Below are 288,358 nucleotides of genomic sequence, written 5' to 3' on the forward strand. Positions count from 1 at the left end.
ATTGTATCTAACTCTTATGACAGTGAAGTGATTATGAGAGGAATAGATATTACTTTCAAAATCATATGTTTTTGCTCAAAGAGCAAATATTCATTTGACAAATAGGTTTACTTTTAGCTGAATGTAAAATTTATATGTGTTCATTGCAGAAAATTAGAATACATAGAAAAGTAGAAAAAAAGGGAAAAAATCCTCCACATCCCCCCAAAAACCACCGTGATCTTAAGGGTTTTGTTTTGGGTTTTTTTTAAGATAGATTTATTTATTTATTTATTTATTTGAGAGGGAGTAAGAATGAGAGAGATCACACAGGGAGAAGGGAAAAGCAGACTCACCGCTGAGCCGGAACCTAAAGTGGGGCTCGATCCCAGGACTCTGAGATCATGACCTGAGCCAAAGGCAGATGTTTAACCAATTGAGCCACTCAGGTGCCCCTGAATTTAAGTTTTTTAAATAATTTTTTAATTGAAACATAGTTGACATATAACATTATATTAGTTTCCAGTGTACAACATGATTTGATATTTGTACATATTGCGAAACGCTCACCATAGTAAGTCTAGTTAACACCTGTCTCCACACAGTTACACATTTTTTTTTCTTGTGATGAACACTTTTAAGGTCTATTCTCAGCAACTTCCAAATATGCACTACAGTATTATTAACTACAGTCACCATGCTATGCATTATGTCCCCATAAGGTTTTCTTTTTCCTTTTTGTCTTTAAAGATTTTTATTTATTTGTCAGAGAGAGAGAGAGAGCACAAGCAGGGGGACCAGCAGGCAGAGGGAGAGGGAGAAGCAGACTCCCCGCCGAGCAGGGAGCCCGATGCGGGGCTCAATCCCAGGACCCTGGGATCATGAACTAATCCGAAGGCAGATGCTTAACAGACTGAGCCACCCAGGCGTCCCATCCCGTAAGGTTTTCTTTTAGTCTTTGTATTGCGCAGGTTATTTTTAGTCAGGCATTCTACTGGTTAAACAATTTATTTTCTGCCTTTTTTTTTTTTTTACCTAACATTATAACATGCATATTTTCTCAGGATATTATTACTCTGTCACTTTTTTATAGCTGCACACTGTAGTTGACTTAATTATTACTGATAATGAAATATTTTGCCCATTTTGTTTTGGATTACCTTGTTGGGTCATTCAAGCAAAAATCTAAAAGAATTTTGCCATTATAAAATCTACCAGGCTAATCACTCTTCCTACCATTGAGGTTTTCCTCATATCATTCATTGTCTCATGAACACCCTTACGTATACATCTTTTTCTCCATCTATGGTGGACTTTTTCAGCCTAAATTATCAGAGGTGGAACTGCTGCTCTCAAAGAAATAAATGTTTGAGGTGCTTGACTGCAAAACTGCCTCCCAAAGCATGGTCCCATTCTACACTCCCAAAGTGCCTGTGTAATCACACCCTCACAGCAATGAGTGGGTGTTTTAAAAAACTATTTACTGGGAGACACCTGGGAGGCTCAGTCGGTTAAGCGTCTGCCTGTGGCTCAGGTCATGATCTGGGGGTCCTGGGATCGAGCCCCACATCAGGCTCCCTGCTTGGCGGGGAGCCTGCTTCTCCCTCGGTCTGCCACTCCCTCTGCTTGTGCTCTCTCTCTCTCTCCCTCTGAAAAATAAATGAATAAAATCTTTAAAAAATATATTTATTGGTAAAAAATCCTGTCTCCTTATTAGATTAATTTACATATCTTTGATGACCACTGAAGTTGGCACATCTTTCCAGCAATTTATTGACCAGCTACATTTCATCTTTTATGAAGGATTTTGTCCTACGTCAGAAGCAAACCTCATTTCACTGCTAAGGGGACAAAAAATCTGGCAGAAGTGAAATTATTTCCCCACGAGTACATGATTATTAAAATGGCTAAACTGAGGAACCCAGCTCGGGGCTTCTGAGGCCTACGTAAGCAATTTCCCACCTCCCCACTCCCTTTTGTTTTTAATTCCTCAATCCTACCTGCAATACCTAACAAAACCAGGATTTTTTAAAGGACACACTGCAAGCTCATCACTTCTCTGCCAGTTTACAGATGAGTAAACTGAGGCCCACAGACTCACATGGGTATCTGTTACAGACTTAGAATCAGTTGTCCAACTACAGATGACCCTTTTCTAATTGTGTGCTCTCTGACTTTTCTTCGGCTTAAGGCTTTTGAGGCTCACATCACAGAGATAGTTTGCATTGAAACTTCCTGGGCAACCCAGGAGCTAAACCAAGAAGACTCATGTCCAAACAGAGCTGTTGGGAGTTAAGGGTTTCAAAGTCAGGAGGGGTTGTGGTTTATGATCGGTGAAAATAGATAAATCCTACTTTCAGGCGAGACAGATTGACAAGGGGAAACTCAAACATCAGTGAATTATCTGTGAGAGCAAACCCATTTTTAAAAGACCTAGACAGGGCGCCTAGGTGGCTCAGTCATTGGGCATCTGCCTTCGGCTCAGGTCATGATCCCAGGGTCCTGGGATCGAGCCCCACTTCGGGCTCCCTGCTCAGCGGGAGGCCTGCTTCTCCCTCTCCCACTCCCCCTGCTTGTGTTCCCTCTCTTGTTGTCTCTCTCTCTGTCAAATAAATAAATAAAATCTTAAAAAAAAAAAGACCTAGACAGAGAATTAACACAACCTCTGCTTTTAATTCTTAAAAGATGGATTATTTTACAATGGAATATTGAATACAAGGTACTGATACAAGCCGTCAACCTTTTGGCAAAAACTAAATTAGGTCCCTGGCTTCACGCAATAGACCAAAATCAGTTCTGGTTAGATTGGCGTTCAATCTAAAAATGAAAGCACTGGGGACACCTGCGTGGCTCAGTCATTAAGCGTCTGCCTTCGGCTCAGGTCATGATCCCAGGGTCCTGGGATCGAGCCCCACATCGGGCTCCCTGCTCCGCGGGAAGCCTGCTTCTCCCTCTCCCACTCCCCCTGCTTGTGTTCCCTCTCTCGCTATGTCTCTCTGTCAAATAAATAAAATCTTTAAAATAAATAAATAAATAAATAATAAATAAATAAAAATGAAACCACTAAAGAACTAGAAAACCACCAATTTAAGAAAAGCCTACATCTAGAATCTGATTTCAAGCTGGCAAAACTTAAGAGCCCAAAAAGGGAGATTCCACAAAGGAAAAGATGGAGAGAAAAGAAGGTTAAAGCATCTAAACAAGAGAGGAGCAAGGGAAGAGAACGTGGCCAAACAAATAAAATTCTCCAGCTCATCATCCACATTAAAAAGCAAGTATCAAACCAGGAAAACACTGGCAACTCAAAGAGCAGGCAGAGATGGTCACGGTCACTGGGGAACCGTTACTAATGGGAGGACGCAGCGTGCAAACCGGCCGCTCATGTCCCACAGTGGGCAGGTGCAGCAGACATCACCGCGTCCTTTCTGCAGAACACTTGGAACAGCACGTATTAAAATACGTTATTAAAATACAGTCTTAAAAAGCTCATATGCTTTGCTCTAGTAATTCTACCTCCAGGAAAGAATCAGAGATCTGTAAAAAGATTTTTGCATCAAGGTGTTTATCATCGATTATTTATGGAAGTGAAAATTTCTGAAAAATGTAAATGTCCCCAAATGAACTAGTTCAATAAAAATGGCCTATCCATCAAGACTCATATTTTAAAGGCATATTGAATAAAAAAGGAAAATGTTCGTGGTGTCTGAAGTGAAAAAACACTACAGAGAACATGATTATAATTTTATAAAGTACATATATGAACAGTGGTAATCACTGCATAGAGTTACAGAGAGTTTTTTGGGTTTTCTTCTTTACTTTTCTGTGCTTTCCAGACTTTCTAAAATAAATAAATAATGTGTGTTTGGTGGTGTGGTGTTCGTTTGGGGAGATTTGTGGAATAGTAGCCCAGGGGAGAGTGTTCTAGATAGCTCCATGCCCCTCCCCCTCACACACATATGTTTAAAACATCTTGTTGGAACCCCACAAAGGACTATAAAATCGAGACTACACAGGTGGGTTACCAGCTAAGCTCTCTTAATGAGAAATTGGGAAGAGTGAATAGCAAGTTTGATGAAATCATTTCTTCATAAAGCTGTAAATATTACAGAAGACACATAAGAACATAAACGACTGCAAGATCAAAGACTCTGTGGAACGAATCCACTAGGAGTGAAGGAAAATTTATAGGCCAAATTCTTTTTCTTAAGCCATTTCCCTGTGAGTGTCCAGTTTAATGACTGCTTAAATTATATCTGCAATTTTCTGAGCCGTTCACTTAACTTTTCAAGTTTGTAAACCAACTAAATCAACAATTTCCAATCAATGGGATAGCATTTCTCCGGGGAGCTATGAAAATATACCTTGCATTTTAAATGTAATAAAAAGCATGACTAAATATGCCTCTGTTCTTCATAACATAGAAGTACAACATCTGGTCATAAAAAAAATGCATTATACAGAGTTGTAAGGATGCCAGATACTTATTACAGAGACCTGTTTTATCCATTTAGCTCAATCTTCCAGATGTTTTATTACTTGGAGACAGGAGAATTGTTGAAACTAGTGATTGAAGCCCATTTACTTCAGGGGGCTCGTCTGCAAGCCATAGGAAGCATTTCAGGGACAAGTAATTTATGACAGGCCACAAGGCAATGCTTGAGGAGGACTGTCATCTCATCCGGTCACAAGTAATCCCAACAAAGGGCAAAATACCCTATTTTAGAAACACCCAGCTTCATTTGCAAAAATTGCCTCTTAGGCAAGCACTTAGTTGTCATTTCACATGCAAATGTTATGCACACGCACCAGTAATTGGAACAATTTCCATAATAGTAGGTCAAATTGGCAGTGACAATGAAAATGGCCCAGGTTGGCTGTGATCGGAGGCCTGGTTCTCATGGTCTACATGCAGCAAAATTCTCACTTGGACCAGTTGGAAGTCTTGTCCTCATAAAGACAATGGGATCAGGCTCAACAGGGGCAGGTGTCACTTCCCCCATCTTTTCACCAACAAGACTCCATCCCCCTACACACACACACACACACACACAGACACACACACACACACTTAAAGCTTGCAGAGCACTAGCCTTGGGGCATTAGTGGAACTGGCCTGGGTGGCCATAGTCATTGCAGCTAATTAGAAGGTACCAAACTGGTCCATCCTCTCTACCTGTCAATCAAAGTAGGGATTTGAGAGGGAGTGGAATCTTTTTTAGCTTCACATCTCTGAACTTTGCATCCCTGCCTTTGCTTCACGCTCAGAGGTAGGAAAAAGCTCTCAGGGCATCTTGGAGATGTATTCTCAGGCTAAAAGGGCCACAGTTGCAAACTGATCCAAGTCACGCGTCTACAAGCAAGTGTCAGGTAATCTATTTGTTGTTGCTTTTGTTACTCTCCTAAATGCTGGGAACCTCTGGTATTAGATACAGTGGGGCATATCCTCTCCCTGACAACTTTGCTACCATGTGTTTTATTACAGTGAAAGGAAGTCTGAGACCACATTCGGCCACATGTGCCAGTGTTGACTAGCATGCAGGTATAAAAATGATCAGACAGTCCATTCTGGTGAGTTGGGGAAAGATCCCATCTCCCTCCAGGCATTCTAACAAGCTCTTTGCTTGAGAGTTCACTCCAAGAAGGAACAAGATTTTTACAACAGGATTAGCCAAATTTCTAGTTGGGCCAGGAAACTGAGGCCATGGCAACCTGGTAGAACACAGGGTCATGGGAGCATCTGAGAGTCACGTGCTGCTGCAGAGGTTTGGGGCTGGGCTTGCTGGAGTCTCAGGCTTGCCGGGTGAGGGCAACAGAGCAGGTACAGGCTTTCTAGTCAGCCACAGATTTCAATTCTGTATTTCACCAACGGGAAGTCATTCCAGTCATTCCTGATGCTCGTCAACCGAACTTGTGTTGTTAAATTTCAAAAACAATAATCTGATCTGTAGTCCTGGGGTGTATCTTCTTGATTGGGGTCCTTCAGGGGCTTGCTTATCATCCCTAAAGTGTGGATTTCTGATTAGGGGTCCTCAAATGCTGTTTCCACAGACATCATACTGTTTGTACTGGGTAATATTAAACTTAAATCATCCCATTATATGACATCCACTCTCCACAAAGGGCGGATTGGTAAGGGACAAAGGTTCTCAGAGGACAGACACTCCTGTTCTGTTGTTCCACAAAGGGGTGGAGCCTGGCCCTTTGATATCCAGCCATAAAATAGCCTGCTTGGAGGCCGGACCCAGCAAAGTCCGTGTTACCTAATAGAGACAAGGATCAGTTGTTGGGGGATGGAGGGGGCAAGTGGTCTCAACCGTGGCAACCTTGTGTCTCTTCTTTTGGTTTTGTTTTGTTTTCTCTGCACACTTCTGCACACTTTGTTCTTTGATTTCGAATTTGGCTTCTCACTTCTCAGTCCTCATTCCTTTTCCTTCATCCCTTCTTGTTCATCTTTCTTCTCAGCTGGGGGTTACAGAGGGAGGGAGGAAGCAGTTCTTCCAGATCCAGGCTTCAACAGCAGAGGTTGCCGCCTTCTTTACCAGCTAAGAGCATCTTTTTTTAAAGTTTACTTATTTGTTTAAGTAATCTCTAAACCCAATGTGGGGCTCGAACTCATGACCCGGAGATCAGGAGTCACATGCTGTACTGACTGAGCCAGCCAGGCGTCCCTACCAGCTAAGGAGTGTTTCAGAGAGGCAGCCTACCCTAGCGGGAAGAATGTGTGGTTAGGCCAGGTGGGGTTCAAATCCTGGCCCTCAGACCTCCTAGCAGTGCCTCTCTGAGCCTTACTTTCCTGATCTGTAAAATGAGCCTAACCCTCCATACCTTGAAAGGTTGTCATAAGGGTTCGAGAGACTGTGAAAATGGGCTTTTAAAACGATGGCTTCTTAGCCCTCAGGAGCCTCTAGCTGTGAGCACACAGATAGAGACAGAAATACACAAGAGACACAAATATACAAGTCATGATCAGGCAGAGGTAACTGAAGTGTAATTCATTCGGTATTCTAATTATCTTTGATCTTGAGTAATTTAATCTATAAAGGCTGTACCTCCTCTCATTCTGTTTTTAATTGTACACATAGTTGAGCACAGCAAATAAGGTCAAACATTTGTCCATATGTTCATTAACCAACCGCATTTCCTTATTTGGACATATGGTCTCTGGCAATTTTCCTATAGAATATGCATTGCTATGGTGATTAACATAACATAATAATAAAAAAAATCCAAAAAAAAAAGAAGGTGTATTGCTCTGCATTGTGCCATTAGTAGCTACATTTGCCACAATATCTTTTAAAGTTCAAAGAGTACATTTTCTTTTGGATTACTTTTTTGACACGCAAAAGTTTAATAGATTTTTTTTAAACTACTGATTTTTTTTCCTTCATGAGCATCACCCAAATCTAAGCTAAGAGGGAGATAGTCCTCCCTCTCCAAAGATATAATAAATATTCACCTTCAATTTCTTCTAGGTTTTTAAAGACTTACTTCATCAATACATCTGGAATTAATTTGGGGAAGGCTGAAATAATTACCTAAATTGATTTTTCCCCCAAGAAGCTCATCAATTGTTCCTATGCCATTTATTGACAATCCTTTTTTGCCCTAATCTGTGATGCCTTCTCCAGCATATATTAAATTCTTATATCTCATATAGCAGGGCCATCAATTCTGTGTTATCGACCTGTTTGCCTCTGCCTAGAGCAGCACCACATTCCACTTAGTGGAATGTTGATAAGGGGAGCTGGGGGATAGAGGGTACCAAGTCGGCTGGCAGAGAAGAGAGGGAAGGATTTCCAGGGCAGAGGGTGCCATCTGGGCATAAATAGGGCAAAGGTGAAGGTCGAGGCCTCATAAAAGGAGAAAAAGTAGATATCTGAGTTTGGCTGGGGATGAGGGATATAAGGGACTAGGGAGAAGAATGGGAAAGTGGCAGAGGATGCAAAGTGTGAGGTCAACAATAAACTACCCTGTGCAGTGCTATAGGGATGTGTAATCATGGAAGACATCTAATTGCTGTCCTTAAGGGCTAAGGCAGTACACAGCAACACTGATGATAAAATGCCAACTGTAAGAAGGGTCCACAGCGCCCCAAGAGCATCCCCAACAAAGTGCTCCAGGGCCAGTAGAAATGTCTCCTCAGTCATCCTACCCAGATGGGACCTCACCTCTGTGACACCTCTGGAGGACTAGAAACCACCAAAATGTCGATCACTGGGTAAAGGGAAAAACCAGTGGTGGTATATCCATACAATGGAGTATGACTCAGCAATGCATGCAAATAAACATGGATACATGCTATATGAATCTCAAAATAATTATGCTGAGTAAAAAAACAAGATCGGGGCGCCTGGGTGGCTCAGATGGTTAAGCGTCTACCTTCAGCTCAGGTCATGATCTCAGGGTCCTAGGATCGAGCCCCACATTGGGCTCCCTGCTCAGCGGGGAGCCTGTTTCTCCCTTTCCCTCTGCTGCTCCCCCTGCTTGTGCTCTCCCTCTCTCTGTCAAATAAATAAATAAAATCTTTAAAAAACAACAACAACATCAAAGACGAGAACATACTGTATGATTTTATTTCTATAAAATTCTAGACAATTCAAAGTAATCTATGGTATGATAGAAAGCTGATCAGCAGTCGTCTGGATGGGAGAGGAGGTGGGGGGTGCAGAGTGGAGAGGGCAGGGTAGGAGGAAGGGATTGCAAAAGGGCCAGAGGAAACATTTGGGGTGATAGATAAATCCATTATCTTGATTGTGGTGATGGGTCCACTGTTACATACATAAAACCTACCAAACTGTACACTTTAAATATACATATGCAGTTTATTATATGGCAGTTATACTCAATAAAGTCGTAAAGAAAAATCACTTGCCTTACACATGCTAATTCTCATTTAAGAGATCTGGGCTGAAGCTCAACCACTGATGTTTTTTCTAAACTCCAAAGGTGCTCCTGATGCACAACGAGGTTGTGAACCCCTGTATATCTGAGCTGCTTCCTGGTTCTCAGACTCTGTCTCTTCATAACTGGTGGGCGGGGGGGGGGTTCCTTGGTGGATACTAGGCAAGTATTTTCTTGCTCAGGTGGAGTACCGCACCTTGGAAAGTCCAGAGAGTGGCCACTCCTTTACTGCTGGTTATCTCTGCCTCTCTTCTTACCCTGGCATTCAGGGCTGATGAGGTCTGTGTGGTGTGCTCTTGGGGAGGTTCCTATCTGATCTGTTTCTGCTGTCCGGGTGGATGTGATGCTTGCTCTCAGGCCATTTCCCCACCCTAACCCCCTCTGGCCTCATGATGTGGTAAACTGTCAGAGGGGGTGGTCACATCTTCCTTATCTCCCTGCCTGAGGTGTACCTGCGGGCCATTTAGGCTACATGCCTCCTCGTTCAGTGGGGCAGCTCTCCAGGGCAGCCCACGGCTCCCTCCTCTAACCAGCACATCTTCAACAGAAGGAAACACTTACTGTTCAGTGTTCCTTCTGGAGGCTTCTGACTGAGCTTTCTGGTCCTCCACACACCGCACCACACTGTGCTTCATGCCAACACTGCCCAGAACACTCCTGCGTGTCCCAGTGAGAGGTGAACCCTCATTCCAGGCCCCTGGGTCAGCCTCACATGTTCTAGATGATTCTTTTGGGGCCTCCCAGCCTCTGAAGCAATGGACCAGACTGAATGCCGATCCCGAACCCCCAAGAACTTGGCTCTCGCCCAGAGGAAAACTCTCCCCCCTCTCTCCAGACCTCTCCACGTGGGAGGGCAGGGCGGGTGGATGTGCAGGCCCGGCAGCAATGGCCTCTCCCAGGACAGCCTCACCTGCTTAGCTACCGCCCTGTCTTCCAACCGAAGCCGCCCGGCTCATCAGCTCATGGACATGCAGCAAATTAGGTCCTTTAGCCATGACATTTCCTGGTCCCACCCAGTTCCGACTGCTCCACCATGACATCTCACATTCCATGACCAATTGTGGAGGCTGGGAGGAGGGCAAAGCAGAGATGTTTTCAGAAAGACTAGGAGACCCGCTGCCAACCTGACCCTTGCCCTCAATCTGGAGCCTGGTTTTAGAAGTCTTATGTTAGCTTCTTGCCGATCTTTGTATTTTGTGGCATCACACCAGCCTTTGGTCACCACGTGTTTCCAGATGAATTTGGGATTTTGTCTGTTTGTTTAGCAGCTTGGCAGTTGGTCTGCATCAACAGATTAAACGAATAGCCAAATTATATAAATATTGCTCATTAACAGAGGAAGGTGGAGTGCCGGAGGAGAGAGCGAGCATGGCTTCCCACCAGGGGGCACTGTATAACAGATAAGAGCGAGAGCGTGGTTTCTACAGCTCATCTCAGCCCAACAGGGAGAGAAATGCTTGCCAGTTGCCAGAGCAGATTGAACTCAAACCCTCCTGCCCTTCTGGGAGAGCCCAGTTTAGCACTCGTAGGCTAAATGGAGCTCAGTCTCAGTTTTCATGATTGCAGTGACAGAATCCCCACATATCTCAGGATTGTTTAAGGATGTGCCTTGAGAGCAGAGAAATGTAGTCAGAGGGAAGATCCACGTCCAAAGTCAGGAGCTTCCTCCCTGCCACAGGCTAGTCACACTTCCTCACGAGTTAGGCTGCTTTGCCCACCTGTATGCCCACGTTCTGGGCTGTCTGTCCTTCTCAATTAATTGTCTCACCTTCTATGAGGGCGCTTAATTTTCTCACTCAGCATCCATCCATGTCAACCTCCTTCTAGTATGTCACCCTGTACAGGTTTTTCCTGCTCTCCCAAAGTTGAGCATTCCTATGAAACTTTCATAAGCCAATATGGCATAAAGGGAAGAAGCAATTACCATTAACTTACATGAAGAAAATTCTGAGCTTTCCCAAACCGAAAAAACAACCTCTTTTGGCTTTTCGGATACCATAGGACACACTTTGCTAGTGATGCACAAAATAAACCAAGAGAAAGCACAGGTGCTCACAGACACTGGTCAAAGCCATGGCGGCCTGATGCTCAGGTTCTGAGTGCAGTTCCCGGGGAAGGAGCTCGGGGGCGCCACTCTTGCTGCTAGGGGTGCACACTGCTTCTATAACGCCGGCTGCTCAACAACCGCTGAGTGCTAGTTTGCTTTTCGCCTTTTTTTCATAAAAGTGAAAATCCTCTTTGAATTTCTTTCAGTTAGTAAAAACAGGTCCTAATGTAGGTCTTTCATAACTGCGAGGTTTCCTAATGTGAACTTTCAAACAGTGGGGACGCCTGTATTATGGAAGCTGGAAACGATCTGTGCTCGGGGATTCCATGTTCTTTAGGTTCTGCCCATTCGCTGTGGTTCCTTGAGAGCTGAACTCAGAAGTGAGTTAAGTGGAGACAGAGACAGTGCATGAGGTATCCCTTTTACTGGTACAGACTGGAGCTGAACTGGTGTGATTCTAGAATTACAGCTGTAGAAAAGGCTTCTCCATCTGGCGTTTGGCTTTCTAGTCACAAAGGAGCAGTTGCTCAAGGAATTTCAGCCAAGAGTCAAGTTATTCAGCTCTCACAAGATTCTATGAGCCACTGTACCTGCAGTTAATATCCTGTACTCTGATACCCTATAGTTAATTAATTTCTGCTTAAACTAGCTGGAGTGGATTCTATTCCCACAAACCAACCATTGAATGACTAATAGTCTGCCCACAAGCCTGATCTAGAAATAGAAATTTCCTGAATGTCTCGTTTCCCTTCATTCCCCATGGCTAATTGATCCACAAATACTATCTAAATAAGTTTGTTTTAAAGAAAGAATTATTCTGGCACTTACTAAAACGGTGAGGAAGACTTTATTCAAGACTATTGTGATAGGTGTCAAGACTACCAAGAGAGGGGACCTGGCTGGTTCAGTCAGTAGAGCAAGCAACTCTTGATCTCATGGTTGTTGAGTTCAAGCCCCATACTGGGCATGGAGTCTACTTAGAAATTATTTAAAAAAGAAAAAAGAAAAAAAAAAGACTACCAAGAGAGATTGGGATCAACTCTGAATACAACAAAAACAGCTAGGGATTTATAGCCAATGAGCAGAGTTGGGGAGGGGGATGTCAGTGGATGGAAAATTACTAAAAGGAAACATCAGCAGTGGGGCAGATTCTTGCTAAACTGATCTAAGAGGGTGGTTAAAGGAGGCCAGGGTAATAGGAGAACAAGGCTGGGGGAGATTCTTGATGAACAGACTTTTCAATGGCTCTGCTAGTCAAGAGGAGGGCTCAAAAGTCCTGACCAAAGTTGAGTCAAAGAGAATCTCTGTCAGGCGATAGAGAAAACAAGCTCAGCACAGGACACAGGAGGCCGTGCCCCTTCTGGTTCTTTTTCCCGTTTTGCTAACGTCTGAGGTCAGGCTGGGAGGGAGGTGAAAGCTCAGGGATTGGAAGTACCCAAAGGTCAGAGCAAGGTCATCAAAGGAGGAAGTGCTGTGATCAGAGAGCTGGGCAGACAAATCTGTGCCACTGTGTGATTCACGGGAAGGAACTTGTATTTTATTCTACGGACAGTGGGAAACAAGCCATTGAAATGTTTTGAGTAAGGAAGTGACATGACCTAGTTTACATTTTACAAAAAAAGATTTTGGCTACTATTTTTACTTTGGTTGAGGTAGGAATGAGGCTGGTGGAAAGATCTTTCCAGGCAATGACTAAAGCTCTACTTCATTCTTTTGTCATTTCTGGTGTGGAGGAGGGGAGGAATTCTACTATCATAAGCAACAAAAGAATGAAAGACCCAGGAGCATGGCTAAGAAATAAGAAAGTCCATGTAAAGTCGGCTATGAGACTTTAGTGACAAGCATAAAACAACTTTAGAAATTAAGATAAATTATTTCTAAGTGGTCAGACTCAGTGATGTGGGTTCTCTTACAACTCATCTACAAAATCAATGCCATTCCAATAATTTTCGACTTTTCTGAACCAAGTCTTTAAGTTTATGTGGAAGGAAATGTGATTAAAAATGCCCCGAAATTTGGGTGCCTGGGTGGCTCGGTCAGTTAGGTGTCTGCCTTTGGCTCAGGTCATGGCCCCAGGGTCCTGGGATCGAGTCCCGCATTGGGCTCCTTGCTCAATGGGGAGCCTACTTCTCCCTCTCCCTCTGCTGCTCCCCTGCTTGTGGTCTTTCTGTCAAATAAATAAATAAAATCTTTAAAAAAATGCCCAGAAATTTTAGAAATAAGAACAATGTATGTGTATGTCCTCCAGGATATCAAAGCATAAATCAAAATTACAGTGATTTTAAATAGTATAACATTGAATAGCATAGCAATTGGCCCAGGAAAAGATATATAGACCAACAGAACAGAGATCCCCAAACAGAATTACACGGCTTTATGAAAATTTAGAACAAAGTATAGGAAGTGTTTTAAATCAGTGAAGAAAGCATGGCCTATTCAATAAATGGCATTATGACAACTGGCTATCCATGTGGGTGGAAGAAAAGTTAGAGCCTTACCTCAACTACGCACAAAAGTGAACATCAGCTGGAGCGAAGTATCTACTTCAAAAAGAAAACTATAAAAGCATTAGAAGAAAATAGGAGAATTTTTATCATCTTTGAATTCTAATCAAGACAAGTCCTGAAGCCATAAAAGGAAAATTGACAAATGAGAGCTCAAAAAAAGTTAAACCGCTTTAAGACAAAAATACCACAGAAAGATAAAAGAAAATGGAGGGACTGGGAGAAAATACTTGCAATATACAGTAGAGATTATTATCCATAATTTAAAAAACATTCATACAAATCGGGCACCTGGGTGGCTCAGCTGGTTAAGCAACCGCCTTTGGTTCAGGTCATGATCCTGGAGTCCTGGGATCGAGTCCCATATCGGGCTCCCAGCTCAGCGGGGAGCCTGCTTCTCCCTCTCCGGCTCCCCCTGCTTGTGCGCACGCTCTCTCTCTCATTCTCTCTCTCAAATAAAATCTTTAAAAACAAAAACAAAAACAAACATTCATACAAATCATTAAAGAAAGAAAACAACCCAAAGAATATGAAAAAGCTCTTACCAGAAGAATGTATAAAATGGTCATTTTACTCAACCTCACAAGTAATCAAGGAAGCACAAATTAAAACAGGTTTTAATACTGAAAAAGTTTTATAATATTGTGATATGAGGTTGTGGGGAAATGGATACTCTCCTACACTGTTACCTATTTTGGAGAGAAATTTTGGCACCATCTATCAAAATTGTATTTGTACCCTTTTTAAAAAATTTTTTTATTGTTATGTTAATCACCATACATTACATCATTAGTTTTTGATGTAGTGTTCCATGATTCTTTGTTTGTGCATAACACCCAGTGCTCCATGCAGAACGTGCCCTCTTTAATACCCATCACCAGGCTAACCCATCCCCCCACCCCCCTCCCCGCTAGAACCCTCAGTTTGTTTTACAGAGTCCATTATCTCTCATGGTTCCTCTGCCCCTCCGATTTACTCCCCTTCATTCTTCCCCTCCTGCTATCTTCTTCTTTTTTTTTTTCATAACATATATTGCATTACTTGTTTCAGAGGTACTGATCTGTGATTCAACAGTCTTGCACAATTCACAGTGCTCACCATAGCACATACCCTCCCCACTGTCTATCACCCAGCCACCCCATCCCTCCCACCCCCGACCACTCCAGCAACCCTCAGTTTGTTTCCTGAGATTAAGAGTTCCTCATATCACTGAGGTCATATGATACATGTCTTTCTCTGATTGACTTATTTCACTCAGCATAACACCCTCCAGTTCCATCCATGTCATAGCAAATGGCAAGATCTCATTCCTTTTGATGGCTGAATAATATTCCATTGTGTGTATATACCACATCTTCTTTATCCATTCATCTGTCGATGGACATCTTGGCTCTTTCCACGGTTTGGCTATTGTGGACATTGCTGCTATAAACATTGGGGTGCACGTACCCCTTCGGGTCCCTACATTTGTATCTTTGTGGTAAATACCCAGTAGTGCAATTGCTGGATTGTATGGTAGCTCTATTTTCAACTGTTTGAGGAACCTCCATACTGTTTTCCAGAGCGGCTGCACCAGCTTGCATTCCCACCAACAGTGTAGGAGGGTTCCCCTTTCTCCACATCCCCGCCAACATCTGTCTTTTCCTGACTTGTTAATTTTAGCCATTCTGAAGGGTGTGAGGTGGTATCTCATGGAGGTTTTGATTTGGATTTCCCTGACGCCGAGTGATGTTGAGCACTTTTTCATGTGTCTGTTGGCCATTTGGATGTCTTCTTTGGAAAAATGTCTGTTCATGTCTTCTGCCCATTTCTTGATTGGATTATTTGTTCTTTGGGTGTTGAGTTTGATAAGTTCGTTATAGATTTTGGATACTAGCCCTTTACCTAATATATCACTCGCAAATATTTTCTCCCATTCTGTCAGTTGTCTTTTGGTTTTGTGGACTGTTTCTTTTGCTGTGCAAAAGCTTTTTATCTTGATGAAATCCCAATAGTTCATTTTTGCCCTTGCTTCCATTGCCTTTGGCGATGTTTCTAGGAAGAATTTGCTGCGGCTGAGGTCGAAGAGGTTGCTGCCTGTGTTCTCCTTTAGGATTCTGATGGACTCCTGTCTCACATTTAGGTCTTTCAACCATTTGGAGTCTATTTTTGTATGTGGTTTAAGGAAATGGTCCAGTTTCATTCTTCTGCATGTGGCTGTCCAATTTTCCCAATACCATTTCTTGAAGAGACTGTCTTTTTTCCATTGGACATTCTTTCCTGCTTTGTCAAAGATTAGTTGACCATAGAGTTGAGGGTCCATTTCTGGGCTCTCTATTCTGTTCTGTTGATCTATGTGTGTGTTTTTGTGCCAGTACCATACTGTCTTGATGATGACAGCTTTGTAATAGAGCTTGAAGTCCGGAATTGTGATGCTGCCAACTCTGCTTTTCTTTTTCAACATTCCTCTGGCTATTCGAGGTCTCTTCTGGTTCCATACAAATTTTAGGATTCTTTGTTCCATTTCTTTGAAAAAAATGGATGGTATTTTGAAGGGGAATGCATTGAATGTGTAGATTGCTCTAGGTAGCATTGACATCTTCACAATGTTGGTTCTTCCAATCCATGAGCATGGAATGTTTTTCCATTTCTCTGTGTCTTCCTCAATTTCTTTCATGAGTATTTTATAGTTTTCTGAGTACAGATCCTTTGCCTCTTTAGTTAGATTTATTCCTAGGTATCTTATGGTTTTGGGTGCAATAGTAAATGGGATCGACTCCTTAATTTGTCTCTCTTCTGTCTTGTTGTTGGTGTATAGGAATGCCACTGATTTCTGTGCATTGATTTTATATCCTGCCACTTTACTGAATTCCTGTATGAGTTCTAGCAGTTTTGGGGTTGGAGTCTTTTCGGTTTTCCACATAAAGTATCATATCATCTGCAAAGAGTGAGAGTTTGACTTCCTCTTTGCCAATTTGGATGCCTTTGACTTCTTTTTGTTGTCTGATTGCTGTGGCTAGAACTGCTAATACTATGTTGAATAGCAGTGGTGATAGTGAACATCCCTGCCGCGTTCCTGACCTTAGGGGGAAAGCTCTCAGCTTTTCCCCACTGAGAATGATATTCACTGTAGGTTTTTCATACATGGCTTTTATGATATTGAGGTATGTACCCTCTATCCCTATGCTCTGAAGAGTTTTGATCAAGAAAGGATGCTGTGCTTTGTCAAATGCTTTTTCTGCATCTATTGAGAGGATCATATGATTCTTGTTCTTTCGTTTGTTAATGTATTATATCACGTTGATTGATTTGCGGATGTTGAACCAACATTACAGCCCAGGGATAAATCCCACTTCGTTGTGGTGAATAATCCTTTTAATGTACTGTTGGATCCTATTGGCTAGTATTTTGGTGAGAATTTTTGCATCCATGTTCATCAAGGATATTGGTGTGTAATTCTCCTTTTTGATGGGGTCTCTGTCTGGTTTTGGGATCAAGGTAATGGTGGCCTCATAAAATGAGTTTGGAAGTTTTCCTTCCATTTCTATTTTTTGGAACAGTTTCAGGAGAATAGGTATTAATTCTTCTTTAAATGTTTGGTAGAATTCCCCTGGGAAGCCATCTGGTCCTGGGCTTTTGTTTGTTGGGAGATTTTTGATGACTGCTTCAATTTCCTTAGTGGTTATAGGTCTGTTCAGGTTTTCTTTTTTTTCCTGGTTCAATTTTGGTAGTTGATACATCTCTAGGAATGCATCCATTTCTTCCAGGTTACCTAATTTGCTGGCATAGAGTTGCTCATAATATGTTCTTATAATTGTTTGTATTTCTTTGGTGTTGATTGTGGTCTCTCCTCTTTCATTCATGATTTTGTTGATTTCGGTCATTTCTCTTTTCTTTTGGATAAGTCTGGCCAGGGGTTTATCAATCTTGTTAATTCTTTCAAAGAAGCGGCTCCTAGTTTCGTTGATCTGTTCTACTGTTCTTTTAGTTTCTATCTCATTGATTTCTGCTCTGATCTTTATTATTTCTCTTCCCCTGCTGGGTTTAGGCTTTATTTGCTGTTCTTTTCTCCAGCTCCTTTAGGTGTAGGGTTAGGTTGTGTATTTGAGATCTTTCTTGTTTCTTGAGAAAGGCTTGTATTGCTATATACTTTCCTCTCAGGACGGCCTTTGCTGTATCCCAAAGATTTTTGAACAGTTGTATTTTCATTTTCATTTGTTTCCATGAATTTTTTTAATTCTTGTTTAATTTCCTGGTTGACCCATTCATTCTTTAGTAGGATGCTCTTTAGCCTCCATGTATTTGAGTTCTTTCCAACTTTCCTCTTGTGATTGAGTTCTAGTTTCAAAGCATTGTGGTCTGAAAATATGCAGGGAATAATCCCAATCTTTTGGTAGCAGTTGAGGCCTGATTTGTGACCTAGGATGTGATCTATTCTGGAGAATGTTCCGTGGGCACTAGAGAAGAATGTGTATTCTGTTGCTTTGGGATGGAATGTTCTGAATATGTCTGTGAAGTCCATTTGGTCCAGTGTGTCATTTAAAGTCTTTATTTCCTTGTTGACCTTTTGCTTAGATGATCTGTCCATTTCAGTCAGGGGGGTGTTAAAGTCCCCCACTATTGTTGTATTGTTGTCAGTATGTTTCTTTGCTTTTGTTATTAATTGCCTTATATAATTGGCTGCTCCCATGTTAGGGGCATAGATATTTACAATTGTTAGATCTTCTTGGTGGATAGACCCTTTAAGTAGGATATAGTGTCCTTCCTCATCTCTTATTACAGTCTTTGGTTTAAAATCTAATTTGTCTGACATAAGGATTGCCACCCCAGCTTTCTTTTGGTGTCCATTAGCATGGTAAATGGTTTTCCACCCCCTCACTTTCAATCTGGGGGTGTCTTTGCGTCTAAAATGAGTCTCTTGCAGACAGCATATCGATGGGTCTTGTTTTTTAATTCAATCTGATAGCCTGTGTCCTTTGATTGGGGCATTTAGCCCATTTACATTCAGGGTAACTATTGAAAGATATGAATTTAGTGCCATTGTATTGCCTGCAAGGTGACTGTTACTGTATATTGTCTGTGTTCCTTTCTGGTCCATGCTGCTTTTAGGCTCTCTCTTTGCTTAGAGGACCCCTTTCAATATTTCTTGGAGGGCTGGTTTCGTGTTTGCAAATTCCTTTAGTTTTTGTTTGTCCTGGAAGCTTTTTATCTCTCCTTCTATTTTCAATGACAGCCTAGCTGGATATAGTATTCTTGGCTGCATATTTTTCTCGTTTAGTGCTCTGAAGATATCATGCCAGTCCTTTCTGGCCTGCCAGGTCTCTGTGGATAGGTCTGTTGCCAATCTAATGTTTCTACCATTATAGGTTACATATCTCTTCTCCCGTGCTGCTTTCAGGATTTTCTCTTTGTCTCTGAGACTCGTAAGTTTTACTATTAGATATCGGGGTGTCGACCTATCTTTATTGATTTTGAGAGGGGTTCTCTGTGCCTCCTGGATTTTGATGCCTGTTTCCTTCCCCACATTAGGGAAGTTCTCTGCTATAATTTGCTCCAATATACCTTCTGCCCTCCTCTCTCTTTCCTCTTCTTCTGGGATCCCAATTATTCTAATGTTGTTTCATCTTATCGTATCGCCTATCTCTCTAATCCTGCCCTCGTGATCCAGTAGTTGTTTCTCTCTCTTTTTCTCAGCCTCTTTATTTTCTATCATTTGGTCTTCTATATCGCTGATTCTCTCTTCTGCCTCATTTATCCTAGCAGTTAGTGCCCCCATTTTTGATTGCACCTCATTAATAGCCTTTTTGATTTTGACTTCGTTAGATTTTAGTTCTTTTATTTCTCCAGGAAGGGTTTCTCTAATAACCTCCATGCTTTTTTTAAGCCCAGCTAGTATCTTTAAAGTCATGATTCTGAACTCTATGTCCGACATCGTACTAATGTCCGTATTGAGTAGGTCCCTGGCAGACAGTACAACCTCTTGTTCTTTTTGCTGAGGTGATTTTTTTCATCTTGTCATTTTGTCCAGAGAATAGATGAATGAGAGAACAAAATGCTAACAGGTTAACCACGTCCCCAGCAAATATACGCTATACAAATCAGAAAAGACCTGAAACCAGGGGAAAAGAAAGGGAAAGAAAGAAAAAAGAAAGAGGGAAAAAAAAGAAAAAGTAAAAGATAAAAACAAACAAAAACAGAACAAAACATAAAAAAAAAGAATATGATCAAATATGATCAGGCTAGTGCATAGCTCAGTGCCAGACACTAGATTTTGGGTGTGTTTTGGTCTGTTAGAAGAAAGTGCCTCCTAAAATTGTAAAGAAAGAAAGACTTATATATGTACAAAATAAGGGTTGATACAATGAAGGGATGAAAGATGACTGTAAAGGTGAAAATTATAAAAGATTTTATAAAAGGAATTGATAAGATAAGAAGTTGTTTGAAAAAAGAAAAGATTTTAAAAAAAAAGAAAAGAAAAGGGAGAGAATTTGATCAGGCAGGAGACTAGAACAAAGCCATATACTAATGATTTAGGGTATAATTTGATCTGTTATAAGAAACTGTATCTCAAAATTTTAAAGAGAGAACAACTTATATATATATGCCAAAAATAAGGGTAACTACTATGAAGGGATAGAGTATGACTCTAAAAATGAAAAATAAAAAAAAATTTTTTTTAAAAAGGGATTGATAAGATGTTGGCTGAAAAGGGGAAAAAGAAAAATTAAAAAAAAAAAAACAGTTAAAAAAATTACCTTTGAAAGACTAATGAATCATGGTAAAAAAAAGCCATGAATTCTATGTGCAGTATTCCCCCAGCGCTGGAATTCTCCCGTTCTCCTTGATCGGTAAACTTGGTCTTGGCTGGCTCTTTGTTTTGATCTTCTGGGGGAGGGGCCTGATGCCGTCGTTCCCAAATGTCTTTGCCGGAGGCGGAATTGCCCGCCCTTGTGAGTCCGGGCTAAGGAAGCTGCTCCGGTTTGCTCTCAGGAGCTTTTGTTCCCTGCAAGCTCTCGGTACAGCTTTGGAGGACCAGAGTGAAAATGGTGGCCTCCCAATCTCCGCCCCAGAGGAGCCGAGAACTCGGGGCTCCGCTCCTCAGTGCGCCCGCAGAGAAAAGCAGTCACTCCCGTGTTCCCGGTCTCTGGCCGCACTCCGTGCTCACCCGGCCTGTGACCGAGCGTTTCTATCTCTGGCACCCGACCCCGTGTGGAGTCTCCAAACCCAGCAGATCCCCGCGGTGCGCTCCCGCGCCGCTCCTCCCTGGGGAGGAAGGGGAGTCTCCCCGGCTCTGCCGCTTGTTGGGTCCCTGCTGGAGGAGCAGTGGCCCGACTGGGCCGCGGATCACAGTTTATGGCAACCCCGAGCTGAGAGCCCGCGCCTCGGCTCCGTCTCTGCAGCCGGCTTCCCTGCTCCAATACCTGGGAGCTCTGCCGCACTCAGGCACCCCCGGTCTTTCTGTGACCCCAAGGGTCCTGAGACCACACTGTCCCGCAAGGGTTCCACCCCCCACTTAGCCACTGGAGCGAAGTCCCTCAGCGGAGCCGACTTGTAAAAGTTCCGATTTTGTGCTCCGCGGCTCTATCACTTGCCAGAAGCGGCCGACGGAGGCCCCCTCCCCCGCCGTCTATCCTCCCGAATATCGCCTCGGATTCACTTCTCTGCACGTCCTACCTTCCAGAAAGTGGTCGCTTTTCTGTTCAGAGTGTTGTTACTCTTCTTATCTTCGCTCTCCTGTTGAGTTTGTAGGTGTTCAGAATGGTTTGATCCCTATTCAGCTGAATTCCTGAGACCAGACGAAATCCAGGTCTCCTACTCCTCCGCCATCTTGCTCCGCCGTATTTGTACCCATTTTTAAGTGTTGTTAATTTGTCACACAGAAATGCTGCCAGTGTGAACTGAGCAACAGTGACAGCCAGTCTTTGGACCCCCGAAGTTCTACAAGTAGAGAAATCTACTCAGCTGCAAATGCATACTACTTTCCGTGAACAAGGAAACATGACTCAGAAGGCAAAACCCAAAGCCAGAGTTGGAGTCAAGAGTCATAGAGAATTATTTCCAGGCTTCGAATCCTAATCAAGGACTTCCAAAAATTGCTTGGCTGGATTTGGGAATTGCTATAGACCCCTTGGTGCTTCTTATTTCTCCTTTTTTGAACAGAACTGTCTATACTGGTTATCTCACCATTGTATTTTCTAAGTATAGGGTGCAGATAACTTGTCTCTAGTTCACAGGTGTGTAGATTAAGAGAAACTGTACTTAAGGATTTCAAGGATACATTTAGGAGCTTCATCCACACTTAGAACTAATTTAGATGCCAACATTCTGGATTTCAAGCTAATGTTCTAAAAGGGTGAGACTTTGGGGGTTCTTGGGAGGAAGGAAATACATTTTATATATGGGAGGAATATAAATAATTTGTGGTCAGAGAGTAGAGTCTTCCCTTTAAAGGGTGTAGCCTAATTTCTCTCCCCATGGATGTGACTGTAGTTAGTAAGTCACTTCCAAGGGATTGAATGTGATGGAAGTGTCAGTTACAAGATGAAGCCATGGGAAGTTGTCATAGCTTCCTCTTTGCATTGCTGTCTCTTGGATCACTTGGTCTGGGGGAAGCCAGCAGCTGTGTTGTGAATATGCACAATAAACCCTACGGAGACATTCATGTGGCAAGTAACTGAGGCCCTCAGGCAACAGCCGGCAAGGAACTCAGGTCTCTTGCCAGTACCATGTCAGCTAGCTTAGAATCAATTCCTCCAGCATTAGCCAAGCCTTTAGAAAAATGTCTTCAGATGACTGCAGCCTCATGAGAGACTCTGAGCCAGGGTCACCCAGCCAAGACTCCCGAATTCCTGATCTACAGAAGCCATGAGATATTTATTATCTTAATTTATTATTTGTTGTTGTTTTAAGCTCCTATGTTCTGCAGTACTTTGGTACACATCAATAGATAACTAATGCACAAAGTGAAGTTGTCATTGAAGGTATGGCAGTTGCAACAATATGAACTGAAGATTGAATCTTGGCTAAATTATGCTGTTAGCCTTCAATTAACAGTAAAAAGTGGCAGGGAAGGTGGACACTGCAAATTAAATTTATATTAATTCTAAAAAGAGGGAAGAATAGTGTGTGGCACTGATGCTTGCTTTTATGGAAGAACTGTATTTTAAGCATGCCACATAAAGTTTCTTTGAAGTCTTTTCTTACAGTTTTTCGCCAAAATTTTCAGAATCCATACTGTAGTAGATAGGAGATTTGGCTTGCCGAGTATCCCTTTCTCCTTCTTCTGGTAAGAGAACACCTTGTTAAAAAGCAAAATTCAACTGAATCAATTTTAAGATCTAACTGCCTTTATTAAGTGATTCATGAATTGGGCAGCATCCCCATCCAACAAGTAGAACTCTGCTGAGCTAAATAAGAGAAACTTTTTTAAAATCAAGAGAGGGCATTAAACAAAAATGAAGAAAAGAATGTATTAGCAAGGAATACATTGTTTAGGCAAGGCTGCCCTCCTGAGGAGAGTGTGTGTGGTCTATCAGTAAATTTCCTAGTATAGACCAGGAAATTCCATAATGACTGGTTAAAGGTTACATTCTCTGGGGGGTTGAATTTATGTTAGGTATTAAGGTTTATTTTACTGATGCCATTTGGGGACTGTAGTTTTCTCTCTGATAACCTCTTCCCCTTTGGGGAACTTCAGCATCCTCCAGTCCATGTCGGTCATGTGACTTAACTCGCTCTGCCTTAGGGGTGGATGTGACATCAAACTTCTCAATTGGGATCCTTTATCAGGACTGATAGGGATGAGTGGGGGACCTAAGCTTCCTTGAGGCGTTGTTCTTGCTACCCAAGAAGAGAGCCATCATGAAGAGCCTGTCTGAGAATGAAGCCAAAGTGGAGAAAAACTGAGTTGAAAAATAGACGTATACATGGAGAGGAAAGAGGCAAGGGAAGGGGGAAGGGGGAGAGAGGACATTTGAATTCCTGCCACAGAGGATCTAATGACACTGTTTCTGCTTGCTTCTAGATCTGCTATTAATCTCCAAATATATAGAGAGGACTGCCACAATAAATATTTAAGTTGCTCTTAGGAATTCATTATAAATGGAACTTCTTTCTTTCCTTTTTTTTTTTTTTGAGGATGGGCATTTCCTGGTTCAGTCAGATCCTTAGGGCTGAGTCATTGTAGCACATTTACCAATTTTAAAACTATTTAGCAATGTTATCCTAACATTGCTTTATGAAATTGTCTTTGAGCCAGACTTATTTAATAATTGTCTAATGAGGTGAATAAAATATTTGATACATTTTTGTTCTATTTGGTAATTGTCATGTTTTTAGTTTTTTCTAAAATTATAGTCTGGCAATATTAATCCCTCGTTAAAACGTATTGCCTCCTTGTATCCTCTGCCTAATTAACTGGGTCCATGGTGTCCTTCCGAAGTGTCCAGAAGTCCTGCGCCAAGACAGTCTCTCACGGAAAATCTGCAGAATCTTTATCCATCCACCTGTTCAAAACTCTGCCCGGGGGAGCTCGGACAGAAAGCTTCAGTTCAAGCTGAGCTACCGTCAGAGGACAGTCTGGGCTTAGGAGCAAGCCAGCTAAACCCCCGCGTCAGGAGCCGAGGCCGGCGGCACCCCGAGCCGCGTTTCCAACGTCACCGGGGACCTCCCCTCAGGTCGCGGCGGGCCAGCGGCCAGCACCGCTCTCCGCGGAGGGTCCGGAGCGGCCGGCACGGGGCGGGGCGGCGGCGGCGGGGGCGGGGCGGCGGGGGCGGGGCGGTGGGGGCGGGGGCGGTCCCACCGGCCCCGAGGCCGGCTCCGGCTGGGCGCGCTGTCAGCTGACTTCCCCACCCACGCGCTCGGCGCTTCCTCATCGCAGTCGGCCGGGAGGTCAGGTGTCGAGGCTGCGGCTGGGGCAGACCTGGGCCGACCGAACAGCCAGGCGGCCATGGAGCACCGCGGGTTGGGGCTGCCGGCGCTGCTGATGTTGCTGGCGGCGCTGGCCCCGCGCTCCTTCGCCGCGCCGGGCCCGACCCTGTGGCCTATGCCGCTCTCGGTGAAGACGTCTCCGCGCCTGCTGAGCCTCTCCCGCGAGAACTTCTCCATCTACTACGACCCCTCGTCCACCGCCGGCCCCTCCTGCTCCCTCCTGCAAGAAGCGTTCCGGCGGTGAGAGCTCCCCGCGCGCGGCCGGGCGGAGGCGGGGCGGACCCCCGGGGTGCTGTGCGGGCGCGCTCTTATCCCCATGGCTCAGACGAGGAAACAGCCCCGACCCGGCCAGTGACCTGACCAAAGTGACAGGTCTAGAAGATGGGAGAGCCGGCTCGGACAAACACGAACTGACACCCAAGCTCTTCCCTTCCCCCTTCTCCCTCCTAAGGGACAGTGTGGGCGCTCGAGAACCCTGGTTTGCGTGCAGGATACTGAGGGCAGGGGGTAGGTTGTTCGGAATCCGTGGCCCTGTTCGCCTTGGAGGGGAGAGTAGGGCGGATGGAGGGGGTGGGGAGTGGCAGCTTCTTTTTTGAAGGGAATTCTAGGAAAAAGATGAGTGCTTAAAGCTTGAGACCAGGATTCCCAGGGTGGGTTGCCGTTTGTAGGCCACCTCCCCACCGCACTGGCCAAATCTGGTAACAGGTCAGAAAGCAGAAGGTCCTCAGGTTGGAGCATTGCCCAAAACTCCCAAAACTCCCAAAATCTGTTTCATACGAAAGGTTGGATGTTTTCATCTAATTACTTAGATGTGATCCGTGCACCGCAGTATCTGCTTTGCATTTCCCGGCAGGCTGGTCATGTGCTTGCTCTGGCAGCTTCCTGTTTAGTTCTGGAGCACCCCACATTTCCATGTCTGGAACCCCTTTGGCCACCGACAGGGTGAATTGTGTAATGAGGCAGCCCACAGCCTGGCTTTGCTGACCACACCAAATACAAGACAGATTGCTCTTGGGAAGGTGTTCCGGCGTGCCTGTGGTGTCGCCTCACTGGGAGAGCCGTGGAGGCCGGACTCTCCTGAAGGCTTAGTTACTGCAGGAGAGGGGTGTCATTTGGTGGTAGCTGTACTACCACTTTATTCCCCCGGATGTTTGTTTCCAGTGGGCATCATAGCTTAATTTTGCCGGCGGGTCAGCGTACACCTGGTGGGGAAAGAAATGCAAAACTAGCTTAACACCTGCTGGCCCCAGATAGGCCTGGAGCATAAGCTCAGACTAAAGAGGCCCTGGATGGCTTCTTTTTCTTCAGTCTTCTACAGCTGAGTGGATATTGTTACCCTCACTTTAGACGCATACTCTAATGAGCCTTTGGTACTGAATCTGCTAAACGGGTCAGAATGGCTAGAGTCAGTGTGAAGGAGTAAAGCCAAGGTGGTTGTTGTTTGCCTTGGGATATTGGGGAGGAAGAAGTACAGGAAGGTCATCTTAAAGGAAGATCATGGCTAGGAAATCTTTTAAGACTCAGTTTGTAAAACCGTATTTTCCTTCTGTGCCATACTATTAGTAGAAAAGGACTTGGTAATATGCTTGAAATGACTAGTAGGAGTATGGCAAGAAAGTGTGGAAGACCCGTTGACGGTGGTTGGATAACCAGGACTTGAGTCAGCTTTGAGATGGTTTAAAAACAAGGCTAGGCATTTCGAGGCAGTGCAGGTGATTATCTGGAGTTGGCCTAACTAATTCTTGCCGGTGTGTGAGGCAGCTGTTGCTAATTACACCCTACATTGTCAGGAAGCAGGTTATAAAACATTAGCCCTTATGGCTAAGACTTGAAGGCATTCAGGTGAGCGTTCTAGGAACTCAGGAGGGGCAGTATCTATTTCAGAGTAAAAGTGCAATGTGGTTGGCAGAATGTAGAGATGATGGGGATGTTCCAAAGAGCCTAGGTAGTTGGGAGCACACACAGTGTAGGCCCTAGATCGTTCGGAACCAGAGGCTCCTGTCTTTGCAGTGCCCAGCTTATGTCGCAAACCGTGCGTTGAAATAGTATGCATTTTGGAAGCAGAGAGTTCAGTCCTCCTCAACTTGTAGAATGAGGTCCATCGCATGCTAGTCACTCGTTTGTTTTCGATGGACAAATAGCTGCACTCCCTCAGTTCCTGAAAAGCAAAATTAACCCTTGGACAGCACTGCTTTAGAACCCTTCGAGTTTTCTGTTAGAGTTTTAATATCCAGGACCAAGGTTCTCCGTATTTGGGACAAGCCAGCGCCTAACTCCGATCTCAGAGCGGCTGGCAACTTTAATTTCCTTTATTAAAAAATTTATTTAAGTGTGGTAAAATACACAGCAGATAAAATGGACCATCTTGACCATTTCTAAGTTTACAGTTCAGTGATCTTAATTTGCTTCTGAATCTGCCGAGGTTTTCCCATGGAGAGGGCTCTCCGCACCTTCATCCATTCCACTCTCTCACTGGTTAACTTGCACATGCTTCCAAACTCATTGGAACTTAACCTCTCTCTCCTTTTCTGGAAACACACCAGATGTTCTTACACATAAGTAGCACATACAACCTCTGGCTTACCAAATCTACAAAATGTTAACTGCTTTGAAGCTTATCTGGTCTTTGAGTACTTTTAAATGCTGTTTTAATATCCCCTTTCTCTGGTATTTGGGTATCAGCAGAAGGTAAATTTTCAAGACCCTGTCGAGAATTCCATGGCCTTTCTTGGGGGTGGGGTGGGGTGCCTTAGCTCAGATACTTTTGTTGGAAGATGAGAGGAACTCTGACTCGATTATGCTTAAGCAATAAGAACACCTATTATCTCACACTTGAGGAAGTTCAAAATCAGGATTCTAGTTGACTGAGGGGCTCAACAGTATCATTAGGAAATCCATATTCTTTTTATCTCTGCCACCTTTAGTATGGCTGCAACTGGTCCAGGCATCACATACTGAGAAAAGGGACTCTTGGTGCTCACTTAGTGTAGGAAACTTTCTGCCACCACCACCCCTGATGCCCCACCTCCGTCGCTAGTTATAATTGGCTTGCATACCTGAAGCGTGATGGGATTACCATGACTGGTTTGATTACTGGTTCTAAACAGCAGCTTCATATGAGGCACTTGGAAGCGTGGGGGTAACTTCTAAAGTTCCCATGTCCGTATCCCACTTTCAGAGATTCTAATTCTGATGGTCTGGACATCAGTATTTTCAGAAAGCTCCCCCCAGAAATTGTAATGTGCAACTTGGGGTGAGAGCCTCTAATTGGACCAATACCGGGTAGCATGGGTGGGAGGGGTCAGCTGCAATGTCCACTGCCACGTATGTATCTAAAATTTGGCTACAGTGCTTTAAAAATTTGTTTGCATTTATTTCTCACACAGATACCATGAGTATATTTTTGATTTCAGCAAGTCAGAGCTCGGCCCTGCTAGACGTAATAATGCAGTAGAGCTAAAGCAACTTCTCGTCTCAGTTGGCCTTGAATCGGAGTGTGATCTTTACCCCAGTATCACTTCAGATGAGTCCTGTGAGTACCTGTGCAATGGGAGTGTATCGTGTTCTAAGCTGCTCATTAGGGATTTACGTGCCACAAAAGGTTCCGTGCCATGAACTATTCTGAGTTCTTGGTCAGTGAGTTATTAAGTGTTATTTGTAAAATTATCATTAAAGTCTGATGATAAAAGTAACACATAGTCATTGCAGACAGTCTTTACAGTAAGTGGAGGAAAGAAATCATTCCTAACTGCAGAGCTCAGATACTATTATTTCGGATGTGTTGTTTTTATAGAGTAATATGTTTAAATATTATACATAGATATAAGTATAACCATATAAAAATGACATGAAAATGGGGTAATTCTGTCCATGTGGCTTTTGTATTCTGCTTTTTGGCCTAACATTATAAACATGTATTAAATATTTTTCTGTGACATCATTTTTAGTGCAGTAACTTAACTTGACTAATCCCTTATTTTTGGACATCTAGGTAATTTCTTTTGAAGATAAATCTGATAAATCAAGATAATTTGACACAAAGATAATGCAGAACGGGGGGAGTGGGGTGGAGCGATCATTTTACAATACAATCACCATTTAGCTATATATTTTTGTTGCCTAAAATGTTTGGGCTTTTCCCAAGTTGTTTTGGAAGGAAACAATTGTGCAGGCTGTTTTTGTAGGGCCTACTGACTGGGAAGAATGTGGAATTACAGCAAGGAACCAAGGGGAGCAATGTGAGGACGTAGGTGCTGGATAAGTGCAGACAGAGCAGATGGGTGAGTGGGGTGTAAGGATAGAGGGGAGTGGCTCCTGTGTTCTCAGACTGCTTTACACACAGTTAGGTTCACCTCTTCATCCTCCTGAGTGTAGATCAGATTTCTTAATCATACATCTCTGAAAAGTAAGTTCATTTCTCTTCAAATCTCTGGCTGTTCTTAGAAGAGAAACAGGATTATCTGCCACCATCAGAAATGTGATTTCAGTCGACAGCACTCAGACACTTCATGAATTCGGTTTTGCAGTCTGAATTGAGATGGAAGTGGTCGTTAACTGGCCAAGGAATCTTTGCCGTCTGTTAGCAACACTGATGACACAGCGTAAAGTCCAGAAAATGGCTGTGTTTTGAGAGTGGAGAGGTATATAGCTTGTCATCCGTTCGGCTTGGCAAACCTTCTTGGTTCTGAAAAGGAGGCTTCTTAGGACAAGGTGATAGTGAAATTTTTTGGTTGAAGGACAAACTAGTCTTAAGTTTTGAACTAGTTGATGATGATGATTAGAAAACGAACGCAGATGGAAATGATATCAGCTGTTCTAGAGTGAGAAACTGTTGGAGGAAGTGACAAGTGCTACGTCATTATGTATTAAAAGGGAACATATGCCCTGTGGACCAGAAATGAACTAGTTTCTACTGTAGAGAATTAATTACATATAACAAGGATGTTCAGTGCAACTTGCCTGTAATAGTGAAGAGTTACAAACAAAACCACATGCTCATCAGTACAAGAATGACTGCATATGTCTTGTCAGTCTGCACTGAAGAATACGACACAACAGCGAAGAATAAAGAGGCAGAGTGAATGAACAGCCTGGAGATCTTGCAGAGATAAACTGCTGAGGCGGACACAGGAACGCCGTGTAAGAAGTAGGGTACCATTTGTATATCAGTACACACACATGGACACACACATACAGCAGGACTACATTCGTTACAGTACGTGTATGTAAATGCCCAGGGGAGGGTCTGGTAACTGTTTTTTTCTGACCAAAATAGAGGGAATTGAGTGGGCATCTCAGAGGCAATGTTAACCTTACCAATTTTATTTTTATTTATTTTTAAAGATTTTATTCATAAGAGACAAGCAGAGGGAGAAGCAGGCTCCCCGAGGTGGAGGGAGCCCGATGCGGGACTCAATCCCAGGACCCCGGGATCATGACCTGAGCCAAAGGCAGACGCTTAACTGACTGAGCCACCCAGGCACCCCATCTATTTTATTTTTAAAGTATCATACATTGATGTCATTTGTATGTACACTCTTGAAGACAAAGTAGTTACAGTGCAGAAAGGGATAACTGAAAAGTCCAAGATGCCACTCCCATCCCACATCGGGGAGGGTAATCATTGTTAACGCCAATAATTTGTTTTTGAAATAAAAATTGAAATTCTACAGCTTAGATGTCCATATGTTTAGAAAACAAAACCTCCTTTTAACTGTTCTTTGTGGGTTTTGCATTGAGTTGAATCAGAACTCTTGTTAAGATCATCAGCTCCTGGGGCGCCTGGGTGGCTCAGTTGTTAAGCGTCTGCCTTTGGCTCAGGTCATGATCCCGGGGTCCTGGGATCGAGCCCCGCATCGGGCTCCCTGCTCAGTGGGGAGCCTGCTTCTCCCTCTCCCGCTCCCCCTGCTTGTGTTCCCTCTCACGCTCTCTCTCTCTCTGCCAATTAAATAAATAAATAAAATCTTTAAAAAAAAATCATCAGCTCCTGGAAGATAATGAGCATTGAGTCCATGCAACATGTTAATGTGTTTAGGTGATTCTTTGTGTTACAACTGTTTCTGGGAGATCTTAAAACTATGATGCATTTAAAAATGTTTTTAGGGCGCCTCTGCCTGCAGCTCCCCCTGCTTGTGCGCTCGCTCGCTCGGTCAAATAGGTGAATAAAGTCTTTAAAAACAAAATGTTTTTTAAGAGTAACCAGTGAGTCTAGTGGCTAAGAACTTGATAGAGATGGAGAGGAAACATGATTAGAGTGTACTCAAAACAGCAATCCCTGGCTTAGCCTGGCCTTTCGCTAACTCAGCATTGTGGTCTTCTCATGGAAAGGGCTGCCTCATCAGAAGACTGTCACCTGAGAGGGTCACATGAAATTGGCTGTTGATAGAGCTCCTTTCCCTCCCTGCAGCCTGCGATTGGGAGCCAGTGTGGGCAACGGTGGTGGCGGGGCGGTGGTGTGGTTCAGATAGGATATGAGTCATTAACCTGCAGCCCTCGAATGTCTTTGCTGCAGCAGAGCCCGCGTCTGTCACACCCGCTAGCTTCCGATCTCCCTGTTCTGTCTGGTGCTTTACTTTGTGGCTGTCTCCACTCTAAACCTCTGCAAAAGTCTAAAATGACTATTGGTGCAGCCTTAGGCAGAGTGTGATTTAAAAGATCGAAAGATCAGCGTCCCCCCTTTGCCCAGAAGCAGCCACCTGGAGCCCCCGTTATAGATGGGTGTGAACTTTTTATTGAGTGGAACAAAGCTCAGTTTAGCTAAAGTGAGTTAGGAGGTGAATCTTAAGGCAGATTTAGGATGATAGTCGGGGAAGGTGGGTGCAAGGCAAGTAGAGGAGCACAGAAGTAGAAGAGAAAGAGTGGAGAGAACACTCTGGCCTTAGGGGGAGTGGAAGATTTGAATGCTGCTTGAGGCTTCACAAGGAATTACGGAACTGAGGAATGTTTGCCCTTTGGATTTAAAATCCTAGCTGAAACAGGAGCCTACTCTCTTGAGGGGCAGTGGAGAGAATAACGCACCTGAAGGGGAAAATGAGGAATTGTGGAGAGGACACCGAGATTCCCGACTTGAGCAGCTCTCCTGGTTGGACGAAACTACTGTGCCCTGCAGAGATGAGGCACACGGGGGACAGGCAGGGAGGGTGTGGAGCAGGAAAGTGGGAGGAGCTCAGCTTTGGGCATGTGGGGTTACAGGAAGCCACAGGTTATCTCTGTGGAGATGTACAGGAGGAGTTGGAGAAGTAAGCCTGGAGCTCAGAAGAAAGGAATGGTCTGGAAATATCAATTATATGTTTAAGAAATACGTTGTGTGTCATTGAGGGCTTGATGAACTTTTTTCCCCCCAAATGCAGATACTTTAGCTGTGGAAGGACCAGTGGCTTTTCTTAAGGCCAACAGAGTTTGGGGAGTATTACGAGGTAAGTTATATGTAGTTGGATTGTTATTTTCTAGTAAAGAAATATTTCCATTTGGTGCTTTGGGAAATCAGCAAAAGTTTGCTTCCTTAAAGCCTTTACAGATGGTTTGTCAGGTATTTCTAAAATTATTTCCATCATACACATATGCTTAGAGCATGGGAGAAAGATCGCTTGACTTTTTGAAAAATGCTTGAGCGTTACCATATTTATATATGAATGTAATTCGTTCATGCTCTTGGGACTGTAATGTTGACAGAGCTATAAATGGCTCAGCCTGCTCTGAGTGGGGCATTTCGTTCCAGATTGTTTCACTATCATTTCTTGTCACCTTCAATAGCAAGTATCTCTCCCCCTCCATTTAAAAAATTTGTTTACTTACAAACAGAATGTCTCCGATCTGTTACTGAACCTACTAATGCAGAAGCATAGAAACAAAGAGAAAATTTTCCCAATAAAACATATCCTTCAAATAGTGGTGAAGTTTTCAGCTTGATAGGGTGAGACGCTAGTGACCTCACTACAGTGTAAATAACTGTGTGCCATCTCAGATGTGACTCCTTACACAGTTGTCTTCGTTCTTCTCCAGTGTCTCCTCTTGGGGTTGTTTCTGATTTTATTACCAGTTTTCATCTGAACGCTTTGGGGAATGGGTTGATTCTGCTTTTGTTTCTTGGCCAGGGATCACTTGATCCTGAAAGTCTTGTGAGAAGACATGCTGAGGTGCGGTCAACTACATTGCACCACGATGGTGGGAAAAGGGAGAGTGCCCTTCCACCATTTTAAATTCCTGTGGATTCACAAACATAACCACGTTTACAGAAAGTGTTAACGGTATACCTACCTCAAGGGGTTGGAGGCAATAGGCAGAGAGAAACCATAAAAGCTTTTTCTGAATTTCAGAGTTGGATCAGAGTTTGGGTATTGGGACATTTATTTTTCCTGTTCAAAAGCTTCTTTTACTTCCTCTAATTTGATGAGATATTGTTGTACTGACTTCCAAATAGTATGGTTTTAAAAAAGAATATTTTTTTTTAATGTGAGCTAACTAAAGTTACAGTAATTAAAAATAAAGGTGGCCTTGGATTTGATTCAGGTTGAGTGTTAACCCAGGCCCCCCCCCCCCCCCGCCTTTGTTGAGGATTTTTGTATTTATGTTCTTCAGGGATATTGGCTAATAATTTTCTTTTTTCTTTTCTTACCTGTTTTTGGTATTGGGGTAATGCTGGCCTTGTAAAATGAGTTTGAAAGTATTGCCTCCTCCTGTTTTTTTTGGAAAAGTTTGAGAAGAATTGGTGTTAATTCTTCTTTGAATGTTTGGTAGAATTCACCTCTGAAGCCTGGTCCTGGGCTTTTGTCTGTCAAGAGGTTTTGGATTAATGATTCAGTCTCCTTATTAGTAAGCAGTCTTTTCAGTTTTTTTTTTCTTCATGATTCAGTTTTAGTAGGGTGTATGTTTCTTGGATTTTATCCATTTCTTCTAGGTTGTCAAATCTGTTGGCTTATAATTGTACATAGTTGTTTCTGATGATCCTTTTTATTTCTGTGGTATTAGTTATGTGTCCTCTTTCCTTTCTGACTTTGAACTATTAGGTTAAAATTTTCCCCGTCAGCCAGAATGATGAATTAGGGTAAAGTTGGGGCGCCTGGCTGGCTCAGTCGGTAGAGCACGTGACTCCTGATTTTGGGGTTGTGGGTTCAAGCCCCATGTTGGATATAGAGATCCATTAAAAATAAAAATCTTTTAAGAAAAAAATTATGGTGGGGCGCCTGGGTGGCTCAGTTGGTTAAGCTACTGCCTTCGGCTCAGGTCATGATCCTGGAGTCCCGGGATCGAGTCCCACATTGGGCTCCCTGCTCAGCGGGGAGTCTGCTTCTCTCTCGGACCCTCTTCCCTCTCGTGCTCTCTATCTCTCATTCTCTCTCTCTCAAATAAATAAATAAAATCTTTAAAAAAATTCTGGTAAAGTAAGGGGCAGTTAGAGGAATTGGCCTGTAATATAGTATATTAAGGAAACAATCCACTTGAGTGAAAAATGTTCAGGAGATAGTCTTTGCAGCTATGACTAAAATATTTTCAGTTTTAACTCGGGCTCTTATTTATAGCTTCATGGTGGTTTTGAACCTTTTCCCCCTCTGTTAACTTTATGTACCTTCTGAAATTACTATATTTTATCATAAAAATTCTTCTTTATAACGCTATAAGTTTATTAAGTAACTAGTATTTTGTTGTGTTAAATCACTATTCATTTTTGTGTTATCGTTCAAACAAAACTCAGTGTGTGGGTACAGTGAAGTAAAGCATTTTGATGAGATGGCAACAGGAATTTTTTTAAAAACCGAGCTTTGACTTTAGAAAATACATTAGAGGGTATAGGTATAACATTATATTTAGTTTTATTTGCCTTTTCTGGTTATGGGTGTATGTTTGCATAATACTTTTATTGACTCATATAAATTCATGCAATAAATTACAAATTTTATTCTTCCTAGGTTTAGAGACCTTTAGCCAATTAATTTATCAAGATTCTTATGGGACTGTAAGTATGGTTATTATGTTACTAAAAATTGTTGAATTGCTACAAGAAAAATGTAAAGTTTTTAGGTGTTTATTGTTTCTTGATTTGTTCTTTTACAGTGTTTTGTTCTTTTACAATTTGTTCTTTACAAATGTTTCGCTTCTCTGGTAAATGTAAATTTCACACTTTCTTGTTCTAAATCTTTTATGCAGTACTTGCAAAGATACAAGTCTTCACTGAGCTCAAGTCAAGAGAAAATTCGAAAAATCACTTTTACTTTGTTTTCTAGTTCACCGTCAATGAGTCCAACATTATTGATTCTCCAAGGTTTCCACACAGAGGAATTTTAATTGATACAGCTAGACATTTCCTGCCCATTAAGAGTATTCTTAAAACTCTGGTAGGTGATTATTTTATTTTCCCCATTTTCTGTGCTGAAGCTTTGTCCTTTTATGGTGTTACTTTACATGGGTTCGTGACACAGTTTTGTAAGTTGGATCATGGGGGGTTGTCTGTCACGTAGTAAAGCACTGAGCTTTCTTTCCTCCCTCCCTTAGAAAGTCTGTTTCCTCAACTGAGAAAGTTAGTGCCCTTGAATGTTGTGACCTCCATTTAATTTATGTAAAGTGGCATAGAAAGGAGGCTGGAAGCTGCTTTATCCCTAGGGAAATGTTCCAAAGGAATATGGACTTCAGATGGTGGGAGCTGGGGCTGAGGTTGACAGGAACTGTTTTTTCCTGTCCACTTTTTATTGGTTCATTCCCACTATCACTACCAATTTGTAGGAGTATGGAGGTTTTCCTCTTATGTTTTTCTGCACCTGCACTTGATCTCTTAACACAGCATCTTACTAAAAAGTGCTTTTTGCATTTGCATTAATGCCCTGAATTTTTTTCTCCAAAAGACCTTATCATCACTTTTACAAAAGAAATAAATGCTTAGTGTAAAAAGTTGGAACGTAGATGTAGATGTGCATACGTAGTAATCCCATTAATTGCATTTACCAAAGGTTGATAGAAATTTCTATGTCCCATTTATCTCATCTTACACTTAAAAATGAATGTATTAACACATATGACATGACTCTTTTAAAAAGTTAAAACTTAAATGGAATTGCACTTTTGCTACCTCAGAAAAACTTGTTATGGACATCTTTTTATGAGAGCATTATAAGGTCTGTACCATCTTTTTTAAAGAGTTGAATATCACATATTATATACCATGTGAATTTAACCATTCTCGTGCTGATGGACGTCCAGGTTAATTTATCACAGACAGTACTGCAGAGTACATATTCTTATATTTGCACACTTGTCAGGATTATTTCCTGAGTATAAATTCTTGCAAGTCAATTTCTGGGCTTAAGGATACATTTTATCTTGGGGGACATCTTAAATTGCTATGTACTGTCAGATTGCCTTTTAGAGGGGTCATACGAGTGGATGCTTGGCCAACAGGGGGCACACTTTTGCCATATTGTTTGCTAATCTGGTTGTAAAGTATATCTCCGTGTTTTAATTTGCACTTATGTGATTTTTTAGTGAATACAAGGCTTTTTTACTTATTGGCTGTTTGTATTTTTTTATATTGTAAGCTACAAATTTATTTTCAGTGTCCATTTTTTCTTTTGGAATGATTCCTTGTTGACTTAAGAGCTCTTACATTTGTTTATATGTGTGTCAGTGGTACTTTGGTATTTGCTTTTTATATACTTATCCATTGTATATTGTGAAGTTTTCTAGATGTGTTTTTTTAAACTATAGTCTTTTTTTGTAGAAGTATAAATCATTTTATATGTAGCGTAAGATCTTTCAATCTAATCCTTTATTAGTTTTGGCCTTAGGAAGTGAGCTAAGAAAGGAGTCCCGAACAGGGATATAAATATAAAAATGACCTCTCAAATTTTCTCTTAATATACTTTTTCAGGGCATGTGGCTGGCTCAGTTGGTAGAGCATGTGACTCTTGATCTCAGGGTTGTGCGTTCAAGCCCCAACATTGGGTGTAGAGATTACTTTAAAAAATAAAATGTTAGGGACGCCTGGGTGGCTCAGTCGTTAAGCGTCTGCCTTCAGCTCAGGTCATGATCCCAGGGTCCTGGGATCGAGCCCCGCGTCGGGCTCCCTGCTCCGCGGGAAGCCTGCTTCTCCCTCTCCCATTCCCCCTGCTTGTGTTCCCTCTCTCGCTGTCTCTCTCTCTCTGTCAAATAAAATCTTAGGGGAAAAAAAAAAAGATGGGTGAAGTGTTAGGTGTCCAGCTATCTAGGCTGGGGGAGAAGAGCGATACATGGTGCCTGCCAGCACTTTGAGTCTTAGGCAAGCCTCCTAAAGATCCCTGCCCTTCCATTGCATCGAGATCAGTAAATAAACCTCTTTAGTGGGCGCCTGGGTGGCTCAGATGGTTAAGCATCTGCCTTCCGCTCAGGTCATGATCCCAGGGTCCTGGGATCGAGCCCCGCATCGGGCTCCCTGCTCCACGGGAGCCTGCTTCTCTCTCTCTCTCTCTCTCTCTCTCTCTCTCTCTCTCTCTCTCTCTCTCTCATGAATAAATAAATTAAAAAATCTTAAAAAGAATAAATAAATAAATCTCTTTAGTATACCCCAGGCTTTTTTCAAGCTGCTACTTTGTTGCTGTGTCTAGTGGTTATTTTATTTAAAAAAAAAAAAAAGATTTTATTTGACAGCGAGAGAGCACAAGCAGGGGTAGCAGCAGACAGAGGGAGAGGGGGAAGGAGGGAGCCTGATGTGGCGCTCGATCCCAGGACCCTGGGATCATGACCTGAGCCCGAAGGCAGACGCGTAACTGACTGAGCCACCCGGGTGCCCTTGGTGGTTATTCATTATGCTTGCTTTTTAAGGGCAGAGACTTAGTTTCCTGTTGCCCTCTGGCTCTTGGAGTTAAGCCCAATGATTTTTTAAAAAGTCGCACTGGTTTTCAAAGCCAGATGTTAATAGAGACTCATCCTCCCAGTGCAGGTCCCCAGTATCTGGGGTGCCTGGTGTGGGGTCTACTTCTCTGTGCATCTGAGTGCCCCCTGCTTGTGGTTAGGTCTTGCCAGGGCTTTAGTTCCTAAACGAATCTCCACTGCTCTGTTTCATGTGGCCTTCTCTCTGTGATTGACCGTGGAAGGTCTGTTCTGCCAGCCTTAAGTGTTGTCCACATGTAACTTATCTTGGTGTGTCAGTGGGACCAGGTAAACTTGGGATCTTCCTACCCTATCTTCTACCTGACCCCCACATCTTTATCTTATTCTATATCTTATCAATATCAGGGGTTGGCAAACTAGAGCCCAAGGGCCAAATCCAGTTTGTCACCCGTCTTTGCTAATGAAGTTGTCCTGGAATACAGCCACGTGCATTTGTTTACACTTCGTGTGACTCTACATCAGCAGGATCCATGGTGATGGAAACCGTGTAACTCACAAAACCAAAATATTTATTTCTGGGCCCTTTATGAAACAAGTTTGCAAGCCCCTGGTCTTTACTGAGGAACTCCCTCCTCTGATGGTAAAAATCTTGCCATTATCCACAAAAAAACTTCTTTGCATAATTCCCTTAAATGAATCAGGAAATCCTTTCAGTCCTGGTGGAGGAGGGCGGCTTCTTTAAGTTTGAATTCTCTGGTAGGGCAAACCAATCTCCGCCTCTGTTTTTTTTATCTTTTTCAAATAATCTGCTTGTATTTCATATAGGTATTGTTTATTCCTCCAGAATATACATAAAATTGATAGATTTCCCTGAGAATTTCTGAGAATACTGCATTTTTACCAGGTTTCTTTCATTTCTCAAGGAAGGGATGGCACTCAAATCTCAAAATTGTGTTGAATTCTGTAAATGACTTTTTCTGGGGGATTATAAGTCCTGGTACTTATATACCCCTATTCCCAAACATGATAGCAGCTAAGAACTATTTTCCATTCTTGGCCAACTCCTAAATACTTGGAATTTAGAAGATTGCTACCTTCTCGTAGAACAAAGTTCTAGCTCCTTGTTTAGAATAAATACAAATGCTGAATAGGCTTTTTTAAAAGGGACATGTCACATGAAGTATATAAGATAAATAATTTATACTTCTTTCGCATTCTTGCTTTGCTGAAAAAGAAATTTAAAAGGAAGTAGACATGTTGGAAACGATCCTAAATATAGATAAATTGGATTGTGTATGTCTTGTATCTGTGTATATCTGTGTTATTATATATAATTTTTTTAACATGTTTGCTTGCAGGATGCCATGGCTTTTAATAAGTTTAATGTTCTCCACTGGCACATAGTTGATGACCAGTCTTTCCCTTACCAGAGCGTTGCTTTTCCCGAGTTAAGCAACAAAGTGAGTAAATGATGTTACTGTGGTCGGTCTTCAGAAATGTTGGTATGGTTTCATCAGAAGTTTTTAGCTTAAATGTTTCTTATGGATAGAATTAAAGTGTAGAAGTTATGTTTGTGGTTTAAAAACATAATGAGCTGTGGCTTAGCAATTTAGATCCATAAAAACTGTTTTTATAATTAAGTTATTGTAAATAAAAATCTAGTAGTTACACAAATAAAATTTTAAAACCTTAACGAACATAAGAGACCTGAAGCACTCATAACTACTAAAAGGTTGAGTATTTTTATCATGTAGCCTAGAATTGTACTGGATTCTATAAATGACTTTTTCTCTCTGAAAAACTACATAGAGAATTTGAGAGATGAGAGCTCCTTAAAAAATAAAAGGCTGTCTCAGAAGTGTTCAGATTAACTGTATTATGGAACAGCGGAGGTGGGAGCAATCCTCATGTCCTCTCGTCCCATCTCCCTGTAAATACAGAGAGTGTTAACTGACCTCCTCATCCAAAGTTGTAGTTAGGAAGGGACAAAACCAGCACTCTCAATTTAGTCCTCTGTCCACAATCTCAAGCTTTTTCCAGTGTTATCACGTAGTACAGGTGGAAATGGTGGTGACACTCCTCTGTTTTTGTTTGCTTTTGCTTTCTTATTACACAAAATCTCAAACATATGCACAAGTAGAATAATGACTCCCCTGTCCTCGCCACCCAGCCTCAGTAATCAGTACGTGGCCAGTCTTGTACCACCTGTGCTCACCGTCCCTTGCCACCATTATTTTTCACGCAAATCCTAGACAGCATATCTCATCTGTAGAAACATCTGTTTTTGTTAAAAACAAAGAAACTCCATAATACGTTATTGCAGCTGAAGAATTAACAATCCAGCTAGCCAGTCATTACTTAAATTTCCCCAAGCGCCTTTACCTTTTCTCAATGAAAAAATTCTTACCTGCAATGGGATACAAATGAATTCCATACATAGTGGTCAGTTAGTATATCCATTGTCTTTTGATATATAGGTGACCATCCCTGCCCATTTACCTTTTTTTTTTTTTTTTTGGTAATTTGTTATTTTTGTTAAAACTAAATCATTTTTCTAGTTCCCAAAGTCTGGGTTTTGCTGTTTGTCAATTAATATGTTTTTTTGTCTCCTATATTTATTGTAATTGAGTAGTTAGATCTGATCTTGCTTAGATATACATTTGATGGGGGTCACGGGACCAAACTTTTTAGGAATTGAGCATTTATATATAAATTTAGATATAGCTTATATGTACTATTTATTCATACCTTGAGAAATATGCTACAGTAACACCTTTAATTGACCTTTATCTTTAGTTATAACCCATACTATTTTTTCAAGTGACGTATAAAGGGATTGAGAGTAATCTTAAAAAACAACAACAACAACAACAAAAACCCAGAAAACAAATCACTTATCACAGCATGTCTGGGGATATTTTTAATGCTGATAGTGATTAAAATGACTTTGAAAGGCGACAGCTCAGTTTTGTAATAGTGTGTGAATTTTTATTCTAAAACTGACAAGAACAATGTACTCAAGAGTTTTCACAGGCTTGACTTTGGAGTCATTTTGTTTCTATTTTGTTGTATGGTTACGTAATGGTAGATGTTCCTGAAACAAGAGGAGCTAGTTGAGATACATCTATTCGTAAATCAGGAATTAACCCACAGTGTGCTGAGAGCTTACTAATAAGATATGGTAAACAAATAATTTTAAGTGAGTCCTCCAGGGACATTGGGCTGGCTCAGTGAGTAGAGCATGCAACTTACGATCCTGGGGTTGTGAGTTCGAGCCCCACATAGGGTGCAGGGCTTACTAAGGAATGAATGAATAAATGAAAATGTGGGGATTAAGAAAAATTTAAAAAGTCCTCCAACATCACATAAGACTATTTAATACATTGTGATACTAGAAAAATCACCTGTCCATTACCAGTGTACAAACAGAACTGTTAACAGTATCCTAGACAAATACATGCCAAACTTTTTAATAAATATGGCTTTTACAGGGAAGCTATTCTTTGTCTCATGTGTATACACCAAATGATGTCCGTACGGTGATAGAATATGCCCGATTACGAGGGATTCGAGTCATACCAGAATTTGATAGTCCTGGACATACACAGTCTTGGGGAAAAGGTAAGGAGTGTCTTTTTTAAGTTGCAAAGAGTGAGTACCTGAGTTCCTCCATCTCTTGTGACCAGGTGTTTATTCATTTTGTTCTTAATCGTGGTTTGCACCGAGGCAGCACTATTGACAGGTAGAACTGAGTAATTATTGTGAGCAAGTTACTATGCTAGGCACTGCCCAAAGTATAAAAACAAGGGCTAAAGGAAAAATTGCAAGTAGAGCATGTTAAGTCAGTTTAAGAAATGGTTTCATGGACAAGAACACTTAAAAGGCTTTTGAGAGATGAAACAGTACATTCATGTTTCTGGTCAAGGGAGTACAAGCACGGCATCGGTTGGGAGTGGAGAGCAGCAAAGGGCAGGAAGCACTATCGGCCGGCTAAGAACTGGCCGTGGAGCCACACTACCTGGGTTTGAAGCTTGTTTCTGCCTTTTATAAACTGAGCGGCCTTGAACAAGTTACAGAATGTCTCATCTCAGTTTCCCCATCTCTAAAATGTAGCAACTATCATGTAATTTTCTTGAAGGTTAAGTAATGAATGTAAAGCATATAGCACAGCAGCTGGCATTTATAATTGTCCAGTATTACCAGGGTGGACTTGGAGAATGTTGGGGAATGTGGTGAAATACAACGTAAAGGGCCTTGGGTGAGAGATGTGGGCTCCATCAGGACACATGGAAACCACTGAAAGTTATAGGGAAGAAGCATCACATGATGGGGACCATGCTTCAGGAAAACCTGTGTGAGGAAGTGACAGATTGGAAGGGGAAAGAAACTGAAGTCCTAGACCACAATGGTGATAATGGGAATGGAAAATAATGTACGGAACTGAGAGACATTCTGGATATAGGATCCAGAGAACCTGGCAACTGATCAACTGTGGAAGAAGGAAAAGTTACAGAGGAGAATAGTAGCGCCCTTACCAGAAAACAGTAATCAGGAGGTGCTGCTGAAGGAACTTACTGAACAGAGAATTTGGTTTTTGTTAGATGGTATTTGAAGTGCAGCTGGGATATCTAATTGTGTTGAACAGGGAATTTGGAACATGGATTGAAGATCGAGAAAAATGGTCTGGGTGCCTCACTGATATGAGGAATTCTTAATCTCAGGAAACAAACTGAGGGTTGCTGGAGTGGTGGGGGGGTGGGAGGGATGGGGTGGCTGGGTGATGGACATTGGGGAGGGTATGTGCTATGGTGAGCGCTGTGAATTGTGCAAGACTGTTGAATCACAGATCTGTACTTCTGAAACAAATAACGCAACATATTTTAAGAAAAAAGAAAAGATAGCAGGAAGGGAAGAATGAAGGGGAGTAAGTCAGAGGGGGAGACGAACCATGAGAGACGATGGACTCTGAAAAACAAACTGAGGGTTCTAGAGGGGAGGGGGTGGGGGGATGGGTTAGTCTGGTGGTGGGTATTAAGGAGGGCACATTCTGCGTGGAGCACTGGGTGTTATGCACAAACAAAGAATCATGGAACACTACATCAAAAACTAATGATGTAATGTATGGTGATTAACATAACAAAATAAAAAGGGTCTGGGTGAGCTGAAGATTTGGGAGGTACTAATATTTGAGATATCTGAAGTAGATAAAACAGAGTAAAGGAAAGAGAAAAAAGGTATAGGGGATAGGATTCAAGAAACAATTCCTTACCTTATTTGGAAGAAGTTACCATAGTAACTCTTAGTAAATGTGCTTACTTTTTTCTATATAAATTATCTTACAGCTTCAACAAAACAAAGTAGTATAATCACATGCAAACCCATGTCTGTCTTTGTGATTAAAATATTTCTTCCAGGTCAGAAAAACCTCCTGACTCCATGTTATGATGGACCTAAGCAGTCTGGGACCTTTGGACCTATAAACCCTATTCTGAATTCAACTTACTGCTTCCTGTCTCAGTTTTTCAAAGAAGTTAGTACGGTGTTTCCAGATCACTTCATTCACTTGGGAGGAGATGAAGTGGAATTTACATGTTGGTATGACAGTTCTTTAAAATCCTTGTTTTTTAACCACTGCATTTGAAGGAGGTATTAGAGGTCTCCACGTGAAAAGGGGAGACTGGGGGAAAGATGTCTGCTTGCAAGGTTTTAAGTTAGCAACAGAACTCGAGAGTACAAGCTTTTAGGAAGGAGAATCAAGATGTGGAAGATAGTGAAGACTGAAAAAAGACTACAGTGAACAAGAGCAGCTTTAGGGAAAGGGCAGTGATTAAGTGGGGGAGATGTTTTCAAATAAAAATCCTCTTTGCCAGTAGCCCTAGAGGAGAGAAGCATGAGAGAGGGAAAGCCATTGTCAGAAGAAACCAGCTTCTGGAAAAAATTACTTGCAGTGGAAAACTAGAACTCATAATAGTTTTTTAGGCTCATTTTCTCCCTACAAACTTTAATAGTTTTAAATCCGCACAAATGAAGTTAGGGATATATGCTGCTTTAAAGACAATGAGTTTATCAAACTTCTAATCACTGTTTTTGTTGAAGGGAGTCCAACCCAGAAGTCACAGATTTCATGAAGCGGAAAGGCTTTGGCAAAGATTTTAAAAGACTAGAATCTTTGTATATTCAAAAGTAAGTTACCTGTAAGCCTACTTTTATTTTTATTTCATCTGTGCCTTTTCTAAAAGGTTTAGCTATTTAGTACTGTTTTTTCATTTTCTCTCCACCCCTTGTCAAAGTGTAGATATTACATACTTTGTTGTACAAAGTGTCAGTGAAAAAAATCATCAAAAGGAAGCAATATCCACTTTTTTTAAAGCAATGAAATGATGACTAAGACTTGCAGTAAGTGTTGAAGGGTAGCACTCCCTGCTCAAAGGATTCAGTTCAAAGCCCTGGTTTTTCTGTGAAGTTTTTATCACTGTCCAGCTTGTGAAAGTCATTCCCTTTGGTCAACTCCAGGACATTTCTTTCACTTGATATCTGTGACGTCTAGTATGATAGCCACAGCTGCATGTGGCTGTATTTAAATTAAAAGGAAGAAAACTGTCAATTCAGTTTGTCACATCAGCCACATTCAAGTGTTCAATAGCTGGATGAGGCTAGTGGCTGCCACTGGAAAGCACACAGAGAGAATGTTTCCATCATTGCAGACTTGGACTGAATGGCACTGTACTATACTAGTGATAAGTAAACGTTTTCTTTAAAGGGCCAGAGTAAATATTTTAGGCTTCATGGGCCCATGGTTGCATAGTATTCTTGTTTTTTTAAATAATAATTACAAGTGTGAAAACCATTTTTAGCTAATGAGCCATATAAAAACAGGCTGTAGGCTATGGTTTACCAAATCTTGAATTAAGGAAGGTCAGATTCTTGTTTTGCTTTTTGTGTGGTACAGTCTAATTTTCTAATCCTGTAGAATACCTGGCATTGTCTAAATACCAGGAAATATTTGTGGACTGATTGTCAGCAGCTGTTGAATGCTGGGTAATTGACACCACAGGCTAAATTACAGTTTATTCTAAGATACCCATGCAATTACCAGAGATTGTGGTTTGTGTACTACTGTGTGAGTTGCCATGTCTTCCCCACTTTGGGACATGCCTAGCATGTTCATTCTGCAAATAACTTTTTTTTTTTTTTTTATCTGCAAATAACTTCTAAACCCCTCTGCTGTGTGACATTCTGAGCCATGTGCTGGAAAGAAGGAACCACACTGGGTCATGACCCAGCCGTCGCAGGTTCTGCTATAAAGCTGTGCTGTAGTGAAAGGCAGCTCCCAACCCGCAATCCTTCATAGAAAAGGTTCATGCGTTAAACACATTGTGAAGCTTGTGCTCTGAAATAAACTTTTTTTCCCCCAACGATAGGCTTTTGGGTATTGTTTCAACTATCAACAAGGGAGCCATAGTCTGGCAAGAGGTTTTTGATGATCACGTGAAGGTAAGAAGTATGAAGACTGCATTTGATTCTGATATGAGAGACTTACCCTTTTAACATCTTGGAAGGAAGGAACCCTAATAAAGTTGTTGCTAATGCAATGGGGAATTAGCTTACCTTTGAATTTAAACTTTGATTAGGCAGTAGCTGTAGACGGAGACTAGTACCACCTCTCCATCTCTCCCTTCCACCTTCCTCCCACCACCATTTGTCACGTATTTGAGTACTTTGAGGTTCTTTTTTCGTAAGGGTAGAACAAACAAGAATGAGTCTTTATTGCTACAAAGGTAGTCTGTCAATGTATATGCTTTTTATTTTCCCTCAGGTAACTGACAATTTCAAATCCAGCTACTAGTAGTATCTTTCCAGAAGGGTTAGTGACATCCTCAAAGTTCCAAAGCAAGAACAACAGTAGTGTGGTACAAATGGGAATAAAGCCTTAGTTCATTATACCAGTATGGTGTTGTATATAGGCAGAAGTTAAATATCCAACCTTAAGGTTGATGAAACTTCTAATTTTAAGGCCCTACAACCAGTAACATTTAGTACTAACTCTGAAGGGGAAAATGTATGTTTTTTCAAGAATCGTAAGCAGTCATGTCCCTAGCTACAATGACTTTAACTTTTAATTTCATTTTTAATTGTTGGACCTCATCATACATAGCTTCAGCCAGGCACAGTTGTTCAAGTTTGGAAAAATGAAAAGTATGGTGAAGAACAAACTCAAGTCACAGCAGCGGGCTTCCCTGTGATCCTTTCTGCTCCTTGGTACTTAGATTGGATTAGTTATGGACAAGACTGGAGAAAGTACTATACAGTGGACCCTCTTGATTTTGATGGTAAGTGAAGCACCCATCATTACCTTGATTTGTTAGCATATAGTCAGTAATATCCCGGTGGGAGATAGGGAACAAAACTATTTGTTTACTTATAAAACAAAAAAAGGCCCCAGTACGTTTTAAACTTCGTGAAAGAAACCAGAACTTCCAAAGTGGATTTCAAGTTTGGTTTTATCTGTTTCCATTGATGAGCACTGGTATACACCCTACATTCTAAAGCCCCTTGACTGCATTAACCTTGTATCATATTTTCTTTTGATGGGCCTTTCCATTGTACGATACAAGGAAGCCTCTAGTCAGTTGCATGGATTTCAGGCTGTTGGGGGAGAATGGTGGAGCTTTAGGCTCAGACCCTCTTCCTTAAGAACAGTTCTACTTTATCCAACTTTATACACCAGATTTCACAAAATTTCCTTCAAGAAAATTTCAAAACCGTAGGCCTATTAGGAATTGACATAACTTTCTCGACAAATTATTTTCTGAGATTCAGAAAGTCCTAATTACTGTTAAAGTGACAGTCACTAGGGAAAAATGGTTCTGGAACCCAAATAAAAGTCAAAATATGCTAACAAGCACCATGGGAATAAAGTTTGCTACCCTTTTTTGGTGCCCAGTTTCTGCTGACTACACAACAGAAATGTTGCCCTACAATAACTGCCTTTGTGTAAAAGCTTTGAGCAACTACTTGATTTACATCAATTCAATGATTTTAATGTAGGTTCTCAAGAACAGAAAAAACTTGTTATTGGTGGAGAAGCATGTCTATGGGGAGAATATGTGGATGCAACCAACCTCACTCCAAGATTATGGTATGGAATTTAAGTAGTAACATTTGAATTAAAAATTAAAAGTCCCTTATTTTTCCTTCTCCACGTAGGGAAACACTAGAAATTTTCCCAAGCATAGATATTTAAGTAAACGTGAATTTAAATTGCATTGGTGAACATGTGGTTTAACTTTTAGGCCTCGGGCAAGTGCCATTGGTGAGAGACTCTGGAGTCACAAGGGCATCAGAGATATAGAGGATGCCTACAACAGACTAACAGTTCACCGCTGCAGAATGGTCAGGTAAGACATTTTTAAAGCTAGGACACAAAGGCAGGGGTGATTGATTTTTTTCTATAAATAGAAATGTATAGCCCCTAATTTTTGTAAGGTAATTATACCTTTATGGAGAAGAGATACTTGAACTTTTAAATCCATCTTGAACCACTGTAACAAGTCTTTTTTTCATTAATTAATGCTCTGGTTGGTGATTGACTTTATCTGTTCTATAGACGGGGAATAGCTGCAGAACCTCTCTTTACTGGATATTGTTACTACTGAGTACAAAACCAAAAAATGAGCCTAAACAAAGAAGAAAATAGAAGGGGACAAAGCCCACAGCAATCTGTATACAATCAAGTTGATCTTGAAATCATGGACAGTAAGATTTCATATCCTGTTTTTAAATAAAATACATCTTTTTAAAGATTGAACCTTTATACATGCATCTTGCTTGTGAAAGCAGCTCAAAAAAACCCCTTGTGATAACACTGACTATATTCCATAGTAATAACTTTCTCATTATCCAGAACAGAATGGGCAGTGCCACTGTCAGTTTATCGAGTGTTCTTACTGAAAATGCATTCGGGAGGTGCTTGTGCAGTTGTCTCCAAAGACCTAAAGCACCTGGGTCAAGCCACTTCGCCGGCTGAGCAGTGTAGTCTGGTCTTGAGGATTCATGGCTTGATAATTTGAGAGTTCTAAGGCAAACGTAGCTGAGCCAGAGGTAAGCGTTCGAAGCACAGTTGAATAACCCTAATCAAAATAATGTACATTAGTTACCAAATTTAAGCCTCACATATCTCTTCCTGCTGCTCTTTTCACCATTTTCAGGCAAGGGGATGATGTGACTTATGTAACCATTTTGTCAGGAACTATGTGATACCAAGATACTGTGGAGGGCAGGTAACTAAATAGTGTGGGTATGCTTCAGATGTACTCCCTGGACTCAGCATTTCAGAAAGTGCTTGGAAGGGGAAAAAATGGCCACTGAGGCTGGTGCCAGTTTGGTACAGCACACCTCAACCTTTGTGGAGAATGGAAATGATCCGACGACCTGAGTTCAAACTTATCAGGCATCCTCTTAATGAAAGCCCTGATTGTCTACTTTTTTCAGCATCAATACCCCAGTATTAAAAAATAGGTACTTTTCAGTTAATTACCTACCATAATCTCTGCTAAGGGAACAAATCCAATAACGATTTTGTTTTCCTGACGAGTCTGGATTTCCTGAATGGTTCCTCTTCTTTGTGCCAGATCTGCCAGGACAGGGCTGAGGTAATCTCTCATCATGGTCACCTCGAGATTCATCAGGGGCTCTAAAACTTGCTTATCAGCTTTCTTCAGAGCCTAGAGAAGTTAAAGAGTGTTAACCCCCCTTCCTTAAATTGGAAGTCAAATTTCCATTAAAGATTCATAAAAACTTAAATTTCTCCTGTCCTTGTAAGCCTGGAGCTCTAGCAAAAAGACCTACAAGCCTGCTTTAACTGTCTATAAAGATATATAATACAAGAAATCAGGTACGTGGCAAGTGGGAGCTTAGTACAGCTTAGGTTATACAGAGCGCTTAGAACACGGGGCCAGAGCTACAAATAGATAAAATGGTTTTCCCCCCTCCAACCACAGAATGGTTCTTGATGAAACCACGTGTTTTTTCCTGATGCCTAGTATAGATACAGTTTGTGTCAGAGCAAATCAAGAAATGTACTACAATAAGGTAACAGAAACACATTCTCAACAAAAGGCTCTTGCCTTTTGTGAAACATAAATAGCAGGCAAACTGAAAAAAGCCAGTGTGGCACATAGGGCAAGTTGAGTACCAGACGGAACAAACGAATTAGAGTCCCCATCAGACAGTCTTTCAGACTATCACTACATCAGACAAATTGGTTAATGGGTTTTGGAGGGCATATGCAAGCACTCTAAGTACCAGTGGGTTTGATTTTAAAAGCTGTCCTACTGTTGGAGCCTGCCAGAGTTCAAAACTGAGGTTGCACTTAATAAACAGAGACCTAGCAATGGAAACTACCTAAGGAAGAGAGCCAGGGCTCTGGAATGGGCCCTCACCTTTACTGTTAACCGTTCATTATTCTGTTCCCACTCCAGCACCACTCACTTCTCATTTTTACTAAGGCCTTACAGGGCGCATTTTCACCATCTGTATTAACTAAAGGTTCTGGGCCTTAAATCCTATTGTCCCTGATCAGTCACCATCTCCCCCACCTCTTCTCCTGCCCCTCACCTGCACAATCATGAAAAATGGCCACATTACTAAAACCAGGAGTATATTCTCATTATTATCGAAATTTCAAATTTACATACACAGTAAAACAATCAGTTCTTCATAGCTTTAAAATCTAAACAACTGTGGGGCGCCTGGGTGGCTCAATCGGTTAAGTGTCTGCCTTCAGCTCAGGTCATGATCCCAGGGTCCTGGGACTGGGCCCAGCATCGGGCTCCTTGCTCGGCGGGGAGTCTGCTTCTCCCCCTGCTTGTGCTCGCTCGCTCTCAAATAAATAAAGCTTAAAAAAAAAAAAATCTAACCAACTGAAATGACTCACCTAGAGAAAATGTATCTTAACAGTCCTTCTTGAATGAAAATATTACTAAAAAATAATGACCGCCAACAGCAAACAACTATATATCTTCTCTTTTTGCAATTCCTACCCAGAGCTTCACATAATGTCTGTTGGGACAAAATAATGGAATGGGAAATGGTGAAAAGGAAAAATGCTATAACCAAGGAAAGGATCGAATGCTACATATGTAACTAAGATACACAGCCTCTGTCCTCAGTCCTCTTTTCACATTCTCTCTCTTGGATGCTTCAAAAACATCAATGTAGATTCCTCAAAACCTTCATACTTCACACAGACTCCAGTCTTGAGTGCTCGAGCCCTGTACCCTACTGGCCTGCTTTAGGACAGTGTCCAAATACCCCACAGCAACAGATGACCTCATCATTTCCTTTTGTAAACATTCTTCTGTGCTCTTTCCTATTTGTTGATGGCTTCATAATCTTCAATTCACGTGGTCATGCATCTTTGACTTTCTTTTCCCGAAGTAGCTATAAGATTTCCATTCTTATTGCCAATATCCTAGTTCAGACCCAGTCCATTCTCTGTCTGAGACTATCTCCTCCCTATCTCTAGTTCCTCCTGTATTCAATTATACTGCCCGCTTCAAAAACCTGAAAATTTTCACCACTGTTCTCAAACCTCAAACTCCTCAGTGTAGTTTTGAAAGGTTTCTCTATGGTCTGACTCCATTCTACTTTTCCAACAATTTTTCCCTACTACTCTGCCTTCATCTGATACTACAGCTGAAGGGACTCTTCAATCTCTCCCTTTCTGGAATGCCCCCAAAATTCACAGCTCAGATATTCCTTCCAGGAATCCTAATTTCCCATCTGCAACGATGTGGATGAAACTAGAGGGTATTATGCTAAGCAAAATAAGTCAGAGAAGGTCAAATACCATATGATGTCACTCATATGTGGAATTTAAGAAATAAAACAGATGAACATAGGGGAAGGGAAGGAAAAATAAGAGAGAGGGAGACAAACCATAAGAGACTCTTAACTGTAGGAAACAAAGTAAGGGTTGCTGGAGGGGAGGTGGGTGAGGGGATGGGGTTACTGGGTAATGGGCATGAAGGAAGGCACATGATGTAATGAACACTGGGTGTTATAAGCAACTGATGAATCACCCAATTCAACCCCTGAAACTAATAATACACTATATGTTAACTAAATTGAATTTAAATAAATTTTTTTAAAATTCTAATTCCTCACTTCATTTTTATGACTCGCAGTCTGCTCTAATATTTTGGCTATTTGGATATAAAATTAATCATCTTATAAATTTTTTTTTTAGATTTTACTTTTTTGACAGAGAGCGAGAGAACACAAGCAGGGGGAGTGGAAGGCAGAGGGAGAGGGAGAAGCAGGCTCTCCGCTGAGCAGGGAGCCCGATGCGGGGCTCGATCCCAGGACCCTGGGATCATGACCTGAGCCAAAGGCAGACGCTTCAACTGACTGAGCCACCCAGGCGCCCCTCATCTTACAAACCTTAAGGTCCTTTGGGTCAAGACAAACATACATATCCCATCTGTGTCCATCTTAGTGCACAGTGTGCTGTAAGCTCAACAAAGATGGCTCAATAAATACAGGAAGCATCATTAACTGCTAATAAGCAGAAGCTTCCCTACTAGATGAAGCTTAACAAGGCCTGCAGTACTTCTATTAGGAGTACTTCATGTATAAAAACTAAAGATTAAATTAAGCCCCCATGAAGTTAATTAATGAACTTAATAAAAAGACTATCCAATTCAGAAACACAGATTTTTAGAAGGCATATTAAAATTTTGAAGGACTGACCAATATAATGGGGCTTGGGGTTAATTTAGAAACATGACATCTTTCAGGTTACTGTTAACTAAAACCAATTTTTAAAAATTATTGGAAATATTCTCAACATTTTAATCATGACTGATTTACAGGTAATATTTCTAACTATGTGCTTAAGCAAACAATATTTAAATAATGCTTTTTGGATGTACAGTTTTTTTTTTTTAATAAAAAAATTTTAAGTAGCATGAACTTGAGGGGTGCCTGGGTGGCTCAGCTGAACAAGTGTCAGACTCTGGATCTCAGCTCAGATCTGGATCTCAGGGTCATGAGTTCAAGTCCCGCAGGGCGCTCCACACTGGGCGTAGAGCCTACTTAAAAAAAAAAGTACAAACTTCAACTGACATAAATGAGACATTACGTTCTACCTTCATAAGTCAGGGACTTAGGGTATTTACATTAGCTTCATAATTTTGGATTCAAATGAGCTATAGAAAATCAAGTCTCAAACACAATCAAAACTTTTAGAAAATTGTTTTAAAAAGCAAGTGTTTTGGGCGCCTGGGTGGTTCAGTCGGTTAAGCCACTGCCTTCGGCTCAGGTCATGATCCCGGGGTCCTGGGATCGAGGCCCACATCGGTCTCCCCCTGCTCTGCGGGGAGCCTGCTTCTCCCTCTGCCTCTGTCTGCCATTCCCCCTGCTTGCGCTCTCTGTCAAATAAATAAAATCTTTAAAAAAAAAAAAAAAGCAAGTGTTTTAATGCAAATCAGTCACCTACAAAACTATAGTATTCCCACACTGAGAGGAATGCAGAGTCAGCATTTAGCACTAAGATCCCGTGAGTTATTTCAGCTCTCGTAGCTTACTGAGGCAAGACAGTCAAGGACATACAGGGAGGTAACCATGCCAAGAAGAGTAGATTGCTTGATACTTCTGTAAGGTTAGGTGCTTATCCTGAACCTTTTCTTCAGTGACACTTGTCTGATTTCAGTGATCTCTGATTAAGGTAATCTTATTGAGATAAACAGGAACTCCAAAATTGGAACTAATACTGCATCTTCAATGTTCTTTAAATTATAGTCCATCTTGGGCCCGGCCGACCCCCAAAATGTCCCCTACTCAAACCACCAAGCTTACCTCTAACAGGTATGTGTCTGGGAGGGAGAAACCAGAAACGCCAGGGAAGGAAATCTACCTCTTTGCCAAAACCAGAGACTATTTCCTGGCCATTGTGCTAAACAGTAATTTTCTAGGTCCTCTTTCAAATATAACCGTGGTGATTAAGAAGTCAAAGATTCCCCGAGGTAAAAACCCTTACTGATTCTAAGGCCGAGAAGGCGACAGTACAAGTGTGAGGCTCTGCCAAGCACAGCTGCCTGAGTAGCAACAGTGCACTACTGTCAGCACAGTCACCTTAAAGCAAGAAGGATTGCAGGATAGTTCTATACCTTTTGTACGCATCTCGAGACACAGGCGGAAATCATTGTTGTGGAGGTACCAGGATGAATGATCAGTGAATGTAAAGTAATGGCCACGTCTTGAACTGGGGATCCGAGCAATGGTCCTAGGCAAGGGGAAAAAACGACTGTGTTAGCACGCATATGCAATAAGGAGTGAAGACAGGGAGGGGACTTCTGGTTTCTAGTTCATGTAAGGAGCTTAGAAGTTGTCACTCTGACCCAGCAAGTAAGAAGCGAAACAGACTGAAAAATCAGCAACTCCTCTCGGATCCATAAGAGAGTAGAAGACAAAGGACAAACTCACTGCCCTAAACACTCGAGAGACAGGTGAACACCAGAAGTCACAGCTTCCTGGAACAGAGGCTCACTTGCCCAGGGACCACTGCCAGGGTGGGAAAACCTCAACTATAACTGATGAACTGCTGGAGGTTCAAGGTGGACAAGTCTGGGAGGTAAGAACTCCAAGGGGACCCAGTCATACATAACTCGTAAGGGGGACCACCCCACAAATTTTTTGAGATTTACCTCCAGGGGCTCAAGCAGGTTCTTACCATAAGTACCAGAGAAAAATCTCCTTATGCTTCTGACAGAAGGGTAAAGAAACCATTCTGAAATACTCCAGAGCACACTGTTCTTAAAGATCTGCTGTCGGGGGAAACTAGTTAACTAGAGCCTAACCAGCAGGTCCAGCATTAGCAGGACCGAACCAACTTGACTGAAGTAACCAAACGCCAGGCCACCCTAGCCATCCTGTCCAACCTGAGGCCAGCAGAAAAAAAGAAAAAAGAAATGTGAGCAGTTCCTAGTCTAGAGGCATGGACTCACTATAAAACTGAGTCTTAATCCTAGGATTAGAGAATGCTTCCCTTCCCCCACACCTGACCTCCACATTACTAAAGGCACGTTTACACCCATTCCTTTTACCCAGTACATCGTGTCTGGCCCTCAGGAAAAGATTACAAGGTATGTTAAAAAGCAAAAGCACAATATGAATACAGAACAAGCATCAGAACCAGACATAGTAAGGATGTTGTAATGATCCTATCACATGACTGATATGCTAAGGACTCTGATAGAGTAGACCACATGCAAGAACAGACAGATGGACAATTAAAGCAGAGAGAGGGGGGCGCCTGGGTGGCTCAGTTGTTAAGCGTCTGCCTGCGGCTCAGGTCATGGTCCCAGGGTCCTGGGATTGAGCCCAACGTCGGGCTCCCTGCTCGGCAGGAAGCCTGCTTCTCCCTCTCCCACTCCCCATGCTTGTGTTCCCTCTCTCGCTGTGTCTCTCTTGGTCCAATAAATAAATAAAATTAAAAAAATAATAATAAAAATTAAAAAATCTGAGAGAGACGGAAGTCCCAAAAAAGAAGCAAAAACAAATGCTTGAAATCAAAAACAGTAAAATAAATGAAGAACGTCTTTGATGGGCTCATAAGTAGACTGGACACAGCTGTAGAAAGTACTGAGTTAGAAATTGTGTCCATTGCCCCACAGGGCTCCTTGCTCAGAGGGGAGTCTGCTCTGCCTGCCGCTCTCCCTGCTTATGAGCTCTCTCTCTGACAAATAAATAAAATCTTTAAAAAAAAAAAAAAGGAAAAGAAATTGTATCCATAGAGACCTCTAAAACTGGGAAAAGCAAACTGAAAACTGGGGAAAAAAAAAAAAAAACCCCCACCCAGAACAGAATATCCAAGGGCTGTGGGACATGGGAAAAGGTAACATACACATAATCGGAAGAGACACTAAGAAAACACTACTGAAGCTGGAATGAAGGACGTAAATAATCTATATTAGGAGCGACTTCAGTGGTTGACTTGTGATACTAAAGCTTACTCTTATTTCAGTACCTTACCTTGCAGGCATGCACTGTGAATTCCATTTTCAATGGCCTCTTGGGAGACCTTCGGAAGGTCTTCACCAACACCTGCAGCATACTTGATAACTGGCGTAACAGAGGATGCTTCAATTGGTTTTACTTCCAGTTCTACAGTCACAAGATGCCGTTTGTCTCCTAAAGTTCTATCTAAGGTATCTATAAACAAATTGATTATAGTACTTCAGAGATTTGTTCCAGAAAGATACCAAGATGCCGCAACTTGCAAAATTACAGTCAACGAGTTCAAAGTCTCATAGAAGATAAAGTGGGAGAAAATATTACAATGGCACTAAATACAATATAAACACAACAGAGTAAAAAGTTCTACCAAGGAAGCATTTGCTTCCGTGTTTACCAATGTTAGAAACCAGGTGTGAATCACTGATTAATATTGCTTTAGTGCTGAGATGTGTTGAGGCAGATGATCCCACAAGTTCTGATATGCAGATGACACATTTAAACTTTTTGAAATATCTTACGTGAAATTCTTTTAATTGCACAACTTTTAACTGTAAAACATTTAGAGTACAAAAGGTAATCTAATGAAAATTAAGACTCTTTTAATTCTGTCAACCCACAAACTGCTAAATTCCATATTCTACCAGGAATGTTTTATGCATTTATGATTTTTCTCAAACTAGGGACTTTTTTTAAAGATTGAAAACAGTATCTCTCGGGGTGCCTGGGTGGCTCAGTCAATAAGTGTCTGCCATGGGCTCAGGTCATGATCCCAGGGTCCTGGAATCGAGTCCTGCGATCGGGCTCCCTGCTCAGCGGGAAGTCTGCTTCTCCCTCTCCCACTCCCCCTGCTTGTGTTCCCTCTCTCGCTGTGTTATCAAATAAATAAAATACTAAAAAAAAAAAAAAAAAAAGGAAACTGTATCTCTCATTTGCTAACCTCCATTTGTCACCAATCTCCAATATTTTACTAAAACAAAACTGTATTTACGCGAGGGACCATGTAACAGTAACATACAGCACAAATTAAAACTAAGAATTACAGCCTACAGTTCTTCTTTATGATCCCCTTTTAAGCTAATTTTTATATTATGAAATATTTTTTATTTAAGGGAGCATTTATGAAACCTAAAACTACTCAGAAATAGACCAGGGGCGCCTGGGTGGCTCAGTCATTACGCATCTGCCATCGGCTCAGGTCATGATCCCAGGGTCCTGGTATCGAGCCCCGCATAGGGCTCCCTGCTCAGCGGGAAGTCTGCTTCTCCCTCTCCCACTCCCACTGCTTGTGTTCCCTCTCTCGCTGTGTTACTTACTGTCAAATAAATAAAATCTTAAAAAAAAAAGAAAGAAATAGACCATTACCAGTAACCTACAAGTCTTCCGAAGCAACCCCATCATGATATATTTAATCATTCCTATGATTTTCCTTAGTCATATTACATATGCATGTATCCCTACACAATACAGTTCACTCTGCTGTGTTTTGAATTTGTTACTCTACTATGTACCTTGCAACTTGCTTCTTTTGCTTCACATTTTTTCTAAGATTTTATTTATTTCTTTGAGAGAGAGAGAGAGAGAATGAGAGGGTGGGAAGGGCCGAGGGAGGAGGAGAAGCAATGTGGGGCTTGATCCCAGGACCCTGGCATCACGACCTTAGCCAAAGGCAGATGCTCAACTGACTGAGCCACCCAGGTGCCCCCTGCTTCACATTTGTGGGTCCTCTGGGGTGATGCATATCGATGTAGCTCAGTCTTTTTCATAGCTGTATAATATTCTATGGTATGAATACAACTTATACTTCTACTGTCCATAAATATTTGGCCTGTTTTTTTCTACTTACAGGTTTTTTATTACAGTGCTATTATGAAAATTCTTTTATCTGTCTCTCAGTGCACATGTAAGAGTTTCCCTAGGGTATATACCCAGGAGAAGAACAGCTAAGTAATAAAGTCTACACACAGTCAATTTCGCAAGGAAGTTACCAAATTGTTTTCATAGTGGTTATATAACTTACACTCCCACCAGAAGTTTTTAGGAGTTTCCATTGCTCAACATCTCACCAACACTTGGCACGTCTGATTTAATTCCTGCCAATTCTATTGGTATAAAATAGTATCTCATACTTTTAACTTGCATCATTCTAATCATTATTGATATTAGAAATCTCCTTATATGTTTGTCTGTTTCTAGCTTAATTAGTATCATAACCACTTTATGGCTTTATAATATGTATTCATGTCTGATACACTTCTTTGGGTTAACGTGGTAGCTTCACAATATTTAGTCTCCTTATCTATGAATACTATGGTTGTCCATTTAACTTGGTCTTTTTAATGTCTGTAACTTTTTAAAATTTTTTGGATGTACACAGTGTCAACCTGCCCCTCAGTAGTGATGCATCATCATATTGCTACAGCGTCTACTTACTAGTTTTTACCTTGAAACTAATAAGCAATCTGTGCGGAGACCCTTTAAAGACTATGCAAATATGCTGCTCCTCAAGATACCCAATATTTAACAATCACAATAGTTGCAAAATGACTATTTTTCTACTCCAACCCTCCTCCTCAGCATCTAACAGTCAGCAGTTGGCATTCAACTCTAAGGAAGAACCCCCTCTTCTTCCTCATCTGTTTATCTATTATCAGTAGGGCCTCATGAATCCCTACTTTGTCTCAATGGCCTATAATTACTAGACTTAAATGCTATTCTAATTCATTCAGATATGGCCAGTAGAGCCTCTTCAAGTTGGTTCCTGTGGCCTTATGACATTCCCCCATCAATATTGAGCATTTCTTTTCTTTTTAACTAAAATACCATAATGTTCTATTGCCTGCTTATTCTTGATGGTCTCTTGTTCCTTACTAAGACTTTCTATCTCCTTTTATTTCTTCAAAAATAAATATACTTCTTTTATATCCTGCATCCAATAATTCCAATATCAGAAGCCTTTGCTATTCTGACTGATGCTGTTTCTACTACCTTTTTGCTCATTGTGCCTTTTCTCATGCTTTTGTAAAGTATTTTTTGAATTGTGATTTAATTCTCCTTTATCTATGGGATTTTTCTTTGAGAAATGGATTAAAGATACATTTATCTAGAGGTCCCATGTTTGCTTTTTCCAGAATCCTTGGCTGCTCAGCGGGAAGCCTGCTTCTCCCTCTCCCACTCCCCCTGCTTGTGTAAATAAATAAATAAAATCTTAAAAAAAGAAAAAAGAAAAATAAATCTTCACATCACTTGCTCCTACATTCTGCTTGTTTAATTTTTCAAGTTTTACTGAAAAGTAACCACCTGGCCTTTTTTATAAATCACTGATTACGTCTAGTTATCCTTAACATCTTTTCTCTATTATTTTTTCAAAAAATCTCTCCATGTTTACTCCTTGGAGAAAAGCAGTGATTGTCATGTTCCTGTGCTTAAGAAAACCAAACTGAAACTATCATATATAGAAAAAACGAATTCTTAAATTTTGGGACAGAAATATAAAAACTGTACTTTCTCAAGATCATTAGCATAACATTACCATATTTATTAAATAGATGAAATTATTTTCCACTCACTTTGTAAAAATAATACATGAACTTCAAATTCTTATACTCATTCTGGTAGTGAGTATTAGTATGAGCCACCTACACCAAGGGCTTATTCTACCCCATGACCACCACTGAAAAGCATTGTTTGTTTGGTAAGGGCTCATCGTTTGATTGATGTAATGAATGGTAAAGGAAGACAGCTGGGTTAAAACAAAACAGAACAAAATCCTAAAAAAAATAAGAACATACACGCATAAAACCTATGCCCAGGGCGCCTCGGTGGCTCAGTCAGTTAAGCGTCTGCCTTTGGCTCAGGTCACGATCCCAGAGTCCTGGGATCAAGCCCGAGGTTTGCCCATTTCCCCCTAGTTGGGCTCCCTGCTCAGAGGGGAGCCTGCCTCTCTCTCTCTGCCGCTTCTTCCCTGCTTGTGCTTGCCCTCCCTCTCTGTCAAATAAATAAATGAAATCTTAAAAACAAAAAACAAAAAACCCTATGCCCACTGATGGAAGATACTAGTGACTGTGAACCCTGCTTTCAGAAAACAGGTCCTGGAGAGAAACAAAAATAGCAAATTCTAAATGTTATTTTTTACCTGTGGCATGAACTGCATTTAGGATGGTCTCTCGGTATGCCACCTGGAGAGGTCCTAGATAGGTTTCCAGTCCATATTCCCTCTTGATTCGGTCATGAATAATCTCGATATGTAGCTCCCCCATACCACAGAGGACAGTCTGGTTAAAAGAGGAAGAAAAAAAAACCAACATCAAAGAAAAATTATGTTTATCACAAAATACTATATAAAGGTATGATATCAATGTTATTTTTCATTACAAACTGAGTTTCTTTGCAATTTTTTTTGGCACCTCTTCAAAACAGTTTTTAACTTTTCTGAGTGGGTAAGTCAATGAAAAGTGAATTGCTGGGGCACCCGGGTGGCTTAGATGGTTAAGCGTCTGCCTTCGGCTCAGGTCATGATCTCAGGGTCCTGAGATTGAGCCCCACATCAGGCTTCCAGCTCAGCAGGGTGGCTGCTTCTCCCTCTCCCTCTGCCTCTCCCCCTACTTGTGTGCTGTTTCTCTCTCTAATGAATAAAAAATCTTAAAAAAAAAATAAAATAAAAAATAACAGTGACTTGCTGGGACGCCTGGCTGGCTTAGTAGAGCATGTAACTCTTGATCTCAGGGTTGTGAGTTCAAGCCCTATGTAGGGCATAAAGCTCAGTTTAAAAAAAAAAAATTTTTTTTTTTAATTTAAAAAGTGAATTTCTAGGCTATTCTGTCCTTATTACAAGATAGTTTAAAACAGGCAGGTAGCACCTAGCTACAACTGCTGTACTTTAAAGTTAAAGAAGCAGATTGCTTGGGAAAAACAAGTTGTAGAACACTACGAATTGAATGACTTGTTATAATCTCTATCTATATATATCTATATATGGAAAAATATACTGTGCTTTATTTATAACATAGCACAGCAGAAGAGGTTTGGTAGTGTGAAATGTTATTCACATTTTCAGTGGTTACCTGTGTAAAATAGAACGGAGAAAAAGGGAAACTTTAATTTTGTACTTTGTGGGGCGCCTGGGTGGCTCAGTTGGTTGAGCGTCTGCCTTCAGCTCAGGTCATGATCCCGGAGTCCAGGGTTTGAGCCCCACATCAGGCTCCCTGCTCAGCAGGGAGTCCACTTCTCCCTCTCCCCACCCCTGCTCATGCTCTTTCGCTCTCTCTCAGATAAAGAAATAAAAATTTTTTTAAAGATTTTGTTTATTTATTTGACACAGAGACACAGCGAGAGAGGGAACACAAGCAGGGGGAGTGGGAGAGGGAGAAGCAGGCTTCCCGCCGAGCAGGGAGCCCGATGCGGGGCTCGATCCCAGGACCCTGGGACCATGACCTGAGCCAAAGGCAGACGCTTAACCAACTGAGCCACCCAGGCACCCCTAAAGAAATAAAATCTAAAAAAAAAAAAAAATTTGTACTTTGTACTCTTGTGTATTATTTATTTAAAAAAACATGTATTGGCATTTTTTAAATGAAGTTTTTAAAATAAAAAGTTTAACTGCTTGTTGTATCCTTCAGCATTAATTAAATTACCATCCTCATTTAGCTGGCATTTGGGAAATAAAATACTCCCTGTTTTAAAGATTAACTAAATCAGTTTATCCTTAAAGGCTATTTATAATCTTTTAAAAGAACTTTTTCTAAAATCTTAAACTTTACCTGCCTTCCTAAAAAGACGCAAAATGGAACATGTGTTCTTCTACTGTAATGTAATATATACAAACTTCTTACCACCTATTTTAACTCTACTTCCTCCCACTGTGTTAGGATGTAAGCAGTCACTTCTCCCCAACCCTAGGTGAGTTAGTGACATTAAGAGCACCTTTGCATCCTCCCTTTAGTATGCTGAATCTATAAACCTTAGCATTAAAGGGTCAAGACTTTGTCTTAGGGTTAAACCTTATTTCAAAATTTCACTAAGGCTGTCTTCTGGAAAGCTTAAATGATAAAGAATGGTTTAGGTAACTGAGATATAATTAATTATATTAAGAAACTAATAGCTTGACAGTCAACGATAATCAGAAATTTCTACTATGAGAGAACCAAAAGAGAAAGTTTTTTCTTTCAGGGGCATGAACCAATCATGTTTTAGATATATGCATTTACACACACACACACACACACACACACACACACACACACACACACACACACAGGGGCATGAACCAATCATGTTTTAGATATATGCATTTACACACACACACACACACACACACACACACACACACACTGGGGCATGAACCAATCATGTTTTAGATATATGCATTTACACACACACACACACACACACACACACACACACACACACACACACTATTATTGAAAGATTTCTGGGGTTAAGTAATAAAATGCGTACCTGTCCAGAATCAGGATCCAGCTTCACTTTCAAACTGGGATCTTCACGCTGAAGGCATTTCAGTGCATAATCCAAATCTAAGGGATAAACAGTAACTGCTAACCTTCACATTTCATTTTTTAGATAATGTAACATGTGTTCAAGTGGGGGAAAAAATGAACAAGCAAACAAATTTTGAAAAAGAACATTTCAAATGGCTATAAATGCTTTTTAGAGAATAAAAGAAGATGGTTACAATAGTAATAGGAGGTTATCTGAGACTGAATGATCTGGGAAGGCCTCTCCAAGATAATTTAGATGAAGACACAGAAAAGAATGGCCATGTATGCAAAATCCTGAAGAAAAGAATACCAGACACAGGATATGGCTGTGCAAGGAATGGTTTTGCTAGTGGAAAAATAACAAGATGGCCAGGGTAGCTGGATATTAGTGGGTAAAAAGAGTAGCATCAGATGAGGAAGGGAAGGTGTGGCAGGAGTCACATCATGTACGGTTTTGTAAGCCAGGGTGAAGAGTTTGAATCTCCAATGGGAAGCCACTGAAGGGTGTTCAGAGGGACAGTAACCATCTGATTATGTTTCACAAAGATCAATCTAGGAGCTGACAAAAAAGCAAAATGCCTTCAGAAACAGAAGCAATAATGAGAAACTGGCAAAAGGAAACTAAATTACATCATGAATAAAGAGATGCTAATATGATCACTCTATGATGAATTACCACACCCAAAGAGGAAGAATATGTTATTTATGTCAAATATGGCATCTTAAGTGATACTTTAATATAATCAATTAACTCTTAAGTGTATTCTCCCTCTCTACAAAAGACGTTAGAAGTTTCACAAAGTGTGGCTCAAGAAAAGAGCTGAGCAATGGATTAATGAGTCAACCTTATCAGCCACACATTTAAGGTGGTCTTAGGGATATAAACTTCTAGACATGCACTGTACAAGTAGCAGTCACTAGCCATCTCATTAGGATATTACTAGTCTAAACTGACATGTGCTCTAAGTATAAAATACATACTAGGTTTTTTTTTTTTTTTTAAAGATTTCATTTATTTATTTGACAGAGAGAGAGGGAACACAAGCAGGGGGAGTGGGAGAGGGAGAAGCAGGCTTCCCATACTAGGTTTCAAAGACTTAATATGAAAAAAAGAAAGTAAAATGCCTCATTAATTTTTATACTGATTATATGTTGAAATGGTACTATTTTTGATACACTGGGTTAAGTAAAATGTATCATCAAAATTAATATTGCCAGTTTACTTTTTCTTAATGTGGCTCTAATTTTAAAGTGGATGTTGTATTTCTATTGCACAGTGCTCTTCTAGAATCCTGACATCCCAAAGTCGGGTTCAAGGACCAGCAACACTGGCAACGCCTGGGGCCTATTAGAAATACAAAATCTCACGTTCCAGACTGAATCAGAGTCTGCACTTAACAAGAATTCCAAGAGATGTATTATACACATTGAGGTGAAGGGGCATTATTTTAGATAATATCTTATTTTCAGATTTTCAAAGAAAGAAAGAATGCTTATGACACTGGGGCTTTTGGAATGAAAACATAGTAACTTTACTGTAAATAAATTCATTCAAAGTATTTATAAAGAATATGTATAAATCTATTCTTCAGGAGTTTATTGGGATTAAAACGGTGTCAAGTGCTAAAAAAGGACTATGGGGTAAACACAATGGAGGACCAGAAAAAAGAATATGTAGATCTACGTGAAAGAAGTCCAAGAGAGACTCTAGGAAGTCCCCTCCCCTGTGGGGCTTAGGACCTCAAAGCTAATGCCCATTAATTAGACTTACTTTAGACACCCAACTTTTTTCCTCAAGCAGTTAAAAGCGGAGGCATTAGATTTAAAATTGGTTAGTGCTACTTAGCTGCAGGCCCACAATTTGAATTCATGTAATCACACTATGTTTGAAATGACTTTCAAATATATTTTTAAAAACTCAAGATTATTTTGTTTGGGCAGCCCCTGATCTAAAGTGCCTGACTACACCTGATACAACTAGCATGGGTCAACTGTGATGTAACTGGTCAGCCGGATCCTCCTCCTCTGGAGTTAAGACTACACTTAGTTGGCCTCAGGGCATTTTAAGGTGACAAGAAAACTGCTGCAGCACTCGTTTTAACTTAATTGCTATTCCTTTACCAACTGGACAAGCACAGACCTAGTTTCCTTCAGTATTTGGGGGCTATCTTAGACCAGTACTCAGACCTTTCTTTTGTGTGAACTCCAGCTAGACTGGTGCGGAACTGGAACCCCTAACTTGGCTAGGGATCTTCTTCTTTCTTTCCCCCTTGGTCCTGGAGACGACATGGGGAGGAGGTAAATGGTTGCTTTCATTTTTCAATCATCTGTCCAGCTTGTTTTCAAGGGGAAAAAAATGGCTTCTAATGCCACCTGGAGAACTAGGTTTGTCCTTCAACAATTTAATATAGGAATTCAGTGAGAGCCTCAAAAAGAAATGATGCTTCAGATGAGATTTTTCTAAAGAAAGAGTAAACATTTTCCAGGTGGACACAGTCAGGGCATGCCATCATTAACACAAGACAGACCAAATCAAAAGAAACAGCAATGCAAAAAGAGCATGGTATCTTCAGGAAACTGGAAGTAAGTATAAGGTGTGAGTATCCTGTTTTGTTTTTGTTTGGTGAAAGAAGAGGGTTCAGAATGAAGGAGGAAGTTTCAAGAAATGAGACCAGGCAAGAACTCTGGTATCAGAGACTGCTAATGGTCTTCCACTCTATTCTGCTGCTGTCTAGCTAAAAGACTGCATTTATCAGACTCCCTTGCACCTGAGTGGCCATATGTCTAAGTGATAGCCAATGACACAGAAGAAATCTTAAAAGGGAAAGGAACACATCTTCCTCCTCCTTACTCCATTCCTCTTTCAGGAACTCTACTGTGATGCCAAAGGCCCTAGCAGCCATCATGCAATAACTAAGGATAGGAGCTATGCACTCAGAGAGTCAGGGCAGAAAAATTGGAGGCTGGGTGCCTGATGACATTGTAAACCCACCCTCTATCCCCTGGGCTACCAACTACAAGGGAGCGAAATACACTTTTTGTCATTAAAGCAACTGTTATTTCAGGGGGTTTCTGTAATATATAGCAAAAACTAACTGGAAATAATACAGCTGAAATCATGATATTTATATAGCATATTAAGGAATTTGGATTTGTGTAGTAACGAGAAGCCACTGAAGATTTGAGTAAACAGGCTAAAGAACGAAGTACACAACACAAAAAGGTCAAACAACCTTAACTATAGTATATAAATATCTTCACTGAGTTCTAAAGGTTGAGCAAGAAAACAAGGAAAAGGAGCATTTTATAAATGGTGATGACAAGATGATCAGTTATGAATCACTATCTAATCTATTACTGTAACTGGAAGGGCAGTCCTGATGCCAGTTACTTAAACTGCCACAGACAGCACCACAAGAACAGGAGTAAGGAAGAATATGATATGCAAAAAATGGCCAAGATCTAAGAAAAGAATAAATAAAAGGAGTTCGTAAAAATCAAAACATCTTAAAAAAAGAGACAATCACAAGTAATACTTATCCACAAATTCTGATAAAATTGAACTCACATCATGAAAAAATCTTTTGAGAGTGTAACATAACTATTTCTATCTAAATTACCAGAGCACTAATTACTTAATACACTAGAACTATTTGTACCTGGCTGCCTAGCCACTGAAGGGGGCTCTATGGTACAGAAGAAAACAGGTTCTGGAATCTCCACCCCAGCCAACAAAAGTCTCTCTGCTTCATTGTTTTGTCTAGGCTTCTTTTCTCCTTCCCTTTCGGCTCGACGAGCTGCAGCTAATGCACTGGACTTGGATGACACAATGGTGTCTCCAGTGGCAGTCTGTAAGCAAACAAGATGCTTTAGAAAACAGGCTCTTGGCGGGCACTCAGCTCACCAACAAGATTCACCAAACAGGAAAAATTTTCATGTGACACTTCCAACAGAACTTAAAACAGAGACAAATTCATAAAGCTCATTATAACTTTGCAGAGGTAAAGCCAATTTAACTTCTGTAACAATTCTATCCAAAACACTGCTATAAAATCCTAACAATAAAACACACACACACACTACACATCCAAAATTCATCTGGTGAAACATACATTCCTAAATTTTCAATCATGTCAAAATAGGTTAGTTCTACTAGAAGTCCATTATAGTTTTACCACCAGTAAAAATTATTACTGTTATACAAAAAAATCCTCTATTAACTAAAATAAGCAATTAACCAGAATTCTCTAGACCATGCAAAATTGATAGGTTCCTCATAGACTTGTTATTTTTAAAACTATAATTTCACTTTTAAAGTTTAATATTACAAAGTTCTGTACCAGCTTCCTTCTCTGTAAAGGTATTCCTACTGAAGCAATATTTCAAATGTATTTGTGTAACTCCTTCAAATATGTACATGGAGCTCCTGCCTTTGGGTGGACAGAAGACATTTTCAATGCTAGAATCCAATATTTGGACTGTGGAAATTTTATTATTATTTAAAAATATTTCTTTGAGAGCGAGAGAGAGCATGAGCAGGGGGCAGGGGCAGAAGGAGAAGCAGACTCCACGCTGAGTAGGGAGCCCGATGTGGGGCTCAATCCTAGGATGAGGGATGTGCCAAAGGCAGACGCTTAACGACTGAGCCACCCAGATGCCCTGAACTGTGGAAATTTTACACTAAAGGGATCCTAAATCCTGCAATTAACCATAAAGAAGTTAAAAAATGTTCAAAGTAACAGTGGTTATCCTAAATGCCAAATATACCAAAGTTTAATGAGAAAATGTATTCAATTTAATCCATATATAAATGAAATGTCCTTATAGTTTTAACCTAGCAAAAACACATACAGCATCAACTATTTTCATCCATTCAACTGACAAAAGTTATGTGTGATGCACTGATCTAGGGACTAAAGAGACAGAACAAAAGAAACTAAAATCTTTGCCCTCATGGAGCCTTCACTGGCAAAATATCTTCAGTTACTATCTGGATTGGTTATAAGGTTAAACTGTCAGCAGTGATCAAGACAAGAAAAAACCTCAATAACAAAATATTAAACTTAAAACACAGGTATGTAACCATGAATAGTATTCTTTTACTTGAATTTGAACTTTACACAAATATAATCCATACTGTTGACAGTCTTCTGTAATTTTCTTTCTTTCTACTATGAGATTCAACCATGTTGATGAATACGCTACAATATTCATTACCCCACTACTGATGGCTATTTGGATTGTTTGTGGATTTTTGCTACCGCAAAATAACTGCTTTTAATTAAATATTTAAGCTATTATTTCCTAGAGAAACCATCTGGTCACTTACATGTTTAAGGCCAACAGTCAAAGCAATGTTACCAGCAGTCAGTGAAGGGATTTCTATATGTTGGTCAGCAAATGGCAAAAGAAGACGACTTATTCTCTCCCTGTAAAAACCATGATTCATATTAGTAAAAGAATTTTTAAAGAAATGAGTGCAGTTTTAGAAAATAACCTAAACTTCTACTTACGTGCAGTTTCCATTAAAATTATAGATGGCTGACTGGGGTTTTATCATGCCTGAGTAAATGCGCATAAACACCAGTGGTCCCCGCTGCTTGTCATGAAGAACTTTAAATGCCAGGGCACATAAGTCACCCTTATACCACTGCCTACAAATTGAGACATTCCAGAAAAACCTTTAAAGTACACTTCCCATGTATCTATGCAGATCAGATCAGAATCACTGTACAAACTTAACCTTAATGTCCTCCCTCATATCTTCTAGTTTAGCTACTCAAGACTGATTAAATAATGTCAGTACTAATTACCTCCCTTCCTCCACCTGACTGAATTATTTAATGGAGATCTCATCAATTCCTCAAAACTAAAAATAATAGATTCTCTCCCAAATATTACTTCTATTTGCAAGTAATTCCACTGCATAGAGTTCATTCCTCAGAAAATATACCTAGGGACATCATACTACTTCTCACAAAAGCCTGTACAGGGTATATATATATATATATATAGGTAGATGCTTTCCAATCACTACTTTCACTCCCACTTTCTTTCCAGTTGCATAACCATAGATATCTACACTATAAAGTTGAATTTGTTTACACAGCCAACATTCTTACAGACTGATGTCCTTAAATTATTTTTAATTTTATTTATTTATTTGACAGAGAGAGAGACACAGCGAGAGAGGGAACACAAGCAGGGGGAGTGGGAGAGGGAGAAGCAGGCTTCCCGCCGAGCAGGGAGCCCAATGCAGGGCTCAATCCCAGGACCCTGGGACCATGACCCGAGCCGAAGGCAGATGCCCAACGACAGAGCCACCCAGGCGCCCCCCTTTTCTAACTTTTAATTTTAGGGAACACTTACAGAAAGTCTACCACACACTAGGCATTGTTCCATATGCTTTATCAATATTAACTCATTTGATTCTTTTAACAATCCAGTGAGATAGGTCCTATTCTCTGCATTTTACAGGTGAGAGGTTAAATAACTTGGAAGAGCTGGGATTTAAATCCAGGCAGTACACAGTCCATGCTCATAATTACTTCAGCATTAATGCAGCTCCAATTGAGAGATGTGAAGTGATTAATACCCTACTTAAAGGATTAAAGTCCACTCCTGCCTGCCATTTTGTACAACACTCACTCAGATTTTAGAGGGTTTTTTACTAAGTACAAAGCTGTTAGTGACAAGAGAACTAAATCAATGACCTTTCTTTACAGCCACAAAGTATTTTGAGCTTATTAAAAATCTTGAGGGGCGCACGGATGGCTCAGTCGTTAAGCTGAGGTGCCTTCAGCTCAGGTCATGGTCCCGGGGTCCTGGGATCGAGCCCCGCATCGGGCTCCCTGCTCAGCAGGAAGCCTGCTTCTCCCTCTCCCACTCCCCCTGCTTGTGTTCCCTCTCTCGCTGTGTCTCTCTCTGTCAAATAAATAAATAAAATCTTAAAAAAAAAAAAACCTTGGGGCACCTGGGTGGCTCAGTCATTAAGTGTCTGCCTTCGGCTCAGGTCCTGATCCTGGGATCGAGCCCCGTATCAGGCTCCCTGCTTGGCGGGAAGCCTGCTTCTCCCTCTTCCACTCCCCCTGCTTGTGTTCCCTCTTTTGCTGTGTCTGTCAAATAAATAAAATCTTAAAAAAAAAATAAAAAATAAAAAAATCTTGAAATCTAGTATAAACATATTTACAGAAGATTTATCAAACATCCCCACTATACTGCTTTTTTTTTAAACTAAGACAACATGGTAAACACTTGTACTTTTACACAGCAAAAAAGCCACACGTTTTACCTCCATCTGTAAACATAGCAGGTTACAAAAGATAATGACAAATGTTCCTTTCAAATAAAATTTCATATAGCTCTGTATTATTTACAATTATATCCTTCACCAATGTTCTTCAAAAAATGGTGATTCAACTACTCTTTGGAAACAAGACCTATCTGCCTGTTTTTTCAAGGCTATAAAATTTTAATCTATTACTTGCATACTCACAGAAATTCATAGTTGCGCTCTTCGGGTGAAGGCAAGTACATGGTAATAGCATCTAACAAGGGCTGGACCCCTTTGTTTTTCAGGGCACTTCCACAAAGCACAGGCACTGCTGTCTGAGCCAGTGTTACTCTGTGTATTGCAGTCTGTAGCTATAAAGCAGAGATGTAAGTATTCCGTGTGCAATATACTGGCCTCGAACAAAGTATCTCAGAATTAGATGCCCTCGCCAACCAATCATGTAAAACAGAACTACTAAGCACACTGCCATCATTTTTTAAGGCCTTATTATTCTTTTTTTTAAATAACATTAATCACTACTTGATATCTTGGATATACATTTAACAGTTTACTGTCTGTCTCCCCACCCACTAGAATATAAATCTGTATGAGCATTATAACAAGTCCCATAAAAATGCTGAATCCCCAGAAACTAGAAAAGTTCTTAAAATAAGGTGTTTAAAAATATTTCTTGAATAAATGAATTTACTTCTGATTTAACCTTAACAATCTAATAGAGGAACTGACCAGATATTAAAAACATAAATATGAATTACAATTTTTTCAAAAGAATTAGACCCACATCAAATCAAATCCAAAGAAAAATGAGAAATCAAAGCAGAAATCAAATTTCAAAGACTTCAAAAGCTAAGAAAAGGTTGGGTGTGCTTGTAAGCTACTGTATCAGAGACATGGTGGGTCAATTTGAACTCAGATTATAAGCTCTTTGAAAATAGAAATCATGTGACTTTAGGGCACATTAAACATCACATCTAACATTCAAACAGTAAATAAAAAATTTCAATAATTAGGGCATTTCATTCAAAAGAAAAATATTTCCATTTCTAATCCCAAAGGTCTTAAAAATTAAACCAGAGACTCATGTTTTTCCTTAATTCTTTCATGAAAAATAACTAAGTAAACTTGCTGGGCTCCTTCTGGACCCCATTATACATATTCCTACCTAAAAACACTTTACACTTCACTTGGCGGGGCGGGGCGCCTGGCTGGCTCAGTTGTTGGAGCATTCAACTCCTGACCTCAGGCTCCTAAATCCAAGCCCTACATTGGGCATAGAGCTTACTTAAAAACAAATAAACAAAACAACAACTTTACTTGGTAACTCTTGTTTCATAAAGAAAACTAGTTTGCCAAATTCATGGGGGAAGGTCTCCGGTAGAAAATAACAGAAATGCTTTGAAGAAATGTGTCTAATTCAATTACTATCACTATTTAAAACATGTCTATTCTCTGGTTTAATATATTTGAAAACAAAAAAGTTTCCAAGAAAAATTAAATCATATTTAGAAAAAATGATGAGAAAAATAATCATTGCAGCAGTCTACAAAACCAATAAATTTTCAATATAAAATTTCTATCCATAATTTCCCTAAAGTACTTAGAAAAATGATCACAATGAAAATGCTGCAAAGAAATGACTTACGCTGACTCAAGAGCAGTAAAAGACATTCAATTTCTGATTTATAAAGCACATATGACAATAGTAAATCACTACCATTATTTAAGTACTTGTACTAATAGTGACTTTACCTTACTATTCTCCTAATTAAGTCAGCCTTTTCTAAATGCTATGCAAAGTCGAAAAAAACAAAACACCTGAGACAGAGAAATCAAACCACAGCCAATGAATAAAATGTCATCAGAGTAAATAATAAAATTTACCTTTTCAGCTGGTAGCAAATCAAAATTTTCACTAAATTCTCCTAAAACCAAGTCAGCAAATTCATCATCCAAATCTGCAACCTATAAAGAAAGGTTTTAGTTCTGTAACTTGTTTTTATTGTCACAACTGTTAAGTCCAAATACCATAAATGTACATTATCCAAATATTTCAAGACAGCTACATGATCTGTCTTATCTGGGGCAAGGAACTCTCTACATCTTCTTAAGAGATAGTGTTTCTTTCAAAGGAAAGGAGAGGGGATTGAAAACTGAAGATAGAGGGCGCCTGGGTGGCTCAGTCTGTTAAGCGTCTGCCTTAGGCTCAGGTCGTGATGGCAGGGTCCTGGGATCGAACCTCGTCGGGCTCCCTGCTCCGCGGGAGGCCTGCTTCTCCCTCTCCCACTCCCCCTGCTCGTGTTCCCTCTTTCACTGTGTGTCTCTCTCTCTCTCTGTCAAATAAATAAATAAATAAAATATTGAAAAAAAAAAAACAAACTGAAGATAGGACATAATGAGTTCCCTAGATTCATGGGAAGCAATAGTCAGGTAAAGTATCTCAATAAAGTGCTACCTACTCAGAGTGCTCAAAAGAAATAAGATACACAATTTAGAGCCAGTGATAATATATATAAGGAATTGCTATTTTTATGTAAATATGTAAGTTTTAGTTCATAAAAATTTCACTTGGTATTCCTTTAACATTATGAATGTTCACCAAATCTCCTAAGACACTCCAACTAAAGTAACTCATCTTACTGTAATCCTCCACTGAGGGAAGAGATTTAAGTTGGGGGTCAAGGGCATCACTTCAGCAATAAAAATGCAATTATCTAATTCATGTTTTTTTTTTTTTTAAAGATTTTATTTATTTGAGAGAGAGAGAGAGCACATGAGAGGGGGGAGGGTTAGAGGGAGAAGCAGACTCCCCGCTGAGCAGGAAGCCCGATGCAGGACTCCATCCAGGGACTCCAGGATCATGACCTGAGCCGAAGGCAGTCGCTTAACCAACTGAGCCACCCAGGTGCCCTCATGTTCTTTTCTTAATCATCTGCCAGTATGAAACAGAATTCAGCTGACAATAAGTTTAATAAAAGTTTCAAAAGTGGGCACGCCCAGGTGGCTCAGTCAGTTAAGCACCTCCTTCAGCTCAGGTCATGATCCCAGGGTCCTGGGATCAAGTTCTGAGTCGGGCTCCCTGCTCAGCAGGGAGTCTGCTTCTCCCTCTGCCCCCCACCCCAAGTCATGATCGCTCTCTCCCTCAAATAAATAAATAAATATTAAAAAAAAAGTTTCAGAAGTTTATGATAGTACAAGGAAGCAAAACATTCCAACTTGGGGAGAAAAAACACACTCCTAACCACTAACTATTATAGAAACCTACCTAACCATTCTCCTGAAAAGAAGTATATATGATGGTTAAACACAACTTCTGAAGTCAAACTGCCTGGAAATAGCTCCACTACTAACTTGTTCAAAAACTTAGGTCAAGTTACATCACCTCTTTTTACCTTGGTTACTCATGGAGATAATACTAGTACCTACCTCACAGCGGAAGGATTAAATAACCAATTCAAATCATGCTTCTAGGATATACATTAAGTATACAGTAAGTGTAATTATCACTATTCATCTTCAGAACACCGGAAGTTGATTCTAGTCCACACTAATCTTATTCTCTAAAAAAATTTAATTCTGGTAAAATATAACATAAACATAAAATTTACCATCTTAACCATTTCTAACTAAATAGCTGGGTAGTGTTAAGTATACTGACAGTGTAAAACTAATCTCTGGAACTTTCTCAGTCTCACAAAACCAAAAATCCTTACCATGCAACAAACTCTTCCTCACTCTCCACTCTTCTAGCCCTTGGCAACTATGATTTTACTTTCTGTCTCTACAAATGTGACTACTCTAAATACCTCATATAAGTGGAATCAGTACAGTATTTGTTCTTGTGCTTGGCTTATTTCAATTAGCATAAGGTCCTCGAGGTTCATCCACACTGTAGCATGTGTCAGAACCGTCCTTCCTTTTTAAGGCTGAATAATATTCCATTATATGTATATGCCATATTTTATCTACTCATCTTGTAGATGAACACTTGGGTTGCTCCCACCTTTGGCCATTATGAATAATGTTGCTATGAACAAGGACATGCAATTATCTCTTCAAGACCCTGCTTTCAGTTCTTTTGGACATACACCCAGAAGCAGAACTGCTAGATAATATGGTAATTCTATTTTCAGTTTTCTGAGGAACCACCACACTGTTGCCCATAGTGGATCATTTTCATTCCTACCAATAGTACACAAAGGTTAGAGTTTCTCCACATCTTTGCCAACACTTGTTTTCTGGTTTGGGGGGGATGGTTTGTGGGATTTTTTTGATAGCTTTCCTAATGGGTGTGATGTGGTCTTACTCTCTAACGAAAATAAAGAAAATTTGAGACTGATCTGTACAAAAATAAAGTGCTAATTATAAGGAATATATATTCCTTGGGGGATATTCCTTGTAATTAGCACTTTATTATTTTGCACAGTCTCAAATTTTTTCATTATATACCATCATGTCCTAAGACACACATAAGACAACAAAAAAACCTCAAAGGGGAACCAATCATGTACCCAATTATTAATGTCAATTCCACTTTTATTTTGTTTATGGCCTCCCAAATTAGAGAAGTGGTATAGCAAAGTGGGTGAGAGCTCTACCTCCAAATGAAGACAGACCTGGGTTCAGATTCCAGCTCTGCTACTTATTAGCTATATAACAACTTACTTAAGGATTCTAAGCTTCTGTTGCCCCACCAGTAAAACAAGGATAATCTAAGTCACTGTGAGGATTAAATAATATATAAAAAGCACTTAAACTAGATCATCGTAGGTCCTCAGTAACTGTTACCCAATAATAAAAATAACAATCAACATTCTGTTAATGATAAAGATGATGATTACTATGTACTATAATGGAAAATAATTACTTTAAAAACAAATTTATACAAAAGATGAATGAAAAAAATTGATGAGAGGATCTATTTTTAACAGTTTAATTTAGAAGTAAAAAAGTCAAATGGTTCGGACTCAAATCTCAAATGTTTTTCTCTAACATAAGATTCAGAGAGTTTATTTAAGGCATTTTTTACTTACTAGTCTATATACGAACAGTACAATATAAATATTGTAAATATTAACAATCTTACTATTTTCCATTAAAACTTTGAGGGTGGGGCACCTGTGTGGTTCAGTCGGTTAAGCATCTGCCTTTGGCTCAGGTCATGATCTCAGGGTCCTGGGATCGAGCCCCCGCATTGGGCTCCCTGCTCAGCGGGGAGTCTGCTTCTCTCTCTCCCCTCTGACCCTCCCCCCACTCAGGCTCTGTCTCAATCTTTCTCAAATAAATAAATAAAAGCTTAAAAAAAAAACAAAACACCCAACTTTGAGGTTGGAAGAGGACCAGAGTTCTCTACTATAAAATTAATGGTTTTAAAATTTTCTAAGTTAATGTGACATCTGATAAAGTAAAAGATGGACATACCCTTTGACCCAGCAATTCCATTCCCAGGTGTAACCCTAAACAAATTCTTACACATACACACAAGGAGATACATACAAAGATGTTCACACCAACACTGTTTCCAATAGCAAAAAAGAAGACATAACCTCAAAGTGCATCCACAGAAGAACAGACAATAAATTGTGGTATAATAATACTGGCACATTATACAAGATTGAAAATGAAGCAAACCACACATAACAACAGAAGTGAATCTGCAAAAAATGTTATAAAATAAAAACAATTATCATTCCATTTATGTAAAGTTCAAAAACCCGGAAAACTAAGTCCTTCATGAATCCATACATTTGTAGTGAACTATAAAGCAAAGCAAATGAAAGAAAAACACTAAAGTCAGGATAGCGGTGGTGGGAGGTGTAAATGATTAGTGGAAAAGAGAGATATAAACAGTAAATGGCACACAGAGATGGATGAGATTTGCTAATACTCTGTTTCTTAACCTGGGTGGTACAAACATTGGGGTGCATTCTATTATTCATTACAATTTCCATATGCAATTTTATAAAAATTTCGTAATATATATTTTAAAGTTTCTAAATATTTACACAAATGTAAACTCCAAGTATTTATTTTACCTGTTCAATTAAGGCATTCCTTGCTTCAGTTGTCTCCTTCAGCAATTCAGCATCACTCATTTCCAAGAGGGGTTTCCTCTCAAAGTCTTTTCCATCTTCTGATTTACGATTCCAAACAAGTTTTTCTTTACTTACAACATCCACAACTCCTTTGAAAGCTTTGCCTTCACCAAGTGGTAACTCCAAGTCAGAGTGAGATTATTAACTTTGTTAAATGACCAATTACAATTGAATCAGTAATAAAGCTTATCTTTCCCTACTTTCCCCCAATTGTCTATTATCATTATTACCATAGTCTATATCCATTTTTATTTATATGCCAACTTCCTTCAAAAAAGATTTGAGGGGCGCGTGGATGGCTCAGTCGTTAAGCGTCTGCCTTCGGCTCAGGTCATGATCCCAGGGTCCTGGGATTGAGCCCCAAATCGGGCTCCCTGCTCGGCGGGAGGCCTGCTTCTCCCTCTCCCACTCCCCCTGCTTGCATTCCCTCTCTCATTGTCTCTCTGTCAAATAAATAAAATTAAAAAAAAAAAAAAAGATTTGAGATAGTTTTAAAAATATATAAGTCACAATAAAATAAACTGATTAGGGAGCGCCTCGGTGGCTCAGTCGTTAAGCGTCTGCCTTCGGCTCAGGTCATGATCCCAGGGTCCTGGGATCGAACCCCGCATCGGGCTCCCTGCTTGACGGGAAGCCTGCTTCTCCCTCTCCCACTCCCCCGCTTGTGTTCCTGCTCTCGCTAACTCTGTCAAATAAATAAATAAAATCTTAAAAAAAAATAAAAATAAAATAAACTGATGAGGAAACTGGGAGTTTTTTGTTTTTTTTTTTTTTTAAATGAGAGAGCAAGCGAGCAAGTGAACACAGGCATGTGCCAGCACAGAGGAAGGGGGAGAGGGAGAGGATCTCACGCAGGCTCCCCCACAATCCCACGACCCTGGGATCATAACCTGACTGGAAATCGTGAGTCAGACATCTGACAGCCACCCAGGTTCCCCTGGAGTTGTTGCTATTAATCAACCAAATTATCAACCAACCTGTAAAAGCAAAGGCTTTGCCTTCAACTTCTCTCTGATGCTTTCAACTGCATACTTAAAACTGCAGAAAGAAAGAGTTAAAAATGTTAAGATTCTTAAAACAGGTTTAAGAATGTTCCCTAAAATTACAACCCTTTTTACTGTCTCTAATGTTCACCATTTAACAGTTTTCCATAGGACAATATGTTGAATAAACTTTCAACATCAATTTCAGATAACAGTGCTTGAGTATCTACCATAATCCTGCCACACAGGTATCTAGGGTATTATTATTGTTAATTTCACTTATCTATAGTTTGAAATTAAGATTAAATCAACTGATCACGATCACTGATAATAAATTGCAGTTATGAGGGGCGCCTGGGTGGCTTAGTTGGTTAAGCGACTGCCTTCGGCTCAGGTCATGATCCTGGAGTCCCGGGATCGAGTCCCACATCAGGCTCCCTGCTCAGCAGGGAGTCTGCTTCTCCCTCTGACCCTCTCCACTCTCATGCTCTCTCTCTTAAATAAATAAATAAAATCTTTAAAAAATGAATAAATAAATTGCAGTTATGAGATTCAAATGCATGATTTGTGATAATGAGTCAAGGATTCTTTCTTTTAACAACGACATTTGCTATCACAACTCCCACCTTTTTCCAAAAGGCAGCCTAATTTTTCTATACCTTTATCTTAGGCATTCTTAGTATCATGTTATCAGCTTTAGAATTACTGTAGAAAATAACATAAACAGAAAGCATACTGTGTGGTTTTAGGAAAGGGATAGTTGACGTTTTGTTTTTGCCACTCTCACACCACAGACCAGGATCTCTCTCTCCTTATCACATTACCCCAAAATCCTTTATATTCTTGATTCTCTGAATTCTGAATTATGTTCTCAGAACTATGTATCCATTTTGGATTACCATTCTGTGAGTCTTTGAGCCTTACCATCACATCTTAGTATTAACTTTCTTGCCCTCTATACAGGTCTTAAAACATTTACATTCTCTCCCAGTTCCCTTTTAGTGAGACCATGTTAGCCAGTAGCTAAAGATAATTGGGGGACAGGAAATCTTCATCTACCCTCTACCTTTAAGCAATGATGGGGATGACCATAGCCTTCAGCAATACAGGGATTATTTCATCCTGCTCTAGAACCAGTGGAATCAGCAAGACATCACTCTGTCAGGTTTCTAGAAAACAGGATACAGCCTCTCTGCATTAGAATCTGATGATTCATCACCTCTCTATTCATCAGCTCTCTATTAATCCCACACTGTTATTCAACCTATGAATTACCTGCTTTGAAACTTTTTAATGGGAATGAATTGAGATTCCATGGAATATTTATACTCTACAGAGAATAGCTGCTTGTAAATTTAAGCTATAGTCCATTCAAACCTCAAATTTTATTTCTACTTTAATATGTGGGGGAAAAAAACACCTAAAATACCTTGCTCCAGTTTTGTCCATTTTGTTTAAAAAACAGATTCGAGGTATCTTGTGTTTATCAGCTTGCCTCCATACTGTGAGAGTTTGTGCCTAAGGCAAAGAAAAAGGAAAAAAAAAAAACTCGTATTAGACAACAACTATGTCATTATGTAAAGAACAAACAGATCTAAGAAGCTAGTATAACATGGAATTGGGCCCTGTTCTAGCACAGAATTAGTGCTGCTGCATTTACACTTCCAGAGTCACTCTTCTGCTAGTAGGTTAACAGAGCTAAAAATGTAATGAAGGGTGATAAAAAGTGTGCTTCAAACTGAGAATACTACTTTGGGTGATTTAGGTTGCTACACAAAGAGAACAAACACCTGGAAAGTACTGAGAATCACGGAAAGAGGACTTAATCAAGATTAGAAGACATAATTTTTGTCCAGCTTCACCTTACCTAATACAGGTCACAAAATACTGAACTTGTAAGTTTGCTGACCTGTGAAATGTGGACTTTTGCCTTAATTCATATAGTTGTTGTGATGTTAAAAGAACAAAAAGGGGGGGTGCCTGGGTGGCTCAGATGGTTAAGCGTCTGCCTTCGGCTCAGGTCATGATCCCAGGGTCTTGGGATCGAGCCCCACATGGGGCTCCCTGCTGAGCAGGGAGCCTGCTTCTCCCTCTGCCTGCCTTTCCCCCTGCTTGTGCTCTCTGTCAAATAAATAAATAAAATCTTTAAAAAAAAAAAACATAAAGGAGTGTACTATAAAAATGCTATTGTGATAAAAATTTTTATTATGACTGTTGAATGTTGATGTAAACTAAAGAGGGAAAAAAAGCCAGTAACTGTATTTCTAAGTAACAATTCTCATATGCTTTTCTATTTGACTTCTTTTAATTCTACTTTTTATAAATATTTCAAAAGTTCCAGTCTGTTATAGTATCTGTACCTAGTGGAGTCCCAAAGCCCTGAAGCAGAGCATAAAAAGTTTAATGTAATGACATTATCTAAAATAGAAACCACTTTATTATTGAGTAAAATTTACATAGAATAAAAAACACTCATCTTAACTGTACAGTGAGTTCTGATAAGTACACTTGCATATATTCCCCATCCCTCATAAACAACCTGTTCTCATATTTGTCACCACAGATTCATTCTGCCTATTTCTGAATCTCATATAAATAGCATGGCTTCTTTCACTCAATATTAAGTCTCTGACATTCATTCATGTTGTTGGGTATACTGGTTTGTTCATTTTTTCTTTCTTTCTTTCCTTTTTTTTTTTCTGGCTAAACTCCTTTGTATAAATGTGCCAGCTGGTTTTTCTATCCACCTGTGGATGAGCACTTACGTTATTTCTAGTTTAGGGCTATTATGAATTTAGCTGCTATAAACATTTTGAATAAGTCTTTAGGGGACAAATGTTCTCATTCCATTGGATAAAGAGTTCCAGTTGTTCCACATCCTCAAACAATATTTGCCATCATTCTTAATTTAAGCCATTTTTGTGGGTATGAAATAGTCTCTCTTTGTAATTTTAATTTCCCTGATAACCAAGGAGACTGATCATCTTTTCATGTGCTCACTGGGCCATTCATACATCTTTCTTGGTGAAGTATCCACTCAAATCCTTTGTCTATTTTTTTATTGGGTTGTTAGTTTTTATCACTGATTTGTAGTTCTTTAGATATTCTGGATACAATTCTTTGATCATACACATGTACTGTGAAAATTTCAGTACATATTTCCTAAAACAATTGATATTTTCCTACATAATCAATAGTGTTAATGCTCTCTGGAAACAACATTCATACAATATTTAATCTAACATGACAAAATATATGTATATATAACAACTTCTCATTCAGAAAAATCTCAAATCTATAAAAAAGGTGAAAGAATAGTACAATAAATATATATGTACCCTTCACCTAGATTCGCCAAATATGAACACTTTGCCACACTTGCCTTTTTTTCTTCAAACATGCGCATATGCACACACATTATATGTGTGGCTATAGGAACGTGCCACTGGGATCTACTACAAAGAACTTAATTAACTCATAGCCCCAACTGCTGCTCATCTTGTCTACCACCATGGTCTCTCAAGGCCCAGCTAATAGCTGAGTACGGCAGAAATACTAACGTAGCTTATTCCTCTAAGACCTGTGGGACTTCTTCAACAGGTGACTTTGGCTTGAGGACTCCCCATCAGCTTCGCCACAGCCCTTTTGGAACTATGCTGTAGTCTGAGACCCTTCCTACCCAATCCTCTTTCTTTTACCCTCTCCTTTATAGACAGACCTCAGACCTGCTTTGCGGTCTGACTGTTCTCTCCCACTACTCGCTCTTCTTTATTCTTCACAGGCATTTCTCCCAGTAAATCTCCTATACATCTACCCCATCTTGGCATCTACTGGTCAAAGTACTCAAACTAACAACGTATGTGTACATGTGGGTGGGAAGTGAAGCACTAGAGTAAGATGCACATATCATGACACTTCAATCCTAAATACTTCAGCCTGTATTTCCTAAATATAAGAACATTCTCCTACATAATCATTTTCAATGATCACACTCAAAAAAATTTAAGCTGACACATACTTTTTTCCAATAACATATAGTGTTCCTAATGATATAACTATAACATATAGTCTGGTTTTCCTAACGATGTCCTTTTTAACTTTTTGTTTTTAGATCCAGAATCCTGCCAAAGATCATATTACATTTAATTTTCTTGTATCTTCAGAATCGTTTAAACTTAAACAGTACCTCAACTTTTTACTTGACATCACTCATTTTCCTTACATTTACATTTTTTTCAATTTCTGAAAAGCCTCAGCCAGTTGTTTTGCAGAATGTCTTTCAATTTACTTTCATCTGGCTGTCTTCTCATGATCAGACTGGGGCCAAACATTCTGCCAGGAATAAAACATTGGTAATGTTGTGTCCTTCTTAGTGCATCAGATCAGGAAGCCCATATTGTCAATTTGTACCATTTGGAGTATGTTAATTTTGATCACTTTAGGCATCACTTTTAGTAAAATTTTAAGATTAGAAGAACTGAAGATAATTATTCAACACTGAGCCAGTCTTGATATTATAAGACAAACCGGAATACCAGCTAAAGAGTGCATAACTGACCCCAGTGTAAATTATTATAAACCTGTTTTTAAGATTTATTCAAGAATTTAATATATATTAACTCTTGGGAGATAATTCTTCATGGGTCTTTCAGCTCTCTACGTTTTTTAGGAGAGGCAGTGACTGCCTTTGTTCTGGACTATGTTTTCAAAGGTGTTGATATAGGGCACCTGGGTGGCTCAGTCGTTAAGTGTCTGCCTTCGGCTCAGGTCATGATCCCAGAGTCCTGGGATCAAGTCTCACATCGGGGTCCCTGCTCAGCGGGGAGTCTGCTGCTCCCTCTGCCTTCACCCTGCTCGTGCTCTCTCTCTGTCAAATAAATAAATAAAATCTTAAAAAAAAAAGATGTTGATATAAACAGCTTAGAAAGATAAAGACAGTGTCTCCCTCTGGATCAAAAGGTAGGTTTGCTTATAACCCTGGAAGATAATGTCTCTCTCCAGAGCAACCAGCAGGCATGCTTACTGACCATTATAAAATATATGTGTTTTCTAAGCACAGGGTTCCCCTGCATGTGCAGCTGTCACATGCCTCCCTTTAGATCATCCTGTGGGAATTGGGTCTTGAGGAAATAACACAAGATAATACTAAAACTCTAGCTATTGTTATTTTTGTGACTAATAAAGTTCTTTGTCTATGACTCAAGAGTCTTGTGTCTTCTGCCAGCATGCCATAAAACTGTGGCATACTAACTAGTTAGCTTGAAAGTAAAGTAGAAGAATCTCAAGCCCTTCATAGTTCTCAACACCAACTTTCATATTTCCTACAGAAATGCAAACTACTTTCCTTTTACTATGAAATACCTGATATCACATAAAGGTCACACTGCAATAGTAAATTCCAATTTCCTTTCACCGTAATTTGAATTATATGAACTTATATAGGGTTACAGTTAACTAAATCTGATACATTCTACTTTAAAAAAATCATGCTGTTGTAGCTTGTTTACTTTGGCAGTATTTTTACCTCTACACCAGCAGAGGCATCAAACACAGCTACTGCACCATCCAACACTCTAAGGCAGCGCTCAACCTCCAAGGTAAAGTCCACATGACCTAAGAAAAAGATGAGAAACATAACACTTAATCTTTAAAAAAACAAAACAAAACAGGATCCAGCATATACCTACTTTTGGGTATATATTCAAAAGAACTGAAAGAAGAGTCAAAAAGACCTATTTGCAGACCATGTACATAGCAATACTCTTCACAATAGCCATGAGGTGGAAACAACCCAAATGGCCATCAATGGATGAATGGTATGTACATAAATTTTTGCATATATACAAAACATGTTATATATGTACAATGGAATATTACCCAGCCTTAAAAATGAAGGAAATCTTGCCACATATTACAACACAGATGCAGCCTGAAGGACTTTATGCTAAGCAAAATAAGCCAGTCACAAAAGGACAAATACTGTAGGATTCTACTTATATGAAGTATCTAAGGTAGTTAAAAAAGGTAAAAAACAGTAGTTACCAGGGGTAGGAGGAAGGGACAAAGACGAGTAGTTGTATAATAAATACACAGTTTCAGCTCTGAAAGATGAAGTACTTCTGGAGAATTTCACAACAACGTAAATATACTTAACTACTGACTGTACACTTAAAAATGGTTAGGATGATAAATTTTATGATGTATATATACATTTTTCTTACCCCAATTTGAAAGAAAACACGTCCACAAACAAAAAAAACCCTCCAATGATGCATCTCTGCATTGCTAGAACAGCACTATACCTGGTGTATCAATTAGATTGACTCTATACCCCTTCCAGTCAAAGGTTACAGCAGCAGACTGAATAGTAATGCCTCTTTCTCGCTCTTGAGCCATGAAATCTGTCACCGTGTCTCCATCATCAACATCTAACAAAGAAAAAGATGACACAGTTAGGCTTGATACCAAGGACATTTCATTGCGATATAATATCTACTTGACAGTTTATTTTTTGAGAGAGAGAGAGTGTGTGTGCACGTGCACACGAGTGGGGTGGGGGAAAAGGCAGAGGGAGAGAGAGAATCCCAAGCAGGCTCCACATTGAGCGGAGCTTGATCCCAGGACCCTAAGATCATGACCTGAGCAGAAATCAAGAGTGGGATGCTTAACCAACTGAGCCACCCAGGTGAACCCCCACTTGACAGTTTAATTTGCTTTAACACTGTAAAATATCTTGTTTAATATTTAGAGCCCTTAATCTTTCTCTAAATAAGCCCTTGTTCTAGAAAACCCTTTTCCAGCAAAATTAGTAATTTTTCCATAAAAATAATTTTTCTGTAACTAAGCTAAAAATCTGTTTAAATATTTTAATATTTAAATATTTAATTTTATTGAACTCGATATTCCTTTCATGTTTTCCCTAGTTTAACTTTCATTATCCCTTCTGTAACATATCCTTTCTGTAACTAAGCTAAAAATCTGTTTAAATATTTTAATATTTAAATATTTAATTTTATTGAACTCGATATTCCTTTCATGTTTTCCCTAGTTTAACTTTCATTATCCCTTCTTTAACTTATGTTCCTCATGCCTGATCCCTGGACAGGAGGCAGGGCACTGCAGTGAAAGAGCCCAGACAGACCTAGATTTAAATCCCACCTTTACCATTACTACTCTATTACCTTAAGCAAGTTACTTAACCTAGTTTGTAAGATAAGATTAATAAATGCAAACTTGTGGGGTTGTTATAAGAATGAAATAAGACTATATAAAGTACCTAGCTCAGTAAATAGTAAGTAAATGGTAGCTACATGGAACAAAGTAGAGAAAAAAATTCCTCCAAAGTTAAATTCTCCTTTTCAAACCCTTTTCATTATTAAATTTTCCCCAAAAAAGACATTTATTTGTACAAATGAAAATAAAATCTTGGTAGAATTTCTACAATACAAAGTCATGGATAAAGTTCATCTTGACTATCAAAAAGGTCACTCAAATTATTCTGCATTAAAATTCTTGATTTATGCATTGTATTCTGATTAAATTTATATAGAAGTAATGAAAATGAGCTGATCTTTACCATTCAAAATTCAAAACCACAAGTTATCATGGCCTTATACTACCACTACTTATGTCAGCATTAAACCTCTGAAATGCTAGCCAGGTTCCCCACTGTTTGTGTATGTATATGTGTATATAAAAGTATACATACATATGTACCAATAGACGGAGAAATAGCAAGAAAAATGTATTTGTCAGGAACTCCAAATATCTGTGTTAAAGAATTAGTGTTGTTATTCACAACATAACCAAGCAAACAAACACCATTAATGAGATAATAACCAAATACCTAACCAAAAGTTCCAAATGAAGCCATTTTTAAAACATTTGTTGGGGGGTACAAGATAACAGAGTAGGAAGACCCTAAACTCACTCTGTCCCACATTTACAACTAGATATCACTCACATCCAAGTCAATAAACTGGAGAGCGAACTGAAGACTTGCAGAACAAAATCCACAACTAAATGCAGAGAAACTGCCGGCACTGGAGAAGTTAGGAAAGGCAGAAAGGTGGTGGCGATTTGCCAGAGGAGGGAAGGAGCTACGGCCGCAGAGAAGGGAAAGCACCAGGGCGTCCACACAGGTAAAAAAAAAAAAAAAAAAATCCCTATAACATCTGGCCTTGAAACCCAGAAGGGCTAAATTCTGTGAGTTTGTATAACCGCAGACCTGGGAGTCTGGAGCTTTGAATATCAGCTGACTCAGCAGCAGGGGAGCCAGGAAGGTGTGTGATAGCCAGGTCCCCACCCTTAAAGAGGTAACAGCCTGAGCAAGAGGCAACAGGGGAAGGGGATCTGTTTGTATGGATTTCAGGGCACACTGGGGAACTTCTCTGGAAACAGAGGAGCTGGCAGGGGCCATTTTCCTCCGCTATGCCTCAGTATAAATAGTGAGCCACCTGCTGGAGGCAGTGCTGCACAGAAACTTGCTACTAACCCGCTAGCAGTGCGCCAGGCCCATGAGCTCTCCTGAGGACTCGCCCACTCCAAGTCCGCTGGCCCTGGGCTCAGGGCAGATTTTGTTAACGCTGCCCATGCTCCACCCAGTCAATGCTTCTGCATGCTGTGCCACTGTGGCCACCGCACTCTGGGGCCTGTGGCCAGGTCTAGCAGCTCAGTGCAGATTTTGCTGATGTCACGTGTGTGCCCTGCCCAGCCGGCCACAGGCCCCCAGCCCGCATGCGCACAGACGCATGCACCGCTTGTTGCTACCTCAGACATGTGCCTTGTGCCAGGCTGCTAACACATGCTGCGTGACCGGCCACCACCGCAATTTAGGGGATCTGGCCTACTCCTAGCGACCCTGCAAATTTTGCAAACACTGCTGCACCACCCCTGAGCCTTCCTATAGTCATGCCCCCTCAGGACCAGGCTGCCTGGGTCTCACTAATACCACAGAGAGCAAGCACAGCTCACCACAGGCAGAGTCTGTGCAGGGGTCTGGACTGATAGGGAAAGCGTAATAGTAGGATGCAAGAAACACACATAGGAGGCTCCGCCGAAGTGTCACGTTCTGGTGAACAGGAGACACTGCACTGCAGGGCACCAAAGAACCTCTTCTTCATAAGGCAACTACTTTCCAGAGCAGGAGGCATAGCTGACTTTCCTAAGACACAGAAACAGACAGAGAGGTAGACAAAAAAAAAAAAAAAGAGAGAGAAGACAAAGGAATTTGTCCCAAATGAAAATCTTGACAAAAATCACAACTGGAGATCTATGTGAAACAGAAATTAGTATACCTGACAGAGAATTTAAAGTAATGATTAATAAATAAAGTAATGATCATAAAGATATTCACTAAGCTTGAGAAAAGAGTGGACATTATCAGTGTGACCCTTGGCAAAGAGAGAAAAAAACAACATTATCAGACATGAAGAACTCAATACATAAAATTAAAAATACAATAGATGGAATTTAAACAGTAGGCTACAAGAAGCAGAGGAATGTACCAGTGACCTGGAGGATAGAGTAATGGAAAGCAAACAAGCTGAAGAGATCAAAGACAAATACTCCATAATAGGAATAGACGTAGAGATCTCAGCGACTCAATTAAGTATAATAACATTTGCATTATAGTGATCCAAGAAGAGAGAGAAAGGAGGGCAGAAAATGTATCTGAAGGAAAAACAGCTGAAAACATCCCAAATGCATGGAGGGAAACAGAGACCCAGATTCAGGAGGCACAGCGATCCCCAACAAATTCAACCCAAGGAGGTTCACACCAAGATACAGAATTAGAATGGAAAAACCAGTGATAATTTCAAAGGTTGCAAGAGAAAAGAAGACCGTTACATACAAAGAAAACCCCAGGGGCTTTTTGCAGCAGAAACTTTGCAGGCCAGCAAGAAGTGGCATGTTAGGGGCGCCTGGGTGGCTCAGTCATTAAGCGACTGCCTTCCGCTCAGGTTATGGTCCCAGGGTCCTGGGATCGAGCCCCGCATCGGGCTCCCTGGTCAGTGGGAAGCCTCCTTCTCCTTCTCCCACTCCTGCTGTCTCCCTCTGTCAAATAAATAAATAAAATCTTAAAAAAAAAAAAAAAGTTTAAACAAAAAAAAAGAATACTCTATCCAGCAAGGCTATCATTTGGAAGAAGGAGAGATAAAGAGTTTCTCAGCCTAACAAAAACTAAGGGAGTTCAAGACCACTAAACCAGCCCTCCAAGAAATAAAAAGGGGACTCACTGAGTGAAAAGCAAAGACATAAGTAAAAGTATAAAAGGTAAAAAATACAAAATCATTAAAAATAAGTATTTCCGTAAAAATCAGTCAAAAGATTCATAAAATAAAATGATGTAAAGTATGACACCTTATACCAAAGACGTGGCAGGGAAGAGGGGAGAGGAGTAAAGAATGGGCTTAAACTTAAGCAATCATCAACTTAATATAGACTACTATACGCAGAAGATGTTATATACAAACCTAATGGTAACCAAAATTAAAAACCAGTATTAGATATGCAAAGAATAAAGAGGAAGGAACCCAAGTGTATCACTAAAGAAAGCCAACAAACCATGAAAGAAGGATCGGAAAAAAGCTACAAAAACAACCACAAAACAAGTAACAAAATGGCAATAAACACTTATCTATCAATAATTACTTTGAATGTAAATGGACTAAGCACTCCAATAAAAAAAACCGGGTGACAGTGAATAAAAAACAAGACCCATCTATATGCTGCCTACAAGAGACTCATTTCAGACCAAGAGACACCTGCAGATTGAAAGTGACGGGACAGAGAAACATTTATCATGCAAATGGATGTCAAAAGATAGCTGGAGTAGCAATACTTGTATCAGACAAAACAGACTTTAAAATAAAGTCTATAACAAAAAATAAAGAATAGTATATAATAATAAAAAGTACACTCTACCAAGAGAATATAACAACTGTAAATATTTATGCACCCAACATGGGAGCACCCAAATACATAAAACACCTAATAACAAAATTAAAGGAATTAATTTGATAATAATACAGTAATAATAGGGGATTTTAACACCTCACTTGCATCAGTAGACAGTAGACAGATCATCTAAACAGAAAATAAACAAGGAAACAACGGCTTTGCATGACACAGTGGACCAGATGGATTTAACAGATACATTCAGAAACATTCCATCCTAAAATAGCAGAATCCACATTCTCTTCAAGTGCACACAGAACATTGTCCAGAGAAGGCCACAAAACAAGTCTCAACAAATTATAAAAATCAAAGTCATACCATGAATCTTTCCTGACCACACTATGAACTAGAAATCAACTACAAGAAAAAATCTGAAAAGACCACAGATACATGAAGGATAAATAACATGCTACTAAACAATGAATGGGTCAACCAAGAAATCAAAGAAATCAAAAATTACATGGAAACATATGAACATGAAAACACAACAACCCAAAAACTTTGGGATGCATCAAAAGTGGTTCTAAGCGGAAAGTTTTAGCAATACAGGCCTACCTTAAGAAGAAAAATCTCAAATAAACAACCTAACCTGACATCTAAAAGAGCTAGAAAAAGAAGAACAAATAAACCCCAAACCCAGCAAAAGGAAGGAAATAATACAGATTAGAGCAAAAATAAATGATACGTAAACTAAAAAAGCAATAGGACAGGGCAATGAAACCAGGAGCTGGTTCCCTGAAAAGTTCAACAAAATTGATAAACCTCTAGCAAGACTCATAAAAAAGAGGACCCAAGTAAAATCACTAATGAAAGAGGAGAAATAACCAATACTACAAAAATATAATTATTACAGAATATTAATGAAAACCTATATGCCAACAAATTGGACAACTTAGAAGAAATGGATGGATTCCTAGAAACATACAACCTCCCAAAACTAAAGCAGGAAGGAATAGAAAATTTGAACGGACCAATTACCCACAATGACATTGAATCAATCATCAAAAAACTCTCAAAAAACAAAAAAGTCTAGGACTAGACAGCTTCACAGGTAAACTCCACCAAACATTGAAAAAGTTAATACTTATTCTTCTCAAACTGTTCCAAAAAATACAAGAGGAAGAAAAACTTCCAATTTATTCTATGAAGCCAGTACCAACCTGATACCAAAACCAGTAAAGTCACTACCAAAAAAGAGAACTACAGGCCAAGATCTCTCATGAATATAGATGCAAAATCCTCAACAAAATACCAGCAAACAGAATCCAACAATATATTTAAAAAAAATCATACACCATGATCAAGTTGGATTTATTCCTGGGATGCAAGGATGATTCAATGGCCACAAAACAATCAAAATGATACATCACATCAATAAGATAAATGACAAAAACTGTATGATCATTTCAACAGATGCAGAAAAAGCATCTGACAAAGTACAACATCCATTCATGATAAAAACCCTCAACAAAGTAGGTCTAGAGGGAACATACCTCACATAATAAAGGCCTTATATGAAAAACCCACAGCCACCATCTTGGGGGAAAAACTGAGGGCTTTTCCCCTAAGGTCAGGAACGAGACAAGGGTGCTTACTATCACCCCTTTTATTCAATGTAGTACTAGAAGTCCTAGCCACAGCAATCAGACAACATAAAGAAACAAAAGGCATCCAAATTGGTAAGGAAGAAGCAAAACTTTATTTGCGGATGAGACGATAGTATATATAGAAAACCCTAAAGACTCCACCACAAAACTACTAAACTGATAAATGAATTGAGTAAAGTCGTAGGATACAAAATCAGTGTTCAGAAATCTATTGCATTCCTATACGCTAATAGTAAAGCAACAGAAATTAAGAAAACAATCCCATTTACAACTGCACCAAAATCGGGCGCCTGGGTGGCTCAGTCGTTAAGCGTCTGCCTTCAGCTCAGGTCATGATCCCAGAGTCCTGGGATCGAGCCCCGCATCGGGCTCCCTGCTTCTCGGGAAGCCTGCTTCTCACTCTCCCACTCCCCCTGCTTGTGTTCCCTCTCTTGCTGTGTCTCTCTCTCTCTCTCTCGGATAAATAAGTAAAATCTTAAAAAAAAAAAAAAAAAAAACTGCACCAAAACCAATAAAATACCTTGGAATAAACCTAACCAAAGACGTGAAAGACCTGTACTCTAAAAACAATAAAACACTGATGAAATTCAAGACGACACAAAGAAATGGAAAGACATTCCATGCTTCAGAACAAATATTGTTAAAATGTCCAAACTGCCTAAAGCAATTTATATATTTAATGCAATTCCTATCAAAACATCAACAGTATTTTTCACAGAACTAGAACAAATAATCCTAAAATTTGTACAGAACCACAAAGACCCTAAATAGCCAAAGCAATCTTGAAAAAGAAAAACAAAACTGAAGGTATCACACAATTACAGATTTTTTTCTTTTTTAATGATTTTATTTATTTGACAGAAAGAGTGAGAGAGAGAGAACGAGCGCAGAAGCAGGGGGAGGGGCAGTGAAGGGGGAGAGGGAGAAGCAGACTTCCCATTGAGCAGGGAGTCTGCTGCCGGGCTTGATTCCGGGCTTGATTCCAGGACTCCAGGATCGACTTGAGCCAAAGGAAGATGCTTAACTGACTGAGCCACCCAGGCACCCCCAGATTTTAAATTATATTACAAAGCTGCAGTAAAAAAAAAGAAAGAAAGTATGGTACTTGGCATAAAAATAGACACACAGATCAATGGAATAGAACACAAAACCCAGAAATAAACCCACAATATATGGTCAATTAGTATTCGACAAAGGAGAAATGAATACCCAACGGGAAAAAGTCTCTTCTATGAATGGTGTTGGGAAAACTGGACAACCACATGCAAAGAAGGAAACTGAACCACTTTCTATCACCATACACAAAAATAATCTCAAACAGAATAAAGACCTACATGTGAGACTTGGAAACCATAAAAATCCTAGAAGAGAATACAGGAGGTAATTTCTCTAACACCAGTTTTAGCAATATCCTTCCAGATATGTCTCCTGAGGAAAGGGAAATACAAGCAATAATAAACTATTGGGACTACATTGAAATAAAAAGTTTCTGTACAGCAATGGAAACAAAACTAAAAGACAACCTACTGAATGGGAGAAGATATTTGCAAATGATATATCCAATAAAGGGTTGGTATCCAAAATATATATAAGAACTGATACAACACCCAAAAAACAAATAATCCAATTAAAAGATGCGCAGAAGTGAACAGACATTTCTCCAAAGACGACATACAGATGACCAACAGACACATAAAAAGATGCTCAAAATCACTCTTCATCAGGGAAATGCAAATCCCAACCACAATGAGCTATCGCCTCACATCTGTCAGAATGGCTGAACTCACAAACGTAAGAAACAAGTGTTGGCAAAGATGTGGAAAAAAAGGAACACTCTTACAATGTTGGTGGAAATGCAAACTGGTGCAGCCACTATGGAAAACAGGAGGGAGGTTCCTTAAAAAGTTAAAAACAGAACTAACAACCCAGTAATCACACTGCTGGGTATTTACCCCCAAAATACAAAAACACTAACTGAAAGGGATACATGCACCCCTATGTTTATTGCAGTGTTATTTACAACAGCCAAGATATGGAAGCAGCCCAAGTGTCCATGATAGATGAATGGATAAAGATGTGGTGTACACAAACACTGGAATATTATTTAGCCATAAAACAATAATCTTGACATTTGCAACAACATAGATAAAGCTCAAGTGCAGGGGACCTGGGTGGCTCAGTCAGTTAAGCATCTGACTCTTGATCTAAGCTTAGGTCTTGATCTCAGGGTCATGAGTTCAAGCCCCACATCAGGCTCCGTGCTGGGCATGGAGTCTACTTAAAACGGGGGGGGGGGGGGGGGGGCATAAAAAACCGGACTCTTAAGTATAAAGTATATAACTGATGGTTAAGAGAGGGGAGGTGGGTGGAGGGTTGGGGAAATAGGGGATTAGTATACAGAGTACACTTACCATGATGAAAAAACTAAAGAAAAGAAAAACAAAAAGATACCTGCACCCACAAATTCACTGTAGCATTAACAATAGCCAAGATATGGAAGCAATCTAAGAGTCCATCTATAAATGAATGGATAAAGAAGATGCAATACATATACACATACACACATATGAATACTACTCAGCCACAAAGATAATGAGATCTTGCCACCTGAACAACACAGATGGAAGTAGAGGGTAGCAAGCTAAGTGAAATATAAAACAAAAAGCAGAAGCAAACCCATAAATACAATAAGAACTGATGGTTGCCAGAGGACAGGAAGATGGGGGGATGGGCATGAGTAAAGGGGAGAGGGCGACTTCTAGTTATGGAATGAATAAGTGACAGTGATAAAAGGTACAGCATACAGAATACAATTGATGGCATTGTAATAGCGTATGATGTCAAGTGGTGAGCACAGTATAATGCATAGAGTTGTCATAGAGACAGAGTTGTTATAGAGACAAACCTTGAGGGCAGAGGGAAATAATGTGGAGTTATTATTAATGGGTTTAGTTTGGGTTAAGCAGTATAAAAAAGTTTTAAAGATTGGTTGCCAACAGCATAAGTATACATAACACTACTTAAACGTGCACTTAGAAATGGTTAATATGGTAAATGTTATGCGTTTTTTAGCACAATTAAAAAAGGTAACTTGAACGTTGCTTGTGCCACCTCATCTGGACCCTTGCTTCAGGGATACAAACTAGGGATGTGAGGGAAGAATTAAGATCATATTTGTGTCACAAAAGAGGAAGCATAATAATGTTCCATGTTTTGCTGTTACAGCCCTATTTACATAGCAGTAATTCTATGAGAAACGTGTTCATCCATTTTGGAAACTATTGTCATGAATATTCTAATCCTGGGTGTTCTTTTCCTCTGATAAATACTGTTAAGTCTCAAACAATTTCAAGGGTCTAGAGAAATGGTTGTCAATATAATGCATTTCAAAATTTCTGTGGAACTTTTGAAAAGATACTCATTTCCACTTCTGGTAATAGGAACCTCATGACCTTGAAATCTCAAATTTCAAAACAAACTATTTTACCAGAGATAAAGGCACTTCATAATGATAAAAAAAAAAAGTGGATTCATCAGAGAAACATTAACAATCATAAATGTGTATGAGATAAATACAGACTCTCAAAATACATGATACAAAAATACACACCCAGGCCACACCACATGCTTGCTGAATCTTAATTTCCAGAGTAGTGCTAGGGCACTGTCATTTAAAAACCAAATAATACAAACAAAAAAACTACATGGGGATTCAAATGTGCACAACTGGTCAAAAACCAGTTTTTGACATATTATAATTAAAAAATCAATACTTAGGTAAATACTACTACTACTGTGGGTTGGATTAACAAAATCCTTTCTTCTGCATGAGAATCTGACCTTTGGTTAACTTTCTGGTTCTTTTCTTCTAGAACCCAGAGAACACAGTATGTCAACTATGTTGCTGGGCAACATATTATATAGAAAAAATAATTTGTGATTGGTAAGCTACATCTGAACTGGGAAGAGCTTTATGTGAACCGTAAATACCTGATGGAGATACACAGTTTTAGGCTTCCCTGAGTGGGGTATGGCATATCCTTTATGGTAAACCAGGAAGATAGCCCATGGAGTTATAACAAGAGGTAGGTATTCATTCCTAAGGGACATGAGGATTGTAAGCCAGAGTGGCTCCTGTGAATCTTGTTAAACTATCACTTTTGGGTAGCCAAAGAAGATAGCTCCCAGAAGCTATGCGGACTGTTTTAAGAAGTGCAGAAACAAACACCTATTACTGGTGTGCTGGGAAGCAATGGTTCCTGTCCTAATTACCTTCTGAGTAGACCAGGGTGAACTGTGGCCCAAATCAGTCCTGTGATCTGAATGTTTAGTTGAACCTAAGAAGACTCTTTAGTGGGTATTGCAACTACCTTATCTTTGTGTTGTGGTTTAGACATCAGTGCTTCCGTGCCATACTCAAGATCTCTAGGTCGACTTTTTTTTTTTTTTAAGATTTTATTTATTTATTTGAGAGAGAGAATGAGAGACAGAGAGCACGAGAGGGAAGAGGGTCAGAGGGAGAAGCAGACTCCCTGCCGAGCAGAGAGCCCGATGTGGGACTCGATCCCGGGACTCCAGGATCTTGACCTGAGCCGAAGGCAGTCGCTTAACCAACTGAGCCACCCAGGCGCCCCTCTAGGTTGACTTCTTAATCAAAATATTTTCCAATGATGCTTTTTGCTAATGGGGGTTGGGGAGAGGAGGAATCCATTCTAACCTCCTAGTGATCTTGTGTATCCAGAATAGTACAATATTCTTTCTGTGGTGGTAGTTTTGCCTGCATCAATATGAGCCATAATTCCAATATTACGGATTCTGTTTAAAAGGTAGGAAAAAAAAAGCACGTATTACAAGATGGACATTAATAAAAATGTAAAACCAAAATATGTACACTTTGCAAATTTCAAATCTGGTTAGTATTTCAATAATTTTTATGTTATAAAAACTAGAAAAACAGAAAACATTTCTTTACCACATTATTCTGACAAAATAGCTAACAAAAGGGTGAACTACAATCTTAGGAATCTTTTACTTATTTCTATATACTGTTGCTACATTAAAAACATTTAGTACTGAATTCAGGAAAAAAATAGCTTTTAAAATACATACCAACATCTATTTAAAATTAGCTAGGGCAGAAAGCTAAATTAACAATGCTAAATTAAGTCCATGACAGAAACTCTTAACTTTTTATAGCAGCATATGGAAAAGAGTACATCAGCGATAGTACTTACTTAGCTATGGGAGGACTGATGATGGAATGAAGGGATTTGATATCATTTCCAACTAAACCTAATGGAAAGAGGGTTACAATTTAAAAGTTTAAGAAATTTTCCTTTAATTTGCAAATCAAAAAGTTAAAGTAATTTTAAGCAAATACCACAATTCCAATTAAAGTAAAAATCCAAGCTAAATATAAACTCATTTACCTAAAAATCATTTTCCTGCAATCGTAAAGAAAAGGCAATAGATAATGTAAGATCAAGTTTTCCGTTTTGGTTTTTTTCTTCCTGGTTTTTTGGGGTTTTTTTTAAAGATTTTATTTATTTGACAGAAAGAGACACAGCGAGAGAGGGAATACAAGCAGGGGGAGTGGGAGAGGGAGAAGCAGGCTTCCCGCTGAGCAGGGAGCCCGATGCGGGGCTCGATCTCATGACCTGAGCCAAAGGCAGACACTTAATGACTGAGCCACCCAGGCGCCCCTCTGTTTTTGTTTTTTAAAGATTTTATTTATCTTTTTGACAGAGAGCACAAGCAGGCACAGACAGAGGGAGAGGCAGGCTCCCCACTGAGCAGAGAGCCCGATGCAGGACTCGATCTCAGGACCCCAGGATCGTGACCTGAAGGTAGATGCTCAAGCAACTGAGCCACCCAGGCACCCCTAAGATAAAGTTCTGAAACATCAATTTCTAGATCATATCCTTAGAAAAATATAAATTTACCCCCGTCTTTGCCACTTTCTGTAATTTTGTAATAGACATAATAGAATTGTAGAATTAGAATGTTCATAACAATAATCTTACGGCCACAGCATTTAAATCAAAGAAAAATAAAATGCACAGTCCTGTAAACCTGCATTGTCAAGGCTTTAGGAGTGAAGAGTGATCCTCATACCAGAAAATAACGAATTTTCGTACAATTTGAAATCTATCTTCCCTCAGTAATCCCAAGCACAAAGTACCTTTAAAGATGGCCTAGGAGGTATCACTGAACAGGAGCTATAATAATCTAATAACTTCTAAAAGGCCAAGTAGTATTTCTGGAATACAAAAAGCCCATAATATTTTACTCTGTGCTTATAATGTATTTTATTAATAATATTAAAGCAAAAATGCAGTTACATTTATAATTTTAATCTATACCTTCCTACTATTTAAATCAGTTTTACAAAATTTCTCTAATAAATTAAGAACAGTTCTACTGTATTTTGAAAACCTGATGGCAGTTTTAAGACTTACAGATGATCTATATGGCTACAGATAAATTTGCATGACAAAATATAGAAATATAGATATAAATCAATAATGCAGGGTATTAAATTCACATGCCATTACAAGTCACACAGCCTATCAGTATTTTTACTCCATGATTCTCACATGACGAAGATGGTAGTGAGAACAGCCACATAATGAAACCAGTTTCAAAGAGTCTCCCCTATGCTTGCTTACTTCAAACAAAGGAAGAACGTTCAGAATGCGTCGGTTCTTCAAGCACCAAGGTTTTTTTAAGATTTTATTTATTTGACAGAGAGAGAGAGCACAAGCAGGGGGAGCAGCGGGCAGAGCGAGAGGGAGAAGTAGACTCCCCACTGAGCAGGGAGCCCGATGTGGGGCTCGATCCCAGGACCCCAGGATCATGACCTGAGCCAAAGGCAGATGCTTAATGACTGAGCCACCCAAGTGCCCTAAGCATCAAGGTGTTTTTTTTAGCATCAAGCTTTTAATAGCCATTTTACCTAATGCAAACTATCCCAGATAAATATTTAACCAACTACTCTTAAGAACCTTCAAAATGAATTATTTGGCAAACCTCTACTGACAGGAAATACTTTTGTATAAAAACCAGAAACAGACTAGAAAAAACAGTATTTTACAGCAAGAGCAACTCTACAAGTAGACAACCATCTGAACTTCTGAGCCAGCTACTAAAGCCAGCAACTGTTCTCTTTGTTTAGCTCATTTTGCAGGTTAGGAATATAGGCCTACTAGTACTGCCTCCTGGCATCTATCAGAATACTTCCAACTCCTAATCATCTCAAGGAAAGAGTCAAAATGGAGACCCTTAATAAGGAATGTTTGCCAGTGAGAGAAAGCAAACAAGCAGTTTAAGTACAATGAGAAGAATCAAAATTTACCTGGTAGAGAACTGTAGTTTCTTCCAAGAGGCACATATAGCTTTAATCTTTTTAAACTTGCTTTTATTTTAGAGCAACACATATTCTAGTGAGGAGAAAAAGAAACACGATATTAATTTTATTTTAGCATGACTTATTTGAATACTTTTAACCTAACTATGCTTTGTCAGAGAAAATACTTTTAATCTCCTTAAAATAGTTCCCATTTATTAACTCCCGTTCCTTTAAAAAGTGACAACCCAAAATCATACTATAGGAAAAAACAAAAATAGAACTAATACTGACATGCTATTCTGAGCTGTTCTTAGAAGATGGTTCTCTAAGATCTGCAGCATTGCCAACAGAGGGAACACAAATTCTCTGGACCTACTTGAGACAAGAGAATCAGAAACTCTGGGGAGAGGCAGACAATCTGTGGGGTTTTTTTTAAACTGAAGTGTAATTAACATAGTGTTACATTAGTTTCAAGTACTGAACAAGCTGTGGTTCAACAAGCCCTCCAAGTGATTTTTTTTATTTGAGAGAGAGAGAGAGCTGCGTGGAGGGGGAGAGAGTCCTAAGCAGACTGCACTGAGTGCGGAGCCTAATGTAGGGCTCGATCTCACAACTCTGAGATCAGGACCTGAGCAGAAACCAAGAGACCGATGCTCCACAAACTATGCCACCCAGGTGCCCCAAGCTCCAGGTGATTCTGATAGCTATAGTTTGAAAATCAGGACCTGACGTTTCCAGAGAGCCTTAAAGGTTAAAGGAGGTCTCCTACCCTGGCTACTCCTGGATTCTCCTCTACAGGTGCTAAGAGCTGGTAGGGGTCATGGAACTCAGAATTTATAAAAGTGGCTGCGCTGGCTACGCATTAGAATCACCTGAAAAACTTTAAAACCACCTGAGGGGGGAAGGTCGGAGAAGTAGGACTGGCGTTCTTCACGACCCCTGAGGTACCTTCCCCCGGTGTTCCCACACAGAGGCTGGGCATTCCCCATCCCCGTCTATCCCCAGACCACCGGGTCCACAGTTAATGACTGCCGACACATTTAGCATCGTTACACTGGGGCTATGTAATAAGTCTGGGCTGCCACAATCTGCCTTTGATGATATCTTGGGATGCATGCCTGTGTCTTCTATATTCCCTGTGCATTAGTTACCAAGTTTTTGGCAATAAAACACTATTATCCTAAGAAAATACTTCAAGAGTAGAAACCCAAAACTATTTAAACTTCCAATGCATAATGACCAGGGCAAGACAGTAGCGACCTGTCACAGGTGTGCAGTCTAAAAGCATCAGCAATGAAAACACTAAAGAAAACCTGTGTAACTCCTTGGGGTGCTAACGACCTCAAAATGGAATATACAAATGGACAGTCTTTAAAACACTGCACAGGGAATTTTAAAGTAGCAAAATGAATTTCAGACTAGTGATAAGGCCTGCTGCTTCTTAATTACAGTTTCTCCCACACTCCCTATTAAGAAAAACTGATGAAGATAAAGATATACTAGTTTATGAGTATACTAGGCCTTTCGGGAAGTAAAGTAACTGAAGTTGCTGAAGTACATTTAATTTTACAAGAAAAGCTTACATTAATGTGCAGGATGGGTGTTTTCTTATGATTTACTCCAAACTTCCCCAAGTGGGAAAACATGTTGACCCTCTAAACTGTTATTCTCTGAAAAAGAAATATACAAAATTTTAAAACTAAGTTTATGTAGTATATATCAGTAAGACATGTAAAATAAGGCATATGTAATATGTATGGTAAAAATGTATTACATTTTAAAAAGTAGGCACAGTATTTTTAGGTATCAAAAACTCAATGCATCATTCAGAAAATGAAAATTCTGACAAAATATAAGAAATATGGTTCTTAAAGCTAAAATGTTCTTTATTTTTTCAACACGCTTTAATTCAAGATATGAACATACTGTGGAAAAAGATTACAAAAATATATCGCAGCAATTACAATGTATTTATGTAACTATACAGAATTTAGTATAGAAAGGTAAGCATCTACATGTTAACTTGGTAATTTTTCATCAGTAGTGTAACTTATTGGTTTATCTGTATATTCTGATTTTTCTACCATAAATAGGTAGAAAAATACACAAAAGGAGGTCCTCTTCTGTGATTATAAAAACTAAGTATCTCTGGTTTAAAACATTTACTGAATATGAACTATGTTGCAGGTACACTATCAAAGCTATGAGACATTCACGGAAGCATCTGAGACTGGGTAGGGAGCAGAGAGCAGGGAGACCTTGTGTGCCTTGTTATATAAGAAGTCATGTCAAAACTCATTACTTTGGGGCACCTGGCTGGCTCAGTAGACGGAGTGTGCAACTCTTGATTCAGGGTTGTGAGTCTGAGCTCCACACTGGGTGTGGAGATTGCTTAAAAAAATAAATAAAATAATAATAAATAAATAAAATGGGATCATAACCCAAGTCAAAGGCAGCCGCTCAACCGACTGAGCCACCCAGGCACCCAGTCATCCACAATTTTCTGTAAAGACTATTAAAATACTCAATACCTTTCCCAACCACCTATATGACCTATGTGTATGAGAATGGATTTTCTTCAGATGGTTCAACCAAAAATAAAAATCCTACATACACAGTAACAAATACAGAAAGTGATAGGAGATGCCAGTGTTTTTGCTTATGCCCAGCATTAGATACTTGCAAAACTGTAAGGCAAGGTAGAATATTCCTCAAACTAAATTATTTTTGTTTTGTAAAATAAAAGGCATTTCTCATAAAACTCTATTACTTACATTAAGATTTACTGGATTTAAGTTTAAGTGAATTACTAAAATATTTTAATTTCTAATAGCTGAATATGAATTGTAACCTACATAAACAAAACTCTTTGGAGTTCTAAATCATTTTTAAGAGTGTGAACGGTTACTGTAGACTAAATTTTGAAAACTTATTCCAACACCCTATTTCCCCAAGTGAATGCTCATGATTATTTTAGGTTACAGAAAGAAAAAAAATGGTTTACTACATAAATATCAGAAAAATTAGCCAACAGAATCCATCTTGTATATACTAATGCTTAAGAAGTTAAACTTTTTTACTTAAAATGTGAATTTGAGGAAAATTAAGTAAATAATAACACAGGTGACATTCAGATATGACCAGTCTTAAAAAGTAGTACTCAAATCACTCAAGTGAGAGATATTGCTTTAATCCATTATTTACACATATCCTTGAAACAAAGAACTTCCTCTCATCACTTACCTACTCAAAACATTTAAAGGTTCTTAATACAACAAAATCTGTCCCCAACTACCTTCACGGCCTTGTAGTCTCCTATTCCCTACTCTATACCAGGGAGCTCTAGCCAAAATTCCCCAGAAACATCATACTCTGGCACCTTCACACTTTTGTGTGTAATGTTGCCACTGCCTGAAAGCAATCCTAGAATCCTCAAGACTCCATTCTTGGTCAATTTCCATCCAATCTTCATGCCCCAACTTGAAAGCTTTTCCTAATTTCCTAGAAAATTTTAATACTGTCTTCCCTATGTTTCCATAACACTTGGAACTTGTATTTACTCATGACAAATACGGTATTTACAAGCTCTCTCCATTACTGTGAGCTCTCCAAAAGGAGGGATCTTCTACCAGCGCTGCCCAGCACAATGCTTCATTTTTTTTACCTATTAAGTCAATTAGGATCCTCCAGTGATGAAGGATTTTCTTCTTTCCCATGGGTCAATGATTTTCTTTCTTAATTTATTTATTTATTTGACAGAGAGAGACACAGCGAGAGAGGGGAACACAAGCAGGGGAAGTGGGAGAGGGAGAAGCAGGCTTCCCGCTGAGCAGGGAGCCCGATGCAGGGCTCGATCCCAGGACCCTGGGATCATGACCTGAGCCGAAGGCAGACGCTTAATAACTGAGCCACCCAGGCGCCCCTGATCAAGGATTTTCAACAAAAATGGTTGCCTACTACAGGTGCTATCAAGTGAGTTATTCTCTAAGGCCCAAACCTACTTAAGACCTTGGAGAATAAAGTGTTCACTAAATGTTGTAATACCTAACGGTATAAGAGCAATAATGAGGAAGAAAAATGGGTAAATACCCATTCTACGTTATTGGCAACAAGTTACACTACCAATAAACAAAAAGAATCCATGGATTGTTTTTTTTTTAATCAGTAGAGTATCATGCCTGTAAGTCCTAATATACAAAAAGAGAAATCATGGGGCCACCTGGGTGGCTCAGTCGGTTAAGCATCTGCCTTTGGCTCAGGTCATGATCTCAGGGGTCCTGGGATTAAGCCCTTCATTGGGCTCCCTGCTCAGCGGAGAGTCTGCTTCTCCCTCTTCCTCTGCCCCTCCTCCTGCTCGTGCTCTTGCTCACTCTCTCTCTCTCAAATAAAGAAAATCTTAAAAAAAAGAGAGAGAGAGAGAAATCATGGACCACTAAAGAACAATCACAGGGCACCTGGGTGGCTCAGTTGGCTAGGTGTCTGCCTTCACGATCCCAGGGTCCTAGGATCAACCCCCGACGTTGGGCTCTCTGCTCAGCCTGCCACTCCCCGACTGTACTCCCATTCTGTCAAATAAATAAAATCTTAAAAAAAAAAAACAATCATAAAATACACCACTATGCAAGCAAAACTGAAGGTGATGTTGCTGAGAATCAAGTAATATACGAAAGGAAATCCTAAAGCATCAAGTTGTTCTGTTTGCAGACTGTATTTGTTACTGTACTTAGTAATTTCTCCCAAATTAGAAACTTCATTTCACATTTGTGTCATAGCCAGTGCTTTTTAGAAAAATATCACATATGAATTAGGCCAATAAGTTTATTATTAATGTCAATCCCTAAAATAATCTTTGATTTTTTTCTATGTTCAACAGATCATCTCATGCTATCAATCTAAACACTTGTTTTTCCTACAAAATTTATTTCTAGAACAAGTTCTAAAACCATCTGAAGTTATGTACATTTTATCTAAATTTAAAAAATCAGTTCTAGCCTTTAGCTTCATTCAAGAAAAAAGTTTACCAAATTAACTTTTACTTGCTAAAAAACAGCCTAAATAAAGATACTTTTACATTTAGGTCAACTATACTGATAAAGCACTTTCCAATTCCCTTGTTCATTTAACATTTATTGGAGCAACACAAGAAGTTAGTTATTAGAAATATAAAAGTGAATAGCACATGATCCCCAACCTCAAGAAAAATGTTAGCTTTAAAAATTCTAGCCTGTCTCCTGCATATTACTCTAGCAAACATTTCAATCATACTTTGTTTTACAAAGCTCTTACTACACTTGTTCCTCTTCTTTAACGTAAATAAGCTTGACTTTTTAACCATACACAATTTATAAAGCAGCTCTCACATCCTCCTGACTTCACTTATAATCTCACCTATAGCAATAAATACTATCTAAAGTTTAATCCAATCAGAGAAATGCATTTTCATGCTTCTCACTGCCAAAATGCAAAAAGTGGGTATCCACTATATCCTTTTGGTAGATAAATAACAAAGAAGTGATGATATCCAAATTGGCTACTGCGAGGTATATAGGAAGTAAATTTTTCTAAGAAAGTTTTGCTGACATTGAACTGCTTAGGCCATTTTTAGCCTGCAATCACAGCTGAAAGTAAGAACAAATGATAAACAACATAGCCAACCACTTTGCCTCCTCTATTTTACACAAATCAAAATGTGACCACTACTTAACCTTTAAGAACTTACTTTTTTTTCTATTCCTGGTTCAGAAGGCAAAAAGGGTATGAGTGGCTTTGAGAATCATAAATGAAAAAACATATTGATGAGTTCACAACTTAAACCTACTAAAAATTTCCATAAGCTGAAAGAACTACAACAGGAAGCAATAAGGATAAATCTCACAATGTTATGCAAAAGAAACCAACACAAAAGAGTTCATACTGTATGATTCCAATAATATAAAGTATAAAATGGGCAAAACTAATGCATCCTGTTACAAGTCAGAATAGTATTTACACTTGAGAGTTGCAGTGCCTGGAAAGAGGCCTAGGGAAGCCTTCTGGGGTGCAGGTTAATGTAATTTCCTGATTCAGGCGCTGCTTACTGGGTGTGGTCAGAGTTTGATAAACCCCCTGAAGCATCTATCCACAATACGCATTGTTTGCGTGTATCTTACACTTCAATAAAAAGTGTTTTTAAATCTTTCCACAAACTTCTTATTGTAACAGAAATGTCAAGTGGGCAAAGACCTGAACAGTTTCCAGAAGACTTGCTAGAGTCCCAAGTCTTCTGTGATCTTGGATAAATCACTTAAAATCTCTGAACCTTTCTTTCCATCTATCACATTACCGGATCAGTATGAGAATTAAGTTCATATACTCCACAAGAATTTATTGTTATTGTGTCTACCTCTGCCTCCTGGTAAACGGGTTAAAAGTAGTGAACAAAAGACATCCTTGCACTCATACCGTCTCTATCCTGGTCACTAGATAATAAACAAAAGGAATAAATAAAATACTTAGCATCTCCTACGGTGACACGTGCTGTAGAGAAGAATTACGCAGGAAAGGGAACTGGGCAGTAACTGTAAGCAAAGTCCTTTAGGCAAGTGACATTTAAATGACAGTTAAAGACGTCAAGTAGGTGTAGGAAGCAAAACCTGGGGGAAGCGTACCCTAGGAAGAGCGATTACGTAATTTATTACACCTGAAAATGCCGGGGGAGCATTAGGGTTTTTAATCACATTAGAAAATGGAGCCTTGAAAAACCTCAAACCCCAAACCCACCTTAGTGCCTCAACTCCACGAACTAAGACTTAGGAAGATGATTAAGGCCTTCGGGAGGCCCTTTCGTCCTCCTCTGTGGCTGGCTGTTGCCTCCCTAAAGGGGGCACGGTGCTCGGCGCGCCGCAGGGTCATAGGCACTAGGCAGTGGCACCGCGCGGTCCGGTACCCACCTGGCACTAGGTCGCATACTGGAGGCCGGCTTTTTCCTGCCGGGTGTTGAGAGCCGCGAGTGCAGGCTGCGCCAAAGTCCGCAAGTCCCCCCGTCCCTACACACTACCTCGGCGAACGCCCTGGTAACTCCGGGAAGGAACTTAGACCCTTCGCACCCACCTCCTCCCGCCGCCGTACTTCGCCACTTCCGGCGGTGCAACACTCAAATGCCGCCCGCCAGCAATTTCCGCCCCTCCAGCTAAACGTGAAGAACAGAGGTTCGGAACCGATGTGTCGCGCTTTCTCCAGAGTCGGTCGTTTTAAGACTCTCTTTCCCGTCGCGGCTTGCGTGGAGTCAGTTCGCGGGTCTGGAAGACCCGAAAATTGAGAGCTTCTACGCTCCCCGGCAGCTGCACCCGACGGCTCTGCGGCCGTCATCATGGTGAGGAGGTAGTTTGGGGGCACTCTCATCGTAGGGCTTCAGAGTTGGTGGGGCCTGGGGGCCCTGGGGCTGGAGGCGAGGGGTGGTAGGCGGAAGGGAGGTACTGCTGAAGGGAATGAGGGTCGGCTCGGTTGAGAGAAAAAAAAATGCATTTGGTGGACACAGATTGGGGTATTTGCCAGAGTACAAGCTTTAGAGCGAGATAGGGTTTACTCTGTTAAATTCCTGGCTTAGCCACGTGTTGTGTATTGTCAGTGCCAGAGCCTAGCAATAACCCTATACTGTAGGCATTATTTCCGCTGCCACTTCGTTTTATTGCTGAGGAAACTCAAGGCAGGCCCGGCCACGGGACAAGCAGCTAATGAATTGCGGAGACAGGCTTAAAGCACAGATCTGACTGCCACATCCTTTCTCTTTCTACTATGTCTCATTTTTTCTCTGCGAAATGGCATTCCACATGCCTTCCTCCTGGTTTCTGCAAAGTTTATTGTACTAGCAGTTGAAAACACACCTGATACATAGTAGCTGGTTGATTGTTACTTGGCATTATTCTCTGTGCTGGAGTTGACTTTGTATCATTATTTTATTTTTGCAGTCTTAAAATACAAACGGACTGTGGCCACGTGTTTAAAATAAAACAAAAGTGGCCTGTAAAATAAAAAACAGGACCGAAAAAGCAAAAAGGGATCCCATACATTGTTGGTAAAATGCAAAATAGTACAGCCACTTGTGAAAACAGTTTGGCATGTGGCCACACAGAAGAATTCTGTGCCAGTGTTTATTTGCTAAAAATGGGAAACAACCCAAATATCCATGAACCAGTCAAAGGATGAATGGTGGTATATTTATACATGGAATACTACTTGGCAATAACAAGGATTGAAGTACTGACATGTGACAACGTGGGGGAATCTCAAAAGCGTTAAGTGAAAGAAGCTAGACACAAAAGGCTATATACTGTAGATACTATCAGCTTCACAATGAAAAAGGGAAAACGAGTGATAGATAACAGATTGGAGGTGGAAAAAAGGACTGTCTTCAAAGCAATACAAGGTTATTTTCTGAGGTGATGGAAGTATTCTCTATCTTAATTGCGGTGGTTACAAAACTGTGTAGTTTGTCAGAACATAAAACTACACCCATACCTAAAAAGGGCACATTTCATATGTAAATTGTACTTCAATAAAACTTACAGATTAATAAAAATATGAATGATGATGATGTTGAAAAACCAGATTACTGATGTTCAGGAAAAAAGAGAGATCCTGGAATGAGGTCATCCTTTTTGTGGTCCAGTGGATTTGGGGGCAGTTCGCTTCAATAAACAGTAACTTTCACTGAGATTATTACAGATGTAAATCCTGATGCCTCATACCATTCAGGATCAAAATGTATTTAACTCATATCATGCAAATAGGCTTAAGAGCGCAAGAGTTATTTAAGCAAGTAAACATTTGGATGACATAAGGTCTTCTGTACTTTGTATAGTACTCAAAGTTTTTTAGCATAATTCTGTTAATTTTTAAAATTAATGATTCTTGCATTATAGCCACAAAATGAATATATTGAGTTACACCGGAAGCGATATGGCTATCGTTTGGATTACCATGAGAAAAAAAGAAAGAAAGAAGGTCGAGAGGCTCATGAACGTTCAAAGAAGGCAAAAAAGATGATTGGTCTGAAAGCTAAGCTCTACCATAAACAGCGCCATGCTGAGAAAATACAAATGAAAAAGACGTAAGTGATGATGTCTTCATTGTAACAAGTTAACATCTTTTGAGTGATAATTTTTAAAGCTGATAATCTTGAATCTTCCTTCTTGGTAGTATCAAGATGCATGAAAAGAGAAACACCAAACAAAAGAATGATGAAAAGACTCCACAAGGAGCAGTACCTGCATATCTACTGGACAGAGAGGGACAGTCCCGAGCTAAAGTACTTTCCAATATGATTAAACAAAAACGAAAAGAGAAAGCGGTAAGAAATAAAAATTGAAGTGTTTATTTCTTTTTTGTTCAGAAGAATTACTTAATATTAGCCTTTTTCTCAGTTTAATTGGAAACATGAAGTCCAGCTACTATTCCCATTATTTAGATATCAAAGTCTTTGTAAAGTTCATTTTGTATTAAATGTTTAAGTAATAAAACATTTACTTTCTTATCATAAGAACATGTTAGCATTTAACAGGTTTTTAAAAAGTTATTAGAATACCACACATCTTTAGTGTAAAAAAAGTACTTAAAAAATTAGTAAGGCATGAATCTCAAATTCAGTATTTTAACAGCTTCCTATACTTGACACTTCCTAATGCTCTGCTCTTGTGGAGAAAGATAAAACTGCTTGTTTTTGCTGCCCTGTATTGCTAAAATTGCTAAAAAGTAGAATAGTGGAAAACTCTCTAACTGATCTGACTTAAATAAAAACTCAACTTTTTTTTTTAATACTACTGGAGTATGCTTGGTGTCAAATTAGGTTAAAGCCTGCTAAAAACAGAAAAAGACATAGATACTATTTTTAAACATCTATGGATAAATTGACGGAAATCCAGATAGCAACAGAAGTGTTCAGTCTCCAAATTTGATTTTAAAAAACACACTGCTGGGGCGCCTGGGTGGCTCAGTCGTTAAGCTGCTGCCTTCGGCTCAGGTCATAATCCCAGGGTCCTGGGATTGAGCCCCGCATCGGGCTCCCTGCTTTTCGGGGAGCCTGCTCTCCCTCTCCCACTCCCCCTGCTTGTGTTCCCTCTCTCGCTGTGTCTCTGTCAAAAAATAAAAAATCTTTAATAAGAAAAAACACACTGCTTGGGGCGCCTGGGTGGCTCAGTTGGTTAAACATCTCCCTTCGGCTCAGTCATGATCCCAGGGTCCTGGGATCGAGCCCCACAGGGGGCTCCCTGCTCAGTGGGGAGTCTGCTTCTCCCTCTCCTCCCCACTCACTTTCTCTGTCTCTCTCTCAAATAAATAAAATCTTTAAAAAACACAACAAAACAAACCACACTGCTTATATTTTGGTGTGTACTGTTTAAAATTAGAATGGTATAACTTGAGCACCCAAAGAAATTTTAGAGATTATCTACTTAACCCATCCTCATTTTGCAGATAAAACGACTGAAGTTCAGGAGGTTGTAAATCACTCTTCATTGTCATTATCTATTGAGTGGTAGAATTGCTTCTAGAATCTGTCTTAATCACATACTTTCTACTACCTTGTATTCCTTCAATTTTTCATAGAATTTTCATTCTGCAGAGGTTCAAAATATGTGACGATGATTTTGTCCTACTAGTAATGTAGTCTAAAAGTCCACTCGACGTAGATAGAGATAAATTAAGAGGTGGAGACAGTCTTCCCGTTTTACACTATTCACTATTTAGTAGTAAGACACACTGTTTCAAGAAATCACTGCCTTATTACAGGTGGGACATTTTTCATCCATAACAAGGCATTGAGGTTTTTAGCTTATGCAAACCATTTTACTTATTTATTTAAGATTTTACTTAATTGACAGCACAAGCAAGGGGAGGGGCAGACGGAGAGGGAGAAGCAGACTCCCCGCTGAGTAGGGAGCCTGATGTGGGGCTCGATCCCAGGATCCCGGGATCATGACCTGAGCCACCCAGGTGCCCCACAAACCATTTTATTTAATGTATCCATGATAAGAAACTTAATTCCAATTAATTTGGAGCTTTTGAGGAGACAGTGCAGACTTCTGGAAAACATGGGAGCCAAAATCTTGTTGGTTTAGGAAAAAGGTGAATCCACTACTTTGTACAACTAAAACATACTTAATTTTTATCCTCATTGCCTTTTACTAACATTATAAATTTTAACTATGGTCTATTTTTAGGGAAAATGGGAAGTTCCTTTACCCAAAGTCCGTGCCCAGGGAGAAACAGAGGTATTAAAAGTGATTCGAACAGGAAAGAGAAAGAAGAAAGCATGGAAGAGGATGGTCACTAAAGTCTGCTTTGTTGGGGACGGCTTTACTCGAAAACCACCTAAATATGAAAGATTCATTAGACCAATGGTAAGTCCTTGCAAGAGTGGGATGGATTAAATGTTAGTTGCTACGTTAGATTGGATAGAGTATAGTTTCCTGAAATTCCTAAAATTGGTATGAAAAGAGATTAAAGGACATTTTTAGGCTTTTTTAAGTTATTGATAGAGATGGCTTAGCAGGTTTTCACTACTGTCAAGAATCTTGCTTTGGCCTCATAAGAGACAGGAGATGAAAATAATTCTTACTACAGACAGTGTCTGTGAATCCTGATTTTTAAATATATGTCGTATTAGAATCTGTTTCCCACGTGAAGTTCTCTTACTCATTCAACAAGTAACCTATGTGCCTGACACTTGTTCTCTTTGAGAACAGTTAGAAAACTTGAGTAGGACTGTTTTTTCAAGAAGCAATTCCCATTTAGTAAGAAAATTATCTTACGGGCGCCTGGGTGGCTCAGTTGGTTAAGCAACTGCCTTCGGCTCAGGTCATGATCCTGGAGTCCCGGGATCGAGTCCCGCATCGGGCTCCCTGCTCAGCAGGGAGTCTGCTTCTCCCTCTGACCCTCTTCCCTCTCGTACTCTCTCTCTCTCATTCTCTCTCTCTCTCAAATAAATAAATAAAATCTTTAAAAAAAAAAAAAAGAAAATTATCTTACTGCTTTTGAAAACATTATGTACTCACTGAAAAAAGAATTTATTATAAAAGTAGAACTTTAATTTCTGTAGACAACTGGGATGGTTAAAACCATTCTCCTCCCCTTTCCCAAATGTAACTGAACATTTGGTTGACCCTTCAGCAGCTCGGGTTGGGCAGTGCCCACTTCTCCACAGCCCCAAAATCCACATTGAACTTTTGACTCCCCAAAAACTAAACTCATAGCCTACTGTTGCCTGGAAGCCTTACTGATAACATAAAGAGTCAATTAATACATATTTTGTATGTTATGTGTATTATATATTGTATTCTTAAAGTGAGAAAAAAGGTTAAGGAAATCCTAAAAAAATAAATTTATACTACTGTACTATATTGAAAAAATCTGCATGTAAGTGGACCTGTGCAGTTCAAACCTGTGTTCCAGGGTCAGCTACGTATTTTTTTGCAGAATCCCTTTAAACAGACTGAATTGCTCTCCTCACTGGAAATCCAGCCTGCTTGGAAAAGCAATCAGAGGAGAGTTGGCAGTGTTACCCTAGCACTCAACCTGAATAACTTCTAATGGATTAAAATGTTGTCAAGCAGCCTTTTCTGTAAGTGAAGTTGGAACACAGCCATGCCCTTTCATTTACATGTTGTCTGTGGCTGGTTTTTTCTGCAGACTTTGAGTAGTTGTAGGAGAGACAATATGGCCTGCAAAACCTAAAGCGTTCACTGTCCATTTACAGAACCTTCACCCATCTCTGGATTGTATCATGGACTCCCTTGTTTTGATTTCATATTCATAATCTTCTAAATACAGTTTGGTAACAGTTCTATAGGGAGAGAATATACTAATGTTGTTCTAGGCTTTCGTAGCTTGGCAGGTAAATCTCATTGTGCATTAGTCAGATGGCATCCCCAGCTGTGTAAGTTTATTACAAAATTCATTAATGAGTCCATTACTAAGAACTCTAGGATCACTACCGTCTAACCCCATACAGGCAAAAACCAAATTTAAGAGACTGTATAGTGTTGTGGCTTCTGAAGTGCTACACCCCAAAAGGCCGTATCTAGGTGATGAGATGACTCCAGTCTAACAGAGAAAGCCCTTCTTTGGGCTTTTTCCAGTCTTTGACCAGTATTATCATCAATGAAAAGCTGACAGTCCACCCTCCTTTTTCATCATGTAAAACAGCTGAGGTCTATAGAGACTTGGAATCAGGTTAAGCTTAATTCCATCCACACACCATTCAACCTGGGAAGTCATTTCACCTGCCAATCTTTTATAAAAAAATGGGGGAGGAGTTGTAAAGTTATCATGCTTAAGTAAGCTATTTGTATGCTCTGTCATAGTGCCTGGCATGCAGCCAGTCCTCAGAAAATGTAGGTAACAGGAAAATCTGAGTATGAGGCTAGGTTAACACTCCATGCTGAAAATATCAGGAGTATGTGTTTGGGGTATTTCCCCCACGCATTTATCAGGTTTTTACTCTGTAGAATTAGAAGTATTTGATGACTTAAGATTTGACATTGTTCATCCATGGGTTGATTTGGAAGACAATTGGAAAAGCAAAAAGGATCATTGCTCATCGTTGTTAACATTTTAGACTCAACATTTTTGTGTTTGACTTACTAGGGCTTACGTTTCAAAAAGGCCCATGTAACACATCCTGAATTGAAAGCCACCTTTTGCCTGCCAATACTTGGTGTAAAAAAGAATCCTTCATCCCCACTATATACAACTTTGGGTGTTATTACCAAAGGCACTGTAATTGAGGTGAACGTGAGTGAGTTGGGCCTTGTGACACAAGGAGGCAAAGTTATTTGGGGTAAGTAAATTTTTGAATATGGGGCTACTGCTGTTACACAATCCTAAAATTGAAGTTTGCAAGTTGATAGTACACAGCAAATTTTAATGCAGAAGAGCTAGATTAAGTTAAAATGGTGTAAATCAGATTTAAATCTTTGCAAAGTAGTTGTGAATGTGATTCTTTTTAACTTAGATTACTGGTTTCAGTTATACAAAGCATACTGTATTAGAATTTAGGACTGCTTTAAAAGGCATTAATTAGGGGGCACCTTGGTGGCTCAGTTGGTTAAGTGTCTGCCTTCGGCTCAGGTCATGATCCCGGAGTCCTGGGTTGGAGCCCCACATCCAGCTCCCGGCTCAGTGGGGAGCCTACTTCTCCCTACCCCACTCCCCTGCTTGTGCTCGCGCCCGCTCTCCGTCAAATAAATAAAAAACCTAAAAAATGGGCGCCTGAGTGGCTCAGTCGTTAAGTGTCTGCCTTCGGCTCAGGTCATGATCCCAGGGTCCTGGGATCGAGTCCCACATCGGGCTCCCCTCAGCGGGAGGCCTGCTCTCCCTCTCCCACGCCCGCTGCTTGTGTTCCTCCTCTCACTTTCTCTCTGTCAAATAAATTAATTAAAATCCTTAAAAAAAAATAAAATAAAAGGCACTAATTAGGAGGGAAGCAGATGGAAAGTGAGTTATAATCAAAATATACTGAAAGAAAATACAATAAATTAACCATGAGCAGAGGAAGGGAGACATATCAAACAACAGCCACACTGTTTCAGTAGTAATTAAAAATAAAAGGTGTCATGCAGCAATTTTAATTCTTCGTTTTCTTAGTTTTCTGCTTTTAGTGTCCAGGGATTTCTAAACTTTAATGTTCTCTGAAATTGAAGAATACACTCTAACTTCTTGAGGGAGCCTTCATATGAGTCATTAACTCATACTTCATATTGGCTGAACTCAATTTTAAAATAGGTTAAATTAATTTGAAAATTAAAAGTTGTTGCATTTTCTAGTTAAGTATGTGGACAAGCAACAATGCTCAGGTCAATCCACAAAGGCTTGTTAATACAACCTACTAACAGTGGAGCTGACCACCATTTGTAAAAAGTATAAAAACAGTACATAAAAATTGTTTCCAGAACTTGTTTGATTTTGAGTGATTTCTAAAATCTCATTGATCCTACTATCATTTTTTTTTTCTTTCTTAAAAGTGATTAGAAATATTTTGGGCAAAGTTAATTTTTATCAGCATTAACTTCCCTCCTTTTCCCATTTTGTTTTCCTCAGGCAAATATGCCCAGGTTACCAACAACCCTGAAAATGATGGATGCATAAATGCAGTCCTGCTGGTTTGACAGCAGTTTCAGAGAAGTAATTCCTTATAATTAAGATTACATACCGATCAGGAAGACCACCATTACTGTGGTGGTTCTGAATACTACCAAACAGCCTTACGTGTCTACAGTCATCAAGAGAAGTATTTATTCTATTGTGAAAAACATTAAAATAGACATTTATTAAAATAAATGGTCTTTATTTTTGAGTCTTTTTAGCATTTGGATGTTCATAAGTTTGAATAATTTTAAAAAGCATTTATAGAAATATCTTGGTCCATATCTGCATTAAGTAGTGGATACTCAGCAATGCAGACCTATTGTTACTGGAAAAACCAGTGTAGTTGAAAACACCTTTTATCATAAAGGTCTGTGCACACTTAAATATGGAGCCTAAACTACGAAATGAGACCTTACTTCAAGTTTCTTCCACCTCATTTTCATTAATCCTAAGAAATGTTGCATTAACACATCGTAGCATTTGTTTATTAAGTATTTACACTCTACTAGAAGTACAGAAGAGAGAAGGCACACTACACTAGAGTTCAGAAGGATTTAGATAAATCTTTTCACCTTTATGTCTTCACATACAGAAAGTTGGTGAATTCATACTTTAAACATTTTTTTCCTCTCAATCATGTATAATAATACTTGGAACTGTATTTTTACTCCAAACATATATAGAAAAAAATACACCAAAATGTTTATGCTTTCATATTTTTAGAATGGTTACAAATTTAATTCCAGGTAAAATTGTTTTATTAAAAAGAAAAAGAATGCACTGATGCCCTTAAATTTGTTTGCAGTTACTTGGATAATATAAAAAAGGTCATGTTTTAGGCTTTTAACTTGGTCAAAGCACTTTTGTGATCTGAATTGTTTGTAACTTTGAGCTTTAAGGCGTCCATAATATTACATTAATCTATAATCACATTAATGGTTTTAAATTCTGTTTATTTTTAAAGTCTGTCTTGAAAGTACAACCAGTGTGATTAATTGTGCCTTTAACAAAATCATTTAATGTCTAAACAAATTCAATATCTAAACACATCTTCATCAATTAAAGTAGGGAAAAGGGAAAGAATATCAAAACACAGGCCAAGAAACAATCACAAAACATACTACTTTTAAACTTAAAAAAAAGGAAAAAAACCTACCAAGAAAACTTGAGTACCTCAGTAAGACTTTATTCTGAATAACGTAACATCTTTTCTAAGTTCTATAAACCTAGAAGTTTTAGAACACACACACACGTAGTAAAGAAAGGCTAGTTTCTTTGAAATGACTATCCAGTATGATACAATTACTTCAGGATGACAGAAGCTGAACCTTTCTTACAATTATATTTTAACAACTGATTTTGCCACTAATAGAAACAGGGAATGTGTGAATGACTTTAAGATTTGGAAGGTGAAAAAAATAGACTAGAGGTAAGCATAACCCCACAGAACTCAGTCTGCTTATTTTTTAGAACCCAAAATAAGCAAATTATCTTCTACAAAGAAAGGTTTATATTAAGTATGCCAACAGAAGCATAACATTTGTAACTAATCACATCCATGGAAGACTGGACTTTAAACACCAGATTAGCTACTAGTGGACATACAAAGCAGAAATTTCTAAAATGCTGTTACACAGATGAGTAATGTTAGTATAAATTCTGTATTTACATCAAGATCTGTATCAGTTTGCTGGTGTGACCAAACCTTAGAAGGTAATCCCTAAGGGTAAAGCAGTACATAAGAGCAGATACTTAGATACTAGGTAAAGACTCAATTTGATGTAATCACAAACCTTCAAGATACTTTCTAAAGTCACTGAAACAATTTTAGGTAGTGTTCTGGTCAGCTAAAAGTGAACCGTTAATCACTAGTAGTGTTATCCTTGCCATATTTATTCTCTGCAGTGAATGGAAACACCGTGAATATAGACATTTTAAGTAGAAGACTGACATTCTGTCATGCTATTTGATTTTATAAAAAATCATAATAGATCCTCTCACCTTTAAAAAGTTTAGAGGAGCTTTATAATAAATTGTTAAATATATTTCTGTGATGTCTAGCAACTGGATAATTTAAACTTGAAAGTAGAACTAAAATTTTGTTAATATCTATGTTTTATATTACACAAGGAAATATACACATATTTACACAAACTGAAGTAAAATCCTTTTCCAGAAATAAAACTTCTCAACAGAAAAAAGCAGTTCACAAAGGACTATAGAATGTGATTAGACACTCAATAACTAGACTGGCTGGCTGAAATCCGATTTCAGTCCTCTATAATTTTCAAGTTTTTCTAATGCCTTGCAAAAAACTAAGTATCTGATTAGTTTTATTTAGATTCCTTATTGAGGGTAAGTTCTGTTATAAATTCTATACTCATTGAGTACAGAACTCATTACTGAACATGAACGTGTTACCGAACATGAAAGTAAGGTTTTTCTATGTTACCTAGCTTTCTCTACCATCTACAAACCCCCCAAAATAACATTTTCGGTCAGAGATAATACGTAATAAAAGTTTTCTTGTATGCTAAGCATAAAGTTCTGAAACTGCTTAAAATGCCTTGCTGTTTAAGAATAAACCAAACAAGTTTAACAAGTACGAGTTTATACTGTTAGTCCTATTATATATGAATAACTAAACATGTTTTGTGAACTCAGCAACTATATTCACATATCAAGAGTTGTCAGTGACCTCAGTCTTAAACCACACCCTTCTAAAGAAAGTATTCTCAAGAGAACAATGAACAATCCAAGTAAAAAAGTAAAATATCTAAGTATTAGGTTTTGAAATCTATTTTAAGAAATTAAAAATGGAACGGTTAAGAATTTACTAAATCCTCATATCTTTATTTCCCTAATTGCAGTAGTAAAGTTTCTCACAAAATCTATAAAACAGCATAAACGTGATAGATGTACCAGTCATATTTATTTTTTCAATTAATCAGCATTTGTTGATAAAACAAATGGCCAAAGTGCTTTAATTTTCATTTGAAGTGAAATCATCTGGCTTGCCTCTGACCAATAATTAAGGAAAATGTAGGGGATACAAGTATTCAAAATTTTACATGAATAGGAGGGTCTGCTGTTTTGCCTGCTTAAACATTTTAACTTAGCTTATTAGACCTAAAATATCAACATTCCAAAATAAAATTTAATGACATCACCTGACTGTAGACTGGATAAACCTTTGACATCAATCCTTAGCACCTCAAATAATGACACAAAGTCATAACGTGATTCTTTCATTATAAGGACCAAGCTGTTTTAAAAACAATCTTAATGGTCTCAAAGCATTCTCCAAATTAACTGCAAATCTGAGTACACACAATACTTCCAAAGAGTAGGACTGTTTTAAGATTCTCTTTGGATTCTAAGAATAACCATTCTGTTCATTTTAAAATAAATTATTATATAAAAATTAAGAGAATTTAAGTTTTCCTAGGCAAAGGCCTAGTACCACAATGTATACACATAGGCTAGCTTGTAACCTGTCCTCACAGAACAAATTAAGAGTGAGCAAGACCAGAGCAACAACCAAAGCCTCCAATTTGAGCCAAGCTCTTTGAACTACAGCTCCTTGAGCAGATTTATTCCTGCTGTCTAGATCTAAGACTGTGGGGCACAGTCCCAACCTACCCAGATACAGATGCCAAGGGCATAAGCTGGCAGACAGGCAGCAGATCTTTTGGCAGGAATCACTCTGAGTTAGGGAAGTGGATGAAAGCTGAGGAGAATATATGATTTCTAGAGTAAAGGCAGTGGCAGGATTGAGAAGCCTTAGGAAGGGCTCTCACACTTCTTAAGTATACATGTTAATTGGATGAGGACAAAAGGTAATAGTCCCCAGCTTCAAATGATATTTTATAATTAGTGCCTACTTGCCAGAGTTAAATCCCTAGCAGTACTGTAAATATTAGATGTTATAGAGACTGAGGTGGAAACAGATTTTACACCTTTCCTCAGACACCGAAGTCAGAGGAAGAAACTGCATCTACACAACTAAGAATTCAGAGGCCAAAATACTACCTTCATAAACCTTTCACCATAAATTTCTATTTGTGCTCTCATTTAGTTGAAGTATATTTTCATTTACTGACATTTTTGTTTAGACATGCCTACATTTTAAAAAGTGATTAGTTTTGATTTTTAAGATAAAACTTCTAGAACCCTCACCAAGTTTACTATTAAAATCCATAGTATAAAAGATTTCTGTGATCCTTAACAAGTAATGTAAAGCCTACTACTTTCAGTTTAATTTATATTTTCTCAAATTTTAATGGCCAGATGTCCCCAATTGCTAAAGAAAATATAGTATGATCTGGTTTCCCAAAGTCGAAACATGGTTAATAAAAATAAAAAAAAAAATTGTATTTACACAAAATAGCCCGAAAAATTAAAAAGAATGGTGAATCCTAGGTCCTAAGGGGGACGGAAAACCGGCATCATAAATAAGTTCAAAGTGAAGTTTTGGAATTTTTGCCCTGTGCCCCATGCCATTTATTAATCACCATATTTTAAAAACAACAATAATGTTACAAAGAGGAGGGTTTATCATCTGCATATCTTCTTCATTCATGTCAGCTTGGCTTTCTTCTTAGCAGGTCCTTTATGCCCTTTGGCCTTTCTTCTTAAATTCCGCCTGTCTACCACAGGCACTTCCACTTCTATTTCCTCTGAGCTGCTATCCACAGTTTTTTCTGTTGACTGTGTAAACTGATCCAGTTGCTCAGAAGATGCTTCAGACTGCTCCTCTGACTGGTTCTTCTGTCCCGCGTTCTGTGAAAATGGCACATCTTCAAGTTCAACTTCTATCAAAGAGCTCTGAGAAAGAGCTGTAGATGTTTCCTGGGGCTCAGGTACCCCCTCATCACCCTGGTCTTCCAATGAAGAAGTAGTGTTGGGTGATAAATTTTCAGAGATTGATTCCTCAGAAAATTCAGCTATCACAGAGTTTGGAAAACCACTGTCAGATCGTTCTTCATTTGGGATAGTAGCAACATTGTCTGAACTCCCAAAATGTGCTTTCTTTCTTGAAACTAGCGGCAGTTTCTCTTCAGTGTGCCCCTTTTCATCAGATGGGCCTTCATCCAGCAACATTTCTGAGTCAGTTATATGTGAGGTCTAAAAATAAAAAACCTGGTGAACAAACTTTCGCAGTATAATTCTTATATAAATTACACACTAATATGCAATGACAATGAACTGCATTTTCAAGAATTCGGTACTCATTACTTTTGTTAATCAGCTGTACATATTCTGAATGTTCTGAATACAAGTCAATTATTTCAAAACTGTCTTACGTGATAACCTGGTTCTTGCTTTAAAGATATAATAAAAGTAATTATTTTACCTCAAAAAGTACTTAGAACATTCTAAACTTCTTTATCAAGGTTCTTTAAAACCAGGAATCAACTAAACGTTTTTAGTTTCTTGGTATTACTGGAGCCAGAACCAAGAGTCCTTTGGGGCTTGACATTGTGCCACCCCACTAAGTTTGACTACAATTTCATTAGATGATAGTTAAGGGCAATGCAGATTTTATTCATTATTTGAGACACTAATAAAATAATGCTATACAATGTTTTTCAGCCTTAAATTGGAGTATTTGAAAGTAAAAATGAAATTTCTTTTAAAAATATCAGGTTTTTCCCATTAATCTAATCTGTCTCTGTAATTAAAATAACTGTACTCATCATAGACTACATAAGCAATAGGTATTCAAGTATCTGGTAAATAATGCTTTATCTATTTGTCTAAGCATTTCTCTAAATCTACAAAATAAAACTCATTTTGTTACCAGAAACCGGGTATGTATTATAAGGTTACAAAGATGTGAATTTATGGAATATTGCTGATTACATTTTCTTAGAATACCTAATCTAGCATAGCAATGAATGTAGAATTAATTTTCCTGAAAAACCATATATATATATATATATATATTAAGGGGGAGGAAAATATATATACTATGATGCCCCTTCCGTGTCACCAACACTGGAACAGTTTGACTGCAAAAAATTAAGTTATTTCCCTCTTACCTTATCCTGTGCAACAGTGTCAGGGGGTTTTGAAGATTCTACCACCAGTGGAACAAGAGTAGTAGAGTCTTCGCTGGAATTGAGAGACTGCAATTTTATTTCTTCATCTAAAACTTCACTGGTGGAGTCCTCCTCCTCAGTTATAAGTGAGGTTTTAAGAGTATCATCCATTATCTCACCATTCATAGGCTCTAATTCAGATTCCTACATCATTGGGGGAAAAAAATAACACAATTATAAGCTAATTTATTTGTCATGCAAGGTGGGTCCATTCTCAGTCTCCACCTTTCATACACCAGGACTCAAGATAAAGTCTACCACATTGCAGGGCATGAGTTAAGGAGTAGTAGTCTTATTGAGAAAAGAGGAAATTTTTCAGGCAGGGTCAGTAAAAGAAAAGAACGCACAAGTAACCCAAACTCCCTCTGTTCTCGTGGAGACAGCAGAAAGACCACGATGCTCTGTAGACGCAGTAGAGGTCTGAGAGGCAGTGAAGACACCCTGTCCCCTTCTTGTTCTTCCTTATGGGGCCATCAGGAGTGCAAGCTTTTCAGTAAAAAGGCACCAAAGACTCTAGATTTGAAACCAGCTCTTTCCAGAACACCAGCTGATCAGCACTTGGAATCCTTGGGGCCTGTGGGAAGTTACGGGTTACCCTGCCAGGGGGAGGAAGCACTACCTGTCTTGTGGGAAGCTGAGTTTGGATACAACTTCCTGCTGGAAGAAGAAAGCCCTCAGTCTCAGCTCACTGTCCAGTAAACTTTGGGTCATTTTTTTGAACAATTCTACTCCTTCTATCACATTAAATACGGAAGTATCAGTTAGCTGATAACACAAACTTCCAATTCTGAAACTCTTCTGCCAATGTTTATCAATGTAAAATACTTCTATTTAATGTTTAATAGTTCTAATGAATCTTATTGACATTCTAATAGAGGGCATTTTATTACCATTATAAAAATTAGAAAATGATGCACTCAAGGGCTCAGAAATAGGTTGGTATGGATTATGTAGGATCCCTAAAGTCACAGGGATACGGAAATCAGGGACTTAGAAAAATTTATCTGGCCAAAGAGTATACAGAAAGTAGACTGCATACAGAAGGTAATTATGATAAAGCTCATAAAAGGATCAACTAGGGTAGGAAAAAATGCTGAAAAGAAGTGAGAAAAACATAGCAAAAGCTTAAAAAAAAACCAGAATGTTAGTAATTAACTAAAAGTCAGAAGCAACAGATGAGAAAAACCTGTCCTTCAAATTTTACGTTTGGGAATAGAAGGAAAGATAAAAAAAAAAAAGAAAAAAAAAACCAACAGGAAAAAAGGCTCAATACAGAAGTGGTAAGAAAGAATAGAGATTATGTTGAATTTAAGATGATAAAATACGTCGTCTACATAGAACATTCAGACGACAAGTAATACTGTGGCATTACAGTCTCAAACAATATTCACAGTCTAGAGTTACTGGTCATACCCACAGACATGAGAGTTCAACCATTAGATTGGTACATTTTCATAGAAAGAACATGAACCAAGAGCAGAAAGTCAAGAACTGAGTCTTCTAGAATGTCCACAAATAAAGGGGAAAAAGGAGGAAGCACAGTAGTCAAATAATAAATAAAACAAAAACAAAACTTTTCAAAGGAAAACCAAGAAACCAAAATACAGTGGTGTTATAAAGCTTACGTTATAAGGGCCTAGAGAATATTAAGGAAGACACAGTTGTCAATCTAGGTGATGAAAACCACTGAAGTGAATTCAAGTGTCACTGGTACCCTACAAGAGTATGTGCCCAATGTATTGCTGAACAAATGAAACCCATTACCTTAAGTACATACAGCATAGTCAAGTTTTCAAAAGAAAAATAACAAATATATATCCCCATAAATGTCTGGAGGCACATTTTTAAACATGTGCTTTGCTGTCCAAATTTTTTACCAAAAAAAAAAAAAAATGCCACTTAAAAATACAGTTTCGGGGCACCTGGGTGGCTCAGTCCTTGAGCGTCTGCCTTCGGCTCAGGTCACGATCCCAGGGTCCTGGGATCGAGTCCCGTATCAGGCTCTCTGCTCAGTAGGAAGCCTGCTTTTCCCTCTCCCACTCCCTGCTTGTGTTCCCTCTCTCTCTGTGTCTCTATAAAAAAAAATACAGTTTCATGAAATAGAGAAAGCAGGAGCTAAACTGGAATAAGTTAAGAAAGTAAAATTGATAATGTAGTTTCACTTGTTTGGATGCTGGCTGGACTTGGCAAACATGTAAAAGACTTTTAAAGAATCTTAAGCACCTAGGACAGAAGAAATAAGGACTCTCTGAGAGCCAAAGATGGAAGACACTAAAGAAAAAGAAGAAGGAAAAAAAAAGGTAAGGACAAATACTGGAAGAGCTGCAGAAATCAGGCCAAATAAAGAATTTACTTGGTCACGAAGGATTTTCCCATTTGTTTTCTATTTAAAAAAAAAAATTGAATTTGGGGCACCTGGGTGGCTCAGTCGGTTAAGCGGCTGCCTTCGGCTCAGGTCATGATCCCAGGGTCCTAGGATCGAGCCCCGCATCAGGCTCCCTGCTCGGCGGGAAGCCTGCTTCTCCCTCTCCCTCTGCCTGCCTCTCTGCCTACTTGTTCTCTCTCTGTATCTCTCTGCCAAATAAATAAAATCTTTAAAAAATTTTAAAAATTAAAAAAATGAATTTAGTTATTTTTCCAGGAATATATAATCAATTGTAATCAAATATATATTTTGAATGATGAGTTGTATCCTTCTAACCAAGATACAGGTGCAAACGAGGCTTTATTGACCTTATGGCATTCTAACTGGTTCTATAAGGTACACCTCATACTCATATAATTTGTCACTTAAGTATGTTTACTCTCTCAAATTAATTTATACTTTAATATACAGAGGGATCTTACTACCTAAACATCCTCAATTTTACCTGTGCTGTAAGTCAAACTTTTAAAAATTCAGTTTGAAACATGAAACGATACTTGTAACTTTATCCTCTCCCCAACTCCAGGACCTGACCTTGCTAGTACAGAGATATGCTTTTTAGCATTAAACACAATTTCTACTATGACTCTAAAATAGTGAACAGATTTTTCTAACAATTTATGATTAAGAAAGTTAAAATTCAGTTTACTTTCAATTACTTTATTTAATAATAAAGTGGGATCTCATATACCTTTTCGCCATCTTGCTTTTCCACACGTGGTTGGGTTTCTGGTGCAGGCCGAGCATCCTTATCACTACTTTCATCCTCAAATTCAATCACACTTTGTTCAGGTTCTTCTTCCAGGAATTCTTCTGAGCTCTCTGATGTGCGTGCAGTAGATTCCAATCTAGGAAAGAAAACCACTCTTACTTGTTTTATTAAGGATGAATATAAAACTTTAGGATTGTGTTAATAAGGTAACACTTTAGAGAATCCACCAAGTGTTGTTCAGTCAACAAGTTCCAATCTTACAGGTCCAAAACCAATCTCCTCTTCTTACAAACTTGCCCTCTTTCCTACCTTATTCTCTAGTTTGAGTAGTAACACACATCTCCTCAAACATGTAAGCTAGATTCTTCTTTTACTCTAACCGTATCTCATTGGCTCTCATTCTATTAGAATGAATACACATCCCAAGTTACCTGAGACAGTCCAGTTCATAGCTTTTGTCCCAGCGTTGCCATAATCACTAATAATGCCCCTTTCATTCTCAAAGATACCAGTTTGGACAATAAATGATACAGTTTTGTTTTACCTCCAAAATGCCTTTCAAACATATCCCTAATTTTCTGTTCCCATTTTCATGGCGCTCCTTCAGGCCCCAACTCTCTCTGGACCACTGTAACTTTGTCCCAACTCATCTTTGAACTTGCAGTACATCATTCTTTAGTAAAGCTGTGAGAGCTCTGTTTATAATATACCCATCTGTACCTGTGACAGTCCAGCTCAGCAAATTCTGATGGTTCTCTACAACTTAGAGAATAAAGTGTATCTCCTTACAAAGCCTAACATGACCAGACCCTCATATATATCTATATCTGTATTTTTTAACACCTGAAATCATCGAACATTTATTATCTTGTTTCTGTGGGTTAGGAATCGAGGTGTTGCTTACCTAGGGATCTCTGGCTCAAGGTCTCATGGAGTTGCAATCAACCCAGCTACTGGGGATGCAGTCTCGTCTGAAGGTCCAATTGGCAGTGCTCCCTGCAACCATCCCAAGCTCTCACTCATGTGGTTGCTGGCAGCATTCAGCTCTTCATGCAGGCTAATAGACTGAGGGCCCAATTCCTTGGGGACTGTTGTCACATGGTACCTCCTCATGGGGCTGCTCACAGTATGGCTACTTGCTCCCCCCGCATGAGTTATCTTGCTGGGCCTCATCCACCAGGCAATGGAGGTCGTCTTGCTCATCATATTGCCAAATACTTCAATGAGTCGCTCATGCTGCTACAATGCCTGTGGCCTGGGACCTAGACTCTCATATTTTTATTTCCTGCTAGATGGTAACATTTACATTACACATCAGTTATCCTTATTAATATTCCTCTTTGCTTTTTGCCTTTGCTCATGCTATATCTGCACGGTGTAATACAGTAGCCATAACACGTGTCATGATTTACATTAATTAAAATTAAATGAAATTAAAAAGTCAGTTCCTAAGCTGCACTGGCCATACTTGAAGTGTTCAATGAGCATACTAAGTAGGGCTGCCGTTTTAGGCAGGGCACATAAAGTACATTTTCATCATCACAGTAAGTTCTCTGGACAACCCTCGTATACATCAGGGGTCAACAAACTATTCCTTTAGGTTTTATGGGCCATATGGTCTCTGAACAACTACTCAACTCTGCCATTGTAATGCAAAAGCAACCATACAAACATCTAAGATATGGAAGTGTTACAATAAAGTTTTATTTACAATAGGTAGTGGGTCAGATTTGATCTACAGACCATAGTTTGTGGACTCCCCCGACTAGAACATCTTCTCTCTCGACTCTGCTTGTTGAGTTTCATCTTCTCTTTCAAGCCCTGGCCCAAATGCTTAATCTCTCTATCCCCTCAATTAGATTCAATCAAATCTCTACTCTGCATCTACACCACTTTGCACTTCTATTATTGTACCATCACCAATCTACCTTGCAGTGTTCTTAACCTGTGTCACAGGTATAGCTAGCGAATTAGAAACCACCAGGCAGTCAATTCTTCAAGGGCAAAGATGAAATTTTGTTCTTCATAATAGCTGAGTAAGCATTCAAGCATGTAGTCTTACTGTTACCGTTCTATTTATGAAAAACAGGGGGGCGCCTGGGTGGCTCAGTTGGTTGAGTGACTGCATTCAGCTCAGGTCATGATCCTGGAGTCCCGGGATCGAGTCCCGCATCGGGCTCCCTGCTCAGCAGGGAGTCTGCTTCTCCCTCTGACCCGCCCCCCTCTCATGTGCTCTCTCTCTCTCTCTCTCATTCTCTCTTTCTCAAATAAATAAATAAAATCTTTAAAAAAAAAAAAAAAAGAAAAAAAAGAAAAAGAAAAACAGGGGGCGCCTGGGTGGCTCAGTCGTTAAGCGTCTGCCTTCAGCTCAGGTCATGATCCCAGGGTCCTGGGATCGAGCCCCGCATCGGGCTCCCTGCTCGGCGGGAAGTCTGCTTCTCCCTCTCCCACTCCCCCTGCTTGTGTTCCCTCTCTCGCTATGTCTCTCTCTGTCAAATAAATAAATAAAATCTTTAAAAAAAGAAAAACAGAAAAACAAAATCCTACAATAATTCTGGGATGTTCAATATAAATGCACTGTTATATTCCCTTCTAAAAAGGGTATTACATCAAAATGTTTCACAGGAGGAAAGCTAATTATCCAACCTCTTATCTTTCACATTACTAGATTTAAATATTTAAATAGTTATATTTGCCTTTAACATGAATTTTTCACTAAAATAGAACATTTACATAACTACACAATTATCCAAATTTAAAATTATTTACATAATTACATTAGCATAGCTACAAAATTTTCTACTTGAGTAAAATAATTTCACAGATAAAACAGCAAACCAATGAATGGTTAACTCAGGAACAACTGATAGGACTATTATGACAAAAAAGTCTAGTTTTACTATAAAATTTGAAATCTTGCTTTCTTTAAGGTTCCCAGGAAGATAGAGGATAAGGATTTGACCCCAGTGTTCTACTGATTCAGCTGGCTATTAAGTTCCTAGAGGATGGGACTGAACCACTTATGGTTATTGCTAATTTGTGTTATATCCAGTAACCCAGTAAAATGAATCCATTATACAATAAAACTTAGGGTTTTTAAAAAATTGACTAAACCTCAGCATTACTAAAAATTATAGCTACTGTCAAAGTTGGGATAATATAATCACTAGAATATTCTCTTGGATTTTCAAACATGAGAGATTAAATTGTGGATTTATTTTACTCTCTTACTAGCAACTTCTCCCTGTAATATGTCAAAGTGAGTACAATCAGTAATCCTGTAGAAGAATTCAAATACAAACTCTTACACCAAGGTTATGTGCTACACAAACAATATATAATAACAACTTCCATCTTAAATACTAAATACTAGTAACATGAAAATAAGAAGGGGCACCTGGGTGGCTCAGTTGGTTAAGTCTAACTTCGGCTCAGATCATGATCCCAGAATCATGGGATCAGGCTCCCTACTTAGCGGGGAGTCTGCTTCTCCCTCTCTCTCTGCCCCTCCCCGCTTGTGCTCTCTCTCTCAATTAAATAAAACCTTTACAAAAATATGGAAGTAAGAATAACAAAATAATGAGAGTAAAATAACCAATACTTTACTTGTTTATTGAAGCTGTAGGTGAAGTCTGGGACGTTTTTTCATCTTCTCCTTGAGAACTACTAAATTCAGAATCCTGAAACCGCTTCCCAATCTTTGGCCGCTTCAGATGACTACTTCGAGTACGAGTGGAAACTGGTGTTTTATCATGACCTGAGAAAAAACAGCAGAACTACAATTAATTCAGTATGATCCTGAAAGGATTATCTGTTACAATACACAGAAATCTAAGAACTATGCTAGCTTACATATATTCCCACAATTACACATTTCTTTCTATCAGGCCAAAAAACAATGTCAGTCTTTTTTTCTAAATTATGGAATAACTTCACATTATTCATCCCTCCCATTTTCATATTGCCCTGAGCTCTGCAATGTATTTTTGCATTTTCACTTATATTTTCTCCCAATACTCTCGGGACATAAACAAGGCAGACATCACTCTCCCTATTTTACAGGTTAAGGAAATGAGGAAAAAAGAGGTGTGATAGCTTACTCTGTTCACACAGCAAGACCAGTGGTAGTGGTGGCGTTGTAACTCAGCTCTAGATCTTAGAGTGGGATGAGTGTTCACTTACTCTAAGAGACATCTCCCACCCCTAAATTCTAAGCATCTCACGTACTGGTAGATTAGCTCAATTTCTTACCTTCAGAAGTACTTGCAAAGGCATCTTTTAGAGAGTCAATCTAAAATAGAAATACAGATTAAAACCAAAAGTTTTAGATCGTTTTTTCTCCCTATGAATCTACTTTAGTCAGTGTCAAAGAAAATCTTGTGAAACATTTTTCAAATAGTACTTTTGGTATTCACTAGTCACCATTCAAGGAAATTTACTGAAGAAATTAAAAGGTGCTGTTACAGCCTCAGTTCATCCTGAGGCTGAGCCCTTACCAATCCATCTCATATGTTACAGGCAACTCACTGGAGGTTCCTAGTGTCCTGTCCTGGGCAAGCCCCTCTTCTCTGTCCGTACCCTCTCCCTGTGTAATTTTATCTACTACCTTTACTTCAACATCTATTTGCTGATGAATCCAGATAGACAATTTAATCTCCCCAACTTCTTTCCTGATTTCCAAAGCTCTTTTTTAAAGGAAATATGGACTCCATCTAATTTCACAACCAACCTGTTCCAAACTGAACTTGTATTATTCTCTGTCTTGGTTAATGGCAATAACAGTTCAGTCAGCCATTCTGGCCAAAAACCTGTAAGTCAGTAATGATTTCTTCTTAACCTTCATTCAGTGAACTGGAAAGCCTGTCAATTCTGACTGAAGAATCTCCCAAAACTGCCCCCTCCTTCGTATTACCGATGCTTTCGTTTAGGCCTTTTTCATCTTTAATGTGAATTACTCCGAGAGCCTCATCCCTGGTACCCCTTGCTCTAATCACATGCTCTATAATCCCCTCCAATCTGATGACAGAGATGCTTCCAAATCACAAATGGTGCTACTCTTTTGCTTTAAAAAAAGCCAGAAACAAAACCTTTAATGGTTTATCACTGCCTAGAATATAAATTCTCAACCTCCCCAAAACCAAATGCCTCTTACATATCAAACATGCCATTTTCTTTCACACCTGTTTGGTTTTGGTTTTGTTTTTTTTTTTCCACAGGCTAGCATTTGGAATGCCCTAACCCTTGTCACAAAACTCACACCTGCCCTTTGCAAGTCAGCTTGGTTGCTACCTCACCTATTCCACTCCTGGGGTAGAGTTACTCATACTCTGCTACGTACCTTCAAACACTTGCTATTTGCTCTATTAAGGGAATTATAATACTGTAGTTTATTTTATGTTTCCAATAATGGACCATCTACTTCTCCCATGCTTGTAAGAACCATATCTTTGTACATCCAGTGCTTGCCACAGTATCTATTACATAAACTACTATTCATTCATTCATCACACACTTAATGAAACCCTACAACACAACAGGCACAGAGACTTTAAGAAGGTCTGAGAGGACACAAACAAGGATAAACTGTGACAGATAAGATAAAAATCCTGTCTTCAAGAAGCCTGTAGTTGAACTAGACAAGGTAACACACAAAAGAAATCAATTAAAAAAGGTTCAAAGAGTGTAAGAGAAGTACATGTAATGTTTTATGTCACAAAACAGGAAAAAGCAAGTAGAAATACCATCATCACCTAGAATAAATCATATAGTGATTGTTTCAGTTTATCTCAAAACATGAAGTTGTACAATTTTTGTCAATTATACCGCAGTAAAGCTAAAAACAATGTGGTTAAAATACACAAACAAAACCATTTTCCCATTTGGTTAGCAATAAAAAGATAAAATAGTTTAATGTGAGAAATATTTTCCTTGAACTAATTAAAATCTTAAAGTAATTTGAAGAACATGAATTTCTATAATGAAAGAAAACTGAATTTATGCTGCCAATCTTATGACATGGTTTAATATATATTCTCATTTACACAGCTCATTTAAAATTATTTGGCTTATCATTAAGGTAAATCATTGCTCTCACCACATTTTGGGAAAAGATTTTTTTCTACATTCCCCGATTTTATGATGTAGGACCAATACTAAATAAATTTAAGTATATCTGAGGAATTTGGATCACAATATAATCAAACCCAGGCTTACCATTTAGTTTGGTTCCAAATGTAGAAAAAAATAAAAACAAAAAAATCTAACTCCTTAAAAGTAATTATATGATTTATATTATCCTTAAAAAGGTTTCCAAAAAGTTCAGTCAACATTCACGCTAATTAAGTCAGGAATAAGAGGCACAAGTAATTCCCCAAAGCACTTGTCCCTGAAAGGTTTACCTAGTACTTTAAAAGTGCATTACATTCTACAAAGACCTAGCATAGATAGACTCAAACTTTCCACAATAACTTCATAACCTTTGACCTATTCCTAATTTCACCTCTAGAAATTTATCAGTGCAATGAAAGAATTACATAGGCAAAAAGATGCATGTATAAATGTGTTCACTGCTGGGTCACTTATGCAAAAAACTTAAGTATAGTATGTTAAAGAAATAAACAATGGTATTTACATAGAATAGTACACTGCTATTTAACAATGTTTTAAAACAATAATGCCATGGAAAATGCTTATAATATTATGTTAATGGAGGAAAAACAGAAGCAGCACAACAGAAAACAAAAATGTATACAGATACATGTTTTATAATATATATAAAATACAAATACAAAAATGTTAACAGTTGCTATATCTGGGGTAGTGGGATTACAGATTTTTATTTTCTTCTATATTATTTTGTGTGATTCCAAATTATTTTTCAAAGAAAATTAAGTCCTTAGTAAGCCATTAACAGGAGATACCAAGAAAACTAACACAGTAAAAATTTTAAAATTATGTAAAACTTGATGAATAAACTTTAACATTTACAAAATTAAATATTAGCTGAATCTAGTTTAAAGAACAGAAAAATTATTTCCTACAATAAACATACAGTGTACCTACAGTTAGCTGCATCTCACTAGACTGATTGTCTTCAGTTTCTGCTTCATATTCTGGAACAGATGAAAGACCATACTCTCCACACATAGGTCTTTTAGCTTCATTTTGAGAAACTGCTGTGTACAGAAGAATTTTAAAAATTGTAACCCAATCAGTATTTGGTTTTAATTGTAACATGGTTTGTCCTGATTTGCCCAAAAGTCCTGAATAGCATCCTGAACAGAAGGGTGTGGAAAATCTAGGTGTGGAATATCTCCTTAACCAATATGTTATAATGAAACGTTGCAATTATAAAGTATTAGTTATCTGTATTTAGTGACTTTGAGGAAAGATGCATGAAACCAGGGACTACTCTTTAATTCCTTGATGCCTAGTCTATGCTGACTAGGTATCTGTGTTTCCTTCTTACCCACCAATTCCTAGAATGTTAGATTCTGCTGGGCTATTATAATTCTAGGTCCTCTTATTCTTAGTGACTCAAATGTTAATACATAACAAAAATTCAAACTTTAGAAAAGAGGATCTGTTACTAGAGAGGTCACATTACAATATACTATAACTCTGGACTAAGAGACACAAACATTAAAAGGCTCTGCTCTTTAAGCTTGACATGTGTTCCAACTTGAAACCTATAATTCTTACCTGAAATTTTAAGTGTTTCTCTCTGTAATGCTCTGGTGACTGGTATTCGCTGGTACCAGTGTCCAACACCTTCAACCTCCCAAAGGAGTTCATGGTCTCCCGGATACTTTTCAAAGTACTGCTTGCAAGCTGAAAAATACATTCAGAATTTTCTAGAAATCCCAAATATCAACTGTTTTAGAAAACAGAAAAGAAGATAGACAGTAAGCTGCCCAAATCACTTAACGGGGCTAGGATAACACCAATGCAACTCAACTACACATCAGTCTCATTAATGAAAATTTTAACCTGAACAAACAAAAAAAAATCCTATTAAAAGATGTGCTTCACCTTTAAGAAAAAAATTACTAATTATTACCAAGGGGCATAAAATTAGAATAAAATGATTATTAGACTCAATAGTATAAAACCACCAATTCTCACCAATTATTTGGTAAATTCCATGCAATTCTAAACAAATACCCAACAAGTTTATTTTTTAGGGGAATTTGTCAAAACTTGACCCCAACTTCAAAATAGAGAAAAAAGGGTTAAGAAAGGATATGGAAAGAAGAAAAGGAAAAAGAAAAGTTAAAATACCAGGGGAAAAAAGCCCACCAGAAAAGAAGCACACATACACTAAAAACCTGGCAAATGACAGAGGAGGCATTACATCTCAGTGTAGAGTAGATCCACTATCAAAATAATAATGCTAGAACAAAAATCCATATAGAAGAAAATAAAGTCAGATCCTGACCTCACATCAACACCATTCACAAAATTAAATTCCAGATGGATTCTAAGACCTACTAAGAAAAGCAAACTGTTTAAAAGAAAACATAAGAGAATACCTCCCGGACATAACGGTGCTAAAAGATTTCTCATGAAAGACACAAAATCACAATCCATAATGAAATATTATGATAAACTTGTTAAAGTTTAAAATTTCTATCAGGGGGCGCCTGGGTGGCTCAGTCGTTAAGCGTCTGCCTTCGGCTCAGGTCATGATCTCAGGGTCCTGGGATCGAGCCCCGCATGTGGCTCTCTGCTCGGCAGGGAGCCTGCTTCTCCCTCTCCCACTCCCCCTGCTTTTGTGTTCCCTCCCCCACTGTGTCTCTCTCTGTCAAAGAAATAAAATCTTTAAAAAAATAAAAATAAAAAAAAAGTAAAACTTTCTATCAGGAACTGTGCAACAGAACTTTCTACAATGATGGAAATGTCCTGTATCAGCAGTGTCCAATACAGTAGCCACTAGCCACATGTGGCTACTGAAGAAATGAATGTATAATTTTAATTAAATTGAAATTAAATCTGGGCTGCATAGTTTTATACTAAAAAGATACCATAAAGGCAGAGATTAGGAGATTTTCAGAATAAAACAAAAAAAAATTAGTATTCTCAGCATATTAAAAAATCCTAAAATTGCAAGATAAAATGATCCCAAAAAGAAACTGGCAGATGCTATGAAAAGGAAATGTACATATAATGAAACTTGGAAGGTCACTTAACAAAGGTAAAGACAGCAAACCTCACTAGCTGCCAGGGAAATGCAAGATGAAACAACTAGATACCATTTTCACACCCATCTGATAACCCAAGCATCCAAAGAATAAGGAAAATGGAAACTCCCACTTTCTCGTGTGAGAATAATTTTGCAATAGTTAGTAAAGCTGAAAAGACATATTGTATGCTCCAATTCTACTACCGGGTATATACCCTAATGACGTACACATATGCACAAGAAGACTTCTATAATATTCATTACAGGGCTGTTTTTAAACAGGGGTGGGGAGTTCAACCTAAGAGCCCATCATTAACGGATACATGAATAAATTATAAAATGTATACAATAAAATACTACGCAGAAGCTACAACAAATTACAGCTATATACTAACAATGATAAATCTATTAAAAAGATCAGTAAAAAAACAAGTTAGTATATGTACAAATGATGTCATTTATATAAAGTTTAAAAACACATTAAACAAAATGATGCAGCCTCTGTGGAAAACAGTTTGGCAATTCCTCAAGAAGTTCAACACAGAATTACCATATAACTCAGCAATTCCACTCTCAGCTATAGAGCCAAAAGAACAGAAAGCAGGGACTCGAACAGTTATCTGTACACCAGTGCCCATGGCAGCATTGTTCACAATAGCCAAAAGGTAGAAAGAACCCAACTGTCCATCCATCAGAAGATGAATGGATGAATGAATGAAATGTAACATGTACACACAATAAAAATACACACCATAAAAAGGAAAGGATTTTTTTGAAGATATGAGAGAGAGAACGTGCATGGACGAGTAGGGGGAGGGGCAGAGGGAGTGAGAGAATTTTCAAGCAGACTCCCCACTGAGCAAGGATCCAGACACAGGGCTTGATCCCACAACCCCGAGACTGTGACAGGAGCCAAAATCAAGAGTCAGCTGTGGGGTGCCTGGGTGGCTCAGTCAGTTGAGTGTCCGACTCTTGGTTCTGGCTCAGGTTGTGTGACATCAAGCTGCATATAGGGCTCCACGCTCAGGGTAGAATCTGCTTGGGTTTCTCTCTCCCTCTCCCTCTGCTCCTCCCTGCTCTCTATGTGTGCACACACTCTCTTTCTCAAATAAATAAATCTTCAAAAAAAAAAAAAGTCAGCCACTTAACCAACTGAGCCACCCACGCACCCCAGGAAAGAAATTTTTATATATGCTACAACATGGATGATTCTTAAATACCATGCTAAGTGAAATAAGACACACATAGAACAAATATTGTATGATTCCACTTCTATAAGGTACCTAGAATAGGCAAATTCATAACAACAGAGAATGAATGTGACTAATGCCACTGAATTGCACATCTACAAATAGTTCAAATGATAAGTAATATGTTATATGTATTATAGCACCCAAAAAACTTGAAAAATTCTAAAATAAAAAAGCAAACTAGGGGCACCTGGCTGGCTTAGTCAGTAGAGCATGCAACTCTTGATCTTGGGGTTGTGTGTTTGAGCCCTACATTGGTTGTGGAGATTACTTAAAAATAAAATCTTTAAAAATTGGGACACCTGGGTGGCTCAGTCAGCTAAGTGTCTGCCTTCGGCTCAGGTCATGATCCCAGGGTCCTGGGATCGAGCCCCACACTGGGATCCCTGCTCAGTGGGGAGCCTGCTTCTCCTTCTCCCTCTGCCTGCCGCTCCCCCTGCTTGTGTGCACTCTCTGACAAATAAGTAAAATCTTTATAAAAATAAAATAAAATAAAAATAGAACAACCTTATGATCTAGTAACTGCACTACTGGGTATTTACCCAAAGAATATGAAAACACTAATTTAAAAGGATATATGCATGCCCATGTTTACTGCAGCATTATTTACAATTAGCCAAGATATGGAAGCAGCCCAAGTATCCAATGACAGATGAATGGATAAAGATGTGGCATGTATATACCATGTCATATTACTTATCCATCAAAAAGAATGAAACCTTGCCATTTGCAACAACATGGATGGATCTAGAGGGTAGAATGCTAAGCAAAGTCAGTCAGTCAGAGAGAGAAATACCATATGATTTCACTCATATATGGAATTTAAGGAAACAAAGGAGAAAAAATAGACAAACTGAAAAATAGACTCTTAAGTATAGAGATCAGATGGTTACCAGAGGGGAGGTGGACAGGGGGATGGGTGAAACAGGTGGGGATTAAGAGTACACTTATCTTGGGGCACCTGGCTAGCTCAGTCAGTAGAGCATGTGACTCTTCATCTCAGGGTTTAAGTGCAAGCCCCACATTGGGCGTATAGAGATCACTTAAAAATAAAATCTTTAAAAATAAAAATAATTAAAAGAGTACACTTATGCTGATGAGCACTGGAATTAAAACTTTTAAAAATGTAAAAAAAAAACCCTCACATATTAGCTTCTAGAGAATTGACACCATTATCTTATTTTCTGTCCAACAATATAATTGTATAATAATTGTATGATTTTGTTCAAACCAGTTAGCATTTACATATTCTCCACAGAGTTCTTAGAATTAACATAGGAAAAAATGTATACATTCAGGAATTTTATCTCTTTTGTTGCCATTATAAATATTGTGTTCCCTTACTTTATTTCTTCTAACTAGTGGTTATATACATGAAACATACTGACTTACTTATGTATTAATTTTGTACCTAGCCACAACACTAAATTTCTAGTAACTCCAGAGTTCATTTTCTTGAGTTTTAGAGAATCTGCTTCTTTGTTAGGGCCCAGACTGGAAGCCTTGCGTGATCTCTACCAACAAAAGTACATCTTTCCTCCTCTAAATCTTATGGTGCTTTCCCTATAGTGCTCTTAAGCTCCTTAAAGTGTGTTCTACTTTATAATCTATCTCTTTTAGGTTTTCATTTTAACACCAGCTTAGACTCTTGAGTTCCTTGTGCACAAATTCCATGACTATTTCTTCTATAACAGCACTCTGTCTAGTTCTTTGCACAGAATGAATGTGCTAAATAAATGGCTGTGAAAAGGTTCTATGAGGCAGAGAATGTTAAAATAGTTTGGAGACATTTAGCATTAGGGAATATCTGTAGAAAAGTGTAGGGTCCATATTGTAAAGCTTAGGCTTTAAAAGAATTTTACTGCAAGGGTAAATGTCTTAGTGCTGCATGTACAATGTTAGTAAGTAGAAGGCTATTCCTTAACCAGTTCCACAACTTGTTAAGGAATAGCCAGTGCTGCTTAGCTGGTAGATGTTCTTTCTTGTGGAACAGACAAATCTGAATTGGAAGCTTCAACTCTAGTCACCTTTCCTAAAGTGCTCCTTTTGGACCTCATACTGACTACGTAAGGCATTCCCCACTGTTTTAGTCATTAAATTCAGACAAACAACTCAATGTGCCTATTGTGCTTGTTTTCTCCAGCTTCTCCCTTTTTAACAGGTATGGAAACTAAAACCAAAAAACGTGAGACATGTTTTATATGCTTATACATACAGGAAAAAAAAAAGAATAGTATCCTAGTGTCAATGTATTCATTATCCAGATTAACAATTATTAAAGTTTTGCCATACTGTTTTAATTTAGTTCTAGGGAGAACTAAATAAAACCTTGTAGATACAGTCGATGTTCTCTTCGGACCCCTCCCTGATCCCATTGCCCTTTCTCCTTTTCTCCCCAGAGACAACGGTGTTCCTGAAGTTGTTGCATATCCTTCCTGTCCACGGTTTCATACTTAGATCTATGTCCATAAACACTATAAAGCATTATTTAGTTTGCCTCTTTGCTTTCAGCAATATGCCCCGGATAGTTCTATTTTAATTTTTTGAGGAACCTCCAGTTTTCCACAGTGTCTGCGCTAGTTTGCATTCCCACCAACAGTGCAAGCAGGTTACTTTTTCTCCACATCTTCGCCAACCCTTGAGTTTTTTATTTTAGCCATTCTGACAAGTGATATCTCATTGTAGTTTTGATTTGCATTTCCCTGATGATGAGCGATATTCAGCATCTTTTCATGTGTCTGTTGGCCATCTGCATGTCTTCTTTGGAGAAATGTCTGTTCATGTCCTCTGCCCATTTTTAACTGGATTGTGTTTTTTTGTGTTAAGTTGTATAAGAGATGTCATTTGCAAATATCTTCTCCCATTCTGTAGGTTTTCTTTTCGTTTTGTTGGTTGTTTCCTATGCTGTGCAAAAGCTTTTTATTTTGATGCAGTCCCAATAATTTATTTTTGCTTTTGTTTCCACTGCTTCACGAGACAGATCTAGAAGGATGTTGCTAAATCCAACATCAGAGAAATTACCTCCTGTGTTCTCTTCTAGGATTTCTATGGTTTCAGGTCTCACATTTAGGTCCTTGGTCCACTTTGAGTGTACAATGTACAAAAGTGGTACAGTTTCATTCCTTTGCATGTTGATGTCCAATTTTTCCAATACTATCTGTTGAAGAGACTGTTTCTCTCCCATTGCATGTTCTTGCCTCCTTTGTCAAAGATTAACTGACCATAAGTTGTGGGTTTATTTCCAGGCTTTATATTCTGTTTCACTGATCTATGTGTCTATTTTGGTGCCAGTACCATACTGTTTGGATTACTACAGCTTTGTAATGTAACTTGAAGTCTGGAATTGTGATACCTCCAGTTTTGTTTTTCTTTTCCAAGATTGCTTTGGCCATTCGAGGTCTTTTGTGGTTCCATACAACCTTTCAGATTGTTTTCCTGTGAAAAATGCTGTCGGTATTTTGATGGGAATTGCATTTAAATCTGTAGATTGCTTTAGATAGTATGGACATTTTAACATATTTTTCTTCCAATCCATGAGCATCGAATGTCTTTACATTTCTTTGTGCCATCTTCAATTTCTTTCATCAGTGTTTGTAAGTTTTCAGAGTACAGGTCTTTTTCACCTCTTTGGTCAGATTTATTCCTAGATATTTTATTATTTGTGGTGCAATTGTAAATGGGATTGTTTTATTTGCTCTTTCTGCTGCTTCATTATTAGTGTATAGAAATACAATAGATACCTGCACATTGATTTTGCATCCTGCAACTTCACTGAATGCATTTATCAGTTCCAAGAGATTTCTTTTTTAAGATTTTATTTTTAAATTGTCTCTAGACCCAACATGGGGCCCAAACTTTCAACCCCAGTATCAAGAGTCACATACTCCACTGACTGAAGCACTCCTATTGGTTCTAATAGTTTTTTGGTGGATCTTATATTAGGGGCTAATATATAAGTTTAAAAGTAATTCCAATAAAATCACAACAAAACTTTTTTTTAATCTAGTAAGTGGATTCTGAAGTCTATACAGGAAAACAAGCAAGGTCAGAAATATGAAATGGGGGAGAAGACTAGTCCTTTTAGATAACCAAAAGCTAAAATAAATATAAGAGTGAGGTACTGGAACTTAAAAGATTAATAAAAATAAATTGGCAAATAAGAAATATACATAAACAGGGCGCCCGGGTGGCTCAGTTGGTTAAGCGTCTGCCTTCAGCTCAGGTCATGATCCCGGATTCCTGGGATGAGCCCCGTGTCGGCTCAGTGTAGTCTGCTTCTCCCTCCCCATGCCCCCCTCCCCACTGCTCCTGAGCTTGCATGCTCTCTCTCTCCCTCCCTCTCAAATGAATAAAATCTTGAGAAAAAAAAGGAATACACACATATACATATACAAATTTAATGTATGATCTAGATTAAGAATTTGGAAACTTTTTCAAAAACTAATGATGTAATGTATGGTGATTAACATAACAATAAAAATTTTTGAAAAAAAAGAATTTGGGAACTTTTTCTTAAAGGGGCAGACAGTAAGGATTTTAGGCTTACAGACTATATGGGTACTGTCATAACTAACCAACTCTGACATTTTAGTGCAAAAGAAGCCACAGGCAATATATAAGTGGATGAACACAGGTGTGTTTCAATATCTTTGTTTACAAAAAGAGCAGATCAGTGGACCACTGTTTGCTGACCTGATATAGATATAAATGCAAATCAGTGCAGAAGATAAATTATTCAACAAATAATATAAACCATATACCTGTCAGGTAAAATAAAGTCGGACCTGTACCTCATATGGTACATCAGGATAAATTCCAAATGGGTAAGATTCATGAGACCTTATTCATTCCACGTCTTTAGGTATCGGTACATGATAGTACTCTGTAAATCAACTTCTTACAGTTAGCTAATCATCTACTCAAACCTGAGGCCAAGCCATCCATACATGGCACTCGTTACCTATTTGGGGAATGAATAAATTATCTTTTTAAAGCTTACAATGTACAACACCATAATCTTTCCTAAATCATTAAAAATATTCATGGAAACAAGTAAAGGTCATCAAAGAATACTGGATATCTAGCAGCCTCAAGAACTACTAATTAGGGGCGCCTGGGTGGTTCAGATGGTTGGGCGTCTGCCTTTGGCTCGGGTCATGATTCCCGGGTCCTGGGATCGAGTCCCACATCGGGCTCCCTGCCCCTTGGGGAGCCTGCTTCTCCCTCTGCCTCTCTCTCTCTGTCTCTCATGAATAAATAAAATCTTTAAAAAAAACTACTAATTAAGTTGTAAGAGAAAATCAAATGGAAATCCAAGTTCTTCAAGTATAATAAACATTGTACAAGACAGAAAGCAAGAAATAGAAAATGGAGATGCCACATAAGTCTAAAATTTTCTATTTTTTTCTTTTTTTTTAAGATTTTATTTATTAATTTGAGAGAGAGCGCGCGCACATGAGAGGGGGGAGAGTCAGAGGGAGAAGCAGACTCACTGCTGAGCAGGGAGCCCGATGTGGGACTCGATCCAGGGACTCCAGGATCATGACCTGAGCTGAAGGCAGTCGCTTAACCAACTGAGCCACCCAGGCATCCCTATAATTTTCTATTTTCAATAAATTCCTTTATTTTCACACTTCAAAGAGTCTTATTCACAAAATAATACAAATGAGACCAATAAAACATTATCGGGCAATCTCCTGCCTAACCTGAAGGATCAGTGGAGCTAAAACCCACACAGACTATGCAAAAATAGTAATTCATTTGGCATTCAATTTATCATTAGAATTAGAAAAGAGTATTTTTTTTAAAAGATTTTTTTATTTATTTGAGAGAGCGGGCGCATGTGCACACAAGCAGGGGGGAGGGGTAGAGGGAGGAACAGGCTCCCCACGGGGTAAAAAGCCTGACACAAGGCTCAATCCCAGGACCCTGAGATCATGAGCCGAGCCAAAGGCAGCTGCCCAACTGACTAAGCCACCTGGGCACCCTAGAAAAGAGTAAGTATTAAGAGATTCTACCTACAGTGGGTATGTTTACATTCCTTCCCAAATTCAGTAAAGCTATAATTAGATTTTAAGGGGAAAGCCATTTTCAGATTATCCAGTTGTATACAGGGTTCATTCCATTCTCATGTATGTATGTACACAGAAACTATGATTCAAGATGGGCACGCAACACTTGGTTCTTGCTTTCTGGATTTCTGACATTAAAAAAGGGGAGCAAACTTAGAACAAAAATATATTTTCAGTGGAAATAAACACTTCCAGTTAGACTAAAATCAATGGTAAATTCTATTTTAATAAAGTTTTCAAGTAAATTACCTTCCAGGATTAAATCTTCCTTCACTAAGAGAAAACCAGTAGTTTGGGATTTACATTTATAAATGCAAATATTTATATTTTTATAAATAATAAAGTTTTTAAATATCACAAGGTATATTCATACAATGGAATACTAAACAGCACTGAAAACGAACAGAGCTATGTGAATCCACACGATTCTCATAAACATAAATATACAAATCAAACTGCAGAATTCACACAGTATATATCATTTAAATATAATTCTTTTAAAGATTTTATCTATATATTTGCGAGAGAGCACACAAGTGGGGAGGGGTTGCATAAGGTGAGGGAGAAGCAGGATCCCCACGGAGCAGGAAGGCTGACACGGGGGCTCAATCCCAAGACCCCGGGATATAACCTGAGCCAAAGGCAGACACTTAACTGAGCCACCCAGTGCCCCAGTTTTTAAATATGTTAAACAATATGACATATTGTTGGAGGATATATAAATATGCTTTATAAGTCTAAGAGGGATGCCTGGGTGGCTCAGTTGGTTAAGCACTCAACTCTTGATTTTGGCTCAGGTCATGACCTCAGGGTCTTGAGATCGAGCCCCGCGTCAGGCTCTGGGCTGGGCATGGAGCCTGCTTAAGGTTCCCTCTCTCCCTCAGCCTCAGCCCCGCCCCCGCCCCTTGTACACGTGTATGCATGCACACTTTCTCTCTCTCCCTCGCTCTCTCTCAGAAACGAAAAGTCTAAAAAATATATGGGGAGGGGAACCTGGGTGGCTCAGTGGGTTAAGTGTCTGCCTTCAGCTCAGAACATGATCCCAGGGTCCTGGGATTGAGCCTTGCGTCAGGTTCCCTGCTCAGGGGGGAACCTGCTTCTCCTTTTCCCTCTGCCATCCCCCCCATTTGTGCTCTCTGTCAAATAAATAAATAAAATCCTTAAAAAAAGAAAGAAAAATATATGGGGAAAATAAATGCCAAACTGAGGTAATACTTATTTCAGGGAAGGGAGTGAGCTAATTGGGTGGGTGTACAACTGTACTGACAATGATCCACTTCTCATGGATGCTACATGCTGGATGGTTCTTGAGTATTTGTTGTCTTATTCTTTACATCTTTTTGTATGTCTGAAATTACTTTCTTTTTTAACTTTAAAAGCTACCACAGAGAACCCAAAGAAGAAATGGTCAAAAGATCTAAATATACATTTCCCCAAAGAAGATACAGAAATGGCCAATTAGCATATGAAAAGATGCTCAACATGAAATGCAAACCAAAACTATTATAAGATGCCACTTTACACCCACAAGAATGGCTATAATCAAAAAGATAGTAACAAGTGTTGGTGAGGATATAAAGAAATTGTAACTCTCAAACACTATTCATGGGAATGTAAAATGGTACAATTGCTTTGGAAAACAGTTTGGCGCTTCCTCAGAATGTTAAATATAGAGTCACCATATGACCCAACAATTCCATCCACACCTAGGTGCAGAGAAATGTCCACACAAAAACTATACAAACGTTCACAGCAGCATTATTCATAACAGCAAAAAGTGGAAACAACCCAAAAGTCCATCAACTGATGATAAACAAAATGTGGCATATCCATAAAACAGATTATTCATCCATAAAAAGGAATGAATACTGCTTCATTCTACAACATGGATGAACTTTAACAAAATTTATACAAAACAAAAGAAGCTAGACACAAAGGGCTTATAATATAATCATATCACATGATTACATTTCTATGAAATGTTGAGAACAGGTAAATCCATACAGAAGAAAACAGATCAGTGATTGCTAGGGGATGAAAGAGTAGGGGAATGAAGAGTGACTACTAACTGGAGCAGGGTTTCTTTTGGGGTAATGAGCATGTTCTGGAATTAGATACTGGTTATGGTACAGCTACAAAGGTAATAGAAACCACTGAATTGTACACTTTGAGAGGGTGAATTTTATGGTATATGAATTATATTTCAACTTTTTTAAAAAGCCACCACACCTCCAAAAAGCCATACTCGTGAGATAAGGACACATTTGCAAAATGAAGCCCTTAGGGACCCAAAGAATCCAAATTTAGTTAATAATGCTATATTTATATGAATTTACACATTTACAATATTCTGCAGAAACAACTCCGAAGTGACCCTGAGAATAGTTTAACCTTTTTTAACTTAATTTACCTGTGTACATGAGAGAGGAGAGTGGATACCGCAAGCCAAGAGCATCTTCCGTAAAGGAATCAACAAAGTCCTCCAGCATATGAAGCCCAAAATCTTTGCCTCGGTATTTCTTTCTTACAAACATTGTATCAAGAACTGGCAGTTGGTAGCTTTGGGTAAGAAATGAGGCACATATGCTTCCTGCAGTCATAAAAGAAACCCAACAATTTTTCACATTAAAAGGCCATATATGTGTATATGTTGTTTAAAGAACATGAGTTAACAGTCTTTCTAAAAACGGTTAGTTTTCCTACATCAAGAGTGTTAAAGAAATTTGTCAATTTCATAATATAAGATGCTTCCCAGCTGCTATTACACATCACAATGTATACATGTGATAATGAGAAGAGCTATGTATTTTGTCAGCAGTATCATCTAATACAAGTCACTATTACCATTTTTTGAAGTATATACTAGAATATGCATTGCTGTCTACAGACTTGCACAACTTTAAAACTCATCAACTATTACATTTTAAAACTGAAAGAGTATGTGATGACTGTACACAGTATACAATGCATGAAGTACCTCACTACAACTTGAGTACCTGAACATCCATCTATCCCTTTTTCTCTAGTGAGTACAGTCTACTGTTTTTATCTACTCCATCCATGATGGCAAAGAAATCAGTTTTCCAGATTTTTAAGGACTATGGATTAGGACTAAATGGAAACATTTGTCTTAGAAATGGCTAAGTCAGCAATCTTTTTGCTGTAAATGTGTTTTTTTAAATATCCTGTATGCTTACGGTTAAACAGGAGAAATAACTGATAGTAACTAAATATGCCTCTTCTATTAAACAGCTAGGGTGATCTGTCTTTTTAAGAGCCCTGATTTGTGTTCTGACCCTCCAATTAGATATGTTTGCTCCTTTAACACATTTTAAGACAATATATAAGTTGTGGGCATCACGGTGGGGCATCCAACTGTCACAACATTAATTTTAGAAATAGTTCACAGTTATCAGTCAATATTCTACTCGTTTTGTGCCTCAAATAAAAAAATCTATTGTCTCAGTCAGATTATTCATATGATTTCAGATAATTCCAGTAATGCAGTTCAAGGAAGACATAAAATTTCAGGTAACAAACATCTCACAAACTGACTTGTACCAATCATATTATTTGATGAATTGGTCAATGTAACAAGATCTTTTTTAGTTCAATGAAATAATTTGAATTATTTATGACAAAATTGGAGAATTTCAGTAACTTTCTGTAACAGTTTCTAAGACTATCAACTAATTTAAGCTTAGAATAAGTAATTCTCATTACTTAAATCTTAACTGCTGACATTCAGCTAGGGTACTTCTATGGGTTAAAAGGTCTTTTAGAATGGCTATAGTTAAAAATGCTGTATACTTGAAATTTACTAAGAAAGTACATATTCAGTGTTATCACTACAAAAAAAATGGTAACTATGTACAGCAGTATCTTTTTTTTAAAGATTTTATTTATTTATTTGACAGAGAGAAACACAGCGAAAGAGGGATCACAAGCAGAGGGAGTGGGAGAGGGAGAAGCAGGCTTCCTGCCGAGCAGGGAGCCCGATGCAGGGCTCGATCCCAGGGCCCTGAGATCATGACCTGAGCCGAAGGCAGATGCTTAACAACTGAGCCACCCAGGCGCCCCTGCAGCGGTATCTTTTAATTAGCTTGATTTTGGTGAGTATTTCACAATGTATACATGTATCAAATTATCAAGTTGTACATCTTAAATATGTATTACTTTTAATTGTCAATTTTACTCAATAAAGCTGAAATATATAAACAAGTAACTCGTAAGAGTCTAACAGGTAGTCTCACCAACAAGCTATGACCATAATTAATTTTTAATGTCTTGAAATCAGAGTTTTTCATAACTGCTGGTAGTGATTACAAAATCACAAGGGACATTATAAGCACTAGTAGTTCAAAGGAGAAAGCAAAAAGTGAAAAGTGAAAGCACTATCTAGTTCTAATTCTCAATACAGAGTCTGAGGATTTATGGCTGTTTACTATTATACACACTTAAGGTTCCTTACAAAAGTATAGTAATTATATGAAGGAAATTATCCACAATTTGATTTTTTTCACAGCAACATTTCTTCTACTAGAGAGGAGGTAAATTAAAGCATCTTATATTGTTGAAATGGTAAACTTATGGAACTAGTAGTAATCACAAAGTTTAAAGTTCTATTCTTTATTTGCCGTGTACATATTCATTGCAAAAAATGATGGCGATTCTCTCTCTTTACTTAAAAACTTACACAGTTGACCCGTGAACAACTTGGGAGTTAGGGGCGCTGACCCCCTGAGCAGCTGAAAATCCACATATAACTTTTGACTCCCCTAAACTTAACTACTAATAGTTTACTGTTTACTGAAAGCCTTACTGATAACAGTCAATTAACACATATTTTGTAAGTTATATGTATCATATACTGTGTTCTCCCAATACAGCAGGCTAGAGAAAATAAAATGTTATTAAGGAAGTCATGGGGCGCCTGGGTGACTCAGTCAGTTAAGCTGCTGCCTTCGGCTCGGGTCATGATCCCAGGGTCCTGGGATCGAGTCCCACATCGGGCTCCCTGCTCAGCGGGGAGCCTGCTTCTCCTTCTCCCTTTACCTGCCGCTCTGCCAACTTGTACTCTCTTTCTGTCAAATAAATAAATAAAATCTTAAAAAAAAAAAAAAAGGTCATAAGAGGGGGACCTGGGTAGCTCAGTTGGTTAAGCATATGACTCTAGGTTTTGGCTCAGGCCATAATCTCAAGATCCTGGGATCGAGCCCTGTGTCAGCCTCCACAGTCAGTGCAGAGTCTGCTTGTCCCTCTTCCTCCTCTTCTGCTCCTCCACCTGCTCGTACTCTCAAATAAATAAATAAAATCTTTAAAAAAAGTCGTAAGAGAAAATACATTTACAGTACTGTACTGTACTTATTGAAAAATACCTACATATAGTAGACCCATGAAGTTCAAACCTATGTTGTTCAAAGGGCAACCATACTTTGTGTAAGTGTTCTATCAGTATACAAAGATATCAAATAAAGAGCAGAAAATCTTCCCATGTTACCAGAGATTCTTCAGACCCATCAACAGCTGTAGACAACAGCACAATTATCTAGTAAAGCAAAACCACAACCTAACTTAGATGAAGTTTTCGTTAAATTTACTAAATGTAATTAAATTAAATTTAGCATTGCACACGGTAGATTGAATACTTATAATCCTCAAAATTCCATCTCTGACCACCTTCTTCTTCTATATATTCTCTCTGGGAAATCTCACCTACTCCGAAGGCTTCTACCATTTATCCAAATATTGATAATCGCAAATCTTTAATTTACATAATGCATGAGACTTTTCCAAGATCAAGAATGGAAGAGCCCACATAAATTTAAATGTAACAAAAATCACACAATTGGGGCGCCTGGGTGGCTCAGTTGGTTAAGCGACTGCCTTCGCTCAGGTCGTGACCCTGGAGTCCTGGGATCGAGTCCCACATTGAGCTTCCTGCTCAGCAGGGAGTCTGCTTCTCCCTCTGACCCTCTTCCCTCTCATGCTCTCTATCTCTCATTCTCTCTCTCTCAAATAAAGAAATAAAATCTTAAAAAAAAAAATCACACGATTAGTTCAATAAATACAGAAAAAACATTTGACAACATCCAACACCTTTCATGATAAAAATACTCAATGTCCTAACATGATAAAGGGACTTATGGAAAATCCACAGCTAACATCACACTTAATGGTGAAAGACTGGATGGGGTTCCTCCTAAGATCAGGAACAAAACATAACTGCTCACTCTTACTGCTTCCATTCAACACTGTACTAGAGATTCTAATTAGGCAAGAAAAAGAAATAAAAGGCAGCCAGACCAAAAAGAAAAAAATAAAACTACATTTATAGATAACATAATTTGGGATATATAAAATCTTAAGGAACCCACTAAAAAATTATTAAAACTGCTAAAAGGCAATTCAGCAAGATTGCAAGATGCAAGATCAATATACAAAACTCAATCATATTTCTATACACCAGCAATGAACAATAAAATGAAATTAAAGAAAACCATTCCAGGGGCACCTGGGTGGCTCAGTTAGTTGGGCATCTAACTCTTGATTTTGGCTCAAGTCATGGTCTTGGGGTCATGAGATCAAGCCCTGCATCAGGTTCCACAGTCAGCACAGAGTCTGCTTAAGATTCTCTCTTTCCCCCTGCCCCTTCCCCCATTCACATGCTCTCTCTCTCCCTGAAATAAAACCTTAAAAAAAACACAATTCCATTTATCACAGCATTAACAAATAATAAAATTCTTACAATTAAACAAAATAGTGCAAAACTTGTATCCACACTAAAAACTACACAGTTAGAAGAAAGAACAACATCTAAATAAATGGAAGGACATCCACATTCATGGATCAGAAGACTTAACGCTGTTAGATGTCAATATATTCCCCAAATCAGGGGCACGTGGGTGTCTCAGTCATTAAGCATCTACCTTCGGCTCAGGTCATGATCCCAGAGTCCTGGGATCGAGCCCTGCATCGGGCTCCCTGCTCCGCGGGAAGCCTGCATCTCCCTCTCCCACTCCCCCTGCTTGTGTTCCCTCTCTTGCTCTCTCTTTCAAATAAATAAAATCTTTAAAAATATATATATATTATATATTATATGTATATATTATATATTATATATATATATATATATATATATATTCCCCAAATTGAGCTAAAGATTCAAAATTCTCACCTAAGGGACTCCTGGGTGGCTCAGTCAGTTAAGCATCTGCCTTCAGCTCAGGTCATGATCCCAGGGTCCTGGGATCTAGTCCTGCATCGGGCTCCCTGCTAAGCAGGGAGCCCGCTTCTCCCCCTGCCTCTCCTCCGTTCATGCTCACACTCTCTCTCTCTGACAAATAAAATCTTTAAAAACAAAAACAAAAAACCCACAAAATTCTCAACTAAATCTTTTTGTGGAAATTGACAAGGTGATCCTAAAATTCATACAGAAATGCAAACAACCGCAAAAAAGCCAAAACAATCATTATAAAAAAAAAAAAGTTGAAGGACTCGCATTTGTCATTTTAAAACTTACAAAGCTGCAGTAATCAAAACAGTATGGTACCCAAGAACAGTTACAAAGATCAATGGAATAGAACTGAGGGTCCAAAAACAAAACCTCTTATTTATGATCAACTGATTTTTGACAGGGTTTCCAAGGCAATTTTAGGGAAAAAGAATAGTCTTTTCATTGAATAGTTCTGAGACAACAAGATATTAACCTAGGCCAAAAAAAAAAAATATGTTGGACTCCCTTCCTCACACCATATACACAGATTAATTGCAAGTGGATCATCAACCTGAATATAAGATCGCTATAAAACTAACACTATAAAACCCTTGGTAGAAAACATAGCAGTAGGGTGCCTGGGTGGCTCAGTTGGTTAAGCTACTGCCTTCGGCTCAAGTCATGATCCTGGAGTCCCGGGATCGAGTCCCACATCGGGCTCCCTGCTCAACAGGGAGTCTGCTTCTCCCTCTGACCCTCTTCCCTCTCATGCTATCTCTCATTCTCTCTCTCTCAAATAAAATCTTTAAAAAAAAAAAAAGAAAACATAGCAGTAAATCTTTATCACCTTGGATTAGACCAAGCTTTCTTAAATACCAAAAGTGACAAAGAAAATAAATTGGATTTCATCAAAATTTAAAAATGCTGTGCTTCAAAGGACACCATCAAGACAGTGAAAAGACAACCTTTAAAATAGGAGAAAATATTTCCGAATTATACATCCACGAGACTTGTACCTAAAATATATAAAGAATGCTTATAACTCCATAATAAAAAGACAAATAAGACCCAATTTTAAAATGGGCTAAGAATTTAAATACATATTTCTCCAAAGAAGACATACAAATGGCTGACAGGTATATGAAAAATGTTCAATGTCACCAATCAACAGGGATATGCAAATCAAAACAACAAAGTATCACTTCATACCTATCAAGATGACTATTACCAAAACAAAACAAACAAAAAAAAACAAAGATAACAAGCATTGGTGAGAATATGGAAAACTGGAAAATGGGAATATGGAAAATATGGAAAAAAAGCCTTGCACACTATTGATGGGAATACAAAATGGTATAGCCACTAAAGAAAACAGTATGGAAGTCCCTCAAAAATATCAAAAATAGAACTACCGTATCAGTCTACAGCCATACCACCCTGAACGCGCCTGATCTCATCTGATCTCAGAACTACCATATCATCCAGCAATCCCACCTCTGGGTATTTATTCAAGAATTGAAATCAGGATCTCAAAGAGATTTCAGCAGTCCCATGTTCACTGCAGCGCTATTCACAATAGCCAAGATGTTATGACAACCTAAATATCCACTGATGGATGAATAAAGAAAACGTGGTATACACATACAATGGAATAAAACTCAAGTCATTTAAAAAATAAATTTTGCGATACATGACAACTTGGATGAACCCTGAGGACATTATGCTAAGTAAAATAAGCCAGCCACAAAAGTACAAATACTGTACGACTTCAACTATGTAAGGTATCTAAAATAGTCAAACTCAAAGAAGCAGAAAACACAACTGTGTTCACCAAGGGCAGGGGAGATGGAAATCAGAAGTTGCCAATCAATGGGTTTAAAGCTTCATTAATGCAAGATTAGTAAATTCTATGGATCTGCTGTATAACATCATTACTATAGTTGACAATATTGTATTCTACACTTAAAAATCTGTTAGAGTAGATCTTTTAAGTGTCCTTGGTCGCCTGGGTGGCTCAGTTGGTTAAGCGACTGCCTTCGGCTCAGGTCATGATCCTGGAGTCCCAGGATCGAGTCCTGCATCGAGCTCCCTGCTCAGCAGGGAGTCTGCTTCTCCCTCTGACGCTCCCCCCTCTCATGCTCTCTCTCTCTCAATCTCTCTCTCAAATTAACAAAATCCTTAAAAAAAAAAAAGTGTTCTTAAACCAAAAGTAAAGATTAATCACTTTATAATAGTGAATTTTATGATATATGACTCTTGAAATAACTATGGTGAGTGAAAGAACGCAGGCTAAAACAAACAAAAATGTATATACTGTGATGATCACAGCTTATAAAATTCCAGAAAAGCAAGCTAATCTATAGTAATAGACTGCAGATAAGTGTTTGCTTGGGGATTCATAATGGGAGGAGGGATGGTTACAAATGAGCAAGAGAAACCTTTAGGGATAATGGATATGTTTATCATCTTGATTGTGGTAATAGTTTCACAGCTGTAAACCTGTATCAAAACAAACAAATTACAAATTTTAAATACGGGCAAATTTTTTTATGTCAGTTATACCACAATAAAGCTGGGGGGAGAAAAGTGGAAAAAAAAAACAATTTAAAAATGGGCAAAGGATATAAACAGACATTTTCCCAACAAAGACAAACAAATGGCCAAATCGCACATGAAAAGATGCTTGACATCCTTAGCCATTAAGGAAATGCAACTGAAAATGACAATGCCATGACACTTCATACCTACTACACTGCCTAAAATCAAAAAGATAAATAAAAACAAGTTGGTGAGAATGTGGAGAAAATGCAATCCTGGTACATTGCTGACAGTAATGTAAAATGGTGCACTTTGGAAAACCATTTGGCAGCTCCTCAAAAGGCTAAACTTAGAGTTACCATAAAACCCTGCAATTCCACTCTTAGGTATATTCCCAAGAAAAATAAAAACACACCCACACAAAAACCTGTACACAAACGATCACAGCAATATTATTTATAACAGCCAGAAAGTAGAAACAATTCAAAGTCCAACAAATGATGAAAGACAATACTGGTACATCCACACAACAGGGCATATTATTTGGCCATAAAAAGGAACGAAGTGGTGATAACATGCTGTAATATGGATAAATTTGAAAATAGTACTCCAAGCCAAAGAAGCCAGACACAAAAAACTACTGTATCTGATTGTATTACTGTATAACTCCATTTATATGTCCAGAATAGACAAATCTACAGAGACAGAAATCTAGAGAGACAAGCTACTGGTTGCCTAAGACTGGTGCCGAGGGAGTTGAAAAGTGACTGCCAGTGAGTACAGGGTTTCCTTTTGGGGATGATCAAAGGGATCTAAAATTGATTATGATGACAGTTGTACAGTTTGGTGAATCTACTAAAAAAATTGAATTGTATAATTTACATGGGTGAATTGTATGAAATGTGAATACTACCTCAATAAAGCTATTAAAAATGTAAAAAGAAGACAGGCACCTGGGTGGCTCAGTCAGTTAAGCAGCCAACTCTTGGTTTCAGCTCAGGTCATGATCTCAAGGTAGTGAGACCGAGCCCTGCATGGGGCTCCGTGCTAAAAGGGGAGTCTGCTTGAGATTCTCTCTCTCTCTCTTTGCCCCTCCCCACACACATGCACTTGCTCTCTCAAAATGTTCCCTCTAAATCTTCAAAATATTTTTAAAAATTTTAAAAACAAAAAAGTAATTTATACATGTGATTCCAATAAACCATTTATAATCAGATTTTTCATAGATACTCCCCAAACCTGATCTTCTCTTAGTTGACCAATTTTTCAGTAAATCTCATCACCCCCACCCAGCTGCCTACAGCAAAAAGTTATCCTTGACTCATTTCCTTCATAGCCGATGTACGATCCATCAGATATCCTGCATCAGTAACTTTAAAAATATTTATCTCAAATATGGTGATTCTACCCCTCTCTCGCTTGTCCAAGCCACCATCGCCTCTTACCAGGGCCTCTCTGCAACAGCCTCTTAACTAAGTAAACTCAATTCCAGTATCCCCTTCTCCCGGTTTTTCACACCACAGTTACCTGTTTCAAAGGCAAATCAAGAGTGTGTTACATCCATGTTCAAAACCCTTCAATGGATTCTCATTACCCACAGAATAAATTTAAACTCTTTCCTTGGCCTATAAGACCATTCAGGATATGGCCCTGACTCTTCCCATCCCCGTATCACACACTCCCTCTCCTTTAGCCACTGGCCCTCTTACTATTTCTCAAACACCCTGAACCTGCTTCTGCCTCAGGGCTTCTGCATTTCAGTTCTTTGCCTCAAAACCTCTTCTCCTGAAACTTCACATATCCCATCATCCCCTTAATTCCTTCAGAGATGCTTACCCTGACCTATTTAAAACACACACTCTCTCGGGCGCCTGGGTGGCTCAGTTGGTTAAGTGACTGCCTTCGGCTCAGGTCATGATCCCAGAGTCCCGGGATCGAGTCCCACATGGGGCTCCCTGCTCGGTGGGGAATCTGCTTCTCCCTCTGACCCTACCCCTCTTGTGCTCTCACTCACTCTCTCTCTTCTTTCTCTCTCAAATAAATAAAATCTTAAAAAAAAAAATTAAGGGGCGCCTGGATGGCTCAACTGAAGGCATCTGCCTCCAGCTCAGGTCATGATGCCGGGGCCCTGGGATCGAACCCCACGTTGGGCTCTCTGCTCTGCGGGGAGCCTGCTTTTCCCTCTCCCTCGGCCTGCCACTCTGCCTACTTGTGATCTCTCTATCAAATAAATAAATGAAATCTTTTAAAAAAATAAATAAAGGGGCGCCTAGGTGGCTCAGTCGTTAAACGTCTGCCTTCGGCTCAGGTTATGATCCCAGGGTCCTGGGATAGAGCCCCGCATCAGGCTCCCTGCTCCGCGGAAAGCCTGCTTCTCCCTCTCCCTCTCCCCCCGCTTGTGTTCCTTCTCTCACTGTGTCTCTCTCTGTCAAATAAATAAAATCTTTAAAAATAAATAAATAAATAAATATAAAACACACACTCTCTCTTCTTTTATCTACTTTCATTTTCTTCACAGCATTGTCTACTTGTCTATTCACTGCCAACTCCTCTAAAATCTAAGCTCCATGAGGGAAGTCTACACAATTTTTATTACTAACTCTCAATTTCTCCCTCTTGCTCTTTCTCCTACTCACCTTCTTCCCCTTTTCTTTCCTTCCCTCTCTATATATAGTATCTTTCAAAATAACTTGAAAGATGAATAAATTTTCACAAAACCATTCAGGATCTATTCAAATTCAAAAACAGATATTCTACCACACTTGAATAACTTTCTCCCCTCGTGAAAATCACCATTTCTTCTTTGTCCACCAGAAATAAGTCTTCCCTCACCTTCATAAATACTGGTTTAATGCCTCACAAAGGCATCAGTGGGTTACTGTCTCCACAGAACACATGTATACTGTGAATCCTAAACAAATAATGTGATATCTACATGAGAGACCTTGTCATATACCACTACACAAGTATTCTCATCACAGTCCTGATGCTTTATAAATCAGTTACAGCAATGTTAGCTGTTGTAACAAACCAATATGGAAAGCTTAACGTAAGACTCATTTTTACTTAAGTAACAGTCCCACATAGGTGCTACTGCAGAGTGGATGGCTTTCTGATGCACGATCATCCACGAACTGTTTCGGTTACCTACTGCGGCCCAACAAACCAACCCAAAATGTACCGGCTGAAAACAAAAATTTTCATTATTTATCACATTTTATATGGTATCATATGGGGAACTGAAACAGCTAAAGGCCAAATGGCTTCACTCCCACAAAACACAGTTTGTATCGGCTGTTGACTGAAAGTGCAGCTGGGCTTGCCACCTGGGAGCCTCAGTTCTCTTTAACGCAGCTGTTTGGGCTTCCTCACCACATGGCAGTCTTGAAGAAGTCCTATTTCTTACATGGTGACTTAGCTTTTAACAGTATCAAAATGCAAACTTCCAGGCCTTCTTAAGGTTTAGCACAGTGACCCTTGTGCTGCATTCTACTGGTAAACCATGTCACAGGGCCACCCAGATTCAAGTAGACTACACAAGCACATACATACTGGAATCATGATTCACTGAGGCCCACCAAAATAACAGGAACTCAAGTTCCTTCTGTCTTGTGGCTTCTCCATCCACTAGGTCTTCAAAATCCACTGCATTCAGCAGACAGATGGAGAAAAAGAATGCATCTTAACCACTTTGATCCAACATCATATCATTTTTCATTACTTTGGAAAGAACTAGTCACATAGTCCCAAGCTGTGAAAGTGAGTGGAAAATATAATCCCTGACTGGGCAGCTATTGGCCAATGACTAGAATATAGGAGATAAAGCACAAATATTTGGTGAACAGTTGGCAGCCTCACTAACTTTCCCCTTTCTCTTATCTCCCAGTAGATTAACATTTCCTTTTTAACTGTCAGGAAATCAATGAGCACATCAAAGCAGATAGTACCTTTTGCTGACAGACTCCCTCCACAGTTTTGTTTGGTTATCTCAAGCTGTTTCCAGTAACTTATATCCTCACACCAATATTCATGAACACACACTCACTTTATATGAGTTTTGACTGATCTCATATACATTTCAAAATTACACTGACTTCTGAGGCACCTGGCTGGCTCAACTGGTACCAGCATGTAACTCCTGATCTTGGGGTTGTGAGTTCGAGCCCTATGTTGGGTGTAGAGACTATTTAAAAATAAAATAATAAAATCATAAATAAATAAAATTACACCGACTTTTGTCAAAATCCACGCCTCCCCCATGTGATCGAACTTACATTTCTAACTATGTATCTCTACTCACTGTCTCATAGGCTCATTGAACTTTACATGTCAAAATTGAACTCAAGTATTACCAAATCCACTCCTCCTTCTGTATTCCCAATCTTAAAACCTTCCCACCGAGGCACCCAAGCCAAGAAAACCCCCAAGAGTCACCACTGGTTCCTCTCCTTCCCTTTGGACATATAGACATTAGAGTCAGGACACGCTGTCCACCCAAAAATCTCCCTCAAATCTGTTTCCTTCTCTATCCCTATTGCCACATTCCTAGTGCTGGTCCTTCTTTCACCTGGACTACTAAAATAGCTACCACCTAACTGACTTCCTTGATTTCAGAATGCAATTTCCCTACCCAATCACCAAGTCCTAAAAAATTCTCTCATCAGGGTTCCTGGGTGGCTCAGTAGGTTAAGCATCTGGCTTCGGCTCAGGTCATGATCCCAGGGTCCTGGGACTGACCCCTGTGGTGGGCTCCCTGCTCAGTGGGGAGCCTGCTTGTCCCTCTCCCTCTGCCACTCCCCCTGCTCGTGCTCTCTAATAAATAAATAAATAAATAAAAATTATCTCACTAAAATACTTAATCATGTTACTGCTACGTAAAATTCACTGATAGCTTCTTTGCTGGTAAAATTTCAAGCTTCTTTATGGCATTTAAGACCCTTCACAAGGGGACCCTCCATCTTCACCTCTCCCCACTCTACTCTCCCTACCCATTAGTCCCACCAGCTTACCCAGGGTGGCATCCCAAATACCCCTTGAACTTTCACCTCTGCCTTCTTTCATATATTTATAGTCCATTTATATGTTTACTCTAAGATTGTTCTTTCCCTTCCCCCCCTTCTCTGCCTACTGACATTCTCCTTACCCTTCAAAGCCATTTTATTTATTTATTTTTTAAAGATTTTATTTATTTATCAGAGAGAGACAGCAAGCACAAGCAGGGGGAGCAGCAGGCAGAGGCAGAGGGAGAAGCAGACTCCCCACTAGGCAAGGAGCCCGATGTGGAACTCGATCCCAGGACCCTGGGATCATGACTGGAGCCAAAGGCAGATGCTTAGCCAACTGAGCCACTCAGGTGTCCCTCGAAGCCACTTTTAAATAGCACTTTCTCAGGGCGCCTGGGTGGCTCAGTTGGTTAAGCGACTGCCTTCGGCTCAGGTCATGATCCTGGAGTCCCAAGATAGAGTCCCGCATCTCCCTCTGACCCTCTCCCCTCTCATGCTCTCAAATAAATAAAATCTTTTAAATAAATAAATAAACAAATAGCACTTCCTCAGTGACACCTTCCTCTAGGCAGAACTTACTGCTCCAGCAATGTCCACAATAGCCAAACTACGGAAAGAGCCCAGATGTCCATCAACAGATGAATGAATAAAGAAGATGTGGTATATACACACAATGGAATATTATGCAGCCATCAAAAATGAAATCTTGCTGTTTGCAACGATGCGGATGGAACTAGAGGGTATTAGGCTAAGCGAAATAAGTCAATTAGAGAAAGACAATTATCATATGATCTCACTGATATGAGGAATTTGAGAAGCAAGGCAGAGGATCATAGGGGGAGAGAGGGAAAAATGAAACAAGATGAAACCAGAGAGGGAGACAAACCATACGAGACCCTTAATCTCAGGAAACAAACTGAGGGTTGCTGGAGTGGTGGGGGGTGGGAGGGATGGGGTGGCTGGGTGATGCACACTGAGGGGGGGTATGTGTTATGGTGAGCACTGTGAATTGTGTAAGACTGATGAATCACAGACCTGTACCCCTGAAACAAACAATACATTATGTTAATAATAAAAAAAATTTCCCTTTAACCTAAAAAAAAAAAAAAACTTCCATTTTTCAATGACTACTATTGTTGATACCTCAAATACAGTTCTTATCAAACTGAATTATGAGTGGTTATTTAATGACCAAAGTTTTCTGTTTCATCCACTAAATTTTTGGTGTTTAAAGGCACAGGAACCCAGGACCAGCTATCTTTGTGTCTACACTGACAATGCAATCAGCCCTACCTCCCCAGTAAAGAGAATGCTTACTGGAAAGCACATGGCCCTTTAAGTGGCTAGAAATTCACCTGAAAACAAAGTAGCCACTTCATTTCCCAATGACACATTTCAGGTAGCCACACAGTGGTTGGGACTTCCCCATGTCTTTGCTCATTTCCTTTAAAAAAGGATTATACCTAAACAGGCTCAAGGCCCTACAATATAACCTCACTCTTCCAACACAAACTTCTCCTATGTTTTGCCTTTAGCTATAGCGTTTTGATATTCCTTTAAAAAAAAATCTTAAAACAGAAGGGCTAATCAAAAAAAAATGAAATCTTGCCATTTGCAACAACGTGGATGGAACTAGAGGGTATTATGCTAAGCGAAATAAGTCAATCAGAGAAAGACAAGTATCATATGATCTCACTGATATGAGGAATTTAAGAAACAAGACAGAAATCATAGGGGAAGGGAGGGAAAAATGAAACAAGACAAACCAGAGAGGGAGACAAACCATAAGAGACTCTTAATCTCAGGAAACAAACAGGGTTGCTGGAGTGGTGGGGGGTGGGAGGGATGGGGTGGCTGGGTGATGGACACTGGGGAGGGTATGTGCTGTGGTGAGCGCTGTGAATTTTAAGACTGATGAATCACAGACCTGTACCCCTGAAACAAATAGTACATTATATGTTAATAAAAAACAAACAAAAAAACCAGAATGGCTAGAGAACTGAATTTTAGTGAACAGGAGGTGAGTGATTTGCCCAAAAAAAGGAGGGAAGACCATAGATATATAGATATAGCTCTCAGTTAAAAGGTCTAAAAATCATAAGGAAAGCTGACTAGCAAATGATGAGAAGGAAAAACACTTCCATTATGAATTACTTCAAAAGAGGATTACAAAAATCAAAAATATGTCCCTTAGAAGTGATCGTAAATCCCTTTGGTAGTGACTCAACAAAATGATTTACAGTACTTGTTGATTAGATTGTGCTTGCTTCATATGGTTCTTTGTGCTTTCCCAAAATATGGGTCTTCAAATGGGATCAAGGTGGTTCATAGTTAAAGCCAAATAATACTGGGTATTTCCAAAACAGCAGCTAATGACAGTGTCCTCAATTTTTTTTCTCAGCTCATCTACATTAAATGTGATACCTGATTTACACAAATTTCCATCTTATTTCTTGACATAAGGCAAAGAGTTACAAAATTTCCACTGAATTAACAAAGGGGTTTCTTGCTTTTCACAGCTACATTAGGTATTTCTCATTAGCAGTTCTGTAGTTAGCACAGCCCTTTTACCATTACAGATCCTGTGAAGACTTAAAAAGTTCAGCTAGTTTCATGGTACACACTGATAAGATTCTGGATATAGTTCCATTTTTTAAAATTTTTCACTTTTTGGTTTTAATCAGTTTTATGTGTACATTACTTAGAGCACAACAGTCCTACTGGACTGAAAAGAAAAAAAGCAGTCCTGTGACTGCCTCCATGATCCACACAGAAACACTTTCTGCTCCCCAGAAACCACTACTTTGAAATTATTTAGCTTATCTTTCTGGTATTTATTCCACATCTCTAAGTAACTTACTACTTTTCTTGATTCTTTTCCATTTTAGGCATCAGCAACTGCCTTTCCAGGATGGAAGATGAGAATTTAGCTCTTACATACATTTATCCACCCCACTCCCAATTCCACAGAACCACACTTCCTCAGTGTTTTTTTTTTTTTTTTTTTTTTTTTTTTTTTTTTTTTTTTAAGATTTTATTTATTTATTTGAGAGAGAATGAGATAGAGCATGAGAGGGGAGAGGGCCAGAGGGAGAAGCAGACTCCCCGCCGAGCGGGGAGCCCGATGCGGGACTCGATCCCGGGACTCCAGGATCATGACCCGAGCCGAAGGCAGTCGCCCAACCAACTGAGCCACCCAGGCGCCCTTCCTCAGTGTCTTAAGGGCATTGTTTCACTTCTAGTATGCAGTTTGGATGTGGAGGGATCTAATCATTCTGATTCTTTCTTTTTTTAAAAAAGATTTTATTTATTTATTCGACAGAGACAGCGAGAGAGGGAACACAAGCAGGGGGAGTGAGAGAGGGAGAAGCAGGCTTCCCGCGGAGCAGCGAGCCCGATGTGGGACTCACTGGGATCATGACCGGAGCCGAAGGCAGATGCTTAACGACTGAGCCACGCAGCGCCCCTAATCATTCTGATTCTTGATCCCTTGTATAAATGCTTCTCTCATTCTCCGGAGTCTTAGAAAATCTTTTCTCTATCCCAGATTTTTTTTTTTAAGATTTTATTTATTTATTTGACAGAGAGAGACACAGCAAGAAAGGGAACACAAGCAGGGGGAGTGGGAGAGGAAGAAGCAGGCCTCCCACGGAGGAGCAGGGAGCCTGATGAGGGGCTCAATCCCAGGACCCTGGGATCATGACCTGAACCAAAGGCAGATAGATGCTTAACCACCAAGCCGCCCAGGCGCCCCATCCCAGATTTCTGAAATTTCCTAATAATCTATCTCAGTATGAGTCTATTTTAATTCATTGTGATGGATGCTCAATGGGTCCTTTTAATGTGGAAATGAATGTTCTGTAATTCTGAGAAATTTTCTTGAATTATTTCATTGGAAACTTCTTCCCCTCTGGTTTCTGTTCTCTCCTGAAACACCTATTACTCAGACCATTCCTGTAATTTTCTTACCTATTTTCCATCATTTAGGGTTTGTTTTTTCTTGTTGTTGCTCTCCTTTCTGATCCACTTCCTCAACTTTATCTTCCATACATTGAATTTTGAATTTCCAAGAGCTCTACAGACATTCTTTTAATATATACTGCCCTCATTCCATCAGTGTAAGGACTACTCTTACCTTCCAAATATATCAATAGTTGTTTTGTTTTCATTGACTCTTCCAAATTGTTCTGATCTCCATATTTCATATCAGTGGCTTCCCTTAACTAAGCTATTTGTTCAAAGTTACGAATGAGGCATTAAAAAGCTGATTAGAGGGCGCCTGGGTGGCTCAGTTGGTTAAGCGACAGCCTTCGGCTCAGGTCATGATCCTGGAGTCCCAGGATTGAGTCCCACATCGGGCTCCCTGCTCAGCAGGGAGTCGGCTTCTCCCTCTGACCCTCTTCCCTCTCCTGCTCTCTATCTCTCATTCTCTCTCTCTCAAATAAATAAATAAAATCTTAAAAAAAAAGCTGATTAGATGTTCTGTGTGCATGGTGGTGATTGCTGACAATGAACTTCACAGAAGGATGATCTGACTGTGACATTTCCTAGGCAAACCACTTATATTGGTATTTATGGAATTTTTTTCTCTTGGCCAATTCAAATTCCTCAAAGGAAACATTTTTGCTCATGTTGTAACCTTTATATAAATTTTGAAATACCATGTATTCACACATCTTTGGTAACATCTAAAATTTTCATCTTAAGTTTCAATAATTGCAAGCATGGAATTTCTAGCACATTATCAATATTAACTTTTGAGAAACTATTACACAAACTTTAGACTCATAGAAAAGTTGCAAAAATATACAGAGTTCCATATACCCTTCATCCAGCTTCCCTAATGTTAACATCTTACACAACCAAAGTACTATTATCAAAACCAGGAAATGAATATTGACAAAATACTGTTGGTTAGAGACCTTATTCAAAATTCACCAGTTTTGCCAATAACACCTTTTTTCTGTTTCAGAATCCAATCCAGGACTCCATACTCAATTTAGTTTAGTATCTCTTTAGTTCTGGTCTTTGATAATTACTCCACCTTTGTCTTTCATGATTTTAACACTTTTAGAGATTACTGATCAGTTATTTTATAGATAACCTTAAGTTTGGCTTTGTCTAAAGTCCTCTCATTATAAAATGAAGGTTATGGGTTTGGGGCAAAAATACCAGAAATGATGTTTATGCCCTTCTCAGTACATCATAGATCAGGAGTCCATGATACTGATGGGTCTTATTCCTGGTGATATTAACCATGATCTACTAGTTAACATGGTATTTGCCATGATACTCTATGTAAATTTACTTTTTCCCCTTTTCAATTAACAATATTAAAGATAAAAATTATTTTATCACTCTTCTAAATGTATCAAATGGACCCTAAAAACTATTAATCTGATAACCCTCATCATCTACTGAACTATTCCTTTACTATTGAACTAACTTATCCTTAACACTCAAAAATTTTTATAATGTTCCTTTTTTTTAAGATTTTATTTATTTATTTGTTAGAGAGAGAGACAGAGCACAAGCAGGAGAGCGACAGGCAGAGGGAGAAGCAGGCTCCCCGCCAAGCAGGAAGCCCGATGTGGGACTCAATCCCAGGACCCTGGGATCATGACCTGAGCCAAAGGCAGCCGCTTAACCGACTGAGTCACCCAGGCAACCCGATATAATTTTCCTTTTTCTTGAACTTCTATTTCTTTTTTTTTTAAGATTTTATTTATTTATTTATTTGACAGACCGGGGGGAGAGAAAGAGAGAGAGAGACAGTGAGAGAAGGAACACAAGCATGGGGAGTGGGAGAAGGAGAAGCAGTCTTCCCACCGAGCAGGGAGCTCGATGCAGGGCTCAATCCCAGGACCCTGGGATCATGACCTGACCCGAAGACAGACACTTAACGACTGAGCCACCCAGGTGCCCCTTGAACTTCTATTTCTATTGTATTTATTCTACAGAATGTTATCCTGATGTCACGTATTTTTATACTTGGATTACATATTTATTATCCAACTGTTCTTCACTGCAAAAACATACCTGTACATAAATATAAATTTTTCAAATTTCTTGTGACTGTGAAGTTCTAATTATCAAAAGAAATTTTGAGTTATCATTATCATTAATATTAGTACATGATAGATCAAAACACAAGTGTATTATGCATTTGGAAAACTAATTATTAGGCAAAAAATAAAATTTTACTGAAAATACATCTCCTATGAAATAAATGGAGCTCACTTTTTTTTTGGTTTATGAATCCATGAATGAATACTGCTTAATACCAGAAGGAGACAAGGCTCAGCATTAATTTTATTCCTATTTTTTTATAGATAAAAGTACTTAATAACCATAGAAGGGAGCAGAAAACCTTTTGTTATAATGACATTATTCAATTCTGTGAGCTCCCTTAGAGTTATGTGCCAGATTTCACACAATCTACTGTAAAGAACTATTTTTAATAATCTGACATCAACCTAACCCAAAAAACATACAAACTCTATGTCCCCCACAGTGATCTCTTTATTTCAGGCTAAAAAAGAATTTATGTAGTTTCTTAAATTTCATTGTAGTGTAATAGGATTTGACTTCATAAACAGTCTCCTTTTATATATCAAAACTATTTTTACATCCCAATAAACATCCCAATATAATGATTTGCTATTTAATTTAAAAATCATAAATAGTTAAGTGACACCATAAGGCTCTCATTCAACTACAAATTTGTTTAATAAAGATTTAATCTGTGCTATTAGTACAGTTTTTTTTCCCTGATAACATACATTAGGAACACTTCTATTACAAAATGTTTTAGTATTTGTTTTGGATGGTTTTTTCAAAATATTGTACATTTGGGTTTCCTTTAAAAAAATGCTTCCAGACTGAATTAAATGGTTATTAAGTCAAAGGCTTATATAAGGACACCTAATTCTACTGTTATCTGGTAGATGACAGCCAGAGCTTAAAGTGGAAAACAACTAAAATAGGGCGCCTGGGTGGCTCAGTTGGTTAAGCGACTGCCTTTGGCTCAGGTCATGATCCTGGAGTCCCAGGATTGAGTCCCACATCAGGCTCCCTGCTCAGCAGGGAGTCTGCTTCTCCCTCTGACCCTCCCCCCTCTCATGCTATCTCATTCTCTCTCTCTCAAATTAATAAATAAAATCTTTAAAAAAAAAGAACTAAAATAAACAGTAAGGAGGTAATGCAATTAGTAGAGAAGTATGGAAGGTGTTAAAGTGGTAGACAAGTAGAACTTGAAAGCTCAAGGATATAAAATTTAGTAACTACCACAACAAGCAAAAATCGAGGCCAGGTCATAGAGGAGAGAAGGAGCCCCAAAAGCACATGAAAGAAAGAGAAGCACACTCTTGGAATCAAGTAATGATCAGAAATACTGAAAGAAATGTTACGCCCTTTAACTGTGTGCCTTCAAGCCTTCAAGCTCTAAATAAGTATAGACTAATACATGCTCCACCTGTCTATTAGCTAGTTTCAGGTAAGAACTCCCCTGGAGCCAATATGAGAAGCCAAAAAAAAAAAAAAATTCCTCCAATTGCCATAGGAATTACCTTGTATAAAATAAAGCATAAAGCAATTAAAACATACCTCAACCTCAAAGCTTTTAAACATTAAAAAAACCTGATGCCTTTTATGCAATGCTTCCATTTAACCAACATTATTATTCTGCCCCTGGATAATGATATCTTTCTGAATTTATACAAGAATAAAATAGCATATTAGAACCCAAGTATTTATTAAAACAGCAAATCAGCTGGGGCACCTGGGTGGCTCAGTTGGTTGAGCATCCGGCTCTTGATTTCAGCAGAGGTCATGATCTCAGGATAGTGAGATAGAGCCCCAAGTCAGGCTCTGTACTCATCGGGCAGTCTGCTTGAGATTCTTTCTCCCTCTTCCTCTACCCCTACCCCCGCCACATGCACTCTCTCTCCCTCTACACTAAATAAACAAATCTTTATATTTTTTTAAGTTTATTTATTTATTTATTTGACAGAGAGACAGAGAGAGACAGCAAGAGAGGGAACACAAGCAAGGGGAGTGGGAGAGGGAGAAGCAGGCTTCCCACTGAGCAGGGAGCCCGACGCAGGACTCGATCCCAGGACCCTGGGATCATGACCTGAGCCGAAGGTAGCAGCTTAACCACTGAGCCATCCAGGCGCCCCAATAAATAAATCTTTAAAAAAAAATAAAACAGCAAACCAGTTTAAACTATATAGATTGCAGTTTTTTATTCTTGAGAAAAAGTGACCTTCTCACTGACTACATGCACTAATTCTTAAGTGTGTACTAACTATGTGATTAAGGTATCAGTCACAACTGTTCTGCAAACCAACAGTGAATTTGGTATGATCTTTAGACTTGACCTGACCAAAAGGGCTAAATTTGGAAGGTGTAAAATGTGAGAAAGGCTGAAAATAATGTGAGTGTTCTCTATGAAAGGTCTTTTGGTCAAGGTACAGAAAAAGCCAACTTGTTATGTGGTGGTTATAAGGTGAGGGTGTATGTGTGTACATGGATCAAGCAGGTTAGATCTTTCTAGCTCCAGGTACCTCTAGGGAGCAGAAATGGCAGGAAAATAGGTAAAGCAGGATGAGGTAAAGCTCCACCCATCTTTTAGGAACAGGGTATAGGTGGATCTTAGGATCAAAAATCCAAACTTAAGAAGATTAACAATTTCAAAGCTATTTGAATTCTCTAAATATATTATTTTGTTTTTCATGCTAATGAGCAAAGCTGCCTTTAACAAATCAGGTTGAACCAGCTGTGTGAGGCAGACAAAGGCTATGCATTTGGTCCATAGGTAGACAGCAGTTTTAAAAGGAGCCCATACTAGTGATAGTAGCAGGAATCAAACAACCACTTTAAATAAAGGGAAGGACGTGGTAGGAAGTCAAGACAGCCAAATATGAGGCTCAACACACAACTCTCTTTGCACATACATGGAGAAATCTTACCCTCTGTCAAACGTTTATTTTTGTTTTGTTCTTCAAGACTTTCCTAACAGGGGCGCCTGAGTGGCTCAGTGGTTAAGAGTCTGCCTTTGGCTCAGCTCATGATCCCAGGGTCCCGGGATCGAGCCCCACATCAGGCTCCCTGCTCCGCGGGAAGCCTGCTTCTCCCTCTCCCACTCCCCCCGCTTATGTTCCTTCTCTTGCTGTGTCTCTCTCTGTCAAATAAATAAATAAAACCTTAAAAAAAAAAAAAAGACTTTCCTAACAATCCTCATTTACATAGAAAGGTAGAATCAAAGTACTCCCAAGAAATACTAAGTAAAATAACCTCAATTTAAACTCTATAAAGAGTCATTTAAAAGGATATTGCTATAGTTGGGGTCTAAAAAGGTTTCCATAATATATAGTTTAAATAACTTTTAAAGACTCACCTGTAGGCTTAACTGAATAAAACCCAATGGCTTCTCCTTTCTTCCACAGAATCTTAGCGTAATCAGTACTGCTATGACACAGAAATGGTATCTCATTTCTCTCCATTTCCTGTTTTCTATAAATAATCCGATTCAGAACATACAGAACCACTCTCTCCCCAAGAGTTCTCACCTGGAAAGAGAGTCAGACACCAGGCACAACAGTTATGATATGCATCCATTCAGAGATGCTATCTACCTTGCTCCCTGCTTCCACACCTCATACTAGCATTCAAAGCACTTTGAATACACTCAAAATGATTTCTTAAACCTTTCATCACACAGATGAGACCCATCATTTGTACCAATAACAATCCATTTCTACAAACACATATTATGCATGGAATACTGCCTCTCAGCAAATTCTAAAACACGTAAAACGAGTTTCTAATGTACCAAACCCCAGCATCTCTTCCTTAGTGTTCAAGTGTTTTCTTTTTCCTTCCAGCCACCCAGATCCAGGGTCTCCCCCACCCTAATTGCTGCCCCACCACCTCTACTGCTTCTTCTTCACCCCATTTTAGCTTAAATAGTAAATAAGAAAGGGGAAAAAAAGCCTCATGTTATCCTCTAAGACTTTAAGAACAACTACCTTATTTAATAAGCAAGGCCATAATTATGCTCTTGGGAAAGGAATCTGTCTCATCTTTCCAGGTAAAATGTTCATTTAACAGTCATGTCTTGGTTGTCTAACTGTAAGGAATAGCCAGCTTGCCCCACACACATACCCTTCTGCCAGATCAGATGAGTGATGACAGTGGCACAGGCAAATCCGATAAAAACAAACTTGGGGCAATCACAGAATGGAAGCAGAGCCTCACTTCCTAGATGCAAGGCCACATGGTCACCAGAACCCCCTCACCAACTTTCTGACATCAAATGATGGGGTTTTTTCCCCAGAGACATTTTTCACCACTAAAAACAAGAGTTCCATCCATAAAGTCTATTTCCCCTCAAGTCTCCTTAAAGAAGCACAAGAGTGCCCTCTAATTAGGTGAGTGAAGAAAGAAAAGCATTAACTATACACACACTACTCTCAAAAAAAAAAAAAGAAAGAAAGAAAGAAAGAAAGCAAGCAAGCAAGAAAGCAAGAAAGCAAGCAAGCAAGCAAGCCTTAACCATACTACACACTAGGGGATGTCAGATACCAAACAACAAAGGAAATGACAAAGCTCACTAGCTTTCAGGGCAACCCATTCCTTCCCTGAACAGCTCCAACCAGTATAAAATTCTTCTTCATACTGAGCTGACCATAGCCAGACTAGACTTTGATACCCTGGAGCCACACAGCCTAAAAATGTTTGAAGGAAGCCATGACATTCCCCTAAATTTCACACCATAGGAACAAAGGAACAACTGAAGGAAAAGACTGATCTAATGCAATTTTGGGTACTCTGTCCATTCCAGTCTTCTCCCTTGAAACAGCTCCAGATCCTTCTAACATCTCTCCATTGGGACTTGCAGATATTACAAAACTAAACCTTGAAGATGTTGCTAAGACAGTGGGGCTTTGCTATATAAGCTCAAGTTTTTTTATTAGCTTTTTTGCTTACCTTGGTTTTACTTCTAATTAACTAAAGCCCACTCATGTTTGTATGTGCTGTTTTAGCTTGTTCTTCATGGTGTACATGTGCAGTTAATTTTTTGAATCCATGGGTACTACCTTTCATCATGTTAGACCCTGCTCTTTGTTTCTTAATTCTGCCTTTCACAGACTTGTTCTCCCATTCAGCACTGTGGCAGGCAAAATTGATCAGCATACCAACTGTGTCTTGATGACCAGGACAGAAAAAAGGACAAAGTGTGGCAGTATGCTACTGAGGATCTCCCTTCTAGTCCACTGATTAGAACACCTGAAAACAGACCACCTGAAATAGCCCTACCAATAGGCAAGTTTCCTGGTCAGTCTCTCTTAGAGACAGACAACCTAGGCAAACACGCAGACAGAACTAGCTTTCTCTCTACCCTGTAAGAAAATCAAAAGCTGACGTCGATACAGGTCACTACAGTTCAAGTAACCCATAGGTATTCACTCTTCCTCACCAATTCTCAGATACTTTCAGAACCACATAAAATTTAGGAAGCGCAATCAGACTACCAGTTTCATCATAACAATGAAACTCTTAAGGGTTTAATACAACCTAGTTATACTAAAATAGAGAAGTGCTCAATAATTTCAACAATTATCAATGTTTATGGGGAACATACTGTGGTATGACCTCAGAAGAAACACTTTTAAATTATAGGATCTTGTTACCTGCTTAAGCCCTTCTCTAGAAGGGACAGATGTTTTCACAATATCATCAATAGCCCACCATTGATCAGCAAGGTAAAGTGCCACAGCTAAAACAGAATAAATGATTATTAACATTTAAGACTTAACAGTATACAATATTACTATGTGAAGAAGTTTATACAGGTAACCTTAAATATACCCACATTTCATAATACAATGTGGCCCCATTTATACTTTTTATTTTATTTCACTCATTAAACATTTAATTACAAGTGAAAATTTTATTTTCCCGAAATTTAGTTTGAAATAATTTTTTAAAATTCCTTCACACAGCTACTTTTTAATAAATATCTAATTGTTTGGAGAAAAATTCCTCAAGTTATAAAGATTAAGCAGAAAAGAAACCTGTGAGTGAGTCCTCAGGTGCAAAAAGGGCAAGAATTTTCTCGGTCTGATCTCCACCATAAAGAGGTACAAAGCCTACATTTGACAGGCTAATAGGAATCTGAAATGACATTGATTAAAGATCAGTGAAATCCATTAAGAAAATATAGAGCAAAAACACCATGCTTCTACAAAAATATTAAACTTTCTCTACATTAATGCTAATTATAGAACTTAATTTCATAGAAGATATTTCTAGGCTCAAAAAAAAGTAAATCAGACTTCCCTTTTGCAGGAATTTTACTATCTTGGGGAAAAAAATCAAAGTTTATTTCAATAAGTATTACTACTGTGCTTTGGCCACACAACTGAATAAAAAGAAAGGCATGATATGGTACATAAACCCATTAAAAAACAACTATAGTTTATCTGTTATTTAGACAACTTCAGGGGGAAAATTCCATTTTATAGTAAAAGACATGAGAGGTACATTTGTTTTTCCACTGAGATACATATGATACTTTAAGATTTTTCTACCTCCATTAATCTGACCATAATTCCCATTGATATCACAATTCAGATAATTATAAAATACTGGTGCTTTAGAAGAACAGACTTTAAAGAAGCCTTTAAACATCATTCTCTAAAAGAAAACTCTGAGGCCTAGAGAGGCCTGAGAACCATGTAGTTCACAGTAGAATGCTAACGATCTTTCCATCACAATATATCACACTTACTAATTAGGAAGTTTGATAGAAAAAGGAAGATTTGTGACACAAAAATGTATAATTCATGTTTTGCTGATTTTTTATTAAAAAATTTCTAAAATCACAAATTCCAAATCCAAAGTAAATTTAATTTAGTTAGCTCAAATACAATAACCCATCTTAGCAAAACAACTTTTATGTAATTTTAAAGGCAAAATATAGGGGCGCCTGGGTGGCTCAGTTGAGCGTCTGCCTTTGGCTCAGGTCATGGTCCTGGGGTCCTGGGATGGGCCCCACGTCGCGTGGGCTCCCTGCTCCACGGGGGCCTGCTTCTCCCTCTCCCACTCCCCCGCCCCTGCTTGTGTTCCCTCTCTCGATGTGTCTCTCTCTGTCAAATAAATGAATAAAATCTTTAAAAAAAAATAAAGGCAAAATATAAATATTCAGCAATAACCTATAGAGTGTCTTTTTAAAACTTGATCATGCTGTTGTACTAACCAATCAATATTTTACCATTTTACTTAAGATTCTTCTGATGCAAATTTTAAAAGTAATTAGTTAACATTTTTAAATGATAAAAAATAAGATACTGATTTCACGTGTAAACTCAACTGAAAAGGTTGAGAAAAATCACCTTTGCACACCTTACCGTAATATTGAGAAGAGAAAAACATTCAGGGTTTTCAGGGTCCCCACACCTTAGATCTGACATATAATCTTCAGCAGAATTTTCCAATTCCTCATGACTGCAATTATCCAGCATATCCACAGGGAATGCCATCCTCTACAACAAACAATACCGGACAAATGTTTCAGCATATGAAATGTTATCTTCCTTTACTCATAGAAAAAACTAACACCAGGGCGCCTGGGTGGCTCAGTCTTTAAAGCGTCTGCCTTCATCTCAGGTCATGATCCCAGGGTCCTGGGATCAAGTCCCACATTGGGCTCCCTGCTCAGCAGGAAGCCTGTTTCTCCCTCCCCCACTCCCCGTTTGTGTTCCCTTTCTCGCTGTGTCTCTCTCTGTCAAATAAATAAAATCTTTAAAAAAAAAAAAAAACACACTTTAAGGAAACTTCACTTTCACTGTGTGGAGACAGACAACAATTTGAGCCTGCTGACTGAAAATGTACGTCAAAAAGAAAACTTCGTGGGGCGCCTGGGTGGCTCAGTTGGTTGAGCGTCTGCCTTCTTTCGCGTAGTAATCTCAGGGTCCTCGGATCGAGCCCCACGCTGGGCTCCCTGCTCAGCTGAGAGTCTGCTTCTCCCTCTCCATCTGCCTCTCCCCTTGCTCATGCTCTCTCTCACTCTCATTGTTTCTCAAATAAATAAATAAAATCTTTAAAAATAAGAAAACTTTGAAACATTCATTTGCATTAAAAACAAGCAATGAAATAGAAAATGGATAATTCCTTAAACGATAAAAATATGGAGGCATAGGATATACATATTTGCATATAAATGTACATGCATATCAATATATCCTCCTATACCTGTCAACGTATAAGCTACTGTAAAAGGACAGACACATGGGAACTTCTGGGAATAACAAAAATGTTCTACAACCCTATAAATTTACTTTAAAAATCACTGAATTGTACAGTTACAGTAAGTAAATATTAATGGCATGTAAATTACATCTCATATACATGTGTACGTACATATACATACATACATATATATATTTTTAAGCCAGCATCTTAGTGGGGACACACTAAAGACTTTCCCACTACAGCCAAGAAAATAAGGATTCTACCACTATATAAAATCATATAGGTATTTGTCAATGCAATTAGACAAAAGAAAGCAATTAGAGGCGTAACAACTTGGGATGGGTGTAAGGGTTACAGGGAGACACTATCTCTGCTTCAATTTGCAAATAATATATTTAAGCGAAAAATCCCAAAGAATCAATGGAAAAATTATGCCAAACAGTAAGAAACTGTAGTTGAATGGCAGGATATAAAACTAAACACATACATCAAACCCTCATATATACAATAACCACCAGTAAAAAGAAATAACGAATGGAAAAAATGAGTAAAAACGGAAAATAAGATCCCACTTACAACAGCAAAAATTAAAATAGGCTTAAATTTAATAACAATAAACAACAGGAAACCTATATAAGTCTAAAACATTACTGAAAGAAGCAAAGTGAACAAACAGGAAAGACAAACCATATTCTTGGAAAAAAATTAAAACAAAAACCAAAAAACCATGTTCTTGGAAAGGACACTTCAACATCAAAAAGATACCAGTTCTCCCTAAAATAACCTATTAATTTAATGCAATCCTAATGAAATATCTTAAGGGTTTTATATTCTTCCTGAAGCAAAACAAGTTAATTATAAAGTTAATTTCAAAGAACAAATAAGCAAGTATAGCTAGAAAAATCCTCAAAAGGCAGAGCAATGACTGGAGACAAGTATGAGCCCTGTCAGATATTAAAACATATTCTAAAACTTCTAGGGACTCATGGCTGGCTCAGTCAGTAGAGCATGTAACCCTTGACCTTGAGGTTGCGAGTTCAAGCCCCACGTTGGCCATAGAGCCTACTTAAAAATAAATAAATAAAATAAATAATTAACAAATAATTTTTAAAAGGGGAGGGCGTGCCTGGCTGGCTTACTCAGCAGAGCATGCAACTCTTGATATCAGGGTTGCAAGTTTGAGCCCCATCTTGGGTGTAGAGATTACTTAAAATCTAAAAAAAACAAAAACAAAAAATATATTATAAATTTCTATAATTAAAATAACGTGGGCGCCTGGGTGACTCAGTTGGTTAAGCGACTGCCTTTGGCTCAGGTCATGATCCTGGAGTCCCGGGATCGAGTCCCACATCGGGCTCCCTGCTCAGCAGGGAGTCTGCTTCTCCCTCTGACCCTTTTCCCTCTCGTGCTGTCTCTCATTCTCTCTCTCAAATAAATAAAATCTTTAAAAAAAATAAAAATAAAAAATAAATAAAATAAAATAATGTGATAACAGGGGCGCCTGGGTGGCTCAGTTGGTTAAGCGACTACCTTCAGCTCAGATCATGATCCTAGAGTCCCTGGATCGAGTCCCGCATCAGGCTCCCTGCTCGGCAGGGAGTCTGCTTCTCCCTCTGACCCTATCCCCTCTCATGTGCTTTCGTTCTCATTCTCTCTCTAATAAATAAATAAAATCTTTTAAAAAAATAATGTGATAACAGGCATATGAACAGATAAACCAATGTAATAAGATATGGAAATATACCTAATACCTATGGAAACAGTATAGGATTAAGGAGAGCTATCTCATTCAGAGGGGGGGAAAAAGAACTTTTTAATAAGGTGGTACTGTTTCATTGGTCTTACGATATGTTTAAATCAGACAATTTTGCCCATCTTTGAACTTCTTGTATCTGAAATTGTATCTGAAATCATACAGCAGGCTCTCTATTGTGTCAACTATTTTCACTCAACATTATTTCTGTGACAAACATCAGCAATGTTGGTTGTATCAGTTAAGTTAATTTGTCCCTTTTTATTGCTATGGAGTATTCCATCATAACCAAATAGTTTATTTACCCATTCTACTACTGATGGGTAGGTGGGCTGCTACGAGTATTTTGGTAGATACACATGGACTCATTTGTGTTAGGTATGTATACCCACACTAACCAATCTTACTAAAAAGGAGGATGAGAAGACATATGCCTCCTCATGTGGTATGTCAAGAAAACTGGACCCAAATCTAACCAAACCATTAGACAAATGTGAAATGAAGCCTTAAGTATGTGGCCAGCCAAATTTAGAACTCAGTTTCTACTATAAATACACAGCATGGATGGGTATTAAAGAGGGCAACTATTGAATGGAGCACTGGGTTGTACGCAAACAATGGATCATGGAACACTACATCAAAAACTAATGATGTAATGTATGGTGATTAACATAACATAATAAAATTCAATTAAAAAAATATATATACTGGGGCGCCTGGGTGGCTCAGTCATTAGGCGTCTGCCTTCGGCTCAGGTCATGATCCCAGGCTCCTGGGATTGAGCCCCGCATCGGGCTCCCTGCTCAGCCGGGAGCCTGCTTCTCCCTCTCCCACTCCCCCTGCTTATGTTCCCTCTCTCGCTGTGTCTCTCTCTGTCAAATAAATAAATAAAATCTTTAAAAAAAAATAAAAAGAAAAAGATATATACATACAGCATAGAGTTTTAAAAAAAAAAGAGTGGACACTAACGTAAATTAAAAGAAACTTAAGAGACATATCAGATGCACTGTGGAGAGGTTCCTGATTTGTGTACTCTTCAAAATGTCCACGATAAAAAGTTAAATAAAAACTTACAATCTACATCAAATACTGAGTTACTAGTTCTTAAAGAAGCATACATAAAGCAATATAGATTATTTTGTTTTAAAAGTTCCCTATTTTGGGGATGCCTAGGTGGCTCAGTCAGTTAAGTGTCCAACTCAATTTCAGGTCAGGCCTTGATCTCAGGGTCATGAGTTCAAGACCCACACTGGGCTTCCCCCTGGGCTTGGAGACTACTTAAAAATAAATAAATAAAATAAAAGTTCCCTATTTAGTATTTACCCAAAATAAAAACTGCAGAGCCCAACTGCTATATTTGTCAATAACCTTTTCAGTTTGATAAAGGAAAATTTAAAAAGGGAAAGAAAGGCAGAAGAAAATCAACTGAGAAAAGTTACTTTTCTCTGAAGTGATCTTCAAATCCATTTTATCACAACAAAAGTATTAGTAGACAAGGAATTGAGTATCTAATGGAAATATGACATAAACACATAAAAGACAGGACATATACAGTAACAGTTATTTACAGTTAAATATATATTTCTGATTTTTGAAGATATGATGATAATGAGAAGAACTTTTTTTTTTTAACCATAATCTGAAATCTTGGTCTTAAGGACTTTAAAACTTGGTGTACATATGATTGGGAACCTAATTTTATTCAAATAATGCTGTATATACATTTTTTTAATCGAACTGATTTTTAATTTTTAAAATCAAACCTAGAGGGACCCCTGGGTTGCTCAGTCAGTTGGATATCTGACTTCAGCTCAGGTCATGATCTCGGGGTCCTGGGATCAGGTCCCGCATTGGGCTCTGCATTCAGTAGAGGAATCCGCTTCTCTCTCTCCCTTTGCCCCTTCCCCCACTTGTACACGCTTTTTCTCAAAAAAAAAATAAAAACTAAAATTAAACCTAGAAATAGAACAAATTCAGCCCATCTGTTAGTAAATGTAAATGTCTAAATAAAAACAAAATGGAAGAAAAATTTGTGAAACTTCTGATGAAAGCAATACAAGATTTCTAGCCAACTTATAAAGAGGAAAAAAAAAACTAAGTTTCAAGAGAGATCAACCAAGAGCTTATGTAATTAAGATGTTAGAGTAAGAAAAGGCTCAATAAATTATAGTAGCTCCACTGTGAAAGAAGCTTATTTGTTAGTTTGGGCAAATCTTTTTATCTCTATCAAAGTCAGTATATAAGAGCAAACTAAGGAAATACAACATTACATTCTATAGTCTTATCTAACTATTCTAATGAAGATTAAAATTTTGGGTAAAACTAGGGGCACCTGGATGGCTCAGTTGGTTGAGTGTCCAAATCTTGATTTCAGCTCAGGTCATGATCTCTGGGTCCTGGGATCAAGCCCTGCATGGAGCTCTGCGCTCAGTGGGGAGTCTGCTTTAGGATTCTCTCTCTCCCTCTGCCCCTAGCCCCTGCTCTCTCATTCTAAAATAAATATATCTTTTAAAAAAAAATTTAGGTGAAACTAAAAACACGAAACAGTAGTGGATGAAAGAAGCATAATTAGGACACTAATTAAGAGAATGTATTAATTGTTTTTACTCTCTTATAACAAGATCCCAGCTTTATATCCAAGTTAAACACTAAGACATTTAACATACCATACCACTGACTAGATGAAGCTCAAGTAAGATTACCATTACACCATTTCCCTTAAACCAACTCAAAAGACTCTTGAAAATTAGCTACCAGAACAAGCAATGAATGAAATATATTTAAAAATTTCATTTGCTGGGGGTGCTGGGTAGCTCAGTCAGTTAAGCATCCAACTCTTGATCTCAGCTCGTCTTGATCTCAGGTTTGTGAGTTCAAGGTCCACGCCGGACTCCACACTGGACTCCACACTGGGCCTGGCGCCTACTTAAAAAAAAAAATTTTTTTTTCATTTGCTGGGGCACCTGGTTGGCTCAGTAGGTGGAGCATGTGACTCTTGATCTTGGAGTTGTGAGTTTGAGCCCCACCTTGGGTAAAGAGAGTACTTAAAAATTTTATTTTTTTTTAAGATTTTATTTATCCATTTGAGAGAGAGTGAGTGATCAGGGGAGGAGTAGAGGGAGAGGGACAAGCAGACTCAGAGCCCGATGCCCGCCCGACCCCACTACCCTGAGATTGTGAGCTGAGCCAAAATCAAGAGTTGGACGCCCAACCGAGCTACCCAGTGTCCCTAAAAATCAAATTCTTTTAAATAATAAAAATAAAAATTTCATTTGCTAACAGTAATCATAATCTAAAGGATGAAACGTAGGTTAATGTTTGAAGCCTGCTGTCAAAAACTTGGCCTACGAAAGCACAGTTGATTATAATCATACAAATATAATACGGCATTCTAGATAAAGAATACAAAATGGACGTAGAAGGAAAAATAGTCTTGACCAAACAGCAAGTTTTTCATGACTTTCTTTCTTCTTCATCTACTGTTGCTATGATAATTACGGATCTTAAAAGATTTTAATTGCTAACGTCACGTTTTAAGTGCATTTTTTTGGTTTCATTATTGGAAGACAATTCTAATAAATAGGCAAAGTAGGTGATCTGAATAAAGAACCCAATGGCATAGCCCAGAATAAGACATTTTAAGGCAGTAAACAGTCTTAGAGGTCTTGGTTTCTTATCTAATACACTTCAGAGAAGAGTCATGTGTGGACCCACCCACTAGTCCACAGCAGAATGAGCCAGAAACACGAGCTGGTCTCCCTAAGCCACTGATCTGTCCTCTATCCTAGTGTTGCCCAACCTTCAGTAATTTGCATACCACTGTGAACATTTTTCCTAGGGTGTTAAATGTCTATATCACTATTTAACTAATGTATTTCTCAAGTCACTTCTTTTTTTATTAAGTAAGCTCTACAACCAATGTGGGGCTTGAACTCACAACTCCAAGATCAAGAGTCAAATGCTCTACCAACTGAACCGGTCAAGTGCCCCTCAATTCACTTCTTTAAAAATACACACACACCTCTCTCCATCTTTCCTCCCCTCCTCTTTTTTAATGTGGTAAAACATGCACATAACACCATTTTAACTATTTCCAGATTTATAATTCTGTGACAGTAAGGACATCTCAAATACTGTACAATCATCACCACTCTCTGGCCTCCAGAACTTTTTCACCATCCCAAATAGAAACTCTATTCCACTAAACAATCACTTTCCATTCCCTCTCCGCTCATCCCCTGCTAACCACGATTCTATTCTGTATCTCTATGAATTTGCCTAGTCTAGGAACTTCTTAAGTGGAATCACACAATAATTGTCCCTTTGTGCCTGGCTTGTTTCACTTAGCATAGTGGTTTTAAGGTTTATCCGTGTTGTAGCATGTATCGGAACCTTAGTTCACTTTTTTAGAAACATTTTATTTACCCTTAACTCTAAAACCACCAATGTGATATATAAGATTACACATTTTCCTAATCAGCATTAAAATTTCTAACTACCATCATTTAAATGGTCACTTGAATACCACTTAAAAACACCTCCTAAATCACCAGTATTATGTCAGCACATTTTAGAAAACGTTTCACTATAGGTATAGGAGTGCTTACCATAAGAAAATACTATTACAAATCAAAGGCAAGTACAACATGACTAAATGAATTAAAGTGTAAAAACAAATGCATTATCTTTCATTCTTAAGCCTTTTTAGATGGCCTTTTATTTTTTTTTTAAGATTTTTATTTATTTATTTATTTATTTGACAGAGAGAGACACAGCGAGAGAGTGAACACAAGCAGGGGGAGTGGGAGAGGGAGAAGCAGGCTCCCCACCAAGCAGGGAGCCCGATGCGGGGCTTGATCCCAGGACTCCGGGATCAGGACCTGAGCCGAAGGCAGACATCTAACGACTGAACCACCCAGGCACCCTACATGGCCATTTTTAAATAGAAAAATAATTGCTTCTGGGCTTATTATTAAAGAATATTCACATACTTACACAAAATGAAACAATTATTTTCCTGCAGTCCAACCATTTAAGAACTCTGAAATTTGCATAAAAAGCATTTCTGGGGAGAGAGCCCCTAACACACACCCCTTCTAAAATATTTTTGGGTTGCAAATTTGTCGTTAAATCCATTACTTTTATTACTAGTTGCTCTCGGTGCTCAGTTTTATTGGCTAAATAATCACCTAAAAGTAATTAAATGAAGGTGAAAGAACTAGAAATTATTATAAATCAGTTAACAACAGCAGGTAACATTTACTGAGAACTGACCATATACCAGACTTTAAAGAGACAGCCATATTGAAAATATAGTGAGATATTTCTATTAGCCCCAATCTGTAGATGAAGAAACAGAATGTCATACCACTAGGAGGGCTAAAAGAACAGGAATCCAGACAATTAAATATACCTTCCAATATTATTATTTTTACTCAATATGCAAAATCTTATTTGTCATGGTTATATGAAATCTCCTTTTATAAAATAATAATTCCTTTGTTATTAAGTATTCTATTCATATGTTACACAAGAAAAGAGCAACTGGAATTGGAATTCTATGTATGACCCTGGTTCCTGGGTCAGCTCTGCCACTAGCTAAATCAGTGACCCTGGGCAAGTTACTCACCCTCTTTAAGCTTCTGTATTCTCATTGGTAATGTGATGCAACTGGACAGGATAATCCTAAGGACCTTTTTACCTCTAAATGTTTATAAGTGTTTTATAAAAAAAAAAATATATTGGTTAACTTATGACTGTAAATTACTAGCCTTATGGTGGGTCTCCTACAATTTAGAGGCAAGAGAAAAATGGTAAGGCTCTAAAGAGAAATATAGGTTGCTATGATAAATCACTCACTTCTCCCTCTTTTTTGTTGTTTTTAAGCTTCTGTTCTGTGTTACATAACTGTAAAGCTGTCAGATCGAATTTTGTCAAGTACTTTATGCTCTACCCATGAGATAAACCAAAAGGGCTAACTAGATTCTACATGAATGAGAAAGCTTAGTGTTGCCTTAAGCAAACTAAGTCATCAAAAAATTTACACAGAATGGATAATGAAGTGTAAAAAGTGTCCAAATTAATTTATAAATTATGTAAATGTTATGCTCATTAATCCTGGCTAACGTGTATAAAAACACAATACTAATACCTCTTATGTAAGAATTTTAAGATGCCCATCAGCTATTTTACATCTACCTTTTAATAATTCCACCCCTCTTCCCCAAAAAATTATATTAACTATTTGAAAGAATAAATGCTTTACATAATAAAAAAAAAAGAATAAATGCTTTTAGGAAGATAATATGAAAAAGAGAAAACAGTTTTATTCCTACTACTGTGATATTTTTTTTTCCCTTTTTAAGGTTAATTATTAGATGTCAACTATACTCTTAAAAAGGAGGAATGTATTTTACAAATTCGGTTCCTAAATTTTCAAGATTCTTATAGATTATTACTATCATTTGGAGGCTTTAGGGGGAGAGGAATATAAATAAAAATACAGACATTTTAGAGCTGAAAGAGTTCTTAGAAAAAAAATAATTATCTCAACCAATGCAAGTCATGACCCTATTTCTCCTGATTGTTTCCCCAACATGAAAATAGGTTAGGTATCGAGGCAACATAATCAGTAATGCTCTCAACCTTTTCACAAAAAGCCTGTTTCTGAACCTTCTTTTGATTCTTCTCCAAATTCTTCCCTTTTCACTTTTCTCCCTAACATCGTTTTTTCCCTAACTAACCTAGCCCCTGTACATTAGCTCAACAATCTCTTTATCTTATTTACCCTTTATTCTTCTATCCCTCCTGCCCGACCCAAGGCCCTAATCCCTACATTAATCCTTCTCCAGTGTTAGAGCTGAGATTCTGAATATGACAAAATGGAACTAGTGAATAAACCGCTCCAACTATCAAATCTCACGCGGGCTCAATGCTGCTCACAAATCCTGTCTTCTGAGAAAGGAAAAAGATCTGACTACCTGTGGGTGGTGAGGACTGCCTGTAAGTTTATGGCTAATGGTGCAGGAAGTTGGAAAGATTTCATACTTGTTGCTTCTTTTTGTTTTACGTAGGAAGCAAAATCATCTTTTTAAGTAATAATCACTGAGCCACATGAGATTTGATAGTTGGGCCTGGTTCTATTAAAAACAGTTCATGTGTATTCCCAGATATAGTTTTTATCACTAACACACCAATGAGGAATTTAATGATCTTCACTTGCCAGCTGAGGAAACTAAGACACACAAAGCAGTTGAGTAACTTGTTCAAAGACACACACTAGTAAAGTGGCAGAACTAGCATTTGAACCCAAGCAGTCTGGCTTTGATGCCTATTTTTATCACATCTCTAAGTCTAAAAGTAGAGCATTTTAAGAGTCCCAAGATGGTTAAAGATTGCTTACATCTATCAGAAGTCCTACAAATTGTCTTTCTAGGAATTTAACTCTCTCTTCATATTCAGGAAGATGGTCTTAGATGTAAGAAATCTTTTAAACATGAATGTGCAATCTCTTTGGGATGCATCTGACTGACAAAATTGAGTTTACGTGCCTGCATCCAAACTGCAAGGGAGAGAGAGAATGTGACTTGGGGGGTGTGGGGCTCTACCTTGGAGAAGCGAAACAGGGCTCATATGGCTGAAATACAACTCATAAGCAAAAATGAGTCACAATACAAAATACTAAATTTTACCAGAGCCAAGAATGGATGCTAAATCCTTACCTTACTATCCACACACTTGGACAAGATCTAGAAAGAGCTACTTAAACTACTCAGATACATATGCAAAGGAATAGAAATGTGCTTATAACGGAAGCTTCCACTTGACTGACTACACATTGTACTGCAAAAAAGAATACATTTTCCTCTAGAACATGCCACCTACTCTAGTACTTCATGACCTGGATTACTGAACAGTGTTTATAATCTCACAGAAGTTTTCAAACTCAGGAAAAAAAAACCAAAATAAACAAAAACTAAACTATTTAAATGAATACACCATAAAATTTTGTCTTTCGTTTCAACATCAGACCAACTAAAATCCTTTTACCTGGCTCCTTTACCCAACAGATCTAATTTTATAGTGTTTCATTAAAGCTAACAGGAGTTTGGCACAGTAAAACTCAAGGACACAGGCAATTGTTAAAAACAGGAGTCTCAACAATTTGTACAATGTTGTAGGTTTTTTCAAAATAAAGTATCAGAGGTGCTGGTCTCATTTCGAACCATGAAGAAGACTGATGCTTTCACTTTAAAGGAAATACATCTAGCCCAAGACAAAAGCAAAAACAAAACCAAACCTGGTGCTTAATTTTGGCATACGATTTATGAACTATCCTGCTGAGTCACAATCACCACGACCACCACCCCACCGCCTAATATTTTCACTACACAACTAAGAAATGTAACCAAGAGTTGCCACTGTGGGCAGAGTATAATACCAACTTGGAAAAAGCAGATTCAGAACCAGGCTCCCCACACCTCTTTCCCTTTCAGGCTTCTCCAACTCTGCACTTCCATCCATGGCCCCACACACCTGTACCTGCAAACCTCTTGCAACCTCAGATGGGTTTGCTCGCCCAGATTAAGAAAACGTGTTTTCTTACCTCTCACTGGCAGTAAGCCTAGGAGAAAAAGAGGTAAGTGATGGTAGGAGCCTTCCTACCTGACTTCAATACATATTTAATGAATAAATGAGTTAATGAACAAGTTTGTATAAACAAATCACATAGTGGTGCTAGGAAGAAGAACAGCCACAGATGAGAGGTGTAAAGTTCTCCTGCTAGATGAAAAGCAATATATGCAGCTTCAACAGGCAGAGAGAGAGAGGGGGGGGACAACCCTCTGAAAAGATGGAGCACACTAAATGGAAGCCAGGAAGCATGCCGAAAATGGCAAGCAGTTGGATTTACCAGAAGATTTAAGGTATATTAGAAGTAGTGGAAGAAACGCAAGGAAAATCAACAGAGGACAGAATACAAAAGGCCAAGAACATCAGACTAAAGAGGACTTTATTTGGGATACAGCAGACAATTTAAGGATCTTGAGCAGGAAAGAGACATTCGCATTCGAATCTATGCTTTCAGACAAACTGTCCCACAGCTGTACACAGGACGGATTAATAGGTAGAACTGAAGGGAGACAAGCTGAGAAACTCTGGTAAGTACCTTGTGCATACTTCTTTTAATATACTTATCACATGTTAATGTGATTTCTTTTTCTTCATCTGTCTATACTACCAGGCTCAGAACTCCAGGGAAGCATAATCCATCTGGGTCAAATTATTTGATGTGCCTTCTAACTAATAGCTTATGTGTCTATACTTGATTACTTGAAGAAAAAAAGATACGAAAAAAGGTCTTAATTTACAAAGGGGTAGTATCATCAAAAATTCATTTATAATTATTTTTTAAAACTCAAACATGTTTTCCAATGATGAGAACTACCATTTCCAGCTTGTCGCCTTGCACCAGGCACGATGCTCTACACGTTATCTCATTGATGACTCCAAATGACTCTCTATGAGCAGGTATTCTTAACAGTCTCCCAATGAGGAGCCTCAGGTGTGGGAAGGTTGAGTCAGTTGCCCCAAATCACATTGCTAGTAAGTGGCAATCATGCTGTAAACTTAGGCAATCTGTCTCCAAGGGATTTAACCTGGTGCCCAAGTTCCAAGGTCAAGACAAAAGGATGTATCTGATAACACAAGTATCACAGAATATATCAAACATACTGTTTAGTCACTCCTCAGGAGTCGGGATTTTTTAAATCTTGCAATATCCTGTCTTCAAACTTTAATGCCTGTTCTAATAACTATGATTCACTGTCTTCAGAATTTTTAAATAGTTACTACACAATACAAAGCCAACTTTTTTTAAATTAAGAGATTCTCTGCTTTATTCATAATCAGGAAAATGCAAATTCGGACCACAATTAAATACCACTTTGTACCCACTAGATGAGCAAAAATTAAGAAATCTATCAAGTGTTGGAGAGGTAGTGAACCAATAGGACCACTGAGACACCCTGGTAAGAATGTAAATGGGTTCAAGTACTTGAGAAATAATAATAGTGTCATGTATTATGCTGCTCGTGTACACAACTAGAGATATTCTAGGAAGCATGCATGAAAATATTCTGAGCAACACTCTTTGCAATACCAAAAACTTGAGAATAACATGATAGGATAGTGGGTAAGTCATGCACTCAGTGCACCACATCTCACAATGGGCACATGGAAGTAATGAGTAAAAAATTCAGGCTTCACAATATAAATGCTATGAAATATCTTCTAAAAATTCAAAAAAAAGAAACAAAGCCAACAGTTTTTTTTTTTTAAGATTTTATTTATTTGACACAGAGAGACACAGCGAGAGAGGGAACACAAGCAGGGGGAGTGGGAGAGGGAGAAGCAGGCTTCCTGCCAAGCAGGGAGCCCGATGCAGGGCTCGATCCCAGGACCCTGGGATCATGACCTGAGCTGAAGGCAGACGCTTAACAACTGAGCCACCCAGGCGCCCCAAAAGCCAACTGTTTTAAAATTAAAAAAATAAAAGGGAAACATAAAAACTGACAAGGTAAAATGCCTACCAAGTGTTTAATTACGGGGCGCCTGGGTGGCTCAGTCATTAAGCGTCTGCATTCGGGTCCTGGGATCCAGCCCCACATCGGGCTCCCTGCTCAGCAGGAAGCCTGCTTCTCCCTCTCCCACCCCTCCCCTGCTTGTGTTCCCTCTCTCGCTGTGTCTGTCAAATAGATAAATAAAATCTTAAAAAATAAATAAAATAAAAAATATTTCTTTAATTACAACAAAACAGCTGAATAAAAAATGATTTTCACTAAGTTACATTATAGTTTTTAAAGTATTCATTGCTGAAGGACAGAGACAAATAGACCTTGAGTTTTAGATGATAGTAGACTCAACATGAACGAAACGCAAGCTTTTTTTTTAAAGATTGATTTATGTGTGTGTTTTTTTAAAGAGTCTTTATTCATTTATTTATTTGAGAGCGAGTATGTGTGAGAGTGAGAGAAAGAGAGAAGCCGGGGGAGAGGGAAAGGGAGAAGCAGACTCCCCGCTGAGCAAACAGCCCAATGTGGGACTCGATCCCAGAACCCCGGGATCACGACCTGAGCCAAAGGCAGACACTTAAGTGACTGAGCCACCCAGGCGTCCCAAGAGCAAGTTTTTCTTAAGTTAAAGCAAAATAATCCTAGAATAGCTTCTTTATTAAGGTTGTGACTGTCCAGATCCAGAGATGGAAAAGTATCCCTGTACTCCTCATAGTTTTTGATTCCACTTGGATGATCACATTTTAAGAAAAATCACACTGAAAAACTGGAATGCCTCCAATGGAAAACAGCCAGGATGGCAAAGGATCTAGATAGCATGGTACAATACATGAGGAACAGGAATTGGGAGAAATTAGTGAAGGAAAGTCTTGAGGAAGAGAGGCAAGAAAGTTGCCCTTCAAATATGTGAAGAGTCAATATGCAGATGAAAACTTAAGAGTTATTCTACATGTATCTCAAGGGTAAAAAGAATGAGCCATTCCAAAATAAATGCTACCCACAAATGAATTACACCCACATGAAAGCACAGCCAACTAGCTAATCAAAGACTAGGGACAGCTGGTATATTCAAACTCAGGATAGGAGAAACTTCTCTCCGCCCCTCTGTAAGTACATGCACAAGAATGTCCCTTGTCTCCTTCCAAGCCAGTGTCAGAGTTCTGCAAAGGAGGACCAAGAGAGCACAGACGTTAGCTGAGTGGTCCTTTGTACATCGAACTGTAAAACCATATGAATCATTTTATAAAACTATGCCCTTGTTTTGGCCCTTCTGAGAAGCTGCTCAGATACAAAAAGTTAGTATTCTCCAAAGTTTATTCAGAATTAGTTCAATTTCTTTTTTATAGTTTAAAAAATATTATCAATAAATCTCCCCAGGCTTAAAATTAATTTCAAGTACTTAGACATACATTATATTCCAAAGCCAAATATCAAGACTTCAAACATGCTTGCTTTTTGCTAAATTTAGCTATAGTTTCCATCTTGAGCATAAATAATAGAAAACAGGACGAGATTTTAAAATTAGAAGATAGGTTCTGGGGCACCTGGTTGGCTCAGTAAGAAGAGTGGGAAATTCTTGATCTTGGGATCATGAGTTCAAGCCCAACTTGGGTGTAGTGATTACTAAAAAAATAAATACTTAAAAAAACAAGATAGGGGGCACCTGGGTGGCTCAGTCATTGGGCATCTCCCTTCAGCTCAGGTCATAATCCCAGAGTCCTGGGATCAAGCCCTCCATCGGGCTCCCTGCTCGGCGGGAAGCCTGCTTCTCCCTCTCCCACTCCCTCTGCTTGTGTTCCCTCTCTTGCTATGTCTCTCTCTGTCAAATAAATATCTTTAAAAAATAATAAAAAAATAAAAAAACAAAATAGGTTTAGTCTGGAATCCACAAAAGCTACAAAGGGTTTAAAGGGTTGTACTTTACGCAGCGCAAAAGCTCTGACAAGCAGATCACAATTTTAAAAGTGAAAAAGTAAATTGTTGCTTTGAAATATACCTCAACAAAGTATTATGTTGTACACAGGGTGGGTAGGAGAAGATAATAAAAGAGACATGATCACGCTTATTTCTGCCAACATTTTTAGAGGCTCTGTTATAACTACTCTTTTACAAATGAGGAAACTGAGGCCCAAAGAGATTACGTATCTTAAAAGGCAGTTAGAGGGCACCTGGGTGGCTCAGTTGGTTAAGCGACTGCCTTCGGCTCAGGTCATGATCCTGGAGTCCCTGGATGGAGTCCCACATTGGGCTCCCTGCTCGGTGGGGAGCCTGCTTCTCCCTCTGACCCTTCCCCCTCTCATGTGCTTTCTCTCTCTCATTCTCTCTCTCTCTCAAATAAATAAAATCTTTAAAAAAAAAAAAGGCAGCCAGAAACACCAAAGCCAGGTTTCAAACCCATGTCTATTTGCCTTGAATTTCATATTATTCTACTGCCTCTGAATAACAACTACTGTTAAGTGAAGAATCAGAGTACTCTAAGTTCATCAGGTATTAATCGGGACTGACCCAAACTTGAAAGCATTGGTATTTATGTGTAAAAGATTTTAGACTATAAAATCACTTAATAATACAGTCTATTTCTTTATCAATCATTGTATAACAAAAAGTCAAGCTCTTTGACATTTTCAACACTCCTATTCATTCTTCAATTGGCTTCTCCCCTCATCATTACACTGATAGTACTTTTTTTTTTTTGGAAGATTTTATTTATTTATTTGACAGAGACAGTGTGAGAGGGAACACAAGCAGAGGGAGAATCAGGCTTCCCGCTGAGCAGGGAGCCCGAGGCAGGACTCCATCCCAGGACCCTGGGATCACGACCTGAGCCGAAGGCAGACGCTCAATGACCGAGCCACCCCAGGCGCTCCTGATAGTACTATTCTTAAGGCCTCCAGTAACCCTCAACTCCCAAATTCAGTGGATTTTCACCCGCCAACCCCCTCCTGACCTTATCACAGACCAAACCCAACCAACAATCTGCCACTTCAATGTTCCTCTCCTTCCCTGGGCACACTCTCAATTCTACTTCTTAATTTCCTTCCCTCTTCAGTTTCTTTCAGCAACCGAACCTTCTCCACTGCACAACCCATAGTGGCGAAAATCTGTGTGCACTTAAGATTTTAAGGAATCTTTGGCATTTTAATCCACAATACTTAACTATAAACTCCATGAAAGTGAGGTCTATTTGTTTTTGTGTTCCTTTAAGCATAAAATAAGACAGTTGGTGATTGTTGAACAAAATGAAAGCTACCTTTGCTGTAGCCTAAAACTAACATCTCACTGGAGCAGGTAGTACCAAAAAATGATACACATCTTTTTAAAAAAGTGGTACCTCGGGCGCCTGGGTGGCTCAGTCGGTTAAGCGACTGCCTTCGGCTCAGGTCATGATCCTGGAGTCCCGGGATCGAGTCCCGCATCGGGCTTCCTGCTCAGCAGGGAGTCTGCTTCTCCCTCTGACCCTCTTCCCTCTCGTGCTTTCTATCTCTCATTCTCTCTCTCTCTCTCAAATAAATAAATAAAATCTTTAAAAAATAAATAAATAAATAAACTATAAAAAAAAAAAAAAAGTGGTACCTCACAAACTTTCTAAACAAAGAATAGGTGGGGCTAAATGAGTAGTTCCCCCCCTACAGAGCAGATAAATCTTAAGGTCTCACATACCAGCCCTGAAACTGAATGAGTCTAATTATTTTAGGATGTCTTTAGTAAATTATCAGCTTTTCCCTGATTATTTTTAAACCATGACATCTTTTTCTTAATAAATTCAACTTTGAGTAATTTTGTTGTTGTTGCTGGAAAGAATTGTGAAATATCCTACTACCCATGAAGCATACCAAATTTAGAACTTTAATTTCAGCGTTAAATATACAACGAATCAAAAGCCTCATGATGTGTGAAGAGAAAATCATCTTAAACACAGTAATCACGCAATTCCTTTTTCATTTTAGAATCACAAAATCTTAGAAATGGGAAGAAACATGAAGGTTTTGTTTCAATTCCTGTTCAACCAATAATCCTTTCTACAGAATCCTTCATAAATATTTTTGGAATCTCTGCCTGAATACTCAATCCTCTTATATTCTAATTACCTTTAAACAGTAAATCTCTTTGCATTTTTAGGCACATAACACACGTAAGGTTTTATTTATTTTTTCAAAAAATTTATTTGACAGAGACACAGAGAGAGAGGGAACACAAACAGGGAGAGTGGGAGAGGGAGAAGCGGGCTTCCCACGAAGCGGGGCGCCCGATGCGGGGCTCGATCCCAGGACCCCGGGACCACGACCTGAGGGGAAGGCAAACGCCCAACGACTGAGCCACCCAGGTGCCCCAACACATAAGGTTTTAAAAAGGTTAGACCTAGGTGGCTCAGTCGGTTAAGCATCTGCCTTCGGCTCAGGTCATGATCCCAGGGTCCTCGGATGGAGCCCCCCATCAGGCTCCCTGCTCAGCGGGGAGTCTGCTTCTCCCTCTCCCTCTGCTGCCCCCCCCCTTGCTTGTGCTCGCTCTCTCTCTCAAACAAAATCTTTTTTAGTAAATAAAGGGCTAGACCGAGTGCCAGTAGGTTAAGTGGCAGACTTTTTTTTTTTTAAGATTTTATTTATTTGACAGAGAGGCAGCGAGAGAGGGAACACAAGCAGGGGGGGTGGAAGAGGGAGATGCAGGCTTCCTGAAGCAGGGAGCCCGATGCAGGGCTCGATCCCAGGACTCTGGGATCATGACCCGAGCTTAAGGCAGACGCTTAACGACTGAGCCACCCAGGAGCCCCGAGTGGCAGACTTCATTTTGGCACAGGTCATGATCTCAGGGTGGTGAGATGAGCTCCGGCTCCGGCACCGGCTCCGGCACCTGCACCGGCACCGGCTCCGCCTCCAGCTCCGCACTCAGCAAGGGAGTCAGCTTGAGACCGTCTCCCCTCTCCCTCTGCCCCTCCCCCCGCAAGTAAAAGTTCCCTAAAACAAGATTCATCTCTCCACGTCCAAGGTCCCTTTTACCTCCATAATTCTTCTCCTAGGGGAGCCAGCGCCTGGGTGGCTCAGTCGGTTAAGCGTCTGCCTTCCTCTGCCTTCGCATCAAGTCATGATCTCAGGGTCCTGGGATGAAGCCCCGCTGTGGGCTCCCCGCTCAGCAGGGAGTCGGCTTCTCCCTCTGCCCCTCCCCATGCTCATGCTTGCTTTCTTGCTCTCTCCCCCCCCACACACAATAAATCTTTTTTAAAAAAAAGGGGGGGGTGGGAGCTAATGGAGAAAAACATTAGTGTTTTTTTTTTCTTTTCATTTTCTCACACAGGTAACAACATGGATGCTCAAAATCTCCAACCACATTAATCCAAGCTGGAGTTAATAAAATACAATAGTATCAATTAAGGGAACCTCTGTAACCCGTGTATTAACAGAATCAATGTAAAGGTGTGGGAATTTTATCTGGCTCAAAGATGAACTTGCTGGGAGGATCAATCTTGTTCCCGGTGAACCTAAGACAGATCCAATCACCCTAGCAGACAATCTGTGCCTGTTCAAGTTCCCTAAAAGAAGATTCATCTCTCTATGTCCAAGGTCCCTTTCACCTCCATAATTCTCCTCCTGGAACATGTCATTAATGAGAGGCATGACATTTCTGCTAGAAATGGTACATGATAAGAAATTACTTATCGAAAGAATTAATGGAAGAGTCTTCAACTATTCAAATGAAAGTAATTTCATAAGAAAGATGACAATGGAATTGTACTCTCAAAAGCATCTTATTATAAAATACTTTGTTTTATCCAAATCAGAGTTAAGCCCTTTGTTTGGCATATACTGTACCTTTATTAGAAAATGATACCACTTGTAATGATTCTAATACTATTTTGGACTAATTTCAGGTCAAACTAATTTGAAACTTTTTACAACTCTTAAATCCACAGGTAAAGCATCTTAGGTTATTATACTCACTCATGCAGCAGGCTAATATTGCTACTCGTAATCTATTTCTAAGTTCCCTAAACCTATCCTCCTCATAAATTCTAAGAGAGAAGGCTACTATGACACCTACAAGCTTTCCTTGAAGACTGATGTTTTATCTTTGTTTCTACTAGAAGCCTTATCACAAATGGTCATTTCCCAGGTTGCTCTCACTATTTCATTCCCTGTCCTCCACCTCCCCTCAACCCGAAAACTTAGCCTGGTCCATACTAGGCACTAAAAATCTTTCCTCCGGTAAGAGAAAAACAAGCTATAGTCTGCAAACATAACCGGTACATAACCGGTACAATCAATCCATCAATGTAAACAGATGATACATGGTACATCAAACCCAGGTCCATTTTGGTAAATTCCCTCCAAGGCCCAAACGTGTGTATTATGCAACAGCCACCATGCCAGATTCTAATCCCTGTGATGCAGTGATAAAACACAAATGTGGCACAAGTATAATCCACTAGGTACTTAGGTAGGTTTGCGATAAGATAAATCAAAACAAGAATTACCAAATTCTCAGGAACCCTGAAAATGACAAACTGTGACAGTTCTGAATCACAATTACAACTTTTCCTTCCGATAGTCTTCGAGAAACCTGTTCCGCCAGCCCCAACCCCCTCAAAAATCCTCACAAGGGAGTATTTTAATTGATGTTTCGAAAGGTCTCTCAAAGGGGGAAGGGGGCCTGCATCAGGTAGTTATCGTAGAATCTAGTAATCTAAAATAATTTAAGCTACCCACACCGATTTCCAGGAGCTGAAAATGGAGTAAGATGTTTCATCATTTCTCCCAAAGGACAATAATGGGAGTAAATGTAAGCCAGGTCCCTGAAGCATAAACAACCCAGGGCAATGCTTCACCCATCGATCTCCTAGGGCACAGGCCTCGAAAAACTGCACAATGGGCAGCTAAGAATTAGAACAAAATTGCAATGACCTGCATTCTAGAAGAGAACCTATACGGTATCTAATCCAAAAGAAGTTGAAGGTAAGGGAGGTGGTCAGAGCATCTCCGGAGGCCACCTGCGTGGCTGAACCCGAGCCTAAACGCCTCAGCGCGCCGCCTCACCAGGTCCGCTCTTCGCCCCGCCGGGGCCACTGGCGAGCGCGGACAGGCTCCAGGTGGGGCGCAGTGGGAGGGGAGGGGGCTCGGCACGCAGCAGCTGGGGAGCCGAACGCGATCCGAGGACAGCCAAGAAGAAGGCGGCATTCCCTCACACAAAATGGTGGCGCTGACGAGGAGGCCGGCGCACCTGGGGGCGCGCCACACGCCCCTCGGGGGACCCGGCCGGCCGCCTGCAGCTGGACGCGCGCCCGGGGCCCGGGAGGCCGGCGTGGGCCTGCGCCGCGGCCGAGTCCTCAGGGCGGCCCGCAGTCCGCGGGTCCGAAGCCGGCGGGGCGCGGGGTCGGGCGCGGCGGCCTCGGCCTCAGGCCGGGGCCCCCGCCCCGGACGGGCTGCGCACTCACCTCGGACGCGCCTCCGGAGCCACCGGAGCCCGGGAAAGGAGGCGGAGCCGCGGGAATGAATGGAGCCGGCGGCTGCTCGCTGGCGACCCCCGGCCGGTCCCGGGCCGCGCCGCTCGCGGCTGCCAGGGCGGGTGCGGCCGCCCTCCCCTCGCCCGGGACGCCTGGCTCCTCGTCTGCGGGTCGGCCGCAGCCCACCGTGCCCTCCGCCGGCGTGACGCACTCGCGCCGCAGCGCCTCCAGCCTTTGCAGCCGCGCTGCGCCCGCGCCCACCGCGAATCCCCCCGCCCGCGCCGCGCGGCCCCTCCTCGGCGCCGGGGACGCCGCCCTGCCTCCCTCCGGGCCCGGCCTTCAGGCGACCGCCGGGCAGGTGCGGGCTCGGACAGCCGGGCGGGGGGGGGGGGGGGGCGCCGGGCTGCCCCCGCCTCGCCCCCGGAGCCCGCTCTCCGCCCGGGCCGCCGTCACAAGGCAGAGTGCGATGCCCCAGCTCAGGGCTATGGCCCCGTATTAAAGAGTGACCTTGGCTTAGATATAAAAATAGGTGCGGGTAAGCTGCGGGGACTACGACGCTGAATTTGCGCATTCCTTTAATGTCAACATTCACAGAATCCCGTTTGCACACTCCGGCGGAGCTCTCCTCCAGCGGGCCCTCCCAGAATTTACACTGACTGGGTGAGCTGAACCGTCCCGGCCTCGCCACTCGGATGCGGAGGGCGCGGGCGAGGACTGTGGGCCTGCGCCCCGCCACTTCCTTCCTAAACCCACTCCCACCGAGGAGGACGCAAGGGAAAAGGAAGTCGAGCTCTCCATTCATAACCTGGACAAGCCCGAGAGCCCCGACTTCCATCTTGAGATAATAAGGAATCACTAAATTCCCGCACTGACCTTTTCTCTTTCAGAATCTAGCACACGCAAACTAACCCTGACCCAAAAGGAAGGCGGCCCCATCCTCCTTTCCTCCCCTTGCCCTCCCAACTAACTTAAGGGCCCTTTTGTTAATTACACTCCCACGGAAGAAAGACACATCTCAAGCTTTTAAAGCATGGTAGATTTCTTAAAAGTAATGCATGCCATGGTTTAAGTATGTTTAAGAAATGTACTGAGGAACAGCATTGTATGTAAGTAATTTTAAGACTTCCTTTTATACATAAACTCTAGAAAATAAACTAATCCTCCAAGAGCCGTAGCGTTGTTTTCAGCTCATCCAGTAAATATGAAATTATTTCTTTCACTTGGAAATATTTAGCAATCACAATACCAGTCTTCAACAAATTTAATAGTGATCATCAACAAGATCAATAAATACTTCAGAGAATACTTGATAGTAACATATTGGACTCAGATTTTTTTAATCAAATAGGCTTCTCTGCCTCGAGCTTCTCTTAAGAAACAACCTCACATTTATTATGTTTAATAATATTTAGCAGAAATCTTAAATGTTACACATCAAACATTTGCCATTTATAGTGGACCTTAATAAACTAGACCTAATTGAGCAGGAATTTTGAATAGTTGGGGTTTTTGGGGGGTTGTTTTTGTTTTTGATAGACAGCGAGAGAGGGAACACAAGCAGGGGGAGTGGGAGAGGGAGACGCAGGCTTCCCGCTGAGCAGGGAGCCCAATGTGGGGCTCGATCCCAGAACCCTGGGATCATGACCTGAGTTGAAGGCAGACACTTAATGACAGCCATCCAGGCGCCCCTGAATAGTTGGGTTTTATGCACAGCAAATGTTGAATGAATGAACTCCAAAAACTTTTGAATGTATATTTCTAAAGCTGTATATAAGTAGGAGTCCCTGTGATAATCTCAAACAAATGCCACCTTGGGAAGACATTCCTTTTTTTTTGCTACCAGAGGCTACAGTTGTTGAAGCCTTAGGCCTCAGTGCAAAGCTAGCCAGAGCAACCTGTTCATAATGTTTGAAATGCATGACTTTTAGCTCTAATTTCTACAGGTGGGTACTTGCGCCTGGAAGGCCTGTTTTCCAAACGTCTGGCCACTCTGGTGGGAATCAGAACTACATACTCACCCAGCCCATCCAGGCAGCTAAACCAGCTCTCTTCCTGTGGCAAGGATCCTACCTTCTGAGACCCACTGAAGAAGTGCTGTCTCTTACTTATGTGAGGAGTGTCTGATGAGGACTGGCTTCTCTTTTCTCTACTGCAACATTATGTGGCCTTGAGTGTTTAAGAAAAAAAAATCACCATTTACTTACCTCTTCGTCAGAGATTCATTAAATCTTGGTTGTCTGTTTACCCATACTCTTGAGGATCCATGAGACCTTAGTGGGCAGAGACATAAAAAAGTGAGTCTTTATCAGATTAATATATGCTGTAAACCATTACCAAAACATTTTGAAATATGTTTGAGGCTTTTGTCTAAAAAGTTTTGTAGAGTGTAAAAGGATTGTTTTGTTTTGTTGTTGTATATGCTTGCTTTAATTATTTTGTTATAAGCAAAAAGAAACACAGTAAGAGTTTCCATTTCATTTTTAGTATATGTTAAAAGGGGAGTGGAACCATGTTTAGAGAAGCTTGCCACAACTGGATTTAGGAGGTTGCTGACACAAATGACCCGGCAAAGAGTCCTTAAATTTCCCTGGGAAAGAGGAATCTCTAATGGCTAAAATAATGGCTAATGTTTTTGACTGCTAACAAATGGCCGGGCACTCTACTAACTTCTTTGTGGAAATAAACTCATAATCATCCTTCCAAGTACATACTACTGTTATCCCCATTTAACCTGCGAGAGATTGAGGCACACGGAGAAGCTAAGTAACTAGCCCATGATCACACAGCTAATAATCCTGGCAGTTTGGCTCAAGGCATATTCCCTTAACCAGGATCCTATACCACCTTTCAGGTGCACAAAATCCTATGCCATATGGCCATATGATTGGATTTTGCTTCTGAATCCCTAAAACATACCAAATACTCAGTGCCTTCATGATTAAGTTATTTCTTAGATCTACTAGTATATTCCTGGACATGAAGAGAGAAGTTAAACCCTTAGAAAACTTGTAAGACTTCCTCATATATGTTAAGCAAAATCGTATAATCTGTTGGTTTTGAAAGGGAAAAAAAGCTTTTCACATTTTTTAAGATTTTATTTATTTAAGAGAGTGAACAAGATAGAGAGCACGCGCGGGGGAAAGGGCAGAGGGCGAGGGAGAAGCAGACTCTCCTGCTGAGCAGGAAGCCCCATGCAGGGCTCTATCTGAGGACCCTGGGATCATGACATGAGCCAAAGGCAGACGGCTTAACGGACTGAGCCACCCAGGCGCCCCACTTTTCACATCTTTTAAGGGTAATTGCTCTCCGTTGCTCTCCAAGTTTTTTTCAGGTTCCAGAGCACAATTATAAGTTTAATTTAAATTTATTTAGTGTATGGACAAAACACAATTCCCCAGAAGAGATCTGTTACCATCTTTGACCCTCTATTAGATTTACACGGGTAGAATTAGGATCTAATATATGGAATACATGTGTTTTAAATTCATAAAAATCACAGTGAGAAGTTTTTTGTTTTGTTTTTTATTTTATTTATTTATTTGACAGAGACACAGTGAGAGAGGGAACACAAGCAGGGGGAGTGGGAGAGGGAGAAGCAGGCTTCCCGCGGAGCAGGGAGCCCGATGCAGGGCTCGATCCCAGGACCCTGGGATCAGGACCTTTGCCAAAGGCAGACACTTAACGACTGAGCCACCCAGGTGCCCCTCACAATGAGAAGTTTTTAATGACTGAGGCAGCCCAGGGACTTCCAGATCCAAAATATTAGCCAATTAGTTAACCAATAATGTCAGACATGGCAAAGGAGCAATGAGAAAGCAATCTTTCCTCCTTGCACTAGAAGAAATGCGACTCCACATCCTAGAATACTTTGTTTATATCTCTGGTATATAAAATATGTCCCAGGAATGCTTTCAGGATTAAATGCAGCAGTTTGATGAGTTTTCTTTGTCAGGCACTACAACTATCTGCAGATTTCAAATTCCTGAGGGATACTCTGCACCACAGGTTGGGGGAAGGTAGAAAGAACCTGAAGAACAAGAGAAATAACAGGTTTGAGAAGCCCGGTTACACTTGTTTCTTCTGTTGGTTTGGTCTAATATGAAATAGAAGTTTAATCACAGAGTATTTGGTAAGTTCAGTTTGGGTTTAGAGAAATAACATGGTATTTTTCATATTACTAATGAAAAACTACACACATATTTACATCTGTGGCAGATACTACCAAGTTGCCTAGTCAATATTTGTCCCCCCTTTTCTCTGACAGACCCAATTTTGTTCAGGGTGGCAATGTACCCAACTAAAACTATTTTCCTCTTCAGACTCCTTTTGCACCTGGGATAGCTATATGATCATTTTTGGCCAATGGAATGTAAGCAAAAGATCATTAGGTAAAGCTTCCAAGAAAGCTTTGTTTTTCTTTTTTTTTTTTAAGATTTTATTTATTTGACAGAGTAGAAAGAGAGCACAAGTAGGCAGAGCAGCAGGTAGAGGGAGAGGGAGAAGCAGGCTCCCCGCCGAGCAGACAGCCCGATGTGAGACTCAATCCCAGAACCCTGGGATCATGACCCGAGCCGAAGGCGAATGCTTAACTGGGCCACCTAGGTGCCCCAAAGCTTTGTATTTCTGATAAAAAAAAAAAAAAAAAAGACAGATTCAGATATCCCTTTGCCTCTTGCCATTTGACCATGGGAATGAAATCCATGTAAATGAAATCCATACCAGAGCCAAGGGATAGGAACCCGGGAAATGATGACATTATGGAGCTGTCACACCAATCACACACTGCCTACCTCCAAGTCTTCTGTGTTACTTCCCAACAAATGCAGTCCTAACTAAAAGTCAAAGTTAAACGCTATCTCCTTGATATCTAAAAATACAATAAATAAAAATAAACATTCTTCTATAGCATATATATTTTACCATATAGATACTATTCTTTGATTTTTGCTCCTGTATTAAGTAACTGCATTTTGCAGAAATCAGTGCTCTCTGTGACTTACCTAATAGTTAGTGGAAAAGAACACGAATTTTTGACTATTAAAGAGTATCTGATTTTTTAATTATTTCTTTTAGAGATGGGGGGAGGGGAAGAGAGAATCTGAAGCAGACTGCATGGAGCCTGATGCAGGGCTCCATCTCATGACCCCAATATCATGACTTGAGCTGAAATCAAGAGGCCAACACTCAAACGGACTGAGCCACCCAAGTGGCCCAAGAGTATCCTACATTTAATCATATATAGTGCATTTGATTTTAACACAATTCACACATGACCATAGTAAGTCTCTAATATCACTGTGAGAAAGGATAACAAGGGGCTGTAGTCATCTAGAAACAAGTTACTGGCTAAAGTGCTCACCACACCATATACATAAAGAATACACATGAAAGGGGCCCCTGGGTGGCTCAGTCGGTTAAGCATCCGCCTTTGTCTCAGGTCATAATAACAGGGTCCTAGGATCGAGCCCCGTGCCGTGTTGGGCTCCCTGCTCAGTGGGGAGTCTGCTTCTCCCACGCCCTCTGCCACTCCCCCTCGCACACGCTCTCTCTCTCTGACAAATAAGTAAATAAAATCTTAAAAAAAAAAGAATACAAAGGAAAGTAAAATTATGTTTTTCATTTTTAATTAAAAACAAGTAGAAAAAAATAAACAAGTAGAAAAATCAGGATTTAGAGAAGGCTCCTAAAATTAGAATAAGGAGTCTGTACTTTACAGAAAGCAACCTGGCAATGCATATCAAAAGTTCTGAAAATGTGAATATGTTACCATAATACTACTGGAAATCTATCTGAAGGAATCTTTTAGGAAGAAGAAAAAAGTTATGCTCATGAAGACATCACTGAAGCACTCTTTTAAACTTTTTTTTTTTTAAAGTTTATTTCTTTTTGTAATTTCTGCATCCAACGTGGGGCTCAAACTCATGACACCGAGATCAAGAGTCACATGCTCCTCCAACTGAGCCAGGCAGGTGTCCCTGAAGCATTTTTTTTTAAGAAAGCCAAAATGTATAAATGTATAAATACTGAAGGTCTAATAATAGGTATTAATTTAAGAAATGTGAAATGTTTGCCTGTCTTATTGCAGGCAATAAGAGAAATTATTTTTAATTGCTAGTAGCAACTGGAAGGCTTATTGAAACAGCTAAACAGTATAATAGGTTGGCATTCAAAATGGAACACCCATCTGGAGGCAATGTATCATAATCTCCATTGTCACTATTACTAGATTACATTTATTAAACACTTCTATGCCAGATACTGTACTGATGCGGTTCAGAGCAGGCCACCCCAGAATGTGCCACTTTAGCAGGCAGATTATTTGGAGCTAAAGACAATCAAGGCCCAACAGATTCAAAAAGAGCTTTTTACCACCCCTTTAACTGCCCTAAAGAAATTGAGCTAGAGAGCCTGTATCAGGAAGAGAGCTATTACCAAAGATAATATTTTTTAGCGTAAGAAAGACTTCTCTTCATAGCATGGCAAGCGTTTGTTTAACCATATATTGGCTCTTCCCATCTTCCTATGAACTATCTCTCTCCCCTATGAAATCCCAGATCCTTACCCTCTTTTCTTTAGCTCAGGATGGCATATGAACCTCAATTGCCTGACTAGTGGAGAGCCTCTCAGGTCTTGGTGGGGCTCCTAGAAGCCTGTAATTAAGTTTTTCTCTTGTTAATCTGTCTTATGTCTATTTTTTTTAATTTTTTTTTTTTTAGTAATCTCTACCCCCAATGTAGAACTCATGACCCCAAGGTCAATAGCCTTATGCTCTAATGATTGAGCCAGCCAGGAGCCCCTGTCTTATGTCAATTATTGGACTAAAACAGAGAACTTAGAAGGGAAGAAAGGAAAACTTTTCTTCCCCTGAAGTACTGAACATTTTACCTTAGTTGTCTTGCTTAATTTTCACACTATTTGAGGTAGACACTATATCTTTTTTTTTTTAAGATTTTTTTTTTTTTTATTTGACAGAGAGAGAGAGACAGCGAGAGGGAATACAAGCAGGGAGAGTGGGAGAGGGAGAAGCAGGCCTCCTGCGGAGCAGGGAGCCAGACGCGGGGCTCGATCCCAGGACCCCAGGATTATGACCTGAGCCGAAGGCAGACGCCCAACCGTCTGAGCCACCCAGGCGCCCCGACACTATATCTTTGAAACAAGTTTAGAGAAGTATGGAAATTGACCCAAGGTGCTGGAGCAGGAATTTGACCATTGCTCTGAATTACTCTAGACTTATATAGACTTAACTATACCTCTTCTCAGTTAGTATATATCCAGCTTATAGAAAATATTTGTATTAACACCCTCTCACCCAATATTTATACATCTATTAACTCAACACATGTCTGGGGTGCCTGGATGACTCTGTCGTTAAGCATCTGCCTTCGGCTCAGGTCATGATCCCAGGGTCCTGGTATCGAGCCCAGCATTGGGCTCCCTGCTCGGCGGGAAGCCTGCTTCTCCCTCTCCCACTCCCCCTGCTTGTGTTCCCTCTCTCGATGTCTCTCTCTCTGTCAAATAAATAAAATTGTAACAACACATATTTTTTTAAAATACGTCAAATACGGGGATGCCTGGGTGGCTCAGTTGGTTGAGCGTCTGCCTTCAGCTTGGGTCATGGTCCCAGAGTCCGGGACTCGAGTCCCGCAATCGAGTCCCACATTGGGCTCCTTGCTCAGCGGGGAGCCTGCTTCTCCCTCTGCTTGCTGCTCCCCCTGCTTGTACGCTCTCTCCCTCTCTCTCTGACAAATAAATAAAACCTTTAAAAGGATAAAATAAAAGCAATGAGAAAACTTAAAAAAATAAAATGTCAAATACATTAGGCATTGTGCTAGATGGACTCTCTGATGTGGTAATGTGATGAATGGGACTAGAAAAGCCAACAAGAAATGTGATTACTAAGGGTAGAACAATGGTTTACTGGAACAACTGAGAAGACAACCAAAGCTTTTAGCGGAGTGTAGAGTGTCAAGAAATGAGGCTGGACAAATAGGCAGGACCAGTTACTCTTTTAAAAAGTCCTGGTCAGGGGCACCTGGGTGGCTTAGTCAGTTGGGCGTCTGCCTTTGGCTCGGGTCATGATCGCAGGGTCCTGGGATCGAGCCCCGCATCAGGCTCCCTGCTCCGCGGGAAGCCTGCTTCTCCCTCTCCCACTCCCCCTGCTTGTGTTCCCTCTCTCGCTGTGTCTCTCTCTGTCAAATAAATAAAATCTAAAAAAATAAAATAAAATAAAAAGTCCTGGTCAGCCATGATAAAGAGTATGGACATATTGTCATTGGTCCATTGGCTCCAAAGGCAACAAGAGAGCCACTTAAGGAGTTTAAATTTCAGAGTGACATGACTACACTTGCATGTTAGCAAATTTTCTCAGGCTGCAATGTGGAAAATGAATTGAAGAAAATATGACTGGAGGCAAGGAGCCAGTTATGGAAGTAATACAGACTGATGACAGTTTGGTCTAGAGATCACAGTGAGGATGAAGAGAAGTAAATGAATTCTAACACTCAAAGGTAGGAAGTAGGGTCAACAAGCCTTGGCAAAATGTGCAATGTTCTAGAGAAGACCAGTAAGACCATCGGGTTTTGGGCTTGAAGCATTGGGTGGATGGTGGTGCTGCTCACTAAAACAGGAATCCCTGAAGGATGAGGATTTGGGAGGTAAAATCCTGAATTCCATTTTGGCTATGTTGAGTTTTATGTGCTGTGAGACATCCAAGTGGAGCCGTAGGAAATGGATCTTTAGGGACTGGGGCTCTGGCTACATATCTAGACTGCAGGTGTGGATAGCAAGTCATCAGCAGAGGAGTGGCCACTGAAGCCATGGGACGAGTGAGCTTGCTGAGGAAGAGTGGGAGAAAAAAGCACATGCCTAGCCAAAATCGAAAAGGATTTAGATTTTGAAGATCTAAGTCTTCGTAAGATCCTACACGGGAAGCAGAGACGTGACCAAAGAGGAAAGGGAGATTTATGGTCATAAAGCCAAAAAAGAGAGGGAGCTGAGTCTTCAGTGGAGTTAATGTGCCCTTCAGAATTTATCCAAAGGAACTAAATAAGGATGAGCACAAAGATTTGCCTATAAGACTATTTCAATATTGTCCGTAATAGAGAAATACTGGTGGTGGGGAAAAGACTGGAAAGTCCACCAAGAAGGTGCTAAATGAATGATGGTACCTCCAATGTACCAACAATGGAATGTTGTGTCATTTTAAAATTGCATTTCTGAACAATATTTAGTTACATCAGAAAATATTAAGTAGAAAAGACATCTGTTTAAAAAGTGTGATCCTGGGCACCTGGGTGGCTCAGTTGGTTAAGCGACCGCCTTCGGCTCAGGTCATGATCCTGGAGTACCGGGTTCGAGTCCCACATCGGGCTCCTTGCTCAGCAGGGAGTCTGCTTCTCCCTCTGACCCTCTTCCCTCTCGTGCTCTCTATCTCTCATTCTCTCTCTCTCAAATAAATAAATAAAATTTAAAAAAAATAAAAAAATAAAAAGTGCGATCCCACTTTTGCTTTTAGAATTATGCATAATCATACAAATATATTCAGAGAATATATAGACCATAAGGATACATATTGAAAGGTTAATAGCAAAAAAGTTGGAAAATGGATTAGAAGAAGGCAAAACAGGGTAGTGGGATTACTGGATAGGTGATTTATATTTTGTTTGTGGTATTTTTATCATTTTGCATGATGAACATAGAGTCCTTTTATAATAAAAAAATCTAATGGGTTTTTGGTTAAGAAATTTATAGCACAAAACCCATACTATGCAGTGATTAAGTATTATCTTTACTGGGGGTGGCGCCTGGCTGGCTCAGTTGGAGGAGCATGTGACTCTTGATCTTGATTTTGAAGTCATGAATTTGAGCATCACGTTGGGTGTAGAGATTACTTAAATAAATAAAACTTTTAAAATAAGTACTATTTTGGGGCGCCTGGGTGGCTCAGTCCTTAAGCGTCTGCCTTCGGCTCAGGTCCTGATCCCAGGGTCCTGGGATCGAGCCCCACGTCGGGCTCCCTGCTCGGCAGGAAGCCTGCTTCTCCCTCTCCCTCTCCCCCTGCTTGTGTTCCCTCTCTCGCTGTGTCTCTCTCTGTCAAATAAATAAATAAAATCTTAAAAAAAAATAAGTACTATGTTTATGGAAACTAGATAGCAATGGGGAAAACTATTGATGAAGGATAGTTGGAAGGCAGGCCGGCAGGCAGGGACAAGGGGCCCCTCCACCCTAACACCCTTAGGAGGATTTTACACCGCCCTGGAAGGAGTCCTCCACCCTTTCCCATGATAGACAGGTGACAAAAATCTGGTGGGATGACAGGCGCATGGAGGGTTAATCAGATTAAAACAGCCTGCCAACAAGCCCATAAAAACCCCTAGACTTAGAAACCCTGGTGGCAACCCCTTTGGGTCCCCTCCCTCCTTGGAAGTTTTGTACTGTCACTTTGCTATCACTCAATAAACCTTGCTTTGCTGCCCACCTTCCTGCCTGGTCTACCTCTTCATTCTTCGAAGTGGCGTGACCAAGAACCGCGGGCACGGATGGAGAAAAAAAATCCTGCCACGCTCTGAGTGCTAGAACATTAAGTTACAGGAAGTTATATTACTTACATAGAAAGAACCAGGATAAGGACCAGTAGAAGAACTATCAAAGGTAAAACTGCACACTGGTTAAAGAGGGTAAAGACAGATTTTATTCAGTAACAATGTAGGGGGGTAAAGGCAGGAAGGGAAAGAGCTGAGCTCAGTTCTGATATACGCAGAGGTGACTGGACGTTTTAAAAAGAGAATTGTAAGCAGAAAGAGTTCGTGGTCCCTGGAAAAAGAAAGACAAAGAAAAAAAAACAAACCAGACGTAGATTTTGTGACACAGGACAAATGATTTTAGGTCCCCAGCGATTTTCCAAATGCCTCGAGGGCTCTTCTTGCCCTAAAACATTACTTGCAGAACTTCCTTAGGAGGTATCAGAATTACAAAGAAATGTGAAAATGTCAGTAGTTAGGATTTCAAGGGAACAAAGGGAATGCAAAAATTAACTCTCTACAAGGCCAGGAAATAGCCTAACTCTATCAGACACAATGAATCAATGGTAAAACTCCCAGTACTGTTTCAAAAGCAAGCAACGCCCTGCATTCCTTACTGTAGATAAGGAGCCCAAGACCCCATCCAGTTTATACCAGCTCTCAGAGCGTACCCATAGCTCCTTCCGTTCGTCTGACAGTTACCTCTGCTTCGCCAACACGTTCAAGTCTCCGCCCTAGGAGGAGTACAACCTTCGATAACATAACAAAGGATTTGTGTATAGGCATGTTTTTCTTTTTAATGAATGCTTATAGTAGTCAGTATTTTTAAGTACATTTTTGTTTTTGCTTTACGATTTTATTTATTTGGGAGAGAGAGTGAGAGAGGAGTGAGGTACAGAGGGAGAAGGAGACTCCCTGCGGAGCAGGAAGGCCGATGCGCGGGCTCAATCCCGCGACTCCCGGATCTTGTTTGTGTGTGTGTGTGTGTTTTTTAAGATTTTATTTATTTATTTGACAGAGAGAGACACAGCGAGAGCAGGAACACAAGCAGGGGGAGTGGGAGAGGGAGAAGCAGGTCTTCTGCTGAGCAGGGAGCCCGATGTGGGACTCGATCCCAGGACCCTGGGATCATGACCCGAGCCGAAGGCAGACGCTTAACGACTGAGCCACCCAGGGGCCCGCAACTCCCGGATCTTGACCTGAGCCGAAGGGAGACGCTTAACCAACTAAGCCACCCAGGTGCCCCGAGGCATGTTTTCTAAGTGCTCCTGAATAACCTTATGCCCACCTTTCCATTCAATGACAAAGCTCCCTTTTCCGAATATCCATCCTAAACCTCCCATCCCTGCTTAGGGAGTCAGGACTTTGGAAGTTATTTCCCAAGATCTCATTTGCTGCAAATAAAGTTTCCCTTGGGTGATAACTCTGCGTGGTGTAGTCTCTATAACTAATCAAGGAGCCAACTCACCATAGTTTGGTTACAGAATGAGGGATAGGGAGAAGGACTAAGGGCTGGAGAAGTGAAAAGTTACAAAAAGTGGGCAAGAGTGTTGCTTAATATCAATGTGATTCAGCCATCTATGTCTGCTAACTGGAATTTATCCAAGTTAGGCTTCTTCCCACAGCCTGGGAGACAGAGGTCTTATTAACCGGATTATTACATTTCAAAGAAATGGTTTTCAGGTCTTTGAAAAAGACATTCCTGGGTTATAGGAAATACATAGACATCTCACAGAGGAAGGATTTACAACTGGAAGATTTTTTATTTTTATTTTTATTTTTTCTTTTGTAAAGTTTATTTATTTTGTTTTAGTAATCTGTAGCGCCAACGTGGGCCTCAAACTCATGATCTCATGATTAAGAGTCCCATCCTCTTCTGACTGAGCCAGCCAGGTGCCTGGAAGTTTCCTTTGTTTGTTTTTTAAATAAATGCTCTAAGAAAGGGAAGTCAAGGGCCTTTGGTCAGATATTGGCTGGAACAGTCATTCTCTTGGCAGCTGTAAGCTTTTACAGACAGGAACTCAAGCAGGGCCAGAGCATCCCCAGGCCTTTGGGCTGTGAGAACCCATGCTAGAGTTTGGTCAGTTCTAATGCAGGGGTCTGGATAGAGTCATTCGTGCCCAGAATTTTTGCAGTTCTCAGGACCAACGTGTCCAAAATAAAAAAGTGGGGACAGATTCAGAAGAGGCTGAGAAGGTTCTCCTCCTGCACAACTGGGTAAAGGCCTCTGCCCCATTAGTCTCATCATAAATCAGTTCTTGTGCTTTAGTCATTGCCCACTGCCTTAGCAGAATCCATGTATGGATAAAGAGAGTTTCTGGGAATGCACACCATATTGTCATTGGTCCATTGGCTCCACACACAGCTGGGCCTTGCACAAGGCCACACACCGGAGAGGGCACAAGAACAAAGCTGAAACCCTGCTGGGGCTCTGTACGCCAAACCAAGCCTCCGAACTCTAGGCTTCCTCAGCCAAAAAGAGGGGTGACTTTTTCTAATTTGTCTATCCTGAAGGAGTACCTTCTGTGAACAAACGAAGTGTTTTTCTACACTGAGGTGATCCTAACTGTATTAGGTGAAGAATTGTGAACACTGGAAAGCAGATTCAGGATAATTTGGGATCCCCCTTTATGGGGGCCCATAAGAAGGCATAACTCATTTTAAATGAAAATAAATTTCCAGCACATTATTTTCGGTTTTGGTGGCACATTCCACACTCCAAGAACATTGTTATGCAAATGTGAGGGAGCAGCATGCTGGCTGAAGACAAAGCATAAGCTGACACCCTGCAACCTCCCCCCCACCCCCCACTCCTGAGTGGGACAGGTGTGACATTCTTCTAGGAATCTCCCCAGTATCTTACTGTTCATGCCTTGCTAGAGGGGAAAAACAACCTTAACTTGACACTGGCAAGGCCTCAGGTATCTTGTAGGTCCTCTTTAGCATATGAAAGTTCTCTTGAAACTTTCCTTTTCCTTACCTCCCCCAACCCCATAGTATATAATCAGCCACCCCTCACAACCCCGGGGCAGCAGCTCTTTCTGTCTCTGGTACTGTGCGCTTGCTTTAATAAAGTCACCTTTTTGCAACAAAGACGCCTCAAGAATTCTTTCTTGGCTGTCGACTTCAAACCCTAACGTCTTTCCTACAACACAAACAGCTCACTAACAAAATGTGTACAGTACTTGTGTTTACTAAAGATCCAGGCATTATAATCTCACCCCCACCCCCGTTCACCTTCCTACCCACCTGTTCAACACCCCCACCACCAGCTTCATTTACTGATTTAGAAAACTACTGCAAAGTAGAAAGTGGCAATATTACTGACTGGATTTCTTCACGTCAGGTACCTGCACAAGGGACTCGATTGATGACTAAATTCTGTCCTGCAGCTCATGCTAGAACATAAAATGCTTTCCATGTAAAGATTTACATATGGAAGCCATAGCTAACTAATAAAAACATAAAGCAAAAACTCCTTTACTCCAACTTCAAAGCCCAAAATTAAACAAACAAAATCCTATGGAACTCTGAATACTCCAGCTCAACGAGGATGATGAGGCAGGGAAAACAACAACAACAGCAACAGCAACAAGCACAACACTTGAATTCCTTTGGAAAGGGGCAAAAAAGGGATGGAACTTTCAACCCAAACAAAGACACATCCAACAGGGAAAGGCCTGTCCCGCCAAGGCTTAGAAGAGGAACAGTCTTCTGCTTCCCCCACATCAGGCTGAAACAATACACAATGTCACTCAATTTTTCTGCCTGGCCTTGGTTTGAAAATGCTACAGTGGAGCTGATTTGAGCTGGGTGGGGGATGGGGTGGATTAGGCCTTCGGTGTCCTGTAGACTCCCTCCTGCTCTCCCTGTTGCAGTGCTTCTCCAGCTTCTGTGCTAAAAATGCAGTCCTGAGTCTCTTCCCTAAAGACTACAGTCCAAGAGATCTAGAAAGGGACCGAGTAATCCACATTTTTAAATTTATTTTATTTTTTTATTTTTTATTTTTCTTTCTTTCTTTCTTTATCTTAAGATTTTATTTATTTGAGAGAGAGTGAGCAAGAGAGAACAGGAGCAGGGCGAAGGGCAGAGGGAGAAGCAGGCTCCCTGGGGCTGGACCCTGGCATTCCAGGATCATGACCTGAGCTGAAGGCAGATGCTAAACTAAGCCACCCAGGTGCCCCTGTTTTTATTATTTTTTAAAAAGATTTATTTATTTATTTGAGAGAGAAAGCACAAATGGGGGAGGGGCAGAGAGAGAGGGCGAGGAGAGAAACTGAAGCAGATTCCCTGCTGAGCAAGAGCCCAATGCAGTCTCATGACCCTGAGATCATGACCTGAGCTGAAATCAAGAGTCAGATGCTTAACTGACTGAGCCACCCAGGCGCCCCAAGAATCCACATTTTAAATAAGCACCATAGCTATGATCTTTATCAAAACTCTTTATAGATGGTGAGATTAATTAACACAATAGAGAAACTGAGATGAGACAAAGAGGGTCATGCATGTATGGCAAAGTGAAGGGATTTAAACTTCTGATTTTTTCTTTTGTATTAAGGTCTAACATTTACAGTACAGTACATACGGTCTTTTATACTAAGTGTATAGTTCAGTGAATTTTTAATATGTAGACAACGAGGTAACTATCACCCAAATCAGGATATAAGGCACTTCCAACATGTCAGCAGGCTCCCTCATTCCCCCTTCCAGTCAATACCTCTTCCTAAAGGTCGCCCTTCTGACATCTGACAGCATAGATTTGCCTGTTTTTGAACTTCATGTAAATAGAACTTAGTACACTTACATTATGAACTTTTTTGTCTGGTCCCTTTTGCTCAACCTTGTGTGTGTAAGAATCAGCTGTGTTGCTGAATGTTGAAGAATTTTTTTTTAATTTCTGTGTGGTACCCCATTGTATAAAAATGTCATGATTGATTTGCCCCTTCTCATATTGATGGACAGCAATCATTTCAAAATCGTTTGGCACATTTCTATACGAATTTTAGGATCAGCTCATCCATTTCTCCAAAAAAGGCACTTGGATTCTTATACAGATCACACTGAATCTGTAGTTCAATTTGCATAGTATTGTCATCTTAAAAATATCATGTCTTCCAATATATAAACACTGGATGTCTTTTCATGTATTTAGATCCTCTTTGCTTTTTTTTTTAACAATATGTTGTTGTTTGCAGTATGCAAGTCTTGCACTTCCTCAGTTACATGCATCCTTATTTTATTCTTTCTGATACTATACATGAAATTATTTTCTTAATTTAATTTTCAGGTTGTTTGTTGCTAGAGTATAGAAATTCAACTGATTTTCCTATACTGATCTCGTATCCTGCTACTTGAATTTAACTTGTTTATCAGCTTTAATAGTTTTTTGGTGGATTCTTCAGAGTTTTCTACATACGAGATCATGTCATCTGCAGATAGAAGCGTAATAGGACTCCGGCTGGTCTTAAGGATTAACTTGCTTCAGGCTAATGCACTCCTTACATGCTGACCTAAGTCCCCGGATCTGTAGCAGACAGACCATGGGCCTTGAGGAGTGAAGGACCCTATGTTCCCGTCTGAATCTGCCTTGGCTTTTCTAGCAAAATGTTTTTCTTCTTTAGGTCACACAAATGATTTGACTAACCTCCCTTTGTGTATCTGTAGTACTTGCCCTCCTTTGTGGAAAGAACAAAGTACTCCTGCATTTCACAGAACAGGAGCTGCACCTCCTGCCACATCCCCCCAAGCACTGAGATCATGTCTGTTGCTGGCACCATGCACTCTGCAAGTGATCAAGACATGTTGCAGGCCACTGCGCTCCCTTTGCTGATTAACTACCCTAAACCCCTTTAAAAACCCCTGGGCCCGGCAGAAAGATTGGAGTTGGTTTTGGGACAAGAGTCTGCCTACTCCCCAGGTGGCTTGCCTCCTGAATAAGGCTCAAATTCCTTTCCAATCAAAACCTGTCTCTTTAGTATTGCTCTTTTGAGTGATGGGCAAACTTTGGGGTTCAGGAACAGAAGTACTTTCTTTTGAGGGTGGAGCAAGATGGCGGAGGAGTAGGAGACCTGGATTTCCTCTGGTCTCAGGAATTCAGCTGAATAGGGATCAAATCATTCGGAACACCTACGAACTCAACAGGAGATCGAAGATAAGAATAGTAACAACACTCCGAACAGAAAAGCGACCACTTTCTGTAAGGTAGGATGTGCGGAGAAGTGAATCCGAGGCGATATTCAGGAGGATAGTTGGGGGGGGGCAGCATGGGCCGCTTCTGGCAAGTGATAGAGCCGCGGAGCACAAAATCGGAACTTTTACAAGTTGGCTCCGCTGAGGGACGTCGCTCCAGTGGCTAAGCGGAGGGTGGAACCCTCGTGGGACAGTGTGTTCTCAGGACCCTCGGGATCACAGAAGGACCGGGGGTGCCTGAGCGCAGCAGAGCTCCCAGGTATCGGAGCGGGGAAGCCGGCTGCAGAGACGGAGCCGAGGCGCGGGCTCTCAGCTGGGGTTACCATAAACTGTGATCCGTGGCACAGTCGGGCCACTGCTCCTCCAGCAGGGACCCAAAAAGCGGCAGATCCGGGGAGAGTCCCCTTCCTCCCCCGGGAGGAACGGCGCAGGAGCGCCCCGCAAGGATCTGCTGGGTTTGGAGACTCCACACGGGGTCGGGTGCCAGAGATGGAAATGCTCGATCACAGGCCGGGTGAGCACAGAGTGCGGCCGGAGACCGGGGACACGGAAGTGACTGCTTTTCTCCGGGGGCGCACTGAGGAGCGGGGCCCCGAGTTCTCAGCTCCTCCGGGTGGAGATTGGGAGGCCACCATTTTCACCCTGCTCCTCCAAAGCTGTACTGAGAGCTTGCAGGGATCAAAAGCTCCTGAGAGTAAACCGGAGCAGCTTGCTTAGCCCGGACTGGCAAGGGCAGGGCAATTACGCCTCCGGCAAAGACATTTGGGAACCACGGCAACAGGCCCCTCCCCCAGAAGATCAGCACGAACAGCCAGCCAAGACCAAGTTTACCGATCAAGGAGAACGGGAGAACTCCAGCGCTAAGGGAATACTGCGCATAGAATTCATAGCTTTTGTGCCATGATTCATTAGTCTTTCAAAGTTAATTTTTTAAAACTTTTTTTGAATTTTTCTTTTTCCCTTTTTCAACCAACATCTTATCAATCCCTTTTTAAAAAAACATTTTTATTTTTCATTTTTAGAGTCATATTCTATCCCTTCATAGTAGTTACCCTTATTTTTGGCATATATATATATATAAGTTGGTCTCTCTTTAAAATTTTGAGATACACTTTCTTCTAACAGATCAAAATATTCCCTAAATCACTAGTGTATGGCTTTGTTCTAGTCTCCTGCCTGATTACATTCTCTCCCTTCTTTTTTATTTTTAAATCTTCTTTCTTTTTTCAAACAACTTCTTCTCTTATCAATTCCTTTTATAAAATCTTTTATAATTTTCACCTTTACAGTCATCTTCCATCCCTTCATTGTATCAACCCTGATTTTGTACATATATAAGTCTTTCTTTCTTTACAATTTTAGGAGGCACTTTCTTCTAACAGACCAAAATACACCCAAATTCTAGTGTGTGGCACTGATCTATGCACTAGCCTGATCATATTTGATCATATTCTGTTTTTTTTTGTTTTGTTCTATTTTTGTTTGTTTTTATCTTTTTCTTTTTCTTCTTTTTTTCTCTTTCTTTTTTCTTTCTTTCCCTTTCTTTTCCCCTGGTTTCAGGTCTTTTCTGATTTGTTTAGAGTATATTTTCTGGGGACATTGTTAACCTGTTAGCATTTTGTTCTCTCATTCATCTATTCTCCTCTGGACAAAATGACAAGATGAAGAAGATCACCTCAGCAAAAAGAACAACAGGTAGTACCGTCTGCCAGGGACCTACTCAATATGGACATTAGTACGATGTCAGACCTAGAGTTCAGAATCATGATTTTAAAGATACTAGCTGGGCTTGAAAAAGCATGGAAGTTATTAGACACACCCTTCCTGGAGAAATAAAAGAACTAAAATCTAACCAAATTGAAATCAAAAAGGCTATTAATGAGGTGCAATCAAAAATTTTTTTCTTCTTGAAAAAGAAAAAAAATTCAATTTAATTAATAAAATGGGAAATATTAATACCTTTAACTGCTAGGATAAATGAGGCAGAAGAGAGAATCAGCGATATAGAAGAGCAAATGATGGAAAATAAAGAAGCTGAGAAAAAGAGAGGTAAACAACTACTGGATCACGAGGGCAGAATTCGAGAGATAAGCGATACGATAAGACGAAACAACATTAGAATAATTGGGATCCCAGAAGTAGAAGAAAGAGAGAGAGGGGCAGAAGGTACTTTGGAGCAAATTATAGCAGAGAACTTCCCTAATGGGGGAAAGGAAATAGGCATCAAAATCCAGGAGGCACAGAGAACCCCTGTCAAAATCAATAAAAATAGGTCAACACCCCGACATCTAACAGTAAAACTTACGAGTCTCAGAGACAAAGAGAAAATCCTGAAAGCAGCTCAAGAGAAGAGATATGTAACCTATAATGGTAGAAAATTAGATTGGCAACAGACCTATCCACAGAGACCTGGCAGGCCAGAAAGGACTCTCAAGATATCTTCAGAGCACTAAACGAGAAAAATATGCAGCCAAGAATACTATATCCAGCTAGGCTGTCATTGAAAATAGAAGGAGAGATAAAAAGCTTCCAGGACAAACAAAAACTAAAGGAATTTGCAAACACGAAACTAGCCCTCCAAGAAATATTGAAAGGGGTCCTCTAAGCAAAGAGAGAGCCTAAAAGCAGCATAGACCAGAAAGGAAGACAGACAATATACAGTAACAGTCACCTTACAAGCAATACAATGGCACTAAATTCATATCTTTCAATAGTTACCCTGAACGTAAATGGGCTTAATGCCCCAATCAAAAGATGCAGGCTATCAGATTGGATTAAAAAACAAGGCCCATCAATATGCTGTCTCCAAGAGACAGCATCTCGTTTTAGAGCCAAAGACACCCCCACATTGAAAGTGAGGGGGTGGAAAGCCATTTACCATGCTAATGGACACCAAAAGAAAGTGGGGGTGGCAATCCTTATATCAGACAAATTAGATTTTAAAACAAAGACTGTAATAAGAGATGAGGAAGGACACTATATCCTACTTAAAGGGTCTATCCACCAAGAAGATCTAACAATTGTAAATATCTATGCCCCTAACATGGGAGCAGCCAATTATATAAGGCAATTAATAACAAAAGCAAAGAAACACATGGACAACAATACAGTAATAGTGGGGGACTTTAACACCCCCCTGACTGAAATGGACAGATCATCTAAGCAAAAGATCAACAACGAAATAAAGACTTTAAATGACACACTGGACCAAATCGACTTCACAGACATATTCAGAACATTCCATCCCAAAGCAATGGAATACACATTCTTCTCTAGTGCCCATGGAACATTCTCCAGAACTGATCACATCCTAGGTCACAAATCAGGTCTCAACCGGTACCAAAAGATTGAGATTATTCCCTGCATATTTTCAGACCACAATGCTTTGGAACTAGAACTCAGTCACAAGAGGAAAGTTGGAAAGAACTCAAATACACGGAGACTAAAGAGCATCCTACTAAAGAATGAATGGGTCAACCAGGAAATTAAAGAAGAATTTAAAAAAATTCATGGAAACCAATGAAAATGAAAACACAACTGTTCAAAATCTTTGGGATGCAGCAAAGGCCGTCCTAAGAGGAAAGTATATAGCAATACAAGCCTTTCTCAAGAAACAAGAAAGGTCTCAAATACACAATCTAACCCTACACCTAAAGGAGCTGGAGAAAGAACAGCAAATAAAGCCTAAACCCAGCAGGAGAAGAGAAATAATAAAGATCAGAGCAGAAATCAATGAACTAGAAACCAAAAGAACAGTAGAACAGATCAACGAAACTAGGAGCTGGTTCTTTGAAAGAATTAACAAGATTGATAAACCCCTGGCCAGACTGATCAAAAAGAAAAGAGAAATGACCCAAATCAACAAAATCATGAATGAAAGAGGAGAGATCACAACCAACACCAATGAAACACAAACAATTATAAGGACATATTATGAGTAACTCTATGCCAGCAAATTAGATAACCTGGAAGAAATGGATGCATTCCTAGAGATGTATCAACTACCAAAATTGAACCAGGAAAAAATAGAAAACCTGAGCACACCTATAACCACTAAGGAAATTGCAGTCATCAAAAATCTCCCAACAAACAAAAGCCCAGGGCCAGATGGCTTCCCAGGGGAATTCTACCAAATATTTAAACAAGAATTAATACCTATTCTCCTGAAACTGTTCCAAAAAATAGAAATGGAAGGAAAACTTCCAAACTCATTTTATGAGGCCACCATTACCTTGATCCCCAAACCAGACAAAGACCCCATCAAAAAGGAGAATGACAGACCAATATCCTTGATGAACATGGATGCAAAAATTCTCACCAAAATACTAGCCAATAGGATCCAACAGTACATTAAAAGGATTATTCACCATGACCAAGTGGGATTTATCCCTGGGCTGCAAGGTTGGTTCAACATCCACAAATCAATCAACGTGATACAATATATTAACAAAAGAAAGAACAAGAATCATATGATTCTCTCAATAGATGCAGAAAAGGCATTTGACAAAGTACAGCATCCTATCTTGATCAAAACTCTTCAGAGTTGAGGGATAGAGGGTACATACCTCAATATCATAAAAGCCATCTATGAGAAACCTACAGCGAATATCATTCTCAGTGGGGAAAAGCTGAGAGATTTCCCCCTAAGGTCAGGAATGCAGCAGGGATGTCCACTCTCACCACTGCTATTCAACATAGTATTAGAAGTCCTAGCCACAGCAATCAGACTACAAAAAGAAATCAAAGGCATCCAAATCAGCAAGGAGGAAGTCAAACTCTCACTCTTTGCAGATGATATGATACTTTATGTGGAAAACCCAAAAGACTCCACCCCAAAACTGCTAGAACTCATACAGGAATTTAGTAAAGTGGCAGGATATAAAATCAATGCACAGAAATCAGTGGCATTCCTATACACCAACAACAAGACAGAAGAGAGACAATTTAAGGAGTCGATCCCGTTTACAATTGCACCCAAAACCATAAGATACCTAGGAATAAATCTAACCAAAGAGGCAAAGGATGTGTGCTCAGAAAACTATAAAATACTCATGAAAGAAATTGAGGAAGACACAAAGAAATGGAAAAACGTTCCATGCTCATGGATTGGAAGAGCAAACATTGTGAAGATGTCAATGCTACCTAGAGTAATCTACACATTCAATGCAATCCCCATCAAAATACCACCCACTTTATTCAAAGAAATGGAACAAAGAATCCTGAAATTTTTATGGAACCAGAAGAGACCCCGAATAGCCAGAGGAATGTTGAAAAAGAAAAGCAAAGCTGGCAGCATCACAATTCTGGACTTCCAGCTCTATTACAAAGCTGTCATCATCAAGACAGTATGGTACTGGCACAAAAACACACACATAGATCAATGGAACAGAATCGAGAGCCCAGAAATGGACCCTCAACTCTATGGTCAACTAATCGTTGACAAAGCAGGAATGAATGTCCAGTGGAAAAAAGACAGTCTCTTCAACAAATGGTGTTGGGAAAATTGGACAGCCACATGCAGAAGAATGAAATTGGACCATTTCCTTACACCACACACAAAAATAGACTCCAAATGTTTGAAAGACCTAAATGTGAGACAGGAATCCATCAAAATCCTAAAGGAGAACACAGGCAGCGACCTCTTCGACCTCAGCCGCAGCAACTTCTAGAAACATCGCCAAAGGCAAGGGAAGCAAGGACAAAAATGAACTATTGGGATTTCATCAAGATAAAAAGCTTTTGCACAGCAAAGGAAACAGTCCACAAAATGAAAAGACAACAGAATGGGAGAAAATGTTTGCAAATGACATATCAGATAAAGGGCTAGTATCCAAAATCTATAAAGAACTTATCAAACTCAACACCCAAAGAACAAATAATCCAATCAAGAAATGGGCAGAAGACATGAACAGACATTTTTCCAAAGAAGACATCCAAATGGCCAACAGACACATGAAAAAGTGCTCAACATCGCTCGGCATCAGGGAAATCCAAATCAAAACCTCCATGAGATACCACCTCACACCAGTCAGAATGGCTAAAATTAACAAGTCAGGAAAAGACAGATGTTGGCGGGGATGCGGAGAAAGGGGAACCCTCCTACACTGTTGGTGGGAATGCAAGCTGGTGCAATCCCTCTGGAAAATAGTATGGAGGTTCCTCAAAAAGTTGAAAATAGAGCTACCATACGATCCAGCAATTGCACTACTGGGTATTTACTCCAAAGATACAAATGTAGGGATCCGAAGGGGTACGTGTACCCCAATGTTTATAGCAGCAATGTCCACAATAGTCAAACTGTGGAAAGAGCCAAGATGTCCTTCGACAGATGAATGGATAAAGAAGAGGTGGTATATATACACAACGGAATATTATGCAGCCATCAAAAGGAATGAGATCTTGCCATTTGCAACGAGGTGGATGGAACTGGAGGGTGTTATGCTGAGTGAAATAAGTCAATCAGAGAAAGATATGTATCATATGACCTCACTGATATGAGGAATTCTTAATCTCAGGAAACAAACTGAGGGTTGCCTGAGTGGTGGGGGTGGGAGGGATGGGGTGGCTGGGTGATAGACATTGGGGAGGGTATGTGCTATGGTGAGCGGTGTGAATTGTACAAGACTGTTGAGTCACAGATCTGTACCTCTGAGACAAATAATGCAATATATGTTAAGAAAAAAAAAAGAAGAAGATAGCAGGAGGGGAAGAATGAAGGGGAGTAAATCAGAGGGGGAGACGAACCGTGAGAGACGATGGACTCTGAAAAACAAACTGAGGGTTCTAGAGGGGAGGGGGTGGGGGGATGGGTTAGCCTGGTGATGGGTATTAAAGAGGGCACATTCTGCGTGGAGCACTGGGTGTTATGCACAAACAATGAATCATGGAACACTACATCAAAAACTAATGATGTAATGTATGGTGATTAACATAACAATAAAAAATATTTTAAAAAAGTAATGATATAATGTATGGTGATTAACATAACAATACAAAAATTTAAAGAAAAAAAGTACTTTCTTTTTTTTTAAGATTTTATTTATTTATCAGAGAGAGAGAGAGAGACAGAGGCAGGCAGAGGGAGAAGCAGGCTCCTTGCTGAGCAAGGAGCCCGATGTGGGACTCGATCCCAGGACCCTGGGATCATGACCTGAGCCAAACAAAGGCAGAGACTTAACCGACTGAGCCACCCAGGCATCCCCAGAAGTACTTTTACTTCCTCTTTTCCTATCTTGATTCTTTTTTTGTTTGTTTTTCCCTAATTGCTTGGCCTGAACCTCCAGTACAATGCTAAATAGAAGTGATGAGAACAGACATCTCTGTCTTGTTTCTGATCTTAGGGAAATGTTTTCAGTATTTTACCAGTAAGTATGATTTTAGCTATGGGTTTCTCATGGATGATCTTTATCAGGCTGAGGAAGTTTCCTTCTGTCCTATTTTGTTGAGTGTTTTCATTATGAAAAGGTGTTGGATTTTGTCAAATGTCTTTTCTCTATTTAGATGATCCCATGGTTTTCCTTTATTCTATTAATATGATGTATTACATCAATTCTTTCAGATGTTGAACCAACCTTGCATTCTTGGGGCTAAGTCTCACTTGGTTATGGTGTATAATCCTTTTTATATGATGTGAGATTTAGTTTTCCAGTATTTGCAGAGGATTTTTGCACCTATGTTCGTAAGTGATAGTGGTCTGTGGTTTTGTTTTTTTGTGATGTCTGTGTTTATTATCACATTATACTCAACTCATAGAATGAGTTAGGAAGTACTCCTGTTTTTTGGTAGACTTTGAGAAGAATTTGTTCTCTTTGTTTCCCTTCCTTCCTTCCTCCTTCCCTCCCTCCCTCCTTACCTCTCTCTCTCTCTCTCTCTCTCTCTCTCTCTCCCTCTTCCTTCCTTCCTCTCTCCCTCCTTCCCTCCCTTTCTTTCTTTCTTTCTTTCTTTCTTTCTTTCTTTCTTTCTTTCTTTCTTTCTTTCTCTCTCTCTTTCTTTCTTTTTTTCTTTCTTTCTTCTTTCTTTCTTTCTTTCTGTAATCTCTATACCCAATGTGGGGCTTGAACTCACGACCCTGAGATAAAGAGTTGCACGCTCCACTGATTAAACCAGCCAGGCGCCACTGTACTAATTCTTTAAATGTTTGGTAGAATTTGGCAGTGAAGCTATTTGTACCTGGGCTTTTTTTGGTGGGTACTTTTTGTTTACTAATTCAGTCTCTTTACTTATTGTCAGTCTATTCATTTTATCTATTTTTTCTTTTCTTTTTTAAAAGATGTATTTATTTATGAGAGAGAGAGTGGGGAAAGGGGCAGAGGGAGAGAATTTTCAAGCAGACTCCCCATTGATTTCAGAGCCTGATGTGGGGCTTGATCCCATGACCCATGAGATCACAACCTGAGCTGAAACCAAGAGTCAGGTACTTAACTACCTGAACCACCCAAATGCCCCCTATTTTTTTCTTGAATCAGTTTTGAGTATTTGTGTGTTTTTAGGAGTTTGTCCTTTTCATGTAGATTATCTAATTTGTTGACATGCTTTTGTTCATAGTATTCCCTTATACTCTTTTTGATTTCCATAAAGTGGATAGTAATAACCCCACCCCTTTACCTCTGATTTTAGTAATTTGGGTCTTCTCTTTTTGTCATGGTCAGCCTATCTAAAGGCTTTTCAATTTTGTCAGTCTTTTTAAAAAACCAATTTTTGCCTTTGTTGAACTTCTCTATTATTTTTCTTTTCTCTATTTCATTTGTTTCCACTCTAATATTTATTATTCACTTCATTCGTCATGCTTTGGATTTAGTATGCTCTTTTTTTTTCTAGTCTCTTTTAAGTGGGGGGTGGGGTTATTGATTTGAGATCTTTCTTCTTTGTTAATCTAACTGTTTACAAGTATAAATTTCCCTCTTGGCACTATTTTTGTTGCTTCCCCTAAGTTTTGCTATGTTGTATTTTTGTTTTCATTCGCTTCAAAGTACTTTTTAAGTTCTGTTGGGATTTCTTCTTGGACCCATTTGTTATTCAGGAGCATGTTGTTTAATTTTCACATACTTGTAAATTTCCCAAATTTCTGTTATTAATTTCTAATTTCATTCCACTATTACCAGAGAACATACCTTGCATGATTTTAATCTTCTAAAATTTGTTGCAATTTGTTTTATGGCCAACAACAAAGTCCATCCTGGAGAATATTTCATGCATACTTAAGAAAATGTGTATTCGTCATTGTGGGGAGGACTGTTCTATGTATGTCCATGAGTTGGTGAATAGTCTTCTTAAAATCTTCTATTCCTTGCTGCCTTTCTTTCCTTTTTTTTTTTAAAGATTTTATTTATTTATTTATTTGAGAGAGAAAGGGAGAAAGAGCATGAGCAGAGGGAGGGGCAGCAGGAGAAGCAGACTCCCCCATTGAGTAGTTAGCCTGACATGGGGCTCAATCCCAGGACCCTGGTATAATGACCTGAGCCGAAGGCAGACACTTAACAGACTGAGCTACCCAGGCAATCCCCTTGCTGCCTTTCTTTCTAGTCGCTCTATCCATTATTGAAATTTGCATATTCAAGTCCAACGATTATCACTGAATTGCTTACTTCTTCATTCAATTCTGTCAAGCTCTGCTTTATGTCTTTTGGGGCTCATTTTTAGGTAAATGTACACATCTGTATAATTATTATATCTTCCTGATCCTTTTATCATTATAAAATATCCCTGTTTATCTCTACTAACTTTTGTATTAAAGTCTACTTTGATATTAGTAGAGTCACTCCAGTTCTCCTTTACTGTTTGCATGGTGTATCTTTTCCTATTCTTTTACTTTCAACCTATTTATGGACAACTTTTATATGCTTATTGGTCTCTTGAATATCCTCTTTTGTGACTGTTTAAATCTTTGCCTATTTTTATTTTTACTTTCTGTCTTTTTCTTATTGATTTGTAGTTCTTTATACGTTCTAGATTCCTTTGTAGAACATATTATTGCAAATGCCTTTTCCTAGTCTGTAGATTCTCTTTTCACTCTTTTAATAGTGCTAATGAGGAGTTAATGGAGTTTAACTTAGCACAGTTTTCTTTCATTTATTTTTATTTTCTGTCCTACTTAAGTAACCTTTGCTGGGGTGTTGGGTGGCTCAGTCAGTTAAGTGTCTGACTCTTGATTTCAGCTGAGGTCATGGTCTCAGGGTCCTGAGATTGAGCCCTGCGTAGGCTCCGAGCTAAGTTCAGAGTCTGCTTGTCCTTTCCCCGCCCCTTGCTTGCTTTTGCTCTTTCTCAAATAAATACGTGAAAAAAATCTTCAAAAAAAAAAATCTTTGCTGACTCGAGAGGTGTTTTGTTTTGTTTTGTTTTTTCCCACAGCATTACTGTGGCAATGGCTGACTAATACATTGGATACTGCCAACTTGTCCAAAGTAGTTGTACTAATTTCTATTCAAATCGACAGTATTTTGGGATTCCATTGCTTCATAATTCTCCTTGTCAGACTTTTTAAGTTTTAGGCTAGTTGATGTAAAATGCATTCTGACTCTAGTTTGAATATGTATTTTCCTAATTACAATGAGATTGAGAGTATTTTCATATGTTTATTGGCTATTTTAATGTACTGTTCTATTTATTAACTGTTCATTTCTTATATACTCATCTATATGTTTGAAAGATCTCAAAACAGGGGCGCCTGGGTGGCTCAGTAGGTTAAGCATCTGCCTTCGACTCCGGTCATGATCTCGGGGTCCTGGGATGAAGTCCTGCGTCCAGCTCCCTGCTCAGTGGAGAGTCTGCTTCTCCCTCTCCCTCTGTGACCCCTCATGCTCTCTCTCTCTCAAATAAATAAATAAAAATCTTTTAAAAAAATCTCGTGGTGCCTGGGTGGCTCAGTCATTAAGCGTCTGCCTTTGGCTCAGGTCATGATCCCAGGGTCCTGGGATCGAGCCCCGCATCGGGCTCCCTGCTCCAGGGGAAGCCTGCTTCTCCCTCTCCAGCTCCCCCTGCTTGTGTTCCCTCTCTTGCTGTGTCTCTCTCTGTCAAATAAATAAATTTAAAAGAAAAGAAATCTTTAAAAAAAGTCTCAAAACAAGTTTAAAAAAGCAAACCATGGTGCAGAACAATATAGGGAGAGACAGAGACACACATATGTGTCTATGTGTGCTCGCATGTATGCAATACACATGTATCTATATTTTAATATGCCTAGTATGTTTTTGAAAAAAATATGAAGCAATAAAGTTGGAAGAATTATTTAAAAGGCATTTATAGTGAACTACAGAGGCAAAAAGACAAAATTCATTATAATTTGTCAAGTTATGAGGGAAGCTTTGAAAAAGTGAAAAAAGTGAAGTAAGAATAAAGCTACTGACCTGTGTGTGTGTTGTGGAGACAATGAAGGGAAGTTTAAATCTTGCTAGAATTTTGGTGGAAATGAGGAGGATCCAGGGAGTCAGCCAGTTGGCCAAGTGAGATTAATCTCAAGTGAATCTAAGTGAAGTCTTTGATCTCTTTCTGGTAGAGTATTTCAAAAGAAATGCCCTTGGGCATAAGTCAATCACCTAAAGCAGTAAAACTTCCCCTGGCTACAAGCTAACATCACCTGAGGAACTTCTAAAATAAGGGCCACCTCAGACCAATGAAACCGAAGTGTGTGTGTGTGTGTGTGTGTGTGTGTGTGTGTGTGTGTGTGTGTGTGTGTGTGTGTGTTAACACTCCCTTGCTAGGTGATTCTTATGGAACAAGAGTTTGAAATCCCGCAAAGTTGATGCTGATGTGCGTAACACCAAACTATACTGTTTGGGAAAATAAGTTTTACTTTGGGGTATGGTTATTATCAGTTTCTTTTTAACTTAAGTGTAATAAAATTAGGAGAAAAGGATTTATGATAAGTGACGTCAATAGAGAAAAAATGAAATTATAGCTTTAAAAAGGCTTCTATCTCAATATATGTTGGGAGTTTTTTTAGATTTTTTTTTTTATCTATTTATCTGACACAGAAAGAGAGAGAGAGAGAGCAAGCCAGCACAAACAGGGGGAGGAGCAGAGGGAAAAGTAGACTCCTGCTGAGCCGGGAGCCTGACACAGGGCTCAGGGCTGGATCCCAAAATTCTGGGATTATGACCCGAGCCCAAGGCAGATGCTTAACCAACTGAGCCACCCAGGCACTGCTCAATATGTTTTTTTAAATGATTTTCATTCAATGGTCATTTATTGAGAATCTGTGACATGCAAAGCCATGCACTAAAACTGTGAGTTGTTTTTTTTAATGCTAGGAAATGGCTCTTTTTTTTTTTTTAAAGATTTTATTTATTTGAGAGAGAGAGAATGAGAGAGAGAGAGCACATGAGAGGGGCAGGGTCAGAGGGAGAAGCAGACTCCCTGCAGAGCAGGGAGCCCCATGCGGGACTCGATTCTGGGACTCTAGGATCATGACCCGAGCCAAAGGCAGTTACTTAACCAACTGAGCCAGCCAGGCACCCTAGGAAATGGCTCTTATCTTCAAAGTTGTTACAGTCTGGTTAGGACATAAATGACTAGTGATAGAACAAGGCAGAAAGAAATGCCGTACTTGAAGAAACAGAGTGCCATGGAAATGCTAAGGAGGTAACTCTACCAAGCGGTAGGAATGCAGAGACTTTACAGAGAAATCAAGATTTGAACTCAGCCTCGAAGGATGAGCAGAACCTCAGTAGGTGGAGAAATGAGGCAGGAGGGCAGATTCCCCATTTGGGGAAGAGCAGGAGCAAAACCTCAGCAATGAAAGAGTGCATATAATTCACACCTCATTTTCTCCTGGCTCTACCGCAATGGGTCCTGACTGATCTCCAGCCTGTCCCCACCTCCACCCTCCTGCAGCCCAGGCCTCTTGCCATCCAAGAGGGCCACAGCTCTGGTATTTCCGTAGAACATTGGGCAACTCATTAAAAAATGTTTATTATTAGCCTATAGCTACATAATGTTCCTTAAATATTTATGCTTTTAAGATTTTTGTATTACCAGGGCGCCTGGGTGGCTCAGTCGGTAAGCGTCTGCCTTCGGCTCAGGTCATGGTCCCAGGGTCCTGGGATCGAGCCCTGCATCGGGCTCCCTGCTCAGCGGGAAGCCTGCTTCTCCCTCTCCCACTCCCCCTGCTTGTGTTCCCTCTCTCGCTGTGTCTGTCTCTGTCAAATAAATAAATAAAATGTTTTAAAAAAACCCAACCTGGGGTCCTTCCAGCAGTTGTCTTCAAGATCGCTATCACAACTTGCTACGGTGATAAAGACCTTAGGGGAAGCAAACTGAAAGCCAGGCCAGAATCAGGGGGAGATGAAGTGACATGCCAGTGTTCCATGCTCTCTCCCCCACTCCTAAGAGACAAAGCCCTTCCTCTTTCAGACTGACACCCCATGGGAGGACTTAAACTCGACACTGCTTCAGTCACACTGCGAGCTTTGTAAACTGCTCCTAGTTCCGTGAACAAGCCCAGCTGCTTCACTTGTCTGTGCTTTTACGGATTTTCCTTCCTCAAGCTGGGATGCCCTCACCTGCCACCGTGCGCAGGGCAAACTCGAACCCTCTTTCAAAACTCAGCACATTGTGCAAGGTTGTTTTCTCCTATATGGAGGCCACAATGAGACGTCCCCCACCCAGTGATTTAGAAATAAGGCTGCCACAGAATAAAAGAAGCAAGTCATGTACACTATGGATGTGGTTATTCCTCTGGAGGAGAAAAACAAGCAATCGTGTCTAAATATGTGACTGAAGAATTCTAAAGCTCTTCAATTTCAAAAAAAAGGAGAAAGTAGTATTGGGAAATCTCAGGGAGAAAATATGGAGAAGAGCTATAATTTAATAGATTGAAACACAACTAATTGTGATTGCTGGTTGCCTGGGTGGCTCAGTCGGTTAAGTGTCTGCCTTTGGCTCAGGTCATGATCTCAGGGTATTGGGGTCAAGCCCTGCATCGGGCTCCCTGCTCAGTGGGGAGTCTGCTTGTCCCTCTGCCCCCTGCCCCCCTGCTTGTGATCTCTTTCTCTCAAGCTCTCTCTCTCTCAAATAAATAAAATCTTTAAAAAAAAATTGTGTTTCATTGTTCACAGTAAGACCACGTGAACAGATGGGGACAGCAAGCCCTGGAGGGAGGGCGGTGGGGAGGCACACAGAGACACAGCTTAGCAGGTGGGTGTCAGTAATTTTCACTGCTGTTAATTGGTCTAGTATAAGAATCAATTACAATCTATCTCCTATTGGTAGAAATTAAGATGGTTTCCAAGAGCTAGCCATTGTAAACTGCTCAGTGGATATTCTCATCCACGTGTCTGCCTTCGTAAATTTGTATTTTCTGGAGTATATGTTTAGGGATGGGATCACTGTGTTGTAAGGGGTGAGCCTGCTCGACTTTATACTTCATAAGGTTAGATTTTCTTCCACATGTTTGTGCAGTTTACGCTGCTGCCAGGAATGTACTAATATTCTGATTGTTCTACATTCTTGACCAACACTTGGTGTCATTAGTCTTAAACGTTTGCTGAGTGGGGGCGCCTGGCTGGCTCAGCCATTAAGCGTCTGTCTTTGGCTCGGGTCATGGTCCTGGAATCCTGGGATCGAGCTCCGCATCGGGCTCCCTCTTCCGCGGGAAACCGGCTTCACCCTCTCCGGCTCCCCCTGCTTGTGTTCCCTCTCTCGCAGTCTCTCTCTCTGTCAAATAAATAAATAAAATATTTAAAAAAAAAGTTTGCTGAGTGGATGCAGTGGAAATGCTACCTCATTATTTTCTATGCATTTCTCCGATTACTACTGAGATTGCACATTTTTACATTTTTTATTATTATTTTTAAAGATTTATTTATTTATTTTAGAGAGGGACAGAGAGAGAGAGAGAGAGAGAGCAGGGGGAGGGGTGGAGGGAGAGGGAGAGGCAGGGAATCTCAAGCAGACTCCCCACTGAGCAGGGAGACCTATGCAGAGCTCAGTCTCAGGACACTGAGATCATGACCTGAGCCGAAATCAAGAGTCTGATGCTTAACCAACTGAGTCACCAAGGCACACCGCATATCTTTTACATTTAAAAAAAATATTATTTATTTATTTGAGAGAGAGCCAGCACAAGTGGGCAGAGGGCCAAGTGGACTCCCGGCTGAGCGTGGGACCCGACTGGGGGCAGATCCCAGGACCCTGAGATCATGACCTGAGCCAAAGTCAGACCCTTAACTGACTGAGCCACCCAGGTACCCCATCTTTTATATTTAAGAGCAGAGTTGGGTCTCCTCTTCTGTTCCTATCCTTTGCCCAGTTTTCTGTTGTGATTTTTATTGTATTTATTGTTTTGCAGGAATTCCATGTTTGTGTGTACATATACACACTTTGGATATATTCTCCTGGTCCATGGCTTTTCACTTAAAAAAAATTTCTGTGCCTCAATTTCCTCACGTGTAAAATGAAGAGACTATTATTAAACAAGTAAATATATATAACATACTTAGAACAGTGCACCTGGGTGGCTCAGTCAGTTAAGCATCTGACTCTTGATCTCAGCTCAGGTCTTGATCTCAGGGTTGTGAGTTCAAGCCCTGCATTGAGCTCCATGCTCAGCATGGAGCCTACTTTTAAAAAAAAAGAGAAGAAAAAAGAACAGTGCCTAGCATATAGAAAGCACTGTATAACTATTTATCATTATTATTATTAGCGACCTCGGATACAAAGATTTAGTTATTTTTCTCTCTTAATGAATGGAAATTTTTTGTTAAAATGCCTAAATTTATTAATCTTTTTCTCCATGACTTGTGCTTTTTGTGTCTAACACCAGCTTTTTATTCTTGTTCCATGCTTTGCCAATTCTATGAGTGTTTTTTTTTTTTTGTAAAGATTTTATTTATTTGACAGAGAGAGACGCAGCGAGAGAGGGAATACAAGCAGGGGAAGTGGGAGAGGGAGAAGCAGTCTTCCCGCGGAGCAGGGAGCCCGATGTGGGGCTCGATCCCAGGACCCTGGGATCACCACCTGAGCTGAAGGCAGACGCTTAACGACTGAGCCACCCAGGCGCCCCACTATGAGTGTTTTTAACGGTTGAAAGTTTTCTGTTAAGCACTCTGGAACCCATTATAATTGGGAGAATAAGGAGACCACTTAAATCTTTGCTTCTGTGTTTTTGTTTTTTTGCAAAGAACACATGACTTATTAAAGACTTGCCATCAACAACATCGATTCAGGGATGAGTGATGATTCAAAAGTGATAAGTGATGAAAAAACAAAAGCAGACTCACATTCTGACCTGGGAATGAGACCTGCTGAGTTCATATAGCCCAGTCTGTAAGTGTCCAAAGTCCTGGGGACAGCTTTCCAAACAGGAAGCCTCAGGCACTCTGGATCTCAGGGCCCCTCCCTTGAGAGTCTGGGGAGGAGAAATCACCAAGGGCTGGTCCTTTTCTCAAGCAGTATCCCCCTGGGGAGCTCAGCGGAACCTGGACACGATCCCTGTGCTCTTGACGCTTATCTCAACATCAAGAAAAGGGCACTGGACCCAAGCCTGCAACCAAGGCAAATTAGACTCAGTGATTAAAGTAGTATGGCCCCAGGAGAGAAGGCGGGGAACAAGTAAGAGGGAATGCATTAAGTGTCCTGAGCGGGGTCTGCTGGGTCCCAAGCTGGTGGCCCAAACCTCAGGCTGGAAAGAGGCAAAATTGGGTCTGAATCACCAGTTGACAAGTTCTGGGAAGGGCTGAGCCAGGCTGCTGGGAAGCAGTGTGTTTCTGAGGCTGCTGTGCTGGGTCTTAGAGTCTTGCAAGGATACCAGCCTTCTTGTCTCCCTCACACTCAGTTCTAGTACAGAGCCCAGAGCGTGCCCAGCCAGGACCTGTTGGAAAATCAGGAAGGTTCCAGAGGCAGGGGGAGAGGATGCTGACTCTGACCTTGGAAGGTCAGGAAGACTATGTCTCCAACTGCTTTTTACCTTCCCAGCCCCACCCTTCATCCCCAAACCTAGCATTTACAAGTCTGCAATAAATAACCAGGAGTCTGAATAAATAGTAAAAAATGTCCTAAATACTGCATGTTGGGGGAGGAGGATCATTCCCTCTGCATTTCAGAGGATGATGGCTGCTTTTCTGGACATTATCATGAAGATCAAAAATATGCTTTAGTCCACTTAATTGACTCTATAAAACAAGACTTTTATCTCTTAATTTTCTTTTTTTTTTCTTTTTTTCTTAAAACAAGACCTTTAATCATGATGTCATACTGAGCATATACTGGTGCTCTTATATGGTATTTAAATTTAAAATCTTTATTTTTTATGACTTTTCCCCCATTTTCTTTCCTATGGTTACTTTTTTTTTTTAAATGCTGATATTTTTTATATATGCCAGAATTCTTCTTTTGCTCTCGTAAAACTTACTAGAGCCTAACAAGTCTATGAGTGTTTTACCAAAGACCATGTCTGTTCAGTGAACTGAGTTGATTTGCTGTTCTGTGAAATCAAACCTTACCCATCACATGAACTAAGTGTTGTTGTCATTTTGCAATGTCATTCTCAGTGATTAAAATCACTTCCAGGCCCCTTTGTGGTCGATTATTTCCTTCTGCTCTGTTGAAGACATTATAATACTTGTGGGGAAAGTTTCATGGTGACAAAAGCAGTAGCAGTTACTATTCAGTGGGGACGCTGACTAACACAGAGCAGCACTGTCCCAGCCCGGGGAGATCAAGATGGGCTACAAGCCACAGAACTCAACTTCATAGGACAACTCAGAGAGCTAAAGTGAATGGTGGGAAAGTCCCAAAGCTTCTTCCTGGAGAAAAGTTGGTTTTGCCTAGGTACCCGCAGGACTCTCTTCTATTTGGAATTCCTCAGAGAATATATATTGAGTTTGCTGCCATTCAACTTGTATCAGAAATCTAGCGCAAAGAATTGATACTCAGGGGAGATCACCTATAGTTTTCCAAGTTTCTTTGGTCATGAAATCCTTACTCTAAGACAACATTATTCAGAAGCTACTCTGGTTGAAGTGGGAGGGAGACATTCAGAACTTTAGTTTCTTGAAGGAACTGATGTACTTATTTCTTTCCAACAGTGAAAGCCATGTATCAGAATGTATGTCCCCTGTTTCCCTGGCTGTGAAGCTCAATGCCCAGTTTAAATTTCAATCATAGCCTGTTAGTTAATGTTTATCATTAACACAGATACATTCTATTTTTCCTTTGGTCTTGATTTTCTATTCCTATTTTCCTAATTTACTACTTATGTCCCAGGGGCCTGTCTCCAGCCCACATCATTCTACAGAGACTCAAAACCAACGATCTTCTCAACATTTCAATTTGGATTTCCACAAGAATCTCAAACTCAGAAAGTTTAAAACTGCACTTAATTTCCCATCAAAAAAAAAAAGAAAGAAAAAAGAAAGAAAGAAAGTAAACAAAGTTCATTCTCCTTGTTTTTCCCAACCCCAAAGAATGCTAACCTCAACCATTCCATAGCCCAAATCAGAAATCTTAGTCATGGGGCGCCTGGGTGGCTCAGTCGTTAAGCGTCTGCCTTCAGCTCAGGTCATGGTCCCAGGGTCCTGGGATCAAGCCCCGCATCGGGCTCCCTGCTCCGTGGGAAGCCTGCTTCTCCCTCTCCCACTCCCCCTCTTCATGTTCCCTCTCTCGCTGTGTCTCTCTCTGTCAAATAAATAAATAAACAAAATCTTAAAAAAAAAGAAAGAAATCTTAGTCACCCTCGAGTCTTCTCTTTTTTAAATTTTTTTAAAGATTTTATTTATTTATTTGACAGAGAGAGACACAGTGAGAGAGGGAACACAAGCAGGCGGAGTGGGAGAGGGAGAAGCAGGCTCCCCAAGGAGCAGGGAGCCTGATGCAGGGCTCGATTCCAGGACCCTGGGGTCATGACCTGAGCCGAAGGCAGATGCTTAATGACTGAGCCACCCAGGCACCCCCTCGTTTCTTCTCTTTTTCTCATTCCTCTGTATCTGTCAAGATTTGCTAGGTCATATTGCAGTACAGTGTATACCTCCCACCTCTCAGTGGCTTAACACACAAAAGTTTCTTTTTCACTCTGACTACTGAATCAGAGTTGGGGCTCTGCTCCCCTTTGTCACACTGACTCTGGGTCCCAGGCTGATAACATAGTCACCACCTGGAACAGTTTTGGCCAACACAACAGAGGAAAAAGAGCTCTGACGGGTTTCATTCTGGCAATATGATGCTCAGCTCAGAAGCAACACACACGTCACCTCTGCTAGAGCTGATAACTTGGCTCCCTCACCCCACCACAGGAGGCCGGGAAGCAAAACCCTACAGAGTGCCCAGAAGACAGAGAGTAGAAAAATTCATAAGCAGCTTTAATGACTACCACACTGTATTAGGATGAACCCCCCAGAAGCAGACCTTGAGATGAGGATTCATGTGAAAATGATCAATCAGAACGTGCTGCCAAGAGAAACCAGTATGGGAGTGGGAAAGAGAGACAGGGAAGAGAAGGAAGTGAAGCAAGTATTTGACATCAAACAAAATCCCACGAAGGGCAATTTAGGCTCCACTCCATGAGGATTCTGGAGACAGCCATACCTCACAGAGGTCCGGACCAGGAGCAAGGAATCTGGAGTAGTTATACTTCTTTCTGCATCAGGAGTCATTTGCTAGGGCTCTCCTCAGGGAGCTGTAAATCCTGGGTAGTTCTGGCTCTCCTTGCCTGTGTTGGCTATTGGAACCTGAAAATGGCAAAGGGATCTGGAAGCATACAGGTGAAGCACTGACATCCTCTGACCCCTCCCCCCACAAGCCAATCAATCACTGCCTCCTACTGGTTCTATCTCCCAAGTATTTCCTAAATTTTCTCATTTCTCTCGACCTCAGTTACCCCTCGAGCCTGTCATCCATGATCTTCTGCAGTACAGCAGTCGGTATACTGACCTGCAGTCTTGACATCTCTAATCTAGTCTTCCACCTATAGCCAGAATTGTTCTTTCTGATTCATGTGGCCTTTCCCTGGTGACATCTCAAACTTGTCATGCCTGCTGTCTCATCAAGATATAATCCCCATTTTGCAGATGAGAAGAAACTGAGCTTCAGAGAAGCTAAGTAATTTACCAATAGTCATTCAGTTAGTAACTGGTAAAGCCAGAATATGAATCTAGCGTACCTTAATTCTAAAACCTTACCCACTGAATTTCACTGCTTCTGGATCCTAATTAATCTGTCCACGATACTCTGATTACAGCTCAATTCTACAAACTTCAAACTCAGTTGGTTTCCAGCCAAATGTATCATATTCTTTACCTCCCTTACCGAATGTCCTGCTCTTGGGTTCCCGATGTCAGAAATGGCCCTGCTGTCTTTTGGTGTCACCCTTGAGTCTTTTTTCTCTTTCCCTTCTTGTTTCTAGTTATTTCCATGGTGATTGTACTTCTGACTTCTAAATGCCCATCACTGCAGGCAGGCTGGCTTTATGTGCCCCAAGCTGCAGTGTACAGAGTGCCCGACAAGTACCCATACGTGGGAGGTCCTGGAGCCAGCCCAACAAGGGCTCCTCATAGTGGATAGCATTCCAACAATATTTTATGCCAAGAAATGAAATCAGAGTTCAGGGAAAGAAGCCAAAGTTGGTCAGTCAGTTTGCCAAGCTGGAAGTTCTTGGATACCCTTGTAAACAAAGGGAAAGAAGCCAATGGAGACGGAGAGACTGACTGATGACCGAAATGAAAGAAGCAGTAATGGATGGAACAGGGTCTTGGGAGAGGCGACGAAAGGCCTTGTCATATGGCTCTTTGGGAGACCACTGACTGATGACTGGGGTCTTGAGGAGAAGGAGGTGTATGCCTGGCATATACTAGGTGCTCAAAATAGTATTAAAAAATCTTAAGGAAAAATCTCTGTCCCTTATTCCCTGGAGGCACCTAATTTGAACTAATTTAGTTTTTTTTTTCTTTAACCTAGCATTTATCCTCGTGTTTCTAGGTAATGTATTTATACTGCTATTTCTTGATTTATCAATTTGATATCAGTTAACTTCCTTGTAGGTAGATGGTGAATTGGTTTATTATCTTCCTCCTTCCCTCCTCCTCCGGGATAAGAAATTCTAGATAAATCAATGGTCAATGTATTGGGGTGCCTGACTGGCTCAGTTAAAAGAGCATGAGATTTTTGGTCTTGGGGTTGTGAGTTTGAACCTCATGTTCAGTGTAGAGATTACTAAAAAAACTAACCTTAAAAAAAGCCAATGTATTATCATGGCTGTGTAAATGCGCTTTAATGATGATCCAATAAATTACATGTTGTATCTTCACAAATTTTTATTTTTCCTGGAATTAATAATTTTTAAAATTCTGTTTTCTACATACCTATCTTTGATGTTTTCCCAAGTGGTCCATCTGTTCTTCAAATAACTCTCAGTAAGACTTTTTTTCTTCCCTCCAGTGCACAAGCATACTAGATAATCTATTTCCCTTTTCTTTTTTCTTTGGAAACCTCCCGCCCATTGCACTCCACCCCGCTACTGTAGTCTGTATGGGTTGCTTGCTCGAAAGCCCTACCGCACAGCTACCATCCTGAGAATTTCTTTCTCTATCAAACTATTTCTCTTCTGCTGTGTTTCCTTTTCCTGGATCCAGTGATATTCTTTTCCCTGGTTTGCTCTCCATATTTGTTGAAGTATAGCTTCTAGCAGGCTTTAAGAAAGGAGAATGTCTTACTTTACCCCTCTACTTGATTCATGGCTTGGCAGGGTAATTTAAAAAAGCATTACCCCATTATCTCCAACTATTTTGAGTACTGACTATATGCCAGGTGGCTTATGAACAACAGAAAATGGTTTTTCAGAATTCTGGAGGCTAGAAATCAGATAGCAGGGTGGTGGGGGTCTGGTGGGGACCCTCTTCCAGGTTGCAAACTGATGCCTTCTACTCACTCATATCTCCACATGGCAAAGAAATGGCAAGAGAGCTCTCTGGGCTTCCACTAATCCCATTCATGAGAGCTCCATGCTCATGACCTAATTGCCTCCTAATACCATCACATTGGGGGTTAGGATTTAACATATGAATATTGGGGGTGACAAAAATACTCAGTCCACAGCAGGCTTGTCCAACATGGCTGTTTACTTCATCAAAACCAAGGAAAATCTCTCATTCCAGTCTGCTATAACAGAGTCTTTTATAACATAACATAATCATAGGAGTGACACCCCATCATCTTTTCCATATACTACAATCTAATCAAAGGACTGACATAACACCATCTTTGCCATATTCTATTTGTTAAAAGCAAGTCATGGGTCTTGCCACACCCAAGGGGTGGGGATTAAACTAAAGAATGCACACCAGGAGATGGGAAAATATTGGGGCTCACTTTCAAGTCTGTCTGCCACAAGGAACAATCTGTATATGTTTGGTATTTAAAGTATTTGGAACAGGGGCGCCTGGGTGGCTCAGTCATTAAGCGTCGGCCTTCAGCTCAGATCATATTCCCAGGGTCCTGGGATCAAGCCCCACATTGGGCTCCCTGCTCGGCGGGAAGCCTGCTTCTCCCTCTCCCACTCCCCCTGCTTGTGTTCCCTCTCTCGCTGTGTCTCTCTCTGTCAAATAAATACATAAAATCTTTTTTTTTTAAAAAGTATTTGGAACATTAAGAAAATTTGGCAAATTAGAGCATCTAACCGATGAGCTTTGTGATTTCAATTATTTAAAATGAGTGAATAATTGATTTAGATTTGAAATTTTGAGTTCAGAAGTATGAGTTTTAGTAAGTTTGAAAATTATATTGGACTATTCAAAAATAACATACACCATACTCACATGTTTCATTTATTATACCCATATGTTTAATTTATTACAAATATGAGAATTATTGGGACGCCTGGGTGGCTCAGTCAGTTAAGTGTCTGCCTTTGGCTCAGGTCATGATCCCAGGGTCCTGGGATCAAGCCCCACATTGGGCTCCCTGCTTAGCGGGGAGTCTGCTTCTCCCTCTCCCTCTGCCTGCAGCATCCCCAGCTTGTGCTCTCTCTGTCTCAAATAAATAAAATCCTAAAAAATAAAATAATTAATTAAAAAACCCAAATATGATAATTATTAAAGTACATGAAAGAATAGCAGCCAGTCTTTTCTAAAGATAGCCACAATCAATTTGTGTCCTCCCTGTGTGTGCATTTTGCTCCTCATAACAAGGAGAGGAACTTATTTCTCCACCCTTTTAATCTGGGCTGCCTTGTAACTAACTCTGACCAAGAGAATGAGGGAGAAGGGACATTCTGGGACTTAAACCCAGGCCATACAGGGATCAGTAGCTTCTACTCTGTGTCTTTTGGAATGCTCTTTCTCGGAACCCAGGGACCACGCTGTGAGGAAGCAAATCATGTATCTGATTGCAGAATATACAAAGAATTCTTAAAACTGAATAACAAGGAAACAAAAACCCCAACTTAAAAACAGGCGACTTTTCAAATAGATATTTACCAAAGAAGATATAGAAATGGCCAATGAACACATAAAAAGTGCTCAACATTATCAGTTATTCGAGAAATGCAAATTAAAACCACAATGAGCTATCACTTCATACCTGCTAGAACCACTATAATCAAAAAGATGGACAATAATTACTGTTGGGGAAAATGTAGAGAAAATGGAACCTTTGTACATTGCTGAAGTGAATGTAAAATGATGTAACTACTTTGGAAAACAGTGTGGCAGTTTCTTAAAGAGTTAAACATATGTGTATTAAGTATGCCTTTTTATTCTAATGTTGTTTGTTTTTTTAAGATTTTATTTATTTTTCAGAGAATGAGAGAGAGAGAGAGAGGGAGAGAGCACAAGCAGGGGGAGCGTCAGGCAGAGGGAGAAGCAGACTCCCCGCTGAGCAAGGAGCCCGATGCAGGGCTCCATCCCAGGAAACAACACCCCCCCCCCCCCCCCCCCCCGCACCTCAACATGACCTGAGACGAAGGCTGAGCCACTCAGCCGTCCCTATTCTAATGTCTTGACATCTGGGGCTTTACAGACTCTAGGTTGACTGCCCCTTTCAGGTCTAGCTAATTCCTAGAGATAGTAAACTACAAGGTGCCTTTCATATGCAAACCAACCAATCCAAAGCCAGTACACCCAACTACTTCCTTTATAGAACTCTGACTTATAAAAGCCATTACATCCTTGCCCTAATCACCTCAAGGCCAAGTACCAGAAAACTTGAGACAGTCCCAATGCCCCAAACTCCCTGAAATTATTCCAACTAGCCAATCCTAAATCTGTTTACCGTGCCTCACCTGTACCTTCCTGCAGATACCATAATAAATTCTTTTGCCCATGTATTCCCCTTTCTGCCTCTTGAGCAACTTGGTGCTTCCTGGGTTGCCCTGCATGGCATGGAGTGAGCCCTCACTTTGGGAAATAAGATTAACCAAATATCTTTTCAATGGAAATCACCTCTTAATCTGTTGGCCTCACCATATGTGAATAAAAATAAAACCAAGATTTTAAAAATAATGTTTACCATATGATCCAGCAATTCCATTCCTAGGTATTTCCCCAAGTGAAATGAAACTATATTTCCACACAAATATTAGCACATGAATGTTCTTAGCAGTATTCATAATAGTCAAAGAGTGGAAATAACCCCCAAATCCATAAACGATGAATAGATAAAATGTGTTATATCCATATAATGGAATACTTAGAAATAAAAAGTTTGAACTGTTGGGGCCCCTGGGTGGCTCAGTCGTTAAGCGTCTGCCTTCAGCTCAGGTCATGGGTCCTGGGATCGAGCCCCGCGTTGGGCTCCCTGCTCCGTGGGAAGCCTGCTTCTCCCTCTCCCACTCCCCCTGCTTGTGTTCCCTCTCTCGCTGTGTCTCTCTCTGTCAAATAAATAAATAAAATCTTTAAAAAAATTAAAAAAATAAAGTTAAGCTAATTAAAAAAAACTTTGAACTATTGAAAGGTGCTAAAACATGACAAAACTAAAAATAATTGTACTAAGTGAAAGAAGCCAGGCATGAAAGAACACATATTGTTATAATTCCTATAAAAAGGTCCAGAAAGCCAAATTTATAAAGAAAAAAGTATATTTCTGTCTGCGTGGGGCTGGGATGGGAAAAGAGATTGACTGCAAATGGGCATGGAAGTTCTCTTTGGGATCATGAAAATATTCTAAAACTGGATTGTGGCAATGGATGCACACCTGTGTGAATTTACTCACCATAATTGAATTGTATGCTTAAAACAAGTTTACAGTATATAAATATATTCCTCAAAAAAACTGTTTTTTAAAAATAAAGTCTTGGGATGCCTGGGTGGGTTAGTCAGTTGAGCAACCAACTCTTGATTTTGGCTCAGGTCATGATCTCAGGGTCCAGAGATGGAGCCCCACAGAGGGCACCATGCTAAAGGAGGAGACCGCTTGAGATTCTCTCTCTGCTTCTGCCCCTCCCCTTGCTCACGGGCACACATGCGTGTGTGTGTGTGTGTGCGCACTCTCTCTCTCTCTCAGGTGGGGAGGGAACAAGGAAGTCAGTGCCTTGCTGCTGCCGGGGGGATGAATATGGTATTTCAGAAGAAATGTCCTGTGACTATTCAGTTTTCCTACATCTACCAACACCATGTGAGATGGAAGTTTTGTGGGGTCCCCAAGAAGCAATCCTGAGTGGACTAAACAAAGTCTGTGCAGACACAGTGGATTCCCCTCCATGTGGGGCCATATGACATGAATGGTTTGTTGTTATGTGTGTGTAGGGAGAATGTGGGCTTCAATGACAGACCACAATAATACACCCTTCCACTTCACAGACACTGATTCTATGGGAGCTGAATCTATGGTAACTCTTTACCTTGTAGATAACAGAAATGTAAAATGAGTCTTGCCTATAGGCGTGCAAACTCTAACTGCTCAACAGAGGCTCAATTGACTTCCCTCCCCCACTATGGAGGAAGCTCATTTTGCCTCTGTTTGCACATTCATTGCACCATTCCTGCTTTATAAATGTGTCTGTTCTTTGACTTCTCCAGTTGTAACATCTGCCAGATTCCCTAATTCTGGGGGGGGAAAAAAACCCATAATCTTTCACATGTACATTTTATTTCTGAATGAGAATCATGTTTTATCTTTTTATGTAAGTAATCTTTAACATACTGTTTTTGTTTTTTTTTTTTTGGTAAGATTTTATGTAGAGAGTGAGCACCAGCATGGGGAGGGGCAGAGGGAGAAGCAGACTCCCCGCTGAGCAGGGAGCCCAACACTCAGGACCCTGGGATTTGACCTGACCCGAAGACAGATGCTTAACCGGCTGAGCCACCCAGGCGTCCTAATAGACTTTTTCTTTTAGAGCAGTTTCAGGTTCACAGCAAAACTGAGCATCAAGTACAGTGTCCCCATATACTCCTGTCCTCACACATGCACAGCCTCCCCAACTATCAACATCAGACACAAGAGTGATTCATTTATTACATCAGGAACCTACAGTGACACCCCCATTATCATCCAAAGTCTATATAACGTGCTTTTCAATCATCAATAAGTTTGTCATCTTTATAAAATCTCAAGATAACCTTCCAATGTATCATTGAGTCCAGATAGTCCCCTAAATAAGCAAACTCGGCCTGCTTTCAGAATTCTGCCTTCACACAGTTTCTTTCTGCCTAAGTGTACTACTACAAGTTATAATAGGATGGCAAATTCCACCCACAGAGAAGCCTGCAGGATTCTTAGAGAGCCGGAGGAGAAGGTACCTCTTTCAAATCGCTATCATGCATGCACACATCCTCGTGCTTTATTTCGTAAGAATTACACTGAATTATGCTGAACTGAATTTCACAATTCACCTACTTGCTTGTGCCAGGAGCCTGATGTATTCAACAAATAGCCATCAAATATCCACTCTAGGCAGGCACGTTACCAGACCTTGGAGAGATGACAAGCACGGGCGCCATCCCTACTTCTGTGGAATTCATGATACTTAAATAATCATACAAATATCATACTGAAAACATGCTATGAAAAAACCCCACGACTTAAAAATCAGGGCTCCTGATTTAGTTGGGCAGTGAGATGGGGTCAAGGGAAGCTTCTCTGAAGAAATGACATTTGGGCTGAAATCTGAAGTTGAATGGAAGTTAGCCAGAACATGTGTGTGTGTGCATGTGTGTGTGTGTGTGTGTGTGTGTGTGTTCATGTGTATAGGTGGGTGTGGCAGTTAAGCAGTTCCCACCAGGTGGCAGAATAGGCTTAGATTAAATCCTTTTTTTTTTTTTTAAGATTTTATTTATTTGAGAGAGAGAGAGCACAAGTAGGGGGAGTGGCAGGTAGAGGGAGAGGGAGAAGCAGACTCCCCACTGAGCAAAGAGTCAGATGTGGGACTCGATCCCAGGATCCTGGGATTATGACGCAAGCTGAAGCAGATGCTTAACCAACTGAGCCACCCAGGCGCCCCTAAGATTAAATTCTTGAGGAGAGAAAGAGCATTCTAGGAGCTGTCAGGTCACCATGGTGGGAGTTCGGGCAGAGAGTGGAGGGTGAAAATATGAGGCTCATGATCTAGAGAAGTTAGTCTTTGGAGAACATGTGAAGGAATTTTATTTATTTTAAGAGCAAAGGAAAGATGTTATAATATTTGTATCCTGGGGCACCTGGCTGGCTCAGTTGGTGGAGTACCTCTTGATCTTGGGGTTGTAAATTTGAATTCCAAGTCAGGTGTAGAGATTGCTTAAAAATAAAATCCTTTAAAAAATATTTGTATCCTTTCTAAAATACTCTAAATTGTAAAAGATCATTTTAGGGAGTATGGTCAGGTGACACGTTGGATTTTGCAGCAGGCCAGGGTTGAAATGTTTGTTTGGATTAGAATTGCGGCAGCGGAGTTGAAAAGAAACGGAGGTATGAGCAGAGTCGGAGGTCCCTGGAAAAGGAAAGATGAGACAAAGCTTTCTTGACTGACAGAAGTCGTTGTAGGCCCCTGGCCATCTTGTGAGCTCTGCCTGGTGTGCACTACTTGCCCAATTCACATTTCTTGCAGAACTTCTTAGGAGATGTTGAAACTGCACAAGGATAGATCTCAGGAGTTAATGATTTGAAGGGGACAAAAGAATGTAGGAACACACGGCCACTATCAGGCCAGGAAATAGCCTAATCATATCAGGGATAATAAATCAGTGGTAAAACTCCCAGTGCTAGTTCAAAAGTAAAGATTAACCTGACACACATTCTTGAGTTATCTTTGCAGGATCCAAACTCCTATGAGCACTCAAATACCGGACCAGCTGGAGCCAGAGAATTGAAGATACTCACCCTGGCCTGCCCTCAGGACTTAGATGGACTAAGACCTGGACTCTGTCACCTTAAGTTGACTTTTGCCTCAATCGCATGCTGAGTTCCCCATTGTGCAAGCCTCTTTATGAATACATATGCACCCTCAGCTTAAAACATCCCCAGTTCTGTTGTTTTTGTTGTTTGAGGAGACACTGCTTTGGGAAATATCTTTGGTGTTCTTCTGTTGCAAGTAAAACCCTTCCTTTTCCTATTCTTTGGCTGGGTTGTCTCTCTCTCTCTCTCTCTTTTTAGTTTATTTATTTTTAATTATTAACATATAATGTATTATTTGTTTCAGGGGTACAGGTCTGTGATTCATCAGTCTTACACAATATACAGTGCTCCCTACAACACATACCTTCCCCAGTGTCCATCACCCAGCCACCCGATTCTCCCCACTCCCCTTCACTCCAGCAACCCTCAGTTTGTTTCCTGAGATTAAGAGTCTCTTATGGTTTGTCTCCCTCTCTGGTTTCATCTTATTTCATTTTTTCCTCTCTTCCCCTATGAGCCTCTGTCTTGTTTCTCAAATTCCACATATCAGTGAGGTCATATGATACTTGTCTTTCTCTGATTGACTTACTTTGCTTAGCATAATACCCTTTAGTTCCATCCATGTCATTGCAAATGGCAAGATTTCATTTTGATGGCTGCATAATATTCCTGTGTGTGTGTGTGTGTGTGTGTGTGTGTGTGTGTGTGTGTGTGTGTGTGTGTGTGTGTAGACCACATCTTCTTTATCCATTCATCTGTCGATGGACATCTTGGCTCTTTCCACAGTTTGGCTATTGTGGACATTGCTGCTATAAACATTGGGGTGCATGTGCCCCTTCGGATCACTACATTTGTATCTTTGGAGTAAATACCCAGTAGTGCAATTACTGGGTCGTAGGGTAGCTCTATTTTCAACTTTTTGAGGAGCCTCCATACTGTTTTCCAGAGTGGCTGCACAAGCTTGCATTCCCACCAACAGTGTAGGAGGGTTCCCCTTTCTCTGCATCCTCACCAACAACTGTTGTTTCCTGACTTGTTAATTTTAGCCATTCTGATGGGTGTGAGGTGGTATCTCATTGAGGTTTTGATTTGTATTTCCCTGATGCCGAGTGATGTTGAGCATTTTCTCATGTGTCTATTGGCCATTTGGATTTCTTCTTTGCAGAAATGTCTGTTTATGTCTTCTGCCCATTTCTTGATTGGATTATTTGTTCTTTGGGTGTTGAGTTTGATAAGTTCTTTATAGATTTTGGATACTAGCCCTTTATTTGATATGTCATTTGCAAATATCTTCTCCCATTCTGTCGGTTGTCTTTTGGTTTTGTCGAGTGTTTCCTTTGTTGGGCAGAAGCTTTTTATCTTGATGAAGTCCCAATAATTCATTTTTGCCTTTGTTTCCCTTGCATTTGGCGATGTGTCTAGCAAGAAGTTGCAGCGGCTGAGGTCACAGAGGTTGCTGCCTGTGTTCTCCTCAAGGATTTTGATGGATTCCTGTCTCACATTTAGGTCTTTTATCCATTTTGGGTCTATTTTTGTGTGTGGTGTAAGAAAATGGTCAGGCTTCATTCTTCTGCACGTGGCTGTCCAATTTTCCCAACACCATTTGTTGAAGAGACTGTCTTTTTTTCCATTGGATATTGAGTTGAGAGTCCATTTCTGAGTTCTCTGTTCTATTTCATTGATCTATGTGTCTGTTTTTGTGCCAGGCTGGTTGTGTCTCTTGGTTGGACACCCACAAAGAGGCAAACCCAGTTCTGGGTAACAGAGGGACACAGGTGATATTTAGAGAATAAACTAGAAAGGACTAGGTGATCGGCCAAATATGAGAGATAATGCAGGAGAGAGATGAGTCAAAGATGAGTTCTAGGTCAGTGGCTTGCACTACTGGGTAGGGTCCTTCCCTGAGGCACGAAACACCAGAGAAGACCACACTCCCCCAGCCCCTGTTTCAGTCTCAGGAAATCTCTCCAGCTGCTCTCATGGGTTTGGTTTTTTTGCACTGAAAGGTGTAAGTGGTCAGTCTCCTTTTCCTGGAAAATGAGGAGCATAATTCCAAAAGGAACATAGATTTTTCAACAAAAGCCAGGAAAGGGGGCTGTCTTATGGAACATCTCTTTTAGGGCCAACTATACACATGCTCCTGAAGCAGGACACATAAAATTCTGGTCAGCTTCTCGAAGTGGGGAAGGGAAAATGCTGGGGGAGAAAAAGACAGTGGGTAGGGAGGGGTGGAAAAGCAGAACAGTGGGGTGCGTGGTCCTACAACCCAGAGGGAGAGAAAAGTCATCTTTCCCCAGTAGGCATGTCTAATTAGTCACCAAGTCCTATTGATTCTGCTTCCTTAATAGCTTATGAATTGAGCCCATCACCTCTAGCTTCATTTCCCTGCTTCCGTTCAGAGTTGGTGGTCAGGTTCTCACTACTTCCTTACCTGAACTGCTGTAGTAACAGTTGCGTCAGGATGGGAGATGGGCATTCAGGAGGGCACTTGTGATGAGCAGTGGGTGTTGTATGTAAGTGATGAATCACCAAATTCTACACCTGAAACCAATATTACTATACGTGTTAACTAACCAGAATTTAAATAAAAATTGGAAATAAAAAAAAAATCCCAGTTGTATCGGGACTGTATTTGGCTGTATACAACAGAAACGCAAATATAGTCGTCTGACCGAATAGAAGTTAACAGTACAGAGTTGGTATGGCAGCTTAAGGAGTTAGCAAGGACTGACCTCCAGATTCATAACTGCATGCCAGGTGGAAGAAGTGGTGAGAAGGGAGGGCAGGCCCTTGATCAGAAAAGTAAAACATTTCTAGAAATTCCCAGCAGATTTCCACTTTTGCCACAACACTTGTCACAGCAGTTGCAAGGGAAGATAGGAAGTAGATACGTAACAGTGGTTTTTTTTTTTTTTTTCTTGTTAATAGAGAAGACATGGGGCGCCTGGGTGGCTCAGTTGGTTGAGCGACTGCCTTCGGCTCCGGTCATGATCCTGGAGTCCTGGGATCGGGTCCCGCATCGGGCTCCCTGCTCGGCAGGGAGTCTGCTTCTCCCTCTGACCCTCCCCCTCTCATGCTCTATCTCATTCTCTCTCTCAAATAAGTAAATAAAATCTTAAAAAAAAAAAAAAAAAGACTAGAGAAGACATGGAGGAAGGATAAGGGCTAGGTCACAGATTGTATCTACACAGCTGCCCATCTGGTTCCGCTGTTGCTAAGCTGGCAACAAAACCTTCTCTAGGTGCCCGCTAGAGGCATCGCTCTAAAATCAGATCATGTCACTCTCTTGCTTATTTTAGCGGTAACCATGGCTTTCAGGATAAAACTCCAATTACTGGCTCAGCACATAAGGCCCTTCAGGATCTGGCCCCACCTCTCCCTCCTTGCATCTCCCTCTCCTGCAGGTACCCCTGGCTCCAGGCGCCCCTGCGCATCCCAGAACTGACCATGTTACAAGTCCACGCACTTGCACCTTGTGCCTTATCTAAACTGCCTGTCACCTTCCCTTCCCAGCTCAATTCCAGCGTTCTTCAGACTTCCGTGGGGGCACAGTTCCTTCTCAAGTCTTTCTGGGTCTCTTTTCTCTCTCCTCGTCTCCTGGGCTTCCCTCTATCTTTGGTGGCACTTCTCACACTGCACTCTTGTTACTGGTTCCCTGGAGCCATGAGCTGCTCAAGGGTAGAGACCCTATTTCAGTGTGAGTTGTCAGTACCTATGCTCTGAATGAATGAATCCGGCCCCATTTGGAATTACTGCTCCTTTGTAGAGTAGACCAATGTACAGAGGGGCCCGCGTATTATGTAGTTACACCTCCTCCCCTAGAGAGGCAGAAAGGGAGAGATGAAGCTGTGGCCGATGCTTTGGTGTGGTCTTCCACTAGGGATCTTTGGAGTAGCTTGTGTTCCTGCTCTTGCTATCTCTCTCTCTGTCAAATAAATAAATAAAATCTAAAAAAACCCCCAAACAAACAAAAAGAAGAGACAACAGAGAATCCTGTCCACACGCAACACCCACAGTGAGGAAAGTCATGTTGAGGGCAGAGCAGGAGGGGCGCCTTTTGCCAGCCGGGAAGAGAGCCCTCACCAGACACCAAATCTACTGGACTTCTAGCCTCCAGAATTGTGATAAAATTAACTTTTTTAAAAAAAGATTTTATTTATTTATTTGATAGAGAGAGACACAGTGAAAGCAGGAACATAAGCAGAGGGAGTGGGAGAGGGAGAAGCAGGCCTCCCGCCCAGCAGGGAGCCCGATGCGGGAGGCTCGATCCCAGGACCCTGGGACCATGACCTGAGCCGAAGGCAGACGCCCAACGACTGAGCCACCCAGCCGCCCCGACAAAATTAACTTCTATTGTTTAAACCACCCAGTCTATGATATTTGGTTATGGAAGCCCAAGGAGACTATGACACAGCTCTTGGAATGTGCTTTCTACAGAGTAGTCAAGTATTTGTCAAATATGTATGTATGTAACTATATATCTATAAAATAATATAAAAATAGCTATCTGTGAAGATTGTGATTATGGGTGATTTTCATTTTTCTCACTCATATTTCTGCATAATTTGAATTCTTTAAGGTACTTGTATATTCTACTACAAAGTTTTTTTTAAGATTTGTTTTCAGGGCGCCTGGGTGGCTCAGATGGTTGAGCGTCTGCCTTCGGCTCAGGTCATGGTGCCAGGGTCCTGGGATCGAGTCCCGCATCGGGCTCCCTGCTCCTTGGGAGCCTGCTTCTCCCTTTGCCTCTCTCTCTCTCTGTGTGTCTCTCATGAATAAATAAATAAAATCTTAAAAAAAAAGATTTGTTTTCATTTTGGGCATATATATATATATGTATATATATACATATATATATATAAAATCACGGGTCATGGAGACAATGCTCTGAACCTCAGAGCAGCAGATACCTCCTGTGTGGGCTGTGCACGATATTTTTGTCAAGACTAAAGCATCTGGGGTGAATTTCTAGAGGGTCTGCTTAGAGCTGCTAGGACTGATGTTACAGGTATGAGCTCTGCAAGCCAAGGGATAGTGTCAGGTTTTGCTCATCATTATATTCCCAGTACCTAGGACAGTGGTACAATTATTATTTGTCGAGTTAAAAAAAAAAAAAGACCTCAATCTTCTAGTTAAACACAAAGAGAATTGCTGAACAATCAAATAAATGACCGAAGGGCATCTCGGACCTAAACTGACTCTATTTCTTTTGAAATTTGAGAGTGACCATATCTAACAAGAAAAATCAATTCATAGGAGACTGGGGCAAGTGGGGTGCAGAGAAGTTCAACCGTGCAGCATCTAGCTTTCTGAATTACTAAGCTACTGTCTCGTGCTCTCTTCAGTAATTTTTGTCTATGTCACAGGCCTGTTCTTATCAGGCCAGAACAATTGTTCGGAGTCCCTTAAAATCAGAATTAACGAACCTGTCCACTCATTTAGATGCTGAGTGTTGGGACTTAAGCCCAGTAGGCTTCAAGTTTTAATATAATTTGTGTGCTAGTGACCTCTTGTGGTAACTCTGTGTAATTGATCTCCCAGCACCTAGAAAACACGCCCATACGCTCAGAGGTGAAATGACTGTTGGTTTTTGGGAAATAAATACAAATCTTGAATGTTAACAATGTAGAAATACAGATGGTCAGTAAATATCTAAACCTTTTTCAATATCTCTAGTATTTAAAGAAATTTAAATTAAAGGATGATGTGTGTGCCTGTGTGTTTAGTACAGAATTTTATTTTTATTTTTTTAAGATTTTATTTTTAAGTAATCTCTACACCCAACGTGGGGCTTGAACTCACAACCCCGAGATCAGAATTAGCGTGCTCTACCGACTGAGCTAGCCAGAAGCTTCTAGCACAGAATTTTAAAGAGAGTTATACCCAGTGTTGGGAGGAGGGAAACAGACATCAGGCACACCTTTAGGCTTTTGGTAGGGTGTACACTGACACAATGATTAGTACAACCCCTTTTTGGAGAGAAATAAGGCCTAATGTTTCTTTAAAATGCACAATTCCTGACAGAGTAATTCTACTTCTAGAAAATTTTCCAATGGAAAAGATTAAAAGTACAGACAAGTTTGGCGTATCAGGCTTTTCTTCAAGTTATAGAGCAGAGAAAAAGAAATGCACAAAAATTGGAGGTTAGCTAAAGAAATGACGCTATTTCGTTATAAAGGAATATTACTTAACTTTTAAAAATGTGTTTTCAAGTAATATTTATTGACATGGAAAATGTTTATAATATAATACTAAGAGAGTGAAGCAGAATTACAACTGTAATATCTCTATCTAAATCTGTACCCATGCACACACATAGGACAGATGAAAAAGAGAGAAGCTGAAAGGAAATCTACCGATATGGTAACAGGAATTATTCTGTGGGGGGAAGTGTTGTGGTTTATTTACAATTTCTTTTCCTAAAATTTTCTATTTTTACCAAAATCTAGACAATGAACAGTACCTTAAAAAATTACACAAGTCATACAGATATATTCTTATAAAACATTAATTTGGACTTTAAATTTTTTAACTCACAGCCATAATGTATTATTGTGTTAAAATTTGCTTTTTTCGGGGTGCCTGGGTGGTTCAGTTGGTTAGGTGACTGCCTTTGGCTAGGGTCATGATCCCTGGGTTCTGAGATCGAGCCCTGCTTCCGGCTCCCTGCTCAGTGCAGAGTCTGCTTCTCCCTGTCTGCCCCTCCCCCTGCTTGTGCTCTCTCTCTCTCTCTCTCTCTCTGTCAAATAAATAAATAAAATATTTAAAAAAAATAAAATTTACTTTTTTCATTGTTTATTTTGGAAATATTTCTACGCTAGTAGCTATATAGCTCAAACTCACTTGAATGAATATTCATCTTTATTTTGAGAAAAAGATCATTATTTTAAACTGAAATATATTTGTTGCTATAGTTCAGTTTCAGATACATCCTTTTAGGGGAAGTACCAAGTTCCACCAAAGAGGATATGACAACTTTGATGAGGTCAGCCGTTTCCCCTCTAATGAGAATCTGAGATTATATCTTAGAGCACAGTGCCTGGAGAGCAGATAGAGAATTAGAGAGCTGGGCGCCTCTGCTTATCTCCGCAGGGACTTTGGTCAATGCTCCCACCTTGCTTAGGCTCACCTTCACGAAGTTGGAAAGTCAGAGCCCAGGGGTTCAAGTAGTTCCTTAAATGAGAAGGTTGGATAAACCTCAAGCAGTATGGTTGCACCTCGTAACAAAAGATATATTATTTGATGCATTTTCAGTGGAAACTAGAAGTAGGAGCTCCTCTCAGAAAATTCAGGTAGATTTTAGGGGTGTCTGGGTGGCTCGGTCGGTTAAGTGTCTGACTCTTGATTGCGGCTCAGGTCATGATCTCAGGGTCCTGAGATTGAGCCCTGCCGCAAGCCCTGCCTTGGGCTCCGCACTTGGCTAAGTCAGCTTGTCCCTCTTCCTCACCTCGCTTGCTTTCTCTCTCTCCACTCTCAAATAAATAAATTTTTAAAAAAACTTCAGGTAGATTTAAAAAATTCACACACACACCAAATAAAATATTGAAACAATATAAAAGTGTTCTCCTACCTCAGATCCTCAGTTCTCTATTTTCATTCTTCAGAGAAAATTGTTAGTAGCTACTGATGGATGGATGATTTCAGAAGTATTTTATTTATATAAGAGAAGTGAACACAAACACACATCTGTCCCTCCTCACTAAAACACAAGTGGAAGCATACGGTAAACATACTTTTCAGCACCATGTGATTTAAAAATATATATATATTTTTAGGAGCGGCTGGCTGGCTCGGTAGAGCATGTGACTCTTGATCTTAGGGTTCTGAGTTCAAGCCCCACACTGGGCGTGGAGAGCCTACCTAAAAATATATAGTGTTGAAAAAAATTTTTTAATTCGATTGTAGTTGACACACAATATCACATTAGTTTCAGGTGTACAACACAGTGACTCATTCTGCTATGCTCACTGATCCGTCACCATACAACACCACTAGAGTGCCGTTGACTAAACTCCCCATGCTGTACCTTTTATTCCTGTGACTTACTCACTCTATAACTGGAAGCCAGTATCTCCCCCTCCCCTGTACCCATTTTTGCCCTTCCCTCTCTGGCAACCACCAGCTTGTTCTTTGTATTTTTATGTTTGATTCTGTTTTTTGTTCGCTCATTCATTCGTTTTGTTTTTTTAGATGCCACATGTAAGTGAAACCATATGGTATTTGTCTTTTTCTGTCTTATTTTTTTTAAGATTTTATTTATTTATTTGAGAGAGAGAGAGAGCACAAGCAGGGGAGGGGGGAGAGGGAGAAGCAGACTCCCGGCTAAGCAGGGAACCTGGGATCACGACCTGAGCCAAAGCCACATGCTCAACGACTGAGCCACCCAGGCACCCCAAAGACTTATTTATTTATTTTAGAGAGAGAGAGAGAGAGAGAGAGAGAGCATGAGCTGGGGGAGGGGCAGAGGGAGAGAAGCAGACTCCCCCCACTGAGTGTGGGGCTTGATCCCGAGACCCTGAGATCATGACCTGAGCCAAAATTAAGAATCAATTGCTTATCAGACTGAGCCACCCAGGCACCCCATACGTACTTGTGATTTTGAGAGGTTTACATGGTGCTTCTTGTTTTCAAAAGTAGTCCCCTCTTAAAAATTAATCCTTCATGATATCTTTAAAGGAATAGGTAAAAGCAACTATAGTGCTTTTATGAAGCTTCTTTGAAAGCTCATAAAAGCTTGATAATTCAGTGACACTTAAACATTTTCAAGAGTTCAAGTATTTTCCTAGACTTCCCCAGGGCAGTCACTGGAACTGAGTTTTTAAAAAGACAAGTATTGTCCCTGGAGAAAAGGGGTTAAAGGGGATACACAGTGGTTATGGGGGTGGGGGAGGGGATTGAGAAGGTTAAGTGTTTGCTAGAACCGTAGTAAAAAACATGGGAAGTCAAAGTACAGTAATACGACTCCTAGGAACTCTTAATGACAACATTAAAACAACTGCTTTTCAGTTGTACAACATAAGGAATCAGCCTTAAACAATAAAATTATGCTGAACATTTAAAAAGTTCTCTTGTGGTAGCCAATGAAAATGTATAGGATTGTAAGCATAGTTCATATAAATGGGTGATTTATTTACTTTTACAAATGATTATCTTTGTGCAAAGATATTTTTTTCTATTTAAAATTGCTCGCAAAGACTTTTTTTTAAAGATCTATTTATTTTAGAGAGAGAGCATGTGCATGCATGAGCAGGGGTAGAAGCAGCGGGAGAAGGAAAGGGGAAGCCGACTCTCCTCTAAGCACGGAGCTGAGCTGGACAAGGGGCTCAACCTCTTGACCCTGAGATCATGACCTGATCCAAAACCAAGAGTCTGGCACTCAACCGATGGAGCCGCCCAGATGTTCCTTGTGCAAAGATTAAAAAAAAAAAAAGATTCCAGTATAAGATAACTTAGAGGATGCATATAGAGGTTATTATAAATTCTACAAGGAAGACTTGACATACAATGTGGGTGCTTGTTAAGATTGGATAAGAACGAGGGCACCTGGATGGCTCATTCGGTTGGGCTTTAGACTCTTTGGTTTCATTCAGCTCAGGTCATGATCTCGGGGTGGTGAGTTTGAGCACCATGTTAGCTCCCTGCTTAGTGCAGAGTCTGAGTGAGATTCTCCCCCTCCCCCTGCTCACGTGGCACTCTCTCGCTCTCAAATAAAATAAATAAATAAATAAATAAATAAATGTTATAAAGATTAGACAAGAATGTTCAAACATGTATACAGCAGGATGTCTAAAACATACACCCTTCAATTCTTTCAGAGTGAGCCAAAAGGAGGGATTCAGGAAACAAAAATTTTGTTTTGACTGAACATCATGTAAGAAAGTAATGACTAATAATATCAAAAGTACTCAAATCCAAGCACCATCAGGACCACTGCTAGAAAAATCCTTCTATTAAGAAACTCATTTGGGGGCGCCTCAGTCGTTAAGCGTCTGCCTTCCGCTTGGGTCGTGATCCCGGGGTCCTGGGATCCAGCCCCACATCGGGCTCCCTGCTCAGTGGGGAGCCTGCTTCTCCCTCTCCCACTCCCCCTGCTGTGTTCCCTCTCTCGCTGTGTCTCTCTCTGTCAAATAAATAAATAAAATCTTAAAAAAAAAAGAAATTCATTTTGATGTCGTGGTAGCCCCTGACTTGTTGCCACTGATCTCCCCTCTTCCCCACCCCTTCTTACAGACCTCAAACAGCCAATGCACTGCACACTGCCTTTCCAGGCTCGGAAGTTAACAGAGTACCTGGGAGTACTCTGGGAAATTAGATTTTTCACCTCTAGATGGCGCAAGCTTCAAGTAATTTCTCCTTTTCAAGGTTTACCGTATGAGATGATTTGTAAATAAATATCTTTAGGTCTACTTTTTCTGCATAACCACATAAAAGGTATTTCTGACCTTATTTATTACAGTTTGCTTAGCTTTTTTTTTAAAAGTAGGCTCCACGCCCATCATGGAGCCCAACACAGGGCTTGAACTCATGACACTGGGATTAAGACCAGACCTGAGCGGAGATCAAGAGATAGATGCTTAGATTACTGAACCACCCAGGCGCCCCTTAATTTATTTCTTAATACACTTATCTATGATCTATGGAACTCGATAAATATGGAGGAGAAATTTTACTAAATATTGCTAACAATCATTTTCTATCAGATTCAACTGAATAACATTTCTAACACAAAACGATTATATTAAATAGCCTAACAACATATATTCTGGAAAAAAAAATTTTTTTTTGCTAAAAACAATTTGACATTAAAATCCAGCAGAACTCTCTTAGAACATAATTCAGCAGAGACTTGCATCTGCTAAAGATCAAAATATTATCACGGGTTGGTGAACTTTTTCTGTCAAGGGCCAGACGGTAAATATTTTAAGCTCTGTTGTAGCACAAAAACAGGCACAGATGATATGTAAATAAATGGATGTGGCTGTGTTCTTAGCAAACCTTATTTACAGAAACATGACAGGCTGGTCTCTGAAATGTAGTTTGCCCATTCCTTAATTTATGGTGAAAGCCTGACTTAATATGTTAAGTCATTACTTTTTAACCCCCCCACCCCCAAAACTGGGTATCCCAGTCCATTACACATTACAGACATATTGGGTTTTGGCAATACATAATATAGTTCACATAAAAATCCATATATTCTCTTGAGAAAATAATAAACTGAAGACCTGGACACACTGAGCTCAGATAATGAGCTGGGTTAAATACTGCATTCCCTCCTTTCAGGGGTCAGGTGCTCTCCAGCTGCCACCAGTCCCACAGGCTGGTTTGCGCATTTACTTGAGACCTCGCAGAACTGAAAAACCTGCATGAACTCTGTTTCCCATTGCTGTTCCTTAATGTCCTTTCACTGACTACCCATTCATCTCATATTTCGGCCTACATTTTTCTGTATTTCAATTCTCATTATTTCCTTTTAAATGCATCAAAATACATAATAATGTGATAGCAATGCTTCATTTTTTATGACACACTTTTGCCACAAATATGAAAACAAGAGCTCTTTTTGGTAAACATCTTTATTTTGATTAACTCTCCCCATATGCATCATAAAAATAAAATAATAGGGGCACCTGGGTGGCTCAGTCGGTTGAGCGTCTGCCTTCCGCTCAGGTCATGATCCCAGGGTCCTAGGATCAAGCCCCACGTGGGGCTCCCTGCCCAGCGGGGAGCCTGCTTCTCCCTCTGCCTGCCACTCCCCCTATTTGCGTTCTCTCTCGCTCACTCTCTCTCTCTCAAACAAAATCTTCTAAAATAAAATTAAAAAATAAAAAGGTACATTTTTATAGTAGTCTATGGTTTTGTTTTTATTTTAAAGATTTTATTTATTTATTTGACAGAGAGAGAGACACAGAGAGAGAGGGAACACAAGCAGGGGGAGTGGGAGAGGGAGAAGCAGACTTCCCACCGAGCAGGGAGCCCGATGCGGGGCTCGATCCCAGGACCCTGAGATCATGACCTGAGCCGATGGCAGACGCTTAACGACTGAGCCACCCAGGCACCCTGTCTATGGTTTTTTTGTTTTTGTTTTTATTTATTTATTTGAGAGACAGAGAGAGAAAGTGCCATGAGCAGGGGGAGACACAGAGGGAGAGGGAGAAGCAGGCTTCCCGCTGAGCGGGGAGCCCGATGCAGGGCTCGATCCCAGGACCCCCGAGATCATGACCTAAGTCGAAAGCAGACGCTTAACGGACTGAGCCACCTAGCAGGCGTCCCAGTAGTCTGGTTTTTGTTTTGTTTTGTTTTTTGTTTTTAAAGCTTTTCTATACATTAATTCACTTTAACATCCATGGATGTCTGGAAAAGTGGAATTGAAAAATAAATCTGAATTATTTATTAAACTATTCAGATTGTACTCTTATCCCATTCATAGATTTTGCTTTGTCTTTATCAAGACATGTCTGAATCAATCCGAAAAATGATTTCTAGATCAATGTCCTCAGGAAAAAGACACTTATGGACTCCTGTGCTGTCCTCTTCTGTATTTCTTTCCTCATTCCATACTGCAGAGGAAATAACAAATATTTTCCCCTCTCCGCCGCATTTTCCCCAAGCTTCTGTCATTTTATACATAACTGTAAGGTTCCAATGTGCCTGGCATCATTTGTTCTTCTCCTTCACTTTCCAAATAAGATACAGTTCAAAAAGTCCTTTGATTTTTAAACCCTTTGGTTTTGATATGACTGGATTATTATTGAGCCTTTTGTCAGATGTGGCTGTCTTCTTTGGAACTCTGTGCTATTCACTTCCACTCTTGGAAAAAGTGGGTCAACTATTATTACATTTAAACCTCACCTTTGAGAAGGTAAGACACACACGTGAAGACCATAAATGTATACCTACCTTGAGGAACCTTGTCTTCCCACCTGTCTCTGGCCACACAATTTCCCCTATGTAGCTACTTTTATTAGTTGCTTTTATTTGTTTATTTTATGACCTTCCAGTGTTTATTTGTGCAAATATACACATATTTTTAAAAAAGATTTATTATTTGAGAGAGAGAGCTGGTGGGGAGGGGGAGTGGGAGAGGGAGAGAGAGTCCTAAGCAGACTCCGCGCTGAGCATGGAGCCTGACGCAGGGCGGGATCCCATGATAACCCCGAGATCGCAACCTGAGCCAAAACCAAGAGTCCAATGCCTAACTGCGCCACCCAGGTGCCCCCAAATATATACATATTTTTATTATTCCTCTTCCTTACATAAAAACTTGCATATTACATCCTGGAGATATTTTTTTTTTCTTTCTTTCTTTCTTTCTTTCTTTCTTTCTTTCTTTCTTTCTTTCTTAAGCTTTTATTTATTTATTTGACAGAGAGAGGCACAGCGAGAGAGGGAACACAGGCAGGGGGAGTGGGAGAGGGAGAAGCAGGTTTCCTGCTGAGCAGGGAGCCTGATGTGGGGCTCGATCCCAGGACCCTGGGATCATGACCTGAACCGAAGGCAGATGCTTAATCAGTGAGCCACCCAGGCGCCCCTGTTCATTTTTTGTAAATTAACAGTGTCCACCTTTTGACAAGTGTGAAGTTTTACATGGTATGATAAAATGCCTTGTGTTAGAAATTTAATTGATGCCCTTAGAGCCATCTACCAATTTATACATTATCCAACCAAACTTGGCTATTTTAAAGTTTTCCAGTTGCTTAATTTTTCCCTCTCGGTTTCTGAAGTTGAATATATTGGGGGTATGTAACTTCCTGCAGGGGCAGTGTTTTCATTCAAGTGAGTGGCTCCCTGTTGGAAGACTTGTAGGAAATGTGGCAGATTGGAGGAATAAATATTTTTGGAAAGGGGTAGCGGTCAAGAGTTTTCTGGTTGCAAGTTATAGAAACCCAATTGGAACTTGCTTGGTACAAGCAGAGCTCATGGACTTGAATGTGTAAACTGGAGGTCAGGGGGTAATGAGGCTCAGTGACCTCCAGAGCCAGAGACTTGGATGCAGCTGGGTTTCTCTTCTCTGCTTCTTTTCTTTGCATCAGCCTGATTCTGTCAGATCAGCTTCTTCCGTATGAGTGGAAATCTAGCTGCCTGCAGTCCCCAGACTCTCATCTTTCATCCTTGATACCCAAGCGGTCCTATCTTACTTCCCTCAATGCAATTGCAAAAATATCTTAGGAATGACTTGGATTGACCCAGATTTTATTACACGCTCAGCCTGGACCAGTGATCTGCTGGCAGGAGGTGGAATGCTATCATGACTGACAGCTTGTAGCAGATGCAGTCAGTGCCCATATCCCTTCAAGCTCACTCTGGAAAGCCACTGGAAGACTAATGCTGTACTCACCTACAGCTCCCTCCATCTCTCTGCCTGATAGCATTCTCTCATTCAGGAGCATGCTCACCTGGCATGTGAAGCAAACCACAAGTGCAGAGTTAATGCACCTGGAGCATCCGCCAACAAATGACAGTTGGGCATTGGGAGATAAGTTAGGAGATAAACACCCCAGCTCCTCACCTCTTGGTGGGACAATTCTGAAGCATGTTCTACAGTTTCTCAGAGCATCCCCAGTGGGATTGATCCAAAGGTGTCACCCACTGATAATGCACCCCTTTTTTTAAATAGGCTCCACACCTAGCATGGAGCCCAATGTAGGGCTTGAACTCACGACCCCAAGACCAAGACCTGAGTTGAGATCAAGAGTCAGACACCTAACCCACTGAGCCACCCATGCACCCCATGATAATGCACTCTTTTTTTTTTTTAAAGATTTTATTTATTTATTTGACAGAGAAAGACACAGTGAGAGAGGGAACACATGCAGGGGGAGAGGGAGAGGGAGAAGCAGGCTTCCTGCCGAGCAGGGAGCCCGATGCAGGGCTCGATCCCAGGACCCTGGGATCATGACCTGAGCCGAAGGCGTCAGACGCTTAATAACTGAGCCAACCCAGGCGCCCCCAAGAGTCCTCTTATTAGAAGAAATACACTCCTATCACCCAAGAAATTCCAAGGGATTTAGGAGCTCTGTACCAGGACCAGGGTCCAAGACCAAATATTACAATAAAAATGCTGATAGCACCATTATTCCTTAGGAAATTACAAAGGTTTTAGGAGCTCTGGCCAGGAGCCAGGGATGAAGACCAAAATATATATTTCTTATTTTATCAAAATATCATACAACTTTAATAATTTTGTCATATTTTTGTACCATCTGAACCATAACTTAAGTTTTAATTGATTTAGGAAACAAAAAACCAGGATTGCTGACCATGAATAGAAGATAACCATACAAATGAGAATATAAAAATTGATATTCTTTAAATATACCACCAATACATTTAATCAAATATGCCACTAATATGTTGGGGAAATGCTCTTTGGGCTCACTAGCTTCTAAAGCTAGCATGAGAAGACTTCCGAGGGTTACTTGGGCACAGACAGTCTGATGGAAACGAGTTTCCATCAACTCTTTTCTAAAACACAACAGCCTGAGAATGTACTCATGAGAGTCAGGTTCTCTTTTCCCTCCCTCTCTTTCAAAATCCCCCTTCTCTTGCTTTATAAAAAAAAGGGAATCATTTTATGGTGCATCATGGCGGGGGGCAAGGGTAGCATTGGACCAAAAGAGCAGTTTGAAATATTTGTGTCAGTTTTGAAAAAAATGAATGAGTCTAATGACCAGGTTTAAAAAGTCCCTGTGTCAGCCAGGTGGTTTCCAGTTCTTTATTTTCAACAAAATAGATAAAATTTAAAATAACTTTGAATGATAACTCACGATATAAATTTTGGCATAAAACTCAGGAATTCACAGAATTGAGTGATATTGTTCTCAAATCCCTCTTCATCATTTTTTAACATATTTGTGTGAAGGTTTCTCAGTGCTTCTATCTATAAAAAACACATATAAGAATAGAATTGCAGGGGCGCCTGGGTGGCTCAGTCTTTAAGCATCTGCCTTCGGCTCAGGTCATGATCCCAGGATCCTGGGATCGAGCCCCGCATTGGGCTCCCTGCTCCGTGGGAAGCCTGCTTCTCCCTCTCCCGCTCCCCCTGCTTGTGTTCCTGCTCTCGCTATGTCTCTGTCAAATAAATAAATAAAATAAAATAAAAAAGAATAGAATTGCACTATGTTATTCAGGTAATAAGTAATATATCTCCACAAAGATTGAATGGGGGAGATAAAAAGCCACCTCAGCCATATCTTCAAGAGATAAACTTCTAATATTCCACTTTTTATCCAAAAATTTCATTGAAATTTATAATATATTTATTAGTGATATATTTATTAGTCAATTGTGAATTCACTAATTGTAATGATAACATCCAGAACACATTTTTTAAAATTATTCAGGGCCTTATGGTCACAAAAATTTGTTTTTAAAATTCCAACTTATATACATATTTTTATCATAGTGAAAAAAAGATAACATGACGAATAAAAGACTTTTCCAGCACAAAATGTATTAAGATCAAATTTTGTGGGAGAATGGAAATATGAGGTCAGACACAAAAGGAATGATGTAAAGTTTCTGATTGTCAAAGAGCTTGCTCATGTGTTTTATAAATGGGTAACAGTGAATGTCAAATTGCTATGGTATTCAGATTCCATTGCCTACTTTAAAAATAGTAAAGGGACCGTTTTATTTTAAAAACTCTATATATACCATCTGCTGGAAAAATACATCTTTTGTAATTATATAAACTTATGATATAAACTTTCATCTGTCAATTTAAAAATGTGTGAGAGGGACATTGTTTCATGAAATTCTTTTTGAGATTCTATAAGCAAAGTAATTTGAAAACCAATGCAGAAGAAACATCAAGTATGTAAGAGTTTTCAAAATCTACTATTCATGAATCCTTGCTGAAAAAAAATCACTCAAATATGTATTCCAACCACCAGAGCAATGACTCAAAATCAAGAACTCAAGACTGGAAAAGTCAGAGTAAGAAAAAAAAAAAAAAGGAACAAAGAAACCAATTCAACTCATAAAATTGATGGTAGATAACTATATTAAAATTGTTTTTCAAATTTAAATTTTTTCAAAAATGATCTCCAAATAAATGCAAACACCCAAGCAATTATTGAAAAGGATTTAGATGGTGAAAAGAAAATGTCATGAGCTAGACCCCAACACCTGACTTTTACTGCCCACCTGCTTACACTCATGATCTTTGTCTCACATTTCCTCTTAACTTCCTCTTTCCTGCTTATATCTGAACTTAGGCAAAGGGCAGTGGAGGTGAGGGGGCAGGGGGTATAGCATCCCCTGATGGAAACCAAAACTACCCCTCAAGCAATAACAACTGTCAAGAGGAAAAGCTCCGGAGGTCCAGAGCACCCAGACAAGTTTGAGCTCAACCCCAACTCCGCCTGCTCAGATGGACCATGGGATGCACCATGGAGTGACTGACAGTTACCTTACCTATTATAACACTAAAATCTCCATCCAAGGAGGAGCACAAGTCTCATTTACGTAACATGCAATGTATGCATAGCATGTTTCCTTCAGGTGCATGCATGACCTTATGCCTGCCTTTAAACGCAATGATAGAACTCCCCTTTCTGAATATTCATCCTAACCCTAAATAAAAGGAGCACATTCATCCTTGCTGAGGTGGGGGGTGTCACAGGTTCGGAAGTTATTCCCTGTGATCTCCTTATTTGGTGCAAATAAAGTTTTCTCTCTGTGACAACTACACTTTGTATAGTTTCTACCAGTGACTCACCAAGGAGCAAACTCACATTAGTTTGGTTAAAAAATACTGTGGTGCTACAACCCCAGATTAAATTAACAGCTGGAGTAATGGAAAGGGAATACTGGACAACTTCCCTAAATGCATTCATTTGCAGACAGAATAGATGATTCTTGAGTGCCAACTACGTGCCAAGCACTGTCACAGGGGCTCAGACTGTATCACTAAACAAAGTGGTCAAAGATCCAAGCAGAGTTTAAAATTCTCTGCTTGGAGATATAATGTATGCTTGGGGGGTGGGGAGGGAAATAAAGAAAAATTGTTCAGTTTTTTGATGATCCTAATTAGGGATATAGAGTTTTAAGTTGGCATTTAGTATCTGAATTTGACTTTCCACTTAAGAAATAATCAAAAAGATACACCAAGGAATTCAGAGAAAAGGAAACACTAAAAGAAAAAACTAACGTGAATACACAAATATTATTACTCTATGAAATGAAGGATACTTGAATGCGTGGAGAATATGCCTCACTGTCTATTTGTTTGAGGCATTTGCTCTCTAAACCCAGACATTTGTTTTTTGTTTTTAAGATTTTATTTATTTATTTGACAGAGACACAGCGAGAGAGGGAACACAAGCAGGGGGAGTGGGAGAGGGAGAAGCAGGCTTCCCGCTGAGCAGGGAGCCCGATGCGGGGCTCAATCCCAGGACCCTGGGATCATGACCTGAGCCAAAGGCAGACGCTTAACGACTGAGCCACCCAGGTGCCCCCAGACATTTAGGGTTTTGATGAAGGTTCCACCATGCAGGTAAATTGATTTAATCAGTCAATCATTGATTAACCACATTGGTATTTAACTCAATCCCCAGCCCTTCTCCCTTGCCTGGTAGTCAGAAGGTAGAGCTGAAAGCTCCAATCCTTTAATCATATGGTTGGTTCCTCTGGCAACCAGCCCCCGTCTGCCAAGAGTCACACATTAGCATAAACTCAGTTCCAAGCTTACTATGAATAACAAAAGATGCTCCTCTCACCCCTGCCACTCAGGAATTTACAAGTGTTTTAGAAGTTCTGTGCCAGGAACTAGGGATGAAGACCAAATATAGATCTCTTATTATATTATAACATCCAAGTGTGTGTATGTGCTTGTGTGAAGAGGAGGAAAAGGAGGAAAGAAGGTGAGGGACAACACAGTTCCCCTGTTCTCTTTCTCCTACTACCACTGAAGAGGTGGCAGGGGGCCCAGTGAAAGGCAGGGCCCTCCTCCCCCTTCCCCCCACCCCCAAATCAGAACTCTGCACTAGTGAAGGGGTCAAGAGGGCCCAAGAGTCCCCTCTCTTAAGGATGTACCCCACCCAGCTGGGGCCAGGAGGAGATTCAGGTCCTAGAAGGCATCCCTCCCCTCCAATAGTCTTCTGGGAGCAAAGTAACAAGCAAGTAAGGCTCTGGAACTTACTCTAACAATTAACAGTGGTGGTCTGGTGTTCTTGAAGGCCTGGAGTCTCTTTGAACTGCTGGATTCGAACAGAACTGAGAGTGGTTGCATCTTGTTTTAGTGAAGCCGCGCCTGTGATCAGAACTGCTCTGAGCAGCCCCAAACTCCAGGCCTGAAGATGAAACTATCTTCTCTGTGTGAACCAGGGACCACTAGCAAAAGCAGAAAGGCTCTGTTTTTCTCTTATGTGAAGGAAAGAACTGGTCAAGTCATTGATGCTCACTAGTTCTGATGTGATGCAGAGGAAACACAGGGAGTCATCAAATTCCCTTTCCTAGGAGTCTGTGAGGAAAGACAGACACTCATTCCCACTCACTGACATGGCTTGGCACGTAGGAGATGTTAACTCATGGAAACCACCACTCCACTTAGCAGTCAGGCTTGAAGGCTTTATAAACAAAACGTAACAGCATCTTCCTGAACCACAATAACGCACTTGCGTTACTATGCCTACAAGTTTGTGAGGAACTGGATGAAACACAGTGTAGGTGCTGCTAGAGTGTATTCTATTTAAAAAAAACAAAACTTGAATGGGTTTCCAAAAAGTAGACTTAAGACATCCAAGATTGATTGTTATTCTTGCTTCCACAGAAATTGTCTTCCTCCCTTGGGAATGATGTATGCAAGATGAGAAAGTGCGTTTTAAGCTAGTAGTTGATGTTTTCTAGTCAGATCACTTTTTTTTTTTTTTTTTTGGTTTGACAGCACTGTTGGTGAGGTATAAATTCCATCTGTAGCTGTCAAAGGTTCAGTACATTCTCCTCTCACCTGAGCTAACTGATGACTTTCCTGCTAAACAACAATGGTGCTTTGTGGCTGGTTCTCACTATCAGATTATGTTCTGAAAATGACGCCTGGAGCATTGGTCCGGCTCGCGCTGGGTGGTCAGTAGGAGTTCTTTCTTTACCCAGCTTCTTCTACTGTTGCTTTTCTTTCTTTGCTGGATACACTGTTTTCTTTGCTGGATACGCTGTTTTCTTTGCTGGATATGCTGTTTTGCTTTTGATCATTTCTCAGTTTCATACAGGGTCCATTTGGTCAGCAGGTCTCTAGAGTTGTGGCATCTTCATGATGTTGAGTTTTTTATTGCGGTTTGCTTGCTTTTTCTTTGTTTCCGAGTCTAGACATTCAACCTTATACGGATCTTGGCTCTCGGTTGTCTTGAGGCTGATGGGTTCACTGACAAAGAAACTGACATGCATAAACTCAAATCACAAGAAATCAGCTTAATTTAATATTGTTATTTTTTACTCTTTGAGTTTTCATCTTTAAGGCATGGGGTTCTGCAGGAATGAGAGCTTATTCCAAGTCCCTCCCTTTCTTTATTAAAAGTATAAAGAATCTAAAGGTAAAAGTTGCATTAGCATGCCATTAGTGGAGAAGGGATTTAAAAAAAAACAAAAAACAAAAATAGTTTTCCCCCACCCCAGCTCCATCTGATGTTGCTCAAAACATACTATTGGTCATTTAGTCAGAATGATTAAAAAACCAAAAACAAATGCAACATACTTGTACACAGACCCATCAAAGAATGGGAAAACAGAATGAAAGACCAGAGAAAACTAAACTTTATAATTGCTAGGATGTAGCGGGACCGAATTACAGTTTTCTAACTGAGGATGTACCCTGGTCCGTAGAAGCAAGTTCTGGGGGTCAAGTAGCAGGTATTCTTTTTAGTAAACACCTCATTCTTGCTGCCCAACACATCAGTTTCATTTTGTGTCTCCATTTCAGCAGCACAGGTATGTTTCATTGTTTGGCTCCTCATGAGACGGGGTCTGATCTGCCTAACTGACAAGCCCTGTCATTCACAACAGGCTCCAGCATTGGAAGCTTTGACTGGGGCTAGGGATCAGCTTCCAAAGTGACTTGTGCCAAAGCCTGGCAAGTGAGTGCTGGGTGCTGGCGGGAAGCCTCAGTTCCTCACCTTCAGGACCTCTCCAGAAGGCTGCTTAAGAACTCATGATATGGCAGCTGGCTGTACCCAGAGCTAGTGATCCAGGCCTCAGGTTTTGATGCAGAGAAAGGAGTCCCTGCTAGAGTAATTCTCCTGGCGTGTTTCTCCTTCATTCTTGCCCATGGGAAGAGGAGGGGTTTCTGATTGGTGAATTTGGTAGAAGGAACTAAATATAGTCAATCAACTTCTTTGAGGTTTTTTTATTTTGGAGCAAGCAAGTCCCCAGGATGCAGGCATTCTAATCTGCTTTTGGCCAGACCAGAGAAAGGGGCCTGCTCTTGGGGAGTCCTTGACTTGATCGGCTATGTGAGTAACTGGTGGGTAAGTCCATTTCATTGGGGTGAATTTTTTTTTTAAAGATTTTATTTATTTATTTGACAGAGAGAGCACAAGTAGGCAGAGTGGTAGACAGAGGGAGAGGAAGAAACAGGCTCCTTGCTGGGCAAGGAACCTGATGTGAGTCTCAATCCCAGGACCCTAGGATCATGACTGAGCCCAAGGCAGACACTTAACCAACTGAGCCACCCAGGCGCCCCCACTGGGGTGAATTGGTGGTAAACCCACATAGTTGTAGATCTAAAGTCATGATCTCTCATCAGCATTGCAGTGATGTTTTGAGCATCATCCCTCTGACTCATATCAACTGGTTCTGAACACTAAGAGGGAAGATGGGGCTTCTTCCAACTTTCTGGAAGAGAATAAAATTAAAGTAATTCAACCAGTAATCTGAACATCTAAATTGCTTTTCCACCGGCTACATTTTAACATCTTCAAAGCTGAGGGTATTTCTGTGCTCAGTTCTTTTCGGTGGAGCCTAAGAAGGTGTTTGCCAGACTTCTTCCAGAGGGGTGTCTGGGTAGGGAGGGCACAGGGAGTGGGACAGATGTTTTTCTTTATCATTCTTGCCCTCAAGATCTCTCATCTGGTTTGGTCAAGTGGTGGTGGTTGTAACAATGTTAGAAATATCAACCAGTTAAAATTTTCCTGGCAGACCCATTGACTCCAATCTTCACTTCCTGTTCTAATAATAATAACAATAATAAATTAGCACTGGCTATTTTTGAGCATCTCCCATGAGCCAACCAGTATACTACGAGCTTGACATACATTGTTTCTGATCTTCTTTAAACTGTTTGTTTGTTTAAGTAATCGCCACACCCAGTGTGGGGCTCAAACTCACAACCCCGAGATCGAGAGTCACAAGCTCCACTGACTGAGCCAGCCGGACTTCCCACACTGTTTCTGATCTTTACATCAGCTCGGCAACATAGATATTACTTTCTTTCAAACAAGGATAATAAGGCTCAGAGAAATTTGGAAAGGTGCTCCAGGTCATGCAGAATGGAGACTGGAACCCCATTCTAACTGCGAGGCTCGGGCTCCTTCACGTTGGCCCCATACCTCTGAGCCCGCGCCCCACCTCAGCTCTGTAGCACGGGAAGAGCAGTTTGGCAAGAGGACGTTCTTGGTTTTCAGGGCTGGCTGACTTTTCCCTAGTGGGGTTTTCCAAAAAGTCTAGAAACTTAGGAGCCGTTAAGGCCAAGACTTCTACTTGGAGGCTGTCCTACGCTTCCAATATCCCCATCTCCTCCCCAAGCAGAACTCACAATGTGCACCCCCCCTTTCTGCTATGAAACTGTTACTGCACTTCTCTCAGTATTTGCCAAGAGGCCATCTGTGCAACCAGGAGGTGCCATTATCTTTACAGTCTTTTAAAATGGCCATTGCCTGAGTAATATAAATTGCATTTGACAATGGAAGATGGGCTTCTGGGTCTCTGAGGGACCATATCTACATTGCTATTTTCTCTTCCCATGACACAAACAAAATAAAACAAAAAACAAAAACAAAACATAAAAAACCCACAAAACAACAAAACCAACCCCATGCCCAAACTCTAATATTGAGAGAGAAAAGCAGCAATTCCCTTAATGGGGGTGGTAGCAGATGATGGTGCCCCAAAGATGTCCATGTCCTTTTTCCTGGAACCTGTGAATATGGCAAAGGGACTTTGCAGATGTAATTAAATTAAGGATCTTGCCATGTAGATCATCCTGAGTTGTCTGGTGGGCCCCGCGTAACCGCACGGGTTCTTCCAAGTGGAAGAAGTAGGCAGGGGAGTCAGAGGAGGAGACTGGCGACAGAAGCAGAGGTTGGAGTGTGGGATTGCTAGCTGCGGGCCGTGTGCCAAGGATTGCAGGAAGCCTTTAGAAAGTGGAAAACAGATGCTCTCCTAGATCCCCCAGAAACAACAAAGCCCTGTTGACACCTTAATTTTAATCCCATAAGACCCATTTTAAATTTGGGACAGCCAGAACGGAAACATAATAAATCTGTGTTGCTTAAGGTACTAAGTTTGTAGGAATTTGTTACAGCAGCAATAGGAAAGGAACACAATGGAATACTCTCTACCTCTTTCCACTTAATCATTTATGCAATTGGCCATTAAATATCCTGGTCAGAAACTGTGCCAGCTAGTGACCCCTCCATTTAAGCTTTTCTCACACAAGAGACATCACAGCATGTCATGTCTGCCGTACCATTTTGTTGCTGCCCTTTCTTGTAACAGTCTTTTGGAAAAATGAGGTTAACACAAACCTGTTTCTATTGATAAGAAATCTTTATAGATCACAACTGCTTTAAGGAGACCACCGGAAGCCCCTGCATAGCCTCTTACTGTGAGGTCTAATTAAATATAAATCAGTAACAATGTAACTAATAGCTGTCACATGTCCGTTTGCTGTCTGTGCTCCTGGAAAACAAGACGTGCCCTGCTGCCATTAGGAAACTCCCCTGGGGTTCCTGAGGCAGCTCTTACCAACCGAGCTCTTTCAATACTACAGGAATCGAGGTGACAAAAGTCAATGACTCCCGATCAGGCTCTGAAGGAAACTGTGCAGCTAATGCAAGTTCCTTCGAAGCTGACCCGGTCTGTTGGTGTAGGTTAACAACCCTGGGCCGGGGTACTATTAGAGAGTAGGGCAAAGAGCCTCTTAACTCTATTTTCAGCAGAACGCTATGGACACTGCCTTGTTGATTAAAGGCATCCACTGTCTAAACGCCAGCTAGCCAGCAGGATAATGATCTAATTAACCCTCTTACTGGTGGGAACCCAGAGCAGTCATTTCCCCCGGCACAAACTTGCACCACAAAACAAATTCAGTTGATTTCTGCCGCCCCCCCCCATCCTCTGTGGAAATCTGAATGAGCAAACCAGTTGTAGCTGATGAAACCAAAGATCCCTCCAGCAGAGCTTCGATGTGCCAACCCTTCTGGGTTCCGGTAGGTGCCAGATGCTAATAAATCCTATATGGCTACCGTGCCAGGTGTCAGGCTGCTTCTAGATCCTTGTACCCCACTGTGCTCCAGTCTGTCTCCTCCATGCCCACTGGAGGGAAGGCTCTTACTCATTGATTAAAGGCTTCATTCCCATAATGGGTGTCTAGGTGATAGCCACATTATTGCCATGTCTCGAATTAGTCATTCCTGCTTCAAGCACTGGAAATCATCCTAGGGATTTGCTAATGCTTGTCAGAATTTCAAAATTTAGCTTCCAATTAGTCAATCAAATTACCAGAAGGAGATAAAATATTTTGGTGTTTCCATTTTACTGACAGGGCTAAAATCTGTATTCCTTTCAACATAGTCTCTGGGCCCCTCTGATAGCTGACATACTTAGAGAAAGCTAACAAACCTAATACCAATGTGTGCAGTTAGGCCCCTCCACCTAAACCTCACCAGTTTATTCACTCTTTGGGGTTATTTACAGCACTCTGCTAGGTGTCTTCTTTAATCTGCAGAATAACTGCAGAATAACTATGTCCTTCTGAGTCTTCTGATAAGCAGATACTAGTTTATTGGGGAGTAACACCTGTGAACTATAAAAAGCATGAAAGGAAATGGAGAGGCTCAGGCTACAATACAAAGCTGATAAATTCTAGGCCAAGCCAGCAGGGGGTGGGGGGTGGGGTGGAGGGGGCTCAGGAGAGTTCCATATTGGAAGAAATGGCCAGGGTCTAGTACTCCGCTGTATCCTGTCATTGGCTGGGCTCTGCACAAGAAGAGCCTGGCCTCATCTCAAATGATGTGGCAGGTCCCAAAGGCACTGGAGCTGGAGGTCGCCAGCTCTCTGGGCTCCTCATAGCTGAAGGGTGAGTCCTTTCTTGACAGGAGATCTGAGTGGTGCACCTTCAAAGTGCCAGGACAACTCTGGGGGAAGCACTGCTATTATGTGTGGGGGAGGCCAAATGCCTCTACCCTCTTTTTCGTCTGGGCCTGAAAATTACACTCACATAAGAGAGACTAACAGGAGAAAAGCATACAAATTTACTTAAGTTTTGTGACTTGGGAGCCCTCCTAAGGAAATGAAGACCCAAAGCAATGGCAAAACCTACCCGTCTTAATATTAGGTTGTACAAACAGGGGCAGTTGTGGAGAAGTGACTACATGGGGAGGCTGAAGGAAGAGAAGAATTATTTTCACGAGGTCTGTTTGTGGAGAATTCTCTCCATCTCAGCTTCCCATCCTTGATGATAAGAATGCTACTTTCCTGGTACAGGGAGGACGTCTTCCACATGGGAATTTTTATTTGTTTTGGGGAGGAAAAGTAGAGGTTAGGATGCCTTTCTTGCAACTGCTGTTTTTTAGGGTGCCTTTGGGTCAAAATAATTCTTGTGCCAAGGTGACATATTTTGGGGTGGCATATTGTGCCACATTTCTTATGCTTATTTCATAGGAAACTAATACATAGAGAGGTCATCCAGCAGGACTTCTAATAGAGGAGACAGAACAACTGATAATCAGTTCTGGGCACATGAGAGGTGTTCGGGAAAAAAAGTGCTTAATTACATGAGTTTAAGAACACAGTATGTGTTTTAATAACTAGAGCAATGGAGGTTATAGAAGCTCTAATGCTGTATTATTTGAGGGAGTCCCTTTTTCTAGAAGCAGTCTTCCAATGGCCTTTAGACCACTTCAAATGTCGTCACTCACTCTTTTTATTTATTATTATTATTTTTAATAGTTCTTTTAAAAAAGATTTTCATTTATTTATTTGTCAGAGAGAGAGAGAGAGAGCACGAGCAGGGGAAGCAGCAGACTCCCCCCTGAGCAAGAAGCCCGAATCAGGGCTTGATCCCAGGACCCTGGGATCATGGCCCGAGCCGCAGGCAGACACTTAACAGACTGAACTACCCAGGCATCCCTCCACTCACTCTTTTTAAAGCATAGTCTATAATGTTGCCAAAACCTGAGTGGGGCAACACATTAAGCTTTCCTTGGTCGCTATTAGCTTAGTTTTCTAAACATTTTCTGTAAGATGCTTTTTGGGTCTTTTTTATTTATTCAGCAGATATTTATTGAGTGCCCTCAGGCAGTGTTCAAGATACCTGGAATAGGGGCATCTAGGTGGTTTAGTCATTTGGGCGTCTGCCTTCAGCTCAGGTCATGATCCCAGAATCCCTGGATTGAGCCCCACATTGGGTTCCCTGCTCAGTGGGGAGCCTGCTTCTCCCTCTGCCCCTCACCCATTTGTGCTTCTCTCTCTCTTCTCAAATGAATAAATAAAGTCTTTTTTTTTTTAAAAAAAAGCTCAATGCAGATCATCAAATTTGCTCATCTGTGCATGTGTGTGAGCTGAAAATTGGTATTTTTTTTTAAAGACACTTGGAACAGTAGAAACCAAAATAAACAAAAATCCTTGCCTTCTTAGATCTTGCATTTCAGTGTGGAAGACAGATAAAGAACATAAAAAAATAAGTAAATTAGGGTGAATTGTGCCAAAGGGGGAAAAAAGGAAGTTAAGTGGGATATTAAGTATGAAACAGCAGGGTCAGGGGAGGTAGACTGTATGAAATTTTAGGTAGGCTGGCTAAGAAGATCTTACTGAGATGGTGACTTTTGAGTAGAGACCTTAAGGAAGCGAGAAGTGAACCATATAATTATTTGGAGGAGGAGAATAGCCAGCGGAAACAGCAAGTGCAAAGGCCCTGAGGTAATAGCATGACTGGTATGTGCAAGGAACAGAAAGGCAGCCAGTGTAGCTGCAGTAGAGAGGAAGAGGTGGAGGGGAGGGGGGTTGCATAATAGCCCAGGAGTTCAGAGAAGTAACAGTCATGGGAAGTCACATTAAATATGGTCTTGTAGATTGTGGTCTGGACTTTGGCCAGCACATGGGCCCCAAATAATCATGAAAGCAATACAGTGACTGGCAAATTCTGAAGGCTTCCTTTCTGTCTGTTTCCTAAATCCTCCAAATCACTCCACATCTTGAACATTTCTATATGTTGAGTCTTTCCACAAGTGCCCTCGATCTCTTCACTTCTCTCCTAAGACATCACACCAGAAGTTCTCCTTTCTCCTATATTATCCGTTTTTTCTTCTCTACTGAATAATTATCAACAACCTACAAAACAGGCTGTCATATCTACCATATTGTAAAACCGTTGCCTAGTAAAGCCCAGGTTTGGTTGTCAGGCCTTCTCTCAAGTCATAGTTTAGTTGTGAGGAGGATCATAGGGCATTGGTAATTTGTACGTGGAGAGGATAGCTGTGTGAGACCCAGGCGTGGTATACTCCTCCAAACTTTTACAGACGCCGACAGCACACTTACAGCTCATAGGTGTGTGGTCAACTCAGATCCCAAGATCTGCTTCACATAAAGTGAATACCGAGAGAATGGAAATTGGACAGATAAGCATATTTGAAAGACGGAAGTAGCACTGAAAGCTTGAGAACTAGAGGAGAGAAAAATAGAGAGATGAGGCATAGGAAGTAGCATGCTGCGTGCCTAGCCACAGAAGGGAGTGGTGCCAAAGACAGAGAGGGTCTAAGAAGGTGGAGAATTCTGCCCTATTTTAAAATTCTCCTTGGAGAATCTTCATTCACCTTCTGCTTCCATCACTAAATTTAGTTTAAATTGAGTTTATTTTTCTAAAAAATTCTTTTATTTATTTGGGGGGGCAGAGAGAGACAGAGCAGGAGCAGGGGGAGGGGCAGACTCCCCGCTGAGCAGGGAGCCCAAAGCAGGACTACAGCCCAGGACCCCGGGATCATGACCTGAGCCGAAGGCAGATGCTTAGCTGACTAAGCCACCCAGGCGCCCCTAAATTTTAGACTAATACACTAAATTTAGTTTATTATTTAGTTTAATATTTAATATTATTTAGTTTATTATGTAGTTTAATATTCCAATTGATAAATTCCAAGGTGGTCAAAGATGGGGCATACGATGATTTTAGTTGGCTGGCTGTCTGTGGGCTCAGTGAACTGCCTTTGCAACTAGGACTCGAGTACAGAGAGCCTCAAAGGGTTGGAAAGGCAAGAAGAATGTGCTCAATAGTGAAAGGGAGTGACCAAGGGGAGACTTGGCACACCAGCCTGGCAAGGTGACTGGCCGGTATCACCTACTCCTTTCTTTCCTTGGTCCATGTGCTTGCTCCTACGGCAGGGTCAGAAAGGATATCAAGTGGGTATGTTTGCAGGTTGGCAATTTAACTTGATCTGATAATTCTTCAGGGGTTGTAGTTCATACCTTTATTTTGACCGAGGTGCTGAGTGAATATAACTTCCTCAAACGGTAAGGAAATATATATATAATAACCAATTGTTCTCTAAAAATTGAAATGAGTAACAGTTAAGTGGAACACAAAGTCCGCATAGGTCGTACTCAATTAAAAAAACATTACTGCTAATGTGAAACTAATAATCAGCAAATTAGGCTAGATCTGACAAAGAATAAACACAAATATAATTTAATATTTTTGAGGCTTGACAACATTGTTGAATTACGAATCCCCAGGGAAAACAGAAATGATATGTTACCTAAATATAGACTTAAGAGCAATAGTTTCCTACCCTTTGTCAGCCAGCTGAAGAACTGATTCTCAATGACTAACACGAGCAAACAGATAAAAAAATATATTTACATACATATTTTAAGAGAATCGAAGGATTTAAGAGAATCAAAGAGAGTTGAAGAAAAGGATGGTAAAGGAAACATACAAAACAATAATACCAATCAAAAGTTGTTAATTGGGTTCTATTTGTAAACTGCTTTTTGAATGACTTTATAAAAGTAAAAAATGAATGAGACTCTGACTAGCCTTTCCCAACATTTTTGAAAGCTCTAGGAGCTAATCTCTCTCTTTCTTTTTTTAAAGATTGATTTATTTATTTGAGAGAGAGAGAGAAAGAGAGTGCAAGCAGGGGGAGGGGCAGAGGGAGAGAGAGAATCCCAAGCAAACTCTGCACTGAGTGTGGACCTGGATATAGGGCTCGATCTCATGACCCTGAGATCATGACCTGGGCAGAAAATAAGAGTTGGATGCTTAACCAACTGAGCCACCCAGGCGCCCCTAGCAACTCATCTCTTAATTAAATATAGCAATGATTATTTTAAATACTTGCCCTATTTTTATACAAATAATATGTAGGTATTACAGAATATAGACTTTAAAAAAATTACTTATCATTTCGCCATCCACAGAGAATCTGTTAGCATTTGGATGTGTATCGTTTCAGAGTGTCTCCTCTATAGTAATGGCATCTGAGGAGAGAAAGGAAATGAAGTGGCAGAGATACAATCAAATATTGAGATGTTTTGGAGGAACTTCTGAGGAATTTTTAAAGGTATACATAAATAACTGACAAGGTAAAATATTTTCAGGTAATTAACAAATGTAAAAATCTGTAAAAAAAAATAAGTGACAGCATCACAGAGAACGAGTGGGGGCAGACAGCATAGAGTGGTGATTCATTTTAAGTCACAAAATTTATTTAGTGGCCTTGACCAATATTAAAAAGAAAAAAAAAGGAGGAGGAGGAGAAATAGAACCAAATTGGAAGTATCAAGATGCAGTTTTAACGCTTCTATTTTGTGTGTGTGCGCATGCACCCGAGTTGCCATGAATAATGCACTTCCTACTCTGAACTGTGGTAAAAAATGTATAGATGCCACAGTAGTAGACTGAAACCTTACAGAACAAAGAGCAAGTGGAGAGAGGATTCTACCTCCAGATAATAATACTCTCCGGTCCAAGGGGGAATGAGAAAGGAGGAAATCATCGCATCCAGTGAGAACCTTATGCTCTGACGCCAAGCTTAGACCCCCCAGCTAACGGAGATGCATTGACCTGTTGACCTGCTGGATACACCACTAATACATTAGAGGTTCATCACATATCCTCCTCATAAAAGAACTGTATTCCTTCAAAATGCTTCTGATGCTTCCCTGCCTGCTCCAGGAGCAGTTGAAAGATTATACTTCTGATTTGTCTATGCCTTGCAGCCTTGACTAAAAATTCCCTTGGATTTAAGGGGTTAGATGGGTCACCTCACTGGGCCAAGCCTGGAGCCAGTGGTTCTCAGTTAAATTAAATCATAGCAAGATCTACAATGCTGTGGAGGAAGAAGACTACCAGTGGTTTGGAAGAAAACCTAGTGTGCTATTAAAATGCACAGGGCAACCGTAAGATGTGCTGTCAGGATGGGTTGTAGAATTACTGCCATCAAACACAAAAACAGGCCTGCTAGAGGGCAGAGGGCAGGGTGAATATGAGTCGGTTACAGAGTCCCGAAGACCTCAAGCCATTAGCTGTAGTCAAATATTGGTCCTGCCAATTACTACTAATTGATGACCTAGGACTCTGCTCGGGCCCCTCTAGTGAGAGCTAGCCATGTGCCAGCCGTCCACAGCCTGGAAGGATCACTGCGTGGGCATGTTGTGAGGACTGAGAGCCCGGGCCCGAGGGGGGACAACAAGATGGCTGAGCTTACATGAACGGTTGTGAAATCCATCACAGCACTGTAGGGGAGCTCAGGTTTGGTCTTTGTTTTCAGTCATTCATTGAGAAAGAAATGGCAAATACAAAGCTTTTTTTGGTTGACGGTTTCCACAAGGAAGGTTAGCAGAGCTGCCTCTCACTCCATAAACGCTGTTTCTCCCCACCTTCTCCCTGGGTGGGGACATGCGTCTCAGCCCTCCAATTCCGGGGACTAATCTGGAGTTGCAGAAGCAGCTAGTTCCTTCTTTCCCTTGGATCAAAGGCACTGAAGAGAATCTGCATATAGAGAGGCCTTGGAATCCTGTGAGGGAATCATTGGGGATGATTCCTCCAAATCCTTCCAGATTGTTTTTCTTTCCATTCCTTCTCTCTCTCTGATTCTCTCTCGCTCAATCTCTCTCTCCCTCTCTCTCTCTCTCTCATGAATTTACACATTTTGACCTTCCTCAAAAGCCCTGTCAGAAAAGGGCCAGCGATTTGCTGCTGACTGTTTTCTAATTCTGGTTGGATCCCTAGTTGTTACTTAATAGGTTAGAGAATTTGGAAGATTAGGGAAAATCCAAAACTGGACAGAGCCTAGATGTTTACAAGACCCCCTTGGTCTTAGAGTGACAATGACATATAATCAATAAATATCGATTGAATCCCTATGGTGTTGCAAGGCTTTGCATGTAGGGGATATAAACTTTTCCTGTTTTAGGGATGATTTTAGTTATATGATCATCAAACTCCCACATCTTCTAAGACAATATTCTTTCTCTCCTGGTTCTTGGTGAAGTGGTTTATTCCTGGCTTCATGTGAGCTCCTTATCCAAAGCTGGGCTGAGAAGCTTTAGGAGCATTTACGTGGCCGCCCCACTGCTGCATCTCCCACTTATCACATGGATTTAAGAAGACCGAACTGGGCACCCTGGGGCTCCCAGCCCCCATGGAGGAGAATGCTGGGTCCTGGGAGATGGGTGCTGACAGCTAAAGAGTACACACAGCATCTTGCCTGCAAGAGCTTCTCAGTGTCCTGAAAACACTCAGGTCTCATGATGCCCTCATTCTATAAAAGGATTATTGCCAAGGTCAGATGACTTGCCCTGTTATCACTCAACAACTCAGCAGCTACACCAGAAATAGAATGCTGCCTGGTACTCCCAAGTGCCCAGCAGAAACTTAAAACACGGCAAACACCCAGAGCAGGAGAAAGAAGTCACCCATGGAGTCCTTGCTCCTGATAAAATACAAAACTCACCTGGCCCTTAAGGTCATAATGGTTCTTGCAGCTTGGGGTGTGCCCCCATCCCCCCAAAGCCCACCTCAACTTAGAAAGTGACTCAAGCAAGGTGATGCCTGCCAGTAAGAAGCTGGCAGAGCAGGCTATGCATTTGCTCTGTTGGAGAGCAGAGCCCTGTTCCAAAAGGGTAATCTAAACTACGGCGGGGCTGGGCTCCCCAAGGCTGCAGGGAGAAGGCAGCGGATGCTGGAGTCGCAGTCCTGCCTCCTCACTGAATGATGCCAGGAGCAGTGGCACTGGCCTTAGAGGGCGGTTGCCCACTTGTGGGCTGGAGTAGAGGCACAAAGCAGCAGAAGAAGGTGGAAGCTAAGATGCTGCAGTAGGACTACCTGAGTTCAAATCCCAGGTCTTGCGCTTGCTACCACTTATCATCTGTGGGTCACTGGGCAATTTGTTAACACTTCCTGCCTTGGTTTCTTCATCTGTAAAATGTGGATCATAATAGCACCTACCTCATGGAGTCCATCGTTAGGATTAGATGCGCTAACGTGAGGAAAGTACTTAGTACCTGGCACGTAATAAGCATCATAGAATTGCTGTCATATATTTACTCAAAGGGCTAGTAGGTGACCATTAAAAATGATGGTTATAAACAGTGATGTGCAGCTAAATGTCTAATAACCTGCTCCTTGAGGAATAACAGCTCTGATTTGTAATGTTTGCCAATTTTCATGGTTTACATATTCTCATGATGACTGATTTCAAGAACACAGAGTTAGGAAGAAGGGCTTACCGTCAGGTGAGCTGTGAGCTCACATCTCTCTAGAGTTGCCACACCATTGGTTATGAAGCCCGAGTAATAACATAAAAGATGCTATGATATTTTATATGAAAAAATAAGAATAAAATTTGAAATAGAAAATAATTGCCAACTATGTAAAAATCAAGTGTGTGCACAGTTGGGGCGCCTGGGTGGCTCTGTCAGTTGAGAGTTTGACTCTTGATTTTGGCTCAAGTCATAATCTCAGGGTGCTGGGGGTCAGGCTCCATGCTCAGCAGGGAGTCTGCTTGAGAATTCTCTCTCTGCCCCTCCCCTCCTTTGAGTGTAACACACTTAAAGACAAAATTAAATAGGAGAATATAGTTGGAAGGATTCATTTAGATAAAGAAAAGTAAGTACAGGGTCTCGATCAGTCACAAGAAGCTGCCACGCTATTTGTGTGTCAAGATTTGTTGACAGAAGAGAGGTACAGGCCCTTGACCCTGGAATCCTCAGAAAATTTGGGAGGATATGACAATTTTAATATAGGCTTGGTGGATTCTTTGCAAAAACACTAATTTGTTTTCTGGTTTGAGTCCATCACAGAAATGCCAGACACAGAATAAAGTGATTAAAGCAAAACAAGGGGCGCCTGGGTGGCTCAGTCGTTAAGCGCCTGCCTTCGGCTCAGCTCATGATCCCGGGCTCCTGGGATCGGGCTCCCTGCTCGGCGGGAAGCCTGCTTCTCCCCCTCCCGCTCCCCCTGCTTGTGTTCCCTCTCTCGCTGTGTCTCTCTCTGTCAAATAAATAAATAGAAATCTTAAAAAAAAAAAAGGCAAAACATTAGACAGGGTCTATCCTAAACCCCTCCGGCCCCAATGAGAGCTTCACTTCCCTCTCCTGGTCACTACGACAGCCTACACTCGCCTCCTGGGTCGGATTCCCACCTCCACCTCAGCCTTCACACCACGGCTATCAGAGTTCTAAGGTGCACAACAGACCAGTTCAGAGTCCTGGCTAGACTTTTCTAGTAGCTTTCCGTGGCCTGCTGAAAAAGTAGAAACTAATTTGTCACCAAAGGACCTTCATGATCTAGCCTAGTCTGCCCACCTTCCCCACCTGGGGCCACTGGGGAGATTGTTCAGAGTGGTAGTAAAGAGGATGGGCTTCGAGGCCAGGCTGTTTGACTCTGCTTTTAGCACACATATTTAAGCATTCTGAGCTTCTATCTCCTTAGCTGTAAAATGATGAGAATCATAAGTCTCTTGGGAAGGTTATATGAGATGATTTGTGTAAAGCTCTGAATCCAGTGCCCAACACAAGGGAACTGCTCAACAAATGTCAGTTTTTATACGATTAAGTACTTTCCTTTCTTGGAATATTTGCATTTTTGCATGAACCAGACAGGGGACATATTTTGGGGCAAGTCAGCGTTCTGGATCTATCCCAGTAATTTGGTTATTTTTTTCATTCTAGAGTCTTTGGCTATCCTGCCAATTCCGCTTATACTTGTACAGATAAGGTGGCTGGAATGCTGCCTGTTCACCAGAATGAATGACCTCTATGTCTGTTGTTGGCTGCATTCAGGACAGCCCCTCCTACTAATGCAGAGGGAAGAAAATTAGCAACGAAACCATTCGAGGCCCCAAATGAAACCAATCTAGAGATACCGGACAAAAGTAGATTTTCAGCAGCCCACTTATCAGGCAGGAGTGAATGAGAACCCCCAACGGTCTTCACAGCTAGGGCAGCTTGGGCTAACCCCAGGCCCAAATGGAGATTAAATCAGAGTTGAGGGATGGCGTCAACAACCCAGCACTGGACTTGAGCTGAACTGACTCTCCCTCTGGGAGCGCTCCTTAATGGGGAACAAGACCCACTTAGCCAGCCAGAAGTGGGGAGGTGGCCTGCGTCTCAGCTTCCTCATGGGCTAAGATCCTCAGGGAAATGAGCAGTGGAAGGAGTGGAGTAGGGGTGTCACAATGACTCTTCTGTCCTGGGTGTGCCGTATTTTTCTCCTGAAAATTTATTTTGGAGATGTGAACAGATCTTCTTTCCTCTTTTTTTTTTTTTTTTTAAGATTTATTTATTTATTTTAGAGAGAGGAGGTGGGGAGGGGCAGAGGGAGAGGGCAAGAATCTGAAGCATAGTCCCCACCGAGTGCAGAACCCAACGCGGGGCTCGATCCCAGGACTCTGAAGTCATGACCTGAGCGAAAACTAAGAGTCAGACACCCAACCGAGACACCCAGGTGCCCATCTTCTTTGCTTTTTAACACAAGTTCAAATGTCCTTTTCATGTGACAACTTGGTAAAAATAGTTTTCTTTCTTTTATCTCACTCCTAACTCCCATTGAATTATTGATGCCAAAAAATAAAAAAGCCCTTATGATAAGCTATCAGACCATGCTTAAATATCTCCGGGCTGCCAAGTTAACGTTCCTGTATCTACACAATTTATAGTGCTCAAGGAGGAGTGGGGTTTTGAGGATTTGAGTTCTTTGCTATACTAGTAACACCAGCTGGCATTGATGGAGCACTTACCATGTGCCAAACATGTTCCTGCATTATCTCATATGGTCCTACAGGTGGTAGGGCTGAGCACCAGAATCAGCCTCATTTTACACATGAGAAGACTGAGGAAGCAGAGTTAAAGTAATTGCCCATGTTTGTACCATTAGCAAGGGACAACACTACATTTTAAACCAGGAGTGTCTGACCTGAGGGCTGAGCTTCTAATCTGTAGTGTATGCCACTCCTCTCTTTTCTCCACTTCCATAATTACTGGAGGCTGTGGTCCCCCACAAAATCGTATGTTGGAATCCTAACTCGTGAGGAGATGGTATTAGGAGGTTGGGCATTTAAGAGGTGATTAAGTCACGACGGGGGAGTCATCATGATTGGGATTCGACCCCAGAGAGCTCCCTAGCCCCTTCTGCCATGTAAGGACGCAAGAAGAAGTCAGCAGTCTGTAACCCAGAAGAGTTCCTCACCAGAACTTGACCACGCTGCATCCTGATCTCGGGCTTCTGGCCTCCAGAACCGTGAACAAGACGTTTCAGCTGTTTATAAGCCCCTCAGTCCATGGTATTTGGTGATAGCAGCCTGAACAAAGACTAAGACAGTATATATACAGAGGACAAAACCACAGGGTTCAGAGCTACCTCATGATGATCTTACATTGCCTGAGTTCCTTGAGGTCACAACCTTCTCCCCATTTGCCATTTATCCTTTCAGTCATCCATTCAACAAACACTTGTAATGGAACACCAACCATGTGCCATACCCTGGGGACACAGAGGTGACCAAAACCAGGGGAGGTCCTGCACTTATAAAGCCTGCAATTTACACGGGACACCAACACAGGTGCCGCGATCACACACACATGTGAAATTGCAGCTGGGACAAAAGCTACAGACAGAGGAATGAGATGCCGTGAGAATGTGTAAGGGCAAAATTGGCCATGATGTCTAAAGAAAGAGGAGAGGGGAAAGTAGGAAAGTATCCCATTGGGACGAGCAGCATAGGAGGAAGCTCTGTGACGGGAAGGGAGTATGGCACATCCTGGGTCTGAAAGTTGACCAGTGGCGGAGGAGGCCTTGGTTTTTATCTTTTTTTTTTTTTTTAAGATTTTGTTTATTTATTTATTTGAAAGCGAGAGTGCTCAAGCAGGGGGAGGGGCAGAGGGGGAGAATCTCAGACAGACTCATGCTGAGCACCATGCCCGACACTGGACTCGATTTCATGACCCTGAGACCATGACCTAAGCCCAAATCAAGCGTCAGATACTTAACCAACTGAGCCACCCAGGCGCCCCTGGTTTTTATCTTAATGGCAGTGGAAGGTCTTTGAACCACCAACTCTGGACTCCATTCTTGAAAAGTTGCTCAGTGCCTGCAGTGCCCCTGCAGCCAGCATCGGTGTGTGCCTGGTACCCATGGAGTATCGGGGAGGCAGATATTTACAGCATCAGCATCCTTAGAGTTTGACTTAAGTCATGGTGTTGGCTGACTTGGAACGGAAAGAACCCGGTTCTGGCAGCTTCCTGCCCTGCCTGTACGTTCACTTCCTTTGGCCTGGTGGGGGCCTGACAATTCCACAAAGGTGAAGGATCACAGAGTGGAGATAGTAATTACAGAGTTTACTTAAGACTTCTTTGCCAACAGATCAGCCCATAATAACGAGTAAGCTCAGTGCGCGCAGCAGAATTCCATAGATAGTACTGTCTATCTCTGCCTTTTCTGCCAGGTAATGCTATAAATTCTCTGCTTGAGAAAAGCGATTATGCAGTTTTCTGGTACAAAGCTCACTGCTGGCATTCTGCAATAATAAAAGAATAAAGATAAGGTGACTCATTTGTTACTCTTGTTACTTAAATCTTCCTCACTAAACTTTTTAACAATAGTTACTCTAAAATGATTTCTCTGCCTTACTATATAAAATTTTCCTTTTGGTTTCAGATACCATTTCAGTGCCATCTAAGAAAACTCACTTCTCTGAAAGGTTTGTGTGTGTGTGTGTGGGGGGGAGGTTATTTACTTATTTATTTACTGTTTATTTACACTTTTATTTCAACCTGTTTTTCAAGTTACCCCAAATGAATGACTCTGTGAACACGCACAGTCCCTTTCCACAGATTCAAAGCTCCTTATGACGACACAGAGGTGAGCTCATCAAAATGATTTCCAAAAGACTGACATCTCCCCCCGCAACCGGGAAATCATAAATGTTCAGACTTCAAAGCTAGAGGGGTCATCTAGTTGTCTTCTAGATAATCCCTTTAACTCTAAGGAAGTGAAAACAAAAACATCCTTGACTGAGGGGTCTGAGTTTACTGATTGAAAGCTTATTTGGATTTGCATTTTCACAAGATTGGGATAGGGGGCAGCCCAATCCTTTGCCTGTGTCAAGTAAGGGCTGCCCCAAGTTAAATCCGCAGTCTCAGCCCAGGCCCAGGGATGGGAGAATCAGTCAGAGAGATCTATGGGAGAAAGTTAGGGAGATGGGTGAATTTTATGCGTCAGTTTGGCTCTATCAACCAGTGCCCAGATATTTGGTCAAAAGTTACTTTGGGTGTTTCTGGGAGGGTGTATTTGGGTGAGTTTAACATTTAAATTCATAGACTGAGTAAAGCAGATTGCCCACCCTGGTGTAGATGGGCATCATCCAACCTACTGAGGGCTTGAATAGAACAAAAGGCTGATTTTCCCCTGAATAAGAGGGAACTCCTCCAACCTGCTTGCCTTTAACATGGGACATTTTTTAAAGTTTTAAATTTAATTAATTAACATATAGTGTATTATTAGTTTCAGAAGTAGAGTTTAGTGATTCATCAGCTGCATATAACACCCAGTGCTCATTACATCAAGTGTCCGCCTTAATGTCCATCACCCAGTTACCCCATCCCCCTACCCCCCTCCCCTCCTCCCCTCCAGCAACCCTCAGTTTGTTTCCTAGAGTTAAGGGTTTCTTATGGTTTGTCTCCCTCTCTGATTTTGTCCGATCTTTTCTTTTTATCCTTCCTCAGGATCAATGGAAACACTGATTCTTCCTGGGGCTCCCGCCTACCGGTCCTTGAACTAGAACTACATCATTGGGTCTTCAGCTTGACAACTGCAGATGTAGAGATTTGTCAGGTTCCATAAACAAGTGAGTCAATTTCTTACAATAAGTCTCTCTCTCTCTCTCTCTCTGTCTCTTTGTCTCCTTCTCTCTCTATATATAATTATATACATTGTATTGATCCTGTTTCTCTGGAGAACTCTAATAGGTGTGAAAGGTGGCTTATCACCTCACACGAAGAGTGGGTCAGAGTTGCTGGAAGTCTTGCCTGATGAAGCACCTCTGTGCAGGTAACCTCCAGATCTCCATTCTCTCCTCCTAAGTCCACATTTCTCTGTGAGGGTTCATTATTTTCTCCATTTCAGTGTCAGAAGTAGGGATAAGACAAAGGAAAGAAAAACAGAAGTTTTGGCTTGGAAAGTCCCGATTCTTGATTAGGTGGGACATAGGCAGGAGGCTGGAGGTTATCTAATCCACCTCCTCCCTGAGACAGAAGAGCTTCCCACCTTGTGTCGAGCATGCTCAAGCATGCAGCCCTTCGGTTGAGAAAGACACTGTGTGTGCTCAGAGTGGGGCTCTGGAATCTGACAGCGGGGGCTCCTCCTGGCCTCCACCTCTCAGTAGCAATGTGACCTTGGGCACTACTAGGTGTGCCCAAGAGTCACTTGACTCTTCTCTAAAATGGGCATAATAATAACATGCATCTTGGGTGTTATATGCAAACTATGAATCATGGAACACTATATCAAAAACTAATGATGTAATGTATGGTGATTAACATAACATAATAGTAAAATATATATATATATATATATATATATATATATATATATATATATAAAATAACATGCATCTCATGGGTTTCTGGAATGATCCATCAAAAATATAGAAGCACATCGTCCGGCACCTGTGTTGGCTATTACTAATAGTCCTGCCTATTCTATACTGACTTCAGCTTAGGGTACAAGTGTCTGGATTTGGTTATTCTATATTAGCATTTGCCTTAAGCTTTGGGGTCTCTGCAGATTTAATAACCACCACTTGTATGTATTCAAGTCCCCACTACTGGAAGTGTAGTCTATGCCCCAGCAGCAGAGACACTGCCTGGAAGCCTTTAGAAATGCAGAACCCAGGCTCCACGTAAAGCACAGGCACAGTAAGGTATAATTTAAGGCTCTGATCGAAATAACCAGGAGCACAGGGCTAGTGACAGATTCCTATGACAATAACTCTGGAGGCACCTCTCCAATTTAATGCCGATTAATGTTGAATTCTGGCCAACATACTGAAAAACAGATGGACAGGAAGGATTCGGAATAGTAGAGCAGAACTTGGCGGAAAGACAGGACCAGGGCAGCGGGAGGAGCTCCTGGACTCCTCCGTGGTACTGGCATTAGATGACTCAAATCTACCTGCCTCTGTATTCCATTCAAATTCTCTCAGTCTGGGTCAGTGTCTTCTACTCTTGGATCAGTCAGCATTGGCCAGGTTCGAGTGGGCAGCCAGGAAGGTGCTGAGCCAGAAGCCACCCCAGTTTGTATCCACTATAGAAATCATGGTCCAGAAAGATCTGAGTCCAGATTTCTGCTCTACATAGCCTTCACAGATGTCCATTTAAATGAGCTACACTAGGGGCGCCGGGGTGGCTCAGTCATTAAGCGTCTGCCTTCAGCTCAGGTCATGGTCCCAGGGTCCTGGAATCGAGCCCCGCATCGGGCTCCCTGCTCTGTGGGAAGCCTGCTTCTCCCTCTCCCACTCCCCCTGCTTGTGTTCCCTCTGTCAAATAAATGAGCTACACTAGTTGTCTACAATGGATCCTAAACAAAGTTAGTGCCTAAATTTAGGTATTTCAAACTTACCCGGAAGTTTGGAGAAGGGAGACTGACTCCAAGAGAGGTTATTTTTGAAGGTTAATAATATATTTACCTGATTGAGTTATTAAAAACAACGGCTAGCACATTTGATATGTGTTCTTAGTAAAGTTCTCATTTGGAGAGCGTAATCGTTCAGAAGATTCTTCTGGAATTTTAGCTTCCTCCAAAGCACTATGTCTAGAGGAATAGATAGTGCTGGATCTGGAAAAGAAAGCCTGAATTTCCCAGAAGGCCATATTTGAGAGCTGATGTTAGAACTGGGGATATGGTTAAGCTGAGAGAGAAGAATGATCTCTACACCTTTATCTGACCCATTGTCTCACCTGTGACAGAAATATGCATGTTGATAAAATCTCAACCACCTGGAACTAAGGTCAGGGAAAGGAGAGGCACATTTTTGGCTCCTAGTCAGATAACAAACTAAAGGAATATCATAGCCACAATTTTGAAGTAATAACCCCATTGTTCTTTGGATCAGCTGAGCTTTATCTGGAGTGTGTTCAGGTATGCATGCTGCGGTCTAAGAAGGGCATTGGAAGCTGGATGGATTCCAGGCAAAGGGCATCAGGAGAATATGTAGCACAGTTTCCAGAACTTTTCTCCAAAGAACCATAGAATATAGAACCAGGAACTGGGAACCATGGAACTTAGCCAGAAGAAGCATCTTCAGCCAAGGTAGCCACATGAAAGAGACCACAGACGTGTTTCCTTTTGCTTCTGAGGGGCAAACTAAGGCCGCCAAGTGGCAGTTATGGAGAGAGGGGTTTTAAATAGATGAAAACATCATTTTCTTTATCTCTGGTACAGAATTTCTTTCATGGAGAAGCTTGTCTATCATGGGGGAAATGTCTTGATAAGTCTAATTTGTGTTGGAGAGATTGCTGGAGCAAAAATGTCAGATTTTAAAGGATTAGAAGAGGTGAGGGAAACTTCTATCAAGAGGCCAGGAGAAAGAGATGCTGATAATGTGGGAGACTATACATGTTGGGGCGGGGGCTTGGGGGAAGTCTCTATCTTCAGCTCCATTTTCCTGTGAACTTAAAACTGCTTTTAAAAAATGAAGTCTATCTTAAAAAAAAGAGAGAGAGAGAGAGAGAGGCAAGAAGAGGAATTTGCTGTGTTCCCGAGAGGTAAGTGTGAGTAGAAAAGGAAGAGGGGAAAAGAGGGAAGCCAGCAAGAAGTGGGAAACTAGGAGATGGGGAAGAGAGGCAGATCTGGGGAGGATGGAATGGATCTGGGAGAACTGAAACATCGCTCCATCCAACCATTCTTTCATCCATCCATATATATATATATATATATGGATGTTACATAGCTGTTACATAGCTACAGGAGAAAGGGCAGTGAATAAAGCAGACAGACAGCATTCCTACTAACACGGGGGACACAGTCTAATGGGGAGATGGACAATAGACTAACCCACACATAAATATACAGTATGTCAGCTCACAGGAAGTGCCGTGAAGAAAAACAAAGTCAAGGAAAGCGGTTGAGTGATTGAGTGGTCAGGGGAGGTCTTTCTGAGAAGATGACATTTCAGCAGAAAACTGAATGAGGTGAGGGTTGAGCCTTGGGAGCATCTGTGGGGAAAACTTTGGGGGAAAAGAAACTGAAGTCTACTGACTGGAGCTAAGGTGTGGAGGAAAAGTAGTAAGAGTCAGGTGTTTTTTCAGTGGTTGGCTGTCTTATGAATGCTGCCCAGCGTCCCTGTCTCCCAAACTCAGTGCCTGTATAGGTAGAGGTGGTGCAAGACCGAGGTAGTGTGTGAAAACACAGGAGCCCAGAGCCTGAGGTGGTGCTTCTACCCTCCATCACAATATAGCCACCTAGCCCCATCACCCCCGTCCTCCTCTGCCTTTCTCTGAAATTTGCAAATGTCTTGGAGAAGACCTTGAACTTCAACATGATATGAAATTGTTAGTGTTGAACCAATTTTACCTAGATCTTTCAGGGGCAAGGGAGTCCCACTACGTTGGATCAATGAAACATGAAATCTTCTTTGTAGAATGTTCTCAGAAGTGTATGAATGTCTATTGCTGAGGGGATCTGCATCAAGTCTCCTGGAGGAGATTATTGCTTTGGGTAGGAGGTTGAACTAAATGGTTTTTATGCCTGGCTGGGTATCAGTCATCTGAAAATTGTTTAAACAACATAGGTTTCTTAGCCTCACCCGGAAACTCCGAATCAGAATCTCTGGAAAATGGGGACCAGTAATCTGTACTTAAAAAAAATTTCCCTGGTGCTTCTGATGCAATTAGAATATAAACTTGTATTTGGAAACCACAAAATTAAATGACTTTTAAGGTTTCCCTCAGTTCTAAGCATTTTGAAGGCATGAAATGTCAGCTCTTCCATGAGGTCATCTAATGTACATATTTATGCAACTACGATGAAATCATGGATCCCCTGTTTTACAAAAATATGATCATAATTACTGCAATTTGCTTTGTACATTTGATAGTCTATGTTAAAGATCTTTTTATGTTAATACATACAGAGGCACCTCCTTCTCATTATCATTGCCTGGTGTTCCATTGTAAGGCTGTATCATTACGTAACAGACATTTAAGCTGTTTCCAACTTGTTAGTATTACAACCAATGCTGAAATAAACATTGTAGTATATTGATGTTTATTGCAAGCATGTATTTGGCATCAATTTCTAGAATTGGAATTTTGAAGATATTCCATAAGGCTCTACCAATTTATACTCATACCATTAACTGAATAAAGTTTCTGTTTCCCCATCCTTCTACCCTTCACTGATACCATCAATCTTTTACATTTAAGATAATCAGATGCATGAAAAAGTGTCATTTTAATTCGAGTTTCTTTGGTTACTGCTGAGAATGGGATCATTATATTTGTGTATTGCTTATTTTTCTTCAGTGAATTACCTGTTCCTGTCTATGATATTGTGATTTCTAATAAGAAATCTGTACTTTGTGGTTTCCATTTCTGGCACAGAGCTCCTAAAACCCTTGGAATTTCCTAAGTGATAAGAACAAGAAAGTTGACTTTTGTTATTCATAAGCCCCTTTCAACCACACCTGTATTTTTGTTAATGAGGTGACTTTTGGAAAGCCCCCAAGGATAGGGGGTGGTTGGCTTTATGACTAGAGGGTTGGAACTTTCAGTCCTACCCCCTGATCTCTGGGGATGGAAGAAGGGCTGGAGAGTGACTTAATCACTAATGGCAATGATTTCATTAATCACGTCTACATAAATGAAGCCTCCACAAACCCCCAAATGATGAGCTCAGAGAAGGGCTGGTTGAGCAGACACTTCAGGGTGCCTGGAGGTGGTGTACCTCAAGCTCCAAAGGGATAGAAGCTCTGGAACTTGAAATACGTATTTCTTCATCTGACTGTTCATTCGTATCCTTTAATATCCTTTGTAATAAACCAGTAATCTAGTAAGTAAACTGTTTTCCTGAGTTCTGTGAGCTGTCTAGCAAATTAATTGAGCCCTAGAAGGGGGTCATGGGAACCTCTGATTTATGGCCAGTTGGTCACAAGTCCAGGTTGTTACCTGAACTTGTGATTGCCATCTGAAGTTGAAGGCCGGGGGAAGTCTTGTGGGATTGGCTTTTACCCTGTGGGATCTGATATTATCTTCAGATAGATAGTGTCGGGTTAGAGTTAACTTGTAAAACAGCCAGCTGGTATTGCAGGATTGCTCAGTGTGGGGAAAAACTACCACACGTTTGGTGATGAGAAATGGCAGAAGTGAAGTAGAGTATTGAGAGTAGAGGAGACACACAGGAGTGTGTTTTTCCACAAGTCTCCTTTGTTCATTTCTCTATTAGATTGAAATTTCTTATTGATTTGTGATGGCTTTTTATTTATTATGGCTTGTCTTAGTTTGAGCTGCTGTAAGACTGGGTGGCTTAAACAACAAATACTTCTTACTGTTCTGGAGGCTGGGAAGTCCAAGATCAAGGTGCTAGCAGATCCTGTGTCTGGTGAAGGCTAACTTCCTGGTTTGCAGATGGCTGTCTTCTCATTTTATCTTCACATGGTGGAGAGCAAGGAGAGCAAAGAGAGAGAGGGACCTCTCATGTCTCCTTATTTTTTTTTTTTTAAGATTTTATTTATTTACTTGAGAGAGAGAGAACATGAGTGGGGGTGAGAGGCAAAGGGAAAGGGAGAAGCTCCTCAGGGCAGGGAGCCCAATTCGGTGCTCCATCCCAGGACCCTGGGATCATGACCTGAGCCCAAGACAGACACTTAACTGACTGAGCCACCCAGGTGCCCCCACATATCTCCTCTTATAAGGGTACTAATCCTATCACGAGGGCTCCACCCTCATCATCTAATTTACCTCCTAAAGACCCCACCTCAAAATACCATCACTTGGGGCATTAGGATTTCAACATATAAATATGGTTGAGAGGGGCATAAACATGCAGCCCACAATATCCCATGACACAAACATTCTGTCCATAAGATGGTTATTAGTCCCTTATGTAGTTTCTCTAGAATGTCATTTAACTTTTTTATTTAATTAAATTTAAAATGTAGATACCCTACAAGATTCAAAAGTCAAAACTATACAGAAAGAAAAACAGAAGTTTTTTCTTTTCCACCTTTGTCCCTTTACGGTGTTCCTCCCCATCCCCGACATGAAATCATTTTTCCTGTTCTTCATTTTGTAAACATAAGCAAAAGTGTCTATATAGTCTTTCCCCTCATTTTCTTCATAAAATGTGTCAAACAATAGAAAACATTCTGACCCAGCTTTTTCACTTCATATACACTGTAGACACCCTAGTGACCACTCCATATCTTCCTTATTCTGTTTCTCAGCTGCCTCATACTCCATTGTGTGGATGTGTTGTAGTTTATGCTGGACACCGGGGTTGTTTCCAATTATTTTATAATTACAGACAACACTGAAATAAATAACTTTTTGCATATTTTACATTGTATCTCTGCAGTGTGTTTGTAGGTGACAGATTCCTAGGAATGAAATCTCCAGGTCAAAGAACTGTCACTTGCCTTTTGACTTTGTTATGCTGTCTTTCGTTGTAAAGGAGTTTTACATTTTCATGTTAATTTTTCTGTTTAAAACTGTGGGATTTTGCCAGGCTTTCCTTGGGAAGACCAACTCTTACCCTAAATTATAAAGGCATTCTTCTCTATTTTCTCCCGAAGTGTGTACATACACACACACACACACATCCCTTTAATATAGATTTCATATTGTCCGTGATCTAGGGATCCAGTTGCTTTATCCCATAAGGATGCCCCCAAATCCTGTATGCCTCATTTATGGAATTTATCACCTTCTTTCTCTTTTTTTCTGGGGAGATGAATTTGCGTCCAATATTAACACTCCTACTGGACTGTGAGCTCCCGAGAGCAGTTATTGTGACTTCTTCATTTTATACATCTGGGGATAGCTCCTACCATGGGTCTGCCTTTGGAGAGACGTTAAGTTAAATACTTCCTTGATGAATTCAATAGGAAGTATAAGATAGTGGCCAGCTTTCCAATATAATTATAAACAACACTGAAATGAATAATTTTTTACATATTTCATTTTGCACCTGTGCGGTGTATTTGTAAAGTATAGAAAAGTGGCCCGTTTTCCAATTTTTAGGCATGATAGAGTGACAGAAAATAGACTTATATTGCCATTAGAGACAGAAATTTGTGCTGAGATAAATTTCTAAAACTCAAGCTATATGAGATATTGGTATGAATAATAAATGAGAAAGAAATTCTTGGAGGTCTCTTCCAGTCTATGAACATTTTGGGTGAAATAGGTCAGAAATATTCAAAAGCAGCTTTTATAATATTGGTGGTGGATCACAAAATAAGTACATTGATGGGAGTGTGTTTCTATGACTTCTTCAAAAATCAATACCTTATGGGGAGAAATTTCATTCATTCAACAAGGATTAGACTAAACCATATGAAACTGGTAATATTTAACTATTTTTTTATCTACAAAAGCTGAAGTTTCATATGGTTAAATCTAATATTTATTGAACTCTGATTGTGTCTCAAGTGGTGTGTAAATATAACAAATGACAGAAGGTATTTCAGTGGAAAAACAAACATGGTCCCTGTCCTAATGGGGCTGAAAATGTACTGAGCAAGACAGACAATCAGCAAGACAGTAAGATAACAAAGAAGTATAATTACAGATTTCTAGATTCGTGTGTCTTTCTGATATTTACCTAAATCATTAAAAATATGTGGAAGTTGCTACCTACAGTTTAAAAGAAAACGTCACCTTTTTGTTATTCTTTGCTTCACCCTAAATCTTCTTTATATCTTTGCCAAGTATTTTAATCTTATAAGCCTTCAATTAAATTATGTTTAATTAATGTATTTTCTGAAGTCACTTTCACTGAGGCATAATTTCTATTTATGATAAAGTTTCACTTTTTATTTTATTTTTTTAAAGATTTTATTTATTTATTTGAGAGAAAAAATGAGAGAGAGAGAGCACATGAGAAGGGGGAGGGTCAGAGCGAGAAGCAGGCTCCCTGTTGAGCAGGGAGCCCGATGCGGGACTCGATCCTGGGACTCCAGGATCATGACCTGAGCCGAAGGCAGTCGCTTAACCAACTGAGCCACCCAGGCACCCTAAAGTTTCACTTTTTAAAGTGGCTGGTTCAATGAATTTTGGCAAACGGATGTGGTTGTGTAACCACCACTTTCATCAAGATGTAGAACATTTCCATCGCCCCCAAAGGTTCCCCTCTTGGCCTTGTAGTTAAATGTGGACTTGATGAACTGATGAATGATCTGTTGGCTGACTGGGCTTCTGCAGTCTCTCTTCTGTCTTTTATTTCCCAGAGAGCCCCTTCTTCTGGGTGTGAGGACAAAGGTCTGGCAGAGACAGAAGTTGCAGGGATCTTCACAGTGTCCCAGGGCATCTGGAGAGTTTATCTGAAGCAAGCACCTGGTGGTCAGTTGAGCTGGGATCTGCCAGTCTGCACTGGGCGAGAACAAACTGCGAATGTTTGTTCTCACCTGGAGAGCTCAGACCCCTTGCTGCACATCTCCCTTTTAGTTAACACACTTTTAGCTTAGTTTGCCCACTATTTCTTATCTTAGCCTCTTGAACCCTTGAGCTTTCCCTGAAGCCTGAACTTTTTAGGTCTGAAATTCAGTAGGCTGGGCACATACGCTCCACATCTGTCCTTCATTTGAAGGGGCTGAATGTTGGAGAAAGAGAAAGATGTCTCCAGCAATGAAAACCCCTGCAGAAAGAGTTTTAGGGAGGCTTGCCCTGATTCACAGGGACTGGGACGAGTGACAAAGCTCATGATTCAGATGTGGGTTCAGCCGTTCTGCAGAAGAGGCAACGGCGCATGAGTCAAAGTTTTACCTCCTTGCTAACTATAACTGGACAAAAAATAAATATTGTCAAGCACTCATCATCTATGTCACCAGGCTTTCAAATAAAGGAATCCCAGACGCTGGTATCCTTTTCTGGTCCTCAGGATGTACAGCCACAATGCAGACTATTTATTTTGGCAAACAATGTATACAAGTAAAACAAAGTAGCAATAACGTCTAAACAAAGTCTTAGTATAGGCAGTATTAGATAATCAGTATATTGATAAGAACATAGTAATGGATTTTAAATCAATTTATTGGTTATCTAATACTACATATATTACTATTAGAGAGGTAATTCCCAAATGTGACTGATTCTTAGAACTACCTTTAGAGCTTGTTGAAAATATAGATTTCCTGGAGATTCTGACTGAGTTACCGGGGAAGGGTTCCAGAAATCTGCATTTTCATCAAACTCCCTAGTTGGTTCTGATGCTGCTTTCCAGGGTCTGTCCTTTAAGGGCATTACATTTGGAACTGGAAGGCCTGGGTTCCAGAGATCTAGGATTCTAGGCTTCCGTTACTGGTTGTGCAAACCTGGTTTTGACCTGTCATTGCTCTGGGGCCTTAGAGGCCTCATTTGGGAAATGAATCACAAGCAGTTTTTTTGAGCAGGACAGAAACATGGTAAGAGGTATGCTTTTGAGAGATTCTGTGTGGGTAGCTTAAGGCCTGAGACATGGGGGCAGGAGGCTAGTTAGGAGGAATTCACCCCAGTGTAGGAAGACCTGTAACGAGGGATGAGGGGAGGAGCGGCAAAGAGGGGTCAGAGGTGAGAGATGAGTGAGAGTCCCAGGACCTGGTGACTGATTGGATATGGAGCGTGAAGCAGAGGAAGGGGAACAGGGGGCTCCAGTGTTTTATACCTGGGCAACTAGGAGCACAGAGGCTTCATTTCTAGAAATAAAGGAGTGAGGAAGGACTGATGGATGGAACACTCAACAGCCTCTGAAGAGGAGACTCCCTAACGATACTGTGTTCCATTCTGGAAATTTCTTCCCCGTCCTGATTGAAGAAAGATATGGGAATGTGCTGTGGAAGAGGCAGATACCATCTCTGGACTCCTTCCATCACCTGAGGCAAATCATCTCACCTCCCTGGAACTTAGTTTCCTCATTTGTAAGTTAAAGAAGATGTACCAATTCTTGTGGGATCCATGGATGACCTTCAGGAAGTCTATGAATCCCTTGAAACCATATGCAAGATTTTCATAAATAAGCCTACCTATTTTTCTTTTTCTCTTTCTTTTTTTTTCAAGCTAAATTTCTCTGTGGAGAGAGTCCTGAGCTTTCACCAAATTCTCAACAAAGTTAGTGACCCAGGAGGAATTAGTAACCATTATAATAAATGGCTTCTTAAAGAAACATTTTTTTATCATGGAAAATTTCAAATATACACAAGAACAGAATAAATGAGAGAACTGTGTCTTTATTATTCAAGTTTAATAACTGAGGTGATCTCTTAAGTCCTTTTTCAAGTGTTAGCATTTCATTGTGTGGAGGTACCATTACTTATGATTGACTTTTTAAAAATTTATTACCTGTAAATGGGTTTTATTCTTTAACAAATGGGTGTTTAAAAGAGGGAATGGTAAACTTCACAGACCTCCACTTAAGCCACTCATTCGCCACGCAGGATTCTCTGTACAACATGGTGGTGAATGTCCCTGCTTCTCTCTATGGCACTGGAGTTCCTTTACTCCTGCCAGTTTAACTGTGTGTTTACCAAGTCAGTTGTATCTGTTTCCAAAACTGTGCTAGTTGTCATAAGCATTAAAAATATGTGATGTCCTTCAGTGTGTCCCTAAATCATTAAGAGGTCAGAGTATGTAAACTGAAAAAAAGAACTTCACCCTTTCTCATATATGTTATTTTGAATTTTCTCTCTGCCACTGGATGGTCTCTCCTGCAGATGCCATGGCATTTCTACTCACTTCCAGCCCTTAATAAATAATCTCACATTTAGTTATTCAAAAGTGCAGACCAGTTATATATCAAAGCTTCACCTCCCACCCCCTTCTTGGGCCTGACAGAATCCCACTGAGGGCACAGCTGGCTTTTTCTTATTCTTCCATCTCACTCTGCCATGGCTGGCCCCTCCCTCCCTCCCTCTCTGTGTGGCATCTGAATATGCAGGGTTGAAAGCGGGAGGGGGGTGAAGGGGTGTATCTGTGAGACCAGTGAGTCTGTAATCTGGCGCCAGTGCTCCTGAGTGGCAGATGCTCAGATATTTGCCCGCTCTCATGGGGCAGTTCTGTGGACCTGCCACCTCACCACACCATGGCACACACAACGCTCTTCCGGTTGGCAGTTTATGACCCTCCACTCAGTTCCGAACTTCTAATGGGTACCCCGGGCTGGCAGGCAGACGTCCTGGACAGGGCTCTTTCACAATGATCAAGTTTAACTACTTTGGGTGGTGTCCACTCTGACCACTGGTAAGCATCCATCCTTGGCTGACATTGGTGGAGGCATGATGGTAGTAGAAGTACCATTGTTCTCCCTGTACCACTCACTCCTTCTGCAGCCAGGGGCCGCCTCTTGCTCTTAAACTTCTCTAGGCACAAGTCCAGCTTCTGGTCTTGGTGACCTTCATTTCCAAGAATCTGCATCATGCTCTTCTGGCAGTTCCTTAAAGGTCACTCCTTACCTTAACTTCAAACAAATTCCTTCTATCCACCTCTTTCAGGAGCTCTCCCTTTCCCCTGTAGCCTGGAAGTTGATGATAAGCTAAGTTGTGGTGGAAAATTTGGGCCGTACCACTTAGCAAATTGTGCAGGGATGATCTGTGTCCTCTCCTTTGATGTGTGTACTAATGACTCTTGTTGTCAGCTGTTGGGCTTCAGTCAAAACTGAGATATGGGAAATATTCCATTTAAAATTCATTGTAGGGGCACCTGGGTGGCTCAGTCAGTTAAGCGGCTGCCTTCGGCTCAGGTCATGATCCTGGGATGGAGCCACTGCATCGGGCTCCCTGCTCGGCGGGAAGCCTGCTTCTCCCTCTCCCACTCCCCCTGCTTGTGTTCCCTCTCTCGCTGTGTCTCTCTCTGTCAAATAAATAAATTAAATTAAAAAAAATTCATTGTAGAGGGGCACCTGGGTGGCTCAGTTGTTGAGCATCTGCCTTCGGCTCAGGTCATGGTCCCAGGGTCCTGGGATCGAGTCCCACATCGGGCTCCCTGCTCGGCGGGGGGCCTGCTTCTCCCTCTCCCACTCTCCCTGCTTGTGTTCCCTCACTCGCTATCTCTCTGTGCCAAATAAATAAATAAAATCTTTAAAAAAAATAAATAAAATCCATTGTAGAAATACCACTTAAAATGTGAAATGGGGGAAATGTGAGTGTGAAAGGGAGTTACTTCTATGAAAACTAAGCAAAACATTTAGGAAAGACAAAAAACAAAACAGAAAACTCAAACCCAAATCATTACAAAGATCCTATAGAATTTGGTACAGATGAGAGCCACTGACTGGGGGCATCATAAAGATCAGTAGGACTACGTCCTTAGAGTGTTCAAGATCTTTAAGTTCCTGCTTCTCTTTCTTTTTTCCCAAGGAGAAGAATTTATTATTTGCTGCACAGTAAAAATAATATATTACTTACATGCACACTGTATCCATGGGGACAAAGGCAAACCAGATAGTTAAATTTTTAAAGCAAAGAAACAACAGAACACTCATGTACTTTCACTTTTGAGTTTATACCCACTTAACTCTATTATCTAAAAGCTTCCTGTGTTTCTGAATTCATACTTATAAATCTTCAAACACTTGCAATTTCACATTAGGCAGTAGATGAAAATCTATAAGCAGATACCAAAAATTCGGGTATTTGAATGGAAAGTTAACACATGGCTCCGGTGTGTCCCTAGCAGATTTCAGAATAATATTGTCATCCTCTCTTTTCAACATCACAACCCACTGTTTAAAGTAAGGTAGCATCTGCCAGGCCCTGCTCCTCCATATTTTGGGTCAAATCTTGGTTTTAGCTGCTGTCTCCTTTCAGGATTCAGGCGGCATGCACTACCCCCTGGGTCAGAAAGGGGTTACTATCATCCAGGTTGCAGCTGTTTAGTTAGGACCAACAGAATGCCATCCAGCTCATTCACCTTGTCTTGGTTATTTTTATTCTCATAGTACGGATTTCAACCAGATGAACGAAACAGGACTTAAATCCCTTGGCCATATTGGAGAGGTCACCTTTGGCTTTTATGCAACCAGAGGTGCTAAAGATGTTTGTGGTGTCTTTTCTAGCTACATTAATCAGTCATAAAAAGATTAGATTACTGGGGACCCTGGGTGGCACAGGTGGCTAAGGGTCCAACTCTTGGTTTCGGCTCAGGTCGTGTTCTCAGGGTTGCGAGATCGAGCCCTGTGTCAGGTCCATGCTCAGCATGGAGTCTGCTTAAGATTCTCTCCCTCTCCCTCTGCCCCTACCACTCATGTTCCCTCTCTCTCTCTCTCTCTCAAACAAATAAATAAATCTTTAAAAAAAAAAGATTAGATGACTGGTTTATTGTAAAAGGATATAACTCAGGAACAGCTAGATGGAGGAGCTATATGGGGCAAGGTAACGGGAAAGTGCACAGAGCTGCCATGCTTTTTTACAGGATGCCACTCTCCCCCAATCTCTACATATTTACCAGCCCAGAATCTCCGTGCTTCCCCCCCCTTTTTTTTTAATAGTTTTACTTATTATCTATTATTATTATCATTTTTTTTTTAAAGAGCAGGTGTATGCACGAGCAGGGGGGAGGGGCAGAGTGAGAAGGAGAGAATCCCAAGCAGGCTCCACACCCAGCATGCAGCCTGAGGCTGGGCTCGATCTCAAGATCCTGAGATTATGACCTGAGCCGAAATCAAGAGTCAGATACTTAGCCAAAGGAGCCACCCAGGTGCCTCACTCCCTGCTTCTCTTTAAAGAGTCTGTAGTGATCTCCACTTAGAGAATCTAAGACTAACTGCAATCAGAAGCCTAATTTTTCTTTGTACTTCAAGAACGTGAGGAATGAACATACTTTGTTATATTAGAACTTAAAAGGAACATTTAAGGTAAATATCATTAATATGTAAATATCTTTTCTGTACTTCCCTGCTTTAATTAACTTTTTCAGTTACCAAACACCCACAGGTTTTAATAGAGTTGGCTAAAAGTTTTGCAGAGAATGCTGTTTTCCCCTCACTATGGGTAGTCTTCCATATTAATAGAGTTTCATTTTTTCACTGGGCTCTAGTCCCCCAGAATAAAAATATTTCTCTTTGTCTTTTGCAGCTCAGCCTAACAATGTGACTAAATCCTGGTCACTAGAAATATCTTGAAATACCTTTTGGTAGCTTCTGGGAATGTTCTTTAAGCAAAAGTTACCATATGCCCTTGCCCATTTCTTCTTTGCCTGTCTTCCATCCTACCACCTGGAATACAGATATGATAGCTGGAGCTCTACCTACCATCTTGGGTCATAAGGGAAAAAAAGGAAGGAGCCTGGGTATCTGAGGACTTTGTGGAGCCAAACTGCCAGAACAACATGGAAATAAATGTCTGCCTTCTTTAAACTGCTACAGTTTTCAGTCAAAGCAGGATTCACAGTCAAGAACATTGTTCTTATTTTCCTGTGTGATGCAGAGGCTTGTATGAAGGTGTATAATTTGTAGCCAATTGTCCTTGGAGGTATAATTTGAATAAAGGAGTTTTGCAAGACTCTAAAGACTAGAATAGATATTGCCATGACCTGTGAAAAAAAAAATCTCCAAAAGAATCTTTCAATTCTGATTGATTGTCTTACTTAACAATTTGCTGCCTTGGCCCTAATGTGTATTGACATCACCATGTCTTTAACTGTATAAATACTTGCAAGATTGTTCCGTCAGATCAGAAAAGGACTATTAGCTCTTTTCTATCATGGACATGATAGAAATAATAAATGCTTACAACTCGTTTTAACTATGACATGGAGATTCTTATCTCACTTAAATTTATAATTTCAAGGCACATAAAAAATCAGGGCTCCGGATATCCTGGTAAGATTATTTTTTAAAGAGTTTATTTACTTCTTTGAGAGAGAGCACAAGCAGGGGGAGCAGCAGAGGGAGAGGGAGAAGCACGCTCTCTGCCGAGCAGGGGTTCCATCCCAGCACCCCGAGATCATGACCTGAACCGGAGGCAGATGCTTAACTGACTGAGCCACTCAGGTGCCCTGAGATTTTTCTTTACATCAATTTTGAGACTGCAGTTGGGACTTTAGAGATGCAGATATTTTCAGAAATACAGATTTTTAAATAGATCTTAACAACAAAAATACTTGGTATTTTTGTAATGTAATTCTTGTCATTTTGGGGGTGCATGCCAGCAGATATTTAATTATCAGTCATATTTCTGTAATTGTGAGGCCATTCTTAACAGAGAAACGTTTAAGAGAAATGACAGTGAGTCTCCTCCCTGTCTTAATATTTTGTGCTGGGGAAACCTGTTCAAAATAACTATCAAGAGCCACTTGAAAGGTCGGTGAGAGTGCCATGTCCCAAGGAGGCAGCGACCGGCATCTTGAATGGTGTGCGTGGAAGATGCTGGGCATCCTCAGTGCTTCCTGGCCATCAAGAAAGTAACCGATGAGATAAGGAATATTCTGTCTGCCTATATATGGACACTTGGGGCTTTCAGCACAACCCTGGGCAGTGCCATATCTGCTGCCTTCCGCAGGCTGCTGCCTTCTCCAATTCTTGACGAAGGCCCGGGCCTCTGATCGAAGCAGTTTGGGACCCAAACAGATTGCTCCATGTTGCTCTGCCCGAGGGCAATGTTTCCCTAACTTCAGTCACTCAGGCTTCGCCTTTATGGTTTTAGCTATATCTATATTATTTACTCAGTATTTTTATCGGTTCTACTGTTTCCTTAAATACCTCTGCTTTAAAAGAAAACTTTATTGTCTTAAATGGAAAAACTAGTATCACACTATAAATGGAAGGCAACTGTAGGTCAGAGATGGGACCATATCTGAAAAAGCCAGAATTTAATCATGTCCTTCCTGCTTAAAACAACCAGTGTCTTCTGAACACCTCTGCCAGATGAAAAAATTCTGTGGGATCTGATTTCCCCAAAACTCTCTGCTTTACCCTCTGTGGTCCTGGCCCAAAGACCTTCTCCCTGGACCCTAGACTTGCAAAGCTCACTGTCCCTCTGTATTTGGCATGACCAGCTTTCCTTGTCACTCCAAGGGCAGCTTAAATGTCACCTCCTGGAGTGGCCACTGTTGGTGTCCTGCCTAGGAACTCTTGAATACCCTTTGATAGCTCCATTTCAGCACTTTTTTTTCCCCAAAACCCCCCATGGCACCAACAGAATACTTGACTTACAATATATATGTACATTTATATATATTATGTATGTGTGTGTGATATATATGTGATATATATAATACACATATATACACGTATGTACATATGTATAAATATACATATATATTTTAAAATTTATTGAATAGCATGGGGAACATAGGTAAATGGGTAGATCAATACATTTGAAGTATTAAAATTAATTAATGGATTTTAATAATTAATTCACTAATTGAAAAGGCAGAAAACATGTTAATTATTATGCACTTGCAGAATAGTGTTCAGAATAGCAGAGACTCAGCTAAGGGGATGGTACTAATACAGGAACATCTAAGGAGGAATTATCAAGAGTAGGCATCATAACCAGAGAGGGCTATCTTGGGTGAGTCAGCACTGAGGAGGAGGGAAGATCTGCTTATCTAGGGACTAGCACAAAGGGAACACCAAGGACCCATTTATTTTCTCTTTATTTCCCTTAGACAGATCCACAAAATATCAGGGTTCTGTGTGCAAGGCAGACTGAGCCTTTGTGAAGACACAATGCCCAATGCCAGCATCTGGTGACGGGACTTGGCAGGTGGGAAAACGGCGGAGGATGCCACCTGAAGGGCCAACATGGCTGTCTCAGATAAAGCACTCACAGTCCCTGGCCCCAGTGTGATGTGATTTCTGAATCCCCAGGCTGATAAGAGCCTCCCAGCATAGAGGGGCTGTGAATCACTTGGCTACGCATTTCCTGTCTGCCCTCCTCCCAGTTGATCGATTGGGTTGAGCCCTGAGCAGTCACATTCCTGCTAAGACAACTGTGTAAGTACTAGTCTTCACTCTCCTGCTCTTCCAGATAAGCGCACAGATGCACTCCTAACGGGAGATGAGCTCCAAGAGTCACCGCAATAATCCAATCTATTGATCGGGCTTTTCTGGTTGCCTTTTCTGAGAAGACATTACTGTGAGGCCAGGTGTGGCTCTGCTGATGTTTGCAGGAGACAGAGGCTGCAGAAAGATAATCGGCACAGATCAAGGGACCATGCTGCGGGGAGCCAGTGTCTCAGGGATATCGCCACCAGTTCCCCAAGTCTCCCTGCCCTTGGTGGCCCATTGGTGGCCTGCCCATTTGGGGCTTTGGCTGGTACCAAATGTGCACGTCCTCACAGCATCACACCTAGAGCCCTTGAAGCTGAGACACCGTAAGTGACAAGGCAGGGGCGACAGAGAGAGGTGGCACTGGGGCATTTTCCTCACTCCCAGCCTCTATCAGCTTCCTCCAAAACTGCCTGACAAAAGACCCATCTATATAATACTTGTGGCTTACTAGGTAAGTACAGTTTTAAAATAAGTCCCTCAATACCTCTTCTAACCATGAAGCTCCTCATGAACCCCTTCTGGAAAGAGATTCTGAACCTGGGGACAACTTGGCAAAGACTTCTTCTCTAAGAGAAGTTTTATGAATTAGAGTAGTATGTGTAACATTATTACATCAACCAATATCTGGTTCTTTTCCTATTCTAGTCACACAAAAGGCTGTACTTCTTAGTCCTTGCAGGTGGACAGGGCCATGTGACTAGTCATGATGACGAGTGTAATGTTGTACATCATTTCAAGGCTGAGACAGTGAAATGCCCATGTGTGATTCTCCAGGCTCTTTCTTGCTACACCAAGGAAATCATGGAGAAGGCCTTATGCTGAGATGGAAGGCCCAAAAGGTTGAAGCAGCCAGAGTAACTAGGTCACCATGTGGAGGATAACTGCCCAGGAAAGCAGCCTGGACCCACAGAGAGTTTTACATGAGAGAGAAATAAACCTTTGTTGCATTAAGACTTTGAGATTTGGGGACTGTTTGTTACTGCAGTGTAACTTACCCCACCCTTACTAATAAAAGAAGGAATGGTCCAGGGAGTGCCTGTTATTTCTCCTCTGATCCCATCCTCTCCTCTAGCCAGGTATTCTTTCCTAAGCTAGACTGTTCTTCTCCAGTCCTCTTCTGAGCCAGATAACCCTCCCAGGTCTTTCTTCCCCAGTCAAACCATCCTCAGACCCTGTTCAGTTATAGAGTTCATGCTTAACTGCTCCAACCTCAGGACACTGAAGACCCAAGAATCTTTCTCAGCCACATTAGCCTAAACAGGAAATTCTGCTGAAAACTCACCCAGTTGTTTCATGCAACAAAACCTGGAAAGCCGCACGGAGAATTAGTTTGGATATCAAGGGAACAGAAAATATTTGACTTTCTTTGCTTAGTAAGTACCTGTGTCTAACTAAATTGTGAAGCAGGTCAAGAGAACACTACCTTCCCTTTATCCCGACACTTATATGCCAATCTTAGGACTTAAAATGTTGGTGTAAAAATAGTTGCTTTTTTCTTTTTCTGTGAGGTTAACACCTAAGTGTCTGGGAGGCTGTGTCAGTGACCCAAACTTGGCCCCCCAAGCATTTGCACAGAAAGATGCCTCCGTCACCAAAGAAAATGCCTCCTTGGCCTACAAGTCAGCCTTGTAGCAAGTCAAGCTTGTGAACAGCTCCGTCTTCTCACTCTCCCACCATGACTGCTGGGAGGAACACTGGGAACTAAATGGATCATCATTCTTTCTGATCTCACTGTGAGCTGAGCCAAGCACATCAACCAAGAAGGAGAAGGAGGAGAAGGAGGAGAAGGAGGAGGAGGAGGAGGAGGTGGAGGTGCAGGAGGTGCAGGAGGAGGAGGAGAAGGAGGAGGAGGAGGAGGAGGTGGAGGTGCAGGAGGTGCAGGAGGAGGAGGAGAAGGAGGAGGAGGAGGAGGAGGTGGAGGTGCAGGAGGAGGTGGAGGAGGAGGAGGAGGAGGAGGTGGAGGTGCAGGAGGAGGTGGAGGAGGAGGAGGAGGAGGAGGTGGAGGAGGAGAAGGAGAAGGAGGAGATGGAGAAGGAGGAGAAGGAGGAGGAGGAGAAGGAAGAGGAGGAGGAGGAGGAGGTGGAGGAGGAGGAAGGGGAGGAACAGAAAGAAGGAGGAGGAGGAAGAAGCAGAAGAAGGGGAGGAGGAAGTGGTACTGGTGGTAGAGGAAGAAGATCAATGAAACCTAAAGCCAGTTGTTTTGGAAGGTGAGTATAACTGATAAGTCTTATTAGAAAAAAAAGATATAAAATACCAGTGTCAGGAAAGACAAAAGTAATATCACTATAAATTCTATAGATAGTAAAAAGATAATAATAGGATATAATGAATACTTTTTTGCCAATAAAATTGATAACTTACGTGAAATGGAAAAATTATTTGAAAGACACAAATTGAGTAAGCTAAAGCTTACTCAATAAAAAAGAAAGAAAAACCTGAATAGTCCTACATCTATTAAAGAAACTGAACTTGTAGTTAAACATATTCCCATAAATAAGAATCCAGGTCCAGATGGCTTCAGTTGTAAATTCTACCAAACATTTAAGAAAAAAATAATAATAATCCTGCAAAAAATCTTCCCCCAAAATTGAACACCAGGAAAATATGTCCTAATTCATTTTATGAAGCCATCATCACCCTTAGACTAAAACCAAAAACATTACAAGAAAACTACAGTCAGAAATGAAAGATTGGGTTAAAACTTGAAGAAAATCTATTAACATTGATCTATCAATAATTTTATAAACAAACTAAAAAAATAATAAAACAACTCTATAAGATGATCTCAATATATCAGAAAAAAATTAACAAAATTCAGCATTAATTCCTGACATAAACTCTTAGCAAACTAGGAATAAAAGGAATTTTCCTTAACTTGATGAAAGACATTTACAAAAATATACAGTTAACATCATTTTCAGTGATGAAAGATGAAATGCTTTCTTCTTAGCCTAAGAACAAGACAAGGATGA

General features: G+C 40.3%; 4 protein-coding genes, 1 long non-coding RNA gene and 1 other non-coding gene across 14 annotated transcripts; 3 read left to right on the forward strand and 3 right to left on the reverse strand.

Annotated features, from left to right (window-relative positions):
- Positions 1-24,199: 24,199 nt before the first annotated feature.
- On the forward strand, positions 24,200-46,942 carry HEXB (hexosaminidase subunit beta; the record flags this gene model as incomplete). Its single annotated transcript, XM_027604415.1, has 14 exons — positions 24,200-24,579; positions 27,726-27,871; positions 31,689-31,754; positions 34,245-34,291; positions 34,560-34,670; positions 38,493-38,594; positions 40,626-40,755; positions 42,549-42,729; positions 43,231-43,317; positions 44,556-44,628; positions 45,290-45,464; positions 46,183-46,273; positions 46,428-46,532; positions 46,742-46,942. Coding segments are annotated over 14 exons (1,743 nt in total), but the record flags the coding sequence as incomplete, so codon positions are not given.
- On the forward strand, positions 33,396-33,468 carry TRNAR-CCU. Its single transcript has one exon. It is a non-coding gene; the product is annotated as a tRNA-Arg (tRNA).
- A 151-nt stretch (positions 46,943-47,093) lies between the features above and the next one.
- Positions 47,094-102,052, reverse strand: GFM2 (GTP dependent ribosome recycling factor mitochondrial 2). Of its 3 annotated transcripts, none has more exons than XM_027606321.2 (21): positions 101,860-102,052; positions 96,514-96,600; positions 94,937-95,021; positions 92,817-92,874; positions 92,300-92,397; positions 81,319-81,444; positions 80,541-80,629; positions 76,446-76,534; positions 75,011-75,071; positions 73,974-74,153; positions 69,823-69,903; positions 68,143-68,291; positions 66,161-66,301; positions 65,977-66,076; positions 64,307-64,496; positions 60,607-60,683; positions 58,286-58,424; positions 54,169-54,348; positions 52,305-52,420; positions 47,676-47,858; positions 47,094-47,264 (listed from the first exon to the last, which is right to left on the reverse strand). In XM_027606321.2, the coding sequence occupies exons 2-21, from the start codon at positions 96,574-96,576 to the stop codon at positions 47,127-47,129; spliced, it is 2,343 nt and encodes a 780-aa protein (XP_027462122.1). In that variant the 5' UTR covers positions 96,577-96,600; positions 101,860-102,052; the 3' UTR covers positions 47,094-47,126. The 3 variants fall into 3 exon arrangements, with proteins under 3 accessions (XP_027462122.1, XP_027462124.1, XP_027462125.1); XM_027606323.2 differs by lacking the exon at positions 101,860-102,052 and adding an exon at positions 101,690-101,852; XM_027606324.2 differs by lacking the exon at positions 66,161-66,301.
- A 32-nt stretch (positions 102,053-102,084) lies between these two features.
- Positions 102,085-110,242, forward strand: NSA2 (NSA2 ribosome biogenesis factor). The gene is made up of 6 exons (XM_027606331.1): positions 102,085-102,281; positions 103,831-104,018; positions 104,108-104,258; positions 106,126-106,305; positions 108,551-108,743; positions 110,003-110,242. The coding sequence occupies exons 1-6, from the start codon at positions 102,279-102,281 to the stop codon at positions 110,068-110,070; spliced, it is 783 nt and encodes a 260-aa protein (XP_027462132.1). The 5' UTR covers positions 102,085-102,278; the 3' UTR covers positions 110,071-110,242.
- Positions 110,243-110,986: 744 nt separating this feature from the next.
- FAM169A (family with sequence similarity 169 member A) lies at positions 110,987-184,682 on the reverse strand. 7 transcript variants are annotated; one of them, XM_027606328.1, is made up of 13 exons: positions 184,557-184,682; positions 163,966-164,100; positions 162,631-162,730; positions 162,247-162,332; positions 159,951-160,122; positions 138,204-138,383; positions 126,993-127,121; positions 126,354-126,466; positions 123,543-123,582; positions 122,898-123,048; positions 119,271-119,427; positions 116,095-116,298; positions 110,987-115,177 (listed from the first exon to the last, which is right to left on the reverse strand). In XM_027606328.1, exons 2-13 carry the CDS (start codon positions 164,095-164,097, stop codon positions 114,629-114,631), a joined length of 2,013 nt encoding a protein of 670 aa, XP_027462129.1. In that variant the 5' UTR covers positions 164,098-164,100; positions 184,557-184,682; the 3' UTR covers positions 110,987-114,628. The 7 variants fall into 7 exon arrangements, with proteins under 7 accessions (XP_027462129.1, XP_027462127.1, XP_027462126.1 ...); XM_027606326.2 differs by lacking the exon at positions 184,557-184,682 and adding an exon at positions 184,159-184,432 and having other exon boundaries at positions 126,354-126,463; XM_027606325.1 differs by lacking the exon at positions 184,557-184,682 and adding an exon at positions 184,159-184,430.
- Positions 184,683-215,420: 30,738 nt separating this feature from the next.
- Positions 215,421-221,660, reverse strand: LOC113929752. Its single transcript, XR_003522316.1, has 3 exons — positions 221,510-221,660; positions 220,790-220,932; positions 215,421-215,923 (listed from the first exon to the last, which is right to left on the reverse strand). It is a non-coding gene; the product is annotated as an uncharacterized LOC113929752 (long non-coding RNA).
- Between the last annotated feature and the right edge of the window lie 66,698 nt (positions 221,661-288,358).

This window comes from Zalophus californianus, chromosome 5, assembly GCF_009762305.2.
Source record: "Zalophus californianus isolate mZalCal1 chromosome 5, mZalCal1.pri.v2, whole genome shotgun sequence".
Taxonomy (NCBI): domain Eukaryota; kingdom Metazoa; phylum Chordata; class Mammalia; order Carnivora; family Otariidae; genus Zalophus; species Zalophus californianus.

Bases quoted from the DNA above. Each gene is read 5' to 3' on its own strand.
- NSA2 (XM_027606331.1), top strand. The intron at 104,259-106,125 runs GTAAGAAATAAA...GTCTATTTTTAG, and splicing joins AAAAACGAAAAGAGAAAGCG to GGAAAATGGGAAGTTCCTTT. The intron at 108,744-110,002 runs GTAAGTAAATTT...TGTTTTCCTCAG, and splicing joins AGGAGGCAAAGTTATTTGGG to GCAAATATGCCCAGGTTACC.
- FAM169A (XM_027606325.1), bottom strand. From the start codon at position 184,299: ATGCCGCCTTCTTCTTGGCTGTCCTCGGATCGCGTTCGGCTCCCCAGC. The intron at 164,101-184,158 runs GTGAGGCGGCGC...TGTTTGTTGTAG, and splicing joins CGGGGCGAAGAGCGGACCTG to AGGATGGCATTCCCTGTGGA. The intron at 116,299-119,270 runs GTATATGAGATC...CCAATGATGTAG, and splicing joins AAAAGCAAGATGGCGAAAAG to GAATCTGAATTAGAGCCTAT.
- GFM2 (XM_027606321.2), bottom strand. From the start codon at position 96,576: ATGTTTTCCCACTTGGGGAAGTTTGGAGTAAATCATAAGAAAACACCC. The intron at 80,630-81,318 runs GTATAGTGCTGT...TCTTTTTCTTAG, and splicing joins CAATCTAATTGATACACCAG to GTCATGTGGACTTTACCTTG. The intron at 69,904-73,973 runs GTAAAATAAATA...CTTTCTTTATAG, and splicing joins GGAATGCCTTAATTGAACAG to GTTGCAGATTTGGATGATGA.